Consider the following 230,244-nt stretch of genomic DNA (forward strand, 5'->3'; position numbering starts at 1 on the left):
AAGCAGTGTTTTTGGTAGGTTTTAATAAACAGACTTTTCAAAAAGACGGCAATATAGAATTGTTAGATCCGTTGTTGATCTAAAAAAAAAAAAAAAAAAAAAAAAAAAGAAAAAAAAATTTGCTTTATATTTTCATTAAATGACTTCTTTTAATATTTTATTCAGAATACCTATGAACTGCTGCAAAACGGTAATTTATTTTTTCCCCCAGATCTTGTATTACGTGTTTTTTTCAGACGAGCACAAATCAAAATGAAATGAAACTATGGACAGTTGTTAGGTAATAAGGGTATCTTTTGATGTGATAGGTAATAAGGGTATCTTTTGATGTGATAATTTGATTGTAATTTAATTTGAGTAGTGATTCCGTAAGAGCCGATTGAGAAAATAAATTTGTTAGAATGAACGACTCTTGTGTCTGCTGCATCCGACTCGGGGCCGGATAAAAAGTTCAACGGTGGCCGCGCCGGGGCGGAGGGCGTTGAGCTGAGTGCGGCCACTGCGCGGGGCCCCGCGGAAAGGGACAGCGCAGAACCGCGGGGCTGCGCCGTGTGACGCTGCGGAGCGGAGATGGGGAAAGGGGGGGGTTGTGGAGGGGGAGGATGGGGGGGGGAGGGAGAGGGGGGCCGAAGGAGATGGCCGTGCTGCCAAAAGTTCGGTGTCGTTCAAACGAATGGGAGGGGGAGGTGGGGTAGGGGGAGAGCCGTGCGTTGTTTTGACGCGTTATCTGTCTCTGGAAAGATCTGTACCTGATTTATCTGCGGGGTGTATGGAGAAGGTGCTTTTTCTTTTCCCAGGAAGGGTGCCCAAGGGGATTGCTTCCAGCCCACCGCACACAACGCTCTAGCTGCTGCTGCTGCTGCTGGGGCTCCGGCTCTGGGTGAACCGTGCTCCCTTAGCAGCAGCAGCAGCAGCGCTGTCACACCGGTGCGTCGAACGCGTCGCGGTGCGCATCGGCCGCTGCGCTGCGGAGCGGGGAAGCGGTGGGGACGGGCCGACCCTCCAGCAGTCTTGCGGGTGCTCTCCGTTAACGGCACGGAGCCCGCGGCTCCTTCCTCCCCTCTTGTCCCTCCCCAAGCGGTCAGAGCCGGCGGTGTCAGCCCGTGAATCGCGGCCGTGTGCCGAGTATTGTATCGCTGGATCGCGACACATGGCAGCGTTCGGGGGGTTTGTGCAGTGGTCTCATTGGCACAGAGGAAAGGAGAGAGGGGGAAAGAAACAAAAAAAACAAAGAAGAAGGAGAAAAAAAGAAAAGGAAAAAAAATATTTAGAATAAGATAAAAAGAGGAAGGAAAAGAGGAGGGTGACGGCAGAGCTTCTTTGTTTGCCTCCCGGAACTCCGGGCCAGGGAAGCGGGGTTTTTCGCAGGCGAATGACAGCCACGGAGAGGGACTTTGCGCATCTCTCGGCGGTGTTTGGTGCCCATATTTGTGTGGCCACAAAGGGCTGGAGTTCGGCTTCGCTCTGTGTGCTGTTAAAAGACGGCCTCGGCGGCTTGCCGGGGCCGAGGCTGGGCCGGGGCAGCGCTCGGCTGTGCGGACTCTGCCAAATGCGCCCGTTTTGCGGAGTTATTGTGACAGAAAAGTGAGGCCGTGGTCAGCCCCCCCTCCTCCTCCCTCTCCCCCCCTCCGCCCCCCCCCCCCCCCCCCCTCCGCCCCTAACTGAGTCTTCTGAATTTATTTGGGAACGTCAGAGATAACCGGGATAGGTGAGAGCTGAGGGCTCTGCGTTCGGGCTTGTATCGTGACACGTGTAAATAATGAAAATATTGTTGTGTATCGCCGCATCTCCTAACCCACTTAGTAATTGTTTTCATTTACAATATCAGCGTTCTGTGAGTGGAACTGAGTCGGTATCGTTTTCCTCCTCCTCCCTCTTCTTCTTCCTCATTTTTTTTTTTCCCCCTCTCTAAAACCAACATCCCACAAAGTTCCCATCGCTCAGCCCGGGCCATCCCTAGTCGGAATCACTTTATGCTCCTCATTCCCACCCCCCACCCCCCCCACCCCGGCCGGACGCTCCCATTCCGTCCCCTCAGGTGCGTTGCAGCCGCCGTCCGTGTGTGTCCGGAGGTGAGCAAAAGGCTCCGCGTTGGTTTTGGAGCGGCGGTTCCCATCGGAATGAGCCCGAAAGACCCTCGTGTTTCGTGCCTCGTGTGTGCACACTGCGCTGCTTGTCACCTGCTCTGTGCGAATGGTTTCACATGGAGATTAATCGGTTCTGGTACGAGAAGTAGCACATACTGTTGGTTATTCAATCAATAAGTGTAACATCTCAAATAATTTTAACAACTCGATTTAGGTTGTTTTGTTTTGTTTTCTTAAATGATATATTTGTAAAATATTTATCCCGTCGAAAGCAACAACGTCTTGTTGTATTTATTCGTTTATTTTTGTAATAAATGATGGACACCTCCAAGCCGCTGCTGCTGTGTACATCTGTGCAGGTGCGCACGCATTGCTCCCCGTTTGTGCGGGGTTGCGATTGCGGGCTGGGGCCCTCCGTTCGCTCCATGTCTCAAACTCAAAGGGGCGCAACAAGTGACGGCCCCGGGTGCGGCTTCGGGGCAGGGAGCGCAATGCGGAGCGAATGGCAGAGCCTCAGCTCCGCGTCCCCGCGAGGTATTTTCAGTTGCACTTTGGGATAATGGAACGGGCGCAGGTTTCAACGAGAGGCTCGAGAAAGGCGAAAAGAAAGGCAGCGAGCGACCCGCGGTGTCAATGACACAGCAGTAGGGAGCTCCTTTTTTTGGCCGAGACTCTTTGGCTAGACAAAAAAAAAAAAAAAAAGCGGAGGGGTGACCGCCGGCCGCGCTCCGAGCGAACAGCGGGACCGCGCTCCGGGAGTCGGCTGCGCCCACGCGTGGGAAGCGGCCTCGGGCGGACGGGGCGGCGCTGACCGGGTCCCTCCCGCCTCCCTGTCGCAGCCTCCCGGGCATCTGCGGGCAGTCCGCGGGCGGCGGAGCCGGGCCGGGGCCGTCCCGGCGCGGAGGGAGACGAGGCGGCAGCTGCCGCGGGTCCCACGCGGTTGTTTTCCTCGTGGCGAGCATTGAGCAGAGAGCAGCGTCCTTTCTGAAAGATTTAAATTTCGCGGATGAATTACCATACAGCGGTTGCTTAGCAACTAAATTCAAGCCGGGCTAAGAATATGCAAGCTTTTTGTGTTCTCATTAATAAAAATGCCACTCTGACACAGCAACCTGACTTTGGATCACTGCAACTTCTGTAAAAGCCATAGGAGAATACAAACCGGCTCCTCCGTTTAATTACAGATCAGAGTGGCTTGAAACGCGATGTTTTGTTAATCCATCTTCCTAAAAGCGATGTAAAAAAATAACGGCTTTTCGAGAGCACTGGAAAACCACTTTTTTAATGGAGCTGTCTGCCGGTGCCGCCCGGAGCTGGAAGGCGAAAGCTTCCCAAGCACTGCGTTCAGGCAGCATCTCCCCCCCCCCCCCCTCCCCGCCCTCAGCTCTTTTCCCAAATCCAAAACATTGAGACGTTTGGAGGCACGGGGGAATATATATCTGTATGTAACCCATAGTGAGATAGAAGAGAGTATCGTTGTGGAAAGGGATGGGGGACAAAAACTTGAGGGTGCAGATCCAGCCTTGGTCTGAGCTGGCTTTGGGTATGTGGTGAGCGGGTGCTCGGATAAGAGAGGAGCCTGAAGGACCCCTCACACAGCCTGCGTCTCTTGAGTGTGTATCTCCCTCCCCAGTGTAGTCCCACTTGTGTGCTTGGTGTTGTCTCAGATCTGTGGAGATGCAGGATCTTGGCGATGGATGTTGGCATCGCTCACCCAATCCCATCTATATGGGAAAATGACCTCATCTGAGGAGGGCTGTGTGTATATATAGGAGGGTTTAAAACATAGAGTCTACACCTACATCTAGATCTATATATAAAGACGTATACACACATACGGCCCTCTGTGTGTACATACGCCTCCAATACTCCCAAACCCCCCTGCCCAGCCCAGGTTTCTGTTTGCCACCCCAGCAGGCCGGGCACTGTACATGGTGTGGGCACAGGGTGCTGCTGGCAGAGCTCAGAGCTTTTTGTTTACCATTGTGTGCCTCTGGTCCCCTCCCTCGTGGAAAGGGCTGCCTGTGGGACAGGCACACTCATATTGCTTACAGCTGAGGCTTTGCCTGTGGTGCCTTTTTCAGCAGCAAATGGTTAAGCCCAAACTTACTCTCCCTGCTCCTTTATTTCATTTTATTTTTTTACCCCTTGAAATTGCTGAAATGGACCCTCAGTTGAATGGACCCCAAACCACGTTGAACTGGATTGGGTACAGACGTGTTTTTCCATGGGGTTTGTCTGCAGGAAGGTCACCAAGGAACCAGGGATCCCCCCCACGGCTCTCTTTAAAGGTTTTCTTTTCTCCTCTGGAAGGGGAATATTGGCTTGGAGGCGGAGGCATCTTCCAAACGTGAGTTTGTGATGGAGGGAGAGAGCTCTCCCAGCAGGATTTGGCCTCTACTTGCTTTAAAACATGGAACAGCGGACAAAAAAATAAAAAATAAAAAATCCTATATAACAAGTCCAAAGGGAAGAGAGGCAGTGAAGTGAGAACCTGTGAAGCCTCGAGTCCCCCCAGTGTCAGTTCGCCCAGAGCTCCAGCAGAGTGTTTTGCTTCTTTTCCTAACGGTTATAGGGTGACTATCACGAGGATGCAGCACAAATAAGCGCGTTCCCTTCCATTTTGCATCTCCATAACAGAGTTGAGACTAAAAGCCAAAATCTGAGCACAGCCCTTACAGAGCAGTAGGACTGTGCCAGTGCATATGTTTCCCACTCACATGTTGAAAACGATACCTTCCAACATGGGCTTGTTTCTGATAGCACATGTTTCTGCAGCTACATGGGCAATAAAGCTAAACAGAACTTTCCTGAATTGTTCTTATTCAGGGGTAAAGAGGCAGAGCTCCATCAGCGTGACACCCCCAGGCAAATAGAGGGATTCAGCAAGGCACACTTACTGGCAAAGCGGCCACATACTGAGTAGAGGTCTTTATTGTAGGCTTGGGATGGTTGGAACAGCAGCGACAGCAGCACTGAACCCCATAGAGCGTTTGGTTTAGGAACAAACTTTCCTTGGTGGCAGCTTGGGATGGATTTCATGCCAGGTGTCTGGGCACCTCATGTGTTTCCTCACTGTCCTGTGGGTAGGACTGCTTGCCTATGGGGATGGTGCCTTCAGGTCCCACTGTTGTGCTGTGCCCTCCAAGATCTACATGCGGGATGCCAGCAGAACTTCTCTCCTCAGAGGGAGCTGGGATGGGAACGGGAGAAATGCATTAAAAGGGGGGAAAAGAGCTGAGGATGGAGCCCTTGTCTCTGGTAAGCCTGCTCCTAAACCCAGTGTCAAGGCTCCAAGATGTGTGTGTGAAATAGCACAGACAGACTCTTTCTTTCCGAGGTCCCAAGGTTGAGTGCAGAAATCCCAAGCACTGCTGACTGTCCTGCGTCCTGGAGCCATCCTTTCAAATTGAAATGAATTTCTTTAAAAAAGCAAGGGCTGGCTAATGGGGAACCGCATGGCTGCTATATTTATGTGCATAAACTCGAAATTTAAACAACTTGAGGCGGTGTGGGATGTAGTGAGGCTTTTATATATAGTAACCTTTTTGTTATTAGTTTTGGAAGTGCTCGGCGACGCTCTGCTGCCAGCTCCGTCGGGCCGATGCGTGGTGCTCGCTCAGCTGCAGGCTCTGCTTCCAGCTGGAGCAGCCGCTCTCCAGGCTGGTCCCACGCAGCCAGGTAGACCACTTGTCCAAAGCTGAAATACCCAAAGTGAGTGCGTGGTTATAAGGAGGGTGTGGGGCTGAGGTTCTTTTGGCTGCTTTTCTTTGTTTCTTTGGGGTTTTTCCCACCCATCTGTGTGCAGGTGGGAGCCAGAGGAGGTAGACACCAGAGGTTGGGTTTGGGATCCGTTCTCTACCTCCTTGCCAAGTTCAAGGCAACCCGAATATTTACCACGTATAAAAGGAATGAGAACCGCTGGGCATTGATCACTGCGATAGCCCTTCCTCGACAGAAAATGGGCCCAGAAAAGCAGAGCTGAAACTAATCTTCCTAAAAGCTGTTGGGGGGGGGGGGGGGGGGGGAGGAGGAGAAATGGGTGGCTGAAGGATTGTGCTGCACACATTTCTTTCATCTTCTGGATCTCTCATTCACAACAGGGCCCCATCTGCCCGAGCGGGACGTTGCTTAAAGAGATCCAATAGATGTTTGTTCCAGAGTCCACGCTGAAGCCACAGACTGACGTGGAAGGGTTTCCATTTGTTTCTTTCTCACTCTCACCTCCCTCACACACACATGCAAACACATATTTCCTTCTCCTCTTAAAACCAGAAAACCTCTGCTCCCCACTTCTGCTCTCCTCTCTGTTTTATGCAGATCCATACTCAAATGTGTACCAAAATTCTTCACTCCGTTTGCTGAAATCGCCGAGATTGTCGGGGAAATTAAACCAAACAAGGCACTGTGAGAAGTGTTGAACTTTAAATACCATCCGCTACCTCGAGGAGAAGAAAATGAGTCAACAAACGCTCGGGTTTCTGCACCCGTTAGGTTATTGTAATTAAGAGAATTATTTGGTTAGGGTTCTTTTTTGTTGTTGTTAAGATGGTGAGAGCTCTGTCACACTCAGGCAGCGTGCATATGAATGCAACGCGCTTCCTTCCGATGTTGGACTGAGGGCTGGCGTCTCCCCGAACTGGTGGCGATGGATGCGGAGGTGATTGATGCCAGGACGGCAGGTGGATATATGGGGACGGCGGCCCCGAGGAGGCAGATCGTATCCTGCAGCCCTTGGGCTCGCTGCCTTCCTTGTGGCGGTGGCGGTGTGGCTGCTTTGGGTTCTCCCATGGTGCTGCTGCTCGGCCAGGTCCGTGCTAACGCCTCGCAGCGGGGCCGGAGGGAGTCCCGTCGCGAACAATGGCATAAACAAAGGGAGGGGACCCGTTACCTTGGTACGCTTTGTTCCTCGGCCCCCAACTGTATCCTCACGCCATACTGGGAGGCATTGCCCACGGAAACGAGTGATACGCTCCGGCCATTGTCCTGAATCCACTGGGAAACAAACCCCAAAGCCAAGCGGACAGTCCCCCGTCCTCCCCCCCCCCCCCCCACTCCGCAAGGAGCTGCGGACGGCTCCGTCCCTTCCTGCTGTTCCACTCGCTTCTCGCTGCTGCCACTTCCCTACGGTGCCCTCCACGGGGCTAGGGGCAAATGGGAGGCGATCACCCCCCCCACAACCTTTCCCAGGCGCTATAAACGGTGTGGGGCGGCTGAGGGGATGCGTGGAGCTGAGAGAGTGCATGAGGTCTCCGCTTTGCCCTTGCGTGGGGTGGGTTTCCCCGTGAAGCCGCGCTGCGGGGCTGCCGCTTTTGCTCGGGTTCGGGCTGGGAGCAGGTTCCAGTCCGGGGAACCACCAGGGGATGGAGGAGACGCGATGGCAAAGCCCGAGACGGACGGAAGCTCCTGGAGGGGCATGCAGCGGTCCTGGGCGCAGCCGAATCCATCCTTTAAATGCGTGTGTGTGTGTGTTAGGAAGAGAGCTGGGGGGCTAGTTTGGTACCAAAGTCCTCGTCTCGAAGGTAGAGGGCTGCCTCGTCCCTTCTGGGCTGGAGGCAGCTAAAAAGGGAAAAAAAGAGCATCAAAACAAGTGGAATTTTCAAAGCGCTGAAAATTCCGCTGAGAGATTGCTACAAGCCCTCGCCCCTTGGACACACGCTGTGGGGACGGGGTGTGTGGGGGGGGAACTTTTCCTGGGCCAGCGGGAGATCCTTTCGTTGTGGCTCCTGCACCTGCAGCCTGGGGACCGGGGGCCCCGTCCCTCTTCAAGCTGTACCGGCAGTTTTCTCCCCGGCAGGAGCGCGGGGCGAGGCCACCTCCTGCCCCCTCCCTCAGGCCGTGCCCCGCTGGGGCGGCCCCGCGGCCCTTTATGCGCGGCGGTCAGCAGCCGGGCCGCGGGCTCGCAGCTGCATGCAAATAGATCCCGGCAATCAGCTCATGCGTGAGAGCCGCCTCGACGACAGAGTGCCTCCACGAACGCAAGGACATTTCAGTTTTATTTTATTTTATTTTTTTTCCGGCTGCAATCAAAGAAATAAACACGGGGAGAAAGTTGGTTAGGGTGAGTGCTGCGCCAAAAGCATTTCGCTTTAGTGGGAGACCAAAGGTAGGAATCTGTTTCCCGCACCTCTGAGAGAAGTACAGCACCGCCGCAGCCAGAGGGAACGACCCCACGAGATACGAGGAGTGGGACATCTCCTCCATCATCTGCTGCCACGTGGAAAACGCCTCCCCCCACAGTTTGCATTGAGTTATGGCTGTGTTCGATTACGGGGTGAGAGTGGGGGGCTGTACACTCTTCTCCCTTGCAGGTAGAAATAGCTTGATTGGGTTCTTCAGCTGCTCTCCACCAAGGTCTGTATGCAGGCACAGGGCAAGGGTGATTCCGTGTCTTCAGCAGAGGCTGAGCAGAGTGAATGAGATGAGAAAACAAAACCAACAACAGCAAAACACATTAAGAGTCGGAGCGGGAGAAGAAAAAAGTAAAACTGAAAAAAAAATAATCACCAAGAACCCAATTCCAGAGAGGATGGGACGGACTACAGTTCCTCAATTGCCATTTGGCAGATTTACATGAGAGAAAAGAAAAAAAAAAAAAGAATCATACTGAGTGGTGGGGTGGGATGGGTGGCAACGCTGTGTTTTGGGCAGCTCAGCCTTTGGGAACCGCTCGTGTGGCCGCGGCCGAGGGAGATGCGGGGAGCGGCCGCTCTCCATCCCCTGCCCCTTCCCACGTCCCACACTCTGGGGGCAGTCACTCTTAAGGAAAAAGCCGAAGAGTGGCACCCCTACTGCAGGCTTCCCCCTGGGGTTCGGGCAAGCAGTGCTCGCCTCAACCCCCCGGCGTTCCCCAAGACTCAGAACCAACTGCTGTTGCTCCCTGCGGGGCTTTTTTTCTCTCTCTCCTCCTTCCAGCAGCCCCGGCTAGGGATGCAGCCTCTCCGCGAGGCACACATCAGCTTCGCTGCTCCCCGGTGCTTCTTTGTCGCTCTGCACAACGCAAGCTCCGGAGGGAAATCTCCTCCGGGATCCCGCATTCCCTGCTCCGGGAGGCGGTTTGGCACCGAAGTTCCCCTTTCGCACCTCTGCGCACCTCGACGTGGGCACCGAGACAGGGCTGTGCCGCTCACCCAAGCCTTGTAGTGCCGGGCGGGGGGGGGGGGTGGGGGGGTGGGGGGTACACCCGAGCGCATCTTCCCCATCCGCAGCCTCCTCTTTCCCCTATCTTGGAAAGCGTGTTTAAAGCGGCAGCTGAAACACAATTAATTGTAACTGATTAACATGGATTAGTTTGGCCTCCGAAGCACTTTAAGTCAATTCAGCAGCCATAATAATAATTAATTCATTAATAAGGACTATTGGTGCCGCCGCATCAGCGCCGGGAAAAGTTTCGCCGCGAAGCAGAAGTACAGGTGGCGGCGAGCGCTCAAACGAAAACATTTGCATGCAACTTTTTAACCAGAAGGGAAAGCACTTTGGTTCTATGCGGAGACATGTGTCTCACACATTTCCCCCCTACACCCCCTCCCCTTTTTTTTTTTTTTTTTTTTTTTTTTTTTTTGTAAACTATGTAAGAATAAACATTACAGCTCCGGGCTTTTAATTTCTCCAGATGGAATCATAAAGTACCTAGTCGGGTCTTTCATACGGCACAATTGAGGACACATGTCTGCTTTTCCCAGTGCGGACCGAGAAGCGACTCAGTTTGAAGGCACGCCTCCACCGCACCGCACTTAGGATGGCGAACTGCAACGAGTTCGTTCTCTAATAGCCGGGGAACCGCTGGGAGCCCCGCTCCGCGCTCCCTCCCTCCTCCCGAGCGCAGCCCCAGGCTAATCCCATAGGCGGAGGGGAGTCCCGACGGGACGGGCGAGCCCTGTGCTGCTCGGGGTGTGACGATTGCTCCTGCTCCCCTCCCCGGGGCTGAAGTGAGCCCCGGAGCTCCTCTGCCCACATGCACACAGGCGGGGGGTGCAGGGAGGAGCCCCCAGACCCTCCTCCTGTCCGCCCCGCCGAGCCACTCTTAGCTGGACTGAGCGGCACCAGAGTGCGGAAAACTGAGAGACGAGGAAATAAATGACGAGATGTCCGGCCCTAAAGAGCGTTATCGCTGCTGCGATAGGAAGGAGGCTGCTCACCGCCCCGCCTGGCACCAGCATCCCCCCTCCCAGTTCCCGGTGCTGACTTACATGGGGAGATGGCACGGGGTTCCCCGCTGGGGCCATTGCAGAGCGCGGTGATTTACGCCCCAGCCGTCCCGCTCCGGCCCCGCGTCATCTGCGTGCTGCAGACAAACAGTGTTCAATATGCAGAAGGAGCGGTGCCTTTTCTTAAAGGAGAACTCACCCCGCCGGAAAGTTCGCAGCCGAACGGAGGGAATTGGGGGGGGGGGGGGGGGGAAGAGAGGGGGGAGGGGGTTCGGGCTCTGCACTGTGCCACGAAGCTGGGCAGCGGGACGGGGAGAGGGGCGGCCGGGGGACACCGCCGGGACGGTTTGGACTGTGGCACAGCCGAGTCCACAGACGCGGGGCTCCCGAAATCCCCACCCCAAACAAACACGCGAAACTGATAAAAATGACAACCGACAAAACTCCGACGAGCTCCGCAAATGTCCCATGCAGTTTTGGGATAGAAAAAGCCGTCCCAGCGTCTCCACCTCACCGCCGGGGCTCTGCTCGCCCCGTCCCGGCACCGCCCCGGGTCCCCGAGACCGAAGCCCCACGGCGCGGTGCGGGAGGCCCCGGGCGAACCCCTGGGGAAGAGGTATCGAGCTGCCGGACGTCTCAGCTCCCCCGTTTCGGACAATTAGACTACGGTTTCTTTTTTTTTCTTTTTTTTCTTTTTTTTTTAAACACTTGGTTGGAAAGTCTGTAGCGCCATCTAACGGGAGGCGGAGGCTGTTCCGCGCCGTGCCGCTCCGCCGAGGGCAAGGCGCAGCGGGGCTGCTCGGCTCGGCTCGGCTCGGCTCGGCCCACATAAGGTCTCTCCACGTGCTTGTCTCTCTGTGTCTCTTGCCGCCTTCGCGCATCTTAAGTGAGGCTCTGAGAATACAGTCACTTCTGCCAAACCAGGGTAGGGTTTTTTTTTGTTATATCTGAAGTTTGCTTTCACCCTGCTTCTGTATTTCTCTTACGGATGCAGAATCTTCTATGTATGACACGCAGGAGTTTTGTGGTGGTTGCACATCTCTTCCATGCTGGCAGGGAAGCCCAAAGCAGCCCAGAGCTCTTTCTGTCTGTGTGTCCAGTGTTAAAATGCCAGTGCAGACACTGCTAATGCAACCTCTATTTCACAGAATCACAGAATTGTAGGGGTTGGAAGGGACCTCCAGAGATCATCGAGTCCAACCCCCCATTGGACTTTAGAGATTTGGGTGATTTGCATCACCCTCTCTAAAACTGCACTGATGTTTCAACCCAAGTTGTCCGGTGCCCTTGGGTATCACTCCTGCATGTGGCACTTTCATGTGACTTAGGTGGCCGGGTTACATTGGCCCATGTGATGTTGGCACCTGTGTGCCACTGACTTCTGATGACTCCCAAGTGTGCCACTGCTCAGGCACATCAGGGAACCCCGAGGGCTGTAAACTGCTGTGTGAAGCCCTGGCTTCCTCCAAGCACAGTAGAGACTTTTATAAAAGCCCAAATAAGCTTAAATCCTCTGTTATATGTGGACCTCAGTCCCTACTGAGTATCTATATCCCTACTTATTTTGATGTACTATCTGAAACTTCTGTAATGGCACCCATGCCATTTTGAAATGTGATTTACCCACCTTGTTTGTTTTCACCCTCTGAAGAGAAGAGCAACAAAACATGCAGGAAAAAAAAAAATAATAATATCAAACAAGTTCAGTTCTGAAGCCAGAAGCAGATGTAGGTGATCTCTCCTTTGTCATGTACAGCACAAGCTTCCCACAAACCAGAAGGAACATGATGTGCAAGGTGCCCAGGATGCATCCCTTCAGAGGGTGCCATGCCACAGGCCACTATATAAACCAGATAATTAAGAGTTGGTAACAACTGCCTCGTCAGTTCTCACCTGCGTGGTCCAATTGTACCAGATAGTGCATTTTCAAAGGTGAAATTGTGATTTTACGATTCCCATCCCTTGTGAACTTCTGACACCTTCTGTGCGCTAATAATTAAAAAATAACATCCTCACACTTATTGCATGTTGTAATAAACACAAACTTAAATTTCACATGGCTAAAATGAAGCAAAGCACTGCCACTGAACTGCTTTTATAGGTAAGAAAATGGAAACTCTTAATGTGTGTATCCTCAGATGGGAATAGATGCTCATTCTTGTGCCTGGGAATTCTTGTCGTGTTCTATAATTGGGAGGAAGAGCGATTTCTGTCTGCACTGAAACAAGAACGTAATTTTAGGGGTATGGACAAGGAAACAGCCTCCTATAGGGAGAGTAGGGTGTCCCGGAGTAAGCACAAAACATCAGCCACACTCTCTTTCATTAACCACCTAAGAAGAGAGCTTTATGACTACATCCAGCAAAGGATTTGCATGTCTAAAAAGTTAGTTGTTTCAGTACTTAACTTTCAAGTGCCTTGCCCGGGGCTGGCATCCCCGTTGTTGTGTTTGGCACCGGCACTGGCTATACTGTGAGCCGAGAAGGTGTGCACAGACAAATCTTTTGTGCCTTGTCCAAAGCCACGCTGTTTGGCGAAGGATGGCAACAGCAGAGGAGCCCAGGTTTGTGGTTATGTTGGCAAAGATGAAGTATTGGTTTCAGCTGAGGGGATCTTTTAAACTGAGGAAGGAAAAGGTTCTCCTCCACTCATAGTTGGAGAGCAGCTGGAGGACAGCAATCCCGATGGCTTTCAAATAGAGGAGTCCCCAGCACTGCTCCTCCAGGTGCCTCAAGCCACTGTACCATGAAGAGTGACTACGAAGGATGGCAGGTGGCACCTTTCATTGTCACAGCTTGCAGATGAGGAAGGGTCACCTGGCTTTACTGGGGGAGACTACCTGCAGCTGTCTACTAGCCAATATTCAGGTGGGACATAAAGATTGTATTTTGATCTAAAATATGACACCTATTTTCATTTACTTGATAATCCAGAGTAACTCAGGGCTTTATCATTCAAAGGAGTTAAACTCTGGCTTTGAAATCATTTCAGTGCTCTGAGTTTTCTCATACTTGAAAGACGAGTTCAGCTCCTTGAGATAACTCAAGGCAATGTGTTTCTTATGGCAGTCCCAGGAGGACCACGGGCAGGAACAGCTGTGCAGCTCAGAGGAGTCAGCCCATCCTAAGCTTCTGATCCTTGTCCTGCTGAGGTTGTGGTGGTTTTGGTGCTGAGCTGTTGGTGAATCATGTGATGCCTTCCCCTCTTTCTTTCCCCCCTTGAGGGTTCGTTCTGATTCAACAGAAAATAATTCTGCCAGCCTCAAAGCCTGCTTTCATCGTTCTTCCCATTCTGGTGGAAAAAGACAAGGGACCCAGCCCTTTTGGGGTCCCATTAATAAGGCAAAGAGCATATGAATTCCTTTGTACAAAAATGAAGTGTCCACATGATGGTATTTACTTAAAACTGGGGCAGTTTTCTGAAGTGCTAGGGAATAAATAGGCTCAGTGGGTGCTCGGTCCCTCTGTAATTCACGACCCCTTCATGTAGATGCCAATGTTTTGACTTGGCTGGCTATCTTTAATATTTGGATTCGAAACTTTTGGCCTGTGTGTTCTGTTTCCTCAGGGCCCTCTAATCTTTAACTTTTACCATAGAAAAATCTTAATGATTTCAAGGTTCCACCTTGCTAGCAATATGGTTTGAATCAGATACAGTGCACAGAGACTATTTTGATTTTAAGAAAGAACAACCTTCTGGTTTTATGTCTGCAGGTATGAATAAAAATCTGAAAGATCCTGTGTTTAGGGCTTGCCTACTCTTGATAGCAGACAGCAAGAGCACTGTGATATGGATCAGCGATACTACATGTTTTCCTTCATTAGAAACACAACCTAGACATTAAAAACAGCCTGTTGGAGAATCATATTCATTCAGTAATCATGTAATTTCACAATCAAGGGGTTACTATCCCTCCTCCCCCCTTTTGCATTTGGGACTGCCCATTTATGGAGAACATCTGATTCTAATAAGTTTCTGATACCTTTTTCTAAAAGCAATGCCTGCATTTCAAATGTGGCTTTAGCAGTTATCAGATCCAGCTCTGACTGCAGATGGGATTTATCTTCACGAGCTTCAGCCATATACTGCTAATGTGCTGGCCGAGTCTGGGATCCCTTGGTTTCCATCAGTGGGGTGAGACAGAGGGTGACTTATGCCAGGTAACCTAAGCACCTATCGAGGGGAGGGATGAGCCTCCTTTTGAAGATGTCTGTGTTGCTTTGTTGATTGCATCAGGAGCCCCAGCACCTAGCTTAGTTACAGAGACCTGACCAGATGGCAGAAGTGAGGGAGATGGATTTCCTCCTACCTCTCTACGGCCAGTGCAGGCAGAGACTGTTCAGGAAGTTGGGTCTAGTGAATGTGAGCTATTGCTACTGTCTGTGGCTGTGTTTTGACCGTATAAAATTGAATTTCTTGTATGAGCTCTCTTTTAGAAGCATGGCCAGGCTTGCACTGTGGCTGGTGGCAAAATAGTCAGGAAACAGAACCCCAGGCCTCAGCTCATTTGACCAATTTACAGTCTTGATGACTGAAATGCAGCTTTAGTTCAGCACCGCTCTATTTGCCATTTGTGGTGCTTCTCCAAGGCAAGAGGTCTTCTAGTTTTTCAAGACGGAGTGAGCTGGGCCCTCCCTTTCGTTCAAACATTTTCTCCTTAATCATATGAGTCCAGGAGCCAGGCATTAAAGGAAATGCCAAGCAGCATGAGACTGGTCATAAAAAAACAAAATAAAACAAAGATCTCCAAAACTCAAAATGGAACCTGGCAGAACATATAGAATACCTTCTTATGTGGTTACACTGGGGTGCTGGCACACACAGCTTGTACAGAGCTAAATTTACACTATAATGAACTCTCAGATTTTCTCTCTTCTCCTAGTTAGCAATACTCCATTAACTGGAAAGCAATGAAGGCAAGGGAGCCGCTGTTCTGGGCTGTGGTGAAAGAGACACATACATTCCAAAGACTTTTTTGAGTGTTTTACTCCAAGGGTACATGCAGGTGGGATGTGGAGGGATCAGTCACACCTGGCCTGGGGAGGTCAGCATCCAGAACAGTCTGCACTTGGTCGGAGATGAGACAGTTGCCAGAGCCGTGGCTCAGGACAGGTGAGTCTCACAGCAGGACTGACTTGTCCTAAAGGTAGGAAATATTTTTTGATTTGTAACACTGCTGTGTCTGTGGCTAGCTTCTATCTTCTCAGTCTGCATTTTCTGTTCAACTTTACAAGCCAAGTCTCTTAGGCTTCTTCCTATTTCCTCATGGTTATGTTAGCCACGTTTCTAAGGTACTTCCATTGAAAGAAAACTGTCTTGTGCAGGATGCTAAGATCCCATCTTTTTTTTTTTTTTTCTTTTTCTTTATTCCCTTGTGATTGAACTTCTGTATTTCTGTCTCATTAGATTTTTGTTACTTATTTTGAAGGCTGGATCACAGTGCAACAAGAGAGTCACCTCGGGTAGTGTGGCCAGATCCTCCTTCACTTACAAGCTCAGAGCAATTGGTGGAACCAAAGTTAGCCCCTCCTCTCCCTCACCTTTCCCACTCCCTCCCTCTCCTTTTCTTCCCCCTTCCCTTCCTCTCCCCCTCCCCCTTCACCTCCCATCCCCATTTTTTTGTGTGTGTCTTTCTTTCTTTCTTCTTTACCTGTTTTCAGGGTCTTGACATGTTTTTCATTGTACTGATGATTCATCTCAGTGCTGTGTCATCAAAAATCTCAGAGTCTCTTTCTGATACTTAACTCACAACCATTTATGAAAGCATTAAATGAGACTGGTCCGCACATTTAGAAGAATTCTCCTAATTACTTCTCTCCAGCCTTGCAATGCCTTTTATCAATGGTGTCTGTATGCTGTGAGCCAGATTCTTACTATATATATATATATATATATATAATATATATAGCTTTTCTTCAGAGCTCCACCTCACAAATGTCTTCTGTGCCACTGTGTCAAACACTGTAATAAAGTGCAAATACACAGCATTCACTCTGTTCTCTCTGTCTGGGATATCATCTTCCCTAAGACAGTTCTCATGGACTTTGATACGATCTTTCCTGTTACACTTTGTTCCACTTCCTGCTTATCACCTGGCCTTCCTTTTAAAAGAGATAATACACTATACCTTTCTTGAAGTAGTAACACAACTAAGCTTTTTCATTCGTCTTCTTCAGATTCCTATAACTCTTAGTCAAGCAGATCAGTGCTCCAGGTCTCTCCCACAATTTAATACCTGGATTCCACAATCCATCTGAATTTACTAATCGATTCAATGAATTTACCAAAATTTGCCCTTCTGAAATGTAGAACCTTATTAATATGCTCATTTATTTATTCCATTTCATTAGAAAGTGTCAGTCCCTGGCTGCTTGAGCCAAGGTTTGTTTTTTTTTTTTCTTATTTTTTTTGCTACAATCATCAGTTTCCAAAAGAAAGAGCATCACTCCTTACTGATGGTTTTATTAAGAAATTTGCTGACTACTACATCCAGAAATGTGTATATTCTATCACGATTAGTAGCATTTATTTTTCAATCTTTATTTGGGAAGGTAAGAATTTCCCTGCATGATACTAACCCCAAAGCACTTCTTTCTCTAATGCTTACTTTACCCACAACCAGAATCAACTCAGGGGAGATGTACTTTCCAAGTACTCTCTTTTGCCACCTTTTCCTGAAATCATTTCAACAGGAGCAAATGCTATCCCTTCTACACATGCTTCTTCTTCATAGATTTTCATATTATTAATACTTTGTTCTCTGCCACAAACTTCACCTTTATGTCTGCTTTTCTGGGTAATGCAGACACTTTGAGACTAATGGAACTAATGTTCCAGCCATGACTGCTGTTCTGCTGTGCTACCAGCACATATGCCTGCCCCACTTAATAACCTGACAAAACTGTTCATAGTTTTCTAATTTTTGGGGTACAAGTAATGTTGCTAAATATTCCTGTCCCCCATACCACAGCTTTGTTAGAACCTGCTCCTGACTCTGTATTGCCAACATGAAAGAGCTCTCATCACGCTTTACACTTTCTTCTTATTCTTCACCATTCTAATCACTGAAATGTCTTTATCCTTTGGCACATCCTCACATACCTACGCTTTTTCCTCTGGTGTTTGATGGGCACATGGAGATTATTCAAGTCTCTGACTCCAGCCTTCATTTCTCTGTTCAAAGCTCTGCTTATCAGTTCTGCCAGAAGGCTATTTCCACAGTCTTTCCCATGGAGTCTGTCCTTCAAAAGGTCTTCTTTCAGTGAAAATGTCCCAGCGGTCAAACCCTGACTATCCTTTGGCTATCTGTTGATCTTTCTCAAAGCACTTTTTTTGGCTTACTCTTTGTTTCCTACAGCATAAGGAAGTTCTAGACCCTAGTGCTATTTTTAAATAAGCAATACTTGAAAGAATTTAAAAATGATAATGACATCTGCACCACATCTCCAGTAATACAGTTTTAAAAGCAAACTCCCTCATTCAAGCAGACAGCCCAGAGAGACAACACAGATGCAACCAGAGCCAACAGAGGATATTCTGTGCCTTCCTCAGGACTTCTTGTCTATGCAAAGAGTTTTGCCATCTTTGCTACGTCAGTCAGAAGCATGAAAACAATTTTGCCTGAGGTAGACAGAACCGTATCAGGGGGAAAAATAAGTCTGTTTGCTGATATATTATTTTGCTCATCAAAATACTTCCACTGGTGTGGTTCTGTTAGTATTATATTAGTGTAGCTTTGCTGGCGAGTGGTTTCACATGCAGTGAACAAAGTCTAATAGAATAGCAGACAGCAGGGACTACACCAGGTCCATCCTGCTTTGGAGGGCGTTCAGTAGGGGCAGCTTTAGTACCACACCAGTTTTGGCTAAAAATAAATGCAAAGTGAGAAAGGGCAGTAATAGGCCATGTTAACTTATAACAGTCTACAGTGGATGCTCTAGTGGATGTCTTCTGTTCATAGAACTTCCTTGGGAGCCAGTATTTCTGAGCTGAGGGCTCAACAAATGTTCAGCAGCCATTGCTTAAAAGTTAATGTTTTGAATACTTCAAGTTATAAAGACCTATGTAGAATGTAGCTGAGTCTGGAACACTGGAAAATCTGTAAGGAAATGGAAGAAAAAAATGCATCCAATGTGCATCCTCTTCTCCCCACCCCTTACCCCTCCCCCCATGGAGACATGCTAACACTTCCCTGTCCTTCTGGGACCATGGAAGATTCCTTTGCAAATCTGCAATCCTCTCCTCCTGCCCATCCAAAAGGAGGCTCTGGGCAGATGCACTCTGTTCCTACTCAATTTCTTCCCATTTTCTGATTTCAAACCACTGTCCGATTAGCTGAAGAGTGAATAGTGAAAGCTCAAATTGGAAGCATATTCTCTCATTCTTGAAGTTAGGATTAGACATCCTTCTTCAACTTGGTGGAGCCCATTTCCCGGGGATGACCTTTAACATTTCCAGTTGTAGTATTTCCTTCTGTGTTTTTATGTTCTGAGGTGAAACATAAGCTCTTCGTTGCTTCTACCTTTAAAGACTGATGGGGAGAGCCCCAGGAGAATGAAATCCACCTGGTCATAGTAAACACAAAGGCATCCACCTCTGCCTCAGCCTCTTCTTGAGCTGCTAATTGCTAGACATGAGGAGGGTGCATCGGGGAGCAGTGTTTGCGTTTTTTGGCTTTGTGTTTTTCCCTGAACATCTGCTATTAGTCACCATCATGGCAAGGGTCTAGAAGGACATTGGCATGGTCCGGTATGACCATTCTTAAATTTTGATATTATGCTCTGATAACTTGGTTTTATGCAGCTTCCGGAAGCCAAGGCATGGTAACGTCTGGGCAAAAGGGCATGGATCAAACATAGCCGTCAAAGCCTATTCATTAATATTTTTGAATAAGCACATAATAAAAATGATGAAGAATCCACCCTTCAGCTTGGCTGTTTGCAGCAAATATTGTAAGGGTATTAAGCTAAACAATGGCTTGTACTCATCTGGCTCTCCAGATGTTTTCTATGACTCTTATTTTCTATCAATCAGTTAACCACGGTTTTTGCTTTCCTTAGCAACGTATTTCCAAATCACAATCAAAGAAACTAACGGCAAATAATGAGGGCTAGATTGTATTTGATTGCTGCTAGCTGCTCATGGGAAAGGAAACTGCAAGAAGCTCTGCCAACCCTTCACACTGGCAGAGCAGCCAGGAACGTTTCCAGCTCCCCTGACTGCCCCCAGATGCGCTCCTCGCCAAAGGGGTTCTGCCGTGGTTGCCTCTGATGGGGGGACCCTATGGCTAGGAAGGGAGGAAACATGCAACTGATGGCTACGCTCCCGCATAGGAGATGCAGAATAATTTCTCTTTCCATCAAGTCCTTTATTACAGCCTTCCCAACGCACTCATAGACACAGCAGGCTGCAGTCATTCAGAGTTTAGCAGTGAGTGTTTTAGACTCGCTCCGTAAGGAAGCACAGCTCATATAATTGCACGATGCATACGGGCTTGAGTGCATGTTTGTGTAATAACTGTTGAACTTATTGGACAGTTGTAGCTAAACCTGGCAGAAAGTTAGAGGTTTCAGAGATAATCAAGTTCATAAATTTTTGTGAAAATAGAAAGCCGAACAGTTTTCCCACTGGCAGAAAGGCTGCAGCCCACGCTCAGCTCTTGTTCGACGCAGAGGTGATCCACCTGGGACAGAGACTAGGTGCGTCAGCCAGATTTTATACCTTGTTAGGTATCAGGGAATCCACCCAAGAGCCAAGCCTGCTTTCCCTCGTGGATTCTCTAGTGTCTGATAAGGGTGGAATTCGCACCGCAGCAACAGTATAATTCACTTAAAATGTCAGTCAGCCATGAATAACTGACTCCATTGGAAAAAGGGCTTCCAGAATCATTCTGGTGTTTGTGGAAATCTTGGTCCTCATACACTGCACAGCTCCAGGAGGTATTTTGGGTATTTCTCCATTCCTTCCAGTCTCCAGATGAATTCTGTCAGAGCTGCCTCTGCGCAGTGCTATGCTATGCTGGGTCTGCCTGCTGCATTTAGAGGTCCAGAGAGGAAACTTCTTTCCTTGGAGTTGGGTTCATCAGTTATAATGTCTAAAGAACAGATTTACAAAAGTGCTCCCCATTCCCTTCTATGTTCTAGGAAAAAAAAAAAGACAGGATTTCTCAATGGCTTCCTGGCCAGAAAGAATTGCTGGCTGCTGAGCACTTGTGGAAAAATGCTCTGTTGAGAAGTGTAAATGAGAACACAATCTTTCTGAAAAACTGGATCCAACTGGGGACTATCAACACTTGAAAATTTGGCCCACATTGCTTTTGAAATACTTGGGCTTTAAATGAGCAAAATCAGAAGTGACTTTTCAAAAGCCTCCTGCCTTCATCCTCTCCTTATTCCCAGGTAGCACTGAAAATACTTGCGGTATTGATGTCAAGTATTGTACTCAAACCAGGAAAAAAAAAGACACATTTCAGTTAACTGAATGCTCAGGTTTCCTCTAGATACTGTTTTAATAACAGACTCATTAGGAAATTCCACTTTTATTTGTATTGTCTTCCCATGTTAAAAGATGAAATGTTATTTCTTAATTTCAATATTATTATTGAATAAGGATAGCTATTCCCTGCAGAATGAACAGATTATTCTGGTCCACTCGGGATCAGCATTATTTCTGGCTGCTACATTCCCCTGGGAATGAATGCTAATGTCGTGGCAGGTATTTGACAGCAGTATTTAAAAAAAAAGAGGGAGAGATGTATCGAATCATTCGATGAGTGACAAAGAGGGAGAGGGAAGTCAACACCTGAAGACACGCACGAGTCCTCTCATCAAAGAGAATTCCATGTAAAGTGGAATGATTCTGGTGCCTGATCTTGGTGGAATTTAAGCTAATGCCACATTTGCCGCAAATTTGAATGGGATCAAGGTCCCAGTGACAAAGAAAGCAGAATTTACTTCCCATGCAGCTACACAACGTTGTTTGACTTCAATAGGTGTTGCAAATGCATCCCAGGAGTCAGACTCTGCCTCTGTTAAAAGTCAGAGTTGCAAGAGATTGCACCGAAATTGTAGGTGGGACAGATCAGATACTACGCGAGCAAGAAGGAAATACCAACCTCACAGAATTAACATATATTGTCACATTCTATTAAGGTTTTCTGTAGGGCTAGATCAGATTAAATGCATTGAATCCCAGTCATCTTACAGCATATGAAAATACTGTTATGGATAGAATTTTTCATTAGTGAATAAAATGCAGAATAATGAACAGTAGACAAAAAAGAGAAGATGTAAAGCCAATCAAAGGAAGGGCAGATGTTTAAAAAGTCTTTTGCTATTCAGGATTGTGATCCAACAAAAGCAATTATGTTTCTGCTTTCTCAATTTCAAAACAGCAGCAAAAAGCTTTGAGGTTTTTCTAGTGCTTATGGCCTATCTCCACACCGTTAACTGAACAGAAGGTAACATAATACCAAACATAGCCAAAGGCAACTGATTCCATGCAAAGCTTATAATTTGGGACATCCAGTGAGTTAAAGGGGATCGTAATCAAGAAGGAGAAATATATATATATATATATATATGTTTTTTTTTTCTAAAATTGCCAAAGAAATCTATAAGAAGCCTAATTAAATTCTGTTGTAAATCTGGAAGAGGAATCATAAAATCAAAACTAAAACAGTGCCTACAGGTGGAAATTACACTTGGTAAATACCCTTTGAACTCATGAAAAAGACAATGTGTGGAATTTTATCGAGGAATAGTTGGCACGTGGCTGCAAGAAAACAATGCTTGGTCTTGGCAAAGTGCTGCATATTATTTTAGCTCAAAAAATGCTTGTGCTATTTTTGAACTGATAAAAATCAAAGATTTCACCAAAACTGCAGTCTGCCACGTTCTTCCCTTAGTATCCTTAGCCATGCACCTGAACAAATGTGAGGCAAAATAGGGGAATATTTAGTGAATGCAGCAAATGTATAGTCCAAAATGTAGTAGAATAGATAGGGAAAAGAATAAATGCCAGTCATTCTAACTTGTGAGAGAACCACATTCTTAACAATGTAATATTCTTCCTGTATCTCCTGATAAGCAAGGTCTAATGTAAAGAGAAGATGCTTTCTAGTCAGAATGCATGTACTACACTGTAATAAAAAGGAGGAAGGCCGCACCCTGCCCTCTGTAGCAGTCATACAATGTATTAACATTGTACAAGTGGAAGGACTGCGTGGTTGGCCAGCCACAGAATAGAACGCTGCTGAAGTCAGTGAAACTGGGCCAGGGTCTTTCATTAGTGGGGCTGAGATTTTGCCCACAGTGCTTGCCTTCTTCTGCTCTGATCTTTGTTCTGCGGTCCTATTCAGACAACTTGGGACACTTTCTGCTTCCTCACCTTCTCTACTTAAAGAGCAGGTAAGCAAGCAAAACTTCTTTATGACATCTAATGATGAAGATGGGCACAATCCCAAATTGTGTCCTATGTACCAAAAAAGCAATTTGGGCAAAATGTATATGCATACAGAGGGTCATACAGAAAACCATCCCGTCTTCATTAAGCATCTCTCAGGCATGTACACTGCTAGATGAGACTTCCTTAGGTACACAGTACCATTCTACTGCATTAATACAGCAAGCCCTATCTAGAGCCTGACCAAGTGAACAGGAACACAGCCTTCCTCTCAGGCGAAGAGCTGGGGCATGCTTTCCCCTGCTGCAGAAAGCGGTAGGATGCAGAGCAGGCATAGACAGAATGTGGGGCATAACAGGAGGGGTCAGGGGAACAAGGCTTTTAGTCCTGCTGGGGAAATAAAGAAACGTAGGCACCAGACTCTGCCCCACAATCCAGGCCTCTGCCTCATTTTCCAGGGCTCTTCCTGAAGCAGTGCTATGACTTCTTTTTCTTTTTTTTTCCTTATTAGTTTTTGCGACAGGAGGTAGACAAAGCAACAGCTTGCTAGTCTTATGTCCTGAACTGGTTCTGCTACAGGTCTGCAGTTGAACCATGTTTCTCTTTCTTTTCACAGGCTGGTCCTCCCTACTTTATACCCTGCTGATCAGAACTGAGGAGGTCTACTCAGTGCACAGGGCCAGCATGCAGGACCACTCTGGGTTTTGACAACAACTGAGATTCCCTGCAGCTTTCTGGGGCACATGATGCTAACTAGAAGCTTCTGAACCTGAAGCTGTGCAGTTGCATTAGCTCAAGATCAGCTTACACTAAAGAAGTTCCCCACCTGGCTTGGAAAAGGTACAAAATAGGCTGTTTGCAAAATACCGTGTTAGCATAGTCTCATATACTCTGGGCTTCAGCATTTGCAGCCACTTCCTTTCAAAAGCGAGAACTTCTGTCTGCCTTTTGTGCAATTGCCTGGCAGCAGGAACTCTGGGAAATAAAAGTTTTCAGTTCTTTTTAGCCTAGAGTTTGAAAGCCTGTTAAGGGGACTCTCATTGAGAGATAAGAGGTAGCAGGGGAGGCGACCACATCATACTTCATAGTGAAGTTAGTCATGGTACACATGAAAAGTCAGGAGTCGTGGAACTAAACAGAGCAAAGGCAAGCTACTGCTTTTGCACTGCATGTAGACAGGCACAGAGTGAAAACCAGGGTTCAGAGCTTCCCATTCTCAGTGGGAATACTCATTACCTGTGCCACTTGGAACAGTCCTTTCTACTCCCTCTGACTACATGAGCTGTGACTTCTGGGCTGCATAGTGACCCAGCTGATAAGGAGAAAACAAACGCATTCTCATTCTCACTCTCACCTAAATCCTTCTGGTGAGAACGCCTTCTCTGTGTTGGTGTAGAGTCTGCTGTGATAGGTTGGGAGTCCCACTTCTGGGACACAAAGTGAAGAGACACTTGTCTCAAAATGTGCATCTTAAGTAGCTGGGGACAGGAGAAGGAGCTCAGTTCAGAAACTGATGTTTGAGACATACTTGACTGCAGCTCTGATGAGGATCAAAACTCCCTGGTTGGAATTTCCTATTAGCTCCAAAGGCAGGTCACTTAGTTTGCTGTGAGCATTCTGAGTGTGTTTACATTCATGTGTAGATGGACAGGTCTGTTCTGTCCACAGTCCAGGCCACATGGATATATGGTATTCTAGTCCAGGAGATAAGGCTTGTTAGCTCAGGTTCATTGCAGAAGCTGTACAGTCGCATAGCTGTGGGATTGCAGCTGGGTCACCAGATGTGGCAAGAGCTGGCATGTCCCAATGCACTCATCTATGCATGATTGCTTTCTAAGTGCTAGTCAATGTGTAGGGAATTTGAGCTTTATCTACTTGCACATTTTGTGAACCTCACCCCAAGCTTGTGACCTAGCTCAGGATTTTTTTCAATGCTGATCTTAAATGTCAGATTGCACACTCTAGGCTGGATCTTCAAATTGTGGAGTGGAGAGGCAGTCTGTATGGACATTCTCAAGAACTGTTGGAGGCTAGCTGTTAGAACAAGCAAACTGAGCGCTGTGACTTAGACTGACCTTTGCCCAGATTATAATGGGCTATTTTAACAGCCATTTAACCAGTGTCCTGAAAAGGCACGCTGACTGATGACATGAAGTGAGAGGTCAGAGTATGCTACTCTGAGCATGCTTCTCCTCCCAGGACTAGCAGTCTTTCCTCCAGTCACTCAGTGACATCCAAGTACAGCTCTCTGCCACCATTCACTGTTTCCCCTTCCTTCTTGTGGCCAGAATGGCCCTGGAGACTTGCTCTGCTTTCTCTCTCTTGGGGCAAGAAAACTGTATTCTGGGATGCTGTGAGGCACCTCTTGGTCTTTCCCATGCACAGTGTGGTATGCTGTCACATGCCAAATGTACCAGTCTCATGGAAGCTCAGGCTGAGAGACAGATCTAAGTATCTGAATGGCATTGCTAAGAAAACAGTGCAAAGAAACAACATCTCAAGGCTGCTCCTCAGCACACACTCACCACCTCATTGCTGATACAGGCTGACTACCTGGGTTCTATCCTTGCTTCACTTCTGAGGACAGTGCGAACCATTTCACTGCCGGACTGCCTGATTTTGCCCTGAAGAGAAAGAGGAATGCTCCTCCTGTCAGGTGGCACTATAACAAGCAAGACCAATTGAGAAGTGGTTTAAAAAACCATCCCTTACTAGCTCTTGACTGATAGTTTGTGCTTTCCAGTGGAGATTTATGCCTGAGTACATGTCTTTTTGATCCAGCTCCAGGGGGGTCACAAAGCTCACCAGGATAGATCCATAGGCAAACATCCAGTGTACACAGAGCTTTAGCTAGCTGTCTTACTCAGCACTGTGAATTTTGATTCAAGAGCTAAGCTTCCCCTTCCAGGTAACTAATCTGGCTTAACAGCACTGAGGATGGTTATCAGACAAGCTCTTCTGACTTCTGCTGATCTGGGTTAAGATATGGCTGCACTCATTCATCTCCAGAAGTCTGTCCCCTTTCTCATTTTCCTTTGAGTTTAGTGTCCAATCAGTTTTACAGTTTAACTCTTTGTTTGCGTCTTGACAGCTGTTTTCATAAAGTGATTCAGATTGAAAAAGAAGGGCTTTTGAATCTGGACTCTTCTGCACAGATCCTTGCCGTATCCCAAATAATCTACAGAGGGAACACAGAGTGCAGCTCTAAAAGATGGGAAGCACTGCAAGGCAGCCTGCTACAGCTTTCTGTTTCTGGGATTCATGATGTACTTTAACAGGTCAGCTACAGCCCCCATGGGATTGCTTGGAAAGGAAGAGAGAAAATGCAAAAATACCTCAATTGCACCCCTACTCCGCCTCTACTAGACTCCTCTAAACAGGTTGTGTGGGAACAGATGGCATAGGAATTGGCTCTGTCAGCTTTGTACGAGCTGGGAACTTCCTCGTGCCAAGGGAATCCTCGAATGGGGAGATTCGGCACCTCTCCAGCTCTTCCAGAGTGGAAGATCATTCTTAAATCGTTCTTAAATCATTCTAAATGATTTACGAATCTGGCCCATTGTGTCCTCATTTCCTCTGCAAATCAGCAAAATACTCTGGATGATGAAGTAGTGAGAAGGCAGAGAACAAAATTTCCAAGAGGATCAAAATATGCCATTTTAGCTTCTGTACGTATAAACATGCATAATATGACATTTTGTTTAGACAGTTATTTAAAAAGAAACTTACAATCTTTTTAATTAAAGTGAATGCAAAGGAATAGGCCATAAATACAAAGGCAGAGAGGTAGAAGTTGACAGCACACAGCCTTCCAGACAATCTTTTTTTTTTTTCCCAGTTATTATGGAGGTATAATAAAATTTTTGTTTTCCTTTGCATTTTTTTTCCATACTGTTTATGTTTGTTTTAGGTAACAGATTAACTGTAGGTGAGGGTTTTTTTTTTTTCATATGTCATGTGTCGGAAGCCCTCATTTTACAATTAGCGTAGGAAGAGTGAATGAAATTATAAAAGAGAGAGAGATGGCCATGTGGGAAGAGCAAACCTGAGACGTGAATGCGATACTGTCTGCACTCGTATTGCCATTATCATTAAAACTGCGCTGCTCCAAGTCTCATTACCTTACCCTTACCTCTGCTATTCTTCTGCTGCCTACTTCACTTTACCTCTGCTGCCTGTCCACCTAACTTGTGAAATGCTAAACAAGTTTTGATATTTACCTGTTTACGATTAAATTGCAAAATGATCTGCTTAGTTCTGTTCTAAATTAAGGTCTGCGTTAAATGTCATAGCATTCATCTTTCATAAAACGAGACAGCAAGGACACTAATTTCCCAGGCACTCAATCACTGCCCCGTGCCACCGGAGAGCGGCTTGGGGACGTGCATGCCCGCCGTTCACAGCTCACTGACAGCACAGAGGCGGAATCATAAAAGTCAATTAATCATTAAAAGCTGTTACCAGCCTGTATTGAACCGCTCTGGCGCAAAATGTTAATCAGCTCTGCATCGATACAATAAATTCCTGCAAATTGGAGCGGTCGATAGCACGGAGGCCTGGCAGATCGATGGGAGGGCACGAGGCCCCTCCACCGGGCCCTGCCAACATGGCTGCCGGGCAGCCGCCATGCCACTCCCTGCAGACCCTGCACCACCATTGCCACGGCAACTGCGTGTCACCCCTGGCCCAGCTGACTGGGGCTGAGGTGGATGCCGATACATCACCCCTCTGATGGGGCTGTCAATAACACTTAGCAGGGGATGGAGGCCGTCCCCGGTACACTGGGGCAATTTAATCGCTCCAGGAGCTGTGTGCTGCTGCATATGTGCAGGGCTAAGCAGAGCCAGGGGTAGCACGACCTGGGGACGGTCCAAGCAGCCGGCACTGTGTGCCATTAACCTGGGTGCTGCTACCCAAGTTGCAACCTGCAGCTCTGTGGGTTAGGAATTTATTCTCTGTCCAGGGCAATATGTTACTCATGAATGGCTCTGGGGTTGTTCATTAATCCTCTGGGACTGTGATTGTCCCGTGGTCTCTGGTACGCTTCTGCTGGGTACCCAGGCAATGGTGTTGGTGTGCCTGGGGTCCACAAATGTGTGGGGAGAGGAGAGGGGCAGTTCTGCTAAGGCAGTTGCATAGGTCTGTTTCTCAGACAACTGTCACAGCCTTGAGAGTATGAGCAGTCCAAGCGGAGTCCAAGCCTCAGTGGAGAGGCACCTTAGGCCTTTGTTTTTCAAAGCCATTGCACACATTTTGGTGTTGGTTACATCCTTGCCACTCTCATCACTACCAGGTTGGGATGAGTGGCAGAGCTGCTGGCATAGAAATGAGTATAATGGGAAGGAGTGGATCCCAGTGGGAAGGAATGGATCCCCAGTGGGAGGGACTGCATCCTCAGTGGGAAGAGCTCGGTCTGCAGAGGTCCTCCTCTACAATGCCTCTGTTGTCTCCTGATGATGCTTCTCCCCAGAGAGCAGAGACTGGTGCCTCCCATTCGTAGAGCTCTCGAAGGCTCCTCGGAGCCCAATCCATTTATCTCCTGTTACTGTTATTAAATTTGACCTGCAGTGGGGTGAAATAGCATTTTTAGGATTGCAGGATATTAAGAAGCCTCTTTAGAGATGAAAGAAATGCTGGATACTGCTACTCCAGGGAAGGATTGTGTTCCACCAGTTTCACTGTCATTTAACATAAAACATAAAGGTTAATGCTGAATAAAATAATACCCATGTTGATTATTTTAATAGTCTCAAAGTATAACTTTTTCCCTGGACTGCAGTTATCTAATCCATGTGTTGTACATACACCAACAGTATTTTGTTCTTTTCCACAGTGCTGATATGATAGTTCCATTAAGTTCAGCAAGGAAAAGCTATTGTGTGTATCTCTTGTACAATCATTCCATACTCTATGGAAAATAGAAAATATACGGATCCAAAGACATGCTAATTCCCAAGGTTTGTACAATTTTAAAGATTAATAAAAAAGTCCACCTTATTATTATCTGAGTTATGGGAAACATCAAAATAAATTAGGAATCCTACTGCAAAGAAATTCCCTATTCAACACATTGAGACAGGATGATGTTATGAGTGCTCAGACAAAGGTAATACAGTGCCTCTACTTAATTGCCCTGACACCTTGCTCAGTTCCTCCAGCTATACTCTGAGAGCTAAAAAAACGCTCTCATTGTTATTAATTGTATTCCTTTTTAAATGTAATGTCATATCGCTGCGGGCTGAGCTAATGAAACATACCCATATTACCAAAATAGGCATATTTCTTTTTGTACAACACACTCTATCAAAACTGTCTGCTAAAGACATTGTGTTAAAGACCTTTCATAGAGCAATATAAAGAATATCTCAGCTACTCCAACATTTCTATTACATGATTATTAAAATGCCCAGGAGGACCAAACAATATAGTGTGGATCCAGTTATCATATAAGACTTTAGAAATATTGTTAATTCCTGCCACTGATTTATGTTAATACTAATGCTAGATTACATGCTGTGGCTACTAAACAGCTACTGCATATCAATTCACACAAAGACAGTCTCTCTCCACTCTTTGGGAGCTGTACTCTGCCGTTATAATGAGAATCTGAATTATTTATCTCTCTTTATCCTACAGTAGTTTACTTGACCACAATCACTTTCTCCCTGTTTCTACTGCACATCAATGCATGTAAACATGACACAATAACAACCGCTGTCTTTACATATTTCAGCCACTTTAAATCACATGAAGCCAGTCAGAAGGTGGAAGCAAAAAAAAACCGTGAAGTGCTGAGGAATAGAAGAGTATGAGAATGCTGAAATTTCACCCCTAAACATGCATACACACACACAAGCACACACATGTACACGTCAAGTTGTCTCCAGTATATTTTAAATAACAGGTACAGTTTACATCATTAACAGAGTACTACAGAAAACTTGCTGTTATCTCCTTCTGACGGCAGTTCCCACTGGTGTATGCAGCCTTTTAGGGCTGTGGATGGATGTGAACAGCTCCTCCAAGGTGTTTGCTACACATCTACTTCTGAATGGGACACCAGGTAAAAACAGAAGCATGGGCAAAATCAACTATCGATGTACTTTGAATGTTCATGTATGAAGACTATGTCCATTTCCATCTTATTCCTAACCTGGGGCAGGGATATGACCAAACTTCTTATACATCTGCTGGGTCATAGGGCAGTCTATTGCATATCAGTGGAAGTATTTTTAACTTGTCAGTATCACTTGTTCTGCAGTCATTAGTGCTGGCTTTATGCATTCTTTGTCAGAACACAATTTGTCCGCTTCATATGGGGCACACTTTTCAGTTGAATTCCCCATGTGATATTTGCATGTTACAGCCCCACTGCCTGCTGGCTCAGGTTGCACTTTGGCCTTGGCTCATCAGGAGCACGGGATCCCAGCCCCAATGAATTAGTTCTGAGGGCCCTTGTAGAGACCTCCTTGGAGAAGGTTTGTTTATTTATTTTTAAAGTAAAGAAGCTCACTCTACATCTGTGACACTATTTCAGCAGCAGGATACCAGTGTACCTCATTTCTTCTTCCAAGCCATTTGCAAGCAGCTTTAAAAGTAGGATATTGTTTGTCGTAGTGAAGGTCATACAAGTGGCAGTAAGAAGGCATGCAGGTTCCTGTTGCATTCTGCTCTGTGACCTGGGCTCCAAGCAGAGTTAGGACACCATTTGCAACTACACACATGTTGCTTGCCATAAGAAGTTGCTGTCTGCCAATCCACCTGATGTCAGGGCTACTATGGACCAAAGGCAAGTTTGTGAGGAATACACTGGTAACAGAGGAGTATGATGTAAATGAAGGATGATCAGCTATGGAATAAGAGAAAAGATAATCATTTGTAGAAATCTGAGCCGCATCTTAGCTAGTGAGGAAGATGATTAGCCTCGTTCTCAGGAAATGCTGAGAAGGAGCTTGTGAATATTTTTTTGAAACTGAGAGTCCAAATGAGATTTTCTAAACAACCTGAGGTATGAATGATGAAAATCAGAAAGCCTTCTTGTGAGGTAACCTCTGTTGTCTGGAGGACACTTCCTTTCTGTAGGTTTTGGTTGCACAAAGCTTGGACTCTATCAGAGCCATTAGAGGACCTATCACTCCATTTTATCTAGACACCTTGTAACCTGTTAGTTACATGTTTGTTGAAAGGTATCTTTTTCTATTGTGCTTTCATCTGTTGCTGTTCATTGCATTGTTTCACTGCAATTGCCACCAGCTAAGACACATCAAGTCAAGTTCTTCCACAGCACTTGCCCGTCCAAGGTTCTCTAAGTATCTCAGTTTTCCTTGACAGCTAAGCTTATCAAGGTCGAAAGAACCATCGTACCATTTACCATCCATTTTATCTCAGTGACTCCCAGTGACTTCCAGTTTCAGCCACCATCCACTGCACTTGAGTTTCCACAAGGCAAATTGTGGAATAGATACATTTTTTTCATTTGTTGTTTTAGTCTGCTAAGAGCAAGAAGGTGGACTTTTCTCTGTCGCGTTTATGACCACATACTATACAATGTCAGCAAGAGCAAGAGGGAGCAGATGAGAAAAGTTCGGAGGAGAAGACCAAGGTGGAGTTGCACGCTGTGAAATAACCTTTCCTTGCCTTTCAAAACGAAAAGAGTCAAACTGTAGTGGATGTTCTGCCCGTTTATTCTGTGCAGAGGCACTTGTTACTGCTGGAGATGCTGTGGTACTGTGTGCTTGTTGCTGTGAAAGTCATAGACTCTTATTTTATGCAAGACTTGATCCCAGAGACTTTATTTAGCTTGTCCTCACCCCTGCTGAGTTCTTCTCACCTGCATCTGCAAAGAGCAGCCATCACTACACTATTGCTCTAGAAAGGCAATGGGAAAAAAAGTGCTGAAGAAAAAAGCATGAGGCTTTGTTGTGAGAAATGACCAGTGAAAACAAAAAGAAAACGGGAAGGGAAGGGGAAGGAACAGGAGAAGGGGGAGGAAAAAGGAGGAGTGGGGAGGGGGGTAGGGGAGGGAAGAGAAGAGAAAAGGTACAGGCTATCTCTGGTCTGAGGAAATGATCATATTTAACAGTGACGCTGGCCCATCACATCTGGCCAATAAAAACTCTTCACTCAACCAAGAATCCTATTCCACACTCTTCACTGCTATTATTGGTATGGTGCCTCAGAAGTGAGCACTCTGAATTCCAATTAGTTGTAATAATTAATCAAGCTCAGGAAAATACCCTAAAGATGGTATTTTAATTCAGGAAAACAGAAGGTCATATTTTCCATGGTATAAATTAGCCTAACTCCAAAGCCTTCAATGTTGCTGTGTGAATTTCTATTATCTAACTTACTGGCTTTGGTTACACTGATTACCATAGCAAACCCTTTCTCTTTATTGGAGTGGAAGACTAGAGATAGACTTTAACCATCATCATGCCAGTCTAAATCCAAAGTAATTCTACCGAGTCTGATGGAGTTGCACCACATTTGCAAAGTAAGAGATGATGTGAGAATTGAATCATAAAGCAAGATGACATTTAGCATCTATCAGAGTTGATTTGCCTTGTAATACCTAAAACCACTGATATTTTAGTTAGATAGGAAAATGCACCCTCAGAGTTCAATTTAACAAAGTCTAATTTCAAAAACTAAAGCCCAGTTCTCCTAATCCAAGTGACTTTAGATACATATGGGAATATCAAAACATGATTGCCCTGAAACTCAATCTTCTTCTTTTTAATTAAAGAAAGAATCCTATCTTAGTCACCTGAGAATCTCAAAGATTCTCTCAGTATTTGTCACTCAGAAGAACTTTTAAGAGATACATTACAAGGACAAGAGACAAAAGCTACTGTTGACTGTAAAGTGAATTTTAAATAAACCGAAGATGCTCTAGTAATTCAGAAAAAAAGAGCTAATCAATCCTGATCTTCAAATCCTTCCTTCAAGAAAAAAAAAAGCACCAAAAACAAAATCAAAACAAAAACTACTGTCTGAATTAATTCAAGTCAAGACTAGATCTTCAACCGATGCAAATCAGTACAGATCCACAGATATTAATGGAGCTCTCCCAGTACAGGTTAGATAAAAATCTAATTCTCAGTTGCTTTGTAATTTTTTCCATTAATCAACAGACAAAATACTGGTTTTAAGCTAATATCTGTCTTAAGCCCTCATCAGTCCTGAGATGTGGTCTCCTCTTACCTTTGCAACAGATCTGTTCTAATAACTTACTTATGAGTAACACAAATCTTCAAGAAATCAAGTTGTACAGCCTTGATAAAGTAAATATAGTTTACTACACATGACATCACCTACTCCTGGCTTTGAAGAAAAAAATGGAAAATGCTAAAGGATTAATCTTGTTCTGAAACAATTTCTGTACTGCACGGTCACATTAACAGCAAGCTAAGTAAAGTATCATGGTGATGTGGAGCTAGAAATGAGTGGCTGAGTGGCTGGAGGGTCAAGAGCTACCTAAGGCCATCCAAGTAACACCAAATTTGTCACCAAATATGAGCACATGCAATCTGCTGTGCAATCTGCCGCATATACTAGACCAAACTTTCAAGAGCAATTCCCCAGCCTGGATTACAGACCAGAAGCAAGCAAGAGCAGACAAATGGTGGAGCTCTGGTACACTATGCCAAACCAATTAAGCAGTCAGGCTCATCGGTAAAACAATCTGGAAAGAAAACAGCTCTGCGCCCTGCCTGAGTATAGCATGCAGAGACCTGGGAATGCACTGGGGCTGAAAGGAGACCCAAGCCAAATAGCAAATTGCAGTGCACTGCCTGCACTGATTTCTGTCCCTGTGGTGTCCTTGGTTTTACGGCTGCAGGGATCCCCAAAGCACTTCCTAATCACTTTCTACTAAGTGCTATGAAAATTAAACCTGTGTAACTTTTCTCTTGTTGATAGTGAAGCTTTCAAAGCTTGAGCATCTAAAAATACAATTCTGTTTTGTGCTGTATTCTTTTCTGCTTGAAAGTGTGTTTTTTGGTCATAGCAGTGGTCGAAGAAGACTGGAATGCCACTTATCTATTAACCATCGGGCTGCCATTACAAGCATTAAATGGCTTCCCAACTGCTCCAAAACTAAAAAAGTGCCAGCAAATATTTAATGCTACACAATAATAAGAAAAGTCTGGAATTGTCTCTCATTCGTTAACCTTAATCATATCAACCTGTTCACTTACATTAGCGTATCAAATGCCAAAAGCCTGCTGGGAGCCCATCCCTTTGCCAGCTGGTATGCACTGTGTTTTACCAAGGTGCCTTTTTGTATGGGAAGCAGCGAAACAACCACCACAGTGGTTTGACAAAAAACGTGGAAACCAGCAAACACATCTGGAAGTTTCTGAGAATAATCTACACTGTGTACTCATTTATTTTTCCTCATTAAGAAGAAAAACAAGAGAATGTAGCCTATGAAAATCACATTCATTGAGGATAGTGTTACTGGAGCATCATATCATGTCACTGCAGAGAAAGCCAACATACTTCCAGTTTTCACCAGGGAGAGAAGCTAACTGTTACTGAATTACATAGACAGAGAAAGAATTTTATTAACGAATGTTCATCACCTCCTGAACATGTTACGTGTTTTGCTGTACAGTGGGTTTAGTTTTTTTTTCCACAGAATGTGGAAATAAACACAGATATCTACATATGTTTATATCCTAGTGGAGGAGTGGATCATTAAGAAGGGTGCTCAAAGTGGTGCCCATGGATGGTAGATCCCAGTGGCAGAGAGGGAAAGGAGACATACTGTCAGTGGCTGGCATATGCTTCAAAACGTGGGTGCAGCCACAGTCACCCTGTTCCCTGATTTCCACTCTTTCACATAGCCATTTTGTGACTGAAGATGAATTAAATCCTGCATGAGAAACATTCACATAAAATGTGACATGGCAAAAGCAGAATGCCCCTTAATATTACAACTACATTTTATTCTCTGCGACTTAGGTGAAATTTAAAGACATGAGCTTGTTTTTACTTATTCTTGCTCTTCTGATTTTCTCTTGCCCACTGATTGGTTCTTGACCAGTGTGCCAGCATTGATTTCCCTTCTCTTGAAGTCTTTTCTCCAGGTAGGTGAAGTGAGATGTCTCATTGAGCTGAATTCTGCACTACATAACACTGTCTTTTTCATAATGAGTCCCACACATTGTCTCAGGGGCCACACACACAATTAAGAACAATATGAAATTTAATTAAGACAGGATAATAATAAGAGTATAAATGTCACCGTGAACTCTAGGTGAATACACCCCCTTCAGCCCCCCAGTAAATGTTCTAGGATCTGGAAAGTCAGCTGCTAATGTTCAGGCCCTGGCCACCCACCTGTGGTTTCAGCACTTGACCCCACGTATTACGATACAGGCAGTTGGGATCCAAGGACTTCTTACAGAGTAATGCCATAATGGTCACCACGATGAGCACACAACCTTTATATCCCACAGTCTACTTCTGCTCACTGTGTCCATCTTGTCAGTCTATCCCATTTGTTTCTGTGTCCACAGTGTACCCTGCAGTCTCAAATTACCCTCAGACACTGTTTGAGAATCCCAAGGAATATGAATGCAAGTAGCACTACAAGTATGTTTTGTACATCAAAACAAAAAGAGTGTTACAAAATTAAAAAAAAAAAAAAAAAAAGTATTGGAGAACCGAAAGGAAAGAAATAACTGCCTGCAGCCAACGTTTCCGTTAGGGGAAAACACTCACTTGCTAAGATCTAGATAAATCTTAGTTACAAAATCCATGTACAAAGGTAGACATCTGACATGCGGCTAAAGTATTTCCATCGCCTGGCTCCTCTTGCCTCCCCCCTCTCCCTGCGGAGCCAGTGCAGCTCTGGCAGCTCATGCTGGCTGAGAAATGGGCTTCTACTCCTTAGGCTCCATTCTTGTGCGCACGTCTTCTCATTCTCACATCTTCAATTCTGCTTGTCTCCAAGGCCGAGAAATCTGCTTTTGGAGGAAAAAAAAAAAAAAAAAAAGTGGGGAAGATCATTAGCAATTTGTTTAGAACATGAATGTCAGTGTAGTCACTTATGTCTAAGTGACAGAAAAATGTATGAGTCTTCTGACTTTCAGCAAGAGATCCAGTGTTCTAACATCAGAATAAACAATATAATTACTGTGTGTATGAAGACATATTGGTCTCTGTATAATGAGATATTCAAATCTGCTCTACTTGAATCAGATCACAGAGATATATTAAACACACATGGCGAAAGAATTCAGTGTAAGGGTAACCATGTGTTCTGCCAAGTCTTTCTATGCATGAATGGGCTGCCAGGGCACCATAGGCTACAGACAAAGTACAGGAGAGCTGTGTTCAGAGGTAAGGAAATGAGGTTGCTAAGGTATTTCCTCTTCATTCCCTCTAACATGCGAGTGTCTCCCATTTCTCTTCCTCTTTCACAGGCTGGTGCACCTCAAAAGCAATTCCACCGGAATTTACTGTAACATTACTGTATCATGGTTTCTTGCTTCACTCTAGTACTGGGTATTTATAGCACCTGGGAGTGAGCTAGCTTCTTGAGAGGGGTAGCTACTGCAAGGGCTTTTCTCAGTTTGGGTTGCAGAATTGTTTTCACAAGTTCATAGCGCTGTAGAAAACACACCTCCTTCTCCAGGATGGCTGCAGTTATTTTCAAGCCAGTCTGCTTGGACTCACTGGCTGTGCATGAGCCCAATAGGTGCTGAAGGGTGATTGACGTGTCGGGGACCTGAGGCGTGGGCCCCTTGCTGCGCCTGAGATCATGTATTGCTACATGCCATCAGTAGCAGCCATTGTCAAAGCATAAGATGTTGAGTTTTTTGGCAGTGTTATTTCAACATCCAGATACTATGAAAAACATGGGAAGATGAAAACAGTAGCTGCTTTGCTTACTTGTAGGATTGTCTAAGCATGGATACCATAGCAGATTGAGTTACGCCCAGCTGCCAAAACAGACGCGGAGAACATTTCTGCGGGTCAGAAGAAAAGTCGTAGAGGCAAAGCGTGCCGTTCCGCGGGTGGCTGAGCTGCTGCAGGGACCTCTGTGTGACGGATCAGAAAAGCACAAATGGATTGAGGCCATGATTCCAATCTTTATCAGTCACGAGCTTTGCGGTTATGTGGGCAAATTTCTCTGCTGAGAGTGCTGACAGGGATTTTAAAGGGGATTTTGCATTGCTTTTTTTGTTCCTGGGGCATGTGTGACATATATGCTGTATTAACCATTCACTGTGCACAGCTGCCTGCGTGCCTGCTGGCGGGTATGGGCATTTGCAGAGGATGCTTCTCTTTCCCATGTGTGACAAAGCAAAATGTTGGGGTGGTGGAAGCAAGCTGGGAAGGCATCTGGAACCCATTCCTTGCTCCTTTCTTGGCCATGGCTACATTCAGTGGAGCACTTCTCAGTTCGAGGATGGATATTTGCACAGAAAATAGGTGCTGGACTGAAAACACCCCCTCCTGAGGCTGCCAGAGAGACAAAGTTGGGAAGAGATTTATCAGGAGATGCTTGGCTGATTTTAGGAAGTGAGAACTCACTATTTCAAAGCAGAAAAGAGAATGAGACCTATCTGTCTTTTCAGTAAACCATAGCTGCCAGAGGGAAAGGTGTCAAAGAGATGTGGTTACCAAACCCAATGTCTAAGAGGCTTCAGTGGTAGCTAGGGGAGGGGATATTGGGGGTTTGGGAAGATTTAATGGGAGTTGCAAAAGCACAACAACTCTTAGAACAAAGCTCAGGCTTTGTACTTTATTTCGCTTAGAGATGAACTGCATAGTTTATTTTTGCAGAATCAATGAGGTAATGCTGCAGTTTTAGAAAAAAAAAAACAAACTGTGGATGGCTTTTTTGATTCATAAACTCTTTCAAGTCTATGTGAAGTTTTAAATACTGAGCTAGGATTTAGATATCTAGCTTTGTTTTTAACTCCTGTTTAACAGTTCATGCATGGAAAGCCTGAACACTACAAGAAGCTTTTTTCAAAGCACTATTCTAATAGTGAGATCAACCACGGGTGAGCTGTAATATTGAGGTCAACTCTATGCTACAGCTTCAGTGAAAGGAAGACCTACACCATGGGTTAGTATGAAAGTTCCCCACTCTGGCTTTTAAAAAAGCAGATGTAGTAACATTTAGTAGAGAAACCAACACAATGGTAGATTTCTTCTTTCCAGAGCACGAGGTTGCCTCTTAGTTTCACCAAATCTATCTTAAAAGGATGTGGAAAATCAAAAAAGAGATGGATAAGCAGATAGTTAGGCTGGATAGATACACTGACTTCATCAGACAATGTTAGTCTGCCTAAAAACTGCCTTTCATCATTATGAGAGTCAGCTCATATCCTCACTCTGTGGAAGTGGTTAGCTTTTAATTCATTCAAGAGATGCTATCAAAACAGAGGGAGGCATTTTTTACAATCCCCGAATCAAAATAATACTGCTAAACAATACATAATTCATATCTCTTCAGAATTCTGAATGTGGCCAGAAATAAATAGCTGTGCAGGCATTTAAGAGATATTCTCATAGAAAAATGTAATTAATTGGTGTTATCCACAAATTATTTCTTTGAAGGGGGGAGCCTGCATTGCTTTAATTGCAAGTAATTCTCAAAATCATGCAGCTCATAAATTGTGCAGGCTAGACAGTGATTATGCATCAATACACTAATCTATCACCTTCATTATTTTAGTCATCTGGGTGTGATCATCAAACTTTGGAGAGTAACCCAGACACCAAACCAGACATAGCTCATGCTTCCATTCTTTCCAAGTCAGTTTGTTTTAAAAGAAAAATTCTGCATCGGTGATGCAAATTTCAAAGCTTTTGTTTAAAATGGAGACAGTAAATTAGATTAAATTCCCCTTTGTGTGTTATTAGGCAGTGACAAGGAAAAGGATGTTCTTGTGCCTACATGCTGGCATGGGGGACTCGGGACCCCCTTGATATTTCTGAATTCTGTCAGAGGCTCTCTTTGTGGACTGGGAGGGGGTTTCACTTTTTGTGCTTTGTTCAGACTGCCTAGCAAGCAGACTGGGAGTTGGCTGCTGAAGATCAGGAACTCCTTTCTCTCTCCATGCCAGACACCAGAGTGGTGATAATGCTGATGTCAAACACTCTCAGGTGCTTGCCATCAGGGAAGGAGAATGACTGAGCCTCCTTTCAGCTCAGTAATGAAGGGAGCCTTAAACCGTTAGCGTATGTACAGCTTTGAACTTCAACTATTTAAAATAATTTAAAAAAAAAGTAGCTAACTACTCGCCATTTATTATTACTGTCATTGCTTTTATCATTACTAGATGGAAATAGAGCTGAGTTTGTTATTAGCTGAGACAATGCTCATCCCAATCTTTAGCTTTCCGTACCTGAAGTACCATACAAATGCTCATGTAGAGCAGAGTTAAGCAGAGGATTAAGTGCTGTCCTGCATAAAGATGGCTTAAGTACATGTTTCCTGAAGCAGGGCATAAGCTGGCATTTTACTACTGCTTCTGCAGTACTGCTTTTTCTACCTCATTAAAATGAGAGGATGCTTGCATAAATTCCTCATATTGACACACAAGACTATGCCTGTCTCCCTGAGAATTTGGAGATTTCTCTCCTTCTCCCCCAAATTAATAAGTGCTGTCACCTGCATCGCTAAACACCAATTCACTGCTTACCGCTAACAAGACCTCCACGTAATGTAGCTAACAGTAGTATTTCAAAAATAGAGCTCTCCTGTTTCCAGCATGTCTGACAAGAATACATTAGAGGCACCAGTCCCTGGCACTAATATTTTGTTTTCTCTTTTATGCGAAAAGGAAGAAATCTAAAGCACTGAAATTTTCCTTGAAAGTAAGGTAAATGTGAATGCACTAATTTCTCTTCCCATCCTGTGCCCTCCCTTTCAGTGCTCTCTAGCTGGAGGGAGAATTCTAAAAGTAAGCTGACATCAGAAACATATCAATTTGGGTGAAAAACTAAAATGATCTTTTTCTTACTGATTTTCATTTAAAAACAATCAGGCAGTAAAAAATTTTTTAATTTCATTTGGGACTGTGCTTATCAATTCACAGATGTAAATACACCATATATCAGTAATACTGAAACAAAGCCATCGTATCTGTTATCTGGGCCAAGGCCAATAACACTGGTACAACAGAAATTCAATATTAGTAAAATCCCCATCTCAAAGGGTGTAGCAGAGCAAAACACATTCTTGTATTCTTGAATGAATTGCAAGAATACTTCTGTAGGTTGTGGGATGGGCTTTTGTCACTAACTTTAGACATTTGTCCTGTATGTACTAATACCTCAGGTAGATTCTTTGGATGCCTGCAGTGTGGATGTCCCCTCCCCAGAGGCTTTCAAGGACAGGTTGCATTGGCCTTTGAGCAGCTTGGTCTAGTAGGAGATGTCCCTGCAATGGGAGTTGGAACTAGAAGGTCTTTAAGATCCCTTCCAACCAAACGGTTCTGTGATTCCATGATTCCGTCATCAGCAGAGTGAAATCATTATTTTGAAGACTCAGTTATCTGGCCAAATGTAGATGCCAGCCCTAGAAGATAATGAACCTCCTAGAAATGTCCATTTCTCTGTAGTGACTTCAAAAGGATCCTGAAGCTATCTGAAATGGAAACATCTACTTTTCATTAAATGAGTTCCAGGATGCTAGGTGCTCAGATCCATCTTCAGACTTCAAAAATCCGCTCAGCTTCTCCCGCTGGGATCAAACTTCATCCACTTGCATTCATTTTATTTGGATGTCTTCTATTAGAAAACAACTGATTTATGCTTTTGCCCCTGTGAGAATTACAGTTGAGGATGACAAAGCTTTTTTTTTTTTTTGCCATCTGTTTTTTTTTGCACTTCTGTTTAGGCTGCTTGTGATTTTATTCAGTTTTCCCCAGCATGAGGAGCAGATTTGAATAATCTTAGAAATGAATTTAATTCTAGATCAGGTTTAGTGCAGTCCCAACTAAAAACATCTGAAAGGCATCTACTGACCAACAAGGAGACTAGACTGATTCTCATAAGTGTGCTGCCATGAAACCAGCCAAGACAGCACTGTAATTCAGTAATAGTAGATCAATTTCAGTCAAATCCATTGACAGTAGTTGAGAATGCAGATGTAAAATTGTTTCATTTCTTATCCACCTGAGAAATTAAACATGTTATAGGAAAGAAGGGAATATCCAAACAGCACATTTGTATTTTTTCCCACATTTTTTTGGTGTTGCTGTCATGTGAAGAAACAGAAAATGTTGCCTCATTTTCTCTATGGTTTATATGGGATTTGAAGTAGGATCTTTTGTCTTTTTCAATGTCTGCTCTCAGCCCAGCCCTGCATTCAGATAAAAGCAGACCATTTATAAAAAAATAAAACAGCAAAATAAATGGAGTAACAGAACTTTCTGAAAAGCCTGTTTACGACTTGCTGCATCTGCTTACTCAGATTTGATTCAGTCTCTTTATACATGTTTCTACTCAGTTTTTTAGCAGGATTTCCATGTATGTGGCTTTCGTGCACCTGGTAGCCCTGAGACACTGCACAAACCTTGCAGAAGTAGCTGAGATAAATTTTTATAAGGTAAAAGGAGAACAGAGCAACCCCAGCCTGGTTTCCCTCTTGTCTGTTTTCTTAAGTAAGAATCTAAATGCCGTTTGAAGAAGTTGTGCTCTTTAATGAGCAGTTCACTTTATAAATAATAAGGTTGTATCCATTTTCTTTTACGAAGTTAGTCATCTTTTGACTATTCCATCTGCTTCTAGATCATGTAGTAATAAGAAATAAAGGCATTTTATGGATCTGATTTTCCAAACACTTACCTCACTGTACAGCAGAAGTAACTCCCCTGCAGTCATTAGGTCTGATTTCTCTCATACTTCATTCTTGCCTGGCTTCCAAAAAAACTGGGGTGTGGGGAGTGGAGGAGGATCTGGACTGGGCAGATCTTTTGTCCTTCTCGTTCTTGGGCTGCTTTTAGCTGTGTTTACCCTACCAGCTCTAGGGGGATTATGGTGACCCTGGAGAACAGCTGGAACATAAGAACCACTCATGGTTGTATATCATTCCTTTCCCAGGACACTGAGGTGTCCTCTAAAAGAGAGCCTGGAAAAAAGTTCCAGCAAGCAGCAGTGATATCATTTTCACACAGGCCAGTTGCACAGGTGAGAGGGATGTACGGATTGGTCTGTGCCCTTGTAGTGTCTCTCCTCAGCCTTGTGCGGCTCTGTCATCCTCTGGGATCACACTGCTGGGAAATAGGATCAATTAAGAGCACCTTCAAGCCTTAGAGAAAGCCCTTTTAACTTACGTAAATGTTTTGCAGTTACATTAAGTCTTATTGTGAAGAAATAAACTCTGCACTTTGAAACTGGGACAATTTTGGTTTGTCATCTTTTGTGTTCATAGTTATTAAAGAAAGAAGTTTGACCCTTCACAAAAGTGTTAGTTTGCTGGGAAAAAAAAAAAAAAAAAGCTGCAGTGAAGTGACACTTTGATTATAATTAAAAACTTTTCAGTTGATTTAACAGTTCACTTTAGGCATTTTTGGGGCTGTGGAAATGGCAGTGCTTTCAAGTTAATGAACATTGTATGATTGCTAATGAAATCCACATCCACATACATCCACATATATACGCGGTCTTTATGCTATGCATATATCCATCTACATACATATATGCTACTTTTAGGTTTATTTAAAAAGAAATCAAATGAGAGGGAAAGCACATTTTTCAAATGTGTCTCTAATTGTCTTTTGTGCGTGTTCTGTAGATCATTACTGTTTACAAACCTTGCTTGGAATGGCTTTGCAGTGATAGAGGGGTAACATATCTTCATTGTTTATAAAATGACAGCTCCTAATGGACCATATTAGCTTTAACACAAACTATTAAATCCTTTTCATTAAATTATTCTGTGCTCTATTTTGGAATCTTGTTAGCTCTGGGAAGTAGGTGCAAACTCCTAAGGAAACATGAGCACACATTGAGACTATTATAGATAATGTTTATTAAATAAGCCTCTGAGGATGTTTTTCTTGGGTTGCTCTCAAGCATTTTGAAGGAGTCATGTTCCATGTTTGAGGTCCCATGTTTCTTCCTCTTAAACTATGAGCAGCTGTAGCACATGACCTACTTCTGTAGAACCCTGTAATGATTTCCTTCCTTCAGTGGCTTCAGGAGTCCCTCTTCTGCCCTGTGAAAAAAGGGACAAATATTTTAATCCAAGCAAAATGCTAAAGCAGGTTTTGTTGGTTTCAGGGAAGAAACTCAATACAGCTACATCACCGAGTGTAGGCCTCAAATTGGAACCATCTGGTCCGCAGAAGCACCATGAGATCTTTGGGGAAGGCATGGATATTTTTGCCTTGGGCTGTAACGCATACACCTGCAGAAAGGGTAGACATGTTGGCAGACAAGCCGGACTCGTACAGGAATACAAGCCTACTCTCACAGTGCCGTGGCAGTGCTGGAGCTTGGAAATTACACTGACATGTTTAATAAACGCAGTCACTGTGCTGCACGCTCTCTGGGTAGCAAATGTTCAGCTATGCTCTCACATACGTTAATTCAGGCAGGAGCCATGCCAGGACCCACGCCTTTTAGCCCCCTCGCACTGACAGCCCCTTTGAAGGCAAAATGAGGACAAGGGAAGGAAGACAGCAAGCACAAAAACGAGCATTACATCTTAAGGCTGCCGCTTGCAAGAGGAAGCCTTATGTGATATTCATGTGAACTGGATTAGACTGAGGAGAGATTCTTGTTGGTAAATATTACAGGTCTTTGGGAATGTGTAAAGCTAAAAGAAGGCAGGCAGTGTCGTGATCTAAAACCGTCCATCCACCTCCACGGGAGGTTTGTAATGTATCAGGATGGGGAGCACATGGACAGTGAAGTCTCACTCGGGCTCTGAAACTGTCAGGAAGAAGCAGCATCCTAACCCAGCCAGAAAATGCTAATGCACATCACAGAAGCAGGAGGACACGCATCTTCTGTCTGGCAAGCTGCTAAACAATTAGGAGTGCAGGCCTTTGCACGGTGCCTGGGTTTCTGTCTGCAGCCTGGTGGGTGGCAGTGTGAAAGATCAGAGCGTGACATTTGCACATTCATGGTCTGTAGTTGCATGCACTGATTTGCACCTGCAAATGTGTGCCCTGGTCCTACGGGTGCTCTTCAGACGTAGATCCCAGTGGTCCCTCAGGACTCAAAGGTTAAAGCCTGTGTTGATAGACATCAATTCCGTGCTGTTATCTTTTGAGCAGAATAGTGTACACGGCATTCTCAGCAGAATTTTGGGTGTTATAAAGGGTTGCTGCATCATGAGGCAGACAAGTCACAAGAGAGCAATTTTTCCTCAGTCTTCTCCCTCCCCATATAAAAAGTGCTGCATAAGTACTCCCACTGGGAAAGTTTACATCCAGAATCATAGAATGGTTTGGGTTAGAAGGGACCTTTAAGATCACCTAGTTCCAACCCCCCTGCTACAAGCAGGAACATCTCCCTCTAGACCAGGTTGCTCAAAGCCCCATCTAGCCTGGCTTTGAATGCTTCCAGGGAGGGAGAATACACAACCTCACTGGGCAACCTGTTCCAGCGTCTCACCACCCTCACAGTAAAGAATTCCCTCCTCATATCTAGTCTAAATCTACCCTCTTCCAGTTTAAAGCTGCTTCCCCTCATCCTGTCGCTCCTGCCCTTATAAAATTTCCTCCCCAGCTCTCCTGTAGGCCCCTTCAGGTACAGGAAGACCACTGTAAGGTCTCCTTGGATCCTTCTCTTCTCCAGGCTGAAGAGCTCCAGCTCTCTCAGCTTGTCCCTGTAGGGGAGGTGCTCCAGCCCTCTGCTCATCTTTGTGGCCCTCCTCTTCCCCAACAGCTCCATGCCCTTCTTGTGTTGGGGGCCCCAGAACTGGACGCAGTACTCTTGGTGGGGTCTTAGGAGAGCAGAGTAGAGGGGCAGAATCACTTCCCTCAACCTGCTGGTCACACTTCTGTTATTGCAACCCAGGATATGGTTGACCTTCTGGGCTGCAGGTGCACATTGCTGACTCATGCTGAATGTTTCACTGACACTCCCCAGACCTTCTCCTCAGGGCTGCTCCCAAGCCATTCTCTGCCCAACCTGCATAGGCACTTGGGATAACTTCCTTCTGCATCTTCTCATACCCCCACAGAACTCCAAGGAGAACATTTGGATCCATCATTTCTTTCAGGGTGCTCTGTATTGCTACCACCTGGAGCCATGGGCGTGGGCTATCCCAGCAGTGAGTTGGAGAATAAAATGCACAGCATCAGCACAGAGTGAGACCAGAATATTTTTTTCTAAGATCTACTGAGATATGGAGATTTTGTGGACAGTGGAAATAAATGTAATAGGAAAAAAAAGTCAAGCTACGCTAAGGATAGCTTAGTACTCATCTCAGTCCTGTCTGATTTTGGAAAAAAAATCCGATGTTATGTACTGACATGTAAAATGAATGCGATACAGTACGTGTTTCTGGAGGCAAACATCCTCCTGTAATCATATCTGAGGTGTTTTGCTTTGTTCCCATCACCTTGCTGTACTCCTGACTGCTGCCCCTGCAGCTGGGATAGCGCTGCCAAATACACAGCTCCAAAAGTCTCCAGCCCTGCTTCAGCAGCAAGATGGGAGTTAATGAGGCTCAACACACTTCCTAGCAAACTTTATAGGGGAAACCCCTCGAGTGAGAGCAGGAAATCCATCCTGTAAGCATTACAATGCGGTCTTAGTTCCTCAGCTAGAAACCAAAGAAAATACTGATATTTTCCAAAATATCAAACAAAATATGGAGGGTACCCCAGCTATATTTCCCTTTGGTTCAGAGTAGCTATTTTTCATTTCAGTGCTGTTTTGATTTTTGAAATAATTAATTATATACTTTAATAATATACAGCCAGATTCTGCTGCCTCTATTTGCTGTGAGTGTGCGTAAGCAACCCAACTGACTCTAGGAAAAAAGTGCTGTTTACCATGAAGAAGACTGAAAGAATCAGCCCCTTCCTAAAAGCCTTCTGAAAGATGGGGAGAAGCAGAAGGACCCGTGTTTCAACAAGTGCATTTTGACAAACTGCCTTGCAATCTCAACCAGAAAATGGGAGGCAGACTGCAGCCTTTCTGAATGCTGAAATCCTCCCCCCGCAACACACACACGGGGAAGGACATCAGAAAAGGAAATCTTTACGAGGGAAAAGCAAACGCAGCTGCGAACCTGGGAGGCCAGGTAATAGGATATGTGAGCACATAACATGAAAAACACTTTTCCTGAGCAAGTTTTCCAGATTCCCCTTTACCCCCCGTCCTGGAATAGCAGTCCCCCCCAGCACGCATTGCCATGTGCACCAAGCCTGGGTTGCAGAGGCAAACTGCAGCTCTGCTCCCAGATGTGTCCTCTCTCCACTCCACACAGCCATCACTGCAGGCGTGCTGCAGGGCTGGGGGCAGGAGGAGGAGGAAGGGTTTCGTGCACAGGTCCCATCCCCACACACAGTCAGGATACAGCCAGAACCTGCATCCAAACCCATGAGCCAGGCAGCATGCTGGGCTCTGTGGTTTAGATGCAGTCCAATTGCCACTGGAGGAAGCACACATCTGCAGTTTGCAGGAATAGAGGTTTTTATAAGACGCTGTTCCCTTACCATCAGTAAAGGCAATAGAGAGCTCTTTCTCTGGAGCTTTGGGCCGAGGAGTTCATGCAGCCTCCTTTGAGACTGACAGGGTTCCAGCTATTGATTTTCCTGACTTGTTCGTCAGTTAATATTTACCATAAACATCTCGATGAGAAAATTCAAAAGAGAAATGGCATTTTCAAAACAGCAGAAGCTGGGGAGATAACAAACCAGACACAACCTTAAACAAGATATTTTGAAAAGCATTAAGACTTCCTTGCTTCTTTTTTAATTAGTGGCAAAAAGAAAATATGAATAGAAAAAAAAAACCAACAAAACAACAGAAGGGTGATACGCTGCTTTTATTATTGAGTTCATTACTGTGATTATTTTGGGAGAGAAGATATTTTTCTCTTAATCCATGAGCCAAAATGAGCTCTTCGGAGGCTGAATTAAAAACATCTTAAAACAACGTAGGAGAGATGGCTTTGGTAGAACACTCCATCTGGCTCAGCTACAGCCAGGTGCCTCATTCCCCAGAGCAGGCCGAACTCCTTTCCCCGCTGGGGTCACCGTGCTTCCCTGGAAATGGCAGCAAAAGCATCCCCCTGCCCCAGCCCCTGCCTGGGGAGAGCAGCTGACAACTTCACCGTCAGCAAGGGCAGAGCATGAAAGAAAACACACAGCCGACGGAAAAACGCAGTGCACACAGCAGGGAATAATATTTCATTTGTGTGGCGGCCGCCCTGCGCTGGCAGAGTGAATAGAGCAGGTTACACTGCCATGAATATGGCACTGTTTATAAATACGAGCCCCGCTGCCCGGGGACGTGCATGGGGAGTGCTGGGCACACGCGAGGTCACCGCGCCGCCTTTTATGATTTACATAAATCACATCAGGCCCATGAAGCGAGCTATTCAGCCTCCCCCTGCCAGCCTGGAAACAGGTAGGAACTGTTAATGGGCCCACCATGTCTCTTAAAACACACCAGGGTGTGTGCGTGCATCCAGCCCAAACACCTCTCACTTCCCCCAGAGGAGCAGAAAAGAAGCCAGAAAGTGGGTGCTGGAGAAGCTGGGGAGGTAAACTTGGCTTTAGTCTTTGCCTCCACAGTAGAAAGCATCCTGATGAAGGTGGTGGTGGAGAAAACACTGCGTCGTCACAGCCTTCTGGGCCACTCCTCCTGTGATTTCCCAAGTGCATTGCAAATTCTGATTTCTTGCCAGAGGAATCAATACTGTGTGATGAAACAGAAGCCCCTTGGTGAGTGGGCTTGCACCTGAGTGCCTGTGGTTTGGGGCTGGAGTTGAAGGCAAAGCAGGGACGGAAGTAGGTGAACAAACCTCTGCCAATTTTTTTCTGGTTCCTTGGATGCTCCACGTCTCTGGACCATGTAGAACAGCAATAAGCCTAAAGCCGCAGCTCAGGACATGAGTAGCAGAGACTATTTCCTTTTCCTTGCTACTTAACAGCCCTGTATCGCTGTAGGGTTGTCCTATTTTTGGAGGACAGAAGTCCCTTCAGAACCAATTCGCCCAGCTCCTGAGACAGACGATGGCATCAGGGTAGGCGCCTGAAACACTGTGAAACATTGAGGATCTGGCTCGCAATCTTTAACTCTGCCCAAATTTCAGCTTAGTAACATGTAATTATGTAAAATAATTGTAAAAATGACAATTACACATGAATCGTGTATAATTATGCAGAAGAAATGTAAAAAATATACAAGCGCACAAAATCCTTATGATACATTGATGGTATATGGACATGTACTATTCACTACTCTTAAATGCGAGTTGATTTAGAAATATGACTTTGACCACAAATCAACTGTGTGCTGTGTGATTCCTGTTGATCTACAGCTGTGACACTTTCTCAGAGAAGAACAGATGTAAATATCACAGAAAATTGGGAAGTGTTCTGGGAAATGTTTTTCACTGAAAAATGTGGTTTTGTCAAAATCAAAGCCTTGGGGAGGAGGGGATTTTTTTTTTAATGAATATGCCATATTCACACACAATTGAGAAATGTTTTTAAAATGATCAAAATATTCTCTTTCTGTACTTTCAAAAGAAAAGATGTAATTTTTAGGCTGGAAGTAAGCTTCTGTTTTGAAATCTAAGTAAATTTACTCTAAAAATGTCAAAAACAAAAACACTTAAGTCAAAACACTTCAAAGCTTACCAAAGGCAAACTTTTCAGAATGAGGTTCTTTCAGATCCAAATTTTGTATTTTATTCTTTACTCATTCTTTTTCCCCCAAAGATTTCCACTTTTGGGGCCAATCCAAGTCAGAAAAAGTTTTTGCAACTTTGCAAAATAAGAGCAGAAAACCATTTCCTTTCACTTCTGCTAATCTGTAGAGGCGTATTTCCAGCAGACTACAGACCAATACATTACAAATTCTGTCATCTGCTTCAGAGAAGCTCTATCAAGCTGGAAAGGAGAAGATGTGGCTCTCCAGTCAGATCACCTCTGCTCTGCTGCCCTAGTCTCTGATATCATAGTTTGGACATCAGGAATGGTTTTTTTTCCAAAAGACAAATGAGAGGTGCTGTGGTGCTGTTGGCATCACTTTGAGAAGGCATGGCAGTGTGGTCCCTCCATTGAAAGGGTGGCCTTCGTCTCCTGATCCAGTTGAGGTCTTGGCTCGGAGAAAGCCACAGACCTCTTCTTACTTGAAGTGAAGCCTTGACTGAAAACCAGAAGATTTGTGGCACTTTTTGTTGTTTTGTTTGTTTGTTTGTTTATTTTTTTGATACCATTTCCTCCTGATGGTGATTTCTTTTCAGGGGCAATTAATGCTAAGCACTGGTTTGTTAAATTTTATGGCAATTTCAGTTGTAGGTAGCATCAAGTCAGGGACAATTTCATTCACAGGGCGGCCTTTATTTCATGCTTTCTTCTCAAGACCAGCTTTTTTTGAAATAACACGCCCCATGTTTCTGTGGCCCTGATCTCACAGCCACACAGGAAGGACATCCCACACAGCCAGCATCCTGCTGGGAACTAAGTGGTTTCAAGGGGAGGCTGAGGTCCTGAAGAAAGGGCTGGGACTTTCTGTGCATGCCAGGCTCAACATGGGGTGGACATCTGGCACTCTGCATCTTTCCCTCTTCCTTCTTCACAGAAAAAGTAGTTGCAGGACTTGCTTGCAGGACCTCTAAAGGAAAGAGCTTCCCAAGCTTCCTTAAGGCTCGGGTTTTATATTACCAGGTAAATTTCCTTTCAGTTTTATTTGCATGGAGCGAGAGTGACATTCTGTGGCCAGTCAGATTTATGGCAGCTTGCTCATGCTGCCTTTTCTCCCTCCCATGAATGCCTCGGAGTATAAACCATTCTACGATAACCTCTTGTTTTGTTTGTGGCTCCTATCACGCTTTCTGAGAAATGAAACGAGAGGAATTCTTACATGCATTTATGTGGCATAAGATCCTCAGGGACTGCTTTGCCATGAATCCTTGACAAATTCAGATGGCTATGTACTGATTATTATTTTATGAGAGCAATGCCTGATTGTAATGTAAGTAACCAGGAACACGGGAAGCATAAAACATAGCCTTCGGGCTCCATGCTATCTGGTTCAGCCTACTGCACTTGGAAGGGATGAGGAAGCCATGTTCCAAAACCCCATAAAAATCATGCAGAGAGCTGTTTAAAGAAAAAGCAGTGGGCTTTTTAGGTACTTATGTGCTCAGATAACCCACCAACTCCACTAAATTGACCCTATTTAGTTGTAAACAGAATATTACACTTAGTTTAGTGGTAAAACACCAGACAGTCCATGCTGAGGAGAGAACACCACACGAGGAGCAAAACTGATCACAAGTACCCACAAAAGGGACAATGTGGGTGGGAAAAAATGCCATCCTTCCCCCACAGCATTTGTCAGTGATCCAGAGTCAAAACCCAGCTCAGACACATGTGGCACCAAAAGCAACCTGCCTGGTTTAAGTGGCAGAGAGCAGGCACTGGAGTTTATGTTGTTCTTCTGTTTATTAAAAACGGATGGGAGCACTTGACAGAAAAATCAAACTTCTGGCCATGCCTCATTAATCTCTGTTGTATCTGTCAGATATGTGTGTCTAGAGTTTCAATGAGGCTCTAGAATTGAGATTGCTGCTGAGCTCTGTAGTTTTCTCTAACTTCAAATGAGGAGAAACGCTGCCAGTCACTGCTGGCTTGTGAGCTAGCGCATTTCTGCAGCCCTTTGCTTTGGGTCTCTTCCTGTGCCAGCCTGCAGGCCTGGTGTAGGAACAGCGAGAACCTTCCCTTCATCACAGCCTGGGTTAGGGCCGCATCCCAGTGATGGGTGCTCCTTCATGCCCATGTCCCTCCTGCAGGCCCGGCTGCTGCAGGCAGTGGAGCTACTCCAGTGTAAAACCAGCATAAGTGATGGGCTCAGCAGGAGGGAGGAGAATACGGTATGAAACAATTAGCTGCAGATGGTAAAGGAATCTCGTTTTCTGGAAGTACAAATTTTGCCTGGAGATCCTCCTATATATCTTGGATTTGTCAAAGCCATAATGACTTGAACATTTGGAGGGGGCACGGCCCACTGCAGGGCTAGATGTGAAGGACATGTGCGTCATGTCCTTCCCTGTGATGGGAAGGACGGAGCGTGTGCGTCAGTCCCAAATGTGTCTGTCTCTCTGTCTCACCTCTGTGTCAGTCTTGCAGCCCACAGCTGAGGGAGGAGCAGAGCTGGGCAGGGAGCTCACCTCTTACCTCCCCTTGTGCCTAGCAGAAAGGAGCAAGAAGGGCAAGTGCATCCATGCACTGCAGCACAACACCTGACAAGACCACTCTCACAACCAGTTGTATGGTTTGACCTGTGGAGACACGGAATGACCTATTAGATCTTAATGCACAAAGTGGACCCAGCTGTCTGCTCATCTGCCTGCTATGTGGCAGACTTTTCTAATCCTAAGTGCAAATTCCCATTGCCATCACGTGAGCTCCTAATACTTAGAATATGCTTCCAGTGGTGTTTTAGGAGTGTGGATTACTGGGCCACATGATCTGCTCATTCTTGCAGATGTGAGCAGCAACATTAGCTGGTATCACTCACTGTTGCTCAGAGAAGCCTGTGCAGCTATATATATTTGTGGCATATCTGAAGCTTCTCCGTATTTAACACCTTATTAGTATTTTTTTTTTTTCAATAAAGCATAAGTGATATAGGAGCTATTTGCCACAGTCACATCAGCTCTTAAGCCCAGATCCTTTAAGCTATTCAAGTACTTATACACACATATACCTACATGGAAGCATTTCAGATGTCTCAGTGGGTTGGATTACCAGCTTCCTTAGTGGTTTGTTCCCAGTTCCACTTTCCCAGCAGTTGCTTAAGTTGTTCCTTCAGGATTTAGATACTGAGGTGACAGGTACCAAAAATGCACAATAGCCGGATGACATGTACAAGATATAGATGGGTGTTTGAACACCATGGAATGCAGGATCAATCTTAGCTGAGTAACAGCTGAGGAAAAGGCCACGTGCATCTCCTGGCCACCAACAGCCCCGGAGTAAATCTCCAGGCAGTAAGTGCAGACAGGGGGCCATGAGGGTATGACATCTCTCATGCTGATTCACAAGGCACAGGGAAAATCCTCATTTAAATCAGTTTTTTTGGGGACCTGAGCTGCACTAGTGACCCTCTCAACCACAGGTCATCATGGACGTAACTGGGAAATGAGGGGACTTTAGCAAGGGGTTGGACTGTATGATTTCCAGAGATTCCTTTCAACCCTTATGATTCTCTGATCCTGCGATTCTGTGAGTCTCATACCAATCTGCTAGAAATACAAGTTTGTTTGGTTAAAATAGAGTAGGGGGAGTGAGTGAGGGGGTAGAGAATGATTTAATGGATAGTAATGATGGAGCTGTAATCTATCCTACAGAAAAATGATGCAAGCATTGTTAAGCAGTCAATAGCTGGGCATTCTTTTTGGGCTGTATCACTTCCTAACTGCACGTCTAATGATCATGGAGTCATCATAGAATGGCTTGTGTTGGAAGAGACCTTAAAAATCATCCAGCTCCTACTCCACACTATGAGCAGGGCTATCCCCCATCAGATCAGGCTGCCCAGGGCCCTATCCAACTTGGCCTTGAGCACCTCCAGGGATGCCCAGTTTCTCTGTGCGAGTGCCTCACCACTCTCTGAGTAAAGAACTTTCTCCCAGTACCTAATCTAGATCTCCCCTCTTTTAGTTTAAAACCATTCCCCCTGTTCGAACTCCTAACTCTAGGAGACTGAGCACACAAAGATCTGGGACTCCCTTACTGCGTGGTATGGCAACAATACTGCTTTTCTTCCTGTAAAGACTTTATGTCTCTTTGGAAAGATTCAGGAACAGTCACTGTGCCTACTAACTTCACGGTTTTCTTTCTGTTCTCTACTACTTGTTCTTTTTGTTTCTTTTTTTTTTTTTTTCTCTCATGCATTTGCTACTTGAATAAAGTAAAAAGCTGTTTTCAAGTGTGTAAATATACAATAATGGTAACAGTAAGTTACCAGTAGTTTGCTGTGAGGGTAAGTGCAAATGTTTTAATGCTTAGTGAACAGTATGGATGAAGATATTCTCTGCTTTGAACTGCAAAACCAGAAAGGACTACAAAACATTTTGTTACACCAGACATTGTGTCACTGAATAAAGAATCTTTTGTGAACAGAATGCTAAAAAACCCAATGATATTATATTCAGTTACACTGAAAATGCAACCTTTCTCCCTACATCTCTGCTTCTACCATTAGCGTACAAAGCTCCTCTTCTTACCACAGAATATATCAACTGCAGGTCTCCAGTTAACTCATGTGTGAAATGTGCTTGATACCAAATGAATGGATGATCATAAAAACAGCGTTCTTTTTTTCCTGGAAACACAAACCAGTGGTGATACATATTGCTTCTGTTTTCAGCCAAAGACTATAGTACCAGATGGCTAACACAACTGTAACAGCTAACTGCATCTGGATTAAGAAAAAAATAAAAAAAGGATGGTGTGAGCTAATCTTTAAAAAATGCCAGATAACTTTTATCTCCTTAAATCATATTCGTGCTGAGCGTATTTCCTGCTCACGCCATCCTAGGACTGCTCAAACATGCCTCAGACAAGTTCATTAAACATCATTAAACTGAACAAAAGGTAAGTAACCGCCTTTGCTAAGCCAAAGGTCAGCTTTTGGGATGTAATCCAGGATCCATGGAAGGCAATGGAAGATGTCTCACTGATTTCTATGGCCTTTGAACTAGAAGCCTAGTAGTTATTTCTCCTTGTCTGCATCTATTATCGTTTTAGACAAAACTTACGCTGGTTAAGGAAAAGAACAGAGAAGACGACTTGTCTCTTTGTATGAACTGACCGGGCTTCCCACACTTAAGTGCATTTTTTCATAGAAGTAAAGATGTTTGGGCAACTGCGTTTGGCTAGCTATGTAATCTGAATACTGAACAGACAGAGAAGAAATACATCTTTTCATTGTATATGATTATCACACAGCCAAAACAATAAATCAAAGAGAGATCCAAGGCTTAGCTACAGATGCTTGCACTGCAACAGTCAGGTATCATTCATTTCAAATTAGTTTTAATCCAGTATCTTTGAGAATTAGATACAAATGAAATGCATGCTCTGGGATGAGTTGTTGGAAGCATTTTGACTTTGTGAACATCAAGAACAAAATCTGTGGGTGATAAACTAGGTATAGGCTTCTGAAAGACACTGTTACTCCACAACTGTAACAGACGACCAAATAATTTTCCAAGTGCTGGCTGTTGGGCTGGTTTTGCTTGTCTTCCCCCTTCCATTTATTTCCTGTAATGGTAGCAGTACAGCTTAAAAATGCCAGGATTTCCCTCCATAATATTTGTCACAATGTCTCAGACACTCTATGGGAAAAATCTCACAATTATCTAGCAAGAATCTGCTCAGAGTTTTGTAATGTTAAAATGTCGCAACCATTCTAGTATTTTTGATGCAGGAACACTACTAAATTGCATGAATGACACAACCAGAATGGAAGAAAGAATGGCCTTGCAATGCCTTGTGCTCTTTCTTGAATGTTGGTGGGTTTATTTGTTTAATCTTCCTCCAGCAAACAAAAAAGTGACTCAGCTTCAAAACACTGAGAAGGGAGAGAAGTGTAGTAGTAAAAGATTTAGTTCAAATCTATTTTCTCAGAATATAGGTCAATGGTTTGAGATCAACAGCATCAAATCACAGCCTGGATGAAGTAGATGCTGCTTCATCTGAGAATGAGCTCCTAAAAAGCACTGTGAAGGGAAGCTTTAACTTTTCTCATTGACCAGAGGCCATTATAACAGTGAGAAAGTGTGACCTGACCCTCCTCAGCCTTCACGCCCATCTGTTCCTGGGAACACACTGTGCAGTGCTTTGGGTCGGAAAGGCACCTGAACTTGCCCTCTTCTCGTCCACCAGCAGCCTGAAGATCCAGCAAAGGAAATGGCAGACCGTCTACCACAGAAGGAAATACTGCCATTGCCTAAGACCATCTGGCCCCAGTATGATGTCTTATATTTGCATCTGGAACACACATTGTGCTGCAAGATGAGGTGCTGCACCAACAAACCACAAAAGATAAAGCTGGAGACATCAGTGGGAACATGGATATTGATAAGGAAATGCAGAGAAAGTCAGCCAACATTGTTTAACATCATGGTCAGGAGCTTTGGTGCACCTGTTGTCTGATTGCTGTCATGTGTGTTGCAGGCAACAGGGCGCTTTCAAAGCAGGGAATGACATAAGTTTGCAGATATCTGATGGGAATTCCTCCCAAGTGGAAGCTTAAAGAAAAGGCTTAGAGTGCTCATTTGGAAGTGTGATAGGTGTGCAGGAATTGTGTCTTCATGTGGCAATTAGGTGCAAGAGTCAAATAATGGCAGAGGTGATGGGTTGATTAGAAATAGACAGCGAACATCCAGGAAAATCTAAGCAAGCAGTTCACATCAGCTGCAATCACTGAATCACAGAATCAATACAGGCACCGAGGTGGGAGCTTGAAAAGAGAATAAAAAAATACAATGCATCTGCAAACTAAAGAGTATTTTTCAGTAGCAATGAAAACAGACTTGAGTGGCACTCAACTTTCCATCATTTGGTTGTCATGCTTGCATGAGTATTATCTGAACATCCTTTACCTTCTCAAGCCTGGAAGAGACCCTCAGAAATCCCTCAGTGGTCTTGTAGGAGTTACTGGAATTAAAACCCTACAGATAGGTACTTTCTATTGAAGATTTTAGTGTCAGCGGTCTCTAAGCACAACTGTTAGTCTACAGAGATGTCTGTGTTATGTGAATTTTCTAAATTTTGAAAGATCTTGACTTTGACTTAATAGCCCTTGTGTTGTTCCCCAGGTCTTCATACATCTGGGTTACACGTAGGCGTAGACATAACAACATGCAAATTCAATGCAAAGGTGTTGTACAGATTTCAATCCCATGTATGGAAAAGTGTGAATATATTTATACATGTCTGTTTGGGCACATATTTTTAGACAAAGAAACTGACAGACAGGAAGATAAAAATAATCACCCACATACTGAATGTTACAAATATTCTAATGCCAGTGAAGTTGTCTGCATTTCCATAAAAACATATTTTTGTTTGCTGATTCATAACTTTTTCTTTCCCAAAAACATTAGTTAGTTTGCTTGTTTCTTGAGTCTCTGAACAAGCACAGCATAACTGCCTTTCATGTCCAATATCTGCCATTGACTTTGCTTTCAAACATGAAGTTTCCTAGACATCAAAACAAAGCGTTCTGCACATGTTTAAAAGCTCTGCTTTCATACGTCACAAGCTAGGCAGTTAATTCCCACATATTTCAGTGCTCTGCTAATCCTGAAGAAAGCTACACTTGTCTAAGCCCAAAGGGACTCGTAATTTGTGATTCCTTTTTTTCCATGGGAGTTACGAATTGATCAGACTACAGATATTCAGCCACAGCATACAAAAAAGTGCAACATACAAAGGGCCAGAAAAAGAGAAGAATGAAGAAGGAATCTCATTCTGTCACCAGTGACAACAGGAATCCCACGGGCAGGTAGAGCAGCCATTACTTCTGTTTTCTGCCCTGCCCCTATACTTTATCCTCATTGTATGGTACTTTATAGTCCCTGGGTTGCTGTGACAAAACCTTGACTACACCTTCAATTCTGACTTGGAAAAAGTGGGTCAGAATGCATGTGTAACAGATAATATGTCATAACTACAGAAGGAATAAAAAATGCAGAACACACTTGTGCATTATAATCTCATTAAAACCCTATAAAACCCTAACTTTGGAATTTCCTGCTGTTATTTTAACCATACGATGGTTTTAGCATTATATTAGAAGTCTTCTGCATAATGCTCAGGTTGGGCTCAGCAAACACAGCAGGAACTGAAATATAGGTGTCTGTGTTTAGTAGCTTTGACCTCTGCTGTCCAACACTACATATGTTGGTCAGGGGAGATGCACTCCATTCCAGCAAGTGTTATATTAATATTTTTGTTGATTGTTTGCCAAACTACACCCGTCTCCCCCCTTTCTTTAAGAGCATAAAAGGAAGGTCAACAAACCTGAATGATGGTGGATTTAAGCGTTCCTGGACTCAAACTTAAATGATAAGACCTATTTTGAGCATTAAGACACATATGCATCTGCAGAGGATGGGAGTGAGGTAAAGAAAATATATGCAGCATGGGTGTTAAGGAGAGAAAAACAGTGTCGGCTTTGCTGGTTAGTATTTGGTGCCCTCTTCTGCACTCATGCATATTTTTAAAGTTCTTTACAACTAGAGAGGAGCATCTGTCTGTCATTCACTTGTACATAGTTGTGCTTTGCTCATAGGTGCAAGGGGTCATCCTAGCAGATGTCAGCCATCATGGGGATGGGAAAAGTAGAATCTCTTTTAGGTGAGAGGAATGAATTCGTTAATATTGTTGAGATGGAGAGGCTGTGAATAGAAATTAAAAAATATTTAACTGAGATTTCTTTTATGATGTCTAAATTATTATATTAATAAAAGTAAATGGTATTTTGACTGTAACTGAATAAGAAACATACCATGTATATGCGGTATATAATCAGTTTAATCACATGCTGAATCCAGGACAATCTCATCCCAACATGTTGTGAAATTACAAATAACATATAGCGCACACAATTCTTCACAGTAATTTAAATGTCACTTTGCTAAATGAACTTGAAGACAGATTTGCACTTCTTGAATGTGGAATCATTTTAATATTAATTTCTATTTTTTCCATTACTGAAAGATAATGTTATGCTAGAATTTCACATACTTAAATCCAAAAGGCTCACTTATTCTGCTCTCAGCTTTTGAATTTCAAAAGTACCAAGATCAATGGGAAAGCTTGCTAACTACCTTTATTTTTTCACCATGATGCAGAAAGCTTTGCAAACATCTTACAGCAATGCTCTACCAGTGTGCCACAATTTGCGCAGCTTTTGCTTTCTATATAAGTACTATTTTGAAGAGAGATGATATAAAGATTATCATCATGTCAGGTCATATCTTCTCTGCTGAGAACTGAAGAGAGCAATATTTAAGCCTTAGATGTTATGAACAGAACAAGACTCAGCTCCCAGCTTCTCAGTATACCTGAGCCCCTGACAGAGGGCAGGGGTGCTCAGAAACATTGTCTGAGCAAGAAGCAGAGGAACGTGGTCTGGTTTTACTCTTACAGGTACGCCTGCATTCCTTCTTACTGATGGTTGACTTCATGAGAAGAAATCCATCTGACATTTTAAAATTTACTTCCTTGGATACACGGGTTTGAGCAGCTGCTGCTAACCTCCCCTACAGTTTTGAAGCCAGTTTGTTTTCAGTCAGGCTAAACCTTAGAGCCAAAACTGTCAAACTTGGGTAACTACATTCCACATAGAGACAGCAAAGCCTGATTCTTGAGGATGAAAAACATGCAGAGTTTGCATCCACTCAGCATCTCCAAAACTCAGGCTGTCCATTTCAGTGAATAAAAAATGCATTCAGTTCCCCAAACATAGATTTCCATTAGAAAAGGCTGGCTAGTGCTTTTTGTTTACTTTGGCAATGAACTGCCAGACTTACTGACCTGTTCTGCAAACTGAAACTTTCTTTTTTGTCTCTTTTTTTCTTTTCACTCAGGAATGGTATGTGTTCAAAGTCATTGCTAGTGTATGTATGCCAGAGGATAGGTAGAGTGGGGAGTGCTTACAGCACTTTGTTTTTTGTAATGTGTCATACTTCTACATCATGTGGAGCTGACCTTCCAGCAAAAGGACTAGTCAGAAGGTCACTGAAATATGGAGTTGCCCTTTGCTTGTATTTGGATAACTCTGATGGATAAAACATTGTTCAGCATTATTCAGGAATGACATCAAATGTTCTGCCTCCATACACACACACACAGACACACACATACACACAAAAAAAAGCAGTCTAGACTGAGAGGAGGCTTTTGACATCCTGGGTTTGTTCTCAATTTTACTAAAAAAAAAAAAAAAAAATATCACAGTGAATTCATTATTAATGAAGGCATTTAAAAATGCTAAGCCAAAGCTGCAGTTAGAACTCAAACAACAATGAAGTACCAGTGGAAAGAAGGACATCTGCCTACTTTTACCACCCGACCTGCAGCTTTTGAAGGTGATTAACTATTGTATGCTCTAATATTAAAAGGATTTTTAAAAGTCATTTTATTGAGAAGATTTCTGATTTAAAGAGGTGCTTCAGAAAGTAATCAGCTGTTTTACTATTCAGTTGAGATAGCTATTTCTCTTTCATGTAAGCTCAAGTAATATTCATACTGGTGTAAGCAATGTTATGGCATACAATCTCAGAATAAACTGTGTGGAAAGCAGCTTCTAACATTGCACCATCTACATAGTAAAAATATACACCACAAATAGAACATACAAAGAGAACAAACATATCACAAGTAAACTCCCTGGGAGAAACAAGCTTTATCACTACATCATAATCATGTTCCTCTAACCTAATATAACTAAAATAACTCTGATGAGTCAGTTAAGAAGATGATTAGAGAATGAAAACACTTTGGATGTCTTCTTCAGTGTCGCACTCTCTGAACTCCAGATCAACTGCCTTGGCCTTAAAGGTGCTTGCCCACTGTCAGGGTGCATCAACTGAAAGGAGCAGAAGGACTTGAATCAGAAGTTATTTCTTTAAAGAGGAGTTGCCTGGCAGTAGGTGAATTTCAGAGGAGCTGGACTTGCTCTGCACCCATTTGTTTATCGAGGCATCTTTTAATTGAGTCCACCCTTACAGATTTAAGAAGCCTGAAAACAAGGTTCTGAAAAAGCCCTGTTTTATCTCTAACCATCACCTAACACAACAAGCAGCTAGCAACTTCCTCAATTCAGAGATCCTGAGGAAGCCACTCCAATCTACTAAGCTGGCTCAGCATCAAGCCATCAAAACACCATCAGCTATACTGTAAAATCGCACTGCTAGAATAGCTCATGGCACAGTTTTGGTCTGTGCCAACAAGGCCTTTGCCAAGCATAGTTCAAGAATTAGCACAGCACTGGCAGATGTTTTCTGCAGATGGATGTGGTGACTCTTTGCTGAACAGTGGAGACTCTACACAGTTGTAAGCCACTTTGTGACAGTTAGCCTCAGCACCAGAAAAGTCATGGGATGTTTGGCAACCACTGCCTACAAAGTTGGATTCGATGATCCTTACGGGGCCCTTCTAACTGAGATTATTCTGCGATTCTCTGATTCTGTACCTCTGCTGAAGGATCTGCCAACTGAAGGTCTGCTCGGACTTTGCAGAAATTCAGGGTCAGGTGTGAGAAGATGTTCACCAAAGGTCTGGAGACACTGAGAAGGTGGATGCAAGTCGCACCATATTCCTTGCTCTAAGACAGCCAAGGGACTTTGACATGACCCTGGAGAACAATTCCAGGGTGCTGGTGTTATTCGGAATTATTTATTGACGAAAGTAATGTAAGAGGTTTTGGTTTGTTTTTTTTTTTGGTGGCTTCCAGAATTGCAAGTGAAATCACCATGGAGCATGGGTTTGCAGGCAATATGGAAAACAAAAGGATCTTCCCATCAAGGTGCTCATTTCAGTAGTTGCAATATCCTGCTGCTGTCTCAACTTCAGCTAAAGAAATATATGTTTGATAACAAGCATACACTGTGGCCCAAAGAAAATAGAATTATGTGCATTAGTGCTACGCAGTAAACCTCCTGGATTCCTTGTATTTAATTAATCATTGCATAGGGAATTTTTTATTTTAACATCAAGCTACTCCTTAACTATTAGAGCTCCATCTCTGGAGGGAAATATCACTAATTATCATAATTACCTTATAGTTCAGCTTCTGGAAATTTTGTATTATACATTTAACTTTTGGCATTATAAAATGTGAAGTGCAAAGTACACTTGATGTGCCTTTCCGGACAACTTAACACTAATACGGTCTACTTCTTTGCTTTGCACAATTTTTGTACTTCTAACATGGAATTACACAAACCCTACTCAATCTTCTCTGTTACCAGACGAAGGAAAAACATACGTTTGTTTCAAAAACACATACTTTAAATAATTCCTTTTGTATGGTAAACATCCCAAAACTGTATTCTCCATTTCAAGAAAAAATCCCAATGAAATTCCTTTGTCATCATTAACGTGTAATTTGGTGAACTCTTTTTTCAGTGCTGATCTACAAGAACATCTCAAACAAAGATCTTCTGTCTACAGAAACTTGGCTGATTTTCTCATTGTTTATTTTTGAGAGGTAGGAGATATTTCTCTCTCAGTGGCACTGCCATACCAAGACTGCTCCCAGAAATAATAAGGTATTACACGCTTTCCAAGTAATAATGAGTTTTCTGCAACTGCTTAGTGATAGCCTACTTGGCGAATGAAATATTCAATAAATTCATTTTATGAGTATACTTATTTCCTTATGTTTCTTTCATAAGTTTTTCCAGATATTTACTTGAGGAAAGATAAGAAAAAATAATTGTTCAACATTTTAAGATAATTCTGCCACTTGGATTGCATTTCTGAATTAAATATAATTCCTCTGTATTTTGTACTTATGACATTAAAAGTTTTGAAACTCTGATTAAGCAACCAACTGTGCATTCAAGAAGTTGTTTCCGTGCATTTATGAACAAGAGATTTTCCTCTAAGTCTCATTTACTGTGTACTCATTATCTGTGTTTCAGATACACGGTAAATCTATACCCACTTTTTATCTTCTACCTCTATGTTCTAATCCTTTGTAGTTTCCTTTCTTGCCATAGGCATCTGTACTATTATCATCTCCACCCATACTTCAGAGTTGTCACTTAAGAGAAAGCCTACTTTGTTAACTTCCTGTTACACTTTATTCAGATCTGATTCTTTTCTTTGTGTGTATTCAACTTCATTTCTTTCAACAACAAATGCTTTAAATATTAACTAAAAGACAGAAATCCTCATTGTTTTGTGTTGGAATTACTTGTAATGTACTATGTACGTCACTGCAATAGAATAAATCTAAAAAACAGATTTTGATCTAAATCAAGAAAATCTACCCTAAATAATACCATGACAGTTTGTTATTATAGAGTGAAAATATTGCTGTGTCACAAAAGATTCTAGATTTTTCCGAAGACAAATAAAACAGTAGTATTAAAAATAAGAGATGGAATATGGAAAAAGGTTCAAGAATTTGGATTCACTTTCAGCTACCCAAAACACCCAAAATATTCCAACAATCTCATACTCATAAAATCCAAAGTATAAATGAAAGTTTAAGGAGAAGTTATTTAGGAAAGGTGAATCATCTTCTTAAAAAGCTGATTTTGATTCTTTAAAAACATTTGACTTCCATCTGATATAAATTAAGAAACAAGCACAGAATAGGTATAAAAGAGAGGATATTAATTTCAATTTTTATTCTTGTACTTGATTTATGGTTATAATCTTACTTGGGTTAGAATAAGCGAGCATTGAATATGTTGGTGTAAACAGCACATTTTTTAGTGGGATGTTTTCCAGAAAATTATAGAAAATAGTATTCCAAATAAGACCATGAGTGCTGAACTTCTCTTCACACATTTGAAGCAACCTCAGTTTGTGTGGTTCTCTTCTGAACTTTCCATTCTAAGTGTGCCTCCTAGGTCTTAATTGTATTATCTTCATGAAGAAATGTGCTTGTACTTTAAAATACTTTATCTAACCAATGGTAACACAGACAGAAAATGATTTGAAAATAAGCAATTCAAATAAAATGGATCAATTTTCAAATGTCAACCACTTCACTATTTTTACTCATTTTGATTGTATAACTTGACTGCTAATGCTTTAAACCATAAATGGAAGATAAGACAGATTAGGCACATTGAGTATGAAATCCTGAATCCTTTTAGAAATCATTTGTGAAAAGACACAGAAGATCTGATGATACAGGTAAATGCAATGAATCCAAAGTACATCTTGCAAAATGAAACAATGTCTTCTAACGCCATGTAAACTAGTTTAAGCAACTCTACTGAGCTCATCAATGAGATCACCATTGGCTACAGAATCATAGAATCACAAGGTTGGAAACGACCTACAAGATTATCTAGTCCAACCATCCTCCTATCACCATTATTACCCTCTAAGCTACTAAACCATATCTTGTAGCTCCTCATTCAGACGTGTCTTGAACACTGCCAGGGACAGCGACTCCACCACCTCTCTGAGCAGCCATTCCAGTGCCTGACCACTCTCTGAGAGAAAAAGCTTTTCCTTATGTCTAACCTAAACCTCCTCTGGTACAACTTGTGGCCATTTCCTCGGGTCCTGTTTGTTGCCTGGGAGAAGAGGCCAAACCCCTCCTCATCACAGCATCCTTTCAGGAAGCTGTAGAGCGCGATGAGGTCTGCACTGAGCCTCCTCTTCTCCAGACTAAACAGATTATGATGTGATGAATATTTAAGTGACAGGTGAAACACATTTTTTCCCCTTGAATAAGGTTAAAGATTCTGAAAATATTTTCAAATTTACAGCTGATAATTCTTAAACCTTCTGGGCTAATAGTGCTGTCACGTCTTGCAGTGTATGCAACCTGAAAATGTAACTCAAAGATAACAGAAAAAGTTATGGCAACAAATAATGAAAGGTACTGTAAGGAAAGCTGTTCTCTGGTGGCATTTTGACACAGTAATAATAGCATCAGCTCTGACTAGAGAGCACTAAGAAAAACAAAGTTTTGAAACTGTATGGTATGTTCATATATGAGATAAATTAATAACTCTTTTTCAAGAGGAAGAAAAATTAGAAAAGGAAGAAAAAGAGGAAGAAGAATAAGTTAAATGTTATATCTCTAAAAACACTACAGCTTAACACATCGGTTTTCCAGTCTTTAGATCTGTGAATCTGCTATTTTATTTCAGCAGAAGAGTGTAAAAACCCCTCTCAGTAAACCTCCACAAATAATTAAGGTAACAATTAAACTATGTATCACTTGCAGAAATTTTCAAAGTCAATGTGGCAAAACCACATTTTGTTTTCCCAAGTCCGGTCTTCACTTTGAGGCTCCCTGCTTGAAAGTTACCAAAAGACGTTCAAAAAGTGACCAGAGCACTATCCTGATGTAGAAATACTTTACCAAATAATTCCTTATTTTACACCATACTCTCCAGTGTATTGCCCACTGAAAGAAATAGAACTGGGACAAAGACCATCACCAGAGAGTTTTCTAATTTTTAAGTTAAGCTCAGAATTTCTAAACGCCAGCAAAAACTCCTGATGAAACCCCTGTTAGTTTCCGTTTGGTTTTTTGTTGTTGTTGTCGTTTGTTTGTTTAAGTCTATCCAGAAAACCAGCACTCACAGTCCACTTAATGGGGGACAGTGATGTCCTCTCCCAGGAGATATTTAACAAGCTTTTTCATGTTGCTTTGCCTTTTACCTAAGTAAACTGAAATGGTTAAATCTGATTTATTTTAACCATATTTTATATTTCAGTACAGTTTGACCTTTGCATGTAACTTATTATAAATGACTGGGTAGGCTTGACCAAAGAGACAAAATGTCTGGTATCCTTTAAAATAAGCTGAAGCCTATTTACCTCTGCAAGGTTCAGGATAATTTGCTGCCAGCCAACCATGTTCAGTCGGGTTTTGACAGCTCATTATAAATGGCACGTGAGATATGTCATCAACATGTAAGTAAATCAGCCAGTTTGTGAATATGCCCACAGAAGTTACAGAGTCCTTTCTCTTTCCCCCAAGCTCTTGCAAACTTTCTCTCCCATTTTGCCTCCTGTTTTGTAAGAGAACTATAATAATCTGAGAAATACATTTGCTGCAGATGTTCAGATGTAGGCCAATATACGTATTAGACTATCATGTGTAAGGAGATGATGATTCATGCAGTTCCTACTGATACTTATAATCATCTCAAATGCACATGCTATCTTATGGGTTAGCTCCTGACTGCACCATTTGTCCTCTTAAGTTGAAATCCCCAAGCAACTTTAGTAGACAGTGGCTGATAGTTTCTCAAGGCTAGTGTACAATGCCTGGAGGCCCACCTATTAAATGCTAGCCCCACTCATGAAGAGCAGAGCACTGCTTCAGGCTAGCTCTTGCACACGTGTGAACGCTGAAGAAGCTTCCCGTGCTTGCTTCCCCCTTCAGACCTACGCAAAGAAGGTTACTGCAGACAAAGCTCTTGTGTGGGACTAATACAGGAAGCATCTTTTTCAGGTGTTCTGCTGGCTGGTTCGTCATCTGCTGGCACCCATATCACAGACTGCAGGTAGTGCCTCATTGCTGTAATAACAGAGAAGCCAAAAACAAGCCAGCAGTTCCTTTGAGGAACACCTGTGGAGGACATCTGTATTAAGTTAGACACTCGTTTTTGCTGGACATTTTATAGCCTTCACATTACATAAAACATTATATTCTACCTGAAACACTGTAACAGGTACAAAAAAACATTTATTCTCTTACTTAGTTGTCTAGCATAAAGGAAAGCTAATGACACCAATGTCATTAACTGGATTCAATACAGACACATAAACTGATATTTTCTGGGAAGAAAACTACAGCAGAAAACTGACCAGATTATCTTCTTCATTATTTGAATATAGTGGTCCGAATGTAGCAGCAGTACTTGGTGCTTTTTTTCTTCTCTTTAATCAAGATTCAGCTTTCAGGTGAATACAGTCTCTTGCCAGATTAGTTTGTGGCCAAGGTGATGATGTCCTCAACAACCTGACCTCCTTGGCAGGGCTAACAGCGTGTAGAAGCACGGTGCTCCATGGGATAGCCTGTGGGCACCAACTGCTGCTCTGCACCTGCACCCTGCATGAATTTCAATTCAGCAGGAAAAATGTGAAGCTGTAGGAAGACAAATGCCAGCCTTAAAATCAAGATGGCACTTGCAGTCTGACAAAGACGTATATGGAGTTCACAACCTCAAATAGCATCCATAAACCATATACAGCTGAATTGCTGGCATCGTCCCAGGAGGGAACACTGTAAGATGCATTTTCTGGTTATCTGGTGAGGTAGGCAGGACTTACAGTGTCTACTCCCTATCTATAGAAGAATCTTGGGAAGTACGTATGATTTGAGAAATCACTGCTTTCTTCCATTTATTCTGAGTACATGCACACAGAAAATAGGTACTTAGAAAAATCACTAATGGAAAGTTACTGAGAAGGCTCAGTAATGGGAATAACAATACATTTCTATGTGATTAAGAGATAAAACTACTATGTCTATGGATGAAAGAGATTATTTATATTTCTGGTTCTATTTTGGGCTGCTCCATCCAGCATCATAGCTCAGGGAAAGTCTAACCAGAGCTGATGCGATCCAAGCAAGGTCACTCAATCTCTAGGCCAGTGTGAGGCCTCCTTTATTCAGCAGTACAGACATAACTTACGGATCTAATGTCAGCTCTGACCCTAAGCTGCTTCTAGAATCAGTAGTGACATTTGTCTAAAAGCTCTGATGCAAGCTTTAGTTGAAAGCACAGCTCTAAGTGATTCTAATATTGAAAGACTGAATCAGCAACAGTGATAAACATATGGAGGCAAAGCTTATGGTAGACAAATGACAAAGACATTACAGAGTCTAAAAGCGCTTGCCAACTAAAAATAGGCCCAGACACTGTATTTGGATCTCTTTGGGCTGATTCTGGCATCCATGTGGAATAAAACTGTCTTCAAATGCCTCCAAATTACATCCATACAAATTCTCCTACTTTCTGAGAGCTGTTTGCAGATTCAATGGGGGTTACTCAAGCACATAAATTATGGTAGAGCTGGAACATAGCGATGCAGAAAGGAATGCTCCCCAAAAAGCTTTGCAGTGCTCAAAGATAGACATAAGCCGTGAAGGGAAATATATATAAAAAGAATACTACCACTTGGACTTTGAAGAAAAGATGAAACAGATGTGGAGCTGTGATACAAACTGTGATGAAGTCAGTGGGATTAGGGCAGAATCTTTTTTGATGAAGAAGGAATGCTGTCCAAAGGAACAAACCAGAGGCACAGAATTACAAGAAATAATCTCTGGTGATGTCATACTTACTGCTTCTGTGCTCACTGCAAAGCATTCTTGCAATAAAATGAAATATGATCCAACTGTATTTGGTGTTTTCATGTAAGTTTTATTTTTATATTCAATAAATACTATTGGAATAATGACTCTTGAAACCTCTCACAACAGGCTTGATTGACAGCTCCTTAAGTGCTGTGTCTTTTATAGCATAACGTAATTGACAACCCTTAGGTAGCTGGCACATGCAGTCTACAAATTGGAGTGTGATCAGTCTGCATTTGAAGAAATCTAGGTACAATGAAGTAGTTGCTCTTATTATTCATTTTCAAAAGTAAAATTAATGTGTTTTCATTTAAGAAAGCATGATTTCTGAATATATCAGCTTTAAGCCTTTCAATAGTGATGAAAAAGATTAATGCAAAACAATTTCATTGTCAAAAAGCACACAGATGCCATAAAATATTGGGAAATTACTTAACTGGAACAGAACTAAAATACTGCTGAATTATCTGCATTTTTAACATGCATTTTGTTGTGGGTTTTTTTTTTTTTTTTTTTTTTTTCTTTCCCCAAACACATATCAATTATCTTCTGAAACATGAGGATTTCTGTCAAGCCACGGTTCTCCTCTCCAGTGCTCTCCGTAGCCAAAACTCAAGCCATTGTTGAATTCCAAGTGACCAGACCTGGGTTTTTCTAAACTTCCTGGCTCCAAGGAGAAGTCAGAAGTTGCCACTGGTTAAGATCCAAGTTGATGCTTTGCCTAGCACCCTCTGTCACCCAACTGCTTGGTCTCTGGACAAGCCAAAATCCTCATCGACTAAGGAAGAAAAGAACAGGTGAAAGAACAAAAAATTTTTTCTAGGAACTTCAGAAATCGAAAGCAAATCTACTTTTTTATTTCAGTGCAGCAGAAGTGAAAACAGTAACATAGTCAGACATCTCTTCAGAAGCACATTTAGATTACAGGATCCCAAAAAGTCTTATTTCTCCTAGACTATTTCTTTGGTCTTCTAAATCATAGAGTCCCTTACTTTCTGTCACAGGCTACCTTGCTTCACGCATAACAGCATCCTCAAATTACTTTCTAGCCCACATTATCTAGTCCCAAAACAAAATTAGCTAATGTTGTGCAAGCAGCAGTTACCAGTTGCATGATTGTAAGAGTACAATCAACAAGGTATGATAAAGTTCACTACTTGAACAAATTCCCAGAGTTGAGCATTGCCCATCCAGGCTCAGAAAGACATTCCTGACACAAAGAGACTAAAGATTCACAGAGGGCTTAGCAAAACATCAGCATAGTTTGCATGGATTAGGTAAGCATCTACAGTATGTCAACTAAATATAGAGATAAATAGAGAAACCCTTTGGAATTAGTCTTGGGTAAGTAGATTAAACATGGTTTTCTTGCATTTCTCCTAAGCGCTGTCTTAATAAACTTGACAGAGGGCTGGGAATGCAGGAGTTGAGCATGTAAGTAACTTCCACAACTTCATTTTTATCTTTCAGTGGCTGGTGCTAAGAGTTGATTTTGAGCCGGTAAACACAAACTCATGTCATCCGATTAGGAGTGGCAAGCCTTATATCAGAAGGAATCCTTCTGGAACACAAGCCATGCCCACCTCAAAAGTCCATTTCCTTCAAAATACCGCAAGCAATAACCATTAATTACCTTTACCAGTAACCTGGACTTCTGGAGAAGTGTCTTCCACAAATAAAAAGTTCAGGTAAGCTCCTTGGCAGCAGTGGGATGGTTGGAAAAATACCTGACTCAAGGATTTCAAAGCAATTTCTGCAAAAGTTTCTTATACTGAAGGTGCAGTTTCTAAGGTTTGACCAGTCAAAAGAAACACAACACAGTCCTTGTCATTAAATACTTGACTCCACATATACTGAGGTCTCTTCATCTAATGAATTGTTTTACATTTGTGAGAACAATTTTACAACCTCAGACTAAAACAATGAACCATATCTAGACTCTCATGTGCTTGAAAGCGTGTTTTTTACTTGGACTGCAGTAGTATTTGGTTTTATTTCCCCATAGGCATAGGAGTAGGTGGACTTAAGGTAAGGAGGGAGCTGGATTGACATCAACTAGCTACAAAGTACAGGTAGCCAATATTGTATAGGCGTCAGTGCTCTTTGGATTTTACTGACAATTAATTGCATGTAGAGAATTAAAGCAGTTCACTTCAGTGGTGTTTTGCTTCTAGGCAGCTGGCAGAAAGGTGATGATTATTTAGCTAGGTGAGGACTGAGGAATTTCTCCATCCCCAAGCAGAGCCAAGAAAGGGGGCAACAGGTGGCAGATGAGACTTGCTATGAACCTTCAAAAGGCTGCACTACTCTACCCTTCAGATCCTTCAGGGGATCAAGTAGGACTGTGACCCCAACCCAACTTCATTTTAGTCTCATTTGGAGAAACAGCTGCTTACCAAGTGCAATCCATATGCACTGTGTGAATGAGAGCTGGCTGCTGTTCCCAGTGCTTGGTCAGCTGTGCATGGAAGAGAGCCATTTCACTGCTTCCCTTTGGTTCAGTATTCATAGTAGTTGCTTATACATATCCATGTCAATAAAAATACTGAAGTTGTCATTTTCATGGCTGGTGACCTAGGGAATAAATACACCTTTCCAGTTGGTTTCTCCTTGACCTCCCTGCATGAGCAATTTCCCTTGCCCACTGCCAGTTTTCTTATCGCACAGAATCACAGAATCACCTGGGTTGGAAGGGACCCCAAGGATCATGTAGTTCCAACCCCCCTGCCTAGCAGGGCCACCAAACATACACATTCAGATCAGGTTGCCCAGGACCCCGTCCAACCTGGCCTTGAATATGTCCAAGGATGGGGCATCCACATCTATCTTATACTCTCTTTTAAATCCCTGGGAAGAAATCATACTTACAATCGAGTAGGAGGATGCAAAAGCTGACAGTGGATATGAAAAAACAAACCTGGAAAAGCTGGGATTTGCTTCCAGAACATCCTCTCAAATAGTAAGCGCGAAAGTCTAGAAAATAACATTTTTTTTTTTTTATAAGGATTTTAATTCATTTCCACTTTTCCTGTGGCATGAAACACAACCAGCAAAATCCAATCACTCGGAGGTGCATGCATATGTACCCCATGGATATGTTGAAATAAAGCCTTTGGCTATAGTTTCCATGAGCAGTAGGGTTGCACCAGACCTGCTACAACTTTCAGCACCGCCTGCTCCACCAGGAATCTGATAATGTCCATCTCACGGAACACGTGCACCCACTGCCTGCCATTGACCCAGTCACAACCTTAAGGGTTAAACGAACCATAAACCATTTCCTAACCCCCAGCTGCCCCTCCCCTGTCAGCTCCATGCTGTTCCCTCGGGCCCTGTCGCTGTCACAGAGAGCAGAACCCAGAGCTGAGCACACTCTACTCACTGCACACTCACACAACAAGCACCTCACACCCGAAGCCCCACCCCCCATCTTCCTCTCAGCGCTCCTCAGCACCGCCCGCTCACGGCGCGAAACAGCGCGCAGGCGCAGCCCCGCCTCATCCTTCCCGCCAATCGCCGGCTGTGGGGCCTACTGTGGGCTGCGGCGCACCGGGCCGTCCTGTCGCCCGGCGGCCGGTATGGCGGCAGGGCGCGTGTTGCGACTGGGCGGCCGATGGAGCTTGGCGTCAGGCGGGCCCAGCGCCCAGGTGAGAGCCGCCCGGGCACTGCGTGGCGGCCGAAGGGGAGCGGGAAGCCTGAGCCGCGCGGGATCCTGCGTGCGTTCGCCCCGCTGAGAGGCTCGGGAGCTGCAGGGGTTGGTTGCAGTGCAGCCGCTTCCGCCGGGCTGCGTTTGGTTTTCGTCGTGAAGTTAAAAGTGCAGGGGAGGCTTGGTGTAGCGTGTGTGGGGACAGAAGTAGCAGGGCCGGGCTGTAGCCCACAGCCATCCACAAAAACAGAGCAGTGTGAGAGTTGCGGGTAATTAACATTACGTTTGGTAAGCGGGTGAGTGGTTATGGAATCTCCGAATCCCCGCAGTGTGGAGGAAATTGCTCTCCAGAAATGAGGTAGCTCCTGTTTGAGCAGAACCAACCACCTGTTCTGGTAGATGCTGGCTTTCAGCTGCTATCAGTGCAGCGGGCAGCTGTGGTGTTGCAGCACTGTTGGATATATGCATTCCAGCAGTGGCCAACAAATTTGTTCAAAGGCAGTCTGCTAACAGTCAGTCCCAAGCGACGAACTGTGTGAGCTGAGGATCTGTTTGGTGACTGAATGAAACCCTGAGTAGCAAGAAAGAGATGCAGTAAGTAAATAAGAGGTAATGCTGGAGGGAGCAATTGGAACTATGTAATACTGCTGAATTGCGGATGAGCTTTATGTATTAGGAATGAAGACCTGGGTGGTTCCTTGTGCAGCAGGCAGAAATACACTGAAGTTGCCCAAGGACTGAGAAAAAAGCTGAAAAAGTCCTAGTGCTTGATCATAGTGCATAGAGCATTTGGAGGAGTTTGCCTGGTTTTGGTTATCCTACGTCACAGTTATGACTGACAGCGGTGTGGCATTTCTGGGCAGGCACCTGTGTGCTGAGAAATAGTCTTGAAGAAGTGACTGTAGAAGACAGGGCTGGAAGGGGTCTTCACTGATGACCTGTCTAATGCTCTCTGCCAAAGGTGGGATCTGTACCTGAGCTCACAGCTATAAACTTATCATCCTGTTTGCAAATATCTGACCTAAAGGGTGCAAAAGGAACTAAGGAGACATGGGGCACAGGCAGTTTGAAAGATTCTTATGCTGTTAATCTAAACAACAGTTTGATGGGGATGTTCAGAGTGTGAAGCATTTATGTGAGTACAGAAAGCACCTCATGGAACTCAAGAAAATTGCAGTGAACACTATCAAGAATCTGTACTGAAAAATGGTCTTACTTTGTTTCTATCATTCCTGTTGTGGTTGTGTAGGGTTTTTTTTTTGTAGTAGAAGAGTTCAGAATACCATGTGGGCTCTTGCTTTTGATTGGGTCTGGTACTGTGTATGAATTTCTGTGGTTCGTGTATGTACTCGTATCAGAAATATGATACCACTTTGTCCTGCCAGCAGAGAACGTAAAACCAGATTGGGTGACACTGTGTGTATAAGAACAAATCTCCAGCACGGTCTGGCTTCAAGAAATGGCTGGGCACGAAGCAGACATTGGTTGTAGCACTGTGGATGTTAGGCTGCTTATCAAACTGTGCTTGAGAAATGGTTTGTCATAGCATATTGGCCTCAGTATTTTGGGAGATTTTGTAGCTGCATGCTAAGTATGGAGTAGCTTTCTGTGCAGTTGCTAGCCGAGATAGAGTTGAAAAGCCTACTGGTATTTTATAGTTTATACCTGAAATCCACTAGATCTAAATCTTTGCCCCCATTACGTAGGTTTGATATTTACCCTGCATCTCTACATTTATTTTATACATATATTTTAATAATACATATTATATAAATATATATAAATTATATATATATATAATATATAAATACAAATACATTTATTTTATAATATACAGTACAAGCAAAGCCTAATACATAGATTTGGTCAAATAAGCAAAAGAAGTAGATTCTGTGGGTGGGAGAGATGTGGTTTTAGTTACCTTGAAGAGAGAATTCAATTAGGGAGAAGTTTCTTCTGATTAAATACTTTGGCAAGTCTTTTATTAAAGTAATATAAAATTACTTCAGTGTGTTTAATGATATCTTGTGATACTTCCTGATGTGTTTCACAAAATGCTTATTAAAACACAAACCTGATACTGATTTATCTATTTAATTTGTAGGCCAACTGGAATCTGAGACTTTGTAAATGTCATTTAACTAAATGAATTAAAACACTTTGTAAAACATCACACTTGATAGCAAAAAGCTCACATACCCATTCTGTATGATAACTACATATTGCATGCTTTGTTTTGTGCAAGACTGACTGAAGGACTGCTGTTTGCATCTTGCTTGACTATGCGACCAGTAGCTGTAACAGTAGACACAGGGCAGCTCTATTACTGCGTGTTGTTGTGGTTATACAGCTCTAACTGTGCATCTGTCAAACCCCAAGACATTTATCCTCATGTTCAGATGGAATCTCCTGTGTTCCGGTTTCTGCCCGTTGTCCCTTGTTTGGTTGCTGGGCACCATAAGGTAGAGCCTGGCCCCATCCACTTGATACCTGCCCTTTAGATATTTATAAGCGTCAATAAGATGCCTTCTATCCCGGGTCTTTCAGCCATTCCTCATAAGGCAGACGCTCTAAGCCTCTGATCATCTTTGTAGCCCTTTTTTCTTTGCCCTTAACATAGAATCATGGAATCACTCAGGTTGGAAAAGACCTTAAAGATCATGGAGTCCAACCACAACTGGACCATCCTACCCTAACTCTAACAACCCTCCACTAAATCATGTCACTGAGCACCACATCCAAACAGTTTTTAAACACATCCAGGGATGGTGACTCAACCACCTCCCTGGGGAGCCAATTCCAGTGCTTCACAACCCTTTCTGTAAAGAAGTGTTTCCTGATATCCAACCTAAATTTACCCTGGCTCAATGTAAGGCCATTTCCCCTCATCCTATCACCAGTGAGAAGAGACTAGCTCTGCTTTTGCTGTAAGGACCTTTCAGATACTGGAAGAGAGCAATAAGGTCTCCCCTCAGGCTAAACAGCCCCAGTTCTTTCAGTCTCTCCTCATAGGCCATATTCTCCAAGCCCCTCACCAGCCTTGTTGCTCTTCTTTGGACCTGCTCCAGCACCTCAATGTCCTTTCTGTACTGAGCTGCCCAAAACTGAATGCAGTACTGGAGGTGAGGCCTCACCAGTGCCAAGTCCAGGGGCAGGATGACTTCCCTAGTCCTGCTCACCACACTCACCAGTGAAGCCAAATTCATGGGACAGTAGTTAAAAAAACAACAAACCAACCAACCAAACCCCCCTGGAAATAAAAACAAACGAACAACAACTCCTGGTTACATCTCTTAGGGTGATCAACTTGGAGTTGTCTGAAAATTGTTTTTTATTGTGGATTTTTTTTTTTGGAAGCTGATTTTACATAAGCTGATTTTTCTATATGTTTACTGTCTCCCAAGAAAACAGGGATTTGTGAAACTGTCTGAATGCTGGGTTGTTTGGGGAGAAGTTGATCAGGAGATGTGTCCAAAAGTAGAGGTTTTCCATTCTCTCCTACTCTGCTAGAACTGCCTACTATTTCAGGAGTACTGGCAGTAACCTATATTGTTTAAAAGTGGTGAGGTTGCAGTAATGCTCCATGAAATGTGTAACGAGTAAATGTAAACCTCTATAGTTTCCTCTGGAAAGTTGAGGAGTGTTTTTTTTTTCCACAGAAATGCCAGGAGCGTCTGGTGCTACTTTGCAGTTCTTGCCTGTATTGCCCATGAAATAGTGCTCTTATCCCAGAAGAGGTTCCCAATACAATAGATACTGATTTGCATAAGAGGCTGTTTTCTAATTATGAACAGTTTGTATGTCCAGGGACTTTTGATTAGTGATGAATTGAAACTAGGGAAGAATATGAATAGCTTGAGGGAAGGAGGACAAAAATGAGAAAATTACAATAGAAATTGACAGGAATAAGATGAAAGCAGTCTTTTTAAAGTGTCCTGTTTAAAGCATAGGAGAGAGAAAGCAATTTTGGGCTGAGTAATATGAAATCATGTGTTCATTAACAAGAATTACAAGTAATTAATTACTATTACAACAAGTAAGAGGATGAATTGAATTCTTTCCTGAGGAGTGACTAGGAGAAGAGTAGGTAATATGCAGAGAAACCCTATTGCTTTCTTAGGATGTCATCAGAGCCTTGTAGATGGAAGATGTATATTTAAAATATTTATACATATATATGTATGCATATATATGTGGCATTGTATATGGTGCTTCTAAACCATGGAGAAAATAAGGCAACAGCACTCTGCCATGGAGCTGTTTTTAAACCTTCTGTGGCCAGTGCACATTTATGTGTGTTTATGTCTTTGTGGTTGTACCCAGGCTTGAAGATTGCTACTGTATTCATATTAGTTTGAGGAAGAAAACGTTTTGAGCTGCTTATATTAGCTTAATTTGGAATGATCAAATCAGTCAAAATGGTCAGCGTGTCCAAGTTGTGATTTACAGAAGGCTGTTTCTGTGACTGAGAGGATGTTTAGTTGTTTTGGTTGCTAGGTTTATTCTGTTCCTCATAATAAGGCTACTAATTCACTTTGTTATGAGTGTTTGGGTTTTAATGTTTCATGAGAGGTAGACTGAGGCTGCAGCATCAGAAGTGGAGACAGTTTAATTACTTGCTGAAAGAAATTAAGGTAAAGAAGGGTAAAGGTAAAGAAGGTAAGGGTAAAGGTAAAGAAGGGTAAGGTAAAGAAGAAGAGTCTTCTTTCTTCCACTTCAACCACCTCCTGTTAGCTTTGGCACTCAGGAGAGCCATTTTGGGATCTCTGGCACTAGCTTAGCAGAGAGCTCCCTACTCTTTGGCAGGGCACAGAAATTTCAGTATTCTGCCAGAGCCATAGAGCTGCAGAGAACTTTGTCTCTCCAAAGCTGGCATTAACAAAATAATGCACGCTACTGGCAGTAAGCTGAAACTGGAACATTGCAGCCCTGTCAATGAAACTCCTGTTCCTCTGGCAGAAGGCTTAATTGAAATTAGTCATCGTAGTTTCTGATTGTCTTGATTAAAAGAAAAGCTTATCTGTCAATCTTTGTGGGAGACAAATATGTGTCCCTGGAGTTTTGATTCCTGAGCTGGAGCCATGCTTGGTAGTAGCTGCTGCTGAGAATCATCCTGCTTTGTTTCCTCATCATTACACCAGAAGCAGTGAACCCTCTGGCACTGAGCAAAGAAGGAGTAATTCATACTTTTCCAGAACATCTAGCAGTGGTTGTCACTGTGCCACAGGACACAGGGTAACCAACATGTTTCCAAAAGCTGTTAGAGGGCTGCCCTGTAGATTATTTTCATACTTTGTTATGGAGTGCCTTTAGGTGAATGCAGAACCTGCTTATGTACTGATAGATATATGTGCAAATGAAGGCTGCATCTTTTGATCAATGCTGTGTTTTGCTTTTACTGGATGTTCCCAATATGTAATACTACTTTTCTTTCCATCAGAAAAATCTGACTGAATTAAAAAAAAAAAAAAAAAACACAAAAAAAACCACCAAACAAACAAACTTAAAAGGCAGGTGCAAAAATACAGATATTTTCAGTAAGAGGAAAAGTGGTTGTCCAAATTGATAGTGATGTGTCAAAATGTTCAACTTTTAGAAGGTTTTTCTGTTCTTAGGCATTAAACAATTGAAAGAAAATGGTTTTGTGACTGTAACTGCATTTGCTAGTTTATTACAGTAGTGTGTTGAGTCCTGTTATAAATAAGCAGTAAGCATGACTTGTTTTACTGTTGATTTTATTTAAAACTCACGATGCTAAAAATATGAAAATAAATCTCACTTCTTTTCTGTTTTTGTTAGACATTGAGGCTAATCTATACCACCACAGCTGCATGGAGGAAAAACGTAGCAACCTCAGGACCTGAAAAATACACGGAGGCATTTATTAAGAAACAAATTGAAGAGTTCGACCTAGGAAAGAGACATTTAGCCAACATGATGGGAGAGGATCCAGAAACTTTTACCCAAGAGGATATTGATGTAAGTGCGGTTGCTCTGTTGGAGAAGTAATTTACTGTAGAGTTTCAGATATTGAAAGCACTTTACTTCAGCATGAGCCCCTCAGCTCTCTGTGATTTTTAATCAAACTGTCAGAATAAGAAAGACTACTACTGTATGTTGCAAACATTGCAACTGTGACTGTGAATAGAGATTCTACTCATGCTACCATGTGAGGTCAGACATCACAGTATAGAGCTGTGTGTACCATATCTTGCTAAAGCACAGTGGGTTCTTTTTAAAAGTACTAATGGATAATCCCCTTGATCCGAGGTTATAAGAAGCCCTGCAAAGGTTTGTGTAGCTCTTTGGAACATTTAACCACAATTTGACCTGCTGTGTATATTTAAGTTGGGTTTTCTTGTGTGATACTCTGGTTGCTGGTAATGCCAATTAAGTCTTATAGAATGTTTTACAAGTAACCCCCTGGTTTAGCATAGAGATTCTAATAAAGACCTGCATCTAGGGCTTGTGTTAGTATCTCAAAACATATTATTTTATTGCCATTCTGTCTGACAGCTGATAGGTGGGTGGCCTCTTCTTTCTCTGTGCCATTTAACTTATGTATAGATACGCTGTCTTTCACATAAATAAATAAAAATTGACATCCAACTAGGACTTCACTTCCATCATTTCTATCTTATTTTACCACACATCAGAGGTAGTGAAGAGAAATGTCATTTGGTGACATTCTGTCGTAGGTGAAGCTGCGTGCTGCTTTTTCTGCACAGCAGCAACACTATTACTAAAGCCGTGGCAGCACAGTATATCAGTGGTGCCCCTAGGGTAGATGTTGTGTGTGCTGGAAGAGGTATTATGTGGTTTTGTTTTTTTCAGGGGAAGGGGATTGTTTTGCTCACATGGTTTTGTCACCTTTCTGTGGCAAATTCTGTTAGCATAGCTGTTTCCGTGTAAGAGGTCTTGATAGCCTGCTTTTGCCAAGGAAGAGCTACACCTGTAGGTGGTGATGCAGGGTGATTTCAACTGCTTTTGACAGAGAGGCTTCAAAATGAAGTTCATAAGATTTCTCTGAGAATAGATGACAAAGTAGAAAAGAATGAAGTTTAATGGCCTGCTGAGAAAAAGGTTGAAGTGAGACTTGAGTCTCATCAGGTATCAGAAAATTCATAAGGGAAACTTGTCTTCAAGTCAGATATCATAGGAAATCAAGCTTTATGAGTAAGGACTTAACTACCTTAACGGTAAAGGTCCTATCAACAGTGAAGATTATTAATGAAGGAGGCATTTGGATTAGTAGTAGTAGTGTGCTGCTTTACACTGGCTTTCTTGCTTTTCAGCAGGTTGCAGAATTTCCTTTCCCTGCATTTTTCTGATTTTTTTTTTTTTTTTTCCCTACCTTTAATGATGCTTATGTTACAGGAAAATACTTAAAGAGTATTCATGCACAAATCTGCCACTACAAAGGCCTCTCACTCTACTACAGTATCACAGAGTCTTTAGAGTTGGAAGAGACCTATAAATGTCATCTAGTCCAGCTCCCCCTACAGTGGACAGAAATACCTGCAGATAGATCAGGTTGCTCAGAGCCTGGTCCAGCCTTACCTTGAATGTCTCCAAGGATGGGGCTTCCACTACCTCTCCAGACAATTGGTGCCAGTGCCTCACCACTCTTATTATATAAAAAAAAGAGCTTATTCCTTATGTGCAATCTAAACTTCCCTTCTTCAGTTTAAAACGCCTCCCCCTTGTTCCATCACAACAGACCCTGCTAAAGAGTCTGTACCTTTCTTTCTTATAGCCTCCCTTTAGGTACTGAAAGGCTGCTCTCAGGTCTCTCCAGAGCTGCCTTCTGCAGGTTAAGCAGCCCTAGCTCTCACAGGCTGTCCTTGAAGGGAAGGTGTTCCATTCCTCAGATCATTTTTGTGTCCCTCCTCTGGACGCAGTCCAACAGGTCCACATCTCTCCTGTACTGAGGACTCCATATCAGGATGCAGTACACCAGGTGAGGCCTCATCAGCACAGAGTAGAGGGGTACCTCCCTCAGCCTACTGGCCACACTTCTTTTGATGCAGCCCGGGATACATTTGGCTTTCTGGACTGTGAAGGTACATTATTGGCTCATGTACAGCTTGCTGTTCACCTGTACCTCCAGGTCGTTATTGTCAAGGCTGTGCTCCATCCTTACATCCCCCAGCTTGTAGTGATTGCAGGGGTTGCTACAACCCATGTGCAAGACCTTACACTTGGATATATTGAACCTCATGAGGTTCACCTGAGCCCACTGCTTGTATTTGTCTAGGTCCCTCTGAATGGCATGGGACATCCCTCTGGTGTGTTGACCACACCACACAGCTTGGTGTTTTCTGCAAACTTGCTGAGGGTGCACTTGATCCACTGTCAGTGTCATTGATGAAGATCTTAAGAGCACTGATTGCAGTACAGACCCCCAAGGGGCACCACTCATCACCAATTACCAACTAGACGTGGAGCCATTCTCCACCACTCTTTTGGTACAGTCTCACAACCTATTCCCTGTCCATTGAACAGCCCGCCCATCAAATCCATATTTATTCCTTTTGGAAAGAAGGATGTTTGGGGCACAGTGTCAAAGGTCTTACTGAAATCTGGATAGAAGATATCAGTGGCTCACTGTGGTGCTGCTCCTGATAGTTTAGTTAGTTTGCCTGAGAGGTTAAGGGTAAGTGCATTAACTTTCCTTCTCTTGATAGAGGAAAGGCTGTCAGGCAGCAAGACTGAAAGTGGAAGATGACCATGTATAGGTAGCAGTTTCTTCTGTATGAATCTACGACACTGGTCACTTGCACAAAATTAACTGAGCTCTATAATTAGTAAATGCAGTGCACGTGGCAAGTATGTGACTGCTTTGCAGACTCTATTTCTGAAAAGATGAAGAAATGAATCCAAAAGTGCAGTGTTTTGTTTAGTGATACCAAGTGTCTGTGTTGCATATTTAATTTCTTCATATTACATCAGGTGTTGGAAAATACTTAGTGTATAATAGTGTCTGCTATGCATAATTAAATTACTGTTATAAAAATATAAAAGCTGCTTAAGCACTGGCAGGAGAATTACCAAGCTTTACATTTTAAACAGTAATAATTCTTACTGATGAGTGCTTACATACCTCTATGTCTTTTACTGTTAATCAGGCTGTGCTGTGTAGTTCAAAAGTAGGCATCGTAAGATTCTGTCCTTCACTGGAGTTTTAGGTGTAGTTTAATAAAAGCTAAACCTTGTGAAGTTTTAAACCGGAATATAAGTTGACTTACTTGTTAATCCTTCTCCTGGATGTTGTGGAAGCAGAATTGCCTCTTATTGATGCTTTTATTTAGGAATGAAAAGTTAAGCTGTGCATTACAACTTTGTTTCTGGAGGGGAAAAAAAAATATCCAGCAAATTGATGTATAACTCTGCAGAAGTCTACGAATTGCTTTTTAATTGGTACTATAGACCTCGCTCTGAAGCTGAGATATTTTATTCTCCTATGTGTGAATATGTGGTATGAGGTTTCTCTAATTGATTTGCTTTGCCCATTCCATTTGATGTATCATTTTTCACAATATTTCATAATTTGTGCTCATTTCTAATGAACAGAGTCGTTAGGACAGGCATGTCTAAGTGCAACTGACAGCTAACATTAGGTGCCAGATGCAGTTTATAAAGCTATGTAGAACTGCAGAGAACAGTTTAAATAAATTAGCACCTGTACATTAGTCTCACTTGCTGGTAATTTATAAGCGAATCAGTAGAGATGACATTTAGGTACGTCATTGATCAAGTTAACAGCTGCATACCCACTGCCCAGCTGGGATACCTAATTAATAGAGATTGCAGTCCTGACCTAGTGCTTTTCCCTGATTGAGTCTGTAATCCTTTTATTTTTGATTTAACTTCCTTGCGATTATAGTAAACAGCCCACTTTCATTTTCCACTGTCAGTTCTGTGATATTCCACTTTAAAGACCAGAAACCTAAGTAAGATTAATATAAGAAAAGCATCTTAATCTCCTTGACCCATTTATATGATATGTCAGTATTTTTATTATTCATTTCTGTGCAATCACTAAATGCTCTCTGAGATATGAGTTCATCAGGAACTTTCCCCATAAGTTAGTAAAACTTGAAGGCTAGAAATGTGTTAATTTTCTTCTGCTGTCTGCCATATGACCTAGTAGGTTGTTGTGATGAAGACAGTTGGAAGAATTTTAGACTAAAATAGACACTTCTTCCTAGGTATATTCAGTTGCATGTATGTTGTTGCAAAAGTACCAGTAAGATTCTTCACAATGAAAACGTTATACAAGTGGAAGCTTCATTCCTTAGAGGGTGTAGTTTCTTTCAATGAGTCAAGACTTCACTAATGGGTTAAAAAAAAAAAAAAAAGTGATATTTAGCTGTGTTTCAAAATGGCTCAGAGCATCTGATTTCCAAGTAACCTTCAAATTTTAGCAACTCTGATTGTGAGAAATAAGTGAATATTAACATGTGAAATGTCAGAAACGTTACTCAGAACCAAATATGTTTCTGAACTTTCATTTGCTGCAAGAACATGATGTCCAGTGTTGTCCTTACCAGAAGTACTGGATTTGTATTTTTTTTAATGTAGTTGAAGCCAGAATACTTTTTTTCAACTTAACTGGAAATTCTCAATATTAGGTGCTGAAAACTTTTAAAGAATATTGCTAATATCATTAAGAGTCATTCAGCAAACATGTGAGATTGAGAAATGGTGGAGCTCAGTGCTTAAGTAACGTGGTTCAAGGCCTGGAGACTTTCAGCAGAGTCCAGGTTTTAGAAGAATGGTGAATCTCCTGTGAGGAGTAGAAGCCAGAAAGCTTCTGTTCAGACTTTCTGTTAAAATGCTATGGCATGAAGTGTCACTTCTCAAGTCAGCATTCTGATTATTGAAACTATTTAAATGAGAATGTGCTGTCTTCAGCCCTCCATGCCAAAGAGGATAGATACTTGGGCAAGGTGAATTTGCCCTGCCAAACCTCTCTCTTCTCTACATGGGTAATTTACAGATTGGACTGGCTCACTGTCTCTGTTCAACCCCATTATAATTCCCTTCAGCTCTGTCTGATTAAAGTATCAAATTCTTAATTTCTCAAGTTAGTGACAAAATAATAAAAGTAAGAAGAACAAAACAGTCTTTTCTGACCCAGTGGAACCTCTTTAACTCAAAACTATGATCTCTGACTTTTAGATAGTGAGCAAAACTTTGGCTTGCAGGCAGAAAAGGCAGAAAGAATCAGAAGTCAGCACATGCAACGTACACAATAAAGGGGGAAGATGAAGGTGGAACAGATACACTGAATTTGCAAAACACACTACATACAGTGCTGGGCAGCTTATTTAATAAATTCTTTCGCATGTAATTTGAAGGTCTGCCAGGTACAAATTTCTTTTTAATATGGATAGAGCCTTGTTCTCATTATGCCTACTGGCTTGAATTCAGGTTGGAAGGGAAATACATTGTGGTCCTGTAGCAGTATCCTGAATCATCTGGTATCTCCACGAGTGCTGATAAAGCGGGATTCCTTTCCTTTGGTAAAAAATGTTAAGTCTATCAACATGGTGTAAGAAATATTGTAAGTAAACCATCTTAATAGTAGAGTGTTAATTGTGAGCTGCCGTGTTTTGAGAGTATGACTGCAGAGATTGTTTTATTTCCCAATGATGACAGTATGGTGTAACAGATTTGAAGTAGCAGCCCAGAATCTGTGGAGGTTGGAGTGGGATTAATGCACATTACCTACCTGAAATGGTGGCCTAAGGAAAGCTGTTCTTGGTCAAGTTCAGTAAAAATTGAGGATGCAGATATTTAACAACAAGAGACTCCTCTGAATAAAGGACAAGACTTCATCTGGAGTCTTTTGCATCCCAGTAGAGTTCCTAACAGTTTGTAAAGACAGATATCTCTCCTTGATTAAATTTCCATTAATGGGGAGAATGCAGTAAGACTCTTCATTTTGACAGGGAAAAACAGCAACAACAAAACGGGGAATCTGCAAAGTAGAGAAATTGTTCCTTGGCTATTTGTGGGGAGAGATGAAAGTAGGTGTTAAGATTACTTAATGCAGGTTTTGTTTATGGTTTAGCCTGAAAGACATGATTATGCACTTGCAATGTAAGCTACATTTTCAAGACATAATATATCTCAGATGACAGTCGCTCTTCCTTATAAATGGTGGATTGTTATAAAGCTTTTATTAAGGCTCTGTAGTTACAGTAACTGTTTTGATTGGGATTCTGTAATACAGACGCTTGTATAAAGTCTACCTCTTAAATACACAGTCAGTCTCAGAATCCTGTAATCGATTCTTTTAATATATTATATAATGTGTTTGTTTAACATCATTTGGCTCACAGCGGATTTCTCTATTGTCATCATAATTAATCCCCATTTGTTCATAAATAGGTGTTCACCTACTGTGTGTATGCATAAAATGCCCATTGACTAACAAATGGGAATACAGTAGTCACTAAGAGAAACAAAATTACCATTTCATAAAATCAAGTTAAGCCTTTTGTTTGCTTCGGAATTCTCAAAATTTCTGTTCAGAATACCAGTAGGGGATTAATGAAAGTAATAGGTTAGGTCCTTTTACACTCTGTGCGGATTAAATCTGTTGAAGCACTGACAAACTGCTCCATATCCGTGGAAAAAATTATCAGCAAATAATAGCCCTTAGGTTGCCTAATGGACATTCTTCTTAGGATAAGTTATTTTAACTGAGATTCAATTGTAATTCTACTTTTCCTTAATATATAAATGAGTCTACAGCCAGAGATTTATTCAGTCCATGTTATCAAACAAAAGACTTCTATCTCAAGTTCTGCTACCCACTGTATGAAGTTTGTCATGCTTGCCAGAGCCCTGCATCTGGGGGGTTCTGATGTTTAGCTTCGCCTTTTTAGTTTTCAAAACAAATGGAAATAAGCAGCTGTCATGTTTAATAAGATTTTCTTCCTTGGAGATCTTCTAAAGCCACCTGGACGTGGCTCTGGGCAGCCTCCTCTGAGTGGCCCTGCCTGAGCTGGGGTTGGACCAGTTGACTTCCAGAGGTCTCTTCCAACTCCAGCCTTTCTGTAAATAAAGCAAAAATGCACACGTATGTTTCAGTTGCATTGAATAGAGATGGCAAGTCGATGTTGAACAGATACATCCCGTTGGAATTAACCCTGCTTTGCTTTCCATTTTACCAGAATGATTTGTAATTTTATTGGAGGCAAATAATCATGACTATGTATCACAGGAGTCGCAGAATGTTAGTGAAGTAAAAGCAAATGATGCATCTTGTGCTGTTATTAATAAGAACCGAGGTAGTTTACAAGTGCATGATATAACTTTCTAAATTGTTACAGCAAACCCTTAGGTATCTTTAAGGTGAGATAATTAACCTTTTAAAAAAAGGAAAAAGGGCTTGAGGAGTCTGCCTTCTCTGCACTGTTAGTTCAATTTCAGCAAAGGTTGCAGTGATTCACAGTGGTCTGAAAATGCAACATTCAATGAAATGCTTTATTAAATTATGTAAACTTATGTTTCAGAAAGATGAATTAAATGTTTTAGTTTCCTGCATTTGTTTTGATTTCCTGTATTTATTTTCCTGTAACTGCAGCATTCCAAGCTTTAGGATAACAGTGTTACATCTACTTGTTAGAAAGGTAGACTTTGCACTTGAGTAGTTCTGGTAAGCAATGACAAATGTGTATTGCAAAAACCAAAACTTTGCAGAAGAAGATTCACTCATTCTGATGTATTAGATTGCAACTGTCACAATGAGATTTTACTTTTCCCGAGGATTCCTGAGGAAATTTTTTTTCAGCACAGCAGACACGCGGTAATCTTTGTTACTGATGTGCTTATATGTGTGCAGCGCTTCTATTTTATCTACAACAAAGAACCTAAGTAGTGTTTTGATGCTACTTTTATGGAAAAATTACATATGTGATCTCTGTTTTCAGAGAGCTATTGCCTATCTCTTTCCTTCGGGCTTATTCGACAAACGAGCCAGACCAATGATGAAGGTAGGATTTTTTGTTGCCTTTTTGAATAACTGTAGCATGGTATTTCAAATAACTCTTTTCCTTTTGATGATACTGGTTTATTTATTTATTTGCAGCATCCCAACGAAATTTTTCCAGAACAGAGGAGTAAGTGTTCATGATTCTGTATTTACTTACTTATAAGTATTACAGGTTTGTTGTGTGTTTAAAATGCCTTTCATAGATTTATTCTTGTGAGGAACAATGGGTGTGTTTGGGAGGTGGGGGGGGAGTTACTAATGAGCAGTGCAAAAGCTGATCTAGTACGAGAGCTTTTTGGTATAAAAAACCAAAAAACTTCTGGATTCTGGTACTTTCAGGCACGTGTGAACTGACCATAGATAAATGTTTTTCTCTGTTTAAAAATAAACAGTATGTAGAATGACTTGCAGAGACCTCTGAAGTTACAGGAAAACCTTTTGTTGTATTCAGTAGCTTTTTTTGACAGTGCTGCCTATCACATCCATAAAATATTTGTTACTGCTATTTTAAACCAAAGACTTTCTTACTGACTTCGGTGCTGTAAAAACAGAGAAATTAAGCCTTGTAATTGTCATTTAAGAGAACAGAGGGTGGTGTGAGGGTAAACTCACCCCATTATGTCCTATTTTTTACCTGAAAGTCATAACTCCGCATTTAATCCATATTCTTTGGTTTTCCTTCCTGAGGCACCTTAGGAAGTCTTGTTTGTATCAGTGACATGGCAGCATGTTGCTTGGTGAGAACCTGATTGAAATCACCAAATTAATTTTATAAAGAATACTTAAAAGATATTGCTGTTCGTTTTATTTTCCTGACATTTAAAATGAACTAGTAGCACAGGTATGGAATTCTTTACGCACTGAACTATTAAGTCACAGATATATATATATATATATATATATATATATATATATATATATATATATATATATATATATATATATATATATTTCTGAGTACCAGCAAAATCCTAGCGTTTTCTTTCCTTCCTTTTACTGTACCTGGAGCCAGTAGATTCTTGATGCTTTGTGCGTCTTCTAGAAAGGTGTCACTTTGCCAAAAGTCGTGGGATGTCAGCTATCAAATGATATCATGCATTAATATCTAACTAACCCCTTACATGAAATACAAAGTAGAAGGCAAAAGGATAAGACTGTTAATCATGCTATTTTAAAATCCAGGAGTTGTTTATGGCAGAACTAAGCTACTACTGTGTTCTTTCAGGGCCAAAGAATTCATTGAGTTGCTAAGTCTGCCCTAAGAAGTGTATGAGCTAATTAATATGAATCTACATGTCTTAAAAATAGCACTTTTCAATATACTTTTTTTAAAGGCAGTGTTGCCTGACTGTCTGTTCATTGTGTCATTAAGAATTTTAAGTACAAAGCCATAAATTTATCCTTCAGAATGTGTCCTGGATAGTCATTTCTACTAAATACGCCTTCATAGCCACGTTAATGGAAATTCATACATTCCCTAGTAGTATGTGTGGGTAAAAGACCCCTTTATTTTTTCTATCTTTGTAAAATTTGCACCTTTGCATTGCACTTCTGTTGTATTCTTACTTAATGTACGAATCCTTATTCAATATTACCTATCCAAGACAGGTTCATGGAGTCTTATCTTTGTCTGTAGCTTATAGATTGCTTTCTGTGAACTTTACTGGATAAAATGGCTGGAAATTTCTTTGCAGTTCAGTTTTTAAAAAGCTGACAGGTATTTATTTTTGTTAGTTTTCTTTATTTGGAAGAGATGGGTGTCATGTTAAGACGCTTACGTTTGGTAATCCGTTATTTTTTCTTAGGTTGAAATTCGTGTCTTTAAATAGCCTTTTTTAATGGACAAAAATAAACTGGATGTGCTGAATTGAATGTTTTGTTCCTGTACTAATTATGTAAACTATAGCATCAGTCTTCTGTTTTAATATAGCCCAAAGGCATCAACATGAACAAATCTTAAAATCTCCTAAGTTCTGAAGTTAAGTGTGTTACCTGCAAGAAATAATTGTACGAATACTTGGTTTGATTTAGATATGTTGTGCTAATAAACAATGTGCTCTGCATTTAAAGCATTGTTTTCCAGGGCAGTTGATCTTTAGTCTTTTACAGGCATTATGTGGATTTCAATTCTCTTAATTTTTACTTATTTCTGAAGTGAATACTTGCATCTGTAATGCCAACAGTACAGTCTGTTGAAGTTTTTTTAAGGCATACATGTGAAAATTCTTCACATTAAAAGAGATACTTAGAAGTATTATATTACATCACTATAATTACAGCTAGAGATTGCTTTTTAACAAGGTAGTCTAAATCACTGCATTTCCAGACAATTTGAATACTTATGAAATGTCTTTGCTCTCTGATACTTAAAAAGGTAATCAGTATTGCGAAAGAGGTTTATAACTGCAATTAAATACAAAGGGTTTTTTGTAGTGTGTGTGTATTACTTTCTTGTCTAACCATGCTTTTCATTAGAAATCCAGTGGGGAGAAGATGGCCGTCCATTTCACTTTCTCTTTTACACTGGCAAGCAATCGTATTACTCATTAATGCATGTAAGTACATCATAATCTATAGTAAATAATGTTAGTTGCAAGTCAAGTACGTGTTATTCTACAGATGCACGTCAGGAGCTCCTACTTTATTTTCACAGGAGGCCATATAACCACTGAAGATAGATGCAATGTATATTTTTGTCATAATGTCTGTTATTAGGAGTGTTTTAATGTCACGCTTAGGAGAATAGAGTACGTAACAGTTGCTGCTTAATTTTTGATTTATTTTTCAGTCTTGGCTGAGATCTGCATCTGAATAGTCTGAACGCTTTCTTGTAGGCTGTACCCACTTAGTAGCATAAGGTTAGTAGTGGAGAATGCACAGACAACAAAAACAGCTAGTCCTAGAGAAATCATTGTGGGATAAAATTGGAAAAAAAAAATTGTTTTTTTTTTCCCTTGAAGGGCAAAGCTAGAGGAAACGTTATTTGTGCTGACATTTAGTGTGAAGAAAATTTGCATTTAAACTGCTTAATTGATTTTTTTGAGACTGCTTCATTCATGCAAACTTGAGGCTTTTTTCTGATTAGCATGGTTCCAGGAGTAAAAGATCTGCATCTGTTTACCTTTATGATAGAAGCTTTATCTGAACATAACAAGGCCCCAAGTCCTAACGTGGGTTATGAATAGGCACTTCATATCTGTGACCATCAGTAGGGCAAACATTATCTGTCTCTTTAGAAGAGTTTATAAAGATGTGCCTGTTTCTTATGTGTACTTAGAGAAGATGAAAGAAATGCTGCCGTATGCCAAAGAATTTAATTCCACAGACATTTTGGATTTTTTTCCTCATTTGACAGTCTTAAAAAAAATTCTGTGATTAGTCTGTTCTCCAAAGGAAAAAAAAATGTTATCGAAGTCAGTGCGTAGATCTATGGAGTGTAGTGTTTTCGTTAGAATTATCTGGTATTTGTATTCTGTGTACCCAAAGGACAAAATCCCCACTTGTCAGGTATATTTATTTCTTTAGGAGAATAAAAACCAGCTCCCCCCACTCTTTTCCTCCTCTTTCTTTTTTTTTTTTTTTTTTTTTTTTTTGTTGACCTTGGGCAAATGAGCTTCTTGCCCTGGCAGAAATGAAATGAATGATAAATGTAGAGTGTGTCTTTGCTGAGTAATGGAGCTGCAGCATAGGCTTTCCACAGAGGTTTTCTCCTGCACAGCCTGAGGCAGCCCGAGGACCCCTGCTGTTCATTTAAATAGGTATGTCAAATCTGCCTCGAAACGCCGCTGGTTTGATCTGTGGTAATATTTGTGAAGGTTCCATATGGACTTGAGCCCCCTGCAGTGCTAAGAAATAATGTACAACGCTTCATGGTGCAGACGCAAATTTTCTCTGAAAAGGGATGCAGTGCTGCGTTTTAGCTGTCGGAGAGGATGATGGAGCTGACGCGCTAGGCCTGTCAACTTGTTACACGGATGGGTTGCACGCAGCGAGGCTGTGGAAAATCTGTGCCTTTTAACTTTTCTACTTAATCACGGTTGTAGCATTGCCTTTAGACTGTATGCTACATTAATTCTCTTCCTGCCTTCTGCCTTTCATCCCAAGTTTCACGGAAAAAAAGTAAAGCATGCAGGTCTTGTAGAGGAGCCTTATCAAACAGCTGTCATCTGACAAGCCATTTGCATTTGTTTTGGCTGAAACAGAGCAACCCAAGGGCAAGATGTTTTGTTGCATTCCATCATAATGAAGAAATTACAAATTTTACAAGGAGCACAAGTTTATTTTTAGCTCTTCTGAGTAGTTAGAGTATGCAAGATTGCCTTGGAAATCTCAAAGAGAATAGTGTGCATCTTGTTTCTAACAGTGGCAGCCACCTTCAAACAAAACCTCTTTGACAAACACAAATTTCATTAGTATAGGATATTTAAGTGCTGGAGTGTTCTTAGAATGTTTCTGAATATCTTCATTAAATAGACTTCAATAAGCCTGAATCCATTAAATGAGATTTAAGGTTTTTGTTTTTTTTTTTTTTAGTCAGCCAAATTAAAGAAGAAATCTGCATGAAATTCCCGGTGTTGTTTTAACCTCTTATTAGGCTAATGTGTATTTAAGAAAATGTATTTTTAAATCTCAAAGCTAATTAATTTGGCTAGGAAAAAAAAAGGGGTTGTGCATTAATACAGTCTGGTTTAAGTGATCAATTCTGTTTGAGGATGTCCTTTTAAATTGCTACATTAAGTCTAATAAATCGGATAAACATAATGTTTAGCTTGAATTTGTGGCTGTTAATTACTGCATAGACTCCTGCAGAATTTCACTTTTATTAATTTTCAGTGGCATCAGTGTTAACAGCATTGTTTATGTAGTTAATGCTAGTAAATAATATTATCCACTTAGTGAAATTAGAAATAGTGTGTATTCACATGTTATAACAGCCAATATATGCGTTGCTATGACTTGAATATTAAATGAACTCTCATAAAGGTTATTCTCTTTATATTCCTTTGTTCTGCCTGTTGAATAAAGTTTAGCTGTAGGGACAGAACAGTTTCTTTTTCTTCAGATAGATGAAAAATTCTTACTGCATGAAACAGTTTCACAAATGTTTGGCAGTATGTTTAATCATCATTTAACTGATGATTAAGAGAGAGATGATATGGTCATATTTTTGTAATGTGGAGAATAACAGACATTGGGCTCTTCGTACAATTCTGTATGCAGCAAAATAGTAATTTTATATAACTGCTGCTTTACTTTTTTAGAAATATCAGAAATAGTAGGTAATGCATGTAACAGCATTTCAACTCTTAAAAAAACCCTACGTGCTGAAGTGAAAAAACATAAGCAAAAAGGCAAAATGCAGTGTAAAAATGTTATGTAAAAATGACTTTGCAAAATCCAAAGTATTACAATTTAATGCTGTAATAGGTATTTTCCATTTAAAACAACAACATAAAAGCACGTCGTCCTCTGGGTTTCCATTTGCTAATTTCTTTCTAAAATTTTATACAGGATAAAAGAATGTTAGTTCTTATTTTAAAAGGCTGCATCCTTACATGGGTCTGAAATTTGATCGTTCTCTTAGATACGGAAGCAGTTCAGTTCGTAGCCAATCTTGTAAAATCAGCTATTTTGATTGTGTAATAGCTGAGTTTACAAGACACACAGATGTGTACATTCATGAATCGGACTATTGAATCCTGAAGTGATTGGTAAAATCTTCACCTGCCAGCTTTGGAAATGCAAGCGTGCCTTCAAGGCGCTTTCTTTAGCCTTTGGGGAGTGAAGATTTGTCAGATAAATTATTGGGCATTACACACAATTCCTGATTTTTGCAAAGAATCACCCACATGCTTTACTGCACACGTGAGTGGTTCTTTTAGTCTGTTGACTCTGTCTATACAGAGATTAAACACTTGCATTCATTTTTTTTCAATACTTCAGAGCAAAATTCTATCTCGTAAGAGATTCAAATTGACTTTTGTTACTGATTTGTTTTGCACATGAAAGTATTTTACTATATTTTTTTTTAATTTCAGTGGAAATTAGCACTGCAGGTTAGCCAAAGCATTTTACAGAGATCATCTTAATTCCTGCACGTGCACATTTTTAGAATTTAAGCATGCCCTGGTTGGGAGTACCTATGGAGGGCCTTAAGGAAAGAACAGTTAATAATTGTGAATTTTTTGGTTAGAACAATGAATTTCTGAGTCTAATAACTGGTGGGTGGCAACCAGTGCCTCATTTTATTTACATGTATCTTTCAGTAGCATTTTTAAAGAGCTGTGATATAGTTGGGTTAGGCTTTGTTGGTGCATATATGTATTTATTTATTTATTTCAGTAAAAAATCTATCCCAATAAAACTAAACCAATTAAAAATATATGCAAGAGTGTCATGAATATGATGGAAGTTGATGAGTAGGCAGAGCTGACTTCTTTGCCAGTTAGGAAGGTGGCACTGCATGCCTTCCAAGAGATAAGCATAGGGGCTGGCACATGAGTGAGAACTCCATGTATGTATTTGTGATGACCCTGCCCACTATGGAGGTTGGAGCTAGATGGTCTTTTAATGTCCCTTCCAACCTAAGCCCAACCTATAAATCTATGTTTATGAGCTAATACTCCATTACCCTGTTTGATTATTTGACAAGTCTTCTCAATGTCCAAAGTATCTTCTCCATGCCTCATTTGATGACTGCCACCTATGGGAGCTCATAAAGCTCACTGGAACCTAAAACCACTGTTCCAGTTAGTTCTCTGCAGATATCTGCAGCCAAAGCTTTTCTGTCCTTCTTTTCCCTACCTGGAGCAGAAGGTTCCTGGTTCTTGTTCGTGTGAAATTACAAATGCATACTAAATCTCTTGATGTCAGGCATACATCATGCCCGCTCACCCAAACCATGCATCTGCTTTTCCTATATAAAAAATAATCATTTCAGCATAGCAGTCTGCTTGGAAGTAGAGCTGTTAAGTTTATTAGAGCTGGTGTGAAGTGAATCTTGCCCAAAGTGGTGCTACCATACCTTGTTATCTTACAGATCCATATATGTATTTCTGAGGACTGGGAATCCTTGAAGTTATGATTTGTTATGCTCTATTATATATTGTTCCATCTATGTGAAAATAAATGGGCTTTTTTTAATTGAGAAATTTTCCTAGTTCCTCCCCAAAACAGTTATCTCTGTCAAAATTGAAGGATTTCTTCAAGGCATGCTACTGTAATATGTGAGTTCTTGTGCTGTCTCAAGAAGTGGTCAGTTCAGGATTTTGTACTGTGGAGTTATTAGAAAAAATACTGTTGTTTCACAATCTTGTTAAAAATATTGCCTATGATCTGCATCACAGGCCTCAGAATAGTCCTCCTTTAAATACTTTGTATACAGCACAGATACCAATCATTTCTTAGTTCATATGTTTTCAGTGCACATTTTTAGTCAGTGTGCAGGTGTTTTTATTAGTGGATAAATCAGCTTGGGCAGTAGGTGCTTACAACTCTAAGCAGGATGGGGTGGTTTTTTGTGTTTTTAACGACTGTAAACTTGCAGAAATTTCATTGCATCCTGATGCAAATCACAATATTACTTATGTTGAGAGTGGTTAATTTTTGACAGTACGTAGTTTTCTCACAGTTCTTCTGATTTGTTCTTCTGTAATGTAAGTAGGTAGAATTGATTACAAGCTTTGTGTTTTCACATCTTACTGGAAGTAAATGATTTGGCATTCATTAACTTTGTTGTAGTACAAAAGTTCTTTTTCTTCAGTATTACTTGTAATTATTTCTCAGAATATTAACTTGTGTTTTAAATCACTTTTGTAATTCGAAGTACTGGATGTAGAATTTTAGAATATTTTGAAAGTTTCTGAACTGAAGACAAGTGAAAATACTTCATTAAAATATTACTCCTGTCATATTTTCAGTATGGCTTTTTGAATATTTTTTGCTTTCGGTTTTCTGAAGTGGTAAATCAGCATGGTTTGGAAATGCATAGCTGTGAATAGCAAGGAAACTGCTCTGAAAGAAAAGTTGTGCAAAAAAATCAGAGCCGGTATATCTGCAATGTTTGAAAGAATAGAAATTCTGCTTTTGATAAATGTATGTTAATGTGTAACTGTCCCTGGGAGTGTGCCACGGTAACAGGGAATTCTGATTGATACAAACCACTGTTAGAACTGACAATCTAAATGTACAAAGATGTTGCTGAATGAAATAATCTGCAATTTTAAATGTTCTCAATTTTTTGAAGAAGCTGAAACGTGGATGCTCTACTGAAATCATTGTGCTTTATGTTTTGGAGACATCCATTATACAGATGTAGCTGTTTTACTGTATGTATTTGAGAATTTTTGTATGAGCCCTGTGTTCTAAGAGGGCAACAAACACTGAAGAAAAACAGCAGAATTCAATATTAACTACCTTGAATCACATATGAAAATATTATATATACTGACTAAATGTTCACAAATTTAGCTTGAATGTAACTTTTTAAATCTTATTTGTTAGAGCTCTGCTTGTTTGTCTTGAATTCTAGATGTTTGGACAGTGAAAGCAAAGACTTTGCTATTAAAATGCACTTACTATTGAATGGGAAATGCATTTCATTATTCTCCTTATATTTTAGGAAACATATGAAAAACTACTAAATGTTCAGAGACATCAAGACCAACTGGCTGCTCAGGGCTTTTCTCTGCAGAAGGAGAAGAAGTAAGTTTCCAGTTGGAATGGATCTTGAGATAATTTTCTTGAAATGCTGTGGTTGTTTTGGCACATTGTGTAGTTCCCCCATCCTGCCTGAATACATTTTCAGACTTTTTTCCAATTACTTGGCTAACATTTGTATGCTAATGTCAGGTTTAAAAGTCTGTCTGTAATCCATATGTGTGGAGTACTCATTGCTTACTCCTGAAGTTGGGGAACTCCCAGCTATTTCTCTTGCTCTTTAATATCTCTGTTCTTTCCAATGTTCTGTCCTCTATAAAACTTCTGCAGTCATGGAATCATAGAATGGCTTGGATTGGAAGAGACCTCAGGGATCAAGCTCCAACCCTCTGCCACATGCAGGGCCGCCAACCTCCCCATTTAACACTAGACCAGGCTGCCCAGGGCCCCATCCAACCTGGCCTTGAACACCTCCAGGGACGGGGCATCCACAGCCTCTGTGGGCAGCCTGTTCCAGCACCTCACCACTCTCTTGCAAGTGCGTCTTGAAAATATTTAGAGGGTATGCAGGGTTCTTTGTGTCTGTGTAAAGTTTTCTAATTATTTCTTCATTAATGATTTTTGAAAGGGTGGTAAGCTCTTTGAGAAAGCAAGGCCTTTGTAAATACCAAATAAATTGCTTGATTCTTGGAAAAATCTGAAGGCCGAAGCTGAGCTTTGTAATAGTTTTTCATTAATTACAATTCTTGAGTATTTTTACTTACCAATACCTCTTTGAAGACCGTCAAAATCCTTTGTTATTTTTGTTTTAAAGGCTTTGAGAATCTAGCTTGTCAAAACCATAGTCATTTTAGAAGAGTTATTTGTTTGAGTTTGTGTAAATATCACCATTACTAGGAATTAAGTTTCTTTCTTTAACTTTTTGGTGAGCACAGCAAGCTCTTCAGCTTACCTCTATCCACTGGGTATTATGTATTTATGTATATTAACCAGAACAAGTTGTGGAGAATGCTGTGGTTGGTTTCTCCATGTGTACAGCTTTTTGAAATGAGTGTATGCTTTAATAACTATTTGCTTCTCTTAAGCTGTGTTCTTGCTTTTGGATACAGCTAGAAGCCTTATTTCAGTATGGGGTTTTTTTGCATGATTACTCTTTTTTCAGTGTCCTAATTGTTTTCTTTGTTCTTGCTCTGCATTTTCTGGCCAGATGTGTGTGGTTTTAGCTGCAGATCATGTTGGCTTGTCTTTTTTTCAGCCGTTTGTTTGAGGAAGAGAAAGTGTTAAACTTGTTGAGATTATTTCTTTCTTAAATAAGAGTTACTTAAGAAGCTAATGTTTCTTCATGGTGTCTATATAGCATCCTCTGAGCCACAGTATGTTTTGTCATAGATTCATGCTAGTTTCTAAACAGATGAGAACAAATGAATTTAGTTGCTTGGTGTATACTGCTGAAAAATAACCTAACTCCTTGCAGAGCTCAGATGGTGGATTTACTGATGTGAAAAATGACCTAAAGGTAGTGAGGGTTGAAAGTGTGGTTTGTTTTTATCCCCTCCTTCTGTTATGTTTATAAAAGCTCTGAGAGTTTAAAGGATTTAAGGGATGTGGTACTTCCTCTGAGATTAGCCTGGATAATTTATCTCCTCAAGGTAGGTAGGAGAGGGAGGGAAATCTTTATTTTTTTCCAGAAAACAATCTATCATGGACACATTGTAATATTAACTGAAGGATTGGAAGTTGACCTTGAAACACTTAAGCTTATAGCTTTTCATATATTTAAAATAAATAAATTACTGATTTCACTGGAAGTAGCTATTTGTAAATACATGTACTGTATACTTGAGTTTATCAGAATTGGGAACTTCTTTAAATTCCTATTGGAACCAGCATTTCTTTTGATGTAGAAAAACATTAGAAACATACTTTATAAGTAATATTCAAAATCACCTTGAGTAGGAATGCTTTTCTGAATCAGATCTTGTTCATTAAGATCATTTCTTTTAAAAAACAAAGCAGAAAACCACAGAAAAACCCCAACCTACAGATGTGAGAAAGCTGCTGCTACTGCTTTGCCTTAAATTTACTGGGAAACTTTGGCATTGTATTGTCAGTCTTTGTGTGATACTTGTTTCCCAGAGACTTGTTGCAAGCTTTTTTGTTTGTGTTAACATCTGCATACGAGGTTGTTTTCTTGAAAATATCTGTGCAATTGCAATCATTTCAGTACAGTTACTGTACTGAGCATATCAAGATTGCATAGTCAGTAAGATAAGGTATGTTGTTACTTTGACCATGGTTGCTGCTAGTGGAGTTCTGGTATTGAAGAGCACAGACAAAATTTTGATGCTTCAGATTTTTTTTTAACATCCTGCCTTTTATTTTTTTCTTTGTTGCTTTTAAGCCAGGCTTTTCTAAGCAGAGAGCTAAAACTAAAAACCAATGTAAACTAAATTTTAAGCTGTGGAGTAGATAGCTTACTTTTACAAGATTACTCCTGCTCTGTATGAGACTTCAGTAATAGGAAAAATGCAGGTGAAATACATAAATTTGATACATTCAATATGTGAAGTTGCTGTTCCTTTCAAAATCTCTCTGAAAATCAACATAGGCCTTATCCTCTTTCCTATGGGATCTGTATTCATTTGTGATGGAAAATGTGTTTCTGAACTAAGACTGTAAGTGTGGTCCTTTGTGATGCAACTCTAATTGCTTGGTTAATTAAGGGGAGAATATATGTGATATTTTTAACAGAAACCTGGTTGGCAGCAGATGGGTGACTAAGACGGAATTGGAAGGAATGTTGTTAGAAAAACTGTCAGATGATGATGTAAGTAATTAATCTTTCTAATCTTAAGGAGGCTTGTGTCTTCAAAACACGGACTCTGTGCGTTTTTTTAAGAGGTACTACATAGAGGCAGGTGTTCTTTAAAAGATTTGCCAACCTTCCTGTGAAAATATATATGCTTAGAGCACTATCCCACTGATTTCATGTTGCCTTTAAAAGTGCCCAGTGTCCCTTTATTTTCTTTTCTTTTAGAAGTACCACAGTACAGAACATTTAAGGGTTTTCTAACCCTGACTTAAAGCTAACATAGCTTAGTTTTTCTTCTGGTGGCATTGTGAGGCCTGGAGTAAAAACACTCGTCGTCTAATTGTGTTGTCAGAGATTGAGCACAGTGACAACTTATAATAGAAATTCTAATTACAGATGAAAAAATGGGACTAAACCCTTTCACCTCTTCTCTACAATAAAGATGGGAAACACAATGGATTTGTGTGTGTTAAATGATAAACCCGTGGAGAATGTTTGGCATAATATTTCTAAGTGATAGAAAAGTAACAGAGAAAGATGGTCAGAAATAAAAATCAATTTTCTTAGTGATTGGCTACAGAATCAAATATCAGAAACAAGATATAAGGCTGCACTATCTGTGGTCTGATCTGAGATGGCTCCTTAGTTATTCTTGATATGAAGTATGGGAGAAGAGAGAAAATTTTCTGTTTTCCCAGTATCAGTAGGTTGCATCACTTTGTTTGATCACAGATTCAGAGTATTTCTTTATATTGCAACTTGTTTTCTTACTCAGAGCTTTTTAAACAGCATTAGGTTTTGTAACAACTGTGTGACTGAACAACTTCAGGTTTGTTTTGGAAGTTCAAGCTTGAATATGATAGTACCAGAAAATAAAAATAAATAAAACAAATAAAACACAAATCTGAGCATTCCAAGTATTTTTTTTTTCCACCTACTGTGTTCTTGAATCCCTTTTGGACAATATCATTACAAAAATAGTACAACAGTAGCAAAGATGCCCCTTGCTCATTTGTCATACAGAACAGTAACACGTGACAGCTGGCTGTTTATGGGTGAAGTTAAAGGTCTTCAGCAGATTCATTTCCTCAAGTCTAAGTTTTGAAATTGCTGTTGTAAATCTCCATTCTGGTATACCAAGGAGATTTCAGCTCTCTTGCTTCTAATAGAAGTAGTTAGAAGCTCAGTGTTTTCGGTAGCTTCTGCATTTGGGATGGTTGGTTTTGTTCTTAGAGTCCCAGGAACTGATCTGCTTGTACAACAATCAGTTCAGTGTTCCTGATTGGTTTTTGCACACAGCACATCTGTAAAGATTGTGCAGTAGATGGGTGGGAAAAAAAGACCTTATGTTATGTTTAGGCCTCTTGAATGTAAAACCACATTCTCAGCCTGTAGGACAACCACTGATGTTTAAATGTATTTGAAGCTGAGAATGAGCTGCTGGTGTTACCTGCTCAAATTCTTTTGTTTTGCCACTGCAAAGAAGTTTTCTGTGGTGAGTGCTTTATTAGACAAAATCATAATTGTTGGGTTTTTTTTATTCATACTGTGTATGTGAAAAAAACTCTTGGGAGCTTTCGTCACCTGCAGCCTCTGTATTACTTAAACCTTAGTATATTCATATTCCTCATCTTTGAAGGCTTTACCGCAGATCTGTGTCAGATCATAAGGTAGAAATTGAGTGATGTCAGAACTCCAGAGTCTGTTGCTAGATTACAGAAAAAATAATAATAATTTTGTGCTGAAAATTCTGGAAGCAGAACAAAAAAATAAGTTCTTGAATAAGAACTAGTAAGTAAAGGAAGTTTCAAGAATAAAGATCCAGTGTCTGTATGAAAAATCCATTGTAGAAGATGGCGTACCTTCATGCCCTGTGACTAGCTATCTGTTGCTCTCGCCAGTAACGCTTAATGGGACATCCCAGCTTGTAGCACAAAGGGGTTAACACAGTGGTGTTTACTCTTTAATCACGTGTTGAAGAACTTTGGAGGGGGTGTAAGGGGGAGAGAGAACCACACAGTAGCAAAGGATAATTTATCTCAAGAGGTTGCCCTTTAAGTCAAGTATCTCTTGAATTTTTAAATAGCTTGATTGTTAGGTTTTAAAGGAAATCATAAACATTAAAGTAACTCAGCTTGAACAGCCAAAGATAGATAGATAGGTATTTCCTGTATATATTATGAAAGATAATCATTTAAGAGGTTCAGTTTAGTGAAATAAAATTACTTCCAAGTGAATGAATGAGCTGACTTACTGAAAATGAAAATCTTTTTCTTTTGCCATTATAATAATAATAAAAGAATGAAGACCCCCTCAATGTTTTCTTTTTAAAAGTGAGATGAACTTCATTCTAATACAGTAATCCTGTATTATGAAGGGGTTGGTTATACTTTGAATTAATGCTTCATTGTTGCCTGAAGAAAGAACTAGGTATCTTTAGTCACACAAAAAATGATGCATCTGCATGCTGTTCTTAAATCAGCATGTAGGTGCAGAAGTGTCATCTTGTCAGAAATCATCAATAAAAGTGAAGTAGAAAGATCAAGTATGTAAAAATAGAAAGTTTTAGCAAATGCAATTACACTTGCATCCTTTAATGAAGTCTTGTTGTCTACAGTACTCAAGGTTTATTCGACTCTTAGAAAAATTGATGACGTTGCCATGCGGTGACATCGAGGAGAATTATATTAAAAAGTTTTCCAAAGAAATTGCTGTGCAGTTGCAAAAAGTATCTATTGAGCCCTTGAAGTATGATGAGCAAGGAGTGGCCTTCAGCACTGGTGAAGGTAATAACTTCAAGTTGGTCGGTGCAGATTTGTTTTCTTCTCACTATGTTCTGTATAATGTGAATGTGTGCATGACTCGGTTTGAATGCTTCTTTTTATATACTTATATGTATATTGGATATGTAATTGTTAATGATGTGCTAAAACACTGAGTTATGATAGAGACAAAGTCAAAGTATTTGGCACAGTGTATCAACTGTGAGTTCTGAGACCTTTGCAGAGAGGACCTCCTTGTTCTACATATACAGTAAAAAAAAAAATGTACTGTGAAAAGTTGTCTGTTGACCATAATGGAGAGAGGGCTGAGAGGAGCACAAACACACAGAGTTCCATGGCTACAACACTGGTGCTTTGTATGAAAGTGGTGTGCTTAGAGACCTACAAGTAAGTTTTAGCATGGCTTGTATGTGTAGGTGGCTCATCAAATGAGAATTTTGAAGATACAAAGAATAAGTAGCAAGGCATTTCAGTGTACACAAACAGCTGAGGAAAATGCAGAGAATTAGGAAGCTTAATTTTTCAAGCAGGTTGATAGCTGGCACTATGAGACAGGCAGGAATCAGTCACTGGTGCTGGGACGGAGATGATATTAGAGAAGAGCCAAGAGTAATTACAGCAACAACATAGATAGGAATGTCTGAAGACCTTTTGGACAAATCATGCAGATCTGTGCATTCACATATATATTTCATGCTGTACTTTTAAAAGGGATGAGTACTGTTAACTGGGCTGGAGCACCTCTCCTGTGACGAAAGATTGAGGGAGTTGGGATTGTTTAGCTTGGAGAAGAGAAGGTTGTGGGGAAACCTCCTTGTGATTTTCCAGTCATTGAAAGGAGCTTACATACAGATGGGGGACAGACTTTTCATGTGGGTTGATAGTGTTAGGACAAGAGAGAATGGATTTAAACTGAAAGAGGAAAAGTTTAGATTAGGTGTTAGGAAGAAGTTCTTCACTCAGGGTGCCGTGGAACAGACTGTTCAGAGAAGTTGTAGGTGCCCCATCCCTGGAGGTATTGAAAGCCAGGCTGTGGGTAGCCTGGGCAGTCTGATCTTCTGGTTGGCAACCCTGCCCACATCAGGGAGGTTGGAACCAGATGGTGATGTTTGAGATTTCTTCCAACACAAGCCATGCTATAATTTTATGAACTTGAGAACCAGAATGGCTGGCAAACTGTTTTCGATGAGTTGACTTCAAGATGACATGATAACAAAGAAGTGTGAAAGAGGCAAACTGGAATTTAATCCACACTGGGTTTTTTTTGTGGTGTCTTCAGAATAGTAGTTACTGTATTTACACAAGCCATCTTAGTTAAGGAAAACCATGGTAATACATTCAAGAAGAGTCTTGTTTGTGTCCCATCATCCCTCTAAATTAAGCAAAATGTCTAATTTCTTTCATTATAACAATGATTGTTTCCTTTGTGCTACAGAAGATTGTTCTGAGGCTTTAGGGTAGAGTTTATATTTTAACATGAATGTGAATTGCATCTAGTAATTTCAGAGGAAGCAATGCTAAATGTTGCACAGGCATTGCTTATATCAGTGTAGTTAGTGTTAACCTTTTCCATGTGAATATTTTTAAACTTCATTTGTTTTTTTATGAAGTCATTTAAGTTTGAAATTGTGCATAGGTGTTGAGCAAGCAGTTAATTTTTGCATACATTGATCTTGCCAGGTCCAGAAAGTGTCCTGACCTTCTGAACTTACGGGAGGTAGACTTTAAACAACTCCACATCAATTCACTTTTTTTCCCACCCCTAATAGTATTGATCAAAATATATTTAAAACTGATTGTTCATTGTTTATATTTACTCCTCCTCCCCTTCGCCCCCATTTTTGTTGTTGCTGCTGCTGCATCAGCCTCCAAAATGGAACGTCTGGTATTGTATGGAAGTGTAAAGATCAGCTTGACTTCTTGGGTACTTGAAATTCTTTAGAAAATTAAAGGCACGTAACAGATTGTTCTTTATTTAAGGTGTGAGAAAAACATCAAGAGCTACTGCAGTAGTTTATGGCAGTGGGACTGGAAAAGTTACAGTGAATGGAATAGATGTTTTACGTTACTTCCCAGTCCTGCAGGACAGGTGAGAGCACGATGAAATTGTGTATTTCTCATGTACTGAAAACATTCCACCAGAAGTAATGCTATGCAATTGTGTTTCAGTTCTATATTCTAGAGTTGGTGCTATCTTTTTTTTTTTTTTTATGTATTACTGCCTATTTTATGAAGACTAGTCTATTTTCCTCCTACTTTTCAGGAGTCAGTAATATAGGAACTGATTGGCAAGCCTTGTTTTCTTTCTCATTTCCCTTTCTGCAGGGGTGCAGAAACAAAGAGCATGAATTTTGGTAGCTTTAGAAAAGACTCGCAGTTTAATTTAAAGAAATTATAATTAAAAAAGAAAAGTATTGAAGTGTTTCCTGAGAGATTGGCACATTTTATTCATGTGTAATTACTCAGTCGTATAGTGGAAGCAAACAAGGTGGGAAACTTTATATGTTGGTTCAGATTTTGAATGATGTGCACAGCTTGCTATAGAGAAGACTTCTCAAAAAGGACAGAAACCTTTCTTTGTCAACCTTTTGGTAAACCTTTGGCTTCTGAGCTGAAGAATAGGATGAGAGATTTCTCAGTTGTAATATCCAGATCTTGGCATGCACAGATAATTAGCAAGACAAAATTAATTGCAAAACTGAACTTCCAAGTACTTAACATTGACAGTTTGAAAATTGCTGCTAATTCTGTATTGATCTCTTTTATTTCAGTGATACCTCAGGGATGTAAATACCTTTCTGAATATCTATTTTAAAGTTAACTGGCTTTGTGTATAATGTGATAGAAAATGTACACAACGACCTCATATACAATTTGAATCCATTATGAGTATTTTTTTATTTTTTTATTATTTTTAGAGAACAGTTGTTGTTCCCTTTCCAGTTTCTAGACAGAATTGGAAAGCATGACACAATTTGCACAGTCTCTGGTGGAGGAAGATCATCACAGGCTGGAGCAATACGTTTAGCCACTGCAAAAGCCTTGAGAAGTTTTGTGACTGAAAAAGAAGTGGAATTTATGAGACAAGGTGGGAATGGAGACTTGATTTCAGTGTTTCCCAGTGTGTTTCTAGTTTAAGTGAATTAATACAAGAGTAATTAAGGAGCAGATTGTGCAAATTTGAATAAATAATCCCAGTGAAACCTTGTATGCCGTATGAATGGGCTCTGACTTCATGAATTGTTTTCATTTTTTTCCTAGCATCCTTTGTATACATTTTGGACGACTTCAGAGTTTTTCCATCTGTTCATGACCTCTGCTAGATCTGTAAAGCAGCTTATATTGCATCTACGTAAAATCACAGAACGAGCTTGTAGATTCAGTATCAAAGAAGTCTGGATCGAGCACTGTGAGCTGTAGGGTGTTGAAATTGTATTTCATTTTACTTGCATAGTTGTGTCTTGTTCACATACAGAAAGTTTTATTCTCAAACTTAAGCACTGTAGCTTCAAAGAGATAATAATGAGCATAAACATACTATATGAAATGAGCTGGACTTGAAGGAGTTTCTTTTCTCTTACATTAAAGTTGGCAATTTACTTAAATAAGATGGAATAACTGCAGTATTTGATACTTCGAAGTGATTAGATGCAATACTGTTGCAGAAAATACAGAATTATGAACAGGGAACTTTTAACTATGCTCTTTCCAAACTAGTAAGGATTACCTTTGTTTATTATTGGCAAAACTGTTAATATTTTTTCCACTCTGTTGCCATCAGCAGATGTAAAGCTCTGTTTGTGCTAGTGTTTTTGCAACAAGATTCTCTGATTATAATTGTTCAGTATCAATATGTGAGATTTGCTGGGAATACTCTTGTCAACTGATATTTTAATGAGTCTGGTACCTTTAAGGAGATCAGCATAATTCAGAACAGAGTGCACAAGATCCCTTGTGATACAGGAAATAAAATACTAGAGCTTCAGTAGTGCACGTATGTAATTAGTAAATGAATGAATATATTTAATTGAGGTGCTTGCTCAAAAATCTTTTGCAGATAGAAGTGTGCAATTTAGAAAGTTAGAGACCGTTGCTCTAAAGGCTTAAACAAAATCTGTAATGGGATGTCATGGAATTTCTTAATCTCCATAAAGTAAAATGTGAAGAAAGTTAAGTTACCAAAGAAACTGAACTGGAGAAGCTTATGAGATTGATCCATTTTAGCTTGTTTTACACAGGACCTTTATCCTTCTAGGTGCTGTCATTCACGTACAAACTAATAACAAGTGGGTGCTTCTCTGTGTTGTAGCTGGGCTGCTGACAGTTGATCCACGTGTGAAGGAGCGGAAGAAGCCTGGCCAAGAGGGAGCACGACGAAAGTTCACCTGGAAAAAGCGATAAGTCTGAGTATTTCAGGAGAGGCAGAATGCTCCAAGAATTTCAAAGCATATAGCAAATCACGATTTAAAACTGTGGGATAATATATTTAACAATAAAGACTTTTTACAGTTAAAAATAGCGTGTTCTCTACTTAAGCATCAACAAATAGCTTTCTTAAAATTAATTTTAAATCATTGAAAATTATCACACAATTTGTTGAAATAACAAATTCTGAGCGCCGGCTTTCTAGCTCTACTGAAGTCAATAACAGTTTGTGAAACTGTTGGTGGATTGTACATTTTTGGAAAATGAACCTGCTCATTTAGTGACTCAGCTATCAAAGTTCTGGAATTAGGCAGCTCCTAAACAGGTGTTGGCTGAGTGTTGAAGTGCCTTCCTTTTTGCATCTCAGGTATGTGAGGATAAGTGATCCACAGAACTCAACCTAAGCTGTGGTGGAGTTGAGGAAACTACTTAGAATGACACTGACAGCTGTTGAGGGGATATTAATAGGGAAACATTCGCAAAGGCTAACTGCTGATGGTGGAAACTGCCTCCAGGATACTCCCCAGAGTTAAGGAGGAAGTGATTCATATTAAGCATCTAATTTTAGGTGCTCTGAATCACCCTCTGGAGGAGTCAGGGTTTTTTCTTCCATCAAACGCAAAAGCAGCTAGTGGGGTTAGGCTGAAGTTAATCTTCTCCACCCTTTCAAATCTCAGGGGATCCGATCAAAGAGGCAAGTTCTGAATATGGCTAAATGCACAAAGATAACATTGGAGTCTTTGCCAAATCCAGTCAGAATTTTCTTTTTTTTTAAATCAGAAGCAGGAGGTGATGACAGTGCAGCCCACCTCCTGTCTATAATTGTACCCTGCCAAAATAGATCAGCACAAAATTTTGGTTTGTTTCCATCTTCCTTCCTGGGACAGAGGTCAAATACACACAGCTTCCAGGAAAAGCATATCTTTCATCTTTCCCATATGAACTGGGCTACAGTGGAAAAGAAAACAGTGTTCATCAAGCCAGGGGAAAGCAGACAAGAAATACCTCTCGGTAACTCTAACAACAGGGCCCTCTCTAAGTTTCTCTGAGTATGATGAGAACACAGCCCTTCCTCACGTTTGCTGTAGATACCAAAACATTACACCTCAGTGATAACAGAAGTTGCTCGCAGAGCATGGAAGCTGATAAATAGCTGAGTGATCTGTGTTGGGCCATTGTTTTCCCAAAGTGCCGTTCAAGAGGCAGCAGCAAACACGTAGATCTCTCGGGCTGAATAAAAGAGAGCAGGGTGCATCCTTGACAGGTGTGTTTCTGATTGCTTCCATAGAGCCACTTCACTTATATTTGTTTATTGAGAATGCTCAGTAAACTTGGGTTTGATTTCTCTCTAGGGTCACTGATAGGTTTCACATCACTAAAGTAGTTGATCTCATTCAAAATATGTGATTTATTCAAGCTGAATTTAACAGCTGAGACAGTTCACCTGATTCTTTGACAAGCAAGTTGAGGCTAAATGAGAAGTGTTTTACACTAGTGGAAATGGAAAACGCTTTAACTAGCCTTTCTGCTAATTTAATTCCAAATTGTTCATGTATTGCATGATAATGTGACTTTTAATAAAAGCATTCAGTAAATACCCATTCTAAGACAGGAATGTAAGGATTCTTTTGATGTGAATACCAAGTGTTTACATTGCACACCACGTGCTTACGTACACACCAAAGCATGTGAACTTAAAGGTGTTAGCTGCACCTATATAAAAAATAATAAGAGAATAAGAGGCAAGAATCTTGTGTTTTAAAGACAAGTAAGTATGACAAATCATTTTTCAGCTACCTAAGTATTAGGCAGTAAAGCTGTAAGAATGACATACTTGAAACGTGAAAATGTTTTCTGACTGCAGGAAATAAGGAGGAAATGAGCAGCCTGTACTTTGTGGTCATTGCACACTGTGGTTCATATGGATTTGATTGTTTTTTTTTTTCTCCCCTCCACCACACTGATGTTTTGCTTTGGGGTAAACTACCAAAGTTGGCTCCAAGTCCAATAGAATGTATCAATGCAATTGATTTCTAGTAGTTTACCTTCTGACTGGTTCCCACAGTACAGAGAAACTAGAGATATTTGTATTGGTGCTGCTGTTTCACCACAAGATGGAGCAGTTTGCAACCTAATGAAAGTAGCTGCTTTCAGAAGTGCTGTGTATGCACTTGGAAAATAAACGATGAAGGATCTTCCCTATAAATACTGATTTGTATAGCTACAGATTAATATAAAAACAGTGGAATTGGGTTTTTGAAGTGTAGATTCATATTTCAAAGATTTTTTTTCTGCTGATAAGGGATATAAATTTGAGTGCAAAATAATACATGTGTGAGAATGCTGTTTTTTAGAAATCTAATTTCAGTGACTAAAACTGGAGAGTTTTGATGTTATTCTGGTAGTGCGTAGCCATAATCTTGATATGTTGTGGAGCACAGGGATTTTACAATACTGCTGATGTAATGTGAAAGATGAGGAAATTTCTCCTTAAACAAACTAACAGCATCTGATGCAAGTTTTTCGTCAAAGCTTGTGTTTAAGTTATGGTTCAGCCTCTTCTTCAAAGCCTAAATTGGAGGAGACCTCGTTCTGACCTTCCAGTGCTCGATGGGAGCTTATAAGCAGCAGAGGGACCAACTTTTTACATGGGCTGTGAGGGATAGCACAAGGGGAAATGGCTTTAAACTAAAAGAAAGGAAATTTAGGTTAAATGTTAGGCAGAAATTGTTTACTGAGTGGGCAGAGAGGCAGTGGCACAGCTGCCCAGAGAAGCTGTGGTGCCCCAGCCCTGTAGGTGCTCAAGGCCAGGTTGGATGGGGCCCTGGGCAGCCTGAGCTGGTGGGGGGCAGCCCTGCCCATGGCAGGGGTTGGTCATGGCTGGGCTGTGAGCTCCCTTCCAACCCAAACCATTCTGTGATAACAGAGCAGGGAATACTTTTACTACTTCTTTCTAGATTTCTGTCTGAAAGCCATGAGCAGTGAATGATGGTCAGAATTCAGAGGATGCTGTAATAGTGCGTGGGAAAAATAGACTGTCGTTGAAAAGTGAAGCCCTTTTATTTCACTTCATTTAATACTTATTTTCTTTGGGAAGTATTTGATGATGATACACAATGAGCTATATACATACTTTTCAAGTCATCAGCAACATATTTATTATTATTACTATTTTCCTGTTTCAGTATTAAATAGAAATCAACCTAAACAGAAAATCACAAGAAGATCATTTTCTTTGTGAATGTTACAGATGCTGTGATGAATTAATTCATTCAGTCATGATTTATCTGTACTGTTGTTTTTCCTAGATATTTTGATCTTTTAGAGAAATGAATACGTGTAAGCTGATAGAACTACAATTAAGAGCAGTTTAATTTTAGGCACTATAAAACTGCATACCAATTTCTGGCAATTTATCTGAATATTTGTTAGGTATACGAGTAGTATGAGATTGCCAATTGGTAATTCATCTGTACAATTTCTTTAATAAAATCCTCACATCCATAGAAGTTTCCACGCTACCCTATGTTATTTTATGTAGACTCAGAACTGGAATTGGAAGCAAAAGTGTTTAGGCTCTGCTTCTGCTTAGTACTCAGCAGTCATCAGCTGTATGTATTCACTAGCCATCTTGCAAACACATGTGAGTGCACATCACTGCCATGTACCTGCCCACATAACAGGGACAGTGTGAGAAAACATGCAAACAAATAGGTGATAATGGGTTTAGGCTTCACGTTTTTTAGCATCTGCTCGTAAGCCCTCTGTGTTCACCTTCGCTGTTGGTTTTCAGCATGAAATGGTGGAGTCTTTCCCACTGGGCAGTGCCAATCCCATCTGCTCTTTCTTTTCTAGATACCAATCAGGATGTTCCTGGAGCCTCCTTGGAGGAAGTCTATAGTTTAACAAACTAAATCTTTATTGATTTTAGAATGTGTGTGGACCCTTCTTTCGTTGTTGCAAGGGGTGTCATGTTCAGATGCTGACAATAGCAAACCAATAAGTTATATAAGTGAAATGATGTGTGTGCTTACAGGCTGGGTGTGATCCTGAACAGGCTACAGCATCCCCAAAGCAATTTCAGCCAAAAGCAAACTGTTGAGTCCAAAAGAGGACTGTTGCCCATGAGCACTTTCCCCTGCTATCTGCTCTTTCTTATAAGACGAGATGATGTGTGATGATGGCAAGACAAAACTGACTGTTTACCCCTGTACCAGGGTAGAAGTGATTCCAAAACCTTGAACCTTGTCTTGGTGCAGTTATTTCAGGTCCCAGAGAGATCTTGCAGGACTGAGGTTGGGTGCATCTCTTGAACTTTGATCTTACATCTCTTGTATCTTGGATGCTGTGTCACATACAGGCAGCGGTGGCAGCTGTAACACCTTTTATGTGGTGCAATATCAACAGGTTTATTTTGTCTGTATGTTTGTTCATATAATATGACAAGTTTTAGACAGAATCAGTGTGCAAAGCAAGAGTATGAGTTATTCATTGTCAGCACTAATGTGGTATGAACATTTTACACAGGAAAAAAAAAAAAAAAAGAGGTCATTGCTTTCTAAAGGACCTTGTAACCACTTTTCAGGTTTGGTTCCATGTGTTCATCTGCTCACAAAATCATAGAATAGCTCAGATTGGAAAAGACCTTAAAGATCATCAAGTCCAACCGCAACCTAACCGTGCTACCCTAACTCTAGCCACTAAAATCCTCACTGAGGGTGCAGGAGCACAAATACACAAGAAAGCAATGATGTGCATACTGAAATAGTAATTTCAGTTTGAAAGAAAGATCTGCTGTATTCAACTTCTTTCCAAAAAGGAGAATTTGAGCACACAGTTACGCAGCGTTCTCTCATCATGTCCAAAATCATAGGACAGCTGAGCTGCCTGGATCTTTCAGTTATGTGCTTCAGCTGCCTCCCATATGAGACCTGAGTTGCCACATTCCCATCCCAGTGAGCAGCTTTAGTGGTGGCTGAGGGAACCCCCACCAGTGATTACTGCAGTGGCAGTAGAAGTCTCTGGTAGCCATTACTTCTGCTGGAACTGATGAGATATTCCAAATTCCTCCCGATGTTACCTCTGAACTCCATTTGATTTCAGAGGCTAAGCAAAGGACGTGCTTCAAGGCTGGAGAACTCATTTGTGCTCAAGTGGTGAAGGACGCTTAATGATTTTATTTGACTGAGGCAAAATGAGGAAGGAAAACGATGTTTAGAAAAATTCCCTTGAGAAACATTTGCTTCTTTGTTTCTGTAACAGATTAGCAGGTGATCTCTGCCTTACCTCATTGCAGCGAGTTGATGTGTGCTGGTGGATTTGGTGTTGATGGGCTGAGTGTGCAGAGCATTTACATCTCCCCTCTGGGAGATTCACAGGGTGCCTCTGAGCAGAGAGATGTGGAAGAGCTATCTGTAGTCAGACACAAAAAGCAGGCATGGGGCTTGCCCCCAGGCTCCACTGGCCCCAGCCCTGCACTTGGCAGCAGATGCTGAGCCTCTTCCAGGCAACAGTGCAGCCCACTTTAACTGCCATCATCCACCTGTAAAAAGGGTAATCATGTACTGCCATAAATTTCTTTTTACCTCAAGGAACTTTTTCATACAGAATGTGTTACTTCGGCGTCAAGACATTCAAATGTTCAACATCATCAAAATCAACCAGTCAAGACTTTACCCATTGCCTGGGTTTGGCATAAATCTGATTGGCTTCTTTTGTAGCCAGCCAAATTAGGAACCAATTATGTATTTTCATGGTCATGAAAACAGCTCCTCTTTGGTCATTGTAGTAGATTACAGATTGTAGTCTGACATCACTCAACTGTGTAGCAAATTGTCAGAAAATGAAAACTCCTATTAGAACACTTACAAATCTCTGTTTCAAAATGACTACTTAGCAACCATCACAGCATCTTTATAGAAATGTCACTACCCTCGTTACATCTGTACCTTTCGCTCATTTCTTTCCCCCTTTCCAATTTTCTCCCAGCATCTTGCAGCTTGCCTATTATTTGGATGTATAATTAGAAATCCATTATTATGTTTTATGGAGATGTAAAGAGTAGGAAGAAAGCTGCATAACTACTTTTTACATAGAGCATGCAAATTATCCACCTTGTGTATTTTGGCTCTGAATGTTCAGCAGATGTAGTTTCATTTCCCTTGGATCTCTGTTTATCCATTTTTATTGCTAGTCATCAAGTATAGAGCAGAAAAATCAAAATAGGAGGGGGCAGGGAACTTCCCATAGAAGCAGCTTAGCGTACCCCGCCTGCAGAATGGTATCAGCATTAATGTGCTTCACCTACACAAGTGCTGTGCATGGCCATTATTTATAATGCATGGTCTTGAAAACCCTAGGAGCAATAAACATAGCATGAGAAAACGGTCACTGACAAATCTGAATAGTTGGGAAAGGGCTTTGAAGGATGTGATTTAAAGCGTTCTACCCAGACAGTATGCATACTAAAAGAGGATACAGAATGGGGCTTTGACTGCATCTCACATCTCAGGATGAGCGAAATATCTGTTCTGAGCCTGATTCTTCCAGATGACATTTCTTCTGGTTTTGCACACCTGAAATATCCAGCCGTTTGGTACACTCAGGAACTCAGGTGGGGGACATGGTTAGTGGGCATGGTGGTGATGGGTTGATGTTTGGACTAGTTGATCTGAGAGGTCTTTTAGTGCAGCTCTAAATGCCTCACTCCCTGAGAGCCATGCCTTTTGGAAGTCCCCTCTTCAGATGCCTACTGGTCTGATAGGGATGTATGAAAGCGGCTCCTGGAGGGAGTGTAAAAGTATAAAGTATAAAATAATCCCTTCTTATTTTAGTAGAGGGAGGAGGTGGGAGGAAGTTTCCAGTGTTCGAGCTGACGCTGGCTTCAAAGGAAAGGAATTTCCTTACTGGAGGTGTGATGCAGATATGGGACCAGAATTACAGCTGCACTCACAAGGCACGTTCATGTTCGAGGCTTCGGTGGCTCAACTGAGCTTTCCAGTCATTACACTGTGAAATATAAGAGGGCAAAGTGCACTTACCTGGTGTGCATTTAACAAAATAAAAAGAACACGTAATTTTTTCTGAATACTATTTCACTGAACTCCTTAAGCCAACGGCTGGAAAAAAAAAAGACAGACACAACTCATCTGCAGTATGTAGCTTTTTTTCCCAGTTATCACTCTGTATCGCTGCCGGCCTTGCTTAACTTTTAATTTCACGTACCTGGCAAAATAATACATTGCCAAGAGTACCAACCTCTTTTAGTCATGGTAGAAGTAGGAAATAGATCTTGGTCAACCCAGTGTTACCATTTAATGATTAAAGTAGTATTTGACCGAAGTATTATATACATATAATTAATATACACATATAGGCATATAGGTATTATATGAATACATTATGTGCATTAGAAGTAGAAAAGATGAGACTGATAAAGTTTATTTTTTCTCACCGTAAATAATTTTGATGATCTGAACATTTTAGGGAAGCCACAGAGCTGTAAAGATTGAAGTAATTTAGAGCTTCAGTTAAGTTCCTATGGCACTGGATTAGGACATAGGAAATAGCTGGGCCTGCTCTTTTACAGATCCTGTGTATGACGGTAGAGAAATTGCTCACAGCGTGACCGTGAGCTGCTGGAGGTTAGTAAAGCTCCAGCCAAGTGAGTGCAGTTGCACTGTATTTAGCACTTGGTCTTTTTGACTGTCCATCTCACCATCGGCATTGGTGAGCCTGCATTACAAGTACTGTGTTCAGTTCTGGGCCCTTCACTACAAGAAAGACATTGAGGCCCTGGAGTGAGTCCAGAGAAGGGCATCGAGCTGTGATGGATCTGGAGCACAAATCTTATAGGGAGCTGAGGGAACTGGGGTTGTTCAGTTTGGAGAAGAGGAGGCTCAGGGGAGACCTTATCAAACTCCACACTGAACTGAAAGGAGGTTGTGGTGAGGTGGGGGTTGGCCTCTTCTCCTGGGTAACAGAGATGGGATGAGAGGGAATGGCCTTAAGTTTTGCCAGGGGGAGGTTTAGATTGGATATGAGGAAATATTTCTTTTCAGTAAGAGCAGTGAGGCAGTGAGGCACAGGCTGCCCAGGGAGGAGGTGCAGACACCATCCCTGGAGGTGTTCCAGAAGCGTGTGGATGTGGCACTGAGGGACGTGGTCAGTGGGCATGGTGGGGGTGGGCTGGCAGTTGGACTGGGTGATCTGAGAGGATTTTTCCAGCCTTAATGATTCTATGATTCTATGGCAGTGTCCAAGCTTCCTATAGCAAATCCAAATAAGAGTCATAGAATCAGAATCCTAGAATCATAGAATCATAGAATGGGCAGGGTTGAAAAGGACCACAATGATCATCTAGTTTCAATCCCCCTGCTGTGTGCAGGGTCACCAACCACCAGATCAGGCTGCCCAGAGCCACATCCAGCCCGGCCTTGAATGCCTCCAGGGATGGGGTGTCCACAGCCTCCTTGGGTTGATGCCTGTTGATGCTTGGCACTGCCCCTGACCTTCCCTGTCCTTCCCTGCAGCCAGTGACATGCTACTGTTCTCACAGTGTATGCTGAGACAAGTTTTCACCACTGTAGCAGTGCTGGTAGCAGTGGATGTCTTGAGATGCTGCTCGGAGTGAGCTACACTGCTGTCCTCTTTGCTCCAAGCTGGCCAACAGCTCTCCAAGGCTTTAGGGAACTTAATATAGGTACATGAATGTCACCTGTTGGTCAAAACTGGCCTGTGGCTTTTTGGCATTGCAGATAAAATTGTGGGTGAGAGCCTGGGCTTGGGCCATAGAAAGGAGAGACAGTCAGATGTCTTGTTTCTGCTGCTGCAAGCGGGACTGGAGAGGTGCAATGAGTGAGTACTGCTTTGTGGTAAAAGAAGACCTTCCTCAAAACAAGAGACATTCTTCTGGACCTGCTCACCAGCTCTATACGAGCTGAGTGGCTAAAGAATAAGTAGACCCCGTCTGTGCAAATTTTTTTATTATTATTACTTTTTATTGTTATTATTTTTATTTATTTATTTATTTCATCTCGGACAAGGAAGGCTACCATAACATTTCATAACACTGAAGGAGGGAGTGGGACCTGGAGGTATTGGGGCTGTTGCTCACGTGTTGCCATGGCTAACGGCAGCCTTATCCTAACCTCGGCCAGGGCCTCAGTTCAGTTCAATCAGGTACGGATCAGAAAGACTCCAGCTGAACTCCAACTCTGTTGTGGGTTGTGTCTCGCAGGTTCAACAGCTGTAGAAACATTTTAATCACAAGTTTAAGAAGATGTAGCTTTAGATGCATCCATGGAGTCGATCTGTTGAGGAAGCAGGTGCCGATTTTCCATAGTTACTTTTAAGAGCCAAATTGTGCTTGGCTGCTGATTTTTAGTTTTAAGGCAATATTGAGAATGTAAAAAACCCTTCTTTTCTTTTCTTTTCTTTTTTTTTTTTCTTTTTTTTTTTTTTTTTTTTTAATTCGATCCAGCTGGAGCTTGTACTTCTTTAACTTTTTTCTTTTATTATTTAAAATCCTTAATTATCTGAGACAAAATTGGTAAGGAAATCTGCAGAATCTAGGGATTCCACAGAGCTCTCTCTATAAACACTCAGGCTATTCACTGGTGCCAAATAGACATGTGCCAACTCTGAAACACCCACCCACTCTCTCCTTCTGCCGCAGCAAACTAATAAGCACATTGATTACATTCATTTAAAGAAAAGCACTGCTCTTTTAATCTTTACATTCCCTATACTTTAGATTTCTGATTACGAGAGATATCCTGTTTATCACACTTTGCATGGTGAAAAAGCTACTTGACACACCTCAACGCACTAGATATTTTAAAAGAATATTTTAGAGGATACCAGCGAGTGGTAGTAGGAGATAATTATCATTTCCTGCAAGCTGTTGTTGTGCTATTCACAAGATGAACGAGAGGTCTTTTAAATGTGATTTTTGTAAAGGTCCCTTAAATGCCTTCAATTCCCCCAAACAAAAATGTTCACATGCAGTTCTTCTCTTGCTTTCCTCTCTTCTCCCCACCCTTCCAACTCCAAAATCTAGAACTTTGTTGGAATAATTCAGATGCATATAGGTGTGCATGTAAATGCATAAATGCAAACGAAAAATAGGTACCCTATGTGTGTATCATGCATAGAATCACAGGATCATAGAATGGTTTGGGTTGGAAGGGGCCTTAAAGCCAACCCATCCCCAACCCCTGCCATGGGCAGGGCTGCCCCCCACCAGCTCAGGCTGCCCAGGGCCCCATCCAACCTGGCCTGGAGTGCCTCCAGGGATGGGGCACCACACTTCTCTGGGCAGCTGTGCCAGTGCCTCACCGCCCTCTCAGTGAGGAATTTCTGTGATGGGGCACCAGCAGCTGCTCTGAGCAAAGTGTAAGCCAATCTCATCTCTTCAAAGCAGCAGTTTTCAACTTTTTTAAATTCAAAATCTGGCAACAATTGACCCAAGTTAGGTGTAAAAACCTTGACAAATGTAACGTGCATGTTTGTGCATGTATCTGTGCCCACAGACAAACACGCTTACCCTGAGTGGAGCACTGTGAAAAGGGCCCTCCGGCTCCATCAGCCATTCATCTGCCTGCAATTGAGATCTCCCTAGAGGAGGATCACAGGAGATGACTCTTGACCTCTGCAAATATGTGCTGACCACGATGACACAGCCTGGGCTCCTCTTTGCCTCGAAAGGGTAATTCAGCAACACTTCCTCAGCCCAGCTGTCCTAGTTTCTCTGAGGTGTGCTATTTCTCCACAGCAGCAGCGTTGCAATTGTATCATTAGCATTAGAAGCATTTGTTGGTAATAATTGCCAGAATCTAATGTTAGCCTGCTGATGTTAACAGGAATTTCAGAAAGGAGCCAGGAAGGGCTGAACAAAGAGTCCCCATGGAAATGTGCTGAATAGAGTGGACCTGGGAAAAAGTAAAAAGCTGTTGATTTAATAGAAGTAGATAAAGAAGGGCACTTCTGAAAGTGGTCTGAAGTAGGAGTGGCCTTCATGGAGTGATTTTCAGTGTCTGTGATTCTGAACTCTCTGTGCTGAGTGCTGTTGTCCATGGAATGTAGAAACTTGTGAGTCTGTAAGAGCAGTTTCCATAATGCAAATAGCTTGTATGAGTTCCTAAAACCATTTCTGTTCATTGATCACCTGGAGTGAACCCTTTAGGACTGAAGTCCTGTCTTCATACTACACAGTTGTATCTCTATGGCTGAAGTCGGGTGGGTGACCCCACAGCTCCTATTCTTCAGGTTATTTCATGTCTGTACTTCTGGGTGTATGCATATGTCCTCAGTTAGTCCCAGTTAGTTAGTTAGTCCCAGTTTGGTAGTTTCCTTTAATACAGCTGTTAATAACTGGCCAAAAACTTGAATGCTTCTAGAAACCTATCTTTTTGCCCTTAGCCCTGTTAACATATTAATTAATAGATTGAATTTTTCACTTAAATTCAGCTAAAGATAGATATCAGAGTAAAGCTACTCGCTTTTTTTAAAATCTATATTGTTATTCCATATGTGTACATTCTCAATAGCTATTCTGGTAGACTTTTAAAGGTGGCATTTGCAAAGAATTCTTCCTAATATTTTGACTGCTAACCATTTTTCCCCCTCAGAATAGCTTTTCTAATAGAACAATTCAGAGAAAGCACTATCATCATATCATAATGTACTGTGACAAGGACTGTTCAGCTTTACATTTTGTTTAATGTATTCTCAGCTCTTCACCGTGGATGGCAAGGGTGACTTAAATAGATGAAAGGAAAAAAATACTTGGGATAAACTCTGGCAAATCCTGTCTTCCTATTTTCCACCTGTTTTTAAGACACGTCTTTCTGTCTAGCATCTTCCAGCTAAGATCTCCTATGATTCACCTTGGCACTATTTCTGTAGACTTTCCAAGACTTTGAGCTAATCTCTGTCCTTGGAAAGAATGGGGCAAAACCAGCTAGCAGAAAAAACAAAAATATGCAGAAATGGTGGCTCATGGTTTTTAATAGTTGTATTTGGTTTTTTATATTTTGTTTCCCAAAACTTAGTTTTGTTGTTGTCTAAATATGAACTGTTTTGTTACGGGTTTGGATCTAGGCCACAAATAAGGAACTAAAGAACACCCTAAATTTTCAAGTGCTGACAAGGAGCCCTCTAAAGGACTCCATAGAAATTGAAAAGCATTGAATGGAAAGGCATTTTTTCTGAGTCCAAAGGCCTTAATATAGTTAAGAAAATATCTGTATGCTGTAGGACTTTGTTCCTCTTGCTACATATTTTTCTTGCTGTTCCTGCTGAGACATCTGACTGTAGTGATCCTTACAGAGAGGATACTCAAAAGGGCTGAAACCTTTCAAATCTTAGTGCTTATGCATTTTCTTGTCTTGACAGAACAATATGAAACAGTTGACCTTGGTCAGAGCAATTTCATTAATGCTGAACAAGATGGCACTTGTACTGGGTGTTGGTCAGGAGCTGTCTAAGGCACTTTCTGAAATACCGTGAAGCAGTAAAAAAAAAGGCAATTGAAAAAAATTTGCCAGCCAAATAATGCTTCTTGTTTTAATGTGAATTTGTGGGTTGATTAATGTGCGTGTTAAAAAGGAAGAAATAAAATGCTGTACATCTCAGATGTTTGCCTTCTCTTTTCTCCCTCCTGCCCAGGAAGAGTCACCGTCCTTGAAGGCGTTCCAGAACCGTGTGGATGTGGCTCTGAGGGATGTGGTCAGTGGGCATGGTGGGGGTGGGCTGATGGTTGGACTGGATGATGGTTGGACTGGATGATCCAAGAGGTCTTTTCCAACCTTAACGATTCTATGATACTTACAACTCTTTGTAGCTGGGTTTCGCAAAGGTAACGCCCTGCTTTGAGCAGAGTTTTCCTTGTCTGCCCACCAGCTAACTTCAGTTTTTCCCTTGTGCTTGCTCCAGATGGATAATTCTGGAGAGGAGGGATAATCTCATAAATAGGCTTATTCTCCCTTCTGCATTGCTTTTTTTTCCATGATGTGCTGGTTGCTGTGCCTTTTCCCGACACATCGGAGCTTTATAGACTGGAGTGCCATCCACGGCACGCTTCCTGTCCTGGAGATTGTGTTCAACACAGATGGCTCTTTATTGCTAAGTGTATGTGAGATCTAAATTGAATGTGCTCTCTTGTCTAATATTTAACAAAGCACATTTAGTTAATGACTAATGTTTCATTATTGCAGGAAGCTTTTAGTACCAAAAGGTTAAGTGGTTCATTTGAATATTGCCCGAGTATCTTTGCCCTGTCAGGGTTTTTTTTCCTGAAGTTAATTTGCTATTGTTGTGATCATGTCTGACAAGTGCTGGCTACAAGCGAAGGCAGGTTATGGGGATCTGTTTCCACGATATAATTTCACTGGTATTTAGCAAGCTGGATTTTAGCTGAGCAGCTAATTTGCATGGACCCTTATTCAGGGATGAAAAGCCAGTTTTGAGCATAGGCCATCTTCCACTGGGAGTTATTTGCATCTGAGGCAAAGGATTCCGGAGGAAGTGATAAAAAAAAGTGGGCAAAATTAATGGAGCCAGAAGAGGTTAATGGAGCCACCAGCAGAGACTTACTGTATATTCACACATGTAGAAGAGGAGGTTTAGGTATTGTTAAATATAAAATTGTAGTGGCTGAGTACTTGGAAATGAGTTTTTGCTACACTGATATTAATGATATAAACTCTTGTTCTGTGGTCATAAAAACAGAAAATATTCATTTCCCCATAAGAAAAAAGCCCCTTTGCTACTTTGCTAGTGCTGAACAGGTTAGGCTGCCAGGCAAAGTGTGTGCATCTAAAATAAAGAAACCTATTATGAACACAGCAGCGAGCGCACATCACAGAATGGCCAGGGTTGGAAGAGACCTTAAGGACCATGAATCTCCAACCCCCTGCCACATGCAGGGCCACCTACCCCCACATTTAACACTAGACCAGGCTGCCCAGGGCCCCATCCAACCTGGCCTTGAACACCTCCAGGGACGGGGCATCCACAGCCTCTCTGAGCAGCCTGTTCCAGCACCTCACCACTCTCTCTGTAAAGAACTTCCCCCTGACATCCAACCTAAATCTTCCCTCCCTCAACTTAAAAACATTTCCCTTTGTCCTGCAGTTTTCTACCCTTTCAAAGAGTTGACTCCCCTCCTGTTTGTAGGCTCCCTTTAGGTATTGAAAGGCTGCAATGAGGTCACCCTGCAGCCTTCTTTTCTCCAGGCTGAACAATGCCAGCTCCCTCAGCCTGTCGTTGTAGGGGAGGTGCTCCTGTCCTCTGACTGTCTTTGTGTCTCTCCTCTGGACCCTCTCCAACAGCTCCCTGTCTTTCTTGTACTGGGGCTCCAGACCTGGACACAGTACTCCAGATGGGGCCTCACAAGAGCAGAGCAGAGAGGGACAATCACCTCCCTGTCCCTGCTGGCCACCCCTCTTCTGATGGAGCCCAGGATCCCATTTGCTTTCTGAGCTGCAGGAGCACACTGCTGGCTCATGTTAAGGTTTTCATCCATCAAGACCCCCAGTCCTTCTCCACAGGGCTGCTCTCAAGGGCTGCTCCTTCCAGTCTGTATGGATGCCTGGGATTCCTCCAGCCGAAATGCAAAACTTTGCACTTTGCTGTGTTGAACCTCATCAGGTTCACCCAGGCCCACCTTTCTAGCCTCTCACATCTTGAGACAAGGCCCTACACTGTATTAAAATGCACAGAGAGCAGCACTCCTTCACATCCTCAGTACCGTCTCTGTAGACACCATGAAAGGGGTGGCCTAAAAGGATGCGTAGGGTACAGGACACTCTTCTGCTGCAGAGTGATGGAAAATGAAATGATTCATTTTGATTGACACTTTGAAAGGCAGAGTATGACCACGATGCATGAGGAACTTAAAAGAAAAGATGCTGTGTCCAGCTTTCTGTTTATTGAAACTAAAAATAATAGAGATGAGGTATATGACAGTCTGTGCACCATTCCTGGCTGCATTTCAGAGGACCAGTGTGGAAGCTCCTGGATTAATGCACAGCGTGGAGTTTGTGTAATGGGGAATGGCAAGTTGTGTGCTCAGGGATGCAGCAATGCATCCACAGGGGCAGCAGATGCTCCAGTATGCCGGCAGCAAGGTATGGGAGCTCATCCTAATGTGCAGGGGGCAGTCAGAGGATGACTGACATCAGCAGCAGACTGGAATCTGTCCGCTCCACAGATCTGATAAAATGTTTGCCCACAGGCAAACTCCAGCACGTGTGAATAGAGGAGGAATCGCTAAGTTTGTGTCCAAAACTGATGTGTTCATGCCTGCAGGTCCTTGCAATGCTCAGCTCTGTGTACCCTTCAGAAAAAAATGTTTCTGCTTTGAATCTCATAATCAGAGAAAAATTTCCTCAGAAAGTCAGTAATTTTTTTTTTTTTACCTTTTCAACCCAAAGCTGTTGAAGAAGACCTCAAAAGCCTCTAACACTTCCCCCGAATGCACGCAGACTCTCTCCTTGCAATACTACCCCCTCCTTGACCTCACATTCATTGGAAATACAGAACTTTGCAATGCTGAGTTGCTATTTATAGTTAGTTATTATAACATAGTTCCATAAAAGTATTCCTCTGGGATCTGAATCAGTGTAATGCTCTTCATAGAGTCCTTTTGTTTTCAAAGTTGTGTACTGACAAAGCTGGTGGCGCAATTGCCTTTTAAAAATGTATTGAACTGGCCTGTTTGGCTGAATAACTGTTAGAGCAGTGCCTTAGTTTCAGCTGTGATGGAACTGTTTTCTTCAGAGTGTCTGACATGATGCTATGCTTTTGTTCTAGGGGAAAAACAATGTTGATAACACATTGATGTTTATGATTGCTGCTAAGCAGTGCTGTACAGAGCCAAGGTCATTCTCAGTGAAGGGCCCAAGGAGCTGGGAGGGAACAGAATTGGGATAGCTGACTTAGACTGGTTGAAGGGATATTCCATTCCATACAACATCATGAGGAAGGAGTTTTGAAGGGTGTGGAGTGCATCTCTCTGTTCCACTGCTCAGGGGCTAGCTGGGCTCTGGTTGGGGGATGGTGAGCAATTGCTTGTGCATCACTTGTTATATACATTCACATATAGACATATGCATATAGACATAACTATTATATTTTCCTTTTCCTCTATCTTAGTAAATAGTTTTATCTCAACCCATAAGTTCCACTTTGTTTTCCTGATTCTCTCCCCCCATCCTACTGGGAAGGGGGAAATGAGCAAACAGTTGTGTGGTGCTCAGACACTTGCTGGGTTAAACCACAACAAGCAGTGAATACTACTGAAGACAACAGAAGGTGTGAACAGCACAGATTTCCACAGCACCTGTCCTGGTAGATAAAATATGTCTACCAGGAGATCCTTTGTCTTATAAGTAACCACCAAAGAATAGAGGGGAAGGAAAAATTGTCTAAAGACAGTACTGGGAAATGTAAATAAGTTTCAGAAGTGTTAGTGCTGTAAATAGGGAAATCTTGTCCTTACCTGTGCGTAAGCTGCTGGCAGATTCCCATGTCCCCACATCAGTCTCTAGGCAAAGACAAGCTCCAAGCCCTGCCTGGCTAGCAGCAGCTCCCAAAGCCCAGGAGCCCACACCATCTCTCAGACAGAACAATCGCTGAATGCAAATGCACACCAACAGCAGGTCATGGCTCAGTCACTCTGAAGAACGAATGGGAATCATCTGTTGTCTGCATAGATCTAAAAACCAAACTTACCCATATGAAATGCCACAAGCTGCCTTAAGCTGCTAACTCCATCACGAAGCCAAGTCATCTTTTTCTTCTAAGGGAGAATCCTGCTAATCTTTTGCAAGGAGGAAATTGAAAAAGATGGGTGATGAAGCAAAGCTGTTATGCAGGTTGTCACAAGGTCAGTTAATACTTGCTGCTCACATGGCTTCCACCAGTGCAGTCACACTTAATTTTCCAATTATAACTGCTGTGCCTATTGGTGAAGTAGCTATTATTAGGCTGTTCTTGCCCCCTGTCTAATTCTGTAATCTTAATTATATTTTTCCTTCTGCCTTTTGGTACAGGTGCAGTGATTAGGTGGCATTAAGTCTGTTTCATATTTATTAAGTAGACTTGTTATTATCTTTTTTGTATATATCTAAACCAAGAAATATCTTGAGATTGTTGAGGATATGCCTGGCGCCTTCTAGCCACTTACTGAGAGGGAGGAGCAAAAAGAGCAATGCTGCATTTCAGACGACAGCACAGGTCTTGCAGTCTGAGTGAGGCACAGGGAACAGGAGAGGAAGGAGGAAGGGCAATGGCAGGAGGATGGAGATCGTATCTGATTCTTTGGGCAATGATGACAAAGCCACAGCTGGAAGCACAGCCTCCAGCTGGAAACGCTGCCCTAAAATTTGGGTGGCCACTGGCAGCATCATCTTATTTCTCTTTCACCTCTTCCCCTCTTCTGCCTTGCTTTCATTCCTTTCTTCATCCTGCCACTTACCGTCCCCTGGATTCCTGGTGCCATTTCTGCAACTTCTATCCTGTTAAAGCACAGCATGCTGATCCCTTCCTCTATTTTCCTTCCAAATGCTCCCTCTTGCTCCCTGTGTGATTGTTCACAGACCTCCCAGATCTCATTCTTGTATTTGTTCTCTTGAATCAGCTCTTCAAAAGCAAATCCCAATTGTGCTGAGCCTTAAATATGGAATAGGAGTAATTAAAGCAATGAAATAATTGAGGGATGACTTTGGTTTTGAACTTAGGCGCACCGGATGACATCCTTGACACTTTATGTGGGAGCGGGATTTTTCTCACTGTTTCTGAATTAATAGAAGGAAGTAATGTGATGTTTTCTAAAACTAGATGAGGTGGAATGTGGGAAACACACTCGGTATCTTTGGAAAGGGCAAGTTAATGAGCTTATAGTGCAAGATCTGCACATGTAGACCTTGTATGAACACAGACCACGTGCTTCTAAGTACTGATAATGGAGATGGTAAACACAGTGGTGATGCTGTAGAGGTGGGACAGGGCGAGGAGTGGAGAAGGAAAGAAGACCCTTGATAGCATTCCAGTGTGCTCTTGGAGCAGGTCCAGAGGAGGGATACTAAGATGATCAGAGGCCTGGAGCACCTCTCCTATGAGGAAAGGTTGAGGGAACTGGGCTTGTTTAGCTTGGAGAAGAGAAGGCTCTGGGGAGACCGGATTACAGCCTTTTAGTACTTGAAGAGAGCTCACAGGCAGGAGGGGGAACTGACATTTTACACAATCCAATAGTGATAGGGCAAGAGGGAATTGTTTTAAACAGAGGGCAGGTTTAGGTTAGATTCTAGGAAGAAATTCTTCACTCGTAGGGCGGTGAGGCGCTGGCACAGCTGCCCATCGAAGCTGTGGTGCCCCATCCCTGTAGGCACTCAAGGCCAGGTTGCATGGGGCCCTGGGCAGCCTGAGCTGGTGGGGGGCAGCCCTGCCCATGGCAGGGGGTGGGGCTGGGTGGGCTTTGAGCTCCCTTCCAATGCAAACCGTTCTGTGATTCAAGCAACTTGATATCAGACAGGCAGAGAAAGCACAAGTGTAGGACACCAAGGTATCAATAATTAGTCGCAGCTAAATGAGAGTTTCTCCCTCCTCCAGCACTGAGATTCATCTGGTTCGTAGCTTTTGTATTCAACCATCACATTTCTAGGCCATTTAACACTGAGAATGAAAACTGCTATCAGAACAGTTTCTACTCCTATCACGTCCTGGTCACTAGAGGACCTAGAGGCAGCTATCTAGAACAAGAGCTTTCAGGAGGGTTTGTAAGAAGGAACACTAAACAGACTCCCTGACAAATTAGTACGTAAGACAGGCCACAGAAATACTCTGAAATGAGATTTGAAAAGTTAAAACTTTTCACTAAGTACTGAAATTCTTTTCCCCTTTGCAAATGCAAACCTCCTGTACAGAACATTTTTTTAAAAGCAAATATAAGTACATCCTGCCTTCATCCCATCTTCAGTTGCTTAAGGTTCAAGCAGAAAAAACCATACTTATGTCAAACTCTGGCACCTTCTAGCAGGACACTCCTGAGCCACATTGTATGAAGAGATTACAGTCTGTGACTTTCAGATAGAGGCAAAGAACTGACATGTTACTTGAATATGCCCTGTCCAGGTCAAAGAAGCATCAAGCATGCTCCTGAAGCTGCTGTCAGCTATAGTTCCTGCAAATCTTAAAGAGCCTCATTCTCTTCCAGAAATTGCCTTTTATTGAAATCTTCTGTATTACCTGAAAAATAAAAAACAGCCCTTAAAAGCAGAGGCACCTTTTAGCTGTTTAGGTGCCACAGACGCTTTTGGATGCTTAAGCATTGCTTTCCTCTGGAGAAGACCTGACTCCACTCTAGGTCCAGTCTTGTCAGCAATGGTCTGGAACCATACAGCCAACCCAAACCCAGGCTGACCCTGCTGTGAGTCAGGCTTGGGCTGTACCGTATCTGGAGCACCCAAACAGCCCAAGTTTTCCTGATTTCAACACAACAGTGACAGTCAGCTACACATAGGCACAGCAGTGCCTTCAGGGTGGTACTGGCACTGACAGCATTGCTCCTGACTGCTATCAGCTTTTGAGGCACTGTTATCATCAGCCTCATTACCTACTGGAAACCTGTTGGTGTTCAGCCATTGGCGTCCCATTGGCAGCACCGGCCTTCTGACCTTGTGCTGTCCTGCAGCTAGGGCTGCTGGGTTTGGACTGAGCCCCTGGGGCCCATTGCTGCCAGAACGGTGATGCTCTATTGATTGCCTTGGAAGGAGCTGCCATCTGGGTGATTAGCATGGACTATTTTCCTCTGTCTAGAGGCAAAACAGACTGAACTTTCACTGTGCAAAAGCCACAATTGATTATTTTTGCCTTTTTCTTTTTGATGCTGCCTTTTTGCATTTCCATTTTTGTTGCAGTAATGCAATGAGGTAATGGCCTTAAGTTGCACCAAAGGAGGTGCAGGTTGGATATTAGGAACAATTTCTTCTCAGGAGGAGTGTTGAGGCAGTGGCACAGGCTGCCCAGGGAGGTGGTGGAGTCACCATCCCTGGAGGTGTTCAAGAACCATGTGGATGTGGCACTGAGGGACGTGGGCAGTTGGACTGGGTGATCTGAGACATCCTTTCCAGTCTTAAGGATTTTTTGCTTTGCAATCCTTCCAGCATTAGGCTGTACTCCAGTCTCTGCATTTCAAACACCCTCTGTAAGAGGCTTCTGAGGACCCCCCCCCAACATACCCAAAAAGCCTTTGCTTCAGCCAAACAAATAAGCCAAGCCTGATGGGGCTGCAGGAACCTTGCCCAATGAGTGCAAACAAACTGCGAAACAAGGAACATTGTCAGTACAGTTTATGGTATTTCTACCAGTTACATGGTGAACAGCTTGTCTTCAGCATCCCACAGAAACCCATAGCATCATTAGGACCACGTTCCCTAGCAGAAATTGCCCCAGGCTGCTGCCTACTTTATCCTGTTTCATGAGCACCAAGCAGCTCCAAGGAGATGGAGCTGAGCTCACAACAGACAGACAGGATACTCCCCTAAAAGCTTGAATAAGGAGAGAAAGAAGAAAAAAAAAAAAGGACAACACAAGAGTCTAGATTTCCAGAGAAGGCCAGAAAACTGCCCAGGCAGCAGGTTCAAAGCAGCTGAAAATCAGAGAAGCAGCACCTATTTTTTCCCACATATCCACTAGCATAACCATGGACTTAAATCACAGAAGAGATGACTTTGGCTCCATAGAGCACATTCAGGCTTCCCAAATCTTTAATGGCAGTGGCTACTTTCACTGGAATACGTGAAAACATCCAGATTCAGTAAGATCTACCAGTGCTGAAGAACACCCATTGGTCTTCATGGACACCATGCAGCTACTGAATTCAGCCCTTCCATTTGACCTCCTTGGTCTGTCAGACACTGAATGAGTTCTCTAAGTGAAGAAATCCTTGTCCTTCACTCGGCCATTCACATCCCAATGCCTACATATCCACAAATGAATAACAAGTGTAATTAAAAGAATTTTTATTACAAATTAACGTATTTATACATTTGTACATCTTGCATACTGCTGTTCACCAACATAATCATTAATTCAGAAAGCATTAACAGTACAGATTTCCACCAGAGCAATTTAATGCAAGGGACTTAGTTTTATAATCAAACATCACAGAACATCATGACCTTTCTTTTGTCCTTTAAAAATAGCAGCACATTTAATTATCAGTGCTCACAGGGCATAAGCTCTAACGTTTTGTACAGCAGGAAAAGAAGAACAGTAGAGGCAACAGTAGGGCAACTCAATAGAAAGGTACTGGTTACAGTAGAGTCAGATCTAAGCAAATAGAGAGGGGTAATAAAATGAATTTACCTCTGACAACTGTAGAAAATAACATTTTTAATGCCACTTGGGATAGGAGTCATAACAAAATCTCCTATTTGCAGGACTAAGTAGACAGTTAGGATAATGCTTGCGTTTTCCAACATCTAATAGAGGTCTCAAAACATACATACTCCCCAGCCCTACCCCCACCTTTCCACAGCTGATGTTATTCAGGTTTCATGCTGTTGATGTGCTTAAGTGATGCTAAGGAACATCCAGAACTCTCCAGGCTTACACCCACAACAATTTAGTGTTAGAACTGTGACACAAGTTAGAGCTTTTGGAACTTGGAGTGTGGGCACTAAGTACAATTTCCCCCTGTAGTCCAGAAGCCACAATGCTGCCTGAAGCAGCCCATAGGTATGTGTGATGTGCTCTGTAAAACAGAATTTGTTTTCTCCCACACTTACAGCCCATTATCCTTGTACTATTATTGACATGATAATTTTACCTCTTTAAATCATAGAAATTAAGATCAGAAATTCTCTATAGTAAAGCATATGGGCTATTCATTCGAACACAGCATCAGATTATGGACATTTTTTTTTCCCTCCTTTTTCTTTTTTCTCTTCTTTCTGCCTTGGGGAGGGGAAAAAACATCACACGATGACATAGAAATTATAGGTAATTTTTATGAGCTGAAGAATGAATGTATGAAAGCATGAAAGAATAGAGAGTGGGTTAACAAGTGCTTTTTGTATGCATCAGCCACCGTGACAGAAGATGACTAAAAAGGTCAGAAGTGCAGCGTTTCTGTAATTAGAAATTAGGTGGTAAACGTGTTTATCCGTGGAAGCAATGGTATGAGAAACTAACCTCAGCTGCAGCACCCTGAGTCACAGACCCCCAGTGACATTAAAACAGAGATCTGCACTGCCGTTTGGATCTCAACACAAAAACTGAGGACACTTGTTGGCCAAACAAACAAACAAAACCCCCAAAGAAAGGTTAAAATGAAGAACTAGAGATATTTTATCAAGACCTGCATTAAGAAAAATATTCTGCCTGAATCTCTCTTCCCCAAGGGCAGGTCTAAGAACTCCTAAAGATGGCATCAAGCTTAACCTCGCAGAGCCTGAGAGGTGTAGCGGTTGCCCTGCCAGAGGGCACTTCAGTGCAGTGCTTTCATGTATTTCCTGGCTATAACACAGATATAACACACACCACTCTGACACAGCCTACGGTCTCCTCTGGTTGAGTATTATCCCAGCTGTTGAAGTGCTGTACACACACTGCAACAGCATTTTTCACCTGCCATCTCCCTCCTAGGCCCTACCTCAGCCTCACACTCTTATTTGGCTTTTTCATTCTGCTATTGAGGGACTTACACATTAATTCATCCACACGAGTTCTAGCACACAATTTAACTGAAAAACATAAAATAAAAAAAAACAGGTGAAAAACATATCAACAAATGTTAGTGTTTTTCCATTCCACGTTCCTGGAGAGCTGAAAAGATCCAATCTCTCAAATCAAACAATAATTGCCTTGTTGGTCATCTGTGATTGCAAATCTGCTACCTTAGCACTGCTCACATTCATGTATTTCTTCTGTATGCAGAATTTGTTTCTGCAATATTTTAAATCAAAAGTAAAAACCTGAAGAAAATCTGTAAAAGATGAGAAGATATTAACAAAGATGCATTTTTTCCACACAACAATTAATTATTCTCTTAATGATCTGAATAACATGATCTCGATTCCATTGCAACACAAGTTGACAGAGTTCATCACTACTCCATGGCCTGAATGTCTTAACATGGAGACTGATGTCTGCTTTATCACCTCCCTATTAGATGGAAACAGAGCACGCTGAGGATGCTCACAGCAAAAGGAAGCATCTATGAATGGCGTGCCAACGAACACAGCAGGCTTCTCCAACCTTTCTAAAGCCTCTGCCTCTACCAGCAACTATTTTGAAGACACAGAACTAGAAATTTGTCATTGCTGTTTGTACACAGGTTGTTCAGAAATCAGGAACACGAGATGCAGAACCTGCTCCTATCAAGGCTACACAGGAGAATCACTCGTACCACAAACCAAAAATGAGATCGAATGCCTTTGGAAGGTGCTTTCCATCAAATTTGTCTTTAGTGTCTGGGCAGAGGGAGCTGCAAAACTTAATTATTTTCTTTAAACACAATACAACAGGTATGCTTTTCTGATTTCAGACTCAGGAAAAAAGAAAGCTCCAAAGGACTTTTATTTCCAAGACAAAGAAACAGATATTTCCTCCCCGCTCCCCCAGGATGCAGTCTGGTTGCCCAACTCTGGACTGCAACAGCACTGAAAAAGCTGTTCCATAAGCCAACGTTCTGTAACAGGAGATCTCTTCTGAGACCATATCCAGAAGATACCAGGCAAATAACCTGCTCTGCTGAAAGTCTCAACTCTGATTTGGAACACTGAAGCAGTAAGCAGCCTACCGGCACTCTCAGCTGCATGCTGTTCACTAAGCTTAGTATTTATTAACTTATAAAATTAAAAGAAATGCTTTCACTTTGAAATACTATTTTATTTGAGTCGCTGTTTTTGAGCCTCTCCTGTGGAAAGCTGCCCATCAACTGCTTTAAAATGGTTGAATGGTTTATCATGGCAATTCAGTACAAGTTTTGCTGCTGTCTGAAAAGCTTTAGTTTACAGAACATTTTGCAGAACACAACAAATTCAGTATCTCTGTAGTGCACCTTTGTAGATTTCTTCCCAGTTATGCCACTTTCCCATGAACTTGATTGCACAAAGTCATCCACAGGTATTGATACCTATTCCTGTTGAGTTTCAGTCTGCCTAAGTTATAACAAACATTTAAGCACACAACCTACACAATTCCACATCAGCTAACATCCTTTATCCTCCAAAGAAACCCTATGATGATATAAGATAAATTTATTCAACTGTATGTACAGTATATTTGCATATTAATAAATATATCAATATTAAAAATTTCTTCCCCCATAAAAAAGTGACTACAGTCCGACCAGATAACCTGACTTCATCTCTTCATCCAAGTACAGCTGTGTGACCGAGGCTATCAGTTTCCACTCGGTTTACTACAGTAACCATAGGAGCAGAAAATTAACAGGCTAGTGCTTAACTTTATACAGCAGAGAAGAGGGGAAAGAAATAAGAGTATGAAAAAGTGCAAAAGCCTACAACTTGTAGAGCAAAGAACGTGTTCATTATGTGATCCTGGGGAAGAGAATCCAGCCCAAAAGAGGATGTGCTGCAGCAAACATCATAAGCAAAGTGTGCTTTTGTCCTGATAGTCAGCTGCACGATGCCAGTCTTGTGTAATGCTCCAAGAATTCCTACTCCAACAGATACCATCTCCACCTTTACAAATTCATCAACACCACATTCAGTGCAAAGTGACACGTCTGAAAATAACGGTTTACCTTGTCTCCATAACATTCATCCTTACTGTGGAAAAAAAGGCTCACTTCCTTTGACTCTTATTACTATATACACAAGTCTATATTTGCACCTCTCCATTTCTGGTAGTGAATTTTTTTCCTCTATTTACATTCATTAGAAACTGAGAAGGCAATTGGCCGTATTTTATATTGACTGAAGTCCTCCCATTGACCCAATGACTGTCTGTTCATCTTCATTTATGCTTAAAGTAGCTGCACTTGTATTTTATTTTTTTCCAGTCCGTTTTCAGTGTGATATAAGCCATGGGAACCTCTGGGATCTAGAACATATTTCAAGTCTCACTGCTGGAGCTGGAAGAGTGAGGAGTCACATTTGAGTTCAGATGTCTGTTTGCAGCACAGTGTGTGTGGACCATACCCCCATTTGGGTATCTTACAAATGCAGGCTCACAGAAAGGATTTTGGCACACCTGACAGACCTTTTTGTCCGAAAGAAGAATTGGAGTTCCTTTATGTTTGACCTAAGGAGGAAAAAAAAAAAAAAATCCAAATATGAATCTAGCAATGAATGAAGTCAAATTAAGATACAGCAGGAAAAAAGAGCAACACTTCATTGGTTACACCTGTGCCATTTCAAACATACCAAACTGATGGCAAAGGTAGCTTGAACTATTTAACATGAAATTCAGTCATACTAGCTTGTTCCTGTGCCTCACATAGAATGGCACTCACATGTAATGCAACTAAAAACTCAGTACAACTTGCTAAACAAGAACATGACTTCACAGCATACGGAGTACTGTCAAATTCTTACTGCAGACAGATTCTGCTGAATAAACTTTCATCAGAAGGAAACAGATTTAATCATACCTAAGAAAATTTTAAGTAACACTGCTCCACAGCAAGGAATAAAATACTCCACAAGTGGATTTAATAAAATCAAAAGCTATTAGTAAGTTTTAATGCCAAGTGTTGCACAAGCCTTATTGCAACTACTGACATGACCCAGTTCAAGCAAAAAAAAAAAACAAAAAAAAAAACAAAAATCAGTTGTTAAAAGTTCTGGAAGAAATTCATAAATCTGAAAATCCCCAATGTATTTCCATTCAGCCCACAAGTTCAAAGTTGTTCCTTTTTCAAATACCCACCTCCCCTTTTGTTTTACAGAAGCGTAACATTGACTCTAGTAGCCATCACAAAAATGTAACAAATGCAGCAATTAAAACTGCCAAGGACTTGGAGTCAACTTTGTCCTAACTCTTAAAGAACCTGATTATAATTAAATCCTCAGATTCACAATACAACTTCCAAGTGCCTCTATTAAAAACAAAACAACAAAAACCCTACCTTCTCATATTTGTAGATCAAGTTTTCGGCTTGTGCTAACCCAAGTGCAACCTGAGTCATTCTTTTTGTATGAATGCTTTGCCTCACTGCTCCGGCCAGGAATGGAGAGAGGAGCTGCACTGACCAGCTGTCAGGCACCAGCTGCAAAACCAGGGCTGCGTCAAACTCAGCAGCATGGTTATTCAAGAGATCTACAGCAGCCATGACCAGTGCACAATCCGAAGCATCTGGATTCAGATATACTGACAGCAGCATATGGAAGAGCCTCTGCCTGTACTGCAGATCTCTGTTCTCAGAGTTCCATATGCAGTATTCTTCAGCAGCACGGAAATCCTTTAACTCATGGACAAGGATATGCAAAGCCTTCTCGTGTTCTTCTAGTTTTCCATATAAAATTGCGCTTTCCATGTGAAGGTCTGTGCCACGGATTTTGTCTGTTAAATGAGAAATAAGGTCATGTTTGCTCAGTGGAAAAGACTGCTACTTTCTCTTCCCAGTTCAATTCAACAAATCCACAGAGCTCAACTTCCACTCACTTTGCAGAAAAGCAGGCAGCTCTATACTTTTAGACAAGTACAAGAATGCACAGACGTACAGAATCAAGAGCACCACAAAATAAGGAAGAAGAAATTACTAAGCAACAAGTGATAAAACTAACATCAGTATGATCTTTTAAAATTCTAGCAGGTAAGTTTTGCACATTCCTGCCAACACTACCACATATTGTAGTTTCATCTCAGAGTTTATCACATTTTTAAGTTCTGCTCACATCAAATATTGCACAAAAAAAACCAGATAGTTGCCTTAGTTTTAACTGAGATGGAATTGTTTTATTCAGAGTGTTTGGTGGGATATATTTTGGTTCTACGTGAAAAACACTGCTGATAACACACCAATGTTTATGGCTGTTGTACAGCAGTGTAGAGCCAAGGCCATTCCTGTTTCTCAGCAATTGGGCTGGGAGGAAACAGAATCAGGACAGCTGACTTAAACTAGGCAAAGTGATATTCCATATCACATGGCATCCTGCAGAGGGAGAGTCCTGAAGGGTGTGGGAGCGCATCTCTCTCTTCTGCTTGCTGTGGAGCTAGCTGAGCGTTGGTCAGTGCATTGGTGAGCAACTGCTTGTGCATCACTTGTTATACATTCATATACAGACACACACACACAGAGTCATAACTATCAACAAAAAAATCTAAGCCTCAAAAAAAATTCCATGACAACAGTTTAAAGAGAACTAAAGATCAAATAGTGTTCCCTTTCAAGAAAAAGACATTATAAACCCTTAATCCAGTCTGGCTGCCCAATTGTAAAAGTTAACAGAGTACTTTTTTCCCCACAGAATATTTTGATTATTAAGGAGGAACAATACCAGCATTGGAGTGATCTCATCTTCATGAAAAAAAAAATTCTTTCATGCAAGAAATCCTGCATTCTGGAGTACATTGGCTCCAAGAGAATAATCTATCTTGTAAATCTTGCTCTTAAAAATTAGGTTAAAAATAAAAGCACAAATAAAAGGAAGATCTTCACTGACTGTATTGTGCTTGTATATTACTTGTCATACAATGCTTTGCTGACTGGAAAGGCAGGGGGACAGTAAATGTTGGTAAGTTATTTCAGCTGTTACTCACCAATTTTTTATTTCTACCCCCACTGGATTTTTTTCATCAAATTTCAGAAAATATTTCACAGCTTGCAGTATAAGAACAAGTTACTTCCCTTTCATTCTTGGGAAGTACATTAAAAAATAGCCAGAACAGCACTGGCCAAGGAAACATTTAACTCAGTTGTGACTGTTATGATGACACTAACATATATGTTGTCCTTCTCACTAAAAGTGAGGATCCTCTTTTTTTCTGACTAGCATGAAATCATGAATTTGTTACATGCAACAGAAGTCCTTAGAAATCTCTGCAAAGCTTTGCTGTACTTCACACTAATTGAGAAACAGGCTATTTAACAAATAAGATTGTAATTCTTCCATTTGCAAACGACTTTCACAAGTCACATGTTCTTCTTTAAAAAGAAACTGCCTATAAAGTAAGATACTGCGTGAAGATACTTTTCCTGTCTAGTCATGGTGCTCCATGCCTTGTGCGGTGGCAAACGTACTGCTCTATTTCACAAACCCCAAGATCAAAGGCAACAGTAACAGCTGCTGCCTTTGCTGAACCAGCTTGTGTTTGAAAAGGACAAGCCTATCAAGCCAATATACCTGGATAGTAGGAAGAAATACCGTGAGTGTGGTAAGGTTGCACAGTGAGATTGCGCATTCAAGGCCAGGCTGGATGGGGCTTTGAGCAATCCAGTCTAGTAGCAGGTGTCTCTGCCTACAGCATGGGGGGTTGGAACTAGGTGATCTTAAAGGTCCCTTCCGACCCAAACCATCACGTTGATTCTATGATATCTCAACTATTTCCACTTTCCATCTTTATGAGTTCTTAGTAAATACAGTGTGTCAGTTCCAGCAGAAAGCGAAATTACAGAGAAATGCATCTTACCCAAAATGAAGTGAATTCTATAAAGATCAGATTTCTGAAGAAGGCTGCGCAGTTTCAACAGCAGTTCAATCGTTTCCGCACAGTTATCTGTGGTCCCAGATTTTAGCTGAAGTATTGCCTCCAAATACAAGGCAGCCAGATGAGTGTGGTACTTTTCTTTCTACAGATGAAATAAACAACGTTAGCTCAAGTTTACAAAGACAATCTCTTCTCCCCCCCAATAACATTTCAATTAATATTTACGTAATTCCATACAGATGTTTAAGTTCATTCATTTTAATCAAATTATTCAGAAATTTGTAGTTCATGCAGTGAACTTATTCAGACTAGCTTCACAAGATAGGATATGCTATGCCTACAGCTATGGGTTCTCTATCTCAACAATGCAGCTATTCCTGAAAAAACAGATGACATCTTATTTGTAAGCTCCTCTTTACCTTAAATAGACAAGCTCAACTGTGGGGGTTTTTTTTGTGCAAAAATTATTTCCTTTCTAAAGTTCAATCATTGCATTAAAACAGATCTCTCCCCTTTGACTACAAGCATGTTCTACGTAGTCTTCTCCTCTTATTTCTCTAATAAAAGTCTAATTTTGACCTAGCACAGTTTTCTCTATATTTAAGTATGTTCTTTTAACTTCTCCATTTCTGCAATAAAATCTGAAAAAGCCAGAGGCAGGTAAGTGTTATTTGTTATGTCACAGTCATCAATACCAGCTGATAACCTGACTACTGCTTGGAACATTCTCACACAGCAGTCACAATGATCAAGTACATTCTGAAGAAGAAATACATGTATAACTCAGTATTTATTAACAGGCAGAGCAGATTTAGTTATAAATTAGTTTTGCTAGAAATATTCTACAAAACTAACTTCAGAACTTCACTTGAAATTATGCATGACATAAAAGACTAGTACATTCACTGGTCAGTGTCATACACCATGACTATCTGAAACAGCAGCAGAGAGAAACCATTGGTTTAGCATGTATGTTTTAGGAATGTAAATTCAGTAACTGTCTATTGAATTTCTTCAGTGTTCATTTCTTTTCATCGTGTTCAGGCTAAAGCAGTTGCAATTTCTTCTGTGTCTAAAATGCCTCATATCCAAGTACCACAATACTTTCTTGTTTGAAAAAAGAATATACTGTCTACACTGTCACTTCTGACTAGTGAACACATTTTTTTGGACATTCAACATTTAGAGATGCTTGGAATTCTACAGTTAAAGGTGCATGTTTTGATTCTATCACTTCTGAAGATCTCACCAAAAGGACAAGATGAAGTCTATCTATATTATAAAGTAAGTTTGGATGTTTGAAAATGACAAATGACACTCAACAGGGGAAAAAAAAATAAAGTTTTCCAGCAATTGATATGCAGTCAACTCTGACAGACTGAACACACCCTTGTTTCACCTTCTCCTGTGTACTTTGCAGGTATCTCAAAGTTTTATGTGTTTACAACTCTTGCAGGATGTACTGTTTAGTCTAAATGAATGCCATACTGAATAGTAGCAAACATACCCAGGAAATTTTCATCTAAAATAAATCACTGTTTGTGGAAGGAGTGTTACCAGTGACACAGAAAAGCATGCAACAATCAGATGCAAAAGTAAGCAATTGTTTTGCCATTGTGAGAGTTGAAAAAGATGAAAAAAAAACCCAGAATATACATCACATTATGCTCGTTTCTTCTAGATTTTGGCTTGTTTCAGAGTTGTTCATCACGTGTATAGGATTTAGCATGCAGACTACTTTTGGTATGGCTGTAGGACTCACCTCTATTTTTCTTTCCAATACGAGATGTTCCAGATACTTAATACGTGCTTTAGGGTATTTGTTAAGGCAACTGATGATATCATCTGGATTTATGTTGTTTTTCTCTTGCTCTTCTAAAGGTCTTTTAGTAAAAACCTGCACTCCAACCTAAAAATAGATAGCTGCATTCAGGAACTCAATGACAACCATTTTATTATTGTTTCAATATTTACTTAACAGCACTATCAGGTCAGTTGGCACATTATTCACAAGACAAACAATGCAAAACTGCCCCTCATACCACTAAGATTACACTACTTTGTGCTTAATGTGATCGTACCCACTCCTATATCCCTTACCTCACTCAGCAGTCTGTGCATTGCCATGCATATGAACCTTTTGTTGAGCACACCCTACACCAGCTACAAGAAGTATTGAACAGATCAGCACAACAGAGGGGCAATTTACTGCAGAGGACTGAAGTGTAAGTTGAAGATCTGGATACGTACGGGTTTCTCTCTCCGTATCATGACATTTGATAGATTTCTACAACCATCAAAATCAAAGTTGAGAAATCTGGCACAGAGTAACCGAACTTCAAATTAATACTGATTTGGTAGTGACAAATTCCACCAGCACAGGCCAATACAGCATAAAGCATGCCTCTTCACAGCACACTAACATACTACAGAATTGCCTTTTTACTTCTGCTGGAAGAAGTTTTTCTATTATTGTTTTTAAGCAATGAGATGTTGTGCTGAATGAAGGCTGTTTATTCTACAGCCCAGTGTAAACAGTACCCTTCACTGGAATTTGTTTGTAAGGAAAAGCAGCAGCAGCTAACCTTTTAAATGAACTTCTGTTTGTTTTTTAATAAAGATGTGAAAATTATCTTAGAAATGTGAAGAAAACAAGTACACCAATCACAAACCTCTTCATTTTTTTGTAAAACCCATTCGGAGTATTTCCACACCAAATCCTGGTCTGAGCAGAACGTCAGGAAGTCTACCACATATTCGTAGAGATCTGAACGTGTAGAGTCTTCAATGTCCCCATCAACTATTTGCACCCATAACTGACAAAAAAAAATAATTAAGAAGTATTTAAACATTCTTGACTCAAAAAGTATACAAAGCATAACAACACTTAGCATTAGCCATTGGTATGCATGCAATTTAAAAAGGTTCTACAAACACTAAGTGTAATGGACCTCATTGGTTACTGAATTCACACTTCCTCTCCATCATAGCTTTTCTTATACCTGCCAGATTCAACTAATTCAGTCCCCATAATGTGTGGTTTTCACCATCTGAGAACAACCAGCAGAAGGACAGGTAGGATTTTATGATGATTTATAGCTGACACTCAGTTGACACTATAGTAGCAGTAGCAGTTGACACTATAAAGCTCTATACTAACCTGAAGTGCTGCAGCATCTTGACCATTGTAGTGATACAGGAGACCAAGGGCAAAATACCTGCATGAAAACAGAAAACAGTATTAAAATTGATAGATTTTTCCTATCAATTTTACTATGCTTTGATTAGCATAGAACCTAATAAATAGTTGCTTACAGTGGGATTTCTAAGTGATATGCACGTGGCCAAGACTACATTCAAAGGAGAGAAGTTTTTCCCCAGAAGAGCATCTGTGTCATTCCTCTCTCTAAAAACAGTTATAAATTACTAACTCTAGTTTAAGTGGTTACAAAACACTTGTCAAATCAGAGATGATTCTTATGCTGTTCTCTGAATTTCATGTACAGACCTAACAAGCTCTAAATAATAAGCATTCTGCTAACATTTAATCAAGTGCAATTATAATGAAATATATATGCTGCTTTTATTTAAAAATTTTGTTTTGCTATCAGAAATACATTTTTCTTTACTGCACCATGAAATCAAGTTAGGCCAGGAAGAACTTCATATGGTACCATTACAGATTGTTTTTTGTGTATTGTAATACAAATGAAGCTCAAGCTCTATAACGACTATTCTCACAAAACTGTTATGCATTTCACATCTGCAAAGGCTTGCCATGCAAACTGTACATGCCAAGAGCATTCTATAAAACACCTGAATTAAATCTAATCACAATTAAAGACCGCTCTTCACAACTGTACTTGCTACTATACTGTAGCTGCTGTGTATTTGGGGCAAGAAGGAAAAGCTGCTTTTGAATTTTGAACTCAGTGTGCTCCTACTGTTTTGCTAAAGGGTTACTGTTTAGGATCACAGAATGACCCAGGTTGGAAGGTGCCACACACTTTAAAGGCTGAAGAAATGAAATCAAAGACAAAGGCTATCTATGACTGGAGTGATTTTAATTTTTTTTTTCCCAATTAATTCTCTTTCCATTGCCATTTCCTAATTGAAGTAATTTTCAAGTATTTGTGGAGGTTGGTGCCCTACCTGTGGCAAGTGGAGGGGGGGGAAGGGTTGGAGATTCATGATCCTTGAGGTCCCTTTCAACCTGGGCCATTCTGTGATTCTGTGATCCTAAATAGTATCCCTTTGGCAAATCAGAAGGGGCACACTAAGTTCAAAATTCAAAAGCAGCTTTTCCTTCCTGCCCCAAATACACAGCTACAATTTTAAAGCTACTAGTTACTTAATAACTTCTACCTAAAATACAGCGTGTTTTGAGGCAACTTCTCATTATGTCCTAGACATTTAGGACTACTACTGCTGTTGCATCCATTCAGCTCTCACACTATCACAAGGGCAAATAAATTGCTTTTTCCCCCATTGAGATCCATACCAATACTCATTTTTGCACTGGACATAGTTTCAAGGGGAAAACTCTGTATTCCATCAGGTATCTTTACCTTTGATTGTCAGTTAAGGCCTTCCTCCCCAAGTTTGGGGACTTTTACAAGTCAGACCAAATTGGCTTTTGTACATTAAGTCAGAAATACATCACTCTAGAATTCAACAGCTTTTTAGGTCAAGCATTTTTCTTGCTGGTCTCAAGGGTGCCATACTCAAAAAATCCACTCACTTTTTGTGCTTCTCCAGCCACGCAGCGCTATCTGTTAGAAGACAAAAGTTCTCTGAAACCAGCAGATCCAGCAGGCTTTCATGATTTGCCTCTGCATATAACTTGAGCAAAGCCGTGTCAATATCCTCCTTGTAGCCATTTGCAACCTCAGTGCTGCGGACTTCATTCAAGTAACTCATGAGAAATCGTTTGCATTTTATCATCTTCTCCTGGTCCCCTTGGGTCAGCTGGTTTAGGTCAGCATACTCATGCAGTGGAGGATGAGACCGTATAAATGAAGAGGAAGTAGGCAACAGGAAGGGGTAGAGAGAGATCAGCTCCCGGACATCAAGCTGGCCGCTTCTGCAATTACAGTGTCAAACTAGATGAAGCAAAAAGAAAGAAAAAGTATACATAGGCACAAAAAAATAACATTCTGGGCATGTGTGCACATATGCTTGGAGGCAGGACACCAACAGGTCATCGGTTTCTGGAAGTTATTGCCTTCTGCGTCAAAGCAAGTATCAGAACAAATTTGGAATTTTATTCTTGATATTTTTGTATTTCTTTTGTATCTCCACTAGATTTCTGAGAATTCAGAGACTGTCCAGTCTTTTGCTTTTGATATACTACAGCTGTTTGGTGGCATACCAAAAAAAAAACCAACCAAAAAAAATCATCTCAACAGCTTCAGGGACTGGGACAAGTTCCTGGGACTGTCCTAAACTTCATCAATAATACACCTGACAGAGGCAAAAAAAAACAAACCAAAACAAAAAACCAAACCAAACAACAAGCAGTAAAAGGTTGTAGGAAAGCCAAAAAGACTGTGTGAATGTTGCACACCATAACACAAGTATGTTACCCTATACAGGTTTTCTCTACCACATCCAAGAAAGTCCTCAAGCAATGGAAAAGACAATCTTACGAAAGAATAACATCAGAATTTGGTCCAAATGTGGCAAATATCTCCCTGATTTTCACACTTAGAATGATAATGCCTGCAAGGCTTCGTTTTAGAAGAGCAATAAGAAATCAAGATTTATATTTTATTTCTCTGTCAATTCACTATTCAGAACTCACCTTCAGAGACTAGCTTTCCTGAAAGGCAGAAGATACTGTTGTCGAAAAAAATAAAAATGAACTTCAAGTTCGCCAGAAGAAACCCTGTTTATTTTTTTCTTCTCCACAAACAAAACTTAAGATGTTTTTATCTATATCTATACAATAGTCAGCCTCAGGAAGACTTTCCCATTCACAAAACTGACTGGAAAATTCTAAAAGGAAACTAGTTATAACCATGGAACTAAATGGAGCAGGAATAATTTTTTTCAATCCATTGGCAATAACTGTGAATGATCACAGAATTACAGAATGACTTAGGTTGGAAGAACCCCATAGCCCAGCCATCCCCATCTCCTGCCATGGGCAGGGCTGCCCCTCACCAGCTCAGGCAGCCCAGGGTCCCATCCTATCTGGCCTTGAGCAGGGATGGGGCACCACAGCTTCTCTGGGCAGCTGTGCCAGTACCTCACCACCCTGTGAGTAAAGATCCTCTCCCTAGTATCTAATATTAGTCACCCTTCTTTCAGTTTAAAGCCATTCCCCCTTATCCTATCATTGTCTTTCCACATAAAGATCTGGGCAATCTGTTCTCAGTGGTCTTCGCTTGAGCAGGAACCTCCTAAGGTCCCTTCCAACCTCAACCATTCTGCTGTTCAGTGAGTCTACGAAATAGGTTAACCTCTCATCTATTGTTCTGAAGTAATTGAAGTGCTGAAGGCATGCTCCAAGTTGTTCACTTCTGGCCAAAGAAATGATCCCCAAACCATTCAGAAAACATGAACCAGTAAGAGACACCACACTGTTAACAACTACTTAGAACTTGAAAAGTATGATTTAAGGATGTCCATAGGCTAATGAATCTGTACCAGAAGAGTAAAATTCTGGGAGACAGCAGCAATAGCAAGGAATTTAAGAGCAGTAAGCAAACATCTTGTTTCAGAGCCTAGAGCCTGCAAAGCATGGAAACAGCAACATCAGTAAGAGAAAATTACAGAATTTGAACATAGGGAGCCTTCCTGTAAAGAGAGGCTTTATAGAATCATACATATGTATAGAACCATAGAATGGGCTGGGTTGAAAAGGATCTCAAAGATCATCTAGTTTCAACCCCCCTGCTAAGTGCAGGGTCGCCAACCACCAGACCAGGCTGCCCAGAGCCACATCCAGTCTGGCGCTGAACGAAATGATTCACACACTACTGCCAAAAAAGCTCAATCTCTACACTAGAAAGGGCAGCTTCTAATAAGAGAAATGTCCACATCTACTCTGCTGATTCCTGCAGTTGAAATTTCCTTTTAATTCCTCTTTCTGGGTTTTGCATTTGGTTTCGAAATTCTTAGATCCACATTATGGCGACCTCACCCATTATGATGAATTCAGCAATAGCCTATGTTATAGCAATCCCCAATGTTAACAACATGTAGGTTAATTTGTAGGTTATAGTGGATAATATGATGCTAGCAGTAACAGCCTGTCAAACCAAACAAGTCCTGTGGTGACAGTTCATTTTAAGGTTAAAAGTTTCAACTAAAGAAAAGAAAATCTTCCCTCCCTCTGTTTAACTATTAGAGTTTAAATCCAGCTACCACTTCCTTCCTTTTTGTCAATGTTAGTCAGTACTTGGAAGCATCAGCATAACCAAAAGGAACTTAGTAGGAAAGTATTCCTCTTAAAAGTTTCAGCCTCTAAGAACTATGACTTTAAGAATAAGATAACTATTTTGATAAGGTTAATCAAGGATTACTGATATAAGAAAATGAGATTTAATCCAATGCAATTATTTCCTGTTTAATCTGTAACTCATAGATGTTTCCTGAGAAACGAGCTGATCTGGCTACAAATTTGGCCAGCAGCAGATCCACACCTGACCAGTCTCTTGAAGCTTCTGCTGCTACTGTTTCACTGCTAAATCACCTCTTCCTCAGACATACATTAAGTGGCCCTTCAGCATTTTAAAATAAATTATTTCTGACTAACACCAACTTACACCACCTGCAGAGCAATACATGCAGATAGGGGAGTATTTGCATAGACTGTCACTTATCATTTTTCCTACAAATATCAATAAAAATATCAATTACTTGGACTAGGTATGATGGCCATGGTTGAAAAAAAATAATAATCATCATCAGGGAAACTGCATTCTATAAGAGTCATCCAAATATATGGACACATACACACACATGTGTAGATAGTGAGAAGTGATACTTATTTTTGTTTTCTCCTCACCACAAAGATTTTATCAGTTCATGAAAAGCTGTTCTACTTTGGAGTTGCAACTTTGAGAGAAAGGAACGCTCTGGGATGCTGACCCAGCTTCAAAATTCATGCTCAGACAGAAAGTTTTCTCATGAAACAGCTTTTCTATAAAGGAGCTTGCACAACACTGAAACTGAATTACTGAAACTTGCTTGTCAGATGGACCATCAGCTGGATAGGTGCTGCATAACTGAACTGGGCTGTTCCATCTCCCTTCCACTCACAAGGTGCCAGAGCTCTCTGCAGGACACACTTCCTCTTTTTCATTGCTATTAAAGACCTTTAAATCACTGTGAGCACGAATAGACTGCAGGCAATCAATGACAGGAATTTTGGGTAAAGGAATAAAAGAGTTGAGGTTGAAGGGACAAACCATAGTCAAGATAGCTGCACTGCTATAGAATCCTGGCCACACACACCTAACACACCTAGACAAGGAATAAACATTACAGCTAGTTCAACCTCAAACCATTTTATCACAGCCGGCCACAGTAAAAAGAAGTCTGCTGGAAATCAATGTGGAAAAGTTTAGTGGAAATTTTGTAAAGGATTCTTTACTTCATAGACCTTTTAATTCCGCTTAAGATACACGAGACAGCAAAGATTTAGTTCCAGTGTTTGGAAGATCACAGGGAGGGAAACTGTAAGTTGCTTACTATTGCCAAAAATTACAAGGTAATACAGACAGGGGTACAGACAGGGCCAAACCAAATTGCTCAAATGCTGTTCAGGTCTTTTTTGTCATTCTCCAGTTTCCACTCTGTACACACTGCCCATTCAAGCCCCGTGTTTCCCATTATCCTGCTATACTGGAGAGAAAATGCAGAATTCCTTGTCTAGTAGTAACTTCTCCCAAAGGTTCACTTTCCTAGAAACATTTCCATTAATCCAAGAGCAACTCTTTTTCCTACAATGTAGAAGTCTACTACCAACACACAGTCAGATTACAGAATTAGAGAATTCAGAATCAGATTATAGAATTACAGAAACCTTAACACTGCTGGACATTAGCATACAAGAAAAAAAACCAAAACCAAAACACCAAACAGTTGCATTAACTCTTGAAATACAAAGCTGTTTCAATCTTACTCTGCATTTTCCCCTAAGCAAGTCATTTTATCACATGCGATTTCAAAAAACACTCAGGAGACCAAGTGTTTTTAAAGCCAGTTATGCTAACCCCTTATTTAAAGATAAGTTACTACGTTTCTTGTCACACAATTACCTGAAGAGTTCTTTTGCTTCAAGGAACTGAAGCTGTGCAAACTGTATAAAACCTGCTTGCTGCAAAATTCGTTTGTACATTACCTATAAAAGAGAAGGGGGAAAAACTATTACATTTCTAAGGAGTTATTCACATGATGCCAGTCAGAGCTGTAACAAGTACATCATAAAGACACTGAATACATGACTTCCAACTGGAACCATTAAGTAACACGTGAAAATAATATCATGATATTAAATTGTATGTACCCACATATACTCTGAATCTGCTGCCCAGGCTGAGTTACATTCACAGATGTGTGTAAACACAACACTATCCACAAAAACGTACTGAAAACAAATCCACAAATAGCAAATTCAGGGTTTCTTACTCAAACACTGGCTCATCTAACACCAGTCTGACCTGCCTCAAGTTCATGGTATTTACAAATGGCCAATGGTTATCTTTAATGTTCCTGTAATTCACCAGACAAAAAAAACAACAACTCAAGGGTCCCAGCTGAACACACACAGCCAACTTTCTCCTCTTCTGACCACACTTCTCCTGCCACCTTGCTGGTGATTTTCACAGCCTCCTTCCCACTTGATAACGATATTTCTGATTTTCTGACAGATTTCTGTTGTTGCTGTTGTTTTTAATTAACAGATACTTTTAAAGCAGTTCAATTTATCAAATATAGAATACATCATGAAATGTACACAAAATATGCTTTAAAAGGAAAGCATAAGTAAAAGCACAAGGAAAGCAATGTGTTACAGTTTTGTTGTTACGATCATGCCTAGACAGAAACAAAGAGTTTACAGAAGAAAAAAAAAAATCACTACAAAAAGAGCAACTCTGCTTTAAATACTAAAATGGTATTTTTTGGTTTTTTGAATCTGAATGGTGAATTGGTTATCATTAGATTAAATGTAGCTCAAATATTTCCAATGGCAAAAAGAAAATTACTGAAAGGAACCTCAACTGTGATATGCAAAATATCCACCACTTGAGACAGCACAAGTGCTTTGTGAATACAGCTAGCCACTTCCACATGCTCTCAACTTTACCCTTCAACTTTATCATGAATATGCAGTTTTCTGACATCAAGCCAAGTACGAATGCAGTTATGAACAAGAGTTCCATTTTCAGTGAGAACAACCAGAGAAATTCCAATCCATTCAGGCACACAATTCAGGCATACTTCAAGCAGGGTAGACTGATATTCCAACCACTGATTTTTCATCTTGATTAAAGACTGTGGATGTACCAAGAGAAATTCTTGGCTTAAGTCCATTTAGTTTGTGCATACACTACTAATGGATTATCCTAAGGAAATACTTATCCTTGATCATCAATGAACCATTACAACTACTGATTTGTAGAGTGCTGAGACTTTTCTTGCCTCCCCAGTGTTGGGGGTAGAAGGGTAAATAAAGGGACATGTTATCTGGCACATCTTCTCAGACAAATGCTATGATAAAAGGGAACTTAATTAGAGCAATCAAGTAAAACTACCTCAGACGATAATGCATACATAAAAAAAACTCCAAATATCTTAGATTTACAATTGTGTTACTATACCAGTGAATTGAAATCTGTGAGCTTATGAATAGCTGTCTGGTAACCACCTGAGGACGCAGATAGGTGCTGGTAAAGGATTTCAACCCACATCTTACTGTGCCAAAAACCTTCAAAATCTGACCTCAGGCTTGCTAGGGAGGGCCAAAGAACAAACACTGATCAAGCTGCTAGAGAAACCAACATTAAAGTTAGGGGTTTTTGGAAATCCATTTTCAATTTTTCCAGTCAATGGACCACTAATTTTACACATTAGGAATTAGAATATTAGAGTTAAGTTTGCATTGATCTAACACACTGAAGGCGCTGCCTTAACTGTACAGCTTACTCTTTACAGCAATCTTCACAAGAGCTTGTTGACAGTTTAAGTGTAGGCCTAAGAAATCAGCTTTAAATTTAAAACTGATTAAGTGGTATTCACTTTCACTAATGTATCTTCACTCATTCCTTTGTTATCCAATTTCAGTGGACATCTCCAAGCAGATGCTTCTACAACTTTAAAATATACACTTAAAAGATATGGAGTATTCTGGTTGATTTTCACCCAACAAGGTAAGCATTACACATTAAAATGCCGCAAGATTATGGAAGCAATACATCTGGAAAATATGACAATATTATGCAGAGTTTTGAAAAATAAGGTAGATCTACGTACCAACTACAAACAGCTCATTTTTGTTTATGATACAGAAGTGATCCTGAGTCCTAGACTAATTGTGTAATTGGCACATTTAAAAACATGTTAAGTTACAGTCTGCCAGAATTCAAGACATTACTTACTGCCCCAGCATAACAACCACAGGACTCGAAGTGCCTTAGGCAAATTCTATACTGTTGACTGAATTCATATTAAAAAAAAAATAGCAAGAACAAAAGTTTACTTACAGAAACATGAATTAAGAGTTTTATTAATTAGTATCTGAAAAAGCACTAGTAAACAAAGCTGACTGCTGAAGCCACATTAGCTATAGCAAAGCCTTAATTCTACCAGCAGCTTGGAAAAGCCTTTCTAGGATTATCAGAATTCTCAACAAGATTGCCAAAAAGATTTTTTTCTAGAAAGTTACCTCAGTTTTCATCAGGTTTGTGTGCAGTTAACAAGTTTTTTGAAACTAGAGAGAAATGAGAGGCAAAAAAAGAGATACCTATGCAAGAGGTGTGTCAATCTAACCAAGGTCTTCACTACCATCAACCATGATTTCTGCAAACTTCAGCTGTCCTGAAAAATTAATAAGTAGTGTTCAGTCATTTCATGGTAGCATGGTAGAAAGGCCTTTCTATTCTTCTACCAAAAATGATAGCCAGCAAAGCCATCTCCCTTGCACCTCTCTTGCTTTGCAGTTTTTACTTAATGATAATTCTTGATGCTCAAAGACATTTTAATGTAATATAACAGAAATATGCAGTATGCAGGAGCACGTGCTAAATAATGTTGGAGCTGCTAATGCATGATCTTCTTACCATAAACTAAGCATTTGCTGTACAAATAATTTTGAGAATGCAGTACTTTACTGTTTCAACCCAAATATCATTCTGCATTATTGGCATATATACATATATATTTACGTAGATGTAAATAGAGAAAGTGTGCAACTGTGTATGCATGCAACAACAAGGCAGTATTGAACTTCAGAAAAAAATCTTATGTCCTCAATAGCTCCCTTGACTGAGTTCAAGTCACATATGCAATGGCAAAAGCCATTCCAAACTGGGAAAGATAAAACAGCTTATTGAAAATGAAGGCAGTATACTAATTGTATCAAACAACTGCAATCACCCTTCTGTATGGATAAATTACAGCTGCTGGATCAAGCATCTTAATCCAATACTTTCATTTTCCTACTCCTGCTAGTATAAAATGGTGAATTAAGGCCTTGAATGTCAGCTATACAAGAATCAGAGAAGCCTGGAAAATAGATACCTGAAGATATTTATTAGATAGGACTTAGAAGAGAGAGAGATGATCTGACCAATTAAAGAATGCCCAGGAAACGACGCAAGAGATGCATGTGAAGCGTGTGATTTGGATGTACTCTGTCAGGCTTATATTATGGGAGACTACAGTAAAGGAATGACTGATGTGCTTGTACCAAAACTGTAATGACAGCATTAATTATTAGAGACACATTGGAAAGCAAGCTCAACACGTCCCATTTCCAGCTACTGATGCATTCCGAAAAATTGGACTAACATGTCAACAAAGAATTTAAGTTGAACCATTTTAACAAGTCAATGGGAGGCTTCATCAATTTAAGCTGCAGTTAACATCAGTCTGTATTTAGAATTCAAAACTTCAAGAGGTTTTGCTTATAATGTAAATTTTTTGCTTTTCAGCCATAGCATTGACCAAAAGTAATTGAATACACTTGAAAACACAAAGTCAGAAAGAACTTAATGACATTCTTGGAAACAGTAATTTGGGGAAGTAAGGCATACATACAAATGCACATAAGGCACTAGTAAATAGAAGGTAACTTATTCTAAAAGTAGAAAACCCCTAAAAGTATGAAAACCTCAGAGGAATTAATCATGAATTTTATACAGGGAGTTGCAGTTAATCTGTGGAGAAATCTCTCATACTAAACCCTCATAAACTGGAAATAGCTGGAAAATTAGAGGTGTAAAAAATACACAGAAGACAGAATCATGTGTTCTGTCCTCATAGCAGGAATTTAGTTTGCCTCTTTAGATTGCAAAGGAAAAGTTAGACGTTAAAACAAACTGCAAACTGAATTCTGAATTCGCTGAGATATTTTCCGGTACTTCAGTACTTTTCAAGTACTTGCAGACAGTAAGGGGGAAGTAAAGGGGGGAAACATGGAAACAGTCTTCTGCCAAAATTTTTACATTCTGAAATCTCCCAGCCACTCAGAGGAATTATGGATCAAAGTAATGCTCTTTGAATTTTCATTTCATTTAATGATTTCTTTCCAAGGGCCTTGAACAACATTTACATGTTATGCCATGAACAAAATTACAAAGTTTTTAAAATTAAAATATTTCCTGATAGACTGAATTCATTTTGGTCCACTGCAGTTTTAAAATTTCCAGAGTCAGGTACCAAAATTTCAATGTATTCTAAGCAAACTCAAAGTAATGCAACAGATGCCATTTTGATGGCAGTGTAACACCCCAAAGTACCTAGAAAAAAATAGAAAATATTAATTTCTGCTCCACATATAGATTTCATGTGGATTATAGATCAAAAGGAAAGAAACCATCAAACATCCAATCACATACTTGGTGAATCGTTTCAAGTTCACTTCCAAAAATATTGCTCCAGAATAAACTGATTATTTCTTTATATTACAAGAGATTTCATGTTTATCTAAGTTTCAGACTCCAGATCAGAGATAGGAGTAAATTCTGAAGCATGTGTATTATAAAATAAACCAGAGGGAGAAGGAAATGAGTACAAATCTCTAACACTAAATAAAAAGCTACTGAGATGCTTTTACTCCACGGAAATCTTAACCATTCTGTTATATACCAGTCCAAGTCTGGAAGTAGAATGTGTTTGTTATGAACTTCCTACAACAGTTTTTAAAGTTGTATATTATGGAGTTTAAGACACAGTGAGAATGCCTAATAAAAAAACAAAAAAAAAAACAAAAAAACAAAACACCTCTGAATGGAAATAAAGCATACTTTTTTTTAAACAGCAATAATATCTAACAAGTGAACAGAGAGCTACAGCATGCACTGCAATGTTTCCTTCCCTGTCACCAATTTTCTGGTTTTAAGTTACGAACAAGGGGGAAAAAAGAATAGCAAAAACCAGCAGAACAGCCACACTCAGTGCTGCAAACGTCACAGCTGTTAACAACACAAATCAATTCAGTAGCACATTTGTTTCTCCAGGCTGAAATACTACAAGGTATTAGTAGATTCCTCTTCAATGCAAATTCCTCGCCCATCCTACCCAGTGATCATTTGGCCACTGGCATACATGGTTCCACTGTAAACTTACATTATCATGAAAATTCAAGTAATGACAGACCTGAAATTTCTCTTTTGGAATATTCCTTCGAGCTCCTTTTGCTAGAACAAGGGCTTCTTCCACTCTGTGGCTAGCTAGAAGATCCTGAATCTGCTTTTCCAAAGGCAGCGGTACCAAGATATACACACCCTTATTAGTAGCAACAATCACTTTTCCTGGAGAACACACAGACATTGATTTTACACTCTTTTTCAGAAAAAAAGAGCAGTATTTCAGAAATAGGCTTTAACATTTATGATATAAGAATCTAAACAGGGTTAAAGTTTTAAAACTTATCTTTGCTGTTACTGTATTCCCCAGATAGCACAGTTCACCAGTAATTTGCACTCCAAGCTAATAAACTTATTTATAGCAGATTTTGTCCCGCTCTGAGTAAATGAAGCTGATTATATTTCACTTCTGTAGAACTAAGTCATACAGGTCATCACTTTAAAATTAGATTCAAGAGAACAGACTTTTAACAGCAAGCCTATTTTCCTCATGCTTGCATTAGGAAATTGTACAGCTGTACTCAAAAAGTAAAAAGTAACATGCAATTCATAGTAGTAGGGTTTGTAGCTCTCTAGGGAAAAGAATAAAAACAAAACAAGTATGAAATATATTGCATAGCTAGTCTGTAATTGAAGGCTAGATCATTTAAAAAAAAAAAAGTGTATTTGTGTTTAACAACTTGTTATAAAATACCTACTTCTGCAGGTCTAGTGGCTGGCAACCCTGTCTGTGGAAGGGGGGTTGAAACTTTGAGGTCCTTTTCACCTTGGCCATTCTATAATTCTATGAAGCTTTATCAGCTGTTTTGGAAAGGCATCCAAAAGAACAATTTTAAGATACGTAAACTTTGCCAAGAGAACAAGTGGACATCTATCTGCAGCCCACAATTACAGACTTGTAACATCTTTAGTTTCTTTCAAAGAACAGTATCAAGTTACAAGAAAAAACTCTAGGCTCACACACTCCTATTCAACAACTAACTTGAATAAAGTACATTCAACATATTGGTGGAAGCACTGAATCCTAGATGATGATTTTTTCCTATCACAGCCTGCAGGAACCTAAATGACAAAAAATATTTGCTAAGAAGTTACAATAGTTCACACACTTGATAGATATTTGTTTTAAAAAAAAAAAACCCTCAAAAACCAACAAATGAAGTGACTACGCTCACAGTGGTGATTGTTCCAGAATTACTGGTACAAAAAAAAAAACCAAAAACAATTCTTTAGTACCTTCAAAATCCTGTAGAATATGACCTTCTTTAAATGGCAGGGTTTGCTTTTGCTGCTGGTCCAACATGCTGTGCACTGTAATGAAATCCTCATCCAAAGCAACCACATAGGGAAAGCACAAAGCTGCTCCAATCACGTTCTCCGACCAGTGCACAGGAGCACGCTGCGAAATGCCATCTACAGTTGCAAACATGCCTACAAAAAGAAAGAAGCCTGAGGCTCACACTAATTGAAGAGCATTTCCCCCCACCAGTATTGATAACAAGGTATAGGTCTTAGAAGAACAGATGCAGCATCAGATGGCACAATGGCAGCACGTCACACCTCCCTGAATCTTACAAACCTGTTGGCTTGTTCAGTTTGAAGTTCTTCTTTATCCAGCACCCACAGAAACAAATACCAAAATGAATGAAAAGTTGACTGAATGAATGAAAAGAGAAAATACTGAAAAAGCAACTAATCCATAACCCAGTTATTTTCATAAAAGTATCTTTAACAATTATGACATGCTGTTCAAACTCATAAATATTTAATGAGGTTGGATATTCAAACAATATGGTCTTAGTAAGAGCTGCAGATCTGCACAACCGACCTATCCTGCAATAAAGGCGTATTTGGTCCTTGCAGCATCATATGCCCAAAGAGCACGCCAGTCCGTATGCAGTGCTTCACTTCTCCACTTTGCCATGCCTAAATTTTCACAGAATGAGATTAGAGTTCCTATACAAAAGCCACTTCCTGAAAGGTGTCAGTTTTTCAAACCTCTTAAAAAAATATTCAAACATATAAAGCATATCTTTACTTAAGCCAAACACAGATTAAAAACATCTTTAATATCCAAAGATACCTATGCTGTCTTATCAAATCAATGATATTAAACCCAGTACTTTCAGTTAATATGTATTTTTTTGCTGCTATTGTCCTTTCTTCCTGTCTGTTCTGTTCTTCCTTCTCCTAGCTTAAAAGTATGACTTGCTTTTGGATCATAAGGCTTTGCTTCCATTTCTTGTACTCAGTATTCACCAATTCTACTTTCTGAGACTTTTCTACTATCAACTGATGGAAAATTCCAGTCTAGACTTGCAGATGTTGTTCAATAATTCTTTGACAACTGAGCATCATGTAAATTTCTGTTATAAACATGAACACGTACCACTTAATATCACAGAATTCTCACTCCACTAAAAAGACATGCCTATGAATATTGCTCTTCAGCAGGAATGAGCCATTTGGCAGCTGGTAGAATGAGCCTGAGTTCTAAAGGATAAAGGAGATTAAAAGATTATGTTATTCAATTTACAAAAGCTCTTCCAAACAGAGAATAACGAGGCAAGGGTGAAGTAAGGGTAGCTGGGTAGCAGTGCCACCCTGAAGGGAAATAAACAGACAAAAATCTAACACCTCTCCCTCCCTGACCCCAAAAAAAGTGAACAAAACATATGGCTGTAGATTTTTTTTATTTTATTTTTTAATGTATTTATAACACAGAACTGTGGTATAGAAACTAAGTTTCTGGATTCTTTAAAGCTGCTTTGAAATTATCAACCCTCTCCTTTGACTAATGGTGCTGCACAGCCATTATTTCACATCTAACTATTAGCATTTTATAAAGCATGTTATTTACTTTAACACTATCACTTTTTCAAACAGCACACTGCAGAAAATACTGCTTTGCCACAATATCCTATCCAAACTGACTTAGATATTCTTACACTTCGGAAGCAAAATTTGATGCAAGGCTGACTGCACTACTCATTTTTAATACCTTCCAGTTGTGACTCCTTGCTATCCTGTACTACAATTTCACTTCAAAAGGTGGGAAAAAAATATATATATCAGTAATAGTCAGGAATAATTATATTTGAAATTAAAATTTTAATAATTTTAATATTTCTTTGCTATTATTAAAACACTTTTTTTTCATTATGATTATTTTTAAATCACAGAGCTCTTTTAATTGGTCATTAAAAAAACCAAACCTTTAAGGAAATGAAAAGACAAGCAGAGCAAATCACAGTACTTTTCCAACTCAATATCTGTCTACAGCCCTCAGCTCTCAACAGCTGAGGCTTCTGAGGTAGAACAGTGTCATAGAATCATAGAATCATAGAATCACCAAGGTTGGAAAAGACCTTCAAGATCATCCAGTCCAACCGTTCACCTATTCCCAGTAGCTCCTACTAAACCATGTCCCTCAGCACAACATCCAGCCTTTCCTTGAACACCCCCAGGGTCAGTGACTCCACCACCTCCCTGGGCAGTCCATTCCAGTGCCTGACCACCCTTTCTGAAAAGTAATCCTTCCTCATGTCCAGCCTGAATCTCCCCTGCCGTAGCTTGAAACCATTCCCCCTGGTCTTATCACTAATGACACGAGAGAAGAGGCCGACCCCCAGCTCACTACAACCTCCCTTCAGGAAGTTATAGAGAGCAATGAGGTCTCCCCTGAGCCTCCTCTTCTCCAGGCTGAACATTCCCAGCTCCTTCAGCCTCTCCTCATATGGCCTATGTCATAACTAGTCTTGATCAAACTTTCACCCAGGGATAACAGTAACAGCGGGAAGCCCGTGGTTCCTGGTTAAGTACAGGAATGTGCCTTATGATATAGATGAAATCACGGATTGATTTCATGTTAGAAATGCACGTGCAATCCAGAAGTTATAAAGTTGACTCAAAACACAACAATGCTGCTCTTAGCACTAAGAGATCTACAAATCTGTAGAACCACAAAAGCTTAAGGGCTACCAGAGGACATCCAGTACGACCCTCTACACTCAAGAAAGGACCAACTTACATATTTGTCTGATAGACTCTGCAGTGTTTTTGTTTGTTTTTAAAGAAAAGTTTTAGTGAAAATATCTGGGAAAGAAGTGCAGTAAGAAAAAGCATGATTACTTACTTGCTTCTTTTAAACAACATGAAAACTTTTGGTTATCATAAAAGCTGACAGCGAAAGGAATACTGCAAGTGGGTGAAAACAGGGAACACGTTGGTTGCTGTTGACTACTATGCTGTATACACTATCACCAACTGCAAGAAAATGAATTGCATAACCTTTTATGAATCATTCTGCTTAGCACACGTGCCTGTTGCAAGTTATAGGCTGCAGCTGTCCATTTGTAGGCTACTCAATCACTATGCAACTGTTCAACCCACGCACCACTGAGAAGAGTTAATGCCGGAAAAAGAATAAACTATAATTAATTATATAAAATTTATATATGCACTGAAGTTGATTAGATGAAATTGGGAGGGAACCTCCTCACTAAATCAGCTTCGACTCGCTTGCTCAAAACCTAATCCAGTCAGGTTTTAGGTATCTTTGAGAACAGACTTACACCCTTTTCAGGTTCCATCCTTCAGCCACCACAATAATGAAGTTTTTTCTTGAATTTTGGTACAATCTACACAAGGTCTTTCTTCTTCAGATTGAACAGTCCTAAGGCTGCTCAGCCTCTCCTCAAACAAAATGCAGCAATCATCTTTGTATCAGCTACTGCTCTCACTTGCTTATCACGTACAAGCTTACTGTGGGTGCAAGGCATACCACTATCCATGTCATTAACATCAGAATTGTCCTCAATATTGGCCCACTGAGATACACAGCTTGTGACTGAACTGAAGCTGAGCTTTGTGCTGCTGCCTGCAACCCCTGAGTCACGATTTCAACCTATCTCAGTATCTAGCTTGTTCTTCATCTGTTTGCCTGTAAGTGTTATGGGAGGTAGCATCAAAAGCCCTGCTGAAGTCCACATTACTACTCTCTCCTCATCCACCAAGACTACCAGACAGGTCAGACAATTATCCTTTCATAAAACCAATGTTGATTAATCACGATTAAATAAACCCCTCAGACTTTCTTTTCTATGTCGTCTGGCATGGGGTTGCCTGCCCCATTCAGTGGTGGGCAAGCATTTTCCCTAGCCTTCCTTTCCTGTTAATATACTTGTAGAAGTTCTTTTTGTTGTCCTACAAGGTGTCAATCAGATTCAATGCCAATTGGACTTTGGCTTGCACAGTCTCATCACCACATGTATGGATTTTTCTCCATATTTCTCCCAGGTCATCTGCCCCTGCTGCCACCTCCTATGGAACCATATCAAAGGCCATGCAGAAGTCCAGGTAGATAACATTAGTTCCTCTTCCTATGTCTACTGATGCCATCACTCCATCATCGAAAGCCACCAGATTGGTTAGGCTGTCACAAATCACCTCCTTGTCTCAAATCACAGAATAATATAATCATAGAACCCTTAGAGTTGGAAGGGACCTTAATCTAGTCCAGCTCCCCTGCAATGAATAGGAATATACATGGCTTGATTAAGCTGCTCAGGGCCTGATCCAGCCTCACATTAAGTGATGTGTCAAAACCTCTAATATTCCAGGGATAGTTACACCAACTAATGCTGGGAATGTGTACTCTGTGTCAGTAGGTAAGAAATGTTTGTTGAAAATTATTAAATAAAGCCTATGCTGTAAAAAATCAGATTAGAAGCATGGAATAACAGCTTCCTAAAAAATTGAATTTTATCAGAGTTTCATGCGTACTCAGAAATAACTGGTTTTCAATTCTGTATGTACTAATTACTGGACAGAATGAAGATGTACCAACAAGAAAAAAAAAAAAAAAATCAAGTTCCCACTACTTTTCAGAGAACGAACTATACGCTAGCTGCAAGTAGAACTAAAGTACTGAATAGTTCAGTTTATAGATCAACCATGAACAATTCTAATTTTCACTTTGCTTGAATGTTACGTTAAAGAAACTCAGATATTTTACTTTATGATGATGATTTCAAGCAGTTGCTTGCTGCCAATTCTCAGTTTGTCTGAACTCAAAATCAAGTTACCCTAGTAGAAAAATGTCCCTTCAAACCCTATAGACCCAAATATACCAGTGTAAAATATTTCCACCTCAGTAACAAGTCTGAATTCAACACAGATGCACTACCGAGTGCCAAATGAACGTCTTAATTGATAAGATGTACATAAGTGAAACAAAATTGACACTTCAGATTCCTATCAGGCCTTTCCAAGTCCATCCACTTTACAGCAGTAGCATACCCCAAATGCTGAGATACACGATGTTTGTTTTATAAGGTTGCTTAACTATTTTCTCAACTTCAAAAAAGGCTAAATTCACCAAGAATTCTACTGAAGAACAGCTAGGTACATGGTACTACACAGAACTACAGGAGGAGTAGAATGGGAACAGATGATTAGAAAAGATCAGAAGATAAGTTTGGCAAGAAAAAGTTATATAGTAAGTAGCAGTCTTACTAAGTCTGAGCTTAAGATTTGCCTGTACTGTGGAGAAATAACAAAGCTTAAAGTATGTCTAAGAGATGTAGATTTGCTTAAGATATCATATCTGATATTTTCAGCACAGGACAATCGAGTTATACAGGAATATTGGTTTCTCTAAGGGCTTTACTGTATAGCTGCCTTCTAGGGAAGTAAATAAAAGTAAAAATCTAATTAAGAACAGTTTTTCCTGTTTTTTGAAAACATATCCATTCTTCTAAAAATAAACAAAGTAGACAGATAAAGCCAAAGCAGTTAAACAGAATGGTTCATTCATAAAAAAATATTAAAGAATGAGATCTCCTTAGCAACATGCCAAAAAGGAGTATTTCCAGACAGTCAATTCACAAATTTTAATTTTCACAGCACTACTAAATTGGTTAATGTCCATAAATTTAGGTCCACATCTAAAGCAACAAAGAATTCTAATATAGATGTATAACCAATATAACTTAGACAAGTCTCAAATCTGAAAAAACAAGTACATCGCAGAACATCATTTCCAAAAGGAGATACTCTAATTAATCTCCATGTCTATCAGGAAAAAACTGGTAAGTTGATATATCTCTTGCATCCTGGTCACAAACTGCAAATTCAATATAAACAGTTGATAACACTCATGCTTTTCTTCAGAATTTATTAAAATAAATAAAAAAAAAAACAACAAAAAAAGAAGCACCTAACTATTTGAGATCTATCTGTATTAAACTATTCCTAATATGCTAGGAATGATATACAAACTGCATCTCCTAAACAGAGAGTCATATGGCAAACAGCATGCAAGTATTGTGCCTTTGGTCTGTCAACTCCAGGATACAGCAGCTTTTCCAAAAAAAGCTCAAGATTACTGAACTCACAGCATTTGCTGGTTTAGACAAATTGCAGCAGCATTAATCCTTGAAGTTATCTATTAGGGGAGAGTGCTATTCCTCATGACCTGGCTCTATTTTTGCAAAACTGAAAACCACTGCTAAGAAAAGTAGCAATATTACCACTGGCTACTGTGACAACACTTATAGTTCCAACAGTTTACTTCTGCAGGATTTAGGATGAAGTTTAATTCTCCTAACAGTTCTTACCAGTGTTGCAGTAAACACACCTATATGCTAGTCTTCTACTGCTTACCCTGTTAGGCATCGATATAGACATGAAGCTTTCTACCGACATGATTAAGATACAAAGGACCAGATTTTTGTGCATTAAGACAGGAGAGCAATAAAAACATTTAGTACCAACAATTTACCACTGAACTTTTATCTCAGCATTACAGCACAGACCTGTGAAGAAAGGTGTCATTATTCTGTAAAATACTGTTACTTCAGCTTTGACTCACAAGTTCAAAAACTGAAAAAAAGAGCAAGCTTAGTCTTACCTAGCCCTCCAGGACCAGCCAACAGGAACTCTTGTCTGCCTATTCTTTTCACAATTGGCCGTTTCTCATCGCTGCAGTAGGGAAATAGATCCTGGGAGATGCCAGTATTGTAATTCAAAATTATATACTGTGTAGTAAGTGCAAGACATAAGTAATAACCATCTACAGCCACAGCACAGGGCTGCTCTGGGGTAACCACTTCCTTCACTATCTGGACCCTGTCTTCAAACACCATGAACATTTGAATGGTCCGTCGCTTGACTGAGATGATGCAGACTTCAACACAGAAAGGGTCCCCACTCACAGGATTCTCATTTAATGTGAATGTCACAGCTCCTTTGATTCTAGCACCCGTGGGAACAGGTTCCAAGTTCATCATATTAACTAGAGTTATTGTGTTATCACAAAGCACAAGAAGCCTGGTGAGTGCAGAAGCTGCTTTCAACTCACTCACAGGCTTCTTGAAGCCCAGGTATTTATGCAGTTGCTTGGTGGCTGCAAAAGTTATTTTTCCAGATGTTGATATCTTCTCATCCAACATAAAGTGATAGATAAAGCAGTCGTTGGTTCCAATATAGAGGTTCTTTCCACAACACTCAATGCATTCAATGTTGATGTGATTTTTGTCTCCCATTAACATCTCCCGCTCAACAGCAGAGACGAGCTTGAAAGCTTTAACGCTCATTGTGTCTTCTGGGTGATCTGATTAAAGAGGAAAAAAGTTATTGACCGCCATACACACCAGCAAAAGAAATTTAATATTCACCTGTACAGAAGCTGTACTGTAGTATCTTTAACGGTCATACAATTGCTTGAGTTAGACAGGATCCTTAAAGGCCATCTATTCCAACTGCCCTGCAATGAACAGGGACACCTACATCTGGATCAGGGTGCTCAGAGCCCCATCCAGCCTGACCTTGGGTGTCTTTAGGAAATCCACCACCTCTCAAGGCAAGCTGTGCTGGTGCCTCATCACCCTTGTTTATATATAAATATATATATTATAAATTATAAATATATTAAATATAATATAAATAAATAAATAAATAAATAAATATTATAAATAAATAAAAATCATTATATCCAACCTTCTAGTTTGAAACCATTTCCCTTGTCCTATCACAACAGACCTCACTTAAAAGTCTGTCCCCTTCTTTCTTACAGCCCCCTTTTAGACACTGGAACACCACACTCAGTTCTCCCTGGAGCTCCTTCTTCTCCAACTTTGGCTCTCAGATGTCTAGAGAAGCCACAAGGCTTGTAACACTACAAGTTAACATCTGAAGTTGCTTTACTTTACATTTTTTTTTAAACCTTTTTTTTTATTTGACAAAATTCAGGCCTAATAGAACTTATAGTGAAACATCATATGCAGATTCCATTTACCCCATTTCCTGTTCTTTACTCTGCAATAGTAAAAGCCATATGTTACTTTCCATCTACTTTACTAAAGCATGCAAAGCATCACTCAACTCACCAAAAAGTGATTTTTCTTTTAAATATCAGTGTCAGTTTTATTTGGTGCTATACACAATCTTTATATCAGACTATATGTACTGGCAAGCATTACACAATCATAGAATCATAAAGATTGTAAGGGACCTCTTGGAATCAAGTTCAACCCTGATGCTAAAGCAGGTTCCCTACAGTGGGTTGCATGGGAAAGTATCCAGGTCTTGAATATCTCCAGAGGAGACTCTACAATCTCTCTGGGCAGCCTGTTCCTCTGTCACTCTCACAGTAAACAAGTTCCTCTTTGTGTTGGCATAGAATTTCCTGTATTGCAGCTTTTGTCCACTGCCCCTTGTCCTGTTGCTGCATGCCACTGAAAAAAGCCTGGCATCATCTACTTGAATCCTGCACTTCAGGTATTTATAAGCATTGATGAGATCACCTCTCAGACTTCTCTTCTTCAGCCTAAACAGACCCGGGTCTCTCAGACTTCCCAGGCCCTTAGTAATCTTTGTGGTTCTTCACGGAACTCTCAAAGTTCCTTATCATTCTTGAACTGAGGAGCTCATAACTGGATATAGTACTCCGAATGTGGTCTCCCCAAGGAAGAGGAGATGGGGAGGATAACCTCCCTCAATATGCTGGTTGTACTCTTTTTGATGCATCCCAAGACAGCGTTTGTCTTCTTGGCACACTGCTGGCTCATGGCCAACTTCTTACCCACCAGAACACCCAGGTCCTTCTGCATAGAGCTCTTTTCCAGCAGGTCAGCCCCTAACCTGTACTGATGCATGCAGTTATTCCTCTCCAAGTGCAGAACCTTACACTTGCTTTTATTGAAGCTCATCAGGATCCTCTCTGCCCAAAGGCACAGCCACACATTACTTAGAATGCATGGCCCATACAGCACTCACTAAGCTCAAGAATCAAAATTACTGAAGTCACAAGAGTTTTTATTTATTATTACCACAACCAATCCAGAAGATGGACTTTAAGCACTAGGTAGCACTTCCAGTTCTGCAATCCATACCTTCCCTTTCACAACCAAGCACTGCCAGACGACTGATCCAATTTATGAAGCAATTAACACCGCTTACAAATCAGCTCAGGTAATTTTACAGTACTCTTGTCTTACTTCTATAAGGAGCCAGAAGACAACTCTGCTGAACTGCTGACCATAATTAATCACCTTTTAGCATATCACAGAACCATAGAATGGCCTGGATTGAAAAGGACCACAATGATCATCTAGTTTCAATCCCCTTGCCATGTGCAGAGTCACCAACCACCAGACCAGGCTGCCCAGAGCCACATCCAGCCTGAATCATCCACTCACAAGGCCTCCCCTCAGCGTTCACCCCTCAGCAGTGAAGCCAAACTGCCGGCTCATTACTCCTGACCTCCCTGGGCGCAGGGACGACCCAGTACCAGTTAACTGTGCGAGGCGGGAGCTCTCCCCATCCCCCAGGTTGTAGCTACTGGGCATCCAGCTCCCGATACAGCAGCACATCAGCAGCAACCGGCCTGCTGCAGGCAGACACGGCCGAAGCAACGTCCTGCGTGACGGCTTCAGGCTGTCGGGGCGGCTTCCGTGCCGCAGGCGCCTCGCTCACCGCCCGCAGGCCACAGCCTCAACCTCACGTCCCCTACCCGCCCCGCGGTACCTGCGAGCGCCGGGCGCCGCTACACCGAGAACCGAGCCCGCCGCACCGAAGCCTTGCCGGGGCCAGGGCCGGGGCCGCGCCGGGCCTGAGGCCGCGCTGTCAGCGCCAGAGCCTGGCCGGCCCTCCGCTTCCGGTGCCGCTGAGGCCCCGCCCGGAGCCAACGTCACCGCGTCCAACGGGGTGAGAGCGGGGCGGGCACGGCGCCTTTCCCGTCACGTGGTGAGCGGGGGCCGCCCCGGCTCCACTCACTGAGGGCGGGGCTGGAGGTGCCTGCGGGGTGCGGGTGGTGGGTGTGTGGTGACCGTGCGTTAGCTCGGAAATACGGGGAGCTGCGTTGTAGTTCTGGGTTTACACTGAGATCTGCCTGCGGGACTCTAGCAGCAAAATGAAGATACCATTCAGGGTGTGGGCTTGTTCTAAATTACAAATTCTACAGTTACAGATGAGACCTGTCTCCAGCCTACTGGGATAAGTAAAGACTGACAAAGCAGTGTTACAAAAATAGAAAGGAAATAAGTCGTGAAACTCACCAGAAGCTGTATCTGAATGCAGCATATGGAATAATGAGCAATAAATGCTACTACATTGCTTACTTAGTTAAACTGGTGACAGGACAAGAGGTAACAGCCTTAAATCACACCAGGGAAGGTTAAGAATCACAGAATCACAGAACGGCCAGTCTTGGAAGGGACCTCAAAGATCATGAATCTCCAACCCCCCTGCCACATGCAGGGCCACCAACCCCCCCATTTAACACTAGACCAGGCTGCCCGGGGCCCCATCCAACCTGGCCTTGAACACCTCCAAGGACGGGGCATCCACAACCTCTCTGGGCAGCCTGTTCCAGCACCTCACCACTCTCTGTAAAGAACTTTCCCCTGACATCCAACCTAACTCTTCCCTCCCTCAACTTAAAACCATTTCCCCTTGTCCTGCTGTTATCTACTCTTTCAAAGAGTTGATTCACCTCCTGTTTGTAGGCTCCCTTTAGGTACTGAAATGCTGCAGTGAGGTCACCCCGCTTAGAAAGAGTGGTGAGGCAGTGGCACAGGCTGCCCGAGGAGGTGGTGCAGTCACTGCCCCTGGAGGTGTTCAAGAACCATGTGGATGTGGCAATGAGAGATGTGGTCAGCAGGCATGGTAGGGATGGGCAGATGGTTGGACTGGTTGATCTGAGTGATCTTTTCTAACATTGCTCATTGCTTTTGCTTCTTAATTAGCAGGAGAGAGGGTGAATTTTTATATCTGATAGTGATAGGGCAAGGTGGAATGGCTTTAAACTAAAAGAGAGAAGACTTGGATAAGGTTTCAGGGAAATTCTTTATTCAGAAGGCAGTGAGGCGCTGGCACAGCTGCCCAGAGAAGCTGTGGTGCCCCATCCCTGCAGGCGCTCAAGGCCAGCTTGGATGGGGCCCTGGACAGCCTGAGCTGGTGAAGGGCAGCCCTGCCCATGGCAGGGGGTGGTCATGGCTGGGCTGTTAGCTCCCTTCCTATGCAAACCATTCTGTGATACTATTATTTAAACAACTTGATATCAGGCAGAAAAACCGCAAGTGTAGGACATCAAGGTAACAGTAAGTACTTGAAATTACATTTTGTGTTATAATAGCAATAAAATTAATTTAGTAATGTAATTCCCTATTGTTCTTCTTCTAAATGGACAAGCAGTTTACAAGTTAACAGCCAGTTATATTACTTCCAGATTACAAAGGAACTTTTGCTACTGCAGATCCACTAACATTGGCTACAGTTAGTGCTTCTACGGACGAGGTTCAGTTTTGATTTAATTCAGTAACAAAGCTACAGCAACATAAATATTCTTCCACTTTCGTATGCAGAGAAGTAAACCCAAGCATAACACAGCCACTCGCAGCGTATTGCAGAGCTCATTGGCTGAGGTTACGTCACGCGCCTGGCGTAACTTCCGCCGTTAGACCCGCCCCCCCGCGCCCGGCGGCCTTGTGGGAGACCGGAAGCGGGCCGCCAGGGGAAGAAGATGGCGGTTCAGGGAAGGGGTCGGGTGGGTGGTGGTAAGGAGGAGCGTGTGTCGGGGCGTTCGGATTCGGAGCTGCTGCTGCACCCGGAACTGCTCTCGGAGGAGTTCCTGCTGCTTACTCTGGAGCAGGTGTGCCTGAGTATCACCCGAATGCGGGGCGGGGTGGGAGGGAGGTAGCCCTGACTCTTCCTTGGGGGAGGGAGGCCTCTGGCCCCGAGAGTTGTTGTGTAGGGTGAATACTTGCTTAAAAAAGGGTGTGCAGCCTGTGAGCTATCCATGTGTTTTCAGAAGGCTCAGTTTGAACATTATCATAGCTACTGGAGACCAGTAATCCAAATTGATACGTCTGTGAAGCAGCACTTGCATATGGTGACACTACCTGTGAAGAGATGGCTTTTTCTCTCTCAAAATTGGTACATGCACCTTATGTAGTCAATTAAGTTAATTTATAAGTGTACCTAATTGAAAAATTTGAGTCTGAAAGTGAACTATAGCCTATCTTGAATATGTGAAGTTTCAGTGGATGTAATTTGGAGTTTTACAAGTTTGAGGTGAGTGAAGCAATAGTCATCTAAGGCTTCTGTATGAGCTTGCTGAATTTTTGTGTACTCTTGAGTCATAGAATATCCTGAGTTGGAAGTGATCCACCAAGATCATTGAGTCTGAATCCTGGTTCTTGAACATGTACTTTATGCGCACAGGAGTGTATAGATTTTAGGCCTGTATTAGAAGCCATAAAACATTATTAAAACCAGTGGTAGCAGAGATTTGACCTGTTACTGATGAAGTCAGTGTTTTTTTTTCTTTCAGTAAATTCAATAGAAGACACCAAACACTTGTTCTCACACCCTTGTGTATGAGTAGAGAGAAGATTGGTTTTCTTTTTTAACTGGCAGTTACTAGGAATCTCTCTTATCGCTTTACATGTAGGGAACTGGGGAAGCAGAGCTCTCCATCTGGGAGCTTGAACTGCATTATGCTTCAGTTGCCTGGTTTTTGGAAATATTAAAGAGAGCTCCAGTGCTGTAGTTGGATTCAGGGTGGCACATTCAGGTGTGTAAAAATCTCAGTTATTAACTCTAGGTCTATAGCTTACTTTCTCTCGTATAAACTATTCACTAGGGAAAAAATTCTAGAGTTCACATGATTGTCTGTGGGGATTTCCTGTGCGGGGGAAGATACTGAACTGCCCAGCGCTGGTCACAGCTGGGTGAGATTGTCTGACAGTAGTGAAAGCAACACATCGTGTACCAGTACTTCAATCAGTAGCATGTGATACTGCTCAAATGTTCTTCACACTGGGTGGCAGCGTCTGGGGAAGCAGAAGGCACAGTGAATGTGGTGGAGTAGACAGATGAGCACCCAGAGGAAAATGAACCCTTCTTCTCCATGAAAAACTGAAGTTCTTGGGGATGTGACTGGAGAACGACTCTTAAAAAGACTCTCTGTGCAGTGCCTAGGTATGCCTCTGAGAGGGCTCCAACTTGTGGAGAACCAAGATGAGAGAAAGGAATGCTCTAAGTAAACTGTGTCCTATAGAGAAAAAGATCCATAATAGGTCAGTGGAAAATGCATAAGGAGTAAGAGATAATGGTCATTAGACAGAGGCTTAGGAAGTGCTTCTTTCCTAGTCTCAACTTTTCTTATTTCCACTGTGGATTACACTTGACCCTCCTGGATCTTTCCATGAGTCAGTAGGAAGTGCAGGACATGGAGATTAGCATGTGAGGGTTTCTTTATATGAAAGTTAGCTGATTTTTTCATGTGTGTTTTCATATGTTCTTCTCTGTCTCCTTTTGTGTCCTCTGTCCTAATGGCTGCTTCTTTTTGTTAGAAGTATTTGAGCAGAAGTGCTGTGTTCTTTTCTGGTTGTCTGAAGCTTCGGTGTGCAGTAGGTTGTGTTCATCATTTTCAGAGTTGTCTGGAAATGGCTGTCATTGGCCCAGTGCAGTTCATGGCCTCCCACGTAGTTCCTCCCTGGAGCCCTGTCACTTCTTAGATCCCAGTGTATTGGTCTTAAACTACTTCAGAATGACTTCTGAATGATGACGTTTTGCCATTAAACTGCTAGTGCTTTGAATTTGTCATAACAATGGTTGTGTTTTTTTCTGCTCCCCACAGAAGAATATATTGATCAAAAATGATGTAAAGATGGACAAAGATGGGCTTACAGATCTCTATATTCAACATGCCATTCCCCTCCCTCGGCGTGACTTACCAAAAAGTAGATGGGGGAAAATGATGGAAAAGAAAAGACAGCAAAATGAGTCAAAAAGTGAGAATAAAAGGTAATTTAACATACAGTGGGTTAAGTTGGAGAATTTGAAGAAATGCATTTAATTTGCTTTTTATCAGTGTGATGATTACCACTTGTACAGGTTTTGAATGTTGTTAGAGTTTATAAAGAATGCTGTTAGATCTTCTGTGTCAGAAATGTTAGATTCTGTTACTGTGATACTGGGGAAAAGGGAAAGAATGTTTTGTGTCATCTAAATGTTATTTATGATATCTACTGAACTTGCTTTTTCTGGGTACATTTCAAAATACTTTCTAAAGAACAGAAAAATAAAGAAAAAAATACATTATTTGCTCCACCTTTTAAGGTGAATGGTGTTTAAGACAAATATACCAGAAACATATTTAACTGTGACTGCTCACTGAACAGAATTGGTCTGCTGAATCGGGAAGGTATGCTGCAGCAGTTTTGTGTGTCCAGTTCAAAATGAGCATCATCTTCCTGGAAGAACCATTCTGCCTTACATGTAAAACCATTTTTTATATCTGATCAGAAAGCAAAATCTTCTCAGATGTATAACTGATTTTTTTTCTCCCTATAGCCTTTTGCTTTGGTGTGATATGTATGGGTGGGAGTTTGATTGAATTCTGTCAACAAATGCTAAAGGAAAGGTGGATGTGAATTCTCCTAATACATTTATATAGTATTATAGCTTGTTAAATGCATGAGTCTGCTTTATCCTTCCTGAAGTTTCTAAGAAGGAAGAGCTAGATAAATTCTGGCAAGTGAATATTTTTTCTTAAAGCAATGGCTAGGGTACTAAATTGTCTTTTGGTATTTTTTCCTTTTTTTTTTTTTTCTTCATGTGCATAAAAGTTCTGTTTGTAGCTTAGTCTGTGTGTGATTTGAAGATAAAAGCATGAAGTGACATTTCAAATAACAAGACACCGTTGGTGTGCTAAAATAGGTGGAAAAGAATTTTTTATCAAAGCAGTAAAAATAGCAGCCTGGATGTTTTTGAGAGAAGGAGGCCGTGATTATTTTTAGATGGGAGCAATGGCTTCTTCCTCATGTCTTATGTAGAGTAAGTTTAGGAACTGTTATTTCAGTGCACTAAAACTAATTTAGTATTTTCTGGGAAAATAATCTGTGAAATTAGCTGTGTTTAATCTGTTGATCCCCTTTTCTTTACTAATGGCCATTAGTATTTAACACCTAGATTTCCAAGCTTCGTCTTTCACTGTGATGTTAGACATTAACATTTTCTGGCAGTTGCTACTTTTGCTTGTATTATGTCTTACTTGAAAGTATATTGGCAAAGCACTACCTTAAGTAGTTAAGCAGATCTGACTGCTAGCATTACTAACTTCAGAGAACTGGAAACAGATAATAGAATTTCAGCACTTTGGGTAAATAAAAGCTGCACAGAGAAAGCTTCGGTTCTGCTGTATACGTAGCAGGAATCAAGGAAATCCAGTCATCTTTTTGGATGCTACGAGACATAAGATAGGCTTTTTCTTATAGCTGTGTTCATAGCTTAAAGAGAATTGATGTGATGTGCCAAGTAGACCTCGGTATTCTTGCTTTTAAATACAAAACAAATTCCCTAGATATTCCGAGGCTGTAAGTTAAGTGCTAGTCAAAGATACTAAGTAAATGTGCTGTTAGCTCAGTTTGAAACTCACATAGCTCCTGTTATTTAGTCAGCTTTTCTGTTGCATTCCTCTGTGGAAAGTACTGCTTTTCATAGTGTGCTAGGATTAATATGGGGCTTGGGGATTTGATCAGCAGAGTTTAGTGTGTGTGTGCTTGTATATCTCTAGTTGCAGTGGATGGGAGGCCAAAACATTAATAATTGTAACTGAAACTTAATACTGCTTTGCATTTAGTTAGACTGATGGTGATGACACATCCTAAAAGATTTTTCTGTTTATCAGCTGAGCTGCAGTATCATGTTATACCTCAGTAGCATAATCAGATATGAGATCACAGCTTGTATGTCTTATTTCTGAATGCTGAATGCGCAGGCAGTCATACTGAATAAGAACGAGTGCATTTTCTCCAACTTAAAACATCTCAGAAAGCTTTTGAGTGTTCAGGGACAGTTAATTTTGTAGAAAAGCCTGTATGATCATCTTGATTGCTGGAAGGAAGAAAATGGCCTGAATCTCATGATGTAGATGTAGTTCCTAAAGCATAACAGAGTCTGAAAAATCTCACCCACGAACTCTCAGTCTGTGAGAGCCCTGTTTCCATACATGCTCAGGCCTTTGGCTCGTTATTCTTTCTTAATAGTGCAAAGGCCACTTTGGCATCCTCTGAGAACTGCTGATGAAATGCAAATACTGAGTTCAGTGGATAACGTGGCACTTAGGACCAGTCCTAAAAACATCAGTGGAAGAGGTGATCACCTGCCTGTTTTGTTAACTTAGGATAATACATGGGGTAAACTTGGGAGTTAAACCTACAGTTCTCATTGATTTTAGGGTACTACCTTAAGTACCAGACTGGGTTAAACAGTAATAGAAGTGTTTTTTATTAAATTGTCCTCACACGCAGAAGTTGCTCATCTTGATTATGTGAGTGATCTAAGTAATCATGTGAAGCTCAGATTGCTCATGCAGAGGAGTTTTTGCTTCCTGTAGTGAAGCTGGTGTTCTTTAACATGAACTAGGTAACAAACAGCAGGTTTAGGGCATGCACACCATTCAGCCTGGCTTGCAGAGTGTTTAGAGCACTTCTCCAGAACGTAGATGTACATTAAAATTGAGGTTTCACAGAATGTCTTGCAGAAGAGGACAGGATCTTAGAATGATTCTTTTCAGCTGTTAGCTAAATTCAGTATCCTTCTTCTGAAGAGTGTGGGCTAGTATGAGTCCTGCTCTGAGGCTTTTAAGCTTCCTGTACTTCATGTATAGAAATGAATGTCACACCTGAGGTTCTTTGTCTTTTCCATGAGCCACATATCTCAAAATTAGATGTGACAGTTCTTGATGGTACAGTGTTCATTTTTGTTTTAGAATTTGTCTAAAGCATTTCTCTGGGAATGTTTTCAGTATTGCAGCATGTGGTTATCTGTACAAATTCTACAATTGTAAAATTCAGTTTAGAAACAATAACAATCCTGCTAGAATTGCAGTTAGTTCCCGATTTATTAGTCTTCAAACTTAAATAACAAAAAAAATGACAAAAAACTCAGTGGGGAAGATGCTTTTAAGTTAAGAAAGGTGACTGAAAAAGGTGTAACATTGCTTATTTCGCATAGTTTGTAGCAAATTTTTGGATAAAGCCAAAGTGAGCAAAAAGTTTTTAAAGTACGTCTTGGCTTTTTAGACTTCTTGAGTGAAATCACGCTCCTTAATTTAACAGATGAGTTAACTACTGCTGCTGTTTCAGTGAAACCTTATCCATGGGTAGTTAATGCTCCTGGCCTTGGAAACTAATCACGTTCTTTAGAAGCTGTCCTAGAAATCACATTTAGCCTGGATAGCACATCTAGCAAAGTGTTGTCTGATCTCTTAACAAATGTACCAAACAAAATTAAGGTCTCTCTTTGTCTCAAGTTCTGGGAACTGATGAATAGAAGAGAGGAGGATCGTGTGATGCATATCATTGTGAAGACAATGTAGAAGCAAATCTGAGGATTTGGGCTTTGAGACTCTGAACTGTTGCTCCTTTCTTTCTTTTAAGAGACTGCACATTGTGACAAACTGTACAAGAGATTTGTAATTTCTTATTTTGATGTGACATTTATATGCACCTACTGATCATGTGTTTCAAATCAAACAAGTCTCTACGTGTGGCTTCTTTTAAAGTCTGTTGAGATACCTAATGTTGATACTGTCAAAGGTACAAACTAATGAATGTATTACATTGTTGAAAATGCTGTAGTCCAAGTTTTATTCTTCTGTTTAGTGTGAGATGTCTGAACACTAAGTGCATACTGAAAACTGAAGTTTCTAAATAAGAATATTATAACTCAGTAGTGGTTTTTTAAATTTGTTAGATATGCAGCTTATCTTTGCTGTTCTAAAGCAATGCATTTTTTAATCTCTAAATTTATGTAGAGTACATGTGATAGAATTGTGGGTTGCCATTTTTTTTCTTTTTGCCAGTCAGGATGTTTTCTGATACTAACTACTGTTTTGATGTTAGTTTGATAGCATTTCTTTTTCTTTAATTAGTTTTTAAAAAACTGGCCAGCTCTGACTAGATATAGGCTTAAAGACACAAATTATTTGATAGGTAGTAAATTAGCTTAGGGATCCTGCTCAACAGTTTATTCCAAAAAGATGTATGCTTTTTTAATTAATGATTTTGTTCCTTATCTCATACTTGTTATTTTTTTGTCTGTCTTAACACTGTGATATTGAACAATTGAGGAATCAGGAAGACTTACAATTATCAGAATATTAGACCCTGTTCTTGTAAGTTGGCTCACACTTTCTCAAATACCTTTTGAGATATTACATAACACAGATTTTCTCTTGTTATTCTGGAACGGCTACAGTGGGATAGGGGTGCACTCTTAGAGTGTACTACTGTAGTTGTCTACCTAGGAAGCTACTCACACAACCCTCTTTGACCTTCTTTCTGTTCTATCCTCCTCCCACACTATTCCCTTCTATTTTAGAAGCAATTCCTATTGCTAAAATTGCAGAGTGGCTTAGAAGGGACCTCAAGGATCATCAAGCTCCAACCCCCCTGCTACATGCAGGGCCACTAACCTCTACATCAAATACTAGACCAGTTTATAATCAATGAATGTATGGATGTTATAATTATGAAATATACCAGAGAGTGTTTGGCTAAGCAGTTGTTATACCAAAAGAGAATAGATAGAATGCTTACCCATATCGTGGACTCACTATGAAAGTCCAGAAGAGATCCTTTCCTTCTGGTAGTCAGCTCTTAAATAGGTCTAGGAGAAATGGAGCCAGGCTCCACCCCTTCTGGCAGCACAGGTGAATTGCCTTACCTGTGCTCCCGTAGCTGACTCAGTGCTTGCCTCAGGTGATCAATCAGAGGTTCAGACCATGATTCAGCAGTTCCCATACAACCAGGCTATCCAGGGCCCCATCCCACCTGGCCTTGAATTTGGAGCAGCTAAGAGTTTAATATCATTATTTTGGGATGTGTTATTATTTATTGTATTAGGTAAGATGCTTTTGTTTTTACTCCTCGTGTCTTGGGTCTGCTATTTTTGAAACATCTGACTTGTGTTTCTGATAGTTCTACAATTTGCATTTTCAGTGTTACAGCGGTGGAAGGATTAAGGAAACGGCCATTAATTGTTTTTGATGGCAGTTCAACGAGCACAAGCATAAAGGTGAAGAAGACAGAGAACGGAGCTACTGATCGCCTAAAACCTCCCCCAGCTGGAAGCATCACTAATACTGTGAGGAGATTATCGGCTCCTTCAAATGCCTCCACATACATTTCAGCCTCCAGTTTATCAGAGGACGCTAAGCTGGAAGTGAGGAATAATGAGGCAAAGCAGAACAATATTTCAAAGACTAATAGCAGTGTATTGGTTAGTCTGAAGGCACACCCTTTATCTCCAGTAGCAGGAACTACTGTTGTGAAGTTAAAGAGATCTGTTCCAAGGGATGAATCTGATTTGCCGGTATGTATGGTCAGTGTTTTGTTTCACAGTTTATTGAAACTTGAAGGGGCCAAAGGCGGCCCCTTGCAAAAGCTTCCAGGGTTATTTTGTGTAATAGCAGAATATTTACAAACAGGTGAAGGAGTTGCTGGTTTGGGAGAGATAGAAGGAAAAGAAATGGAGCTCTTGTTCATAGGAAGATTCTGTATTAAAGTCAGCTCTGTAGAAAGCACACATGTCTTTGTAAAATGAATAGGTAATATGTAAGGTATTGCTGATGACAGAATCAAACAAAGCAAACAAGATAATCATATTGTAAGTATTACAGAACAGCATGATCATGCTGGTCTGGTTTTTGTGGTCGGGAAGAAAAAAGTGTAACGATAACATTTGTAAAAATCACGCTTGAATGACTGAGTAGGACAAGCTTTAATTTGTCAAAGTGGAGGAGGAGATGTTGCAGGAACTGAAGTCAGATGCTGCAAGCTGTAGAATGTATCCTTGAAGGAAGAAAGCCATCTGTTTTAAATCTCACATAGGAATTGGCAAGTGAGAGGCAGGAATTAGACAAGAAGATCTGGAGAGTTGCCTAGATTGTGGGATGAGAACAACATACCGTGTTAGTTGAATGAGGAGTCAAAAGTTGAGTGTTCGAGCCTTGGTGATCTTAATTCGGTACCTGGTTTCCTATAAGACATGTTGACGTCTTGAAGAAAAGGCTGCTGTTCTGGAGTAAGAGATTGAGCTGTTCATCATAAAGGTAAAAGTGACCTTGATTCTGCATGCTAGATTTAGCTGCAAAGAAGTTTGAAGTAGAAAAGAGACCTGTACTATGGGTGGAGCAGAGTGAAGCTAATAAGCTGAAGAAATGAAAGAAGAACAAGGGAAGGGTATGTGACTTCAGAAGGGCATACTTTTGAAAATGTAAGGATTGGCGTACTGAATATGGCTGTAAGTTGATCAGGGAGATGCAGCAGTAGTCTTGAATTTTGGTGTAACTGTTATCAGTCTAAGAACCAGTTGGTGAGCATGGAGCGATGCAAAATAACATAGCACAGCACCCCTTTGAGATGTGCTGCAAGGTAGGGATGAGTCTTCTGTTTGTGTTGTATCACTTCATGATGCAAACAAATTAATGCAAGGGGTTTTTCATATTTTTACTGAAAGAAGGAATACTTGGAATAAGTCCAAGCTTCAAGGGAGAAAATAGATATCTGATCTCAACTGAGCTGCAGGAGGAGTTTTAGAAGTACAGTGTGCAGTTATTGCCTTGTACAAAGGTTTCTGTTCATCTGTTTAAATTCTTATGTAAGGAATGCAAGAAGTATATTTGCTACATAATTTGATAGGTTCCATCAGTCTTCTGTTAAACATCAGTACGTAAACACACTGCTATCTCCTGTGCTTTGGCCACAACAACCCCAGGCAACACTGCAGGCTTGGGGCGGAGTGGCTGCATGACTGTGTATTGGAAATGGACCTCAGGATATTGGTCAGTGCTTGGCTTAACATGAACCAGTAGTGTGCTTAGGAAGGCCAGAGGCATTCTGGCTTGTATCAGAATAAGTTTTGCTAGCAGGAACAGGGAAGCGATCATCGCTCTGTACTCAGGCCTGGTGAGGCTGCACCTGCAGTACTGTGTTTAGTTTTTGGACCCCTCACTACAAGAGAAACTCAAGACCCTGGAGTGTGTCCAGAGAAGAGCAGCAAAGCTGTGAGAGGTGTGGAGCACAGGCCTTATGAGTAGTGGCTGAGGGAACTGGGATTGTTTGGTCTGGAGAAGGGGAGGATCAGGGGAGACCAAGAAATGTTTAGATGTTGTACTGAGGGACATGATATAGTGGGGACTATTGATGATAGGTGGACAGTTGGATTGGATTGAAGGTCTTTTCCAACCTCGATGATTCAATGATTCTATTCTGAAAGACAGCTTTAACACCTTTTAGAAGAATGATGACTGTGGCCCTGAATCAGCTTTATGCTGGAGGGGCTTGTTTCCTACTACCAATATCACCAGCTCTCTGATACGTACCTTTCTTAGCCATTCAAGGTAGTACTGTAAAGTTCTGTTACATGCTTTGGTCAAGCCTTCTCAGTCAGAGGTGTTTGAAGATAGGCAAATGTGTCAAATTGATACTACTTTATGGTAGAATGTGATATTAAGTAGGAGGTAATGCAGGCAAGAGGAATCAAAATGTTTGGCCAGTGGTTGCAGAGTGCAAAGCGTGCCATATTTTTAGTATAATGAAGATTGCTTTTTCAATGAAGTGATTTTTTTTTTTTCAATTGTTATTTACTCTGCCAAGAAAAACTGAAGTTCTCATGCAGAATAGTATGGAGATATCCTTCTGATTTTTGTGTTCTGATTATCTACAACCTCTCAGGTTTTGAGACTCATAGCTGTCAACTCTTAAGGAGGAGATCTCTGGATCATGTCAAAACTAGTGTGTTTCAGGATGTTCTGAATAAATCTCTTTTCTCTTCTTGTTAGAACTATTAAAACTGTAATTTCTCAGACTTCTTTCTTCTTTTAGATGGCGAAGGGTATTTGCTTCACACTTAACTTCAAAGTAGAAAACGTGGAGATTTTTCTGGGAGGGGCCCTGGAAAGATGAATTCATCTCAGGCTTTAGCAATTACTTCATGCTCTTAGACAGATTATTACAAAGGAAAACATGCTTCTTTTCCTGATGTTTACTATTTGACAGAAGTGAGCTGATTTTCTAGTTCTGTGTTGATTTATTTCCCCTTTTATAAAATATTTTCTAATGTGTTTTAAGATGACAATTTGAAATAACTTCAAATGTATGTTTTAAAGCTCTAATTTGTACCTGTTAGTAAAATGCATAATTTTCCAAACGAGGTATTTATGCATAATTAATTTAAGGATTAAGAAAAAGCAGAAGGTGTGCTTGATTTGCATGTAGTTAGACTCATTGGTTTTAGTTTCGTCTCCTCTGGAGGTACTGTGATATTAACTTTCTCCACAAGATGGCAGTAGAAAGCTGCTGAAGTAGCCTGTATCTGAGTATGTTAATAATTAGTGCTAATTTTGAACGTTGCAGGTTAATTACTAATGTTTACTTAGTGCAGTACATCTAAGAATACTTGTGTAAATACATCTAAGAATACTTGTGTACTTTCTTCTTTTGCAGAATGACCTAAAGCCTACAGAAGCAAAAAAGAAAATCCAGCATGTTACATGGCCGTGAAGCAGCTAGTGGTGCTCAAAACATAAATGTTACTCCCATATTTTCAAACAGATAAGTCATATTTCAGCAATTTAGGTACACTTCTTTTTAAACCTTGCAGGGATTCAGATTGCTGTGAAGTTTTAACAAATTTAAAAGTTCCCTCTTGTAAATCTGAAGTCATTATCACCAGTCACCTTAAGAGCGTCTGCTATTTTAAACCAAGTAATTTATTCTCTCTTTAAAAGATGGTAATATTACGATATACTAAACCCTCCACTTTTGTTTTTCAAGATTATTATAGTTCATCTCCTGCACATCCCTACAGGTCACACACATAAATACTCTTTCTTGTTTTATTTTGTTTTTAGTAAGGTTCGCTTTTTGTTCCAGTTCTGGGTAAGTAGTTAAAATAGTTATTGAGATTCAAAGGGATCCCATGAGTGTTCTTGATTACAAAAAAGATAATTCATTTAGATGAGAAAACTAAATGTTCTGCTAGTAAGATAGTTTGAAACAACTTTCCTTTTTGTTGAATAGAATATGAGTGTAGTGCAAGTTAGGTTGGTAATAAGAGATGAACTATTTAACAGCATTACTTCAAATTGAAGTTTCTCTTACTGACTTATGAAATAAATGCACAGATGGTAGTATGATATTAAGTTGTCTGATAGGAATCTTTGAGAGGAAGTAACGAGTGAATTAGTGCCATGTGATACACAAAGGCATATTTTACACATGTGAAAGTGTAAAAATGTGCCGATATAGCAAATTTGCTTGTTTTCCTGGTTACAGTCATGTTGATAAAATATGGGGAAAACTTATGGAATGCATACTGGTGCTTTCTCAACTTAGTAACAGTTGGAGAGGGATTGGGTCAGGAAGACAAAGAAGTACCTTGAGAGCATTAGTGTATGTAGGTACACATTTTTCTCTCTAATTCTTTTATTCCTTTTCCTTCCTGTGGTTGTTTAAGGTGGATGCTGGTTTTCTATGAAACTTGAGATTACATCTGGATCAGTTGGTAGTGCTCTCATAAGGCAGGAATCAAGTTGATGCAACTTTTTTATTAAATCTCTGTGGCACCTAGATCCATTTTAGATATGGACAGTAAATAACAGTAATGCTTCCAGACTTAGTAAAACAAAAAATCCACTTCTGAATCCTCTTAACTCACTAAAAGAAGCTGTCAGTAGTGACCTGAGAACTTGTTTACATTTTTTTAGATTGGTTAGTGTTAAAACCAAAAACTGTAGCTTAATTCATTACTGACAGTTCTCCATTCAGTTACATCATAAAAGGCACTTCTTGAATGCTGTAAAATGGTAAGAATGTGTGTGTTTTGAAATTGTGTGCTGTTTCCCTTTTACTAAACACTTGTGCATTTTTTTTGTACTTGAGTACAGCAAACTTGAACGTAATACACATTTTGTATGTAAAGAGTTGTCTTTTAAGTAGCCTTATCCTATTTAAATAAATTCAATTAAAAGCAAACTAAGCAGTTCTGACTTGTTTTTATGAAGCAATTAGGCCACTTCATTTTATACAATTATATTTTGGTGGACTTTGAGTGAATAGAATTTGAAGCTCACATTGTAGAAGGCTTTGTTGGAATTTTAGCAGCAGTTGGTATCATGTGAAGTGCTGATCCTTGCACTAATGTAGCTGAAGGGAGTTCTGTTTTCTGGGCGGCTTCTTAGTTGGAATCTAGGTTATATTTTGTCGTAGTTCCAGTTGGTAGAAGAGTGTGTGTGTGTTAGTGTGTGTTAAGGAGTGATTTGCAGAACTACTGGAATGCTATCCTGATGCTGTTAGTGCATGGTCATAGTTATCATTAAAGCTAAAATGTTTCCCAGCCTTGCCATGTTTCACCTACCTTTCCTTAAAGCCAGGATCATTCTAATTTCTGTAGTCTGGGGGGCTGGGTGCAAGCCATGCTTTTCTTACTGTACTACACTACTTCCCTGGATGATAGCAGTCCTTCTCTTAGCAAAGTGCAGAGTTGCAGTGTGCTGGGGATTGTCAGGACCCCAGAGAAGAGTAATTGAGGTAGGTGGTCTTGTGCTTTGGAAGGTATGGATATAAAAAGGATTTTTCTGGCTGTTCTTTAACTTCAACCTTAATTGTAGAATGAAATGACAGAAGGACAGATTTTAGTCATTATTCAGTGAGATTGGATTCGCAGGATATGCACTTCAAAAATGTCAGATAGCAAAGTTCTTCAAACTATACAGTTAACTAATCTGATCCAAAACATCTATTTATCTTATTGAAATACTGACAGAGGAATGGCCTGTGACTGCTTGATGCTTGGTACTAAGAAAAAGAAAAAAACATCAAATTCAAGAGTGGCAGCAAGAATTAGAAGCAATATTACCTTGCACAGTTTGGAACAGAGTAAGTGCAGGCCTAATTCTGCTTTCCACGTGTGAAGATCACAGAATCACAGAATGATTTGTGTTGGAAGGACCCTTAAAGACCATACAGTTTCAACCCCCTGCTGTGGAGAGGGACATCTTCCACTAGATAGGTTACCTGTGGCCCTGTCCATCCTGGCCTCATCCATCCACCTCCAACAAAGCTTCTCTGGGCAATCTGCTCAGTGCCTCACCACCCTCATAGGAAAGAAAGATTCCTGTTGGAAGAATGGTGTTACTTTCCTCCTCTTCTGTGATATAAATTCCATGCGAAAGGTGTACTGGGCTTGTGCTTTGCAGAATTTGACCGTGTTCCTTGAAGTGTGCTTTGGGAAGATAGTTATCATCCAACAACTTTTTTCCTCTTAATTTTATTGCCTCTGTAGCAGATACATAGCAGAGATGATGCTACAGCAAATGATGTTACATATTGCCGTACAATAATAAAATTAAAACATACCCTAAAGTAGAAGTTAGACTTGTGACTTTCATAAAGATAAATGTTGTTTTAATTGTTTTAACCTTGGTTGCTGAAAAGAGTATTTTGGTTTTGAATTTAAAGCCTATGAACATGCTTTAATCAGCTGCGCTCAAATCAATATTTTCACATAGTTTAGTTCTGCTAATAACTCTCCCAGTGGCTGCAATTAGTAGAAGACTGATGTATCAGCAAGGCCTGTGTGAGGATTGTTTAGCACCACAATTTCCTAGCAAGTTGAGTGTGCAAAAAAAGTTTGTGTATGTGTGGCTCTTACGTTGTGTTTTGTAAGACTGTGAAAGCATTCTATTTGTAAATATCCAGTATGTAAATGCAGTTAAAGCACGGTAACAGTTTTGTTTTAAATGACTTTTATTTTTAAAAATACAATGTGCAGTGTAATGTTGACTAAATGTAATACTGACACTGTCGATCAGAACTGTACTTCACACAATGATCAGCTAGTCATGCAATAAAATACATATCTGTTATGAAGCACTCCCACTTCAACTGTTTTATCATTCTCTTTGACATTGCACAAAGCCTTGTACTTTAAAAAACACCCTCTACGTCTGTAGTCTTTCTACATACTTGACAGCACACACTAGTCACATAGCTCAAGAACACTGAGGTGAGACCACAGCCTTATTGAAGCTGAATGCTGTTTGCCACTGATTTCAATAGGCTAGTGGCTTCACCCTGAATATCCATCTGTGAATTTATTGCCTGTGGCCACTGTAATCCTTGAACTGTATCACTTGCTCATAACTTAAATGCTTAAACTGGAATATTTAGTGGAGAAAAAAAAAAGTGTATTATGTCAGTGACACCCAAATGGCTTTACAGCTCAGGTTTTGCATTAGTTTTGGTTACCTATAGAAATCTTAAATACCATCCCTGCTACTAGAGTTTCCAAAGTTGTTTTCCTTCTATACTCGTAGAGTTTGAAATTCATAAGAAGGTTAAGTGGTGTTAATAGTACAGCAAAACACAAAAGGGCAAAGCTAGTTTTGTGTGTTTCGGACTATAAATTGCAAGCACAGCATTCTTCCTCTCTTCCCTGTTTCTTATTTTGAGCTTTAGATATCCTTCCCACATTCAGGGCAGAGGATGTCATCCCTTTCTGTAAGGAAGCCACGACCTACTAATGAGAGAGAACACTTCTTGCAATTAAAGCAATCATTGTGCCACTGCCGCTCTTCAAATGAGATGTACTTGGTTCCTCCCAGACCTGTTCAAAAACAGAAGAAGTTCTGTTACCAGAAGAGAAGAGCCATTACATGATGCTACTTCTGGATGGTTACAGACATAGTAGTGAAAAAATATTGTTGTATCAAATCTATTTCTGTTTGTTGCTGTGTGAATATTGCCACCTTATTCTTAAATGAGTAGGATTTTCATCATTAAGTAGTTCTGCTGCTTTTAGCTGAGTTGGTGAACTGGGTTGTTAGTACTTTGGATTGTGGCAGAAATAAGCTTTAAATGTAGAGATGGCTCAGCTCTTAGCTTGCAGCCAAAGAAAAGGAAAGCGATTGCCTCTGAACTACAGGAGAATGGTGGTCATTTACAGAATATTTGTGGTGTCAGAGTAAGTTAATTTTGTTTTGTAAAAATGCATTGAGATCATTAGAAATGAAGTCTGGGCAGCTTATGTAATGACTTGATTCATAGATCTCAAGGAGGAGTGCTTCAAGAAAAGTAGGTTATCAAAAATAATTCAGAAGTGTGAGGCTGTGGAGGTTATCATACAGGGTATAGGAAATTTACAGAATAAAAGATAAGAGGGGCAATTTTCTCTTATAGTGGTAATTATTATTTAACTATAGAAATTATAAGCAATTTGGGCATGATGAATTAGAATTGACTAGCTGAAAGTCAGTAAAAGGATTTCATAGAACATATCACTTAATGAGAGGGTTTTTTGCTTTGCACTTAGTAGCAACAATTTTGGGGAAAAGAAAACAGCATGTGAAAGAAAGACATTTCTCTTGAATATCAGTCCTCTTGTGAATGGGTAATAATAAGAAAGTTGTTATGCAGTGACATTTCTAGGAGATATACAAGCAGGCATACATTAGTGTGGGGCAGAACAGAAGTAACAGGAGAGAGAATGGTTCAGAATCAACATAGATATGCAATCTTGGTGTTAAATGCTGATTAGGTGATTTTGAGATAGGTGATTTTAAGTGTTTTAAATGTAAAGAATGACTGCTTACGACTTTAGAGTACTGTTATAGTGGAAAGCAGTATGTAAAAGCATTGAGATTCTCAGTTGCTGTCCTGAAAAATCAGGAAAGAAATATGCTATGCAGCAGTGGAAGGTGTAAGCTGGTTAAATGTTGCTGGCTGAGACTGTTGTTACTGATGTCAGCGTTCCCTCATGAGCACAAGTGAAGTGATTTACAGGACATGGATATATTCCACCACATGCAGAAATGTCACTGTGTGTCCACTGTGTTTCGTACAAGTGAGGTGAAATGGAACAAACTTAAGCTTAAGGACTTCTTTCACATCTTTTTGTTAAGGCAGTTGGATGGCATATTGAGTATTTAAGTTCACAGTTCCTGGCCTGTGTAGTGTCTCCATTCTCTCAAGCTAGTCGGAATGAATTACTGAACCATTATTAATATTAGATGCAGTTCAATGGAGAAAACGACAATAAAGTGACTCTCTGTGAGAGACCTACCACTGATTGGGTTTGTGCATCCAGCACACTTTTTGGCATAGAGATTGCAGAAGCAACTCAGGCAATACGCAAACTCATCCCGGGAGGTAAAGCGTTGTCCGGACAACTGCTTCTTGCATCCAGTACAGACAAAGCACTCCTTATGCCAGGGCTGCTCCCGGTAAGTCACACCTCCTGTAGTGATAGCCTGTTTTATGGAAAGTAAGACAGAAAGTATTATTTTGAGAGTGGCAGATTTTCATCTTCATTTGGTAAAGAGGAAGGTTGATGAGGTTTTTGTGGCTAGGAGGAGGGAAAGAAGACTTAATGGCAGCAAAATCATCATTTTGTCTGGAGTTAACCTTGAGAAGAGTGTGCAAATGATTCATTATAATTTCCCAATTTATACAAAGGAGCCTCATACTAAAAGTAATTTATTTTCTGAATTCTTTATAATTTCAGTCTAAATTGCCCTCTTTATTTTTAAAGCTGGTCTCCTTTGTAGGTCATTCTTTCACATTCATGTGCTATGAGACAAATATGTGCTTGTTCACCTGTCCCATTCTTCACAATGGAAAAACCACCTTCAGTTCTTGCTAATTCCCTTGACAACAACTGCTTTATTTCAAATTTTACCTGAAATCTTTGCTTTCTGCTTCTATGGATTTTGTCTGGGCTTTTTCCTCTTACGATACCTTGTTCCCCAATGTGAGACAAAAGAAACATTTCTTGTTCTTGCAAGTGTTTCTGAGAAAGCTGTAAAACCAGTTTAATTTTTCTTCCTATCTTCACTAAAGGGAGATTGCCTGGGAAGTCAGCCTTGTGTACAAACATGCTATCCAATATATGTGTTCATCTGTCTTTGCTTCTTTCCTGTGTATGAGGGCTGCTCTGAAAGTAATGAGATCTGGAGTACATGGCGGGCATAAAAAGTTTTGGTAATGTAAGCAGAAGTGATGGCTGGAAGCATGCAGAAGGTAAAACAAAACATGGAAGAAACTATTGGAAGGAGGGTTAAAACTACGGATATATCCGCACTTAAAACCTATGCATATATTGATAGGAAATTGATATTTGTTGGTTCTGTGAATTATGAGATGACTTTTTAAAATCTACTATTATTAATAGGAAGGAATACTAAAAATCTTTTGTCTGAATTGAATTTGGGAAATACACGAATGAATGATCTTGAGCCTGGAAAGTTACATTCTCTAGCATACTGAGCTTACTAGTTCTTATGTCAGGAGCAGCATTTGCTTTGTGTAAAATTAATTTCTCCATCTTCAACTTCATTAAAATATTTTAAAAAATCAGTGTTAGCTCATCTCCCTTTCAGTTGAAATGTTTGGGTGTATGGTATGTGTTGGATTACATTGGAGATAGGAGGTTATTCCAATGCAGATGGGTTTTTTTGCTTGTTTGCTTTCCAAAACATATTCTCTGTAGGCTTTCGATGTAAAGGTATCTTTAACCTTGAGTAAGAATTCTCACTGAAGTAACTTTTGTGCCTTGTGTAGAATAGGAGTTTCAACTATATCATCTCTAAAACTCCACTGTCCTTGAATCGTTTAACACAGAGAAAAATGATGTTTTTTTTTTTCTTTGCATAATTGGACTTAAAATGTGATGGAGTTCAATCCCCAACATTATAGGTAAATAAAATAAGGGCACTACCTTCTTGCACTGGACGCACTGCATGGCAAACTGCTTTTCATAGCAGGGAACACAAAAATTTTGATTGTCTTTAGGAATGAAACTCTTTGTCCCAATTGGTTGCTGGCAGCGGTAGCAGATAAAGCAGGTCTCGTGCCAGCTGTTGCCTTTGTATTCCATCTTCCGAGTGCCTGTAATGAGACCAGAACATAAACTGAATTTATGGCTGAGGCTAATGCAATTTGTAACTTTTGTTTACATGATAGCTGGCTGTTGGAAAACAAGTAGTACAGCTATGAGAGAGTGGCTTTGCGTGGCATTGGGTGAGTTTTTGGAGAGTAAGTTGTTCTCCTCCTAAAAAGAAGAGAGGCATTTACTGCTAATAACATTTACTGCTTTGGCCACTGTTTAGTGGACTGACATGATTTTCAGTGATTAGAAAGCTGAGAGGTGATAATGTATTGGCTAATTATGAAGAATAGTAATAACTCCTCTGCAGGATGAAGTTTTCCCATTCTCCCTTTCTCAATATTAATTCTTCGTTTACTAGTAGTGTAATTTCATTTTTTTCCTTCGGTCTCGTTAAATTGTGCCCAGAGGCATACTTTAAGATTTTTTTTTTTCTTTAAAGACTGACTTGTGCATCATTAACCATTTCTCTGCCTGTTTCTTACATACTCAAATATTTCTGATCCATTTTAATAATGGACACCTTTTAAGAATTACGCCTTCTGTGTGCTGGTTATTTTTTGTATGGCACAAAAAGGAACAGACGAGTTAGTCCTTGAAAGAGTGACATCCTGAGAAAAGATGAAAGATGTGGACATATTTTCTTGGGATTGTGTAGAATTATATTTCCACATTTTTAGCTGTTCTCTATTTTTGGGATTGTGTTATTACTAAAACACAAGGCAAGAGGAATCCTGTTTATTAATTGCTCATTTTGACATTGATGGGAATTCAGTTTGCAGAAGAACTGAAAGATCATGCTTGTAATTGCTTAGCATTTAATAAGCTTGTCATTAAAATGCTTTATAAAATCAAGGTTATCTTGAGTAATCTGCTAAAAACCATGTGGTAGTTGCAAAGGTTTGTAAAAATTGGTTTATTCTGTTTTGAAAGAGAAGAAGGGACTCTGAGTCACTGAATCCCAATTCCATTACTACCTGTCAGTCTGTAACTTGTATAATAGACAGAGTTCTGTTCTGTAAATGAGTTCTTATGGGACTGAATTAATTGATCAAAATTTGAAAAAAATATTTTTCAGCTTTAAAATTAGCACTGTTCTTAGATGTCAATTTTTCATGCTGTATCAGAAAAACAGAGGCACGTGCAATAATAAAAGATGCTTGTACACAATCACAATCATTATGTTGGAAGGACCTCTCAGATCATATATATATTGGAGCTACGAGATATGTTTTAGTAGCTTGTGGTACTGGGAATGGGAGGGTGGTTGGACTAGATGATCTTGCAGGTCGTTTCCAACCTTGCGATTCTATGATCATCTAGCCCAGCCATCAACCCCCTCACTGTGCCCACTAACCATGTTCCTTTCGTGTTAGGAATGAATATGTCCATCTGCTTTTACATATCCCCGTTGTTTCTTATTTATATGTCTCCATCAAGCCCTCATTTTTATCAAAACATCTTAGATACACAAAGTGGTGTTTTCCAGCTTTTGTCAAAGATAACAACAGCCAAGGAAAAAATTACTGAAAGAACGCAACTAGCAGTCATTGTGAAGTGTACTTTTGGATTCTTCAAATTGCCTTCTATTTTTTTTTATTTCTGAAGCCAATATTTCTTCCAATTTAAGCCCTCAGATAATGACCCATGTCAATCAAAAGACAAGCGCTTTAGTATTGTCATGAGTAAATGAGACTTTACCACTCTATATATTACCAATCTATACCTACAACTTTCTGCTTCCAGCACTGGTTTTATGGGATACCTGACTTGAAAGAGAAGGTAGCTCTTTCCTATTTCTTTATATCTTTCAGCTCAAGAAGACCTTAGAAGTATTTTGACCAATTATTGACTTTTATTGAAGAATCTAAATTTTGGCTGTTTATGTAAAAGTATATGACATGAATTAAGTAAATTTAAACTTGTGAACTTCCTCTGATATTCAAGCATGAGGAGCCAATGGAGAAGTTGGGACTGGACAGATGAGTTGCCCAGCTATCAATAGCCTTTTAATAAATACTTCAGTAGAAAATTATAGATCTCATGAACAAAAATGCTAAATTAAATAGACGCTAGCTTTCAAGAGAAACCTTCGTGTATATCAATTCTGTCAAGATCCACTCTGAAAACTGTGGGTTCTGATTGCAGGGATAACTTAGAAAGCATCATCAGCCATGTTTTCAGAAGTTCACCAGGATTCAGCAGAGAAGGTTAAGGAAAAATATTTGTCACTAATATTGCAGAGATTAGGCTTGATATTAAACCTGATCTTTCCTCCGCCCCAAAAGTGAGTATCCTAACCTGGCATGATAGTCTTCTTGCACTCATTACATTTGGAAGAGTATTCATTGGAGTAGCAATCAGTACAAAGCAGGTGTTCCTCTTTTGCAGCAAAAGGCTTGTCCACCAATGAATTCTTGCACTGGAAGCAGTGGAAGCAGGTTTCATGCCAGTGGCGGTCCTTGTAAGACAGATCCTGTAGAAATTAAAAACCACGGAATAAACAGAATGAATAGTTTGCACAGATGGAAGTTCAGAGAATGCAAACATGCAGATCTGAATCAGACAGAAAGTAAGGCTAATTTGCATGGCTCAGGAAAATGGCGTGTTGTGATGCAGGTGAGCCTGTTTTACTGCGGTTGCCAAAAGTAGCTGATGACAACCATCAGTCTGCTTTCAATTCCAGGTCAACTGAAGTCAATTTCAGTTCAGCAGAGGAACAACCAGTTTCGTTTAGGTACTTCCTTCGAGGATGAAGTCCTGGTTTTGATCCAGGTTAGATCTTGTTAACTGTAGAGATATAATGGACTTCCTACACCTTTCTTAGCTATTGCCAATTTCTAGGTCATCTTGTAGTTTCTTGTTATTCTTTTTTCAGTCACATTTGGATGGTTTGCCAGGTTTAAACCAAGGGTGAAATTGGCCTGATGCTTGTTTCTTTGTATGCATGCTGGAATTAGTTTTTAACCAAGTCTTGTGCTTCATTTTATATATGTTTCAAATGAGAATCGGATGCCTTGATGGTGATTGAACACTCCGGAAGATGAGAGACCGTTGTGTACCTGCAGCAACTGATCCAGAACACTCTTAACCAAGGAATTAACACCTTGGAGCGCATAGGTTATTTAAAATATCTCCCTTTTAAATATAAAAATATTTAATTAATACTTGTATTAATTAAAACAAAGTTACAACAAAAAAAGACACATGCTGGTAAAAACCAGTCTTTAGAATTGTGACTTACATAGATGGATTGTGTCTTTTAAAATTATAGATAGCCTAATTATGTAACATTTGAACTGTGTCTTTGGGAGATCAGGCAAAGTGCAGTTCAGATCATTACAAGAAAGAGTATCTGCCCATCTGCTAAACCTTTTGAAACAACCCACATTTCTGACCATAAAATCTCAGATTTTTCTAAAAGCAAAATGAAAAAAAAATATAAAATGTAAATGAAATTGAGTAGACTAAGTCTGTTCTCAGAGGGGAACAATATTGTCAACTGAAAAACAACTCACAGCCAACAGCTTTCCTAGATGTGAAATTTGCCTGCAAGAATACAGAATGACAGCAGATCTGTTTTTCTTCCTGTTGCAACGGGACATATTCAGTTTTTCCCACATGCTGCCTTTTTCCTCATTTTGCAATATTCTACAGGCTGCTTTTAATATCCCAAACTCATATGCTGATATTTCCTTTTGTTTTGCCTTATTTTATCAATAAAATTATGCCACACAGAGGTGCAGTAATGAAGTAAAGGATTTGGTATTACTGATGACGTGTTTAATCCTTGGATCAGTTATGATGGCAGATTGTATAGATCATAGTGGAGTAGGTCAAAGTAGCAGACACTTCATCATGGCAAAGTGATGAATCATAGCTGTAACCCAATGGAAGCAAGGTAGACACTGGTGTGAGTAATCTTTAGCCAGCCTGGATGATTACAACAGATACTGTCATCAAATGTAGGGGATGTTTAAGATGTCTGACATTGATGTGCCTGCAGCAGAGTATTGGACAGATTAAATGGTTATTGTTTTCTCTCTCTGAATCTGTCAACTGAAGCAAGGAAGTCCAAGGTACTGATGAAACACTTTCTGAGTTGTTTCACAATTGTTCTTAGGTCAGTGTAATGAAGTCACTGGGTATCAGGCTTTTTCTGTATTGGTGTATTGTACATCTAACTGGAACCACTGCACATAAGTTATAGATGTATTGACCTGGATCAGATACCGTGCTGGAGCAGCTGTGGCTGCAGAAATGACTTCAAGCTTGTCTGACTGTTAGTCTGGTGCTCAGTTAAGCTGAAAGAGCATTTGATTTACTCAAGGCACAGGAGCTTGAGTTACTCTAGCTGACTGTAACCTAAGCAAATGTGTTCTAGCAGAACACGAAAGTAATATACAATTAATTCCTGTTTATCTCCTGGTTTTCCAGGAAGAACTGAAAAAGAGAATTGCTTCTGTGTACTCAGGACTGGAGTATATCTTTAAAATACTGATGAACATGACTTCTTGTCTGCCTAATGCAGCTTGAGAGAAATTAGTCCCCAGTACTACACCCTTGAGCTGTAGTTTTCCGTGGTCTCTTATGTTGCCTTAAAGAAACCTGGAAAATAGTTGTTTTTACCAGCAATCTATGCATCTATGAAAGGAGGCTGTGGATGCCCCATCCCTGGAGGCATTCAAGGCCAGGCTGGATGTGGCTCTGGGCAGCCTGGTCTGGTGGTTGGCGACCCTGCATGTAGCAGGGGGGTTGAAACTAGATGATCATTGTGGTCCTTTTCAACCCAGGCCATTCTATGATTTCCAGAAAGAAGTGTGAAGCAGTGGGTGTAGTGAGCAGATATGGGCACTGTAATGCCAACCTCTCCTTCTTAGAAGGAGCACATTTCTACCAGGGCATGCTGGCATATGGATAATGTGCAATAGCTGTGAGAGAAATGGCATTGTGTTTTTCTTCTGTCTGCTAGTATCTCCTACTATTCAGCGTATGAAGCTTTTAATCTGTCTGTGAAAATTTCATAAACATCAGCTGAATTATTTACAATTTACAAAATGGCCTAAATCCAAAGGTGTAATTAACATCACATGCTGTCATTCAGGCTTTGTGTGTGTGTGTGTGTAAAAGACAACATTTAAAATAAATAAAAAATGTTATTACTCAGTTACGTACACAATTACTCAGAAATCACCATAAAAAACATTGAAAGATGGTGAAGCAAATTCTCTCCTGCTTTGTATTCAAAGGCAGCTTGTCTTCAGGGTAACTAATTTATGGGCTCCTTGTCCTGGAAACATGAGGTGAAAATGTGGCATTGGCTCAGTCCTCCCAGAGCCCAGTCCAAATCTGAATGTTACCAGTGCCAAAGCAGGCTGAAGTGTCACGCAGGTGAGATGACACACAGCAAGGAGAACACAGTAGGGTCAGAGATGGAGAAGCAGCTGTCCTCTTGTCACCACCTGGTTTACTCTGGGGTAAGCCCTTCAGCTAGGGGAGAGTTGCTCTTGTCCACTAAGAGAGAAACCTTCTCACTTTTGTTCTGATTGGTTTTGTATGGTAATTTTTACCCAGACAAGTAAGTATTTAAGATGCTATCAAAGCTAATTCTAGCTTTGCACCTACTTCTGTGAAAGAGAATTCACTCTGGAAATTGGGAGCTCCAAATCTTAATCATAATCTTTAGTCTCATATTTTGGAAGCTCTAAGAAACAGCTGTAGACTAACTAAGCCATCTGCAAGAAGGAGATTCATTGCAGAGTGAAATGAAGAGCATAGTTTTTCCAGACTCAATGTTTCTATATTTCTATGGTTGAACTGGATGATTGCAGTGGCCTTTTCCAACCTTTATGTATCTGTCTCCACTGCAACTGAGTTCTCAGTTCAGCTCCCTTTGGTGCAGAGAAACAGCAGTGGCCAAGATGGGATTCACAAAGGAGAATCTGAGTTGAGAGCTAAATGGAGCTTTTCAAGTTGTCCTGTGGATGTAGGGTGGGTGATAACATTTTTACTACACTATGTGTCTGTTCTGTGAAAAGCTGTACGAAGATTTTGTCAGAATAATACATACTGAGTTCACTTTGTACATGCAGTAAGCATGGTTTTATTCCCAAGCACAGTTTGTTGTCTGCACTGTATTGCAAATGTAATACATAACTCGATGAGGGCATCGAGTGCACCCTCAGTAAATTCGCAGATGACACCAAATTGGCTGGAAGTGTGGATCTGCCTGGGGGTAGCGAGGCCCTACAGAGGGATCTGGACAGGCTGGAGAGCTGGGCTGGAGCCAATGGGATGAGTTTCAACAAGGCCAAATGCCGGGTCCTGCACTTCGGCCACAACAACCCCAGGCGACGCTACAGGCTTGGGGCGGTGTGGCTGGAGGACTGCGTAGAGGAAATGGACCTGGGGGTATTGATTGATGCTCGGCTGAACATGAGCCGACAGTGTGCCCAGGTGGCCAAGAAGGCCAATGGCATCCTGGCTTGCATCAGAAACAGTGTTGCAAGCAGGAGCAGAGAGGTGATTGTTCCCCTATATTCAGCACTCGTGAGGCCGCACCTCGAGTGCTGTGTCCAGTTTTGGGCCCCTCACTGCAAGAAAGATATTGAGGCCCTGGAACGTGTTCAAAGGAGGGGAACAAAGCTGGTGAGGGGTCTGGAACACAGGCCATATGAGGAGAGGCTGAAGGAGCTGGGAATGTTCAGCCTGCAGAAGAGGAGGCTCAGGGGAGACCTTATTGCTCTCTATAACTTCCTGAAGGGAGGTTGTAGTGAGCTGGGGGTCGGCCTCTTCTCTCGTGTCATTAGTGATAGGACCAGAGGGAATGGCTTCAAGCTACGGCAGGGAGATTCAGGCTGGACATGAGGAAGTATTACTTTTCAGAAAGGGTGGTGAGGCAGTGGAATGGACTGCCCAGGGAGGTGGTGGAGTCACCGAGCCTGGGGGTGTTCAAGGAAAGGCTGGATGTTGTGTTGAGGGACATGGTTTAGTGGGAGCTATTGGGAATAGGTGAACGGTTGGACTGGGTGATCTTTTAGGTCTTTTCCAACCTTGGTGATTCTATGATTCTATGATTCTATAAAATATATATACATACAAATACATGTATATGTATGACTGTATGCATATTTTTATTTATTTATGTACATATACGTATATACAGTTAAATAAGTATCAGAAGCATGATAATGTGACTGTGCTTTATGGCTGAATTATGCTCAGCCACAGTGCTTTGACTGAAACTTGTGGCTGAGGCACTTGCAAGGACTCTCTCAAATGCATTCTCGAGTGTCTATTACTGTAATTGAAAAATGACTCTAGTTTGCCTCTCAGTGGGAACATTAATCGAATCCCCTTTTTACTGCTCACCACATATTTTATTTTCAGAAGACTTGCAGGAGCTTGCTAAGTTTGGAACTTTTCTTCATCTGTAAAAATGTGCTTAAAATCGGTCAGGTTGAAAAACTATAGCATAAAGGACTGTTTGTAGGCATAAACAGCAGTCACAGAAACAAGGGTGCATTTGTGTCCAGTTCACTTTACAGCTCCTTAAGAACTTTTTATTTGCTATCTTACAGTTGTGTTCTCCACATATATATATAAATATATAAAAATATGCAGAAAATTTGTGCTTCTCTTTTTTTATGTGTTAGTGTGGGTCTCGCTTAGAAGTACAGAAAAGAAGTATATTGGATAACACCCACTCTCCCTAAATCCATAAATCTGAGTTGAAAAGTTCAGACTGATTAATTCCTGAATACTTTGTCCAAGATTTGTTGAAGGCAGTCCAAGTTTGGAAATTCTTGAATATCAACACATGGAAATAACTTCTCGGGGGATTAGAAAGAGAGCTTAAAACAAAAGCATATTCTAGAATTGGGGCAGAAATATTTTGCTTTTCCAGGTCAGGCCAGCTGTATCTCTTCACTAATCTGCATATTTATGAGCTGTAGGAAAGCTGGCAGTTTTATAGCTCTTACAGATTATTGCCAGTTCCCTGTCATGATGGTGAAACATGTTCACGTTTTTAAGGCTTCTGAAAGAGGCTTTCCTACCCATTTTCCAATAGGGTAAAATAGATCAGTATGGAAGACACAAGATTTCGAATTTTTCCTCTCTGGATAAGCATATGATTTTATATTTCAGAGTCTTTGGAATAACGATATGGTGCTAGCACCACTATGAGGAACTAATTGGTGTTACTAGATGTATGAGCCAGCAGTGTAGGAAATCAAACATCAGACCTCCACAAACAGATCAAGAATCCCATGGCCATGCAAACTCACTCTGCCAGTGAAACTCTCGGCTAAATTTAACGGGTCCATTTTGGGCAAAGTGGGGGTATATTGGATGAAATCTATTCATGCGAGTCTAACAAGCACCTCAAATTGGATTCCTCAAATATCATCTTTCTTCATTCACCCAGAGTAAAACTGACGTGAACTCCAGTTGTTTTGGTTAATTTGAAAGAACTGCAGGTGGTGCCACCTCATTTAGAGCAGGTAGATGTTGCCATGAGGTGCAGCAGTGCACAGCTAAAGCAAGCAAAGCATCTGCTCTTTCTTTGTCATCTTTAGTTTGACCCTACTATCATTATTCTCCATTTTAAAGGCTAATTGTGTTATAACTCATGTGTTAGTTCTTTCAGCATTAGCCAATTTTTTTTGCCTATGAGTTGGCAGCTTTTCCTGAGCATCTTGTCTCTTGATGACAATGAATTATGGTTAGTAAAGAGCTAACAGAGGCTTAGCTCCCTCTGATCCAAAGGTAGGCAATACTGGTTTCTGCCACCTTTCCAGAACCCAGTTGGCCTCAGCGACAACTGGGCTCTCCTTGGGAGACAGAGAGACTTTTTAAGACTAGACCACCCTGTGTCTTAAAGGAAGAGAAGGGTGCTTTTCCATTTCTATCGTGCTTGTTAAGTCAGGGCTTGCAATGGGAAGTGGTGAAAAGCAGGCACAGGTGTCCAGAAAGCGTGCTCTCATCAACTCTTTGTAACCAGTAATCTATACTTATGGATTCTTCCAGCTGATAGCATCATGTCTCAAATACTTTTAAAGTCTCCCACGCAAATATAGTGTTTTCCATATTAAATGATAGTAAAATGTCAGCACTTATTACCTCTGGAAAAAGCTCTCTAAATTTATCACAACTCTGGGGAAGACTGAAGGATCAGCTATATTTTTAGTATCAAATGTTTTCATCTGAAAACTTTTTCTGTGCTCTGGATTATTTCTGTTGCTGCTGCAAAGCACCTATTCTTCTCAGCTATAGTGAGGGATTGCCTGTGCATCATGCCCTCCAGGTACGTGTCCTGGGCATTCCCACTAATTCCAAAAATGTGTCTAGCATGTTGATAAGACCGAATCATTTATTCACCACATCAGTGATTAAGATCATAGAATCACAGAATCCTTAGAATGGGAAGGGACCTGTGAAGGTCATCCAGTCCAAGTCCCCTGCAATGAACAGGGACACACACAGCTCAATCACATTGCTCAGAATGGCTTTGAATGTCTCCAGGGACAAGGCATCCACCACCTCTTTGGGCAACCTGTGCCAGTGCCTCATCACCCTCACTGTAAAACACTTTTGCCTTTTATCCAACATAAATCTCCCCTCTTTTTGTTTGAAATCATTTGCTCTTGTCTTATTGCCACCGACCCTGCTAACAACTCTGTCACTTTCTCGTAGATGCTCAGGAATCAGCCCATTTTGTGCAGAGGCTTTGTGCCCTAGAGCATAGGTTTTGTTCAAAACTACAGGCAATGTATCTAGACTGCCCTACCAAGATAATGAGACACAGCCTGCCATACCTTGCAGTCAGCTCCAATAGGTTTCTTGCATTCCTCACAGGTGTTGGAGTAGAGGTTTTCATAGCATTTCACGCAGTAGGGGCTGTCCTCCCTCAGGATGTACTTCTTACCAAACAGGGACTCTTTGCAGTAGTGGCAGTCAAAACGCTCAGTCATGCTGATGCCTGGAGTCCAGCTGTCCTGTCACAAAGACAGAAATGGGCACGTCGGACTGAGCCACAGTTGATCTGATACCTCAAGAAGGGTTTATTATCAATTCCAGTTTATCAAATTCAAATTTCAGTCAGATAAATCAACACAACAGGAGAAAACAAGCTATAAATCTCACCCTGCTCAAAAAGGCCGTAGCCCACTTATTTTAGCCACTCACTAACTTACCTTTGACCAGAGTGAGTGTTGAGACCAGACAGAGAGGAATATGACTAAAGCCTACGTGTGAAGAATTCACACGGGATGCTTAAAGAATACCAGGCATGTTTGACCGTCAAGCCCAGTGCAAAATGCTGACTCTGTAGGGCATGGAGGGAACCAAGTACCCTGAGAGAATGAGCCAGCTAATCTTCAGAAAGACCAGCACCGCTTCTGTAAGGCAAGAAGCAAGTTTGTGTTGCTGGTAGGCTTTAGTCACGCACAGGCTATCAAGCATCACTGCTGGGCACTTCTGCTCCTTCCTCCTCCACATTCTCAATAAGCCAGTGGCTGGCAATAGTTGCACTGCAGTGAGCCAGTGCCTCTCTCTTCCTGCCCACAGAAGGGACAATGGGCACTGTTCACAGCAGGAAGTAGGGGGCAATGATTGCGCATCTGGCTCCTCTTTGATGTAGCTGAATGAGTTTGGACAACTCGTCCAGCAGCTGTCGTGTACTGGGACACAAGTGAGAGTTAGCTATTCTGGTTCAGGCAAATGTCAAATTAAGACGAAGCAAAGGAATGAAGGACATGTTATTTCCTCTGCTTGTCTTGTTATGTCTCCAGCATCTTTCGGATGTGCACACAAACAACACTGACACAAACGCCTCTGATTAGCTGCATAAATGTTCATTGTTGCCCGGCACAATTTGTTTTGGGTCTGAGTTTCACTGCAGTCATTGTCTTCTTTCTTAGCCTGAGGCTCACAGTGTGTGTTGCACCTGAAGTCTGTTCAGAGGTCACATATGAAGCAGGGCATAGCTGTTTGCTGAAGAAGGGGAAGCACTACGTGACCTTCACTGCTCGCCAGGCCTGCTCTCCTTTAAGCCGGATTTCATCTATAAAGTCTGATATGTTTTGGGTACTAATGTCATCAGCAGCTATCTCTGTCTTTCACACACAAGAGACATTTACAGCAGCTGCAGTCCTTTGGCCAACTTCAGCTCTCAGTTTTAAACAAAAAGTTGTTACTTGCTTAGTGTTCTTGGCACAGGTTCCTTGATTCTGGAGTTTGTCCTTTTCTTTTGGCTGGAGGAGCCACTCATAGGGCATTCGGAAATTCTCAGTTCTCTTCCAAGATTTCAGTTTTTATCATCTTGTATCCTTTCTCACTGGGGGTTGAGTAATGTTTTAGAGTGGTCTGAATGAACAAAGATTGTTTTGCTGGCTACAAGACTTTCTCTTTTTGATGCTCTGTCAGCTGCTGAATTGTGTGATGATTTGCACAGGCTAAAAGGGGAGAGCTTTTGCATGTGCAAAGCAGGTACATGGCGGCTTAGCTGCTGAGAAGTCTTTTGAGCTCTTTTGAGTAAATGATAAAGAGAAAGGAATTCGTGCTTGGAAGACAAATTTTGACAGCTGGTCAGCTGTGCTATGGCCAACCCAAATGGAGCAGTGGTCCAACTGTTTTGTACAGGGAGGAACTAATGAACTTTCTTATTCCAAAAGAGAGCCAAGAGTGTACAGGTGCTCTCAGTAGAGCAGAGAGGATCACAGAGACTGATTACAAAAAGATGGAAGGTATGAAGAATTGTGGTGGAGAGAGAAGTGCAGTCTACCCAAAGTTTGTCTGAAGCCAGCAGCAGTGGCTGGCAATGGCAGTGTAAGGGAGGAGAACGAGACACAGAGCTGGAGTAGGGTTATCTTTCCTTTCTATCTGCTTCCAGCAAGTCAATCTTCTCTAGAAGTGAAGGTGCAGTCGTTGCCACAACAATTAATAGATTACAGTGGATTTATGTGTATTTGTATTTCCTGTGATAGAGGTAGAGATGAACTAACTTCCTTCAAGAAAAGAATTTCAGCAAAAGAATGGAGTCAGAACAGTGTACACTGATGCGTGTATCTGTAGCTTTTTACCAGACTCTAGCATATATTACATGATAAGATTTGGTCCCACAGTTAATTTGCGTTACTGTAAGGTTGAAATCTGAGCAGGAGCTGTGTATGGACACGCATTTTTCACCTTTCTTCAGAACTGTTTTCTTCTAGCCCTGAATTAGATGTGTGATACCAAAGAGCAAAACGTTTCTCTTCAAAACAAAAAAACATATGGAGTCTGATTCCGCTGAAGGTTTATACCATTTCTGTCCTTCATTCAAAACTGCAAAATATAAAACATAGAATCGGATTGGGACGAGAAGAAATTATTATTCTGTCTAAACTGGGTGTTCTGTCTAAACAGGAACAGAGGGAAGTATTATTACTCACTTAATATAAGAGTCACTGCTGTTAGATTGGAAAATACCTGGGTACTTTCTTCCCTATCCTGAAAGGATTACGATTTTGTTAAAGGTGCTCCAAGGTTGTCACTGTGGATTGGGCCTCTCCTGGAGCAGGGAGATGCAGACTTAATTTCCCCCACAGATTTGAGGTGAGCTCCACTCTGAGAAGACTCCGGATGGAGGTAGAAGCACTGTTCCAGAGGCCTGGGAAATTAAGAGAAAAGAGGAAAATTTCCAAGATCTGCATTTTGCTGTTGGTTACGTGACTCCTTCATTGGATTTAGCACTGATTTCAGACCCAGTATTCCTTCAAGTTAGGCATTCAGGTCTGTGTGGTTTCCTTCAGAAAGCTGCAATTTGGAATGAAAAGCTGTTTAGATTGGAGTCTTGGGCTGGATCTCAAGATTTCTTATGCAATATTTTGAGGATATTTGGCAGTTGTATTCTTCTCTGGAGAGAAGTAATTAAATGTAAAGTAATCAGAAGGCATATCTACTAAATATTAGCAGGAAAGTCACACAAATCACTGCTGTCTTACAAACAAATGTAAAATCACACCAAGCATGCTTATGCCTATTAGTGCACATGGTCATTTACGCTGCCTGTCACAAGATTCCTGTCATATATAAAAAGTCACACTGAGCTTAGTGCAGTTTTTTAGGCACTGCTTTAGGCTGTAAGAACAAACAAATGCTTTCACAATTGTAGATGGGCACAAACTGCTGCTCAGCCTCCTTGCCATTGATTAATGCCTTTCTCTTGTGCTGGTGCTTGTTGACTGTAAAGCTCTGTGGGCCAGAGACTTATCTTTATTATGCCTCTCAGTGGTACAGTGAGGTCTTTAGATTTTACTGCAGTTGCTATTTTATACTTACGGTATTCCAGATTGCTCTCAACATTATCATAAGGGAAAAAATGATTTTTCTGTCATACAGTTTCCCTCCTACAACATTAGATGTAACAAGTACATCTCCAAAAGGAAAACAGCTTTCTACTGCATGCCCAGAAGAAAATTCCAACTTATGCCAAATGTTAGCACTACCCAGATTGTGTCTCCCAGGCAGTACAAATTGGCATGAAAATTACCAGAAATTAAGTAGTAGCCTGACTTAAAAGCTCTGTTTCTATATTCTTCCCCTTTCTGCTTCCACAGGCTCATTTTGATTGTTGTTGTTGTTAAAGGCTTATTAAGAAATCTCATATTCATCAGGGTTAAAAAGACCACCAAGATCATCTAGTCCAACCAACAGCCCATCACCACCATGCCCATGTGGTGTTCTCCCATTCCCTGGCATGATTTGCTGTTGGAGTGTTGGGGGAAGGGACTGGCTCTCCCAGACTTCGTCTTCTTTTTCCATCTGTGCTTGCAAGCCCAGTAAGAGATATTCTTGTATGAATTGTCTAAAACAGTGTAGCTGTTCAAGTGAAGCTGTGATCTCTTGTTGTAATGGTATTTGGAGATATCGAATTAAACCCCTGTAGATGCCAAAGGAGGATTTGCTATAGACTTCAGCCAGGTCAATAGAGCAATGGCTTTTCTTGTGCCTTCAGAGCTGGGAGTTCTTTAGCCACCTGTGCAGCTAAAAGGCCTTTGGAGACACCCATCTTCTTCCAACATGTACACACATTTCTCTCACCTGGATTTTATTTTTTTTCCCCCAGAGATCTGGAGTATTTTTGATACTTGTTTGTTTTCCTTTCCCTGCAAAAGGAAAATCTATGTCTGGCAACTCCAGTGACATAAGCCATGCAGGTTCAGAGCATTTGGAAACAATTTATGTTAATGTTCCAAAAACTAAAATGCAAAGATTTATGTTATCCTTTGTAACTATGAACTAGCAGTTCAAACTGTGCTGGATTTCTGGCAAGAGGTGGTTATTTTTCTCTACTTAGCAGTTATTGCTATGTTCATTACCTACCATATTGATGCAGCAACTGCAAACCACTATTCTAAGAGCTAATCATTTTTCAAAACCGGGTCATAATGCTGTGCTGAGGGACAGGGGGAGCTATTTTTTTCATTTTAATTTACTTCAGGAAGAAAAGAAATTACGATTTAACAAGGGGAATCCACCTGAACTTCACAAAGGGAACCAGTAGCTGGCTGCAGGGCAGGGGCTGCCTCCTGGTGCTGCATGCATCCCTGACTCTCCAGCATCAGGCTTCTGGCCATGGAGAGCCAAGCCAGCACATGCAGAACTACTAAGCATCTCTCAATGGGCCACCAAGGGACACTTTGTTTCCTGAGATTCTGAAAGCTAAGCCAAATATTGAGATGCAATTGATACAAAAAGCCCAGACATGCCCTTCTCTAGCCATAGACTCTGTTTCTGCCACAGGCTGCTGGAGTACCACTCAATGAAGTGAATTTCATGATCAAAGAGAAGAGAAAGAGTATAATTTTGCAAAATTATTGAGACATTGAAGCTTATTACTATGACAGCTGCTCATACCACCATCTAGGAGAATTGGGGTCATTTACTCTGGAGTAGGGGACACACAGAGAAGACTCTCTACAGTGACCTGAAAGGAGACGGTGGTGAGACGAGAGTTGGTTTCTTCTCCCAGATGATGCTGATAGGATGAGAGGGAATGACCTCAAGCTGCCAGGGGAGATTCAAGTTGGATATGAAGAAATATTTCTTCTTTGAAAGAGTGGTGAGGCAGTGACACAGGTGCCTGGGGAGGTGGTGGAGTCACCGTCTCTGGATGTGTTCAAGAAAAGGATAGATATGGTATTTAGGGAGACAGTTAGTGGGCATGGTGGTGATGGTTTGGTGGTTGGACTAGATGATCTTAGTACTTTTTCCAGCCTTACTGATTCTTTGATTCTATGATTCTTTGTTCAGGTCCCTGAAAAGGGAAGGCATGATTACTGTAGGGAATGAGTTGCTGGGTATCCTTGTATCCCATGATCTGGGATAGCTTATGCTAAGCTTGTAAATGAGGCAGGGATGCCCAGATAGATCTGGCTGCAGTCTTTCTTTCACTTGTTATTTTTAAGCTGAGGAGAAAGTGGAAACAGCTTTCTGTTGCTGTGGCAGAGAAATCCTTGTAAGCCCATCAGCAGAGTTAGGCTTCCTGTCTTTAAGAAATCAAAGCCTCATAATACAACATCATTGCTGTCACCAATCAGCCCTGTTAACAGTGTCTAGACTGCTTTACCAATGTCCAAGGTTAAGATGTCAGAGGTATCTAATTACAGAGGTATTCCTCACTGCTTCTGAAATTTTTAAGCTCAGAGTAGGTATTTGTAGGTCTCCTAGAAGCTCCTTGCAAAAGCAGGGAAAACTTAATTTGATAGTTGAACATAATAACAAAATAAAGAGAAAACACACATATCTTAAATAACCCACCCAAACCATTCTACATCCATGCTAAATTTCAAAATGAATTTTAAAATCTTTCTATTTATAACAGACTTTTAAAAGTTACCTTAAAGCCTTCTACAGAGCCACGGTTAGGTTATTCCAGCGACTCAACTTCCTTGTACATAGGACACTTATTTTACCTATGGTATAACATTCCAGTGTCTCTTTGTAAGTACTTTAGAGCAATTTTCTGAGCAGACCCACCACAACATGTTCAGATAACCAAAGCATACCCGATTCCTGTCTGGATCGCAGTCAGCCTATCACAAATTGGAAAGTCTGCTATTTAAGATTGTTCTCCTTAAAATAACAATACTAAAGAACAGAAAATGTTCCTTGAGTGGGAAGGTTTCCACTGTGGCTGCCTGTGGTAATCCTGTTGACAGTGGTGGAGAAGGAAGACTCCAGCTGAGGTTTCTGTGTGGTTTGTTTTGTTTGGCATTCAGTAAAGATCTGCTCCAACCTAGAGCCATTCTTGCAGTTGTAGAGTGAGCACCAGCATTGGTAGCTACAGATGGCACTGAAGAAATGAGCACTGATACTCTGAACGTGTACCTCACACAATTTACAGTGATTAGCTGAGGTTGACACTGAAGTGAGTAGAGGATGTATGGATTTAAAACACTCCTTAATACGTATCATTTACAAAAGAAGTCTATTTAAATGACACAGGATGATTCTAAAATCCACCACAGCAAGGAAGAGTGCGGCTCAAGAGGAAAGGCTTGCCTTTACGTTCTATTTCAAAGTCTTTTTAAACTGCTCTCTGCTTTCTTTTTCTTGAGGGATAAACAAAGGCTTACTCAAAAGAGAGAGACCATATACCTGGCATTACTTAAGGATAGAAATTCATGTTTCTAGTAGAAGTATGTAAGCAGATAACAGAAAGTGATAGCATAATATTAATAAAACCCACTGTTATCTAATAAACCTAGTGTTATCTAAATAAGATCAATAAATCCTACTGTTATCTAATAAACCTACTGTTATCTAAATAAGATTAGTAAAACCTACTGGCTTTACGCTATGGTAATAATGCTTAATTAAATGACTGCAGGTGCTAGACTTCAACAGAGGCATGTTTTTCCAGAAAAGGATTGCTTATTGACAAGAACACTACCAGGAAAATCTGTCCCTAAGATGAAAACTTCCAAAAAGCATACTGTGCTGCCATGCAATGAAATTTCTGAGTTCTTCTACACTTTTGAAATCCCATACAATCTAGGACACAAAAATAGAACATTGTCCCAAATATTCAATGTTTGCTTCTTTCTACAAAGGACAGAAACAACACTGGAAGGATCCTACGGAGGAAGAATGCTTTGTTATTTGTTCTGGCCTTTAGCAAAACAGTTCTGGCTTTCTCTCTGGCTCTGTCTACAGAGGCAAGACCACAACGCCCTTTCTGTCTAAGATAACTGGCACATGTGGTGACTGGGAGGATCTGTTAATGCATGTCTTTCAGCTGCTGTGCAAAACTACTGTAGCAGTGAATGCTTTGGCACTGAAGCATCCATACTTCTCTCTTAAGCTGCTGTGCCTTTGGCTTCCAAATGTTGGCAAAAAAAGTGTGTAAGTCTTAGTGATGCCCATTCACAGAACCACAGAATCACAGAATGGCCAGGGTTGGAAGGGATCTCAAGGATCGTGAATCTCCAACCCCAATGCCACATGCAGGGCCACCAACCTCCACGTTTAATGCTAAACCAGGGCTGCCCAGAGCCCCATCCAACCTGGCCTTGAACACCTCCAAGGACGGGGCATCCACAACTTCTCTGGGCAGGCTGTTCCAGCACCTCACCACTCTGGGTAAAGAATTTTCCCCTGATGTCCGACCTAAATCTCCCCTCCCTCAACTTAAAACCATTTCCCCTCGTCCTACACGTATCAACCCTTTCAAAGAGTTGATTCCTCTCCCCTCTGTAGGCTCCCTTTAGGTATTGAAAGGCTGCAACGAGGTCACCCCGCAGCCTTCTTTTCTCCAGGCTGAACAAGCCCAGCTCCCTCAGCCTGTCCTCACAGGGGAGGGTACATCTTAGAAAAAGAGGTGGATTACAGCAGGGCAAAATCAGTTGTGTTCAATTTGTCAACTGGAGTTTGGCTGAACACAGTGAGCAGAGACGAGCTGTTAATGTTGAGTCAAAGTGTCTGTGGTGAACAAGAGACTTAGAAGCAAGCACAGAAGGACAAAGGGAGCCTGGAGACAATGAGGCAGGTGATCCTTTTGTGGGCAAAATCCTTTCTAACTGGAGAAGGAAGATGTTGGGCAGACCATGAAATGATACAACATAGAGCGGAGGAGGAATTCGGCAGCAGTGGGATTCTAGTCTCTGAAGATACTTTTGGTCTTCAGAGGTACTTGGACAAGAATCCTACAAAGCAGATGAAAGATTCATCCCAAGTATGCTTTAAAGCAGTAACAAAATAGAGCTAGAGAAATGCTTACAGATATACATATCTCTATATTTTATGCCACTCATTGTATTTCTTATGCAAGATGAAGTAAAGAGTGATGGGTTTTGAACACTGTGACTGTGTTTGCCAAGAGTCTATATCTACTTCCTACCTCCAAACATGCAACCCTAAGGATTGCTGTTCTGTCGTTGATATACTTACAACTTCAAAGTTGAAAATTTGCTGTGAAAGGAAGAGATGAATATTCTTATATCAATGTTACGCTCATTTACATTCCTCTTAACAGTGTATTACTGGGTATACAGTAAACATTTCGCATCCTGGTTAATATTGGACAATATAACGTAGGAGGGTATGTAAAAAAGGTAAGAAATGAAGACTGCAACTCTTTCACCTGACGTAAGCAATACGACATTCAGCCTTAAAAGAAGCCTCTCGTATTTTCTAATAAATTATATATATGCCCACTTCCTGGAATTGTTAAAAGCCAGATTAACTGGGGCTTTAGGCAGCGTGACCTGGTAGAAGGTGTCCCTGCCTATGACAGACAGAGGGTTGGAACTAGATGATCTTTGAGGTCCCTTCCAATACAAACCATCCTATGATTCTCTGATTCTCTTTATAGCTATTTAGTATTGTTTAAATGTTAATGCTTCATTGGCTGTCAATTTATCCAAGATTTATTTCCATGAAACCTGTCATTACCATTTCACATCCTCTCTTGGGAAGAATCTGCATCACAAATGTGTGCATATATAAATGATGCATTAAAACTGCATGATTAAAATTAATCAATCTAAAAATGCAAATTATGAGATCCCCAACCTCTGAAGCAGTACCCAAATGAGAGAAGGTGATTGTCTACAACACCACACCATCCAGAGTTTCTTTGAAGATGCTCAGGATCCATTTATCCATAAGGAAAATACTAATGAGACTCAGACCTCCAGTGTACTGGTCAGCAGCAGCAGGCATTCATTCAGTTTTCAGCTTGATTTCAAAGAAGCCATTTCCTCTGGCTGATAGCACTAACATTTATCCAGTTCTCCCTTAAGCTCTCAATGTTCAGTGCCCTGCAAGGCAAGGAGGTGAGGATGACAACAGATAAGGCATTGCTTGGCTCTCTGGCTTGGAACTCAGTACCCTGGAGAGCTGAGTCAGAGTCACTTATATGAGAATATGTCTTTACAGCCCACTCCCACTGTTTTCTTTTGGAGTGAAACTTTGAATTTGCAGTGCAGTGTGTCACCAGCTCTTACAATTGCAGCATCTGTACTTTGCCACTGACTTTTTTTTTGGTCTTTTAACATTGAAAGCATGACGGGATCCCACAGAACTGTATTGGGTGTGGCTGAAGGAGTTGTCTAAATTTTTTCTGACGCCAAGTGGGCCCACTGAAAGTGCTGACAGGAGAGATGTGATGTCAGGGAAAGGGACATCTTTAAGAAACTGTCATAGCATCATGGAATCATAGAATATCCAGAGTTGGAAGGGACCCATAAAAACCATTAAGCCCAACTCCTGGTTCCACACAAAACCACCCAAAAATCAGAACATATGTCTAGGCTCCCCAGTTCTTTATAGGGAGGGGCCTTCATTACATGTAACTATATTATCTTCCCATATGTAGGAAACTGGACCTTATCTTTATATAAGTACTTTGGTCAGATACAGACTAAAGACTAGATTGCCATTTCACGACTCTCATGGCAGAATGGTGAGAACCAAATGTACGTAAGTTCTACCCCAAGTCTTCTGCTGTCTTGGGTTCTCCTAAGTTTTCTCTAAATACCTCAAGTGCTGATGCATCTCCCAGCCTCAGACCTGCAAGTCAAGTGAAAATATCACATGGGACCTCCAGGCAACTTTCACAAACATGGTTTCTCAGCAGTAGCAGTTTTTTGACCTTCCAGTGGTCCCACTCACCTTATCCATGCTTTGGTTTGGAAGCCAAAGGATAGCACAAAAGATCACTATCTATGCTATAGCTAGTGTAAAACACAGATTTATTAGTGCTCTGGCCAGATTTTGGACATGGCAGTGCCATGGTAGTGTTTGGAACTGAGTTTTCAATACATATAGCACCTCATATTTTTTTTTTAAATTAAAAAAAAAAAAACCCAAAATGTGAGCTATAATATGCATGGGCTTTGTTAAAGCAGCCTTTAGGGTCCATTCACTCACAGTTAAATGATGATGTAGAAAACAATCAAAATTTGACAAGAATATTTTTTTTAAAACTGTTTTTCAGCCTTTCAGATCCAAATGCCTGAAATAACTGTTTTCAGTTTACCTAAAAACATCAGGCTGACAGGGGGCACAGAAGACTTTAGGCAGAAAGCAGGGAGATCCGTAAATGTATGAAAAGATGAAAACAGGGTTCATAACAGAAACTGCAACCTTAGCTAGAGAATTCCTTCACACTGGAATGTGTGTAAAGTGCCTAATAACACACACCCTTGTGTTGGCACGATTCTTATTTAAGACACTGGACAAATATGTATAGCCAACAATATACATTACAGCAATTGACCTTGGACCTAATGATCAATCAGCAGTCGTTGTTAATATGCTTCTAGATGGGTGTCAGGGGAGTAACAACAGCAGCTGGTATGTAGATTTTACAAGGTTTGCTTTCTTGTACTGTACATAGCAAAGTTACAGTATGCAGGTATCAAGTGGACGACACAAAAGCCATATCCCTTTAGGGAAGTCAGAAGTTTAGAACAGCCATTAATGCAGACAATGAAAGTATTTCTTTTATTATGTACACAGAGATAACCATGTGAGATGGCATATAGTAAGCATCCAAGTTATCGGAGCTGCACACACATGCACAAAGAGAGAAGCATGAAAGGAAGGGTTTCAGAGCTACTAATTGGGATTTGCATTCTAATTTATTCTCACCATGTACAAAGAATAAATATAATGCTGATGGCTCCTGTTTTCCCTGTACACAATCTGCCCGCAGCACTTGCCTGAGAACAGGAGAGGCTACCTTTGTTTCATATGCATCTACTCTTGCTACAGTGCAAAAATAATCCTTTGTTGTGCTGGGAAGCGGGAGGTGTGCACAGAGGTGTAAGAAATCCTGAGTCTGGCTTCTGCTTGTTCTGACCTCCCCTTACACACACAGCACAATACGGTCATTAAAAACAGTTACACGAGAAATGACCCTGTGCCTCATCAGCCCGCTATATGTCACCGTATGGACAGACAAGCAGCAGTAATTGCTCTGATGAGGAATTCATCTTTTCCTCCTCTTCACAGCCCTGGCTGTGTGCTGAGGAGGAAGGGGACCTGGAGTCTCTCTCCTTGCATCCTTACCCAACAATCCGCTGGGTACCACATATCCCTCTCCATCTCCCTGCACCCTTTGTTTAAAGTGGCACATCCTAAGGCACAGTCCGTGGGGAGGGAGGAGGGAAAAAGAGATATTTACTTACAGAGCAGTGGCGGGCAGCTAGTGTCACCTCCTGGACCTGGGGCAGAGGGTCACATCCATTAACAGCTGTACCACGAACACACTGGCCTGCTTGCTGAGGTGCAGCCAGCCGAAGCTCTCTCCTGCCTGCTGAGAGCAGCTCTTCTCATTTCAGCTCTGCAGGCAGCGTGGTGTGGAAACAGCCTGCTGCCTTCCCCAGCCCAGTGAAACCCCTCGGTATCATTTTACCATATAAGGAGACAAAAGCATCGGAGACATTCATTCTTGTAGGCTCTCTGCAGCTGGCACCCGGCACTTGCTCTCTTCCAAGGGTGTCAATACTTCCTCCTCCTAAACATCTTAGCTTTATTGGCCCCCTTCCTAAAATAAGCCTCCCCCCGCCTCCTCCAGCCTTTGTTTCTTTAAAACCCTGATGCTTATTAATAACAAAGCTCGGCTAAAATGGAGGGGTCTTGCTTTACAGAAGGAAAGGGTTTGCAAAGCCAAACATTTGTACGTCTCTTCACCTGGCTGAGAGAATAAAAGCATCTGGTTAAGGTCAGTCACTTGGCTGCTTTGCCTCTGTGACAGTGCCTTGCCCAGAGAAGATTGAAAAGAGCTGTCTCTTCCTTGGTGGAGAGGTGCATATTTTTATGAGGAGCAAGTCTGCAGACTTGTCTTTGTGGACATTCAGAGCACCTTGTTTCCCCCTGCCCTTTTTTCTTTCTTTCTGTTTCTTCCCGTAACAAGGTGGGGGGAAGAAAAGCATGGGAAATCAGTGAAGGCAAAAAGCCCCTTGTGCAGGAGTGAGCCAGGGGAGCAGATTGCCTCAGCACATGCTTGGGACCCAGCAGAGAACCCTGCCAGTGGGCACATGCTAAGAAGAGGGAGAGCCATTAATCCTCCTATAACCAGGAATGAATTTTTCTGCTGCAGAATCCAATTTCATTTATTCTAGCAGAATAAATGGGCTAGCAGAAACACATTCTGTTAATCAAAACAGTGAGGGTCCTGAGAAGAATTTGGATCAGAAGCAATGGGGGTGCCTGCTCTCTGCCAGTGGAGGGGTAGCGTGGGAAGGCAATTCAAGATAACACCTACTGGTGCCTGATGGAAGGAGGTGCTTCAAATCAACCACCAGGAAACTAGGAAGATGAAAAAGTAAAGCCCATTAGCCTGCTGTTGTTTTGCAAGGTAGTCCAGCGTCCTTTGTGTTCATACTGGCTCGTGCTTGGGTGGTGGTGCAGGTACACAGATCACAGACCACCACAGGACCACAGGATGGCAGAGGAAGAGCCCTCAGGGTCCCTCAGGCCCACCCCCTCTCCAGTAGGGCACCCAGAGCAGGGTGCCCAAGGCCATGGCCAGGTGGCTGCTGCAGATCTCCGAGGAGATCCTACAGCCTCCAGGAAGCCTATGCAGTGCACCACATAGCACAGAAGTACTGCTTGAGATGAGTTTGCTATGGGTTTCTCCTGAAACTAACAAACAAACAGCAGACACACACAAGCAACAAAAATCATGTACCAGAATCCTGACTTGCACTCACTGTCCTCTTGCATACCTGAATGGTAGTTAAATTTTGAATGGGAATTAAACATTAGTCAGTCTCAGCTCTACTCAAAATCTACCAAAAGCACAGACAGAATAAAATTACAAGAAAGGGCCATTTCAAGTTCTTCTCTGCAGATATCAGTTACTCTGGTGTCCATCAATGACCACGGGTCTGTCTGTTGCTGTGGCCCTTACAATCCCATTTTCAAAGCACAGGCATTTTGCCCTAGAGGACCAACCGCGCATGTATGGGACTGTGGAGTTTGGTTCCATGGTAATTCAAGCTCCTTTAATTCAAAGCTCTGCACTCCCAAGCCATGTGTTGCTGGCTACTCCCTTACATTGGCACTGGCACTGGCAGATGAGTTAAACCAGACACTGAGCAACTTTCAGTGAGCTCTTAAGTTTCCATAGCTGCACACCTGTCTTTGGAGGGCTGCTGGCTGGGTGTCTACTCCTATCATTGGCTTATCTGATGCTCTTGGACAAGATATTGCATCTTTTTGGTCTTTAGTTCGCTTATCTGTAAATATAGGGCTCAGGAGAGCCACACCCTTATAAGAGTTGCTGCAAAATATACAAAGGATCAGTTAATGCAGAATAACAACAATAATAACCTGTCTTTCTTTTGCATTAAATTATTTCACAATGACAACAATCGTTACTTTCAATCTGAGCTACAGCTCTTAGCTCAGCTCCGATTTAGAAGCGGATGAAGTGCGTAAAGAATAAAAACAAGCCTTGAAGGTGATTGGATTTGGAATATTTGTTTCATTCATTTCCAGGCCTTTCCAAAAGAAATATTTTGAATATGTTATTTGATTTTTTTTTCTATTTCCATCATATTCACTTCCCTATCTGTCCACTGACAGCCAAGGCAGCAGCTCTGCCAAAGATTTTTTGATGTGAGCTGCTGGAACATACTACAGTGTTTTCCCCAATTACAAGCTAAAAATACATGCTGGCTCTAGCTGAAATTGTTTAGCATAACTGTTGCAGGCCATGAGTTGACTTTGGTAAGATGAGATTATTTTTGTCTGATTTATCCAAAAATCTCTTTGTCCCTGAAGGCAGAAGAACTTCTGCTGATTTATAACCCAGATTTATAACCCCCCTTGTGGGGCTGTGGACTCACTATTGGTCCTGAGGCTCAGCATCAAGCCTGCATGGAGCCCGAAAGAGGGAGAATTACCAGGCAGCTCCTTTCCTCATTCCATGATGTGGTGAGTGCACTCCACCAAACACAACTCTTCTTTAAGGCTGAAATACAAGTATATTTCCGTGCCATTCTGTGATTCAGAAACATAGCCCATGGCTTATAAATTTCTCACCTATGTTGCATTTATTTTTTGTTCTTCAGTGCCATATTGGTTTTAAATCTGATACGGAGAAGGAAATGATACAGGAAAAATATCATATACACACTGAGACTTGTCAGTGGTTTCACCAATCCTTCAGAAATCTCGCTTTAACTACTAGGCTGATGCCTCAGTAGCTACCATTTCAACACTTATCTCCTTTCTCTGAAAAGATTAAACAAACAAACAAAAAAAAAAATAGTGGAAAAAGATGGCTGAATGTGGAATATTTCTATTTCCCCCAACTTGAGTCACACAGAAACTTAACATCTCTGAGGGAGCAGGGATGGCGGAAAACAGTGCCTTAAAGTTTGAAAATAGCTCAGCTACTGACCGATTCCTTCCATCATGATTTTATCCTGGAAATGGTTATGTTACTTTATCAAAATTCAGCAAATCCCTTTCTGATGCTGGAACCCATATAATACATGCTTCCGTTGGACATGAGAAGGTGCGTTTAGGAGAACTGCTGTTTCTAGCAGTACTGCTTAGGAAATAGTGGAGGCTTATGCAGACATTGCATTTTAGTTCATTAAACTTGAAATAGCAACAAGACAATATTAAATCTTTCTGAAATTTCACTCTGATACAATATTCTTAGATGTGTCATTTTCCTCAAGCGTATGAAGAATATGCAAATACTAAATGGTTTGGTTTTAGTCTATATTTTATCTCCACATTCAGTCTCCCGGTCTTAAGTCTTTTTGCAATATTCTGATATAGTTTTTTTTTTTTCTTCTTTTTTTTTTCCACCTGAGTGATTAGAGAATCAAGTAGAAATAACCATAAATATGTAGAATAAGTAAGAAGTATCAGGGTTTCACAAACTCTGAACAAAGTACAGATCTCCCTGGACAATCCATTAAATCCATTGCAACCAAAGAAGAGTATCTTTACATGCACTGGAAGCCTGCCTAATTTAGGTTGATGCACAGCTTTTATAAGGATGTTTAGCCTAAGTCAGTATGAAAAGCTTAGTATTTTAGAAATTCCAAACAAATACAGGAAATAAGTACTTCCAGTGTTTTCTTTCTTAACACATTTTCCACCAACAGTTTTAACAATTTCAGTTTTAACAATTTTCTTCAGTGAATTTAGAGTAAGATACCATGGCTCAGCAGCACTGAAGATCCTCTATTTTTGTACAGGAGCCCTCATCTCCAGAAGGGAAATGTGTAGTTACCCATATTGTACCATATGTCTGTCAAGGCCTTCACTGGACAAGCAGCCTTGTCAGAAAAGACATCCTGTATCCTCATGGTTTAGAAGCCCATAACAAGCACTTCAGGCTACTGGAAGCCCATTGAACAACTCCCCAAGACAGATGTCTGTGTTCTGCAAACCAGCCATCCTGGAGAGCCATCAAATGAAGAAGAAATCAAGAAGAGTGGTATCAAATATATCAAAGAGCGTGGAAGGTAGCAATTCTTGTTGTGGAGTGCAGTTCTTCCCTTCCCTGCTTCCTCTATCGGTGTTTCTTCATTTTTCCCCTTTTAGTGAACAGATGGTGACTCTGCTTCTAAGGAAATGAAACATTTTGTTTTCTGCCATGCTCACACCTCCTTGGTCTCAAAGCATTCCCTAAGTCCCTCAGCTCTGTAGTTAGTTTATCTATGACCACCAGGGACAGAGATCCCAGTTTCACACCTTTGGAAGTGCCACAGGATCAAGAGACTAGAGCTTCTGGCAAGAGTTGAGTAGTCTTTAGGCACAGAGCTTTATTAAAATAATCTTAAAAACAAGGATGAGAAAGCATTTCTTCACTGCTTTGTTGCTCAAAAGTATTTTCTCTGTATGTCGTAGAGGACACCCAGGTAACAGTGCAGAGCCCTGTGCGGAGGAACTTTTGCTTTTTTTCTTTCCTCTGGATTCAGCTTGATGCGTGGTCCCACTTATGACAGACGGGAAGAGGCTTTTGGGTTTCCTACCCTTGCAGATGGAACCTGAGCTGCCAATTTACTACAGAGCTCACAGTAATTGCTGGTCTTCCGAATTGGCAAATGCAACCCCTTAATTAAGGCTTTATTCATTTTGATATAATCATGATTTACAGTTCCCAGTTTCAAACATACGAAATAAGCACACTGGGATTGTTCCAAAAGCCTAATCACTGTATTTGTGATAGCACAAGAGACATGCAATTCTATACAAAACAGCTCACATACCTAGGCACTTCCCTCAGTGCTCCCACTGAGCTCTAGCTTTTTTAGGCAAAACCCCTTTCCAGAATCCTCCCCCGCTCACTGCTCCACTACCCATGGTTTCTCCTCCAAAACATTAGTTCTGAGAGAATATTTTCCTCCTGCTCCCCTGAATGCCTTTTCAGCCTGCATCTTTTATGACCCTTTAGAGAGAGCCAGTAACAACGTTTGTGACTGCCACTTCCTGCTATCAGACATGCCGTGTCCCAGGGAACTTTTGAGCAAACTGAGATTCATAAAATGGAACAGTTGGCAGGCACCTCGAATCACAGAATCACAGAATGGCCTGGGTTGGAAGGGACCTCAAGGATCATGAATCTCCAAATCTCCAACCTCCCTGCCACAGGCAGGGCCACCAACCTCCCCATTTAATACTAGACCAGGACTCACCAAGGCATGATCAACAATATCTAACTCATTCCTGGCAGATCTTTGTCTAAGCTGCCCCTAAAGATTAAGGTTGGGACTCCATAACTTCCATAACCTCCAATGTCTAATGCAGACAAGTTTTGACAGATGTAAAAAGAAAGAAGCAGCATTCAGACTACAGTTTGCGGTTTAACTAGAATGCTTGTAAAGCATAACTGGTGTCAGACAGAGCAGGTAAGTTGTACATATTCAGATCATGCCATAGCAATATGAAAATTTCTGAACAGGATTCCTCCAACTCATTATACCATCCTACTGGTCTAAGAAATGCCTTAGGAAGAAATTAAGAATAACTTGCAGTATTATCCCCTTTTAATACTCCCCAGCTTCCCACAGCACTTGAGTCAGGAGTTTCTCAACTGGAAGGCAATACCTGTACTGAATATCACTTCTACACACTTGCATAGTTACCTGTCAATCCCACGAAAAATTCAGTATTCACAGTTTACTGTAACAGGTAGCTCTACTCTGTGCTGTTGAAGAACCACCTCCCTGTGTTTATTTTGAACATATTAGCCATTAGCTTCCTAGATCTTACATTCGGAGAACTAATTAGTAACAGATTTTTACTCACACTTTACAGGCTGCTCATGTCTTTATTCATCTTTATCATATCTATTCTCAGCCAGTTCTCTCCTAGGCTGCAGAGTCTACTCTGTATGAGATCTACTTCCTGTGTTTTATCATCCTTCCCCCAGCTGTTTCTAATACGGCAATTTGCTTTCTTAGATTAAATGACAGAACATTAACATTCAAATAGCTTTTTGGCTATTTTTGACCACTAGGCAATTATTTTCATAAATCTACATAACTCCCAACTTTCCCACCCAGGTGGTCAGCCCAAAATCATTACTTTATAGATAAAATTCTGTTTTTTCTCACATGTACTGCTTTATGCACATCTGCTTTCAGTTTAAGATGCTACTGCAATGCCTAATCACTCTGTTCCCTGAGATCCTCAGTCTTGGTAGAATTCCACTTTGATCTTCCTTTACTGCAAGAGTTGCATGTACATCTTTCAATAAACTTAATGTAATTCATTACCTTCCCTCTTGTTCCACAACTACTTATATGTTTTTTAAGAGCATTTGGTGAGAGGCCTTCTTGAATATGTGGAAAAGTACAAGTAAGTAGATAGCGCCAATCAAAGATCTCCTTCATCTGCATGCTTTCTCTCATCTTACAGGAACTCGATGGATTTTTAAAGCTTGACTTCCCTTTATAAAGCTGTACTGCATTTTTCCCAGTGTGTCACATTTACCTTTCTTTCTATCCTGCTGATTCGTTTTTGCTAATCTTATCGTATCTGCCAGGATCTGATTTTTCCACTTTCTCTTGGAATCATTTTTAAAAGCTGGCATTGCATTAATTACTTTCAGGTGCTCAAATCTAAGCCTGTTTTAAATAAGAAGACATGCAGTATGCTTATTTCAGCTGTTTCATCACCGAGTCCCTTTAGATGTCTTGGGTGAATGCCATCTGGTTCTAATATTTTCTTCCTATGCATTTTGTTTATTTGCTCCATTCCTCTTCAACAGACAGCTGAGATTCTGATGACACCCATATGAAAGTGTTCTGCTGTAGGAAACTCTCCAGAGCAAAATAAATAAATAAGTAAATAAATAAGTAAATAAAATCATTTCACTTATTCTGCTACAGCTTTCTGTTTCCTGAGGTCTCCTTTTATGCTCTGCTTATCTATTTGTCCTGTCATTCTCCATGACATTCAACTTGCCTTGAATACAAAAGGAGCATACAGTTGCAAATCAATTCCCAGATTACTTACAAATCATAATGTTTTGATGTAAGCAGAAAGAGATCCCCTCTTTGATTTGAGTATGACTAGGGATACTCTGTTTTTCAGATAGATCCTTCTGTATGGCAACAGTTATTTTTCTGCTCAACACTATTTGTATATTTTGCACATGTTTTGAGGAGGTTGGAGATGTAGGCTCAGACATATATTATGCTTCAAAATATGAGCTTAGATTGTGCACTTTGAAGTGGAGTCCTTGCTGTTGATCGTTGTAGGTCCGTGCTTACTTTGAACCCTGTAAGTGCTCATGCTCTTTAAATAACAGGATTAAAGCAATCACTTGGTTGCTGATGTGAATTTCACATCTAACGCTTCACCCAGAACTGGAAAAAAAAAAATACTACCCATTGCCAGCCTGATAGACAGATGGATTGTGTTTGTCCCTGACAAGTTTGTATTCACATTGCTTTCTGGCAGGCTTACCTTCATAATGTGAATTAAATTCAAATGTTCTCTGTAAAATGAAATAAAGGATGGATGCACAAACTGTTGCTGCATTCCGAAACCTTCTACCTGTGCAAATGACAAGGAGATTATCCAACCCTCCACCCCTCTGCTCTCCCTGACTGCATCCATATCAGTAGACCTTGAGGACCCAAAGGTGGTGGAAGATGGACAATCCAAAATGAGAAACATCAGTGTCATAGCTGACCAACACTCAGGTACCATAGTCACATGGGTGTTTTGGGAAGTTCAGTAAAAACAGTCAGGAATGCAAGGGTAATGCAGCATCAGTCAAGAAAGCACCAGTCATCATGCAAAACCTCTTCTAAGCACTCAAGATTTCTGGATGTTTTCATCATAATCTGTAATTTTTTCAGAGACTTTCAATTTTGAACAAAGAGATGAACTGAAAATACTTCAGTTGGCTGAATGACTATTGTCACTACAAATTTTCAAATAGATTTCTGTCTTTTTCTCCCTGTAGGTAATTGAGCTAGTGGAACAGATGATCTAGAAAAACATCACAATTCAGTTCCTGGTTCTCTGTTTCTTAGCTCTGTTATAACTCTTTGTTCCTGAATAAACATTTTCACATCCTTTTGTTTTGAGAGGTAAGGTCATTTCTGCCGACTATTGCACTCCATTACAGTCCTACTGAGATAGAATAAAATCCTAACAAAATATTTCCACTTCTTACACCAGTAGAGTTACTGACTCTACCAGACAAGCTTTCCATTCATCTGACATGCTCTTTCCTACATTTAGGGGCTCACTTCACTATCTGGAAGCATATTTTCAGGAGTTCTTACAGTACAAGGATAGCCATGATTCACCTCATGACTCTCCAGTGTCCAAGAATTCATCAATATACAAGGAAACCAATATAAAATGTGAAAAGAACAAAGGAGAAATATGAGAAGTAAGACTGACACAGATCTTACTACGGAGAATCTAAGTTACTAAAGCATCTTGGGTAGTACAGGTAGAAAGGGGGAGAGATACTGGAGAGTAGTCAGAGACTTGTGATAACACTGTGCACTCCTTGATAAAGAAAATGCAAACAGTTTATGGTAATATCCATTTAATCTAATTTTAACTGACCAAATGCTAGCAAACAACATGAGCCATCCCGATCCCTTAGTAGTGGATATGGAAAGAGAGGTTATCTGCCAGAGGTGATTCATTACTGAAGATGAAATGAACTGCAATATAGACGTGATTTTCTTTCCCCATTGATTCTAGAGTGAACTTAGATGCCTAGCTCAGACAATTAACCTTTGGTAGCCAAAGTAGGGCAGCCTTGTCCAGGAGTGGAATTCACACACCTAAATTCCGCTGCTGTATTTTTCTCTACTTATTTGAGCAGAGCTGGGCACAACATGGAGTTGTTCAAGACCAGGGCCTTGGGCAACCTGATCTAATGCTTGATCTAGTGGGTGGCAAACCAGCCCATGGCAGGGCAGTTGGAACTGAATTATATTTGAAGTCCTTTCCAATCCAAGCCATTCTATGATTCTATTATTCTATGAACATTGTTCATGCTGGCTTGAGGACTTTTATTCAGCTGAAAGGAAAGAAAGAAAAAATCTCTCTCCAAGACATTAATCTTGGAGCCGTAGGTCACAGCAGCCCTTAGTTGGGTCTCACAGCCTGTGGATCCTCACCACAGTAGTCTGCTCTTGGCCCTGGCCCTTTCTTTTCATTTCTAAATTAGGGAAAGATGCTACTTTTCTCCTCTACAAGAATGTTGTGAGAAAAAATAAACTGCAAAGCAACTTGACTTTACGAAAAGCAAACCATACGAGTAGCCAGCACAGAAAGCGTTTGTCCTGTGTTCATTCAAACTCCTGACCTGAAGTTTAAACACAGAATTTGAAAACTACCACAAACTGGAATTATTCTAACAGCTTCCTGTCTTTTATCATTCTGTACCAGGAGTGCCACGCCAGTGTTAGCACCTTTTTTCTTGTTGTATTTTAAATGGTGTCTGAGCCCATGAAGTGGCATGCTGCCTTCTGTGCCTGCATTTCAAACACTACCAGCGCAGGGGGCTGTGGGAAGTGTTGCACTGAGACAGTCCATGGACTTCATACAGAGGAAATCAGGATACTCAGTACTTAAAAAATGGGGTAAGTGGCAGAATAATGGGCTTCTGTGTGGTGGTATCTGAGGATGGTATGTATCCTTGTTTTCACATGGTAATCTCCACGCAGGCGGGGCTTTGCTTCCTTAGCTGCAGTCTACCAAAAAGAGATGCAGTTACCTATTTTCCTCCAACAGAAAGTATGCAAATTTCTAGTAAGTCTTCAGTAAAAATCTGTTGAGCTTGACAGGGGAATACGCTGATTTGAAAGCTCACTGGCTTTGTTTTCTATGTGTTTGAAACAACTCCTGCTCCCACATCGTTACTCATTCTACTCTTTTTTACAGAGGTTTTCCCTCTCAATTTTTGTGATATGAAAACATCACTGAGATAATAGGAAAAATTAACCATAAAAGAAAACCCATACAGGTGGCTTCACACAAAATGCCACTAAAATTATAATGCAGAATAAGTGAGAAGTATCATCTAGCTCCTTCAGTTTCACTGCTTCTCAGTGGTAGTTGTAATAGTAGCCAGTAAATCACCAGAAACATTTTGAGAAGTTGACAGATCCTTTTAAAATGTGTCCTGTGAGTGTTCCTTCCATGTCTGTGTCAGAATGAGCTGAGCAAAGCCAGGCAGGATTGCTCAAACACCTTTCAGAAAAATGAGGACTCCGTGTAATATGACCTATGCTTCTCTGAGCTAATCAGTTCGATGATGAACGTTGTTGAAACTGTCTGACATTTGCCAGTGTGAAACTGTACTCACTGAGACATAAAGCCAGAGATAAAGTATTGAAGCCAGTAATAATTCATCTAACTGAAAAACAACAGTGTCTGAAGCTTTCAGATTGCCTATGCTCCGGTTACAAAATACGCAGATATGAAACAAGGAAGACTTGTAAGAAAAAATGTGAAAACCATTTGCTGAGACAAATCTACTCAAATATAGCACTGTAAAAATTAGAAGGAAAAGGAGAAAATCTGAGATTTAAAAAAAACAGTGAAGGTTTCTGAGAAAATTCCCATTGCTTTCTGTGGTGTGAATTTCACTCCCAAGTCAGTATTTACATTCCCTTTCTTCTCTAGCTTTCTTCCTTGTAAAAATGGCCTTTTATATTTTCTGTATTAAGGAAGCATTTGAATGAGTCTACCCACTCCCAGCCTCCTGCCAGCTGCAATCAAAAGTCTGCACTGTTCTGGTGGTTTGCTGTTTGGAGAGGAATAAGTAAAGATATTCACCCGTTAATCATATATTAAAATGCTAGGTAAGAACAAAGTATTATTGTTGGAAAGACTGCCTTCAGCATGGGTTCACTTTGGGAACAAGCTTTTGGTCTTTTTGTTTTATTTCACTTTTAAATTCAAATCCACTGAAAAATCTGCACTAGTATGCATGTTCCTGCATTTTTTCAAGCTGAATAACTTTGGCCAACATTTAAAAAAAACAAAACAACAAACAGCACTGATGTTTAGCTGCACACGATTGGAATGATACTTTTGCTTCTTTTTTTTTTCTTTTTTAAGGGGGAACACTGTCAGTACAGCAACAATGATAATTTAATACTAAGAGGCCAACCAGAATAGTTGTTTTATTCCTATTGTTTTAGTCTGAGGCCTGAATGATAGACAGATAATTTGAGGACATTGGAAAGTTTCAAGCACGAGGGAGGTGAAACTCCTCTATTTAAAAATGTTGTTTTCACGCACAACTTCTTCAGTGCACAATTCACTACACAGGCACACCAGCTGAACATAATTGCAGGATCCTGGGGAAAAAAATGGCCAAGGGGAGCAGCAAGTCTGGCTTGGGCAGCTCCCAGCATGTGCTGGTGGCCCACTCAAAGCCAACACTGCGATCGTTGGTGGGAAGTGCTACCTTTGGTCTGCAGTTTACAAAATGAGTTTACAAAACTCATTTCACCAGTACTGGGGACAAGCAGATCAGAGCTGTGTATGCAACTGAGCAGTACAGACCATAGATGCAGTAGAACAGAGGGATATGCATGCAGTGGTGTTTGAAGAAGTTAAGCCTTCCAAAGCATTCTTGAGGGGATAGTAAGCCTCTAGATAAGATAGACATGCGTGCAGACTATTTGGTATTTATCACTCCTTTTTACTTCTGATGAAATTATGTGCTGTTCTTCACATAAAAGATGAAAAGAGGAAGCCTGGAGAGCTCATCCAGACGAGACATGCTAACTGAGGACAATCCCACTGGCAGTGTCCTCCTCAGCGGAAGACGGAAACGTGGAAGCAGACTTACAGGCTACATCTGTGTCATGAACCAAAAAAGACCTCAGGGTATTCCCAGGTATTGCAACTCACTGATCACTCTAGCCAGCTGAGCAAACATCAGCTCGGGCTCTCCCACCTGGGAATAGTTTGGGAGTAAGTCCATCTATGTGGCTATTTTTGGTTGTTGTATTTTTGATACAAGGAGCATGTAGTGGCACAGACATGGACCCAGAACATTGCAGAGGGTATTGCATGTACTGCTGTGATGGAGGCAGAGACAGCCCTGAGACTGGATTCAACTTCTCCACACTGATGGGCCCAATCAGCACTTGATGTGAATATCTACATCCCAGCTAAAGTCAGTAGACCTTCAGAACTTTGGGATCAGCTAAGGGCCTACTCTTTTGCCTTTTAAATCTTCACATAGGGATTGAGCTCAATTCCTAGTGCTTTGAAGGGAGGTGACGCCTCATATGAGTTTTAGGTTTGGGTTCAACCAGAGGTGATGGGGACCTGAGGTCCTGTCAAAGCCTACTGAACAACGGTTGCTCAGTATTTTGGAAAAAAATAACAAAACAACTCCTTTCATTTCATTTCCTAACACAATCAGCAAACTCCAGTGCAAAACATGATAGCTTTAGTTCTTGGGCTAAAAATAAGTAGTTATTACCTTTGTATCAGTCTTTGTGGTCGTTGGATGAAAGAGCCTTTCCTTATAAGGATGTTTATATTAAAAATGTGTGCATAAATCCATCCAAAGACACATATATACACACATATACATATGCACAAACAACCTTATTTTTCCAAAGAGGTCTTCTTTTATCAGCTTCATTCGAAAATTAATGCTCTCATGAGATGAGGTTAAAAGTAATTTAATGTAACAATGGCCTGATAATTGGCATTTGGCAGTTATTACTAATGCTATTTTATAGTCTGGTTCTGAAGAATTCGTGCTTTGACACACAGACATGTTTTAGTGCTTTTCTTTCTTTTCCCTCTTCACACAGCTGCTGTAACCCATATCAAGCAATTGTTTAAACAAGAAATCAACAAGCATCGCTTGTAATTTGGCTTTCTTTCCTTGCAGGCTGTTAGGAAATTGTCTCAAAGAGGGAAAAAATAAAATGTTCCTTCTGCCCTCTTTTTTCCCCCTTTCATAAAGAAGAAAATGCTGATAGAGAGGAAAAAAAGAAAACTAATCACACACTTTCCGCCTGAAGTCATTCAGTTTCCTATTCAAACCAGGAAAGTGTCTATAGTTAGACATGGTTGTATTCCTTGAGAACATGGAAACATGACAGCATATTATTAGTGCAGAAACTAAAGAGCAGCTGCTACTTAGCACCTGGTTCCCAAAAGCGGGCTGGAAATACAAAGTCAGATACTCTGTATGTGCCCTGGCAACAAGAAATGAACAAACAACCTGAAATCTCCTTTTCCGGTGAGAAAGAAGCCCTCCCCTTGTGATGTCTGCCCAAAGCCCTGAGAAACTTCCAGCCCCTGTTGCAGAAGGAAGGTGAAAAGGAGAAAAGGGGCCAAAGGATGGTAAAACCCAGACAGGTCACTGCCTTACCTTGCTGCAGCTCGGTGGTGCCTCCGTTTGTGAGCGTGCAAAGGATGGGAGCAAATGCAGGGACTCGTGGCTTTATTGGATTACCCACACTATGTATTTAGTAATTAGACAGTTAGACATTTGTACTTCAGATGAGCTATAAATATAATATCTCCAGAGCCCCAGGCACCCAGAGGAGATAAGGACTGTAGCACCTCTGTGCCACCGGCCTTTTAAGGCATCACAGATATAGCAACACAAGGCCCCCAATGGAAAGGGCTGCTGTGCTCCTGACCTGCTCCATTTGAGAGTGCTGGATCTCAAAATACACTCACCTACTTTCAGGATCTCCTGTGAGTGTCCCTCAGAAAGCCAGCACTATTGTATGATTTGATATTTTCATTGAGCTAGAAGCAACTTTAACTTCTCGATTATTCCCCAAAGCTCTGGGATTAGCAGAAATGCCAGCTGCTCTGTGGATGCAGTGAACTCCAGCTCCCCTTCATCTGTTGGGTCTGTCCATCCAGGCATATAGCCTAATTGCAGAGCGGTATACCCTCCTCATTCTGCCCTGTTTGATCCCAGGGGAAGACAGTGCCAGTGCTGTCACTTCCCAGCAAGAAAATAACATTCGTGAGCAGCCTGAGGTCACAGATCAGTGGGTGTGGGCAGGGGCCTCACAGCTCAGGAGCCTGCTCTCCCCTCTGGGCCCCCTGCTCACTGTGAGGGAGTATAGAGCTGGGTTAGGGGGCACTCCTACATCTAAGGAATGAGAGATTAGAGGTGAAAGAGAGGTCTTTTGGCATATCCTGTGGGCACAGCCCTTCTGGCTGCAGAGATGAAACTGCCCAAGCAACGCTCAGTGCAGAATCAGGACTATAGCCTAGCTCTTTGCCCATGCTGGATCCATTTCTGTATTTGACGTGTTTCTGCAGAGCAAGATGCAGCACAGTTGTGGTCCTCGATCAGAATGTTGTACTATTTTAAGGTGCTTTTTAGGAGAAGAAAAGGTGATCTTCTTCAACACACGGATGAAGAAAGAGCGTTGGGCAACATCTATGTGCAAGAAAAGGATTCTCCCTTACACGGCAACATATGTCTCAGATGAAATACTACTTTTTTAAACTGAGATTATCTGTTGTCTCTTCTGACTGAAGCAGGATTATCTGCCATCAATCTATTACTTCCACTGTCCCCAAAAATGTCCCATTCTCTACATCTCCTTCTCTTCAAAGCGTTGATAGCTCAATAGTTTTTAGGAGGTCATGTCACCTTTCAGCTCTTCTCTGAACACTTTGTTTGGTCAAGCCATGCAGACTGGATACTGACACAAAATGTGTGCCAGGGTTTTTGACATGACAAATGGATTTATGGTTTGATTTGGAGCCCAGTCAGGTTTTATGGTTTTAATGCCAAACCAATCAGAAGTAAGCATTTGAAGGGTTCATCCCGACATAAAAAAGCTCATAGCAAAATGTCCTCAACCCCTGCCAAGCAACATAATTTGACAGTGCGAGTTCAAGTCTCCTGGAACAGATGACATCTGCCTTTGTCCGTACGAAACCTCCCAGCTTCCAAGCTCCGTGGCCTAAGAGCACTGCCTAGAGACTCAGCTTAGGGAGATATGAGAAATATCCTACTGTTTCTTGATGAAAATATTGTTCATCCAAGAGTTAGCAGCCTTTTGCCACATGTTCCTGTAGCTACTGTGTAAACAGTCCCTTCTCATTTCCCAGAACAATAAACAGTTATGAAAAGCCGTATAATCAGCAAAAATGTAGTAGTTAGGACATATGTTTGGACAGCTCTGGATAGTTTCAGCCTTTTCCTGTTAGCCAATTTTTTCATTTGTATGTTTAAAGATCTGGGCCAATTTGTAAGAATACCCCATAGAAAAGACAGTGGTCCCCAGCCCTTTCTAGGCACTCTGGGCACTGGTGAGTTTAATCTCCAGGTGTCAGCTTGATTACAGAGAGCATTTGTATAAACAATACAAATAACAACAATAAACTGGGAATGATATTAGGGTGAATATGGCCCCCTGACAGACCCTTCTCTGGACATGCTTCACAGCCTCGGTATCTTTGTTGTAGTGAGGGGTCCAAAGCTGAACACAGCATTCAAGGTGCAGCCTCAGCAGTGCTGAGCACAGAGGGATGATCACTTCCCTGCTCCTACTACCTACATACTATTTCTGATATGAATAACACCCTATTTAAACAGTTCCAGTTTTATTTGGGGCACTACTTTACTCCTTGATGATGCAGACTGTGAGGCAGCCACTCTGTGGCCCCTTCACCATCTACATGAATCAGTAGCATCAGAGCCAGCCCCACTGCCTACAGGGCTGAAGGGAGGGTATGGAGCAAGAATTTCAGATGATCCTCTCTTCTGAGGCAAAGGAATGTGGCTGTGCTAGAATAGTTGTTTTCTACGCCTTTTGAATGCAAAGGAAATGCTGAAAGCTTTAAAGCACTGCCACTGTGGGAACTTCATCGAGGTCTTGTAATCCAGCCATTACCGGATTACATTACTGGGGTTAGAAGCTCTATCACTGATCCTCACCATGAGGACTTGTTCTGCTATTATTTGCAAATCACAGGAGATGCCAGCACCCAGGCAGCTGAGAAGGATGTAAATCTTCAGCACAGCTTTAACATGAAAATCTCAGTGGCTTGTCCTGGTACTGTCTTTTCTACAGGAAGATCTCTGCTGACAGATATCCATGGGAATCTGACCTTACTGTTATGACATTTTTGTTCATAGCAGGTAGCACAGGGATTAAAAATGTGTTATGATGCCTTTGAGCCTTTAATCTAATTTGGGGGGTTTAGAGATAGGTGCATATGATACTGACTGCCAGAGACTTAACAGCAGAGCCAGAGTGGAAGAGGGAGCCTGCAGAGATGTTGCCAGTGGCCAATATTTTGCGAACACATGTAGTGAGGAAGATGGGATTAGCATTTGTCATCAGGAATGGTGGATTCAGATGTTCTATCGAGCCATCAGCCTGTTTGCTTGTTCTCCCCTTCTGCACCCAGAAGTCATCTCTGCTCCTCTTCCAAATGAGACATTTTAGCGCATGTGCAAAGGAGGACCTGAATGTGAGCTTGAGAATACAGACAAGATTATCATAGGAAACAGCCCAGTATGTATGATTTCCAAGGATCTAGCTTCTGTCTGGCTTCCCCTCTTGCCCTATGGTTTGAGCTGAGGCTCCAAGAGGATGTCATCACTGCAAAGCTAAGTGCAAGATTAAATGCTTGGAGCCCTGTGACTTCTTGTTTTCTATGCCCACTGTCAGCAGCAGTTCAGCTCACCCACTTTTTGCCATCCAAAGCTTAAATCATGTCCAAGGTAGTTATCTGCATGCTTTCAGTTTAGTGGAGGTGCCCATGCCTCTGACTGCAGAGGGAGGCAGATAGCTTACAGCAGGCAGCTAACTTCTGATGACTATGGCTCTGGGAAATGCCTTGCATGCAGTGCGAGATGTCACAGAATCACAGAATCACTTCTGATGTCCTTCTTGTAGTGTGACACAAAATTGCCTGTGCTGGGCCCAGACCATTTTCTTGCTTCCAGCCAAATAGTTCTCGTTTGAGAACAGATATTTCCCAGAATTCAGTACTGAATTCCCACAGGTTTTGACCTGGGGACTGCCTGAGACTGAAGCAAACTGTTCAATAACCTTGACAATTTATTTTTTATTTTCGATCAGTTTCTGAGCTGATTTTGAACCCAAATGCTTGGGGACTTTAAAATCTACCACTCTCAGTCAGAGCAGCTCAAAGTCAATGATGCAGATGAGCCTCAACTTGAAAATTCAGACACCCAACACCTCTAAATCCAAACTTTCCTTGGAAAAACCTCAGAACCTTCCTCTTTGTCCCTTTTCCATCCCCTTTCCCACTTACACTAAGATGGACTGATCCATCCACAGTCTACACTGCTGCCTTCCTTCCCCTCTGTAATGGCCCTGTTTGAGGCTACACTTTGCACATCCAGTGACAACTGCCTTGAGTAAAGGGAGGACAGAACTGTGCCTGTTTAGACAGAGGGAGCTGTACATGCATTTTCAGAGGGCAAACAGGGTTGAAAAAGAAGACCTCATTTCTTCATTACTCCTCCATTTATGTGCCCAGCAAACGTTACAGCTCTCAAAAGGCCACTGCTCTTTGCAGCTGTTTCATGGCCCCCACGTCTGCCCTTTCCCATTTTGGCTGAAATAGTTCTTCACTCTGTGCTAGCTGCTGTTTTTGGATCACGCTAAGACTTCTTCGGTCCAAACTAAATCTACCCTCATAAGCCATCAACCTAAGTCCTAATAAATCTCAGCAGGTTTCACTTAACTACAGGCAGAGATATGACTATGTGTGGGTGGCAAGGACAAAATGATCCAAGGGATCACCTGAGTTCAGAGTGGATGGGACAAGCAGACCTAGTAACAGTGAATTTCCATGCCCTATTTGCAAACTCACCTGCCCATCTGAATTAACATCTTTATCACCCTGCACCTCACTCTGCTAGCAAGCGCAAGTATACAAGCAAAAGAAACTTTCAGGACTCCTTTCAGAAGGGAGGCATTTTTCCATGAGATAACTGTTATCTGAGAGAAATACAGCTTTGTGAAGCTAGCACTGAAAGATGAGAATTGCCACAAGCAAATGAAGCAAGTGAGAGCCCTGCTCTACCTGCTCTCAGTGCACGCATGCATGTATGGATAAGGAATTTCAGCCTAAGCAGTTTTATTTTGGCATACAGAAGAGACTAACGCAGACTTTTGTAACAGAAGATATGGATTGCCTTAAGCATAGGTATAATCACCAGTGTGCCCCTAATAAGTAATAACAGTCTCAGTTCTGGCATTAACTCACTGTGTGACCTTGGCCATGACACATCCATGTTATCAAAACTAGCAAGTGCATGCAGGTCCCACTGAAGGGCAGGGGAGCTGCAAGTGCTGAGCACTTTGAAAAATCATATTAAGTTCCCAGAGTCTCAGATTTCCCACTTCTAGGGGAAGCTATGAGTGATCGTTGCTGAGAACATGATCTGAAGAATACACTAAGATTTCAAGAAAGAGAGAAAGAGAGAAGAGAGAGAGAAAGAGAGAAAGAGAGAAAGAGAGAAAGAGAGAAAGAGAGAAAGAGAGAAAGAGAGAAAGAGAGAAAGAGAGAAAGAGAGAAAGAGAGCCCCTCTGCTCCCTGTGAGGAGCTGCAGCAGCCATCAGGCCTCCCCTCAACTCCCTGCTCTGCGCTGAGCACAGCGAGGGACCTCAGCTGCTCCTCACACACCTCGCCCTACATACTCTTCACAGTCTTTGCTGCCCTTCCATTATGAGCATGTTTCCCAGCAAAAGTTATCACTGGCTGTGACAGCACCTTCTCTGCTTCTTCTGCCCATGGGCACATGCTGGGTGGGGACCTGGATGTGTGCTGTAGGGAAATAGCTCCCTTTTGCTGCTTTGAAGAAGTCTATAAGGTGCTTTGAAGTCTCTGGAGAGCTTGGCTGAACTGGCTCGAAGTTGGGTGTATGACTTCTTTTCTAATAATGTGGGGATTTTTCCAATGTCATTAACAATTCTGCCCACCTCACAGCAAAACTGTTCCCTCTGCATGAGCTACATCACAATCACTAGGCTGTTCTTAGGACATATTAGACAGGAATTCAGCTATAAAGTTAGTACAACTACTGTATTACCTTCAAAGATACTTTCCAAAAAAGTGCAAAAAATGAAACTGTGATGACACAGCTGGCAGTGGTGATAAATCCAAAATCTTCCACAAAATGTTCAAGCCTTGTATCATCTGCACAGCAGGGAGCAGGGCAGGTGTCCTCCCTCTTTGGCATTGCCTTGGTGAAATTGGAAACAAGCATAGCAATGCTAACAAATTTTGTTTATAAACAGCAGGTGCTGGCTTTGTGGTGTACAAGCTTCTCTGGAGGCCTACCCAGCTGGGTAACTAGTAATTCAATCTTTGCTAGCTGTTCGTTGCAATCCTGATAGAAGCACTGCCCAGGGGGACCACATAACTTTAAGGCCACTTAGCACAATGTGAAAAATTTTGCTGGAGAGTCTTGATTAGTCTGGATGCATGTGCCAAAATGAGTATTAAACCTGACACTCACTGGTTCCCCTTCTCCAGATTGTGTGACTATAATAAGCCTAAAATGCTTGTTTTGGCTCTTTGTTGAGTCACCACTTTGCATCTTTTCTCACCCATCACACAGGAAGTTTTTAGCAGGTTATGTTAATACTTGAGCTGTTCCAGTGATACCTTTTGTGACAACTCACAGAGCTGAAAGGAACTACGCATATTTAAATCGGCACCCTGTTTTTATGGCCAAGATTGTTTCTCAGGTTGCACAGAGAAGCTGACATTTAACCTGACGGCAGCTCCTCATTTGAACAGAACTACTCGTATCGTGATCAGAGCTGCTCAGGTTTTTCAGAAGGGATTAAAACGTAAATAATTAGTTATATGGCCAAGCGTTAATTTACAGGCTTTGACAGACATGTTTAGCCATTAAGTGTCTCAGCACAGAAACCAGAAACCAAACGCAAAGTATGCCGAGCAGGGAAGTGATACATCTTTGCTGTGTGTGCCCTGTCAGCTGAAACAGCTTAGTTGTTAGCTGCACACTGATCACAGTGTGCAAAGAGTGCTCTGATTTTCTGATGGGAAAAAAACACACTGTAGTGCCATTTTTATACTGCAAAAAAGATATTCCTGCATAAAATATAGTGGGAGGATAGTGACATATATCCATTCTGCAATGCTGAGTTCTGTTTTTGCATGTATCCTGACTATGAATTTTGTGATCCTTTTCTAATTGCCAGCTGTATGCTTCACAGACCATCATTCAATGCAATACTTAGCATTGCAGTAATTTATTTTTTTTCTTTTGCATTTTCTCAAGCTCCACCATCTCTTTTTATCTTACCTTTTACCATCCATGCCCCTCCCTCTGCTTGTCCTCTGCCCTGGGCACCAGTCTGCCAGCCACCCCCTTCTGCTCAAGCCATGCAACCCACAGCTCTGTCTCTTTAGCATTCCCGCACTACTTTCATCCCACCAGTTTTTCCCCCTTCACCTCACCCTCACACTTCCCTGTTCAGTCTGGGCTCCCTAAGGTTCCTCTTCATTTTTGGTGGATGAATGTTCTCGCTTCATTCCTTGTTCATGAAGCTGTGCACAACAGCATTGTGCCTGGCACAGTTTTGGCAGGGGCTGCACACTGAATATAAGCTGCAGCCATTGTTACACAGCTGCTGGAGCACGGCTGTGCTCTGAAAGCAGAAGGCTTGAGGAAAGCAACTCTAATCGATAAATCAACCACCAGGTATGCCAGCGGCTGGAGAAAAGGGCAGCTGTCGAGCATAGCCCAAGCATCTCTTGGACAACTCTTCTGTAAACAAACCTGCCATTTAACATTTGGGCACGGGCATTAAATATTCCACAGAGCACCCTGCCAGGATGGATTCCAGAGGTTCATGCCTCTCCTTGCTCTGTGCTTGCACTAAACTTGGCTTCTGCTCAGCTGACAGCAGTGCTTCTTTCTGGCTTTCAGAAGGAATGTGCTCCTGTGCATATAAAAAAGAATATATTTTTCTCAGTCCCTGTGCAAGCAGCAGGTACTGCTCGTGATTTGCAGTTCATGGGCCTGAACAAGTTTGATAGCTGCCAATCCTAGAGGAGTACAAAAAGAAAGATCTCCTGGCATTGCAGAGCCTGGAAGCAATGGGAGATGAGCAGAGAAAGAAGGAGAAGTTGCTATCTCTGCTCTGCACACCAAAGTGCTTGTAGGGAAAAGATAATGTTCAACTCTACGCATCATCAAAGTAAATCCTAAATCAACATTAGATCCCAGTGCTGAATGAGCTCTGTAGTTGGCTTTGCCTTCTGGACACCAAAATTTAGGGGGAAAAAAAAAAGAAAGACAATAATTTAATAATGTCTAATAGAATGGGAGAAGTTGTATCTTTAAAAAGCAGCAACAAAAAAAAAGAAACAAAAGAAGAAAAAAGTCTCAGTGCTGCAGAAGAGGTACTGAGGAGCACTGGTGAGGCTGCACCTGGAGCACTGTGCCCAGTGCTGGGCACTCCAGGACATGGGCGTAATGGAGAGAGTCCAGTGCAGGGACACCAAGAGGATGAAAGGAGAGGCTGAGAGAGCTGGGACTGTTCAGCCTCGAGAAGAGGAAACCACCTTGTTTAGTAAGAAGACTACACTCCTGTACAACACTCACCAGGTAGCAGTTCTTGTACAAGTAAAGTAGCATGTAGGTAAAAATCACTCTTCATAGACATGAGATCAGGTTAAGGCCAAACAACCCATGATTATTCTTACCGATGCTGATATGGCAGTGGCAAATATGTCTACTGATCTTAACAAAGAATTAAAAAAATGTCCTGTGGTGTTTGTTATTAGTGATCTGTTTTGAAAACTGGCAAAGGACAGTAGGCACAATTGTCATGTGATCCAAACACAGGGATGACTTGATGCAAGTGGATCCTGGATTTGGAAGAGCATGAAAATAGAACTGTGATAATAGAATATGGAGTAAGGTAAATCACTTTAAGTTTTAAAAGTATTTTGGGCTATAAAAATGCCTTCTAGATTTCCAGAATACTTTCATCTGTTATATCCATGCCTTTGAAGGAAGAAAATGCCCTCACAAGGTATTGCAAGGACATTGCTCATGCCAAGCATGTTCATGTCATTGTCATCCTGAAATGATTTGGTTAACATTAATTCTTGTCTCAATTCAGTCCAGGTCTAATTAATTATACGCATTATCACTGTTCATATGTTTATGTTTACCATGATTGCTGTCTTACGCATATATATGAGCTAGTGTTCTGAGCACATAAAGAACTGATACGAGGAGACTTGAATTCTGTTCTGCCTTTAAGCTAGAGCTTTCCTTCACAGTCAGCACACATTAAAATGAGAACCACTGCCCTGTCTGGGCAGGGGGAGATCCCACCTCCCTAGGAAGCATCAGGGCTTCGCAGGTTATGTGATGGCAGCAAATGTGAGAAGTATGAGGGGGCAAAAGAGATGTGCAAAGATCCCTTCAATGAAATACTTGCTCTGGATCAGATCTTGCTTAAATATGTGTTTCTAGCAGAAAGTTGTGCAAGCACGATGAGAGCTTTTTAACTGGTTAAACAGAAAACAGAATAATCTGTCTGCAGCTGTAAGCAAAGTCCTCTTCTGTTTCTGTACAGCTGCCTCTAAATAAGGAGATTGTACTGTTGATCTTTGGATTCCTGAATAAATTCATTCCTTACTTTATCTTCAAGCCTGTCTGGCTGAAGGATTGATTTAAGGATAACTGGCAAACCACCATCATTCCATTCTTGAAGAGGCTATGATTCAGTAAAAATGCGAGTGTTGGGACTATTCTATAAGAGATTCAAAGTCAGAGGTAGCCAGATATTTCTCTGTGAGTTGCATGGGTCATTTTAAATGATGATAATGACACTTCTGAACTTGGAAGGGATAATTTTCAGGCTTAGAATATGTCTGGAAAGTGGTCTTTTCCATTTCCACATGTTTGATATTTTCCTAAGTCATATTGATCCCTAATTTCTCTTCTAAGCATCCTTTATTGAGACTTATACATTTCCACCGTCCCCTGAAAATTGGTAGGAAGCTTTATACAATCCTTAAATTCTCTGCCCCGTGCATACCATACAAAGTCCTGTCTCCTGTTAGGCACTATGTCCCTCTCAGTCAGCTTGCATGGCTGTCTGGCTAATTTGGTGTCCTACTGTGGGAGAGTTCATGATGGGAATGGTCTGATCCATCCCCTTTGCAGGGAGCTACATATTCATTGGGCCCAATTTGCACTCATCAGGTCACTAGAGTGTCCTTGTCTGTCATTTGATCCTTGCCAGTCCTACTATGGCTGTGGTTGAACTCTACTCACACAACATAGCGCACAGAAATAGTGCTCTTCTGTTGGCTGGTAAAAGCCATGGCCAAGCAGATCTTGGCTGCATGGATACAGTCTAAACCTCTTACAGATCTTTCCTTAGCATAGAGGAATAGCTGGATTTCTAGGTCTCCTTGTGTTCCTAAGAGAAGGTTCCCACAGGTGGTCTTGATGGCTTTTATCCCAGAATGTTCAACTCAAAACGCATGAAAGGATCATGATTTTTAGGGATTTCAGATGCTGATGAAATTCATTTCCCTGAAATTGTAATCTCCACATAGAGCACAGAATATCCTGAGTTGGAAGGGGCCCACAAAAATCAATAGAGTCTATTCCCTTCTCTGAAAGCACAAGTGCCAGATTTATCCTCTGATAATCCAGGAACTGAAATAACCTCATCTGCCAAAATTTAATTAAACTATCAGTTTGAAATGTCTGTGTGGTATTGAGACTGTGTGGAAAATAGGAGCAGAGATAATTGTGTTAGCTGGGAATAATGAGCCAGCTTACAGTGTAAGACTAGAAAGGTCGATGTTCAGTGTGATCCATGCTGACATATCCTGGGGATATGGTATTAGGCTTGTTCAGCTGAGGACTGCTGAAGGACCGAGACTCTGAATTTTCATTTTAAAATGGGCACCCAAGGGCATGCTCCAGATCATATGCTTTTCCCTAGTGTGACTGTGTGTATTCCTCTAATATCCACTATTGATATTAGTCCTGCCAGTGCTTGATTCTGCATGAGCAAAGCCATTTGTGAGAGGCAGAGCACAGGAACTGGGCTTACTGTTGGCAATATCTAGCTCATGGAGATGCTTAGAGACTGACCACAGCTAAAGAAGCATTGACTTTTCTTATTTGTACTCAGATGGCTTTTTTCTTTACTGACATCATGTTTATTGGCACATTGCTCTGCCTAAAGATCTCTCCTGTGAGAAAGAGGGGAGCTGTAAGGGAGCTTCATGACAGCTGCACCGTGATCTAAGAAGAGCCGCAGGCTTTATAATCCCCCTGTATCCCAGGAGAATACAGATAATGGTTATCAGCAGCAAACAAGCCTGTGGCAGGGTGATACTGACAGCCTTCTGCTCTGTCCTCCTGGCCCCTTCAGCACTGCTGTGGGGTATCCCCATCCGCAGCCTCTCCTGGCCAGTTGTTGACATAGCAGATCTGGTGCCTAGGGGGACACTGCTGGACTGGGGAGAAAGTGGGGAGAAAGCAGCTTCTTCATGCTTGCTTATCCCTTAATAACGTACTTTGAATAAAAGACCATAATGAGGAGTGGTTTTATTGAGGCTCTGCCAAGAGTTTGGAAGTTGTGGTAGCTAATTAATTAAAAGGCCATTAAAAGGTTTCTTATCGTAAAAGCGACAAGGTGTAAAAACTCTTTTTGTTTGCCTAGTTCCAGTTTCAAGACCGGATCATAAAACAGGACTGCTTAAGGTAATCATTAAAAAATACAAGTCCTGATTTTCCAACTGTTCTGAAGGTGTTATTTTTAGGACAGTTCCTGTTGAATGTATCATGTGCTCCTAAGCCAAAAGGATGCAAAAAGAAACAAATGTGATGCTTATGAAACGTCAGCATCCTGGCTAGTAGGACTCTCACACCAAGAGCCAGTTCTCTTGGGTCTCTCAAAAACTGAGTGGCAAATTAATTCAGCCAGGACACAAACCAGAACAGTGAGACTGCTTTTGGACCAGGATCCAACCAGACAGCAGTGTGGCTCCTGTTAGCCAACATCAGGAGCCACAAACCACTCACTTTCTTTGTCTGAGCTTCCTCATGAGCCGCTGGGATAGCCCATGGGCCATGTGGAGTTTGCAAGTTCTGCTATCAACCATGAATGGTGGCATTTGTTCTGCAAGGACCTTGAGAGACGTGCACAGGGCTCTGTGCTTTCCCTCCCTGATGACCCCTCCATTCTCCATCCCTCTGGGAGCACAAACTGCCAGCTGGGCCACGAGCTGCACTGGTCTGCAGAAGATCCTGCTGCTCTGTTAATGATCTGTGGGTCCGACAGCCCGCAGGCTGTTCTTGGAAATAGCAAAAAGGAGAAGAATGTAACATTAAAAATAATCCAGGCATAAGCTGCTGTGGAAAAACAAAACAAAACAAAAATACATTGAAAATCTCCCGCACAACAACACAATATCCTTCTTCTCTCTGCCTGAGCTATTTTCCTGGATCTTTTCAGGAGGAAAAGTCTGTGTAACTTTTCCCCCTTCCATGCTGCTGGGTAGATTGAAGGTGCGATCCAAACTCCACGGAATTCAGTGAAAAGTTTTCAAGGTCTCCGAATCAGGTCTTGAATCCAAGGTAGTAAAAAGTGTAAGCGTTCTGCCTTATCCTCAGGGTGAAACTAGACGTGTCCTAGTAGTGTTGCATGTTACTGCTATTTAAGTATTTATTTCTTTTTCCCTGTTCCCCCAGTCCATGAGCAGCTTCCTCCAGTGCCACAGTGGCTTTTCCTTTCTACGGAGGAGCCAATCAGCAGAGAGGAGAATGAGCCAGGCTCTCTCCTCGCAATTAAGTTGTCATTTACCAGTAGAGCTGCATGTCACAGGAGTGGTCCTTCTCCTGGTCCTTGACCGTACAGCTTCACCCAGAGCCCTGAGGTCAGCAACCCTGCTTACAGCAGGATTTTGGGCTGAGTTGATCTTTAAGATCCTTTCCAACCTAAGCCATTCTATGGTTCTATTTGTGTCTGCCACTGCTCTGGATGAGGTTTACCAAAGCCTATCCCTGGGCCTTTTCACAAAGACGCTGAATCATTTAGCAAAAAACACATGCTACTGTTCACAGCACCATTTTATAGTGAAAATAAATATCACAGAGCTGTAAGGAAACACAGTCATCAAGCCAGTGCTTTTTATAGTAGCTTAATTTTTTTAAAAATTATGCCCCAGGCAAGTTTCAAGATTCAAATTTCTGATATTCTTTGCATTTTCCCAAAGCTTGCTTTCATTAACTTTTTTTCCAAGATGTTGTATCTTTCTGAGAATTTTGTCATCTCTATGGCTTGCTCCAGCCTTCCTCCTCCTGCCCATGGGACTCAGTGGTACTGAAGAGCCGCAGGACTGAATCGTTCACCCCCAGGCAAGATCAGCTCCCGACATCTCAGTTCTGACTGATGTTCTGCCAGCTTGTTCTTAAACACCTGTAGCACCCATGCAATACTCATCAGTCTACCTGAAGTGTTTCTGTCTTTTTACTCAAGCCCATCGATAAGAACTCATGAGCCCTCTCAGCTGTGTGATTGAGGGAAAGGCAGCACTTCAGTAAGTACGTTTTGGGTACCAAAAGAATCTTCAGAATAAAAACACTTTGTCAGTCTGTGGGTGTACTGAGATGAGCGACGATCCCTTGGGGAATGGGCTCTTTCTCCACTGGAAGCCTCTGCCCTAAGCAGTGTCCCTGGCTTTGGTTAGGATCACTGCCGTGTGCCCAAGAAAAGGCTGCTGGTTTGGGTTGTCTCATTGGGATTATTTTTGTCACTATTTTTATTTCACTGTTTGGGCTGTACTTGTTTTCATAGCTTAAACAGAGCTTTCAGAGGATCTTAAAAATATGCACAGCTGTTTGTTTCTTTTTGTTTTGCTTTTATTATGCAGTCAGTGCTACAGATCATGCAGCACACAGCGTTTTAAAAGAGCAGATAAAGCCATGGGGCCATCAGCCTGCCGCAGGCAACTCGCTTTGCACGTCTTGCTTGAATGCACCACATCTTGCTTGAATGTGGTAGCTCAGATTGATATTATTATAATCAATATAATAGCAATAAACATAACACCTATTTAAGGACAGATTCTATCAGCAGCTTCCTTTCAGTGAAGCAAGGTCCTCGCAAAAACTGCTTCCTGCTGCAAAAAATTATTCTGAACCACTTCTTCCATCATGCTCACAGCAGATACGTTCCAGATACTGTAACTCACCAGACACTCCTTGGAAACGTCAGATATGTCTTTTGTCAAGTGCTTCTGTTTTCAACAATATATTAATATTTCAGGCAAATGCTTGGCAGGTCTTCAGATGTTGCCAGTGGGTCTTAACATCTTTGGAAAAAAGTGAGATTTATGAGCAGAGCTGCTGGGCGGAGAGGTGGACATCAGTGGTGTAAAAAGCATACCTTGTGGTTTTAGTGACGCGTGAAGTGTAATCGCAGATGGTAGTGGGTTGCATTCCAGTCACCGTGACAAAGATAAAAGGCAAAGTGAAGGTTTGCAATACTAATTATTTATGGGAGCCCCGTGTTCAGCTGTGCAGCACTGCCATGGCTGGATTGCCTTTCAGAAAAGTGCGGTAATACTGGCTGCCCTGTAATATTAACTGAACTCAGTTATTTTTGCATGGATGGATAGTGACATGCCAGAAGTACTGCTTCTTGTGCTGCTCTGACCTGGCCAACGCAGGGAATTGCATCCCTTGCTCGTGATGCTCTTGTTTAACCCTAGATCCTCCATGGACCCCAGTGTCACCCTGGGAGAAACTGACCTTTTTTTGTTCTCATTAATTCTGCCATGTTTTCTTTTTTCTTTTTCTTTCTATTTTTTTTCCACCTGGACTGTTTGCTGGATCTGACACAACAGCAACAGCATGGCCGTGGAGAACAGGGAGACCTCCATGAAGCACTAGGCCGTGGACCTGGGCACCCTGCTCTGGGTGGCCCTACTGGAGCAGGAGTTGGAATAGGAAGATCCAGAGAGTCCCAGCAGCCTCAGCCATCCTGTGGTTGTGAGAGGAGGTGACTTTATAAGAGAGGGCCAACAGGCAGGACTGCCACATGTGAAAAGCATGCAGGGCTCTCTCTGCTGATTGAGAATTAGAAGCAGTGTAGCCCTGAAGTATTCCAAATACAGGTGTATCCCCAGCTTCAGCTTGAGGTTATTCCTGAGCTGCCAGACAGGAACGTGGAATTTTCATGGTGTAAATCCGGTGGCACAATGCAGTGCTTTTATTTCCTTTGCTGTAAAGTCAGATGTACAAAGGAGAAGGTACTATCTGCATCAGAGCAAGATCCTCAGGCGCCATGCACAGTCTGTGGAGCCCCAAGCACAATCCAGCTGACCCACAAGTATGAGGACATCCTCATTTGTTTAAAACTCACTTGTTTAAACATCCTCACTTGTTTAAACAGTGAACACCACTAAAATAAAACAAGACAAAACTCACCGGCTATTAACTGTAGGAACTAGTGAAGAACATGAGTTGCTCCAGGTCAACATCCAGTCCAAAAGTCCCAGTGCTCTTCCAAGTTATCTTCAGAAGTGTATTCAGCCAGGGAAAAGGATCCACAGATACCTTTTTCATCTGTTTTGTCACTCTGTGCTCTTCACACACAGAATAACTCCCTTACTTCCCACTGTTGGGGACTATTAGTTATCTATTGCTTTTCTGTCCCTGTCCTTCAAACTTCTTGCAATCCAATTGCATTAAGCAGTGAGCTCTTATTTGGCCACCATAATTTTCTTACTCAAATAGCTGTGCAGCCCCAAAGAAATTACACAGCCTCCTGAAATGAAGCAAATATGTGCACACAATGGGCTGGGCAGACACAGGGTTGCAGAAGAAGGTTTTAAGTAGAGCTACTTAAAGAGTGCCAGTGGATGGCAGGTTATTTGCATGTCAGAAATACACCTGATGGAGACAAGCAATCATAAACACTGAGCATTTACAAGCCTCCTCTCCTGCTCAAGGAAACCTGATGCTCAGCCATGTGGAGAAATCATTTATTTCCTCTCTGTAGCAGAAAGTTTACTGAAATGGAAAGCAGCTCTTACAGATGAGTGCTTGAACTGGAATTATGAACTGCATTTTAAGAACTGGCAAACTATATTCACTTTATCTCATATATTTTTAACTAAATCCACTAAACCATCTTTTGCAAGATTAGATTGGATTGGAAACGTTATAAAAAATACTCTTAATTAAAATATTTAGGTCTTGAAGTGGATTTAAATGTTGGGTTGTTTTTTTTCCTATCACTTTAGGATCCTCATATAAAAGAGAATCAGGACCTTTATGTTTAAATATCCGTCCAGCTAAAATGGATTTTATTTGTGAATGTTGGTATGGTCTTTAATAGTCTACTTAATTTGAAGAACTGAAGAAGAACAGTAATCAAGACTGTATTCTAATGCCTGAAAACTCACTTTATAATATTAAAAGATGGGATTTATTATCCTAAATCAATACACTCTTAAAATAAGACACTAAAAGTAAAGGTTATATGCACGTAGTTTAGCTGAGCTGCCTGGACGAATCCTTGTATATCACAAGCTTGCCTGATTTGAGCCTTTAAGGATGAATTAATAGGTATTTAAGAGGCAAATGCTGCTACATCCTCTCTGTAGGATAGTCTTCTACTGCTTATGTGTCACTGCTGTTCTTGCAGACGGTGGTGACCTTGCTCCCCGAGGAACCACTCACTCAGATCTACCCAGGTGCCCTTTGGAGGCCCATAGCTTCTCTTCTGGCCTCTAACGTAGGGAAGGTCTCAGCCCAGTCTCGGGGGAAGGATGAGGCCTTGCAGCTGAGAAGGACAGACTTTGAGGCTGAGTCTTTATGGAGATCAGGCCCATCGTACCAACCTCCACAAGTGTCTCACTGTTCTTTACCTCATCTTTCTTCATCTGTGACTAGGCTTCATGTTGTGCAGCTGTGTGCAATGGGATTTTGATAAACCAGCAATGTAGCTTTCAAGTGGGCAGGCTGCCATGGGGATGGACACGTCCCCATGGAGACCACTGAGTCTATCTCATGAATCTGTCATCTTCTCCAACATCTCTCCAACATTAGACTTACATCTTTCTTCAGCAAGGTAAGAGGTGCCAGGAATTGGCCCAGATGAGTGAAGGAGAGAGAAGAAAAATTTCTGGTACCTGA

At 41.2% G+C, this 230,244-nt stretch overlaps 4 protein-coding genes across 8 annotated transcripts; 2 read left to right on the forward strand and 2 right to left on the reverse strand.

Annotated features, from left to right (window-relative positions):
* The first annotated feature begins 70,309 nt into the window (after window positions 1-70,309).
* On the forward strand, window positions 70,310-106,682 carry MRPS9 (mitochondrial ribosomal protein S9). Its single transcript, XM_048954136.1, has 11 exons — window positions 70,310-70,488; window positions 76,287-76,466; window positions 84,434-84,496; window positions 84,592-84,622; window positions 86,971-87,050; window positions 93,116-93,198; window positions 95,905-95,980; window positions 98,583-98,751; window positions 100,729-100,837; window positions 101,667-101,836; window positions 103,058-106,682. The coding sequence occupies exons 1-11, from the start codon at window positions 70,420-70,422 to the stop codon at window positions 103,147-103,149; spliced, it is 1,122 nt and encodes a 373-aa protein (XP_048810093.1). The 5' UTR covers window positions 70,310-70,419; the 3' UTR covers window positions 103,150-106,682.
* Window positions 106,683-124,182: 17,500 nt separating this feature from the next.
* TGFBRAP1 (transforming growth factor beta receptor associated protein 1) lies at window positions 124,183-157,789 on the reverse strand. Its single transcript, XM_048932459.1, has 12 exons — window positions 157,647-157,789; window positions 154,531-155,232; window positions 147,855-148,049; window positions 146,629-146,783; window positions 141,069-141,151; window positions 136,541-136,882; window positions 134,960-135,017; window positions 134,472-134,615; window positions 133,562-133,708; window positions 131,782-131,941; window positions 129,278-129,711; window positions 124,183-128,451 (listed from the first exon to the last, which is right to left on the reverse strand). Exons 2-12 carry the CDS (start codon window positions 155,213-155,215, stop codon window positions 128,263-128,265), a joined length of 2,592 nt encoding a protein of 863 aa, XP_048788416.1. The 5' UTR covers window positions 155,216-155,232; window positions 157,647-157,789; the 3' UTR covers window positions 124,183-128,262.
* Window positions 157,790-159,620: 1,831 nt separating this feature from the next.
* On the forward strand, window positions 159,621-173,530 carry C1H2orf49 (chromosome 1 C2orf49 homolog). Its single transcript, XM_048932529.1, has 4 exons — window positions 159,621-159,771; window positions 161,764-161,930; window positions 167,132-167,504; window positions 170,639-173,530. The coding sequence occupies exons 1-4, from the start codon at window positions 159,643-159,645 to the stop codon at window positions 170,693-170,695; spliced, it is 726 nt and encodes a 241-aa protein (XP_048788486.1). The 5' UTR covers window positions 159,621-159,642; the 3' UTR covers window positions 170,696-173,530.
* Window positions 173,531-173,689: 159 nt separating this feature from the next.
* FHL2 (four and a half LIM domains 2) lies at window positions 173,690-213,593 on the reverse strand. Of its 5 annotated transcripts, none has more exons than XM_048932510.1 (7): window positions 213,436-213,593; window positions 190,548-190,728; window positions 187,895-188,069; window positions 180,378-180,552; window positions 177,909-178,078; window positions 176,256-176,442; window positions 173,690-174,800 (listed from the first exon to the last, which is right to left on the reverse strand). In XM_048932510.1, exons 3-7 carry the CDS (start codon window positions 188,048-188,050, stop codon window positions 174,649-174,651), a joined length of 840 nt encoding a protein of 279 aa, XP_048788467.1. In that variant the 5' UTR covers window positions 188,051-188,069; window positions 190,548-190,728; window positions 213,436-213,593; the 3' UTR covers window positions 173,690-174,648. The 5 variants fall into 5 exon arrangements, with proteins under 5 accessions (XP_048788467.1, XP_048788458.1, XP_048788475.1 ...); XM_048932501.1 differs by having other exon boundaries at window positions 187,895-188,074; window positions 213,436-213,591; XM_048932518.1 differs by lacking the exon at window positions 190,548-190,728 and having other exon boundaries at window positions 213,436-213,592.
* Window positions 213,594-230,244: the final 16,651 nt, after the last annotated feature.

This window comes from Lagopus muta, chromosome 1, assembly GCF_023343835.1.
Source record: "Lagopus muta isolate bLagMut1 chromosome 1, bLagMut1 primary, whole genome shotgun sequence".
Lineage (NCBI taxonomy): Eukaryota > Metazoa > Chordata > Aves > Galliformes > Phasianidae > Lagopus > Lagopus muta.

Coding starts and splice junctions, on each gene's coding strand:
- MRPS9 (XM_048954136.1), top strand. CDS start 70,420: ATGGCGGCAGGGCGCGTGTTGCGACTGGGCGGCCGATGGAGCTTGGCG. Junction 70,489..76,286: donor CAGGCGGGCCCAGCGCCCAG/GTGAGAGCCGCC, acceptor TGTTTTTGTTAG/ACATTGAGGCTAATCTATAC. Junction 93,199..95,904: donor TCTCTGCAGAAGGAGAAGAA/GTAAGTTTCCAG, acceptor TATTTTTAACAG/AAACCTGGTTGGCAGCAGAT.
- TGFBRAP1 (XM_048932459.1), bottom strand. CDS start 155,215: ATGAGCGTTAAAGCTTTCAAGCTCGTCTCTGCTGTTGAGCGGGAGATG. Junction 136,883..141,068: donor GAAGCAAAAGAACTCTTCAG/GTAATTGTGTGA, acceptor CTGTAATTGCAG/AAGCGGCCAGCTTGATGTCC. Junction 134,616..134,959: donor AAGATGCTGCAGCACTTCAG/GTTAGTATAGAG, acceptor TTTTTTTGTCAG/TTATGGGTGCAAATAGTTGA.
- C1H2orf49 (XM_048932529.1), top strand. CDS start 159,643: ATGGCGGTTCAGGGAAGGGGTCGGGTGGGTGGTGGTAAGGAGGAGCGT. Junction 159,772..161,763: donor TGCTGCTTACTCTGGAGCAG/GTGTGCCTGAGT, acceptor TGCTCCCCACAG/AAGAATATATTGATCAAAAA. Junction 161,931..167,131: donor TCAAAAAGTGAGAATAAAAG/GTAATTTAACAT, acceptor TTGCATTTTCAG/TGTTACAGCGGTGGAAGGAT.
- FHL2 (XM_048932510.1), bottom strand. CDS start 188,050: ATGACTGAGCGTTTTGACTGCCACTACTGCAAAGAGTCCCTGTTTGGT. Junction 176,443..177,908: donor AGTGCGTCCAGTGCAAGAAG/GTAGTGCCCTTA, acceptor TCCATAAAACAG/GCTATCACTACAGGAGGTGT. Junction 174,801..176,255: donor ATGCACAAACCCAATCAGTG/GTAGGTCTCTCA, acceptor GTTTTTGAACAG/GTCTGGGAGGAACCAAGTAC.